The sequence below is a fragment of the Grampus griseus genome (genome assembly GCF_964374135.1).
Source record: "Grampus griseus genome assembly, chromosome: 16".
Taxonomy (NCBI): domain Eukaryota; kingdom Metazoa; phylum Chordata; class Mammalia; order Artiodactyla; family Delphinidae; genus Grampus; species Grampus griseus.
Window position 1 is genome coordinate 8,573,771 of NC_139010.1, and position 288,358 is coordinate 8,862,128.

At 41.3% G+C, this 288,358-nt stretch overlaps 1 protein-coding gene across 1 annotated transcript; it reads right to left on the reverse strand.

The window, feature by feature from the left end:
• Positions 1-51,524: 51,524 nt before the first annotated feature.
• On the reverse strand, positions 51,525-228,296 carry LYST (lysosomal trafficking regulator). Its single transcript, XM_082674283.1, has 53 exons — positions 228,203-228,296; positions 203,957-204,046; positions 199,940-200,138; positions 186,344-186,434; positions 182,517-184,596; positions 180,098-181,121; positions 178,160-178,321; positions 176,510-176,666; positions 174,157-174,383; positions 173,589-173,655; positions 169,688-169,797; positions 166,497-166,929; positions 163,357-163,501; positions 162,192-162,365; positions 158,582-158,742; positions 157,547-157,737; positions 154,830-155,075; positions 151,359-151,532; positions 149,922-150,071; positions 145,957-146,094; positions 144,975-145,173; positions 142,661-142,792; positions 139,581-140,208; positions 138,681-138,858; positions 136,715-136,884; positions 135,232-135,462; positions 133,429-133,595; positions 132,167-132,319; positions 125,587-125,778; positions 123,714-123,889; positions 121,808-122,014; positions 115,418-115,594; positions 114,769-114,845; positions 114,445-114,633; positions 112,431-112,576; positions 112,244-112,340; positions 111,013-111,074; positions 109,287-109,342; positions 107,072-107,224; positions 102,380-102,624; positions 97,790-97,856; positions 96,257-96,413; positions 86,341-86,481; positions 83,381-83,598; positions 76,249-76,479; positions 74,047-74,236; positions 70,794-70,930; positions 66,837-66,935; positions 60,878-61,017; positions 60,500-60,597; positions 55,074-55,230; positions 54,597-54,668; positions 51,525-53,657 (listed from the first exon to the last, which is right to left on the reverse strand). Exons 3-53 carry the CDS (start codon positions 200,129-200,131, stop codon positions 53,519-53,521), a joined length of 11,403 nt encoding a protein of 3,800 aa, XP_082530409.1. The 5' UTR covers positions 200,132-200,138; positions 203,957-204,046; positions 228,203-228,296; the 3' UTR covers positions 51,525-53,518.
• Positions 228,297-288,358: the final 60,062 nt, after the last annotated feature.

A 288,358-nucleotide genomic window follows, 5' to 3' on the forward strand; every position in this document is an offset into this window, starting at 1 on the left:
ACTCCTCTAGCAGCCCTGAAAGTGGGCAAAACAGACTGAGTTTTGTTTTACAAGTAAAGAAAGTGCAGAACTCAGAGAAACGAAGCCAAGAGTCAAAGGTCCCACAGCCAAAATCTGTGGAGCCAGAACGCAGACGCAAAGCGTTGAAGCCTAGCTGAGGGCTCTTTCCACTGTCTCACACGGTGTCCTCTAGCCGGCTACACTGCAAAGTGCAAGTTTCCCCTGAATGAGCCTGCTTTATTACTCTTTTTTTAAAATTAGTTTATTTATTTGGCCACGCCATGCAGCATGTTGGATCTTAGTTCCCTGACCAGGGATCCAACCCGCACCCCCTGCAGTGGAAGCAGGGAGTCTTAACCACTGGACCTCCAGGGAAGTCCCGCTTTATTATTCGCTTTAATTTGCTGTCATTCTAAAACGTTACAGACTTTATGTTGGGAGTTCGTTTTTAAACAAGAACACATACAAACACATACACACCTATCCCAAGCATAGATTTGTTTTTCTAGAAGGGGGAAGAAATTCTTCCTGACCCAACATGTCATTCTGCCAGAAGACCCCTGTGATGCTAACTGCTCCACAGCAAAGCACATGCCGTAGGTTACCGTTACCGCATCTAACGAGAAAGTACCCAGAGGAGGTCTACTCGGGCTAGCCCGAGAGCTGGAGGTGGGTCTCCCGGCGCCACCGGTTTTCCGCAGCGCACGGTGAGGCGGCAGGAGGCGAGGCCGGTCCCGTGGTGGGCAGGCCACACTCTGGCTTTTCTCATTCACACTGACTCTCTGGCCCAGAGGAGGCCTGATGGCAACTTCATCTGTCCACAGGCAATGTTCGAAAAATAAAACTTCCTTCTTCTAAGACAGAGCAGCCACCAAAACCACAGTGTAACAGGGGTGTGTTCCTATCGTGGTTGGGAACTTTTATTTCCCAGGAAGGGAAGGAGAGGCATGAGTAGTTGAGGATTTTGCAACCCGGGGGAGCAGCCACCTACCCCGCCCTCTACAGAGATGTGCGTGCAATTCTGCATGTGTGCTCAGGGCTGTGTCCCTGTGTGCCCACGTGCCTGAAGGGCGTGCCCTCTGCCAGCCTGTGTGTGCAGGGCGGCCCCTCCGTGCACAGGTGTGTTTACATGTCCCTGCGTCCACACAAAAGGAAGGAGAAGATGCAGTCTACTTCCCAGCCTCCTCAGCCTGACTGACAAGTGAAAACGGGCCCTGAGATGACTGTCCTCAGATTCCCATTGTCCAGCCCCGTTCCTGAAATCACCCCTCTCTTCCCTCATCACTGACTTGGGGGGTTCAGCAGTTGAGGAAGTGGAGGGGTGGCAGGGACCAGGGGGGCTTCGTGAGAGGAAGCTGAGCCCGGGGTCAGCAGAAGTGAAGAAAGGAAGATCCGGGGGAAGGGAGCGGGGGGAAGGAATCTGAATTGCATGTGGGTGTGTGCGAGTGTGTGTGTGAGTCAGGGTGTGTGTGAGTGTGTGTGTGAGTGAGGGTGGGTGTTAGTGTGTGTGTGTGTGTGTGTGTGTGTGCGAGTGAGGGTGGGTGTTTGTGTGTGTGAGGGTGGGGGTTTGTGTGTCTGAGAGTATGTGAGGGTGGGTGTGAGTGTGTGTGAGGGTGGGTGTTAGTGTGTGTGTGTGTCTGAGTGGGTGTTACTGTGTGTATGAGTGTGTGTGAGGGTGGGTGTTAGTGTCTGTGACAGTGTGTGTGAGTGAGGGTGGGTGTTTGTGTGAGAGTGTGAGGGTGGTGTGAGTGTAAGTGTGTGTGTGTGAGGGTGTGTGTGAGGGTGGGTGTTAGTCTGTGTGACTGTGTAAGTGAGGGCGGGTGTGAGTATGTGCGTGTGAGTGTGAGTGAGGGTGTGTGTGAGTGGCTGTGAGGGTGGGTGTGAGAGTATGTCGGTGTGAGGGTGTGTGTATGTGAGTGAGGATGGAAATTAGTGTGTGTGAGACTGTGTGTGAGGGAGGGTGTGTGAGTGTATGAGTGAGAGTGGGTGTGTGTGAGTGTGTGAGTGTGTGTGTGTGAGAGTGTGTGAGTGAGGGTGGGTGTGAGCGTATAGAAAACGTTACCTGCAGAACCGGATCCCCATCTGTCCCCCTGGAACCGCCCTCTCCTTCCCCACCGCCCCGGGACTGGCCCTGACCCCGCTCTGCCGCTTTCTCATCCTTCCCCTGGTCACAGAGAAAGGGCACATTTTCAACCCTCTCCTCAACACAGAGCGAGAAGTCTGGCCAAATGCTTAATATTGGACAAAGAGCCTTTTCCGTTTCGTGTCCGAGAGATAAAATAAGCAGGTGGGGTGGGCCCAGCACCTGGCGCCGCGTGTCTTCTCCCTCCTGTGTCCCCTCCGTGGGCCCCTCCGCCTCCCCGCTCTCCCCACCGGGTCCCCCTCCGGACCGCGTCCGCCCTCAGCCAGGAGGGCTCTGCTCCCAGGCCCCGGTGTCCTCACCCCCTTCCTCCTCCTCAGCCTCAAAGCCCCGGGGCCTCCACAGTGTCTGTCAGACCACAGCCCCGCATCGTCATCACTCTCCCAAGACTTGCCTTCTTCCCTCTGTCCCCGAAACCCAGCACTTTCAATCTAACTCCTTCCCCTCCCGGCCCCCTCGGAAGGGCTGCTGGAGAAACGCCCCCAAAAGCTGGGGACTGGTGCCCACAGACTTGACAGGCCAGCCTGAGCGGGTCCTCAAGGCAGCCTGGCGACCTCAGCCCGTTCCCATCACCCCTCCCTCTGCCCTCCTGACCACGTCAATCTCCATCACCTCCTCACCACCTCTGTCCTCTCATCCTTGGAAGGTGAGCTCAGCTTCCATGGAATAGAGGAAAAGCCGTTAGGGCAGAACCTCCTTGACTCCAGCTCCACCTCCTACGGTTGCTCGGTGTCCACACGCACCCTGCCCTCCATCTGTGCCTCTGCATCAGGACCCGCTGCTGGCCCTCCCCATGGCTGCCCACTTCCCTGCTGCCCCTGAGAGCAGAGCCCACCTTCTGCTTCAGGGGCCCATGGTGCCACACGCCCATTTCCCACCTCCCTTGCAGAAGGACCAGAGAGCATGAGCCCGTCCTAATCAAGGCGACATGTGGGGAAATCTGCAGGGGACTTGTAGGAAAGGTTTTCCTTCCTAGTCAAGGCCCATCAGGAGAAGTCCCAGTCTTTGGCTGGCTTCACTGAGAGTTGCCATCGTGACGTTGGGGAATGGACCCAGGGCAAAGGCAGGAGACTCATGGAGAAGCAGATCCAGAGCCCTGAGATGCGTGGATCCCGGACACTCTACTTCGGACCCTTGATACTGACCGAATATATTCCTCACAGTCTAGGCCATACTTCTTGGGTCACCTGTCAGTTGCAGCTGAAAGCACCTCCTTACCCAAGCCTGACACCTCACCTGTAGCGGACCTGTCCCCTTCTTGGGGCTCTGACCTGCCACGCACCCCACTTTCTCCTGTAACATCAGTGTCTCTGGGTGCCTTCTTTCTCAGCACATAAAAATACGTTTATGTCTTTTTCATCATCTCAAAACAAGCACCAACAACATAACATAGAACCCTCCCTTCCCCCCATTTCCACTGTTGCTCAGGAAGGAGGTGGAGAGGTAACTACAGATGCACATAGAAGGGCCCCCTAAGTAACTAAACGTGGAGATGCTAAAAATAAGGATGCAAAGCCCTGTCCCCAGTACAGGGATGACAAGCCTGCCCACCTCACCCCCCTGCTCTGCTGCCCCTGGGCTCGCTGACCCCATTTATAGGATGTCACTCTTGTTGCCGTCAGTGACTTATAAGCCACTTCACACGTGCACGTTTCTGTCCTGTCTCCAAGTGGCCAGTAAGGATTCTCAAGCATATGCACACCCAGAGCCCAGACTGTGGCGCCACAGACCAGAACCTGCATTTCACAACCTCCCAAGGTGATTCTGGCACGTCCCAGAGGTGGAGAACCACGGCTGGCAGTAAATCGTTTCCACTCCGTCGTTCCTGTATGTCCATCAGATCACCTTGGAAGGTGGGTGTTCGTGTACCTTCAGGACTCTTTAATCAGTCCTTTACAAATTTTCATCGGCATATGAATCCCTGGGGATCTGGACAAAATGCAGATTTTTTGATTAAATGAGTTGGGGTTTGGTCCAAGATTTTGCATTTCTAACAAGCCCCCAGTTGCTGCTGGTCCGGGGACCACACTTTGAGTAGCAAGGCTCTGAATCACCAAACGTTAATACTGGAAGGGACCTCAGAGGTCCAGGTCCTACCCCTTTATTTTTCGAATTTTCAAGGCGGTTAATGAACTTAATTTTGCAGAGATCTTTAATGGAAGTGGAAGGAAGCATTTCCCCGATGCTGCCCGGGCTGGTCGCCCCTCCTCAGCCTGGTGGGGCCTTCAGGGCACTAAGAGGCCGTTACCCATCACTTGGGCTAGCCTGCTCTCCCAGGACAGGCTCTCCCCTCGAGTGACCCTAAACCAGCCTAACTTGGGCATGCAATGGCAGGGAGGATTCCCCCACCCGCTGTGGTGTCAAGATAACCCAGGGACATAGTTGGCCCTGGAGAAGGAAATGGCTTTTGTCAAATGGAGCTAAAGGCAACTGAACCTTTTAAAGATAGGACCCCATGGGAAGGTCTCTGAGGGCCTCCCTCCCCTACCTGGTCAGGCACCTCTTAGGTTCCACATCGCTGCCCTTTCAAGACTGTAACTGAGAGGGACCCTATGGGGCCTTCCCGGGACAGAGCCCTCCCCCATATCCTCCACTTCAGCTCCTCTCTGAAGCACCTAGATGACAGTGTCTGATGCACATTTCCTGAGTTGTTCTGTACATCCTAAAACCCCCGCCAAATGGAAGAAATTAACTACCTGACGACCACGAGCATGAAGCCCCCAGACCTACTGGGGCCTGAGGATTGATGATGTGACACCGTCCTGTGACCTCACCTTCAGTCAGTCAGAGAACTGTGCGTGAGCTGATCACATCCCCTGGGACTCCCCTCTCTCACTCAGCCTTTAAAATGCTTTCCTGAAACCTACCAGGGAGTTCGGGCGTTCTGAGCACTAGCCGCCCTGGACTCCTTGGTTGACACCCTGCAAAGAACGCTGCACTTTCCTTCACCACCACCCGGTGTCAGCAGATTGGCTTTACTGTGGGCGGGAGAGTGGACCTAAGTCTGGTTTGGCAACAAGACTACCCAGACACCATACCTCCACGTGAACAGATGGATGTCTCTCTCCATATACGTATGCGTGCATATACACCCACCTTGACCCAAGAAGAAACGTGGAAGTAGGGAAGAATGGAGATGCAATGAAGCTGAACATGAATACTGGCCACCGGTGGACCACGAACTTGACCCTTGGCTTTTTAGAAGACAAGGCAGAAGGAAAGGGAAACGAGCCAACTACTCAGGAGACTGGCTCTGTCACCTCGGTGGTCAGACATCTTTCTCCTCCGGCACACGGGATACACTCACACAGACAGCTTTCCCAGGGAGGTTCTAACGGGCTGCATCCTGTGGTGTATAACTGGGTAAACTCAGAGTCAGGGGCAGGGCAGTGCAAGGTGGTTCAATCCCCAGTGCTGCCCATCTGACCTGACTCAGGATACAGTGTTTAGAATTTCATCGTGCCTTTTCAGCCATCCTCCCTAATATGACTTATCTCCACAAGCCCTTGCTATGTGTCGGCTGACAGAGTGCTGCAGTCTCTCTCTCTGGGAAATGCCTGAAAAACAGCTGTTGCCAGTGAGCACAGCCCTCTAGGCCTAAAGGGACCAAGCAGCTTAGACTGCAAGGTGGGCTGGGTGGGAGTGTTGGTTGACCTTCACCCCCTTTGTCACAGCGAGTTGCTGAACAAGGGTGCCTGCCTGAGTAACATCTCTGTTCCTAGTGGGGAGAGCACACAGCTTGATTCCCAGCCCAGGCCAGCAACCCATGGACATGGCTTGGTTCTCCTCCTGATGCTCCCCCAGGAGGGGGCACATCCATAATGTGAGGGATAATGTGAGGAGGGGGGTAAAACAGGCTTCATGAGGGCCCTACATCTGGGATGATGACAACTGCTAGAAGAAGAAAGTGATGGTGTGAGGACCTGGCCACCCATCAAGGAGCCTGCCAGCCCAGCCTCACCCCAGGCCCACACACGCACTGCTGGCAGAGACACCTGCTCTCCAGAGAGAACCTGCTCTTGGACAGGGTACGTTACCTGCTCACCTGCTGAGAGATGGCACAGCGACAGGCCTGGGCAGGGGATGGGCTGGCGGCAGTGGCAGCTGACAGTCGTCAGATGAGAGGCTGAGTCAGGGCTCCTGCTTTGAGGCTCACCTGGAAGCACAACCAGAGATGGGTCACCAGGTGCAGCAGAAGCCAGGCGTCTCCCAGACAGCCCCAGCTCCCTCCGTGCCTGCCCTCGAGCTCAGCAGCTGTCTCTCCTGTATCAGACCCCAGGGGAGACGGTGAGCTAAAGGCAGAAAGAGAAGGCCCCGATCCGACAAAGAGTACAGGGGAACATCTGGAGGCCACAGGCCACCTGGGGCCTCCCGTACCTGCACGCTGCCCTCACCCACCCCCACTCACCCAGACCTCTGCCAAACAGGAACAGTTTAGATGTTTTCTTTCTTCTTATGAAAAGATATGTCCATTGTAGAAAAATGTGAGTATAGAGAAAATTACAGCAAAGAAAATAAAGACAGATTATAATGCATTTTTTTTAAATTTATTTATTTATTTTTGGCTGCTTGGGTCTTCGCTGCTGCGCACGGGCTTTCTCTAGTTGTGGCGAGGGGGGCTACTCTTCAGCCATCGCGGTGGCTTCTCTTGTTGCGGAGCATGTGCTCCAGGAGTTGTGGCTCGTGGGCTCTGCAGCGCAGGCTCAGGAGTTGTGGCGCATGGGCTTAGTTGCTCTGCAGCGTGTGAGATCTTCCCGGACCAGGGCTCGAACCCGCGTCCCCTGCATCGGCAGGCGGATTCTTAACCACTGCGCCACCAGGGAAGCCCTACAATGCATTTTGCCAGAGACAATTTTGGTTAACATGTTGATGCTTATTATTCTCACACATCCTAGGAATAACCTGATTCCAACCAGAGGACATTTAGAAGAGATGATTTGATTAGATGGCTTTAAAGCAGGGGACTCTCCACAGAGAGACAATGAGCCCCGCCAACTCCCTCCCCCAGAAAGGCTGACTCTGGGACAATGGGCTCCCTCCCCCAGGGCTCCCAGCATCCTGCCCTAGAGCATCCATCTTCCAGGATCCCAGTGAACTTGGACCAAAAACAAAGGCCAGACAGGAATGGACTGACAGCGCTGTTTATTCCCCCAGCTAGAGGGGCATCCAAATGCGCTTTGGTTTGAGGTCGTTTGGGCCCGTTGTACGGCTTCACAAACACCCATGCCTGCTGTTTCCAAAGTGATTGTTTCTTCCTGTCACAGTAATTTGTTGCATCTGGGTGCTTCCCATCCCCCCAAATTGTTAGACTTTTATGGAGTTTTATTCTCATCTCCTTCCCTGTTTTGTTTTCTCATCCTCTGCCATCAGAAAACCCTTTTTGGGCTATAATTTGAGAAGATACACGCACCCCAATGTTCACCGCAGCACTATTTACAATAGCCAAGACATGGAAACAATCTAAATGTCCATCGACAGATGAATGGATAAAGAAGATTGGTAGGACTTGCCTGGCCTTCCAGTGGTTAAGACTCCGAGCTTCAAATGCTGGGGGTGCATGTTCGATCCCTGGTTGGGGAGCTAAGATCCCACATGCTGCACAGCGTGGCCAAAAAAACCAAAACGAAACAAAAAAGATGTGGTACATATACAATGGAATACTTCTCAGCCACAAAAAAGAATGAAATAATGCCACGTGCAGCAACATGGATGGACCTAGAGATTACCATACTAATTGAAATAAGTCAGAAAGAGAAAGACAAATCCCATGAGATCACTTACATGCGGTATTTAAAATATGACACAAATGAACTTTTCTACGAAGCAGAAACAGACTCACAGACATACAGAACAGACTTGTGGTTGCCAAGGGGGAGGGTTGGGGGAGGGATAGACTGGGAGGTTAGGATTAGCAGATACAAACTATTATCTATAGGATGGATAAACAACAAGGTCCTACTGTATAGCACAGGGAACTATGTTCAATATTCTGTGATAAACCATAATGAAAAAGAATATATATATGTATACGTAAATCACTTTGCTGTACAGCAGAAATTAACACAACGTTGTAAATCAACTATACTTCAATAAAATAAATATAAAAAAAAAAGAAAACCCTTTTTGGCCTATTCCCTTGTTTTTCACTTTCCTATTAATGGTCCCAAAACCCACTTCATTCTCTGTTTTCAAGTATCTGGTTTTCCAACTGGCATAGGATCTCGACTGCTGGGTTGGTCTTAGCCCACTGAGGGGGCCCACTGGGGTCCTAACTGGAGAAGCCAAGGGGGGTCCAGCAGGTCCTCCACCAGGAGTCCCCATGTGTTCACTTCAATTTTATATTAGCTGAAACAGCCTGTTTGTGGCCTATCAAACCTATACTTCACATCTGCTTTAAAGAAAAGGGCACATTGACCAGAAGTAAAGAATGCCCATGTTAAAAATAAAGATTAAATGCCTCCCTTCCTGGGACACCAGTGCTGGGACTCCTTCGATGATAAGACTGCCTTCCCAGGTGCCAAGGCCATGCTGACTCACTGGTGTGACGTGCTGGTCTGTTTTTTCTGAAAGCTTGAAGGAATGTATCCCCGACTTGTTTAATGTTCTTTGTTCTGACAAGACATAAAACTGTGCTGAAAACCGTGCTTCTCTGGAGCAGTTCCTCAGAATTATCTAAGATGCTGTCTTCCGGGCTACAGTCTTCAGTTTGGCTCCAATCACACTCTTTTCTATTCCTGTTATAGATTGTTGATTATTTTCATTGACATGGCCAATGAACTAGACTTGCCCCAGCATCCCTTGCAGGTAGGTGGGGCCTTGTGAGTCTTCTCACCAGTGGAAACTGAGTGGAAATGCAGAGTGCCACTTCCTGCCTGGCCTGAACAATCCGTGTGTGTATGCCTCCACACTCGTTCCCCACCCCATAATCTGGACCGTGGACATGTCTGCGATCAGCCAGGACAGGCAAGCACAGGGCCTCGGGCAGTGGCTCCCCAAGCCCCGTCCCTGGACCAGCAGCACCTGGGAGCTTGTCGGGAATGCAAATTCTCAAGCCCCACTTGGACCTGCTGAGTAAAGACACTGGGAGTGGGAGGTGGTTTAATCAGCCCTTCAGGGGGCTGGGATGCTCAGGAGAGACTAAGAACTACAGTCCTGGGGCAGGACCGAGAAGCAAAGTGTAAGGAGCCTGTATCTCTGAAATGCACTTACAGCTGAGCTGCCCTGTCCACCTGCACTGCTTGCCTCTGGGCTCGGAGGTGATGGAGAGAAATATTTCTGTGCATTTTATGTCACTGTCTTTCTGGGGCTCTCTGTCACAGCAGCTGTGCATCTCCCTAACCAATACAGTGTTTCAACAGAGGTCTGTAGACTGCTAGGGAAACACTGTGGCCTTGAAAATACTTTTAAGCCTTGAGACAAAAGTACTAACTTAATGCTGAGAACTATAAAACATTAATAAAGGAAAGTGAAGATGATTCAAAGAAATGGAAAGATATCCCATGCTCTTGGATCGGAAGAATTCATGTTGCTAACATGGCCATACTACCCAGAGCAATCTACAGATGTAACGCTATCCCTATTAAATTACCCATGACATTTTTTCACAGAACTAGAACAAATAAATAATCCTAAAATTTATATGGAACCATAAAAGACCCAGAATTGCCAAAACAATACTGAGGAAAAAGAACAAAGCAGGATGGGACTTCCCTGGCAGTCAAGTGGTTAAGACTCAGCACTTCCAATGCAGGGGGCAGGAGGCATAACCCTTCCAGACTTCAGACAATACTACAAAGCTACAGCAATCAGAACAGCATGGTACTGGCACAAAAACAGACATATGGATCAACGGAACAGAATACAGAGACCAGAAATGAACTTACACACCTACAGTCAATTAATCTTTAACAAAGGAGGCAAGAATGTACAGTGGGGAAAAGACAGTCTCTTCAGCAAGTGGTGTTGGAAAAGTTGGACAGCTGCATGTAGATCAATGAAGTTAGAACACACCCTCACACCATGCACAGAAATAAACTCAAAATGGCTTAAAGACTTAAATATGAGACATGATACCATAAAATTCCTAGAAGAGAACATAGGCAAAACATTCTCTGACATAAATCGTACCAATGGTTTCTTAGGTCAGTCTCCCAAGGCAATAGAAATAAAAGCAAAAATAGATGGGACCTAATCAAACTTACAAGCTTTTGCATAGCAAAGGAAACCATAAACAAAGTGTAAAGACAACCTATGGAATGAGAGAAAATATTTGCAAATGATGCAACTGACAAGGGCTTAGTTTCCAAAATACACAAACAGCTCATACAACTCAATAACAAAAAAGCCAAACAACCTAATCGAAAAATGGGCAGAAGACCTAAACAGACACTTCTCTAAACTAGACATACAGATGGCCAGTAGGCACATGAAAAGCTGCTCAACATCACTAATTATTAGAGAAATGCAAATCAAAACTACAATGAGGTATCACCTCACACCAGTCAGAATGGCCATCATTAAAAAGTCTACAAATGATAAATGTTGGAGAGGGTGTGGAGAAAAGAGAACCTTCTTGCACTGTTGGTGGGAATGTAAACTGGTGCAGCCACTGTGGAAAACAGTATGGAGGTTCCTCAAAAAACTAAAAATAGAGTTGCCACATGATCCAGCAATCCCACTCCTGGGAATATATCCAGACAAAACTACAATTCAAAAAGATACATGCACCCCTATGTTCATAGCAGCACTATTCACAATAGCCAAGACATGGAAACAACCTAAATGTCCATCGACAGATGAATGGATAAACAAAATGTGGTACATATATACAATGGAATATTACTCAGCCATAAAAAAGAATGACATACCATTTGCAACAACATGGATGAACCTAGAGATTATCATACTAAACGAAGTAAGTCAGAAAGAGAAAGACAAATACCATATGATATCACTTATATGTGGAATCTAAAATATGACACAAATGAACTTATCTACAAAACAGAAATAAACTCACAGACATAGAGAACAGACTTGTGGTTGCCAAGCGGGAAGGGGGAGGGAAGGATTGGGAGTTTGGGATTAGCAGGTGCAAACTGTTATATATAGAATGGATAAAGAACAAGGTCCTACTGTAGAGCACAGGGAATTATATTCAATATCCTGTGATAAACCATAATGGAAAAGAATATGAAAAAGAATATATATCTGTATAACTGAGTCACTTTGCTGTACAGTGGAAGTTAACACAACCTTGTAAATCAACTATACTTTGATAAAAATTTCTTTTAAAGAGTACTAACGTAAATTCTATTTGGAAAACCCAATACAATACAATCCTTGCATCAATTATAGCAAGGATTCCACCTTGGGAAGCTGTGTTCACGTTTGGGTTTAACATTTCTGGGCACAGACTGGTGGGGTGGGCCTGCTGAGCCCCACGTGTCCCCAGGAAAAAATCACCTCATTGGAGAGCGAGCCCAACAATAACCCTGTATTAATAGCCATGCCTTGGGCTGAAGCCACAATTTCTGGTCCTGCATGGTGTCTTCACATAGATTTCCTCTCTGGTCCAATCCCCATAGGTGAAAGGAGCTACACGTAGAACGTAAGGAAGCCACTTTGTCACCCTAAAATCCCACAAGTGACACTGCTTCTGGCAGGAAAACTGGGGACAGGTTCTCCTGGCATTCAGAGTGGTCATCTAGGGTTCCTCCTCCCCAGCTTTAGGACAAAGATTTCACACACTGAGTTCACATTTTGGAGTGTCCCCCTCCACCCCACCCAGTCATGCAGGTCACATTCGCTTCGAAACAAAGGCTCTAAAAGGGAGGGAGATACTAATTCACCCAAAGAGTCATAACTTCTGCAACAGCAAAGGGTGCAGTCTTCCTCTATGTACATATGGAAGCACAAAGTGGTGTCTTAACCTCACTTGACAAACTCTGCTCTTTCTCAGTCATCCTGGGATGGAGTTGAAAGTCCCTACTCCTGAGGGGAGTGGCAGAGAATCATGTGCTGTCACACATACAGACCACTCTGGCTCTGTGACTGTGGTGGGAACACGGTCCCCTTCGTCCCCTGGTCAGGGGCACAGCCATCCCCGCTCCTGTTTGAGCCACTTTGCAAATTAAATACAGTGAGAGTCAAGCTTGATGCGTTTTACAATCTGAGTCTCAATTACTCAGTTTACATCTTGATCGCCTGATAGCATCTGCCTGACCTAATGACATCTAATCACACAGATGCTAACCAGGTACGGGGCTAAGAAGCATTCAGCATGGCATGTACTGGAGTGGACTTGAGAGACAAAGGATCCTTAGGAAGAGCACGCTGAGTCTGAACAATGCTGGAGCCTCTGCTGGTCGCCAGTCACCCAGTGACTGCCCTTATCTGGTCCCTACTAAGGTCAAGAAAATTAGAGAAGGTTGGCAGACCAGCTGTGATATTAAAGGGCATTTGACAAGTTGGTGCAGAATAAAAAAGAGGTCCATCTTCCCTGGGATCCTCCACTCCAGACACTCTCTAAGTATTTCTTCGGCATTGCAAATGGAGTCCAAAGTCTTAATCGAGAGGAGCAAGCATTCAAAAACCTAATAGTGGGGCTTCCCTGGTGGCGCAGTGGTTGAGAATCTGCCTGCTAATGCAGGGGACACGGGTTCGAGCCCTGGTCTGGGAGGATCCCACATGCCACAGAGCAACTAGGCCCGTGAGCCACAACTACTGAGCCTGCGTGTTTGGAGCCTGTGCTCCGCAACAAGAGAGGCCGCTATAGTGAGAGGCCCGCGCACCGCGATGAAGAGTGGCCCCCGCTTGCCACAACTAGAGAAAGCCCTTGCACAGAAACAAAAGCCCAACACAGCAAAAATAAATTAATTAATTAATAAACTCCTACCCCCAACATCTTCAAAAAAAACACCTAATAGTGCTCTGCTGCTTTTATATCAGCCCTCACAGAGTATGAAGCCAACTTTTTTCTGCCTGCTGGGTTACATATTCCAGTTAGTCAAGCTGGACCGTGATGCTGAAGGAGCTGAGTTGATGCAGAAGAGTTGGTGTCACAGCCAGAGATCTGAAGATGCTACACTGCTGCCTTTGAAGATGGGAGGGGGCCATGCCTCAAGGAATGCGTGCAGCCTCTAGCGGCTGGAAAAGGCAAGAAAATGGGTTTTCGCTTAGAGAGCCTCCTGGCAAGTCTGGTTTCTTCTGAAGAGACTCTCCTTGGCCTGCAGATGGCTGCCTTCTTGCTGTGTTCTCAAATGGTCTTCCCTCTGGGTGTGACAGTGCCCTAATTTCTTCTTTTTATGAAAACGCCACATGACCCGATTAATTACCTCTTTAAAGGTCTATCTCCAAATAAAGTCATTCTGAATTTGGTGGGAGACACAATTCAGCCCATAACATTCCACCCCCTGGATCCCCCAAAATTGATGTCCCTCTTCCATGAAAGATAAATTCACCCCATCTCAACAGGCCAAAAGTCTTAATCTATTCCAGCATCAACTTGAAGTCCAAAATCTCATCTAAATATCATCTACATCAGGTATGGGTTAAGACTTATTCATCTGGAGGCAAAAATTCATCTCCAGCTGTGAACCTGTGAAACCAGACAAGTTATCTGCTTCCAAAATACCACAGTGACAGGCATAGGGTAGACATTCCCACTCTAAAAGGGAGAAATCAGAAAGAAGAGCGAGGTCACGGGGCCCAGGCAAGTCCTTTGAAAGACAGCGTGGTATACGTCAGACTACGTCGAATCTCATTTTGACATGACATTATTTCGACAGAAAAACTACTTTTCCAAAGTGGGAAGTGACTGACAGAAGAGGTGATACTTTTGAGTTTTCCATGTAATTTCTGATCGAGAAAAGGATAACTGCTGTCCTATGTCCGCTCCTAGCATTATTCAAGAATGAATTTTCTATTAGTATTCTTAGGGCAAACCATTAATTTTCACATTCCTGGAGAATTCATCTTTTTTTAAAAAAATAAGATGATTTTGTTACAAGGCATCCGGATTTTACTTTACATTGTGTGGGCATGCGCGCACGTGTGTGTGTGTCAATTATTTCTCAGATTTTTACTTCCTATGAGATTTTAGGAGTAAAACAGATCAAATAAGATTTCTTTGTTGTCTGTGGCTCCATCACAGTTTCCCTCTCACCTTTAGCAACTTGTTATTTGTCTTGGTCAAGGGTGCTATTTACAAACAGCTCCTGAACGCCAAAAGAGGAGGACTGTTAGTCAATTGCAGCGCTTGGGAAAAACCTGTAAAACATTGCTGACTTTCTTTTTTTTTTTGCAGTATGCGGGCCTCTCACTGTCGTGGCCTCTCCCGTTGCGGAGCACAGGCTCCGGACGCGCAGGCTCAGCAGCCATGGCTCACGCGCCCAGCCGCTCCGCGGTATGTGGGATCTTCCCGAACCGGGGCACGAACCCGTGTCCCCTGCATCGGCAGGCGGACTCTCAACCACTGCGCCACCAGGGAAGCCCTGCTGACTTTCTTAAACCTGGGAAAGAACTGACCTTGAAAGTAGCTCCCGGGAGGGGTTTGGACAAATGTATAATGACAGGTATCCCCCATCACAGTATCATATAGAATAGTCTCACTGCCCTAAAAATCTTCTGAGGATTTGTCCAAACCCATAGAAGGTACACCACCAAGAATAAACCCAAATGTCAACTGTGGGCTTTGGGTGATGATGATGTGTCCATGTATGTGCGTCACTTGTAACAACTGTGCCTCATTTATGGAGGATGCTGATTAGTGGGGAGGCTGTATGTATCTCAGGGTACATGGGAATTCTGTACCTTGCGCTCAATTCTGCTGTGAACCTAAAACTGCTCTAAAAAGTCTATTAAAAAAAATCCTCAGTGCTTTACCTAATTCCTGGCAACCACTTATCTTTTTACTGTCTCCATAACTTTGCCTTTTTCAGAATGTCATACAGTTGGAATCCTACAGTATATGAACTTTTCACATTGGCTTCTTTTATTTAGTAAAATGCATTTAAGATTCCTCCACGTCTTACAGATGGCCAACAGGCACACGAGAAGATGCTCAAGATTGCTAATTATTAGAGAAATGCAAATCAAAACTACAATGAGGTACCATCTCACATCGGTCAAAATGGCCATCATTAAAGTCTACAAATAACAAATGCTGGAGAGGGTGTGGAGAAAAGGGAACCCTCCTACACTGCTGGTGGGAATGTAAACTGGTGCAGCCACTGTGGAAAACAGTATGGAGTTTCCTCAAAAAACTAAAAATAGAGTTGCCATATGATCCTGCAATCCCACTCCTGGGCATACACCCAGACAAAACTATAATTCGAAAAGATACATGCACCCCTATGTTCACAGCAGCACTATTTACAATAGCCAAGACATGGAAACAATCTAAGTGTCCATCGACAGATGAATGGATAAAGAAAATGTGGTAAATATATATACAATGGAATACTACTCAGCCATTAAAAAAAGAATGAAATAATGCCATTTGCAGCAACATGGAACGCAATTAGAGATTATCATACTAAGCAAAGTTAAGTCAGAGACAGAAAGACAAATATTGATACCATATGATATCACTTATATGTGGAATCTAAAATATGACACAGATGAACCTATCTACAAAACAGAGTCTCAGAGAGAGCAGACTTGTTGCCAAGGGGTGGGGAGGAGAGGGAAGGCATGGATTGGGAGTTTGCGATTAGCAGATGCAAACTGTTATCTATAGAATGGATAAACAACAAGGTCCTCCTCTATAGCACAGGGAACTATATTCAATATCCTGTGATAAACCATAACAGAAAAGAATATGAAAAAGAATGTGTGTGTGTATATATTTACATAAAAAAACGGAATCGCTTTGCTGTAGAGCAGAAGTTAACACAACATTGTAAATCAACTATACTTGAATAAAATAAGTTAAAAAAAGATTCTTCCATGTCTTTTCATGGCTTGATAGTTCATTTTTTTTTAGTGCTGAATAATATACCATTGTATGGATGTACCCCAGTTTATCCATTTACCTACTGAAGGACATTGGTTACTCCCAAGTTTTGGGAGTTATGAATAAAGCTGTTATAAAAATTACTGTGCAGGTTTTTTGTGTGGTTATATGTTTTTAACTTCTTTGGGTAAGTACCAAGGAGCACTATTGCTAGATTGTACGCTAAGAGTAAGTTTAGTTTGGTCAGAAACTGCTGAACTGTTTTCCAAAGTGTCTCTTCATTTTGTGCTCCCACCAGCAGTGATGAGAGTTCCGGCTGTTCCACATTCTCACCAGCATTTGGTGTTTTCAGTATTTTGAATTTTGGCCATTCCAAGAGGCGTGTGTATCTCGTTGTTTTTGTTTTGTTTTTTAACATCTTTATTGGAGTATAACTGCTTTACAATGGTGTGTTCGTTTCTGCTTTATAACAAAGTGAATCAGTTATATATATACATATGTTCCCATATCTCTTCCCTCTTGCTTCTTATCTCGTTGTTTTAATTTGCATTTCCCTGATGACATATGTTGGGGAGCATCTTCTCACCTGCTTATCTGTCATCTGTGTATCTTTTTTTGGTGAGATGCCTGGTCAGAACTCTTACCCATTTTTAATAGGGTTGTTTGTTTTCTTATTTTTGAGTTTTAAAAGTTCTTCATGTATTTTGGATACCAGTCCTTTATCAGATATATTTTGCAAATGTTTTCTCCCAGTCTGTGGCTTGTATTCTCATTCTTTTGACCTTCCCACCCTTTCCGATGCTTGTGTGCAGGGCCTGGACTCTCAGGACACTAGTAAGGCACCCCAGAGTGCAGAATTTAAGGAGGCACTCCGTCTCAGGATCCTGCAAGAGTGACACTGCACTTATACAACCCTGAGATCCAGGGTCTCCTTAAATTTTCACTGCAAGCCTTCTATGTGTTAATATCCTTAGGGAGGAAAGCTAGACCACCCATAGTAGAGTGAAGTCTGAAAGAAAACCCAAATCTCTTACCTTCAAACACATGTAACTGGAAGGCATTTTGAGACATTAACCTACACCTGCCCTTTCACGGAGGGATGGGTATGATCGGTTAAAAAGCAGACACAGGGCTTCCCTGGTGGCGCAGTGGTTGAGAGTCCGCCTGCCGATGCAGGGGACGCGGGTTCGTGCCCCGGTCCGGGAAGATCCCACATGCTGCGGAGCGGCTGGGCCCGTGAGCCATGGCCGCTGAGCCTGCGCCTCCGGAGCCTATGCTCTGCAACGGGAGAGGCCACAGCAGTGAGAGGCCCGCGTACCACAAAAAAAAAAAAAAAAGCAGACACAGCTGCTGAAAGTCCTTCTGGTTTTTGCTTCCAAAAGCCTACGCCTCGGAGGTGGGAAATAAAGAACTCAGCACGCAGGGGTCAAAATGTCTTGTCCAGAGCAGGAGGAATTGCCCCCAGGACCAGGGTTGCTGGGTGGTAGGGGGGCTGTAAAGCCTTCTTAGGGGGAGCATGAAGGGTCGGTAAGACCCCAGCACAGAACGGCCACCTGATGCCCTGCAGCAGAGAGGGTCACGGGCAGCCCTGAGGAGTGTGGGACACAAGACCACCAAAAGCCACCGGTCTCAAGGGCTCATCCCAGCTACCGTGTCTCATTGGTCACCCAGTGGACAGATGCCTTGAGGACCAGAGAGGCACCTCTCCCAACACCCTGGCTCTACATAAATTCTGGGGGAGCCCTGAGGCAACCCCAGGGTCCAGGCTGGGACAAAAGTTCCCTGCTGGCTATGGGACACACACTTCAGAGGAAGTGGAGTTCTAGGAAAATCACAAGAACCACCTTTTCCCCCTACAGCCGAGTTTGTGGATTGAGAGTCACCCCAGCCCCCTTCATCCTGACTCCTGGCACTAGACGGGCCCCGGTTAATGATGGCTCCCCCACTGCAAGCCCAGCCTCCCCTTCCGCTGTTTCCCTTCACTTTTGTGTTCTGTACCCTCGGCCTCCTTTGATTCTGGGGCTTCTGCACGAGCCCCAGCTGGTTAAGGGCACCTGGCCTCAGCTCTCTGTAGCTCACAAGCCATTTATTACCAGGCTGCCTCTCTGAAGGCGTCTTACTTCCTTGGAATCTTTGTGCCAGACGTCCCTCGAGGTAATGACTCCATGGAACCGACAGAACCGAGCAGGACCAGAGGCTGCCGTGCAATCCCTTTTTGAACACAACCGGCACTTGCTTTATGGAGAGGTGATGAAGTCAAACACCTGCTTGGTTTTTCAAGCCGGGAGTTAATTAGAAACCAGGTGAGGCAGATGTTGATGTGAGGCAAGAAAAAGCAGAGGCCCAGATAAAGCCATTACGTTTATATATATATATATTTCTTTTTAATCTTATTTTTTTTATTTTTGGCTGCAGTGGGTCTTCGTTGCTGCGCGTGGGCTTTCTCTAGCGGCAGTGAGCGGGGGCTACTCTTCGTTGTGGGTGCACAGGCTTCTCATTGCAGTGGCTTCTCTCGTTGCGGAGCACGGGCTCTAGGCGCATGGGCTCAGTAGTTGTGGCTCGCGGGCTCTAGAGCGCAGGCTCAGTAGTCGTGGCGCAAGGGCTTAGTTGCTCTGCGGCCTGTGGGATCTTCCCTGACCAGGGATCGAACCCGTGTCCCCTACACTGGCAGGCAGATTCTCAACCACTGCGCCACCAGGGAAGCCCACATTTATTTTTTTAACCACATTTAACGTCACGGCTGGGTTGAGTCTTCCGAACTGTCAAATACAAGAGACTTCAAAAAAATTGGTACCAAACTTCCTCCATATAATATTCAAAATTAAATAATTCCAATCCAACCTTAGAGTTGGCTGGCTGAGTTTAGTCTTAGGTGCCTAGAAATTTTCCAGTCATGCTTTTGCCTCCGGTGTTTTATTTATTCACCGTCCCAACTCCTCCTGTTACAAGGTGCTGCTACCCATCTTTAAGGTACCATTCAGATGCTACCACCCTCTCAAAAAAAGCTCCTTGAGCTGGCTTGTCATCTCGGCCCCTGGGGCCAAGCTCTCCCCTCTGTTACTGTGACACTTCTAGCCTTCCACATTAGTCCGTGTAATCTTGTATTCAAATAATTTTTTCCTTTCTAGACTGCCAGCTTTTTTGACGGCAGGGAGTGTGTTAGGTTCATTTTTATACCCTCAGGACACCGAGCAAAGGGATTACCACCGAGTAGCTATTTACTTAATTGAATAGAATGCCAAACCAAAAACCAACCAAACTAAAATACCAAGTGTCAGCTCTTTTCTGAGTCAATACCATGGGAGCCGAAATGATGGTGGCCTAGGCTGGAATAACATCAGCTGCAAAGGTTCCAGGTCTCAATAATTCTTTTGAAGGGTAGATTCGTTTTATGGAACGAATCTATTTTTTTTTCCTAATTATGTGCTCATTACAAACATATCCAAACTCCACAGGAAAATATAAAGTTAAAATCACCTGTAAGTTAATTAAGTTATTTCAGTAAGATAATTAAGATTTTTATTTACATTCTTTGACTTAATTCCATGAAAAACATGTATATATTTGCTCCAGTATTATGACTCCTTTAAAAAACAATATTTAGGGAATTCCCTGGCGGTCCAGCGGTTGGGACTCTGCGCTTCCACTGCTGAGGGTGCGGGTTCAACCCCTGGTCGGGGAACTAAGATCCCACAAGCCACAGGGCATGGCCAAAAAAAAAAAAAAAAAAATCAATATTTGGTGGAGGAATTTTAGACTGTTAGAAGGCTAGAGTGGAACGAGATAATGGGAATATTTGTTTAGCTTCTTTAAGATCGCGGCAACCACATCTGCAAAAATCCATGGAATCATAAGGACAGAACCAATCCCAAAGCTCTGTGTTGGAGCAGGTTTCAGTGCCCCTGCAACAGCTTGGCCAAATGACCATCTGGCCCCAGCATGCTCCTAACAAGGCCTGTGGACAAAAGGATGCTGAGATGCTCTTCACAGGGGTGGTGACCGCCAGCAGTAGTGGCTTGTTCACAGGTCGTGGAGAACTTGCCAATGGTTCCCCAGTCCCGGCCTCTGAGCCAGCTCATTCCTGTTGATTCTGTGAACTTGCCCATAACTTTACAATAAATCTTCCTTTAGCTTAGGACTCCAGAGCTGCTTTCTGTTGTCTGGAAAAGACCCAGAGTTTTCTTAAACTAGGACTGGGTGCTCGACAGCTGTATTAGGGACTCATCTCCACTCGTCCACCTATCTATATGGACATCAGTCTGGCTGCTGGTTCCTGGGTTCTGTCCCCAGGTTGCCAGGGCGTAGTTGTGATCTGCTCTCCTCGTGGCTGTGTGACCAGGAGACGGTCCCTGGGCAGCTAAGGCCCACTGTGCATGGAAACAGCCAAAAACTAAATACGCTATGCTTTACATAAATATCTGCTATGATCTAATAATCTGTTCATTATTTTTTCCCCTATGCTCCTGAGCAAAGCGTTGGGTAGATTTCCCACCTGCTTTTTATTATGGGATATTCCAGACATATAATACAATTTAGAGAATCATACAACGGACACCCTGGACTATTTCCCACCCAGCCTATGAAATAAATCAAAAACATATGGTCGAAATTCCCTGGGTACTTCTCCCTAATTGTGTGCCCACTCTTCTGAATTTGGTTTTTTATTCCTACATGTCTTTATAGTTTAAAAAAACATACGTATGTGTCTCTAAACAATACAATTATTTTCCTATTGAAAAATATTTATGTATCCTCTTGAACTATTTTTCTGAGATTTATCCAGTTTACTGCCATATCTATCTATATATATATATACACACACATATACATATATATACACATATATATGTATATTTACCTTCTCTTTACCCTTCCTCCTGTAGATGTAGAGCTGGTGATTTACAATATTTTGTTATTTTTGTACCATACTGTACAAATATTGTAATATTTGTACCATTATGTCGTAAATATATCTCTTGAGAGATTTTCTCTAGGGTACATACCAGGAAGAAACTTGGTATAGATTATATACATTCTTCATGTTCACTCTTGCTTTTTATTTTTTTATTTTTATTAGAAATAATTTTTTTTGGCCGCGTGGCACGGCACGTGGGATCTTAGTTCCCTGACGAGGGATTGAACCCATGCCCCCTGCAGTGGAAGCATGGAGTCTTAACCACTGGACCGCCAGGGAATTCCCTCTTCCCTTTCTTTTTAAATAGGACGACAATAACGTACTATCAAATATATTGTCAATCTAACATACTATCAAAAATACTAAGATATTGGAAGCCTCCATGTGTTGTAACTTCACATACACCAAACACAAGCTCACGAAAGAGACTGTTACTCTTTACTCAAGACATTTAAGAATTCTCCTGTGACGCTGTTTCAGAAACATCCTCGAATCATCAGCATCTTCAAGCTGTCAGAAACACACCTTCAAAGTATCGTAAGTACTTAGCTTTGCTGTTGAGGACGGCAGCCTATGGTCAGTCAAGACCAGCAGCGACCCCTGCAGTGCAGTCACACAGCAGCAGCCCCGTCAAGGCAGAGCAGCCAAAGCTGGGTGTTTTGTTCATCCTTGAAATTCGAACAAGAGCCAGGGGTTTGTAAATTGCGGGTCAACACAGCCCGGGACGGCAGTTCAAGGGCAGGTCTGCGTGCCATAGACAAGGGCTGTGTGATGGCCACACTGTGGGGTGTGGGCGTAGCTCAGAACCACTTAGGAAGTGTGGCTCAGGACACTAGGGGAGAGGAACTCTGAAACAGTGTGGCAGCCGCTTATCCACTGCTCTGTCCACTGGAAGCCTCTAGGAACCAACACTCCTGAGGGGACAGACGCTCACGCACCCAGGAGGCGCTGCGGGGCTCCCAAGTGACTTCTGACTTATGACTGTTGACACATCCGCGTAATTTACTTTTTTCTAATTCTTCTAAGAGGGGTGATGTGTGGATGAATTCTCAGTTAACCCCAAGAAGGCACTTTACTGACAAGAAAACTTCCTTCCTGTGAACACATCATGTAAGAATTTAAAATAAACCCTGAGAGGGCGCAGAAGGCCACATGAAGAGGGTCGGCAGGCTGTGTTGATGGAGAGCGTCTTGTGCAGGGGCGGGGCCGAGTTCATACACTTTGCATCTTTGTGTGAACACCTGGGCTGCAGAACAAGCTACCACAACCAAATTAGAGAATCCCCCCTTCAAGGGAAGTAGTTAGAATGCTCCCGATGCTGATTCTGGAGAAGAAGCTTAAACAATCAGAAAAAGAGTGTTTTTTTCCGACCGGAAGCGTAGCCTATCCTAGTCTCATCGTGCTATTTGTGACTTGTATGACTTCAAGCAAGTTTCTGTCTCTCTGCATTTGTCTTCCCCTTTGTAAGATGATGCTCTTACCCCCAACAAGATGAGAATCAGGTAAAATGCCTCAGGTGGGAACAAAACCCATAGGACAACTCAGCACATTCGTAGAATATTAGACCTTGTCTAGTTAGATTTTTTTGAGATTAGGTTAACAACTTAATGGCTTGATCTTGGAAAAAAAAAAAAAAAGAAAAACACAGTAATGTAGTTTTCCTTCTAGAGGAGAAGAAGAATCAGTAAGACCAAATGATGACTCAAAGGCAGTTGTCTTTAAAAGAAGGAAGAACTGACGTTGAAGGCTGCTACCCACCAATATGGCTGATCCTTTGTTACGCGAATTAACGGGATTTCTCCGAGGTGGTTATTCATACTTTGCAGACAGAAAAGATTTGTGTGGCTCAAGTGAACTGTGCGTGGAGGAACATATGTTAGCAGCAGTGGAGGAAAAAAACAAGCAAACAGAGAAAAACAGGACTCATTAAATAAGCCTAAAAATAATCTGGGTATTTTCCAAGAAAAAAGATGCAGCGTCTGACACCAGTTTTTCGTTAACGTGTCAACAGCCCACTGATGATCCCAGGAAAGTCGTTGTTCCCGGTGAATTGTCCCTAAGTAGGAGAGGTGGCCGTGGTGATAGGCGGAGCTGGGGCTGGAAGCAAAGCAGGGATATAGTCCACCTCTTGCTGGCAGCCAAAGAAGCCACAGCCCACAGGAGATGCGGGGCTGACCTGACCTGTAGCCAGCACCCCCGTGGAGAAAAAGCTCCCCCTGTGCCATACGGCTGGACCACGCTGGGAAAGCTCCGAGCCGTCTCTGAGCAAGACCGCTTGCCAGGGAGGCTGGCTCTGGCTGTTTCTCCTTTTAACCAGCAGTCAACTAGCTGTTGTGAAGAGGCACCTGAGATGGGAAAAGTCGAATGAGAAAAGGCTCTGGTCCAAGAAGAGGATCACCTGGGGGTGGAAGGAGACGCCAACCTTGAGAGGGCGGCCGGGGACGGAGCTGTCCTATGATGGCACAGTTAGTCTCACTGGCCACTAACTAGTCCCCACTTTACCAGGGATGGTGAAGGACCAACAGCCAGTCTCAGAGTGGCCCTCTACACCTACACAGGGAAGCCCCATCCCCTGGAAAGTCTCCGCTCCATGCCCTGTGGAAGGAGTACGGCCGCTTACAGAGGCTTCCTGCTCTGGAGCCAGCGAGCAATGTGGGAGAAGTCGACAGCAACTACATTTCTGGTGTGTTTAGAGAATTTACCATAACATGACATTGTTCGTGAACCACAGAGTATTAGAAATGGAAGGGATTTCGCAGACCATGGTTCCAATGGTTTCAAGCATAAGGTCCCTTCTAAAGTAATAATAATAATAAAAATGCAGCTTCCTTTATGGCAGGACTTTTGATATCTGTTGACTCGGAAGATATAAAATGATCTAAAGAACTCAGCAGTACAACTTAAATTCATTTTTGTCTTCTTAATCCCAGAGGCGTCTATGTACACTTGCAAATTAGCTTTATACAAAAGCATAGCACCCTGCGTTCAGTCTACACAGGGTTCCTGGTGCAGACCTGGATTCAGAGACCTCTTGCAGCAATTCTGGGTACCACCTCGAGGAAGCTGAAGGATGGCAGAAGGCAAGTAACTTAACCTCCTTAACTTCCTTTAACCAGCCAGTGAGTGGTGCGCATCCGGCATCACCACACAGCCCAGGTAGCAAGCCAGGGACCTCTTCTTTCACCTCCATCTGGGGGACACTGAGGGTCCTTCCTTTCCCTGAACAGGTGAGTCCAGACTTCGGTGCAGAAAGAGAATATCCTGCCACTTTGGTCTGTGCTTTTTCTCCGCGCTTCCCTGTACCTAGCCCGTCTCAGCCGGCCAGAGGCATCCATGTTGCCTCCAGGGGAACTAGGATTGTTAAAGCAGAAAGGGAAAGACAGGTGTTCTGCTTTTCACTTCCAAAGTAAGCTCTGAGAGCCCTCCTCAGGAGAAGTTTGGGGTGCCAAACTCTTGATTTGTATGACGGGGTCTCTCATCTATGGGAGGCCCCCAAAGGCACCTAGAAAGAGAAGAGAGAAAGGCCAGGACTGGCCTGTCCCTGGGACCCCTGTGTTGGCAGAGGGGCAGTGATCAGGACAGGACCACCGAGGGGCCTGGGGGGCCCATGTGTAAGGAGAGCACTGAGTACTGCAAGCAGACCTGAGGCCTCTGTCCTCGTCCCACTGGGAGCCCAGGCCTGCAGCAACCTGCATGTCACTGTGGGCCCTTATCAGGACTCCCGCCTGTGCCCTGAGATACCAGTGAGTCTCAACTCAACTATCCCACATGACACTCTCATGGCAAAGGCCCAGGGATCTGATGCATCCCCTCCAGCAGGGCGGGGTCCCAGAAACACCGAGAGGGGATGGTGTGGGTACCCCAGCATCTTACTTCCACACTTGAAAGAGGCACATCTGACCTGGAATCTGGCATCCTATTTCCTTGTAAGGATGTTTTGGGTCAACTTTTTTTTTTCCTTTAAGAGGCAAAAGAACACAATAGAGAAAGCGTGGAGGCCCAGAGCTTCCGTCCTGGCTCTGCTGTGTGCCTCCGCCACGCTGAACTTTTTTTTTTTTTTTTAGTTTGGCTGCGCCGCACAGCTTGTGGGATCTTAGTTCCCTGACCAGGTACTGAACCCGCACCCTCAGCAGTGAAAGTGTGGAGTGCTAACCACTGGACTGCCAGGGAATTCCCCACACTGAACTTCTTTGAGCCTCAGTTTCCTCACTGACACATGGGGATAACCATCCCCCCAGCATTTCTGAAACGATCAAGTGGACTGGGGACATGAATGCTTTTAGTAAATTCCGAAACGTGAGCTCTTGCTCCTCTGGAAATCTAAGCACAGCCTGCAGAATACCTGGAGTACAAGTGAAGCAGATGCATCTGGAGTTGTGGCTTCAAGTAATGCTTACTGTGCTTAATATTAAAAAAAACAAAAACCTATAACCCTGCCTTCAAATTCCTCTCACCACTTATTTCAGTCAAAGATAGAGGGACAGGGGATGCTTTCTATGAGAGAGAAAATGAGTTAGAATGAATGAACAAAGGAATGATGAGGAGGAACGGATGTCTGAAGATAGGAGAATTTTAAATGCATGAGGATGCTGCGCTGAACCCGAGGCTGTCCTTAACCACGCAGCCAAGGAGGAGTAAAAACCATCAGATAGCGGAGAAAAGCTATTTCCTGACAACCTCCAGGGGCCATGATGCCTTTTTTTTTTTTTTTTTTGCGGTACGTGGGCCTCTCACCGCCGCGGCCTCTCCCGTTGCAGAGCACAGGCTCCAGACGCTCAGGCTCAGCGGCCATGGCTCACGGGCCCAGCCGCTCCGCGGCATGTGGGATCCTCCCGGACCGGGTCACGAACCCGTGTCCCCTGCATCGGCAGGTGGACTCTCAACCACTGCGCCACCAGGGAAGCCCACGGGGCCATGATGCTTTTTAACCTCTGCCAGGCAGGAGAGAAATGAAAGTGGACAAGTAACCGCACGATCTGAGGCCAGACAGATGAATTTTGGATCCCGGATTTACTTCTTACTTGCTATGCAATTTTGGGCGGGTTACTTAACCTCCTGGTTTCTTCAGTGGCAAGATGGAAAATGTAATGGCTGTATTCCTTTCCTATCACTGTTGCAATGAATTACCACAAACTCATGGCTTAAAGCAACACAAACTTATGATTTTATAGTGCTGGAGTTTGGAACTCCACAGCATCAGGAGGGCTGGAGGGGGAGGCTCTGGGGGAGAATGTTTCTATAAGCAGCTCTTTTGTCCCTTTCCTGTTTGCCCATTTCTGTTCCCCTCAAACCTTACAGAAATGAGATCACTCGGTAACATTTAACCTGCCTCCTGAGTTCTGCTCTACTGAACATACACAATGCCTTATCTAACCTGTTGATTCCTTTCCTGGATTAAAAGGTGTGAGAATGAAGAATTAAGTAGTTAAAGAATGACTAACTCTGTACCCCCAGCTTCCCCCTTAGCAAATGTGCAAGTGAACCAGGCAGGCAAGACAGCATCCAAAGGAAGATCAGGAGAAGTCAGCAGTCTGCTAGCAATGGAAAAATGACGAGGGGACTTCCCTGGTGGCGCAGTGGGTAAGAATCCGCCTGCCAATGCAGGGGACACGGGTTCGAGCCCTGGTCCGGGAAGATCCCACATGCTGCAGAGCAACTAAGCCCGTGCGCCTCAACTACTGAGCCTGCGCTCTAGAGCCCGTGAGCCATAACTACTGAGCCCGCATGCCGCAACTACTGAAGCCCGCATGCTTAGAGTCCGTGCTCCGCAACGAGAAGCCACCGCAATGAGAAGCCCGTGCACCACAACGAAGAGTAGCCCCCGCTCGCCGCAACTAGAGAAAGCCTGCGCGCAGCAACGAAGACCCAACACAGCCAAATATAAATAAAATTAAACCAAAAAAAAAACAAAACGATGAAGAATCTGACCTCCTACCTTAATGATTAACTGAGATTGTTTTCCCTTTCCAAGAATTGTCATGCTGAGCAGAATCTTCGGAGTTGGTCTCGGACATGAGTCCACCTTCTCCCCAGATCGCTGGCTTTTCTGATTAAAACAACTTTCCTTTTCACCAACACTTGCCTCTCGATTATTTGTTTTTGAGTGGTGAACAGCTGAACTGAGTTTGGTAACATTTCCTGGCCTTTTCCAGCTTCCAGAGGCCACCTCCACTCCCTGCTTGTGGCCTTCCTCTACCTTCCAAGCCACCATGACACCTTCAATCTCTCAGACACTCCTACCCTCCTCTTATAAAGATACTTGTGATTACATTGGGCCCACCAAATAATCCACGCTAACTCCCCCACCTCAAGATTCTTACTCATATCTGCAAAATCTCTTCTACCCTTAAGCTAACAGATTCATTAGGTTCTAGGTATTTGAGTGTGGCCATCTTTGGTGGGAGGGGGATTACTTTTCCTAACACAACAGTTATCAAGGAATAAATACGTAGTATAATAGAAGGCACTTAGAGTCTGCCACGTATAATAGTAAGCACTCAATAAATGTTTGCTACGATGATGACTATTATTTGCTCAAGCAGAAAGTCTCAGCCTGGAAAGCCTCCGCCACTCACTGGCTCTGCCCCAACCCTTTCACCTGGCCAAATCCTGAGACCCTTCTGGAAGCCTTCCATGACCTAGGCTAGATTTGTGATCGGGGGGACCTGTTCTCAGTTCCCTGTGGTGTTATAATCATCTGCCTGTCTCACTAGATCGTAAATTCCTCAAGAGCTGGGATGCCTTCTTCTCATCTCTGCGTCCCGACTCCCAGCACATGGCACACAGCAGCCTTCACATGTCTCATCAACAACCAAGGGTCCCTCCTGACTCCACAGCAAACAAGGGTGCAACCTGCCGGGTGCTCCAGACCACGGGGTGCTGCTCCCTGCGGGAGGCGAGCTGTGGAGGGAATGTCTGTGTCCCAAGGTCATCGTGCTCTGCGCGGGGGCGGTTATTCAGGGAGAGTAGCTGGTTTCCCCATCGAGGAGGCTCTCGCGTGAAATGCAGGGACGACAGATGCATGCGTTCATCCTGGAAGGGAGGGAGACCTGGGCTCCAGCACGTGTGGCAGCCAGGTGGCGTTTGCTGGGAGTCACGTCTCAGGGCTGCAGGTGGGCGGGAGGGACCAGCATGGGAAACAGGCTCCACGACGCTTGGGCAGGTTGGGGGTGATCAGACACAAGGAAGAAAGACCCGCAGAAATCACCTGGTTCCGTGGTTTGTAAAACTCAAAACACAGTCCCAGGCTCTAGCCCAGACCTGCTGAATCAGAACGTCCAGGGGTGAGGCAAGAAAGCAGTATTTCTGAAAACTACCCAAAGCAATTGTGTTACGCAGCCAGGTTTGGAAACCACGGATGGATCTACCCTGAATTTTACAGACAGACTGTGCTACAAATAAACGGTTCCCTGAACAGGTGTGTTAAAATGGAAGGAACAGGCAGGGCAGCTCATCATTAAGCAAACTTACTGTGAACGAGGCAGGCCCCACATCCAGAACATATGAAACCCTTCTTACAGAGCTGTGTCCCCTAACCCATCCAGGCCTGCAGAAGAGTGGACCTGCGGGTGGTCTCTCTACTCTAGCGAGCCCCCAGATCTTCAAGACGTGCAGGTCTCTGATCCAGCCTCTCAGGGCACTCTCTGGAGGGCTCCGGGATGGGTCAAACTCCCTGGTACCAGGCTCTGTCTGGAGCCTGGTACATCAGGAGCTGCTTGGCCCATTGGTCCAGTCCCTGGATGGGTGGGGTGTCCACAAAACAGGCTGTTCTCGAGTGAGAGACATCTTTGTGCTGTGAGTTATTTTGCTGAGAGTCTCTGCCTCTTGCCCCGAGTTATACTGCTGGGGATGAAGAATGTCACCTGCCAGTATCAGTAAACAAAGGATGTTGCGACCATCAAACCAGCAGCCACTGCAGTCACCCCCAGCTGTGCACCCTGAAGGGTTTCAGGATGGAGAAAAGCAGGATACTGACCCTAGAGAGTTATGGCGCATATCAAAGGAATCAATTCAATGAGCCCAGACTCTTGCATCTGCCCATACGAAGAAAAGTGCTCAATTCATTAACCTGAGATACCTGGTTTTCTTTAATTTCAGTAAGCTTTTGATGTTCCGACTCCCTGGTCTTTGCTGCAGAAACTCCTGTATAGCCTTGGTCCTCCCTGACCTTTTCAGAGCAGTTCCTCAGAGCGATCTGAGAGGCTGTGTCCTCGGCTTCAGTCCTCAGTAAATCCATCGAATAAAACATAATTCTCAACTCTCACGTTGTGCATTTTTTTTTCAGTCGACACTACCAAACACTCCTTTTGGGAAATGCACCTTCCTTGCACGGTGGGAGTGTGGGAGGAGGGCAACGAAGCCCTGTTCTGTCGAGGAAGGCCGCGGAGCACCAGTAGCCTGTGGGTCCACCACGTCTCCAGCTGCTTCCACTCTCACGGGCACCACCCAGATCAGGTAAGTTCATTTACCTCCTGACCTTCATCTTGGATCAACATAGGAATCCTTCCACGAGCAGTGCATTTTAAATGCATAACGCCCTTCCCTAGCATCCCCTATCTCCTTTCCTCGTTTTATTTTTCTCCCAAGCACTGATTATACTGTTAAATGCTCATTTATTTGCTTATTTAAATTACTTTCGATTTTCTGACTTATTAGTACGGTGTGATGCCTCTACTAAAACATATACGAGGGCAGGGATTTTTTTTTGTTTCCCCGTCCACTGCCTGCCTTTTCCACTGCTGTATCCCTCCCACGTAGAAGGTGCAGTGAGGAAAAACAGCAGGATAGGGGGAGGACTGTTTTAAGAAAAAAAAAAAAAAAAAGAAAGAAAGGAAGAAAGAAAGAGAGCAAACCCCACCACGGGGCCTGTTTCACAGCGAACACCTAACAACTAGAGGGAGCCCGAGCTAGCCTGGGGCCCTGGGTCAATCTGTGGGTGGTTTAGGTGAGTTGCCATGGTTACCGTGAAGCTGGGCCAGGGCCCAGAGCGCCTGCCTCGGGCCACCAGACCTTGGGGGTGGGTAGAGGGGGACCAGGAGTTTCGGGAAAAACATAAAACAGAGACTCACCCTTGGATAGAGACACGTTCTCACGGAAGGCTAAGAAACCGTAACCCCCGACGTCAGCGACTGGTGAGAGTATCGGATCAAGTGCGTAACGTTAGGGGGACAAAGGAGTCATAAACAAGAAGCAGAGCTGCAATTGCTTGAACACAGAAAGAATGAGTCATCCAGGGAAGCAGGGTGGTGGCGGTTTGCTCTTGCTTCGGTTTGCTCTTGCTTCGCAGAGACTGGCGGCCTGAGCAGCCTCAGGGACTGCTAGGCAGGGGGTCCCTTTTAAGGGACTCCAAAACATGAGAACTTGAAGCAGAAAGAGTATGCATTCTACAGAATCATTTTTGTTTGGCCCACACTTCATATCTGTTCTCTGAAGCCTCCCTACTTGGTTTCCCTCGGACCCCCAGCCGGTGGGCAGTGTCACCCACCCCCTGGCTTCACCGGGGGACTAGCAGCTCTGGCTCCGTCTCCAGCCGGATTTCTGCTGACCTGGATGCACCTCCCAGCTCCCCCTGCCCTCCATCTCCCGCTAGCCGATCTGACTCACCCTGAACAGCAGGCACAGGGCGCCAAGGCTGGGACCTGCTAAATCCTGGATCTGCTCAACACCTGCCCTGGATCCCCATTCCTCCTACAAAAGACTCTTCCAGGGCTTCCCTGGTGGCGCAGTGGTTGAGAGTCCGCCTGCCGGTGCAGGGGACACAGGTTCATGCCCCGGTCCGGGAAGATCCCACATGCCGCGGAGCGGCTGGGCCCGTGAGCCATGGCCACTGAGCCTGCGCGTCTGGAGCCTGTGGTCTGCAACGGGAGAGGCCACAGCAGTGAGAGGCCCGCGTGCCGCAAAAAAAAAAAAAAAAAAAAAACAACTCTTCCATATGCCACTCATGCGCCTTCATAACCGGGCTCCGATCTGCCCTTTCCACTCTCCTCACTGCACTTTCCTAACTCTGGGCCTTCACTCAGGCTGGTCACTCTGGCTTAGAGAGCCCTTTCTCGCTTGTCTGGATTCAAAAATGGGACTCGGCTTTCCAGGGCCTGCTGAAGACCCGAACTTGCTGAACGTGGTTTGCAGCAGTTAACACACAGGAGAAGCAGAGAAAGGCTGACCACCCTGGGAAGGCTGGTCACGGTGAGGATGGGCAGAAGTCCGTGGTGACAAATCCCATGACAAAGAAAACACGCCTGGGTCCAGGCCAACGATCAGCTTATTTCAGACGCTATTTACTAAAACAGATTCTAGCACAAGGAGAGGGTTTGGAGAGAAACTGGGCAGTTCAGAGGACTTTGACCCATTAGAGTATGTAATGGGCGGGGGATGTCAGGGCTGGTCCCCCTCCACCCCGCCCCGTGCAGGACACACTGTGCTTTCTCTAACCTCCTCTTAGCAGTTCTGAGGACATGGAGACATGTCAGAGTGGTGGCAGTGGTCACACTCGCTGCAATGTGGACAGACGGACGGAGCACAGAAAGGTCTGTGGGAAACAGCCAGAAGAAGACACGATTCTACAAGACCGGCCGAGTGGAGCTGAAACACCAAGCCCCGCTTGCAAGGGAGATGAGGCAAAGCCACTCAGAGACAGGGACAGGGTAGTGGGGTCACCCGGGCACCCAAAGGTCTAAGTCAGCAGAAGACTCTGGTGACCCTGTCCCTGTTAGTTAAAATTCAGCTGAAGAAGAGAATACGGGATGCCGATGAAGGCTGATTTACGTATCTACGCCTCACCTTGCTCCAGAAAGAATTTGGTGACTGCTTTCCTGTGGTACTTCCCTCGAGGTTCAACGCTTTGGAAATCTTAAGTTCCATCATCCCTTCCTGGCCACACAGCCCTTAAAACTGCAGACGCCTGACTGTGTCTCTACCTCCCTGCAACACTGGCTTCCCCCATGTACACCATCAAACATACACTTACACACTTAAGTAATCTGTCTCCTTAACCAAGATGCGACCCTCCCTTGTCCGTGTGGTCCCACAGCTGTCAGGGGCTAAATAAGCACCTACAGACCAGTTGGAGACCCTGGGTTGTAAGTGAAGTCAACCGGGGCACCGAGAAAACAGATTTTTCCCAAGATTGAGGAACAGAGACGAAAAGCAAAGAGGGATTACTCACACTGGTTTAGCAGGCCACCAGTTTTGGGCTCTAGACTTTGCTGGAAATTCTGAAGGGGATCAGAATAGACCACCCCAAAATATGCCACCTTGGCATAAGGATTATTTTGAGCTGAAGGCAATTAGAAAACAGCAGACACAGGAGGAATTCTCTGGCCTCCCCCTTTCTACCTAAAAGCAGGATATAAATCTCCCTTTGTGAAGGTGTTTTCCCCTCCCATCACCCAGGAGGAGGAAAACAACCAGTATCACTGGAGAAAGACACCACCGAGATGGGCCTGCACAAATAAACCTACACAAATAAAATAACCCTTATCTGCCATTAGTTTTCGCCACATACTTACCTTCCCAAAATTTACCACCCCTGGAAGCTCAAAGCCCTTTATCTTTGTCTTGTCACTTTCCCACAACTCATGTCCCTTTGTTAAAATGGTACATACGCTCTGAAGCCTAACCGGTTCTTTGGGTTTGCTCTTCTATCCTGTGAAGGTCCTGTGCACATGCATAATAAACCTTTTCCCCTGTTAATCTGGCTCTTTTCTCTTGTTATTCTTGCCTGTCCTCAGTTTAATTCCCAGGCCCCAGGCACAGAACATAAGAAGGTAGAGGAGAAATCTTCTTCCTCTCCTACAGTTTCCATAAAGGGTATGCATAGCAGGTACTACAGAGCAACAGGACAGATGCCTGCCCAAATTAGGCTGGAAAAACACGCCGGAGGAGGATTCCAATTCTTGGATGTGCCTGGACCCTCATACAGGTAAGGAAAGATGGGAAGGTGGAGGCCACTGGGATAGTGGGTCCCACAGATAAAAAGGGGGGTCCCCTCCAGGATGTGAGGGTCCTGACACCACCCACTGTCTACCATCCCTGTCTTTGCCTCTCTGACAGCGTCCGGAACCTGAGCCACAGAGTCCGAGGGGCCATCATGGAAGATAACCTACTTGTAACAGACTGTCCTCAGCAATCCCCCACCTTGCTCTGCTTTCTACCCCCTCTCAATATTCCCTTGCTCTTTCCTTCCTGTTTTCTAATTCCGTTTCTCCTACTTGGACCTTTATACTCGTGTATTGTTTTGGCGAACATCTCTCAATTTTACATATTTGTGTGATACAACACCGGAAGGAGTACTTACACTTGAATTCGGGTGGTGGGGCTATGGGGGCACATGTATTTTTCACGGTAACCCCTTTTAAGCTGCAGTTGCAAAGGTGTTCTAATAAGAATTTTGGAAACAATTTTAAATGTTTTCCTTCTTCCTATTGCTATCGTCCTGCCCCTCTTCCTTTGGTGGCGACCTTGGGGAGGGCGTGGCAGAGGAGGCCCCAGAGCTGCAAGTTACACACGAGCACCAGGAGGAAGCACAGGGACGAATGAGAAAAGCAGAAAGCGCAGCTCGTGCCAGTTACCGGGTGGAGGGAGGGCTACTGCTCCTCGTCGAGCACGAGTTTGATGGGGCAGAGGGGGTGACTTGGGCCCCAGAGGGATGTTTTTTTTAATTTTTTAAAAAATTATTTATTTATTTTTTTGTGTGTGTTTGTTTTTCTTAACATCTTTATTGGAGTATAATTGCTTTACAATGGTGTGTTAGTTTCTGCTTTATAACAAAGTGAATCAGCTATACATATACATATATCCCCATATCTCCTCCCTCTTGCATCTCCCTCCCACCATCCCTACCCCACCCCTCTAGGTGGTCACAAAGCACCATTTCTTCTATCTTCTGTCTCCTCTATCTACTGCCTCAGCCTCACAGCAGATGTCCCACTAGAGAGTCAACCCAGCTGCCCAGGGAGAAATGGTTTGAGAACTCTAAGAAGTGAGAGGAACAAATCTTCTTTGGGAAGGGAGCACAAATGCAGTCCCTGGGGGTGGGTCTCTTCCACGCATCTCAATCGCTCGCCTCCCACTGGTATATGCATTTCCTTGGTTAGTTAAAAAAGTCACCACCCACCACAAGTACCCTGCCAGATATACTCCTGGATAAAAAGGACACTACGGACACCGTTGTCTTTTTTTGTTTTGCTGAAGAGAAACCTTCCAGGTACGCCGGGAGGATTAAATGAGCTCATCCACGAGGGGCATCCAGGTGAAGCCTGGTCCTCCCTCCACGCCGTTGCCCGCTGCTCCCTCTGCTGTCTGGTCCTCCTAGGCTGAGCCACTGGTGACTCACTTGCAGATACCTGGGAACCTCAGGGCTCCAGGGACAGAGTAGCTTCTCCACACCCAGGGCCCATTCCAGAAGCATCATATTCTCAACACACCCCGCACTCCCCAATCTGCACAGGACCTGACTTTTTTTTAAAATTAATTAATTAATTTACATTTTATTTTTGGCTGCGTTGGGTCTTTGTTCCTGCGTGCGGTCTTTCTCTAGTTGCGGAGAGCGGGGGCTACTCTTCGTTCTGGTGCGCGGGCTTCTCATTGGGTGGCTTCTCTTGTTGCGGAGCACGGGCTCTACGTGTGCAGGCTTCAGTAGTTATGGCTCACGAGCTCTAGAGCGCAGGCTCAGTAGTTGAGGCGCACGGGCTTAGTTGCTCTGCAGCATGTGGGATCTTCCCGGACCAGGGTTCGAACCTGTGTCCCTGCATTGGCAGGCATATTCTTAACCACTGAGTCACCAGGGAAGTCCCAGGACCTGCCATTTTGTTTGCCAAGTTCCACCAGAAAAACTGATTGCACACCAGCTGCCATTTGACCTAACAAAAGCTCCTTGACAATTAAAGTGATTTGGAATGCCCCAGCTAGCTTGTTGAATGGGAGCTCTTTTTAAGTACCCACTGTTTTCTCTGCAGTAATTTTTCTTCTTCCAGCAGTACTTCTTGCCTCTACTTCCTTCCCTAAATGGAAATTTCATTTGCTTGTTTTCACTTCTAATCATTTTTTAAAAGATATTTGGTTTATTCTTCATGTGGTTTCAACCAGCTACTTAAAACCTTTCAGTAGTATTACGTTAATTTCTATAGTATAATTGATCTCCCGGTTTTTCTTTTCTGACACTCATTCAGCTTCTCCGATTTTCAGTTAAAATTCCTTTGCTGACTACTGTTGAAAGGATATTTTGGTAGTATTTTTGGTGCATGAAGGAAGTTAAATTTCAGTTTCTGGCTTAAGAAAACTGATGAACAATTTCTCTACCTGAATAATAGTCCTCTGGAAGCCTGAATATCTCTAGAGTGAAAAAAAAAAACGAACAGGAATAATCTGCAAGATTAGATAATATTGATAGTAAATTTTCATAAAGGTGTTCTGAGAACAAATCAGGTAATATCTTAAAGACAGTTTCAAAATTCCATGAAGAAAAAAGGTCAATCTACTAACGTGCATTGCATTATTAGGCATTCTCCCTTCCTCAACTAGAACAAAAAATCAGACAAGGTAAGAAAAATGTGACAGTGATATGTGGCTATAAATAAATGAGAAGGATTCGTCTAGTAGACTTCAGTCTTTTCTCAGCCATCTGGCTGCTTTCCTCAGCAAGGAGTAGTTACGTGGTGAGTCAGTGTGTGCGTGTGCGTGTGTGCGAGAGATGACATTGTTCAGTCACTCGTAAGCTCAACCCCACCCTCCTGAGACAGCTGCCAGGCTCTAGCTTCCCTGGGAACCAGGGGGACAAGAGGACAGTGTCCAGTTCCCACCTGATGTTCCACCATTTCGAAGAACGTACTGAGATTTGGAGGGCTTTAGGGACTGTCATTTTGGCTTTAAAAACTGTAAGATGAATACAGGAAAAGCTTTTTCCTCGTTTCTCCACCATCAACTTGCATGCGAAACGGCAAAGGCGATTGCCCGGCCAATCATAGCACCACTGGGAATGACCCTTTTGCACTGCTTTTTTTCTCAGCTGCCCAAACATCTTCTAGAGGCTTCCTCTGAACAATTTTATGTTAAGGAGGCTGAAGGATAGGAGCCACGTGTGGGCGGAGGAGAAAACAGGAAGCCCATTGTCCTAAATAGTCATTTCAGCCTAATAACCCCACGGTGCAGCTACTCATTAACTAGCATCACAATACACCTTACCTTAACGCCTACTAGTCATGCCCAGCTATATCCATGTCTCATCACGACTGATAATGCAGCCAACCCCACACTTCAAAAATAATTCACAGTTTACAGTGTACCGTGTCTTGTTTCTCAGGATTGAAAAAGGCTTTCCATTTATCACGTCGTTTGTTCCCACAGTAGGGAACTGGGCCAGATCTGATGGCGGGTGCCTCCTTCCCCCCCCCAGCATGCAGAAACCAGGAAAAGGATTTCCCCAAAGGATCAAGAAGCCAGCCAGAGGGCCCGGGTCCCCTCCCTGCCTCTTTGAGGCATTTGCCACTGAATTTTCCTATCGCACCATGAGAAGGAAGCACCACAGTGAGGACTCATGAGCAGATGATGAGACTGACACGGTTTAATGGGAAACACCAGCGCAGCCCAGCCGGCCCTGTGCCAGCCTTTTACAATCCTGGGAGGCAACAGAGAAGAAAACAGGCGCCGGTGGGGAGCTGGGAAGAGGGCGGGAGAACCCGTGTCCAGGATCCACTTTATCACTTGATCAAACTTTACCATTTCTGCATTTTCTAACACCCTAGCTCAAGATACACAGAAATAAGTCCTCCTTGTTTTTAAATTAAGAAGTCTTCTCCAGTCACACCTCTGTCCACCGTCCCATCCCATCCTCTTGTTTTTATTTCTAAGGTAATTAAAAAAATTAAACCTAAGCTCCCCGAATGCCGTTGGGTGCGCGCGCTGCGAGCGCAGCCCATTTCAGCACCAGACTCGGGGACAGACGCCATAAGGGGGGGACAAACCGTCGCCCCTCCGTCCACTGTCGCCGCCCGAGGCAGGTGTCCCGGGTGCTGGGGAATCAAGAGGGCTTCTTCAGGCCCAAAGCATTTCTCCAAATAAAATGACCAACTAGCCACTCCGTCCCTCCCATTACGGCGCTCCTCAACGGGGGACGCCCCTGCCGAGACAAGAGCGAACTGCCGTGACCTACATACGAAAAACGGGTCCCCAGAAGCCTCCCCCGCCTCGAGCCGGAAAGATCGGGCGACCCCGACCCCCAGGAGACCCCTCAGACGTTCCGAGCTGTCTGTCCAAACCTGCGCTCGGGTTTCCCAAGGGCTCGGCGGAGGGTCCTGGCTTCGAGGAGCCCCCGCACGCGCCGGCACCGGGCCGCCGACGATGCCCACCTGTGCGGGCGCCGCGCAGGCCGGGTTCGCCGCGGACGGCCAAGATGATCACAGGTATTCGTTTCGCGAGCTTCCGCTGACAGCTGCAGGAAGACGCAGGCACCAGAACCGTCTCTCCACTTCCAGAGAGCGTCCCGCCCGAGTTTCCCTTTTGTCTCTGGCTCGCCCCGAGCAAGGACGGTGCCTTTCGTTCCCCACCGACACGCCCCGGCCGGCACTTACCCGGGTCGAGGGCGCCGCTCACGCGCTGGCTTTGTCTCCGGAGCCGTGCTCGCAGAGGGTGGCCAGACCGAACGGCATCGCCCCTTAATCCGGGCGCAGGGCTGGGCGGGCTCCGGCTCGGCGCTCGGGCTCCCGCGCCTGGGCGCCGACGGGCTGGCGGTGGAAACGCGCGCCTCGCGCAGCGCGCCGCCCCCGGGGTCTCCGCGCCGCGTCACCAGCCCCGCCCCGCCCCGTGCCTCCAGGCCTGGGCAAGGGAAAGACCTCGTGAGGCCGAGCGCTGGGTGCAGGTGGGCGAGCCCGTGCCCCGCTGGCGAGTGCGGTCACCCAGCTGCCGAGTACTTTGTTTGCTCGGCACCCCCGGTGCCGGGCTCCAGGCGTGCGTCCGGGTCCGGCGGGTGCAGAGCGCGTGTCGCCGAACCCCGCCTTCTGGCGTCCACTCTGGTCGCGCCCACTCCGCAGCAGGGTCTCGCCCGGCGCCCGGGAGGGGCCGGGAGGGGCCGGGAGGGGCCAGGAAATCCCGCCCGCCGCCGTCGACGTCACTGGTGCGTCACCGGGGCTCCCGCACCCGGGCTCCGCGCACTCCCAGCGCCCCTAGTCTCCCATCCCCGACCCCGCGCCCCCGCCCGGCCCAGCTCTCCGCCTGGGACGCGCATCGCCCAGGGGCTGGAGGAGGGGAGATGAGGGGGACGGTGGGGTGTTGGGGCCGTGGTCCTCGCGGGCTTCGGGGACCTCGGCCTCTGGCAATTTCATCCTTGCCAGCGGGTTAGCTCCGTGGACCAACCCGGCTAGGCGCGGCCGGTTGCCATCCATCACCAAAGAATACACAGTACACCCCACCCCACCCCCAAGGGGGGCAGTGAAAGGAGAAATGTTTAATACCCGTAAAGATTCACAGGCCATTGTCTCCATTTATCGGGACGTAGCTAAGTAACGGGAAATGTAAGGATGGCCACGCCAGCCCAAGGCGTTGGGAGTGGGAGTGGGCCGCGAGCTGTCCTCCCGGGTTGCGACCGGGAAGGCGGGAGCACATTCCTAGTGTTCGTGGAGAGCAGAAGCTGTTTCCACGGGGAAATCCTTGGCGACTCCTCATTCCTTCTGAACTGTAAGCGTTTTGCGATAGAGATACTAAAAACCTCTCCGTTATTATAGTCCTTTTCCTTTAGGGAAAAACAGCTTAAGCGCCGTCCATGTTACAACTCCTGGTAAAATAATACAAAACATTTGGAATAGGGAAGCTACGTTACACTTACAGCAGTGTTAGCAAGATTGGTAGGAAAAGGAGGCCAATGTTAATTCCTTTATAGTAACAGCAGAAAATCGTGGTTGACAATTAGGAAATATTTCTTGAAAACCTGCGTTCGCCGTCCTCATCCACCATCAGCAGCCATTCCTTGCCGTAAAGGGTACGAGGATCACTTGTTTCTGAGATCTCTTATCCCCGTTACTTTGACATTTGCCCCAGACAAATGTGCATCTTCCGAGACTCCAGGTGTCTGAGAGAATGCAAATGTGGAGTTCAGAAAGCCTCACCTGGGGCTAGCAAACATCTCACACAGGTTTTTGTCACAGCTTGGAAGTGCCCATCTACGACACAGAGTTAAACCATGGTAAAGTGGCTCAGCCAGTAAATACCCACTACACTGACCTTTTTTAAAAAAAGTGAGAAAGATATATGAGAACTGCATTTAAAATTCAACAAATCCAGAACTGGGCTCATTATTTCCACCCCGCAAATCTATTTCTCCTGTACTTCCTGACTCAGAGGCACCACTGCCCAGTTGGCTGAGGCAGAATCCTCAGTGTTCTTATCCCAACTCCCATCTCAATCCATCGCAATCAGGCAATTGTAAGGGAAATCAGTTTCCACCCTTTCAGATTCCTCACTCACTTATTTTATCTTTCTCATTCATTCCAATACCCCTTAAAGTAGAATTATGTCCATTTTAAAGAGAAAGAAGAGGGTCGGTTTGAGCCCGTGGCTCCAGAGTGAATCACTAGACCAGCAGCATCAGCTGGGAACTTGCTAGAAATGCACATCTCAGGACCCATCCCAGCCCTACTGATGCAGAAACTCCGGGGCTGGGGCCCAGCAATTGGTGTTTTAAGCCCTCTAGGTGATTCTGATTCTGTCTATCTCTGTCCATCACCCAAGACTGCTGTGTTGACGAAAATTCAATTAACAAACTAAAGAGAAAAAAAGGGAATTTTATTCGAGCCAAGCTGAGGATTATGACCCAGGAGACACACTCTCAGAAGGCTCTGAGAACTGTTCCACCTGTTAGAAGTCAGAGGCACGGTCATACACACTTTCGAGACAAAAGATTGTATATCAGAATGACATATTGATATTTTACATAAAGTTCCCCAAGGATAATACAGTCCAGGTAAGCCCATACAAAGCAGCAAGTCACCATGACCCCCTAGCGTTGGGAAAGAAGGCTATTCTTTTACATTGATAAAATTAGAAGAAAGAGGGGGGAAAGATGACCTGTGGCCCAGCAGGCACTCTCATCTTTGAGAAGGTCTGGTTAATGTGTAACAAAAATGCACACTGCACATTAGGGAGGGAGGAAGGAAGCATAAAGGGACAGAACGAGACAATTTTGTGTTTAAATTTTCTTGTCCTGCCTTAAAATGTAGATTTTATTTCATTAGCTGCAATCACCTGACACCGGCTGCAGACCCTGGACATCCATTTTCCTTCCTTTGCCGCCCGTTCTGATACCTTTGTCTGATACCGATATCGCCTCTGCAGATTTCTTAGATTGGTCTTTGCATGATGTATCTTTCTCCATCCTTTTACATTTAACTTATCTGTATCTTTATTCTTAAACTGGGGATTCTCTATTCTTGCAGACAGCACAGAGTTGGATCTTGCGTTTTTATTCAGCCTGCCAAACTGGGCCTTTTAATTGGAGTGTTTGGGTCATTTACTTCTTATGTAATTATCATGTGGTTGGGTTTAAATCTACAATCTTGCTATTTGTTTGTTTTTTATTTGTCCTATTATTGTGCATTCCTTTTATCCTGTCTTTCTTTTTTTTTAATTGAGGTATAGTTAATTTACAATATTATATTAGTTTCAGGTGTACAACATAGTGATTCAAAATTTTTATGGGGGCTTCCCTGGTGGCGCAGTGGTTGAGAGTCCGCCTGCCAATGCAGGGGACACGGGTTCGTGTCCCGATCTGGGAAGATCCCACATGCCGCGGAGCGGCTTGGCCTATGAGCCATGGCCACTGAGCCTGCGCGTCTGGAGCCTGTGCTCCGCAACGGGAGAGGCCACAATAGTGAGAGGCCAGCGTACCGCAAGCAAAAAAAAAAAAAAAAAAAATTTTATAGATTACACTCCATTTAAATTTATTATAAATATTGGCTATATTCCCTGTGCTGTACAATATATCCTTGTAGTTGATTTATTTTGTTAAGTAGTAGTTTGTATCTCTTAATCCCATACCCTTATCTTGCCTCTCTCCCATTTTCTCTCCCCACTGGTAACCGCTAGTTTGTTCTCTATATCTGTGAGTCTGTTTGTTTTGTTATATTCATTCATTTGTTTTATTTTTTAGATTCCACATATGAGTGTTAACATATAGTATTTGTTTTTCTCTATCTGATTTATTTCACTAAATACCCTCCAGGTCTATACATGTTGTTACAAATGGCAAAATGTTATACTTTTTATGGTTGAGTAGTATTCCATTGTATATATATATATACCTCATCCTCTTTATCCATTTATCTGTTGATTGACACTTAGGTTGCTTCCATATCTTGGCTATTGTAAACAATGCTGCTGTGAACACTGGGGTGCTTGTATCTTTTCAAATTAGTGGTTTTGTTTTCTTCGGATATATGCCCAGGAGTAGGATTGCTGGGTCCTATGGTAGTTCTATTTTTATTTTTTTGAGGAGCCTCCATTCTGTTCTCCATAGCGGCTGCACCAACTTACATTCCCGCCAATGGTGTAGGAGGGTTCCCTTTTCTCTTCACCCTCTCCAGCATTTGTTATTTGTAGACTTTTTGATGATGACCATTCTGACTGGTGTGAGATGATACCTCATTGTGGTTTTGATTTTCATTCCTCTAATAATTGGCAATGTTGAGCATCTTTTCATGTGCTTGTTGGCCACCTGTATGTCTTCTTTAGAGAAATGTCTATTTAGTTCTTCTGCCCATTTTTTGACTGGGTTGTTTGTTGTCAATTGTATTCCAATAAAACTGGAAAAAAATAAAGATAAATCACATAAAATCTAAATTTTTAAAATTTCAGATATTGTATGCTTATCTCTAGAAGTTGCATTTCGTTTTTCTAATCTTCCATTTTTTCTCATTAGATTTGTTTTTCTTTAAATCCTTGAGCATACTTATAATAGCTATTTTATTATGCTTCTCTGTGAATTCCATTCTTTCTTTTCTTGGGCTCTTTCTTTTAGATAAGTTTTCTACTGTTTTGGGCCACATTTTCTTATTTCTTCCTATATCTAGTAATTTTTTTTTTTTTTTTTTTTTTTTTTTTTTTTTTTTTTGCGGTACACGGGCCTCTCACTGTTGTGGCCTCTCCCGTTGCGGAGCACAGGCTCCGGACGCGCAGGCTCAGCGGCCATGGCTCACGGGCCCAGCCGCTCTGCAGCATGTGGGACCCTCCCGAACTGGGGCACGAACCTGCGTCCCCTGCACCGGCAGGCGGACTCCCAACCACTGCGCCACCAGGGAAGCCCCTATCTAGTAATTTTTAAATTAGATGCTAGACATTGTAAATGTATGTTGCTGTGTGCCTAGATTTTGTTGACTTAAAGAGTAGGGACTTTGTCCTGGCAGGCAGTTAAGTTCCTTATGGATCGGTTTGATAGTTTGGATACTTATTTTAAAGGACTTTAGCCTTTATTCTAGGACTAGTTTAGCCTTCCTACTACGGTATGACTCTTCTGAGGTCTCACCTGGATGCCTGTATGTTCAATGAACTCTTCCTCTCTGATTGGTTGGAACTCAAAATGTATCCCAACCCCCCGGGAGCTCTGGGGATTGTTCAGCTTACAGCTCCTTGGACATTCTTTGCTCAGACCTAGGGCATTTTATCTTCTGTACAAATGACAGCATTCAGCCTGAGCCTCCAGGGTCTCCACAACCAGGAACCTAGTTCTCTTTGTCTGGGCAGCAACCTGCTGGTGGAACTCTGTGCCACAAATTCCTGTTTCTCAGCCTCCCCAAACTCTAATCTCTGAGCCTCGTCTCAAGATGTATTCTTGTGTATTCTTCTTAGGATCCCCTTTTGCACCTTGGTTGGCAAGTGCCCCCAGGCAGAAAGCTGAGGCAATAACAGGGTTCACTTAGTCTGCAGCCTTTTTCTCAGGGATCGCACACCTGTGCTGCCTGTTTTCACTGTTTGAAAATCCTTGTTTCACATAGTATCTCCAGTTTGCAGTTGTTTATCATGGAAGGGTGAGTCTGATCCCAGTTTCCCCAGAGTGGTAGGAGCAGGAGTTCTTGGCCCATCTTTTTGGTTTCATTTCCCCTCATCCCCTCACTTTTACCTTCTGTCCCTGACACACGGACTGCTTCTACTTCCTGCTTTCTTACACCTTTGAGTCTGGGCAACACTGGTTTCCTTCTACCCTGGCCCAAATTAGTAAATTTCTGTTTTCTTCAAGATTCGGCTAAATCACTAATATCTTTGGGAAACCTGACCTGTTAGCTTCCCCACTTTCCATTTTAGTCGGTCTGACCTATAAAACCTCCATTATAAAATGTACTAAATCGTATCAAAATAAAAAAAACCATACCTCTTTCCACTATACTATGAGTTCTTTAAGAGCCCATCTTATAAATATTTGTGTCTGGTATGTTGTAGAGGCTTAAGAAATGTTCAGTGGGACTCCATGTTTATGGGACATCAAGAAAAACCATGTGCTTATTAAGCTGCTTAATTTTAAATATTTTTAAGGATTTGGCAAAGGCGGTTTGGTGTATGACTGGCCCCACTTAGGAGAAAAATTACAAAAAGCCTTGCCTTTTGAACATTTTTCCTGGATAAAATGTTTTCAAGGATCAGTGATCCTCTGTTGCACAAAGAAGACACAAGGATTACCAGATTGAAAGAGACTGATTGCTTCTGGCACAATTCATCTCTGAGTGATAACCAAATTTTTTGGTCTTAAACAGGGGTCTAAATGAGCCTCTTTTGGTGGATCTATAAGGAGCTATTGTGATCCCTGAATGGACATGTGTACACGACTCTGTCATTCTTATCCTATTTTTATATTTGTGTACTAATTATCCTGAGATAAACATGGATCTACTGAAACAGAGGACAAGAAAGAGGGTAAGAGACTCTTTGGGGGAAGTCAAATAAGTTCACTGCAAGGTAGGGAGTTTCTTAGCAAAGAAGAAACTTAGGAAAGTGTGTAAGTGAAGATAACCCAAGTGGGGGCTTCAGGTTCTGTAAAAAGACATTATCCAAAGATAAGGAAAGGTAACCTAGGACTTAGTTGTTTCTTTTGAGTTAGAACGTTTTCTTAAAAACAAGCAAAGAAACAAACAAATGAGACATGTCCACCCACCCATCCACTTACCCATTCACCCACCACACCATCCCTCCATCCCTCCCTCCCTCCATCCATCCATCCATCCTTCTTTCCCAGTATATACCTAATCTACCCTATTCTAATGATACTGTAAATTGCTCAAAACATTAAAAAATTCCTCTTTCAGAATTACCTGCAGAATCACACACTTTTTTTTATACCTTGTAATTGTACTTTGTTTTTGACCAAAAGAGCTATCAAATATTTTATTTATCAGATTCAGTTTGGAATGACTTTTGGATGTTTTCAAAACTCATATATGTTCATAGGAGAAAGATTTCTCAACACTGAGTAAATTCAACACAATTGTAATAACTGAAAGATTTAAAATTCAGGAAAATACAGTAGGAAAGAGACCACCAGTCTAACATAAAGCAGTGGGGAAGAGGATGGCTCACTAAGTGAGTACTGAGTATCCCCCATCTTCCCTCCCCACCCTAACTGCTCCTGCACGGTTTTAAGCCTGTTAACATTTTGAAATGCTTTGGCTTCATAGTATATGCAGTGTTATCCTGAGGAGTATATTGAAAAATAACAGAGCTGTCCAAGGATTGGACAGGTTGGAAATAAATGGGTATATTTTGCCCCCAATTTGGGACAAACTGGAAATAGTTGAAGGATAATCAGCAAAGTAAGGGTAACATGGATAATTCAAAACCTCCAGTAGTTTCAACCTCCAAATGTTAAGCTATTGAATTTCTTTCCTCCCTACTCACTTTTCTAAATATTGCCTTGTAACCCTCCCTTAACTTTTGGCAATGTTATTATAACGTATCTTGGTGTGGGTTCCTTTGGGTTCATTTTATTTGGAACTCTCTGGGCCTTCTGGATCTGGACTTCTGTTTTCTTCCCCAGGTCACAGAAGTTTTCAGCCATTATTTCTCCAAATAAGTCTTTTACCCGCCTGTGTCTCTCTTCTCCTTCTGGGATCGCTATGATGCAAATACTGGTCTGCTTAATGCTTTCCCGCAAGTCCCTTGGGCTCTCTTTACTCCTTTTCATTCTGTTTTTTCTTTTAGCTGCTCTGATTAGATGAATTCCACTGCCCTTCCTGTCTTTGATTCACTGATCCTTTCTTGTACTTCATCTAGTCTGTTGTTGAACCCCTTTATTATAGTTTTCAGTTCAGTTATTATATTCTTCAGCTCTGTGATTACTGTTTGGTACTTTCTGATATTTTCTTTCTCTTTTCTTGCTGAAATTCTCACTTTGGTCATGCATCGTTCTTGTAAATGTCAACAACAAAAAATCAATAGTCAATCTAAGAAAGAAACGGAAAATTTTTTGCAAGCCAAACTGCAGATGGTAATCTGGGAGACAGTCTCTCAGAGAGCTCTGAGAACTGTTCCAAAGCGGTGGAGGGTCGGGGAGCTTCAGTATATATGTGATTTGGGTGAAGGGTGCATGAAACCAAGCACACGCCTCAGTAGAAGCTTGCTGCTAGCCATGAGGCACAGACATCTTAGTTACTGGTTTTAGTACTTTTCTAAGTATGGAAAGATACAGGAATCCGGGTTCATACAAAATTTCTCCCGAAAATATCACAGGGCCAGTTCTGTCAGTTTTCCCAGAGCACAGAGTGCTTCATCCTGATCTTAACCCTGAACTCCTTTCAAAGTGTATCGTAGGTCAATGACTGCAGTGGCTAATGGCTCGATTCTCGTAGACATTGATGGTGAGCAGTATTCTTTACTTTACAGTCCCTTCCCTTTTGGTCTTACTTTTGGCCAAGGTTTGGGAGGCATTTCATGACCAGTGTGTTCCACGGTGCTTGGGATGCTCATTCCCAGGTCAGGCAAGGATTCTGCGGATAGGCCACGTGCTGTGCTATTACTGGACTAGGCTCTGTTAACAGTAGCCACAAGCCAGCTGTCTCACTATCCTGTTATGGGCCAGGAAATCATTCCCTCTTGTTGCGTCTTCCCATATCTAGAGGACACTGTTACAGTCATTGCTCTTATAGAACTATATATCTGGTCGATTGTTGCAAGTTGCTTAATCATCATTAATTTTATCTGAGGCTCAGTCACACATGTGGTAAAGCAAGAAACAACAAGCGTGTAAACTAGGCAGAATACAAGTAATATAGCTAGTGACAATTAATGAGATCATAAGTAAATAATTAAGCTAAGAACTTCCATTAGGTGCAGCCCAGTATCTCTCCACATCATCTGACCAGGCTGCTCTGCACCAGTCACTATCTTTAAGGGAAATGATAAATTATACATAAAGTTCACCAAAGATGTCTGCACGTAAAAGGTGAGTGAGTGGTGGGTCACTGTGACCGCTTACGGGACTGAGAAACGAACGTTATCTTCTAAGGAGTTACGTGGCTGGTGCCAGGAGGAGGCCATGGGGGAGGCCTGGGTAACACATAATGCAGATGCACAATGCACACTGGGGTGGGGGACGGGGAGGAAGCCCAAACGGGCAGAGAAATCGTTTTATGTTTAAATTTTTCTTGTCTTGCCTTAAAATGTGAATTTTTATTTCATCAGTGCATTGTTCTCCTGCCCTTGGTGTCTTTGTGACTATTTTCAGGTAAGACACTTACCTCTGTTTCATCAAGGTATTTTGCTGAGGTTTTATCTTGTTCTTTTGTTTGGAGCGTATTCCTGTTGCTTCATTTTCCTGGACTCCCTGTGCTGGTTTCTGTGCATCAGATAAAACAGCCACTTCTCCCAGTGCTGAAGGAGCAGATGTGTAGGAGATAAACCTTGTCCAACCCTGACCTAGCTCCTGTTGTTTGCATGCCTGTGTGCAAAGCCAGTTTTATCTTGTCAAATGAGGCTCTTTGGGGGAATTTTCAGGGCAAGATTTCCTTTTGTCTTCCTTTCCTGACACCCCTTTGATGTCTTGGAGAGGGAGCCCCTTCAGGTTGTCCGCACTGAGAATGTGGCTCTGGTATCTACCAAAAACTCACCTGGCTCTCCCCTGACTTCTAGGGTAACTGGGGCTCCTTGGGGGAGATGGGGGGTGGTGTTTTGAGGGGCCAGTTGGGGAGCCCCCAGGCTGCTTCTTCAGTTAGCAGGAGCTGAAAGGAAGGGGGTTTAGCTCAGGCCTTCCCCCTCTGTGGTTGGTCGGGGCCTTCCCACTTTCTTGCAGCAAGTGCACTGACTAGGTCCCAGCTTTGCTGGTGGCCTGTGTGTCCCAAGTCCCATGTTGGGGGCAGGGGCGCTCACCTGTGGAGTCTTCTTATTCTCTCCTCCCGGGTACCTGGGGTGGTCTGCAGCGCTACTGCAAGCAAGGCGCCTTGCTTCTTCACTTTCTTTTTCTTCTTCTGCCACATCTTATTGAAAACCAGCTGGTAGGTGGGGGTGATAGGTCCCTACAGCAATCTTTTGAAGTTTGCAGTGAGCATTTGGAGCACTAGGGGCAAAGGAAAATCTAAGGGGTCTTCAGGGGATCCTTTCAAAACAGGGAGCGAGGTCTTCCCCCCTGAGTTAAATTGCTGAGCAGCCTTAAGTCTACATTTCTTCTGCAGCCTCTGCTCTGGTAAAGGGCCAGAAAGCACTGTACATAGGGAGTCTTACATTTCTCTTTTCTCACAGAGTAAGTCCAGTTGGAGCATGGTGCTATGATTTAATGAGCCATTCTCTGGCCATTTTCCCTGGTCACCTACTTGTTATTGTGGCCAGACAGTATTACAAAAGAAAATAAGTGGATATCTTTGTCATTTGGAGTAGAGCCATAGAGTTTCTGATGACTCAGAATGCACCCTAATGGGCTGTCCGAGGGGACTGATGTCTGGTTGTCCACATCCTTGGATCTGGGTTGAGAATTTGCCTTCACCTACCAAGAGGTCTATAATAAGTGCTGGCGGGGACACAGATTCGGCTGTTCTCAGCCCACTGAAAATTTCCTTCTCTAGAGAGTTGGTAAGTAAGTTCTTCCAAATGATAATTTAAAAGTGCACACTCAGGTTGTTCAGGTACACCAAACTGACGCCCCGCTACAAATAATTCAAGTTACCAGGACCCTAACAAAAGTCATAACCAGGGCCCCTTTGGGTTGTCAAAGCCAGGACCCCCTAACAAGGGTCAAAACCAGGAAGAGGGACGCAGATCATTTCACTGAAGTCTTTAGTGACCAGGGTCCCAATCAGCCTCCAGGACTCAGGCAGACGGGGGTGAAGTTAGTATTTCCCATTTTGTTGAAAATGCAAGTACTGATACACAGAAATAGAAACAACAAACACAGTCGCACAGACAAAAAGATCAGACTATGGAATTGTAGCCTAAACAATTCCATCGCCCCTCCCAGATGCAGACCTCAAGACCAGATTGGCCCCGCTCCCAAAAGAGAACAGCCCAGATTGGCCCATTTCTCAAAAGGGCATAAGCCTAGATGAAGGAGGGTAACTCCCAGCCTGCACGAGCGACTTACCCCCAAATGAAACAGAAGGCTGATGGTACAGGTCAGAATGCATCTGGCTCAGAGCTCCCTGGAGCAGAATGAGCCCCAGTAGCTCCTGGGGACCCAGGGAAGGGGCCGCCTCTAGTCAGGGTCGACCTGCCACGGGCACAGGCTCCTGGCTGGCTTGTCAGAAATTGCTGCTGAACCCAAGGTCGTGTGCCCTGTGCACAGGGAGACCAAACCGAAATGTCAGTTTCGAACAGAGAAAGGTTTATTGCAGGGCCAAGCAAAGAGAAGGGGAACTTGTGCTCAGAAGACCCAAACTCCCTGATGGCTTTCAGGCCAGGGTTTTTAAAGACAGTGTTAGGGGAGAGGGTCGTAGGGTGCGTGAGCAGCTCGTGGACCTCCTTTGGACTGACTGGTGGTGAAGTAATAGGGTGATGTTTCCGGAATCTCAACCTTCCGGTTCCAACTAGTCTGGAGTCTACGGGTTGGGGGCCGTAGTTTCTGTAGAACAGCTCAAAGGTCTGCATCAAAATTGTTGTGCATTTCCCTTCAGGAGGAACTAGGCTTCCCGCGAGTCTATTGTTCTGAGCAGTAACTGCTTGAGTCTGCTCTTTGGAAGTCAGCGAAGGCCTAGGAGACTAAAGGCTTTTTTCTGAAGGCTGATTGGAAGCTGGACCTTCAAGCAGTAGCTTTTAAAGTACACAAATAGACCTCTCTTTGGGGAAGACAGGAGGATGGGCGTTTCTGTCTGCTCCCTCTGCACTGAGCCCTGGGGTGTTAGCTGTTTCTTCGCTACCATCCCATTGAACCCGTGAACACAAGCCCTGCTGGCCACCAGAGCCAGGCTTTCAAGGGATATGGCCTCTAGGTGGCAATGCTAGAGATGCCACAGGCTCCTTTCTCGGAGACACTGGAGACCTGGCGGGGCAGAGGGAGAGCACGAATGTGACACCCACTGGCTCCCATCTCTGGAGAGGGCTGCCATCGGCCTCAGGATGTGTGTTCAATTAGCAGCACCCCGGCACCCCCGACCGCAGCTATCAAGATAAGCTCACAGCCTCTTTCACGGAAAGACCGGGGAGTTTGCTGCCTCTGGGCTCTGGCCTGGGTGCTAGCTGGTTAAGAACTGTTTTCCCCTTGTTACAGTTCTGTGGGACCCGGGAATGTAAGCCTGGTTGGCCACCAGAGCCAGGTGGTCAGGGGGCACCCCCCGGCAGGCAGCGCCAAATCCGGAGCCCCAGACGTGCACACCCCCCTTTCTGGGAGATCCCTGCAACCCCAGGAAAGGAGAGGGCGCGCACAAAGATGGTGCCTGCCGCCTTGGCCGTCCTTGGGGCGTATTTCAGTGGCCTCCAGAAATGTGTTAAATGCCCGCCCCTCAGGCTGAAGCTCTCAAGACAGGCAACAGGCCTCTTACACAGGAAGGCTGGGCACAGTTCAGTCCCGGCCCCGGCGCTGGGCCCTGGGGCGTTAGCCTGGTGAGTCCTGGAGAGCCCTTGGAGGGCTGCTTCTCAGATGCTCTAGCCTCATGGGTCTCGGGGATGCAGCCGCACTGGCTTTCCAAGCTAGATGGTTTTTTGGGGTTCATCTCTCAGGGGTAGGCCTTAAAAGTTGGGGTGCCCGATGTGGAGGTCAAAGCCTCACTCCTCAGGGAGAAGCTGGGAGCCGTCAGCCCCCCAGCCCACCCCTGACTGTGGGTCGCTGTACCAGGAGTGGGGTTTAAGGTGAGAGCGCGTCTCGGCCTCTCCTACCCGTTTTGATGTGGGTTTTGTTCACCAGATTCTAAGAGTCGCTTTGCTAGTTCTCGGATTTCTTTCAGAGGAAATTGTTCTGTGTGTAGCTGTAGATTCAGGGTGTCCACGGGATGTGGGTGCGCTCAGAGTCCTCCTGTGTCACCATCTTGAACCAGAACCCCTTGTAGCTCTTCTTTGATTCAAAACATTAACAGGTCATCCAAAATACTGAGAAGCAGATCACCAGCAATGAGCTCTGAAGGGCTGGAAAGAATTCCCCACGCCTCCCCTCCCCTCCCCCATCACCTGTACTGGGCTTGCACGTAATTGGCAATCAGTGAACGTTGCTGAAAGGAAGAGTCAAGCTGAGATGTGCAGGTAAAGTGGGGACATTCAGGTTGGCAGGCTTACACTGATAGACGCTGCTCCTGAGTTCTTCTGGGAACAGACACGTAGAAGCAGGTGTGCCCTCGTCTTGAGAATCCTTCACACACCACAGATGCAAAGCAGAAAAAAAGAATATTTCTGAGTTCCTGGAGTGCTGGTGGTTGAAGTTACCCACCTTTTGCAAGGCCCACCAGAGGAGCTGAGGTGTTTCCCTCCCTGAGCCTCTGTTCACTGACGCTCCTGCCTCAGGTCTGCACGCGTACTGCCTGGAATACATCTGCTCCCATCTGCACCTGTCAAATTTCTCTTCATCCATCAGACAGCGGCAACAATTTGACTTTGCTGGATCCTCTTGATTTAGACTGAGTTCTTTGGTTGTGTTCTCTCAGAGGACCCTCCACTCTTCCTTCACAGCACTTACCACGTTTTGTGACTATGCACGCTGTGTTACAGACAGCACGTTGCCCTGGCAGTGCAGATCTGCTATTGGGCGTGGGGAGGGGGGAGGGACAGATAGTCTTTTCCTTTTAAAAATGAGTGGTTTGGGCTTCCCTGGTGGCGCAGTGGTTGAGAGTCCGCCTGCCGATGCAGGGGACACGGGTTCGTGCCCCGGTCCGGGAAGATCCCACGTGCCGCGGAGCGGCTGGGCCCGTGAACCATGGCCGCTGAGCCTGCGCGTCCGAAGCCTGTGCTCCGCAGCGGGAGAGGCCGCAGCAGTGAGAGGCCCGCATATCGCAAAAAAAAAAAAAAAGAGTGGTTTGACCTTAGGACTTCTGTCTAAACTCCATTTAAAGGCAGTAAAGATTGAAATATACAAGTTCTCACAAAGACCACAATTAAGAAATGACAGTTATCCTTTTCTAGTGACATAAATTTATAGGGGAGCTAAAGAGAGAAACTATATGGGTTACCAAAAACAGCCACCAGTTTGAGATCTGGTCATAATAGTTAAACTGCAATGAGAATAGGTCCTCAAATCTATTTTTATGAAATTTATCCCCACTGTGAAGTGGCAGTGTGTACAAAGGTAACAGAGCTTGTGATAGTTTACAGAAATATTTGCTACAACATGCATATTATGAAGTGCTTCAAACATATACATATTAAGTTTCATGCTGAATAAATAATCCCCCCAATTTCATTTTTATTTTTACATAAAAATATAATATTGCACTCTTAACAAGACCAGTCATTTTGCATATTTTCTCTTTAGATAAATGATGAAATTCAGCCTTAAAAAAAAAAAAAGACTGAGTAGCAACCTTATTCTAATAAGGGACTAATGTAAAGTTCTCAGTAGAAAAATGAAAGTTAGACAATAGCTGCGTTTTTTTTTTTTTTTTAAACAAAGCAAATCACTTCAACGTGAATAGGAATAGTCTCATCTCTGCACCTATTTGGACCTCAGAATTAATAGGTGGTCTGTGCAAACCATGATCTCAGTGCAGCCGTGAAGTGCTCTTACCTATGTATGCAACTGAAGGTTACGAGCATACGTAGCCACTTGCTTCCTCTTGTATTTACCTTGACAGCAGAGACTTTGCAATTGCATTTTATACAGTTTTTAAGCAGAATGTTTTAGAAAGTCTGGAAGTTACAAAAGTAGTTCTGTAAACACCATATGAATTAAATTTCCATAACAAACACGCAAGTAATTCTTAGGCAGGAATACATCTTTGTATCTCATGGTAACAGCTTATTTTACAGTGTTTTCAAAGCCAATAAAGCAGCACCCCAAGTAAAAATAGAGCCATAATATCATGATAGACTATTCCAGGATTTAGGAATTCTGTCTTTATCATGTGTAAGTTTGCTGTGGAGTACACAGATTTTTCTATTGTTCCTAGAATTCTCAAGTGGTATAGGTTAGTAGAAACAGTGGAAACTGCTTCCTAAAAGAATTATTCTGCCTCCTGTTTAAAACGAAGTAAGCTGTGTCCTTTTCTTTTGTAATTCTGTTTTGGGGAAGAAAACTCCTCCTGCATATTAGATTAAATGCCTTAACTGGACTGCATTATTAATATCTGTGCAAACTTCTTCTGAAATGGAGGCTTTCTATTGCAAATTGTTAAGTATTTAATGCTCTGTAAATGGCAGATATTAAAAGAATTATCACTGTGTTTAAATCTTAGTGACTCAACTAAGGATATTCCATATCTAGTGTTATGGATTTTAAGTAGGATTTTTATGAAGAAACAGAATGTGTCTGAAAATCAAAGATACTTGTGTTGTTGTTTGTGACTGTCAAAAAATTCTGGTTCTACTTTGAGCTAAGAAGGCAACAGGCAAAAACTGCCTAACACTGAGATTCAAATATTCAGATATTCCAAAAAATCTTTGGTGCAGAGGCACCTACTGGATTACATACTTCTCAAAGAAAGCAATGATCAAGTCCTGAATTCTTTCTCCTTATCTTTCCTTTTTTGGGGGGAGTGGGGTGGGTGTGTTATCTTGGCAGAAAGCTTTTAAAATATAATTTTTAGAGCATTTTATACAAACAGCTAACCAATTTAAATCCTACTGGCTTTTTTGGAATAATAGAAAATAGAAAGTAATAGAAAACAGAAATAGAGAGATGCTCATCTTTTCTTTAGAATCCTCTATGAAAAAAACCTTTAGGAATATGATTTTAATTTACTGTGTCAGACTTAAACCTTGTTGGTTAGTGCATACCGACACACCCTCCAGGTCATCACTAAACAATACTTTCCTCTCAGGACCTCGTGAGGCTGCAGAATTTTGTGCAGATGAATAGACTTTATCATTACTTGGATGGTTTGTTTGGTCATCCAGTTCTTCGGGTTTGACCTCCTGTAACTGGCGAAGTCGGCAAATCTAGCTTGGAGTTAAAGTGCCTTGCAGAATGCGAGGTTCTCACTCATCCCGCTGCATAGCTGCTGAGGAAGGAATAGAACATTGGCTGTTTCAGGCGCTGCTGGTCCTTCCGACACCAGGCGATCACGGTCCCATCACTGTTTGCTGTGTACAAATGGTGGCCGTCGCAGGAAAATGTAAGGCTGTGAAAAAAAAATCCCATTTGTATATTGTGTCTCTGAAAAGTGTATCAGCATATTGGTGATCACATGGAAATCAGTGTAAGGGGGTTAAGATATGTTTACTGGAGCACAGAGACAAACAAAATGACGGCCTACAACTCATTGGTTTTGACTGTAATTCTAATGTAGTTTACTTGCTCTGCTGGCATGTTTGTGAAGCTCCTTCTAACCAAGTGATACAGACTAAAACCAGGACCAAAAGGATCAGTACGTTCTGCTCCTTCTTTGCATATTTTCTTTTCCCTTCTTATTTAGCCTGATTACTTAAACTACAAATACTTGGGTATAGGAAACTTCGAAAAATACAGCAGTACTACACTTTCTCTCTATAGAAATAAATGGTGATTATTTTATGGAGGTATTTTATTTCCCTGAAAGGGGAAAGGGTAAAAAATGTAACATTAATACATAATTAATGTAGGTTCATTAAACTTTACATTTAGTGGATTAAAAATTATTTTAATAAAGTAGAATTTGAATCCCTTCCTTCCAATTGAGTTTTTAAAGTCAAATTTGTTAACAGAGCAAAGGGTAACTGGTTGTTTAGCAGTCCTGTCAAGCACACGCCTGTAGCCATCAATCACCATTATGGGATTTTCCATAAGGAAAGGGAAAAAATCCATCACTTCTGCTGGAAGTTCAGGAGGCTTCCCTGGCCACGAGCCCAGCACGCCTGCCTGTGGGGCTGTGAGCTCCTGACCCAGACTTCGAGCTCCATGAAGACAGGCATTTGGCCTCCTCTTGCCACCGGGCCCCGGGCATCCTGGGCTTCAATAAATGGCCGGCTGTTTATAATGACTTTCCTTACGCACTTCTTTACCTCTGTGTGCTTTACTGTCTCTCCAACAAAACAGTCACAGAGTATGTTATGAAGGAAAGAAGAGGTGAGGGAGGTTTTACCTTACAATAGGCTTATTCGATTTAGGAAATGTAATTTCCCGCACAGGCTTTAGGTCCCAAGTACTCCATAACCTAGAGGAAGAAAAAAGTCATCATCTAATTATGCAAACTAAAGTTTCCTTCCCTAAAAATTGAACCTATGTGTTTACTTGTTAAAAGTCATCTGGAAGGAAACACAATAAACCGATTAACCGTAGTTACTTCTGGGCAGTTTGCCCAGGTGGGTGGGGAGAAAGGAAACCTAACTGTGTACTTTCATATTGTTACTCTTTCATAGTTGACAAACAATATAAAATTTCAAAAATGTACTATAGCTATCTTTACTATTTATAAATAAAACGAAGAACTGAAGAACCGATATCCGAAGGTGATTTTAAATCTCTAAATATTATTATGTTTAGATAGTAAAAACCAATTTTTGAAACTGCTGTGCCCGTATAGACAAAAGTACACAAAGAAAGAAAAAACGCCTCTTACCTTACGATTCCATTTTCCAATCCCCCAGCAATCACGTTGATAGATACTCCCTCAGGCTGGTTCGAGAAAGCCACGGAACAAATGATCTCTCTGCAGTGGACATGTCCAACGAGGTCCCCGTTCACTGTCCAGAGTCTGAGGTCACTGCCCCCGCCAGCTAAAATGCCACAGTCACCCGCAGGTCACCAGGCTGTGGGTGTCACAGAGCCCCCTAAACTGGGCCCCAGAGGGGCATCCCTGAGGGCCTAGCTTGTTTGTTTTAGTGATGAAGTTTATAGGCAACTCACGACTGAAGACTGTATAAATGGAGCTACTGTACTGTAAGTCACACAGAGTTGGCATATTTATCTAGAGAAGATGACCAGTGAAAAAAATGAAAATAAATTAAGCTACAAGGTAGAGCAACAATGTAAATTAACCATGAATCTTTCTGTAGTCATGATATTTCAGCATACAAACTGCCAAATCTGAATTTGAAAGTACCTAGAAAGCTAAACAATCTCCAAAAAGAGAAGAAAATATTCTGTGAAACTATCTATAAGAAGTGACTTCCGGGACTTCTGAAGAAAAAAAAGTTACAGTAAAAGCTGAGTTAAAAACTAATTCTTAAAAAAAAATGAAAGCTAATTCTTCAGAATGTCTAAGATTGACTCTTACAAATCGATGTCTTATTAAACGAATTTTTTTTCCTTTCAAAGACCATGAGTAACCAAACTTTTTGTAGTTTTCCAGGGGGTGGAGGAGGCACTAATTGCTTTAATATCGTCTATAAACTCGGGCTGTGGTTTGGGGCCTCATGGTGATGTGTCCAGCCTTCTTTGGAGAAATAGAATCATACTGATAAGACAGAGGTTAAGAGGCATGGTAAAGTTTGGACGACATAATGTGTTACTACACTTAATTTTATCTCTCCATTAGAACTAACAGAAAAGCAGACAATGTGTTTCTCTCTTTATTAAGGAAATGAAAAGATTTTATAGCAAAGAAATAAATATTGGAAATACTTCTTTACCTAAAGGTATGCGGAAGACCTTCAAATGTCACCAACCAAAATGCCTAGTGTGTTGCAGTATCATTCACAATAGCCAAAAGGTGGGAACAACCCAAATGTTTATCAAGAGATGAATGGATAAACAAAAATGTGGTATATCTATACGATGGAATATTGTCTAGCCACAAAAAGGAATGAAGTTCTGATACAGGTACCAACACGGATAAACCTTGAAAGTGGTACGCTAAGTGAAATAACCCAGACACAAAAGGACAAATACTGTATGATTCCACTTATATAAAATATCTAGAATAGGCAAATTCACAGAGAGAGAAAGTCGAATAGAGGTTACCAGGCTCTGCTGGGGAGGGAGGAGTGTGGGAGTTATGGTTACAGAGTTTCTGTTCAGGGTGATGAAAAAGTTTTTGAAGCGGACAGTGGTGATGGTTGCACAACACTGTGAACGTAATAATGCCACTGAATTGTATTCTTTAAAACGGTTTAAATGGCAGCTTTTATGTTAAATATATTTTACCACACACATACACACACAAAGATTAAAAAATGCCCAGTGGTCTACTTCCCATTGTAGAATATTGATTAGGAGAGATTATCCAAATAAAGCATCAAGATATAGGAGACTCTGGGACTTCCCTGGTGGCACAGTGGTTAAGAATCCGCCTGCCAATGCAGGGGACACGGGTTCGATCCCTGGTCCGGGAAGATCCCGCATGCCACTGAGCAGCTAAGCCCGTGCGCCACAACTACTGAGCCTGTGCTCTAGAGCCCGTGAGCCACAACTACTGATCCCGCGTGCCACAACTACTGAAGTCCGCGCACCTAGAGCCCGTGTGCTGCGACAAGAGAAGCCACCGTAATGAGAAGCCCGCGCGCTGCAATGAAGAGTAGCCCCTGCTCGCCGCAAGTAGAGAAAGCGCACGTGCAGCAACAAAGATCCAACGCAGCCAAAAATAAATAAATTTTAAAAAAAAGATATAGGAGCCTCAATATGCTAAAGAAATACAATTGTAGATGATAAACTCATCTTTTACGTAAGTAGAGATTTCACTCTTTCTTTTGAATTTAATATCTAATAAAGATTTTTAAAAATACATAAAGTGACCGGATGTGTACTAGTATGGTCAGAAGGCTTACTGAAGTCATTGGATACATATCCGTAAACAATATTGATGTAGGGGTTGGTAACTGCAAGACACAGCTATTGCATGGCTTAGTTCTTCAAAATAAAAAATCTAAATGTGGTCCTCAACTCTGAAGTATGGTATGGAACTTAACAGGCAAAGAATTACCCTAGCAGATTGCCCAGAAACTTGGTCTGCCACAAAACCAAGTAACCACTCATCTGCCTAAGATTATAAATATATATTAAAAAAAAATAGGGGCCCTTACCCAATACTGGATTGCTTTCATGTATAATTTAACATATCAACTAAAAGTCAGAAAGTTGGGTATTCCTGAAAAAAATCTTTATTCTTCCTATACATCTTCATCAGAATTAAAAGAAATTGGAGAACTACCCCCTACTCTGAATCTTAGAATAGTATATTAACTTCAGAGTACCACTGGCAACACAGGAAAAGGCTATGAGCCCTAGTTGAAATGCATATATTTTGATATAGTGGCAGAATGATTTTAAAAAATACAGAAACCATCTACTATAATATTTACATAGTTTAATAAATTTTACATCTTATCACTGTAACAACCACATCCCATAATAAGCCCTGGGAAATTAGGATCAGGAGGAATGAGTTTGCCAGTGTATCTTCAGCCCCAATACAGAAAATTTTGAGAATATATATGTGTATACATACATATACACATTATATATTATATATACACATACATGCACATGCATATGTATTTATTTCTCTTAAATTTTGATTTAAAAGTTACTTGGATGGTTCTCACTAAAGTGTCAAGACTTTTCGTAGGCTAAATCTGGTAACTTTCTTCCCTTCCTGGACTATAAGAATAGGAGAATGAAATACAGTCTGGATCACTTAACATAAATTTGTCCTCTCTTTTTTAAAAAAAAATCATTATTTAAAAATAAAATTTAAAAAAAATCATTATTTTTATTATGCTGTCTGTATACCAGTTGCTCTTTATGAGTCCTCTTCTATATGCACTGAGAGGCCTCAAACAAGTGTAGAAGGCCTTTTTGTTCAAAGTGGAAAGAACGTTCTAGCCATTACTCTATTATACTGTGCACACTACCTAGGGGCACCTGAACACCCTACTAGTGAGCTGGTAATTGTAAGCAAAAGTAATTTGGTTTCGTGTTCCCATATGACTAGCTAATGTAATATCACAGATATAATAAATCACTACTGGCAGCAGGAAAGTAATTAACTTTACAAAATTTGGTTCCCTCGGGATCAGTCCTAACTTCCAAATGTTGCCAAAACAAGAAAGTAGAGAACTCTATATAAATAATCATTATATGATTCCCCCAAATTCCCTCTTGATGTGACATACTAAAAGCCACTAATGTATAAATCAAGGAGGAACAATTAGCAAAGTCATCAATAATCTGCCCACACTTATATTACCAAAGTCAACTGTTTAAGGTCTTTCCCCTTAGTTATGCTGATTAGGAAATAAAAATATTTTCATGACATTATTTTATGACTAGGGGTGAAGACTGGCAAATACTTCACACTGAAATCTTGAAGCATGACTGAAGATGTTACTTTTCTTGAATACAAGCATGAATGAGTGTTTTGTAAAAACAAGAGTTTTACTGTGGTATAGTACAAAAATAAATATTCGGACTTTGTCCCAGGTCCCTGGCATAGAGCTCCTAAATCCTTGTTAATTTACTGTCTTTTTTATGCTAATGAGATAACTCCTGGGGGGAGGCCCAGACAGCTTCAGGATGGGAACTGGTCACCCGAAAAGCCAACCCCGAGTTAGAACTTACAGCACCTCCCACTTCCAGGGAAGGGAGAGGGGCGGGAGGTTGAGCTCAGTTCCTAATGGCCAATGATAGAATCTACTGCCTACAGAATGGAACCTTAGAAAAACTCCTAAACAACAGGGGGAGGAGAGTTTCCAAGTTGATGAGCACACTGACATGCCAGGAGGGTGGTGCAGTCTGACTTCACAGGGACAGACCCTGTGACCTCACCCTACCTACCTTTTCTTCTGGCTGTTCACTTCTATCCTTTGTAATGAACCATAGTAGTAAGTACAGTGTTTTACTGAGTTTTGTGAGTCATTCGAGAGAATGATCAAACCTGGTGGGGGGTCTTGGGACTCCCAAATTTGCTAACTTCAACTAGTTAGTGTCAGAATTGAATTGCACTGTTGGACACCCAGTTGGTGTCATAGAATTGGAGAATTGTTTAGTGTCTGGAAAGACCACACATTTGGTGTCAGGAAAAAACAAACAATATGAAAAATGCAAGCAAAGGATAAAAGACCACCCACTGTAGATGTGTGGAAGATATCTGTACTGAGTGGACAAAAAGAAACAGTTCTTCCAAGGATCCTTTCAATTAATGGAAATGCAAACAGAAAATTGATGAGCTTTTCAACAGTTCTTTCTCTCTGGATGCATCAAGTTTTTTAATATGTATACATGAAAAAACAAAAACTAAAAGCCAGACCTTTCATTAGGAGATATATCTTTGCCATGCAAATTTTGGGCAAATTATACGTCCATTATTATTTTATACTACTCTCTCACAGGAACTACAAGACACATGTAGGAAGTTGATGATCATTCTTTTCATTTAGTCAGGAGGGAGGTAGCAAAGTCAGTAGTTAAAAAGCAGAAGCAGGGCTTCCCTGGTGGCACAGTGGTTGAGAGTCCACCTGCCGATGCAGGGAACACGGGTTCGTGCCCCGGGCTGGGAAGATCCGCGGGGCGGCTGGGCCCGTGAGCCATGGCCGCTGAGCCTGCGCATCTGGAGCCTGTGCTCCGCAACAGGAGAGGCCACAACAGTGAGAGGCCCACGTACCGCGAAAAAAAAAAAAAAGCAGAAGCAAAAAAGGATGGAAAAATAAAACCAAAGAAAATTCAGATAATTATGTAACAGTAATTTGCTTAACTTACATGTGCTCAAATGCAATCTTACATATATCAGAAAAAAGTTAAATTATGACAATACTAACTTTTGCATAAGTAGATGCCAAAATTGATGAACTCAATCTTCAACCTTACTGGGTTTTTTTTTTGGCCTTGCTGTGTGGCATGCCGGATCTTAGTTCCCTGACTAGGGATCAAGCCCATGACCCCTGCATTGGGAGTGTGGAGTCTTAACACACATACAGGCTATCACCTAAGTATACAGATCTGGTAGGGACCTGAGAGATGTAATGCAACAGTTTAACCTATGAAGTAACCAGCTGGCTGAATGCACTGTGAGGGCAACCACCCTGTGCTTTGGTTTTGGGGCCAGCTCACCTGAGTCACACACGGTGGCAATGTCACCTGTAGTCTCACTGGCAGAGACGGCTGTGACAGGGCTTTTGTGTCCCGCCAGACTTTGTACGTAGCACAACCTGAAAGACCAAAGACATGAATTTGCATATGATCATTACATATAATTATATTCTCTTATTTGTATAATTCTTTTCCTCACTGTATATGTATCTACTATTTATAAGGCATTCCTGACTATATTCCTAACTGATTTTTTAATTCAATAAGATTACAAAGGTAAAGTCCGTATTTCATGCTTAAAGCTATTATGATATAAAGATATTATTTTAGTGCACCTATTTCTCACAGTAAGAACTAAAACATTAAAAATAGCTATTTTAGAGTTGGAGATTTCTGTACCTGTTTAAATCCCATATGATGCAGGTTCCATCTCTGCTCACACTTATCATTATACTGTATGGTTTGCAGACAAATAAGCTGGTTATCTCTTCTGTGTGCCCATAGAGATGTATCTGAGACTCCATTTCTATCTCTGAAGGCTAAAATTTAAAAAATAAGTAAAGTATAAAACAAAAACCATGACGAAAGGTATCCTAGTGTCGTATCTCAAAAATAAAAACAACCCAAGTGATTCAAATATTCTTCTCAAACATCTCATTTTTCAATCTAGTTCAACTTTTTCTAAAGAGTAAAACTAATTAAACATTAACAAATTTTTAACTGACCATAATTTCATCAACAAATAAGCTTTTCATTTTTGTCTATTCTTTTCCAGTCTTTAGCCAATTACGTATGTATTTTATAGCTGTGATTATTGCCATACAAATAATTCCCTATTTTGTATTTTATACATTCTCCCATAAGCATTTTCCATTTTTGACAGTGTCTTCAAAATGATTTTTAAGTGTTATAATATTCTATACAGTTAGTATACCATAATTTACTTGAGCATCCCTTTTAAAAATAATTAATTAATTTATTTATTTATTTATTTTTGGCTGTGTTGGGTCTTTGTTGCCTCACACAGGCTTTCTCTAATTGCGGCGGGCAGGGGCTACTCTTCCTTGTGGTGCACGGACTTCTCATCGCGGTGGCTTCTCTTGTTGCAGAGCACGGGCTCTAGGCGCGCTGGGCTCCAGTAGTTGTGGCACATGGGCTCAGCAGTTGTGGCTCATGGGCTCTAGAGCACAGGCTCAGTAGTGGTGGCACACGGACTTAGTTGCTCTGCGGCATGTGGGATCTTCCTGCGCCAGGGCTCGAACCCATGTCCCCTTCCTTGGCAGGCGGATTCTTAACTACTGCACCACCAGGGAAGTCCCCTTGAGCATCCTTTATGATAGACATTTAAAATTGTTTCAAATTTTTTCAAAATTATAGATGTCATAATTAAATCCTTCATGTATATAAGTTTTGTTCCTCCTCTAAATCATTTCTTTAGAATTTCCAGTATCCTACTAGTGGATCAGTGAATATTAAAAATTTTACAGTTCTTGAGTGTACTTTTCAAAGGCTTTGTACCAATTCATGATGCCACCAATGGCGATGTATTACTCATCAATAGTTGTGGACTGATTTTCTAAATCAAACATTGAAAACTGATGTTCCAAGTTCCACATGGCTCACAGATGCCAGATGTCCACACAGGGTCTAACCTTTGTTTTCATTAGGGTAGCAGTTTATTGTCATAAAGTATTTCAATACAAAGAATATAGAAAAGTAGAAAGAAAGTATAATAAAAAGCTGTATACTGACCACTCAGTTAAACTAATCCTAATATTTTATAAGATCAGCTTATTTTTTAAATAAAGAAAACATTAAACATTACATAGTCTGTGTACTGTTTTACATCCTATTTCCTCTCTCTTGTCAGAAGTTACTATTATCCTGAATTTTGTATTTGTTTCCCATGTATGTAGAATTTATGTTCTACTATATGTTACTATAACAATTGTATTGTTTTTCATGTTGCTAAACTTTATATATATGGTATTAATTATTCTTTAGGTATCTGCTGCATCTTGCCTTTTTGATCACCACTGCTTTTGAAACATGTGTTGAGTTATTAGCTGCAGCTCATCTATTTTAAGTGCTTTATTTTTCACGTAAAAATACCTATTTTATTCTTAAAGACTCAAATGAGCCGGCGATACCAGGCTTACAGTTCCCCTTGGAACCACTGGCTTGAGCTGTGTGGCAGTGGCTTCTGTTTAGCTAGGGCATGTGGCCTTCAACTGCACACAACCACAGCAACCAGATGGCTCTGAACAAGGGCACGAGTCCTAGTTCTGGGCCCCTTCTGGCTCTCCTCCGTGACCTTCCCCGCAGGGCCAGGAGCCTGCAGGGCCACAGGGGTGTGCCAGTGCCCTTGCAGACCATTCTTCAGGGTCCCTGGGACCAAAGAATTCCTTGCCCCCAAAGGCCTGAGCTCCTTCCTTCTCTACTTGAACTCTGCAGCATTTCAGTTTGTGACTCAATTCCCATTCTAAATCTGTGAAAATTTCCCGAGTTTTAAACGGCAATCAAGGTTGCTTTAACTTGAATTTCTCTTATTGTAACTAAGTTTAACTTGTTCATATATTCATTTTCTTCTCTGTAAATCTTTGTGCTTGGTTTTGTGTATTTGTTACTGCATTAAGAAGATTATTTGTAGGAATTCCTCTATTTGTGGAATAGAATGCAAGTACCTCCTTGTTTCTTCTGCTGGATGACCTGGATCTCCATGCCAGGCTAGGGACGCTTTACCCAAAGTCAAGTCTTGAGGATCCTGGACAACCCAGGGGATTCCAATCCAGGCTGTAATTCCAGGCAAGAGTTGGTCCTATCTGACTCATCCTTACTCTTAGGGACCAGCCTTTTGGACAAGGGCCTCCTTGGGACTCCCCAGCTTGCTCTGTCCCTTGTTGTTGTTTTCTATTCCTCTCACAAGAGGCTGTCCAAGGACAGTGTCAATATTCTAGGATTGACAAATGCCCTCAAGCGAAAGCTCCCTCCTTGCTTATTAAAAAAATAATAATAATAAATAAATATATGTATGTATATATATGTGTGTGTGTGTATTTTGTTTTTTACTTCATGATCATGAATAATATTTATGGGGTAAACACAAGATAGGTACCCTATAGTGGTTATTGAAATTTTATAGATTTTTCACTTTAAAATAATTGCAGGTGTTAGTGTTACTAGATGATTCCCTGATGGATCAGAAAATAATTTCCATGGGTAGAACAGGAATCTTGTGCTGGCCTACTTCTTCATAAAATGTTCTTGAATGGTGTAATACTACCTTGATACACTGCATATATTTTCTCCAACCACCATCAATTTAGAGAATAGAAATACAGGTGTTCACTTATATGAAGATGATGTGGCCACACTATTTAATTAGTGAAAAAATGACTCAAGACCAACTATTTTAAAACCAGTTATCACTTTTAGAAGACATTCTTCTCTAATACTGTATACAAATGGCTTATAGATGACCATTCCCTATAACCAAGCAACATATTCGTCATTACACATGTAGAATGCATTTTAGCAGACTGTCTTGGGATAGTCAACAGAAACTCACAATGCTCAAAGTTATATATGCTTCACTAGCTCAGGAAAGTATTTCATAAGATTCCCTCGAAAATATTTTCAGACAACAATTATTTTGGTCATATCCTACATGGTGCTTGGGAGGTGGTCTTTCGTATGTGTCAAGGCCAACACAAACGAGAGCATAGATACTTTTAGAACCATGGCCTTCAGCGGGTTGGGAGAACAGAAGCTAGTAAACATGAGGTGTTTCCTGCCAACCTCACAGGCATAGGGTCACATCTGCAGCTTCGGGGACCCCAAAATGATGAGACGGTCCCCAATAAAAAGCAACAACAACATCTACAAAAACCCAAGTAACCTTCTCTCAGACCAAACAATGATAAAACCACACAGCTAAGATACAATTTTGGACATGGTTTAAATAGTAACTATTAATCTCATGACTTGATTACCTAATACTATTAATACTTAGGATAAAAAGAAAACTCTTACAAATAAATTGAAAAAATCCACTTTCAGGCAAATACAGAACTGAGGAAAGGTAAGCAACCTAAGACTTCACAATAACTTCAAACTAAAAGAAGCATGTGTCTTGCTGTATTCAAATGATAATAGCTACATCTTTGATCTATTTCAAAGCTATGTTGTGCAAAATTACTCCTATACCGAGTACAGCTTAATCTTTGGTTTTTTTTAACCAATACTGTATACTGTGCTAGCGTACAATTACAATTTTAAATTATAGGAAGAATGGAAGTAAGGAAAACTAAGAGCAAGGCTGTTCATAGTGTTGGGGAAAGCAAGAGGAAATAAAAAACAAAAGATGAAGCTAGTTTTTAAATAGGTGTCTATGATGGTGCAAATGATCTGAGTGTACAAGCAGACAACTGCTCTAGCAGCAGAGATTAGAATGTATTTGTAGAAAAAAGGAAACAGGGTGAACTCAGAAGGTGAAAGGCAATGGCAGTGGTAAATATTAGAGATATTATAAAATTAACATCCGCTTTAGGCCTTGGGGAGTAAAAAGGAGAAAACAGAAGACAATCCACAAGTGAAGGCGCCTCTCTGCTCAGACCCCCTAGCATTCTTCTTATTGTGGCCTGTGTATAAGACCCTCACCTCACTCTACTGTTCCTGCCCTGAATGTGGCACTCCTCCCAGCACGTTCTACTCTAAACTACACATAAAAGTATCTGCCATCCCCCAAACTACCATGCCTTTGTTTCCATGTGCCGGTTTACTTTGCTACAATACTCTTTCCTCTTTTCTCCACTTAGTAAAATGGTCCTTTAAGATCTAGCTCATGTGGGGGGCTTCCCTGGTGGCGCAGTGGTTGAGAGTCCGCCTGCCGATGCAGGGGACACGGGTTCGTGCCCCGGTCTGGGAAGATCCCACATGCCATGGAGCGGCTGGGCCCGTGAGCCGTGGCCGTTGAGCCTGCGTGTCTGGAGCCTGTGCTCCGCAATGGGAGAGGCCACAACAGTGAGAGGCCCGCGTACCACAAAAACAAAACAAAACAAAACAAAACAAAAAAAGATCTAGCTCATGTGTAACTTTTCAGGCTCCCTGACATCTGGTTGGTCCCACTTGTGGCTCTTCTAAGCTGTGTGTGAATCTTTCTTAGAGCACAACCTCACTGTCCTGCAATAACCTGTACATGCCAACCTCCTGACACGGAGCCCTCACCACGGCTGGCCTGTATCACTACAGCGTCTCTGAACTGGTACCCTCCCCTCCAGCCCCACACCCCTTTTAAGCGATTCTCCTTGTAGGCGTTACAGTGACGGCCTTAAAATGCTGACTGGATCATATCACTCCTGCTTCAAACATTTTAATGACTCCTTAGACTAAGAGACAGAAACAATATTATGGTCACATTTATACCCCAAGGATCGTGGCAAAGAACCTTAACAAGGGCTTAAAAGGGAATAAACTTGGACAGAAAAGTAAGGAACTGAGCATCACCCTATGCTAGAAATACAGGTTTCACCCAGTAAAACATGTTTTATAAAATAATGCAGAAAATTGTAATTAAAATAAAGCACAGAGCACATTTTAGACTAGAATGATAATCACTGAGTTATCACCCTAAACTTGCCACTAATCCTCAACAGCACCACAGACAGCTGATTCAAGAAAGGAATGACAGACCTACAGTGGAAATGCCTCTTAGGAATTGGTTCTTTAATTAACTACTAAAATACTGTAGGTTTAATCTCTTAAAAAAGTAAGTACTGTTACTGCAAAAAAACAAAAAAAAGGAATGACAGTAGATTAAAAGAAGTATTGCATAATGTCTTCTTCACTAGAGTGTTTTAATAATTTAACTCTCAAATCCAAAGGATTCAGTGAACGAAAAAATTTCTTCCAGTAAGTGGTAGAAATCAAGACTGGCTACTTGGATTTTTCTGTCATTTAATTCACCCAGAGGGCATAGGAATGTTGAACATCAGAAGTTCTGTACTTCCAACTTTTATAGAATATTGTGGGATACTTGTAAGCACTCAGGTTGATACCGAGAATGAACGCAAGCAAGCATCAAAATGCCATGGAAAAGCCTAAACTCAAAACAGGTCATAACTCAAAATACTGTCTGTCTCTGACCTTTACGGTTATTTTCAAAATTTTTGTGATCTTAATAAACCTAAAATTAAAGAGTTAGACATGTGACCTTTTACATTTTAAGAGCTTATGTGAAAAGATTAAAGTACAAAAGATTAATGTATAAAAAATTTAATCTTATACCAAATTTATACTTCATAAAGGGTTTCTTCCCCTCACTAACATGAAAATCCCACAAAACGCGCCCAGGACCTACCGTGCCGCTCATGAATCTGTTTGTGTAGGCTGTGATGACACCACATTTGCTCCCAGTAAACAGTTGGCAACTGTCCGGTACCCAAGCACAACTAGTCACCTAGAGAAAGGACAAATCAAAGATTATCATGTTTAAAAAGCATGAGAAATGCTCCTACTTTTCTGACAATTATTTTAAAAATATATGATCACAAAATTTAAGGTAAACATTTTACTTGAAATGATTAGAATGGTGTAAGATATAATAATATTCTGTAACTTAAAGCTATCTAAAAGCTGTTTCCAAATTAAAATGTATTACAAGGCATTGTCTATGATTTTACATTTTTCTGTGTCCACACATACACACACACACACACAAATACACACAGGGCCATTTGTTCCTCAGAAATTTAAACAAAATGATACAGGATTGACTAGATCCAAGGTTGAGAGGGTGTGAGTGTGTGTGTGTGTGTGTGTGTGTGTGTGTGTGTGTGTGTGTGTGAGTGAGAGAGAGAGAGAGAGAGAGAGAGAGAGAGAGAGAGAGAGAGAGAGATGCATGTACCTGATTTTTACTTTTCTTTTTTTTTTTCCTTTTTCTGTCTTTGGTAGGGAAACAGAGTATATATATAAGTAGAGGTATTGCTTCTAACAGTTCTAAAGATTGCTAGATAGGAGAAGAAAGAAAGATAAACGTGGAGAAAAAAATCTGGGATTATTCCTTGGGGATTATAAACCCTTGAGTTCCAATCATGGCGACACTATTCAAGGTGGGCTCACCTCTTTGCTCGGCCTGACAGTCTTCCTCTGGCACTAGCGGACCCCCAGCACCACACCCCAGCAGCTGTCCCCAGCTGCTCTGCCCCCTCTCCAGTCCCACGTCTCCTGGTCGGTCGGCTGGTCAGCAATACCCACACACTTCACTTCACTAAGAAGACGGCGGTCATCAGCCACAGACCTCATCCCTTTCCCTCCTTTGGGCCTGAAAATGTCTCGCGTCGCCTCCTGATTTAGAGAAGCCCCTCTGTTTTTAAGGCCAGCCCCACCCCACCCCGGTGTTTCTCAAACAACTGTCAGAATTTCAAGCTGTCATTTGCTGGCTTCTTCCCCTGGCCCTGCAAACGTGTTCAAGTGTCTGCTACCTTGAAAAATGACTTGCTTGGAGCCTGACTCTTCTTAACTCTCAATATATCTTCAGAGTCCATTGGATCTAATTTTATCCTTTGAGTTTCTTTCTTGAATAGTTCTATTTGTAAAGATTGATATTTCATAATTTTTATTCTTTCTTAGAGGTCTTCCAAAGAGGAAAAAGAAAATGTACCTATTTCTTATATGAAGAATAAAACTCATTCTGTCTTGCAATTACCATATGGGTCGACTGAACTCTTTTATAAACCTAAGTTACATTTCTAGGATTTCAGTAATCTCATTTTTTTCTCTATTTTGAAACACTTTGCTATTTCATCATCCTAGGAGTTATTTCATCGCTACTCTGCAATCATTCCCAACTATGCTAAAACAAAACAAACAAAACAAGAAAATGGAAGAATGATGGATCTCCTGGAAGGATAATGTAAAATGTGAAATAAATTGTCACCTTTTTAAAAAAATTAATTAATTTATTTATTTTTGGCTGCGTTGGGTCTTTGTTGCTGCACACGGGCTTTCTCTAGTTGTGGCGAGCGGGGGCTACTCTTTGTTACGGTGCGCGGGCTTCTCATTGCGGTGGCTCCTCTCGTTGTGGAGCACAGGCTCTAGGTGCATGGGCTTCAGTAGTTGTGGCACGCAGGCTCAGTAGTTGTGGCTCACGGGCTCTAGAGCACAGGCTCAGTAGTTGTGACGCACGGGCTTAGTTGCTCCACAGCATGTAGGATCTTCCCGGACCAGGGCTTGAACCCGTGTCCCCTGCATTGGCAGGTGGATTCTTAACCACTGCCCCACCAGGGAAGTCCCTAAATTGTCATCTTTTGGTTTTCTTACTGCATTGTCAAAAGAATGTTGTCATCTTTTGAGAAAGTATAAAAGAAGACCAAAGACGCCATTTCTGTAGTCTACCTTCAGCTGTCATCGAACACAGTTGGAAATTGAGAATTTTTCATTTTCCAGCAATAATAGAAAAGAGAAGAAAATTGACAGAACATGTTTCACAATTATGAGATCAATCAGAAGATAAAGGCTAAGAGACAGCAGGACTCTAATCTGTAATGATGATGATGAAATTGATCAGATAAGTGAAATCTCAGAGTGTGAGTCTTCATATGATAATACCCTGGACAAATTTTCTCATACTAAACAACCAATGAGTGAACAACATATTTCTAAGAACAAAATGAAATATGGTATTCTTATCTAGTTAGTTAGGCACTTGACCGGAAGTACTTTATCACACCGTGTTTGCTAGAAATCTGAATCATCCTGTTTTGCTAAAAGGACTTAATGAGAGTATTTTTTCATCTTTAATGATGTTTCTGTGCCCAACTTTACATGATAGAAATAATTTTTCAGTGCTTAAATTCTTATTAAAATTTATAATAAGGTTGTTTTTCACTGTCCTTTATTCTTACTTTTGTTAGTTTACTGGTAAGCCAGATGACAAAAGGCAGTGACCTTTTTTTCCACACATATTGAAGGTTAAGCAAACAAGCCATTGCTCTCCTTTCTTTCACTGCCAAAAATTCCCCAAAAGTAGCTGACTCCATCTTTAAAGTGCTCAGGGAATGGTGACGAGTGTTAGGACTATATGAATAGGCACCAGGTGCTATGCAGGTAACGAAGTCAGAAAACAGTAAAAGAACTTCCTATGGAAAGACAGTCAAAGAAAGAAGGTTTAACATACAACTTAGTACCGGAAAAAGTTATGGCAGTGCTGTCTGTGTGTGTGTGTGTGTGTGTGTGTGTGTGTGTGTACATGGTGTTTTATAGTTTACAAAGCACTTTCAGAAACACTGGAGACATTTTTACAACAGCTTTATGAGAGAGTGGTGGGAGTATGACTAGCCCAGTTTTAGAGAAGAGGAAAGAAACTCAAGTTGGGTAAGGTTAAATTCCTTGCCACAGGCTACATAGTAAATAACAGAGCTGGACACTAACACAGATCACAGAGCTACAGTTAACTCCAAGGCTCTTTCTACCATGTTGTGATGCCTAAGTACCCGGTTCATTTAGGAAAAGCCAGGTATAGAACATGGCACTCTGGTTATTGAAAATGACATAGTAAAGGGGCTTCCCTGGTGGCGCCGTGATTAAGAATCTGCCTGCCAACGCAGGGGACACAGGCTTGAGCCCTGGTCCAGGAAGATCCCACATGCCGCGGAGCAGCTAAGCCCGTGCGTCACAACTACTGAGGCTGTGCTCTAGAGCCTGTGAGCCAAACTATTGAGCGCTTGTGCCACAACTACTGAAACCCGCATGCCTAGAGCCCGTGCTCCACAAGAAGAAGCCACTGCGATGAGAAGCCTGCACACCACAACAAAGAGTAGCCCCCGCTCGCCGCAACTAGAGAAAGCCCGCACACAGCAATGAAGACCCAACACAGCTATACAGAGAGAAAGAGAGAGAGAAAGAAAGAGAGAAAGAAAGAGAAAGGAAGGAAGGAAGAAAGAAAGAAAGAAAAGGAAGGAAGGAAGGAAGGAAGGAAGAAAGGAAGGAAGGAAGAAAAAGAAAGAAAGAAAGAAAGAAAGAAAAGAAAGAAAGGAAGAAAGAAAATGACACAGTAACAAAAGGTAAGTGGACACTGAGAAGAAAGCAATGCTGATTTTGTTCCAATACTGAGCCATGAGCTGATGCTGGCTCAACAAGAGACTGGGTAGAGGACAAACTCTGGGGACACAGACAGCGGCAGTTAGGGATCTGTCAGCGCTGTAAACAAGGCATACATCCAGCATCACCAGCTCCTGGACTAGCTGCCATCAGTCTGACTCCTTTTTAAAGCATTATATTTAATTATTATTATAAAGTACTTCATGAAAATGTTTACCTGATACTGCTGTGAACCTTGTATAAAGTTTATTGGAGGCTCGCTTTGTTTACTCTTCAACCTCAGAATGTTATCAGCATATCCCCAGCTCAGGATGGCGGACCACTGAATGTCAGTACTGTTCATGCTTCTCACACCTCAAGGAGGAGAAATAAAAGCATCAGTTGCCACTGCTCAGTTATTACTGGACAGCCGGCCACAATGGCAGGTTAAAGGCTCAAGTTCACACAGCAGAACACGGTCATTCCAGTGCAAGAGCATCTTTATATCCATAAGATGGACCCAATTGTGTTAGTTTTATTCCTTTAAGGTTAATGGGATTCTAAGGGTGGAACTGTATTCTTTTTCACCTGTGGTGTTTTGGTTGGGATTTATATGACTTAGTACTAAAATTTCTGTTAGGAAATCTTTATAAAAGACAGTGATAATCAAGCTTCCTCTATTCATGTTCTGTGACACCTTACTTTTAACAATAAGTATGAACTAGAAAATGTTTTAAAAAACGTAGATACCCTGTTGAAAAATCAATATGGACAACTATTAATACCAGAAGGGGATCATTGCTAGAGCAGAAGCAATCCTGAGAAGGGATAATTTAATCCTTTCAACTGCAAGGACTGCACGGGAGACCTTCGTTTAACAAGGTTCTTTTCTTTTCTCATTGGACCCGTACACAGTAGTATGTCCTTTGGGGATAAAGATCTGGACCTCCTGACATCAGCGTTTCTCATGATCTACGCCTTGTTGGCACGTTGACTAGGGCAAATGCAGCATAAATGCTATAGCTGGTGCTGCCCTGGAAACTTAGGAGCTTTGAGTTCCTTAAGGAGAGAGAATGTGGGTACCTAGCATAATACCCAGCATATAAAGCAATAAAACAAATAAATATTTGTCGAATGAATCAACAGCGCACTGAAAATGTAATTCACAGATTTTTTTGTTTTGTTGAGTATAATCCCAAATGTGGACATCACATTTGCAATAAAGAAACTGGGATATCCTTGTTAAGTATAAACTCCTCTCTACATAAGCTGCTATGGAAAGGAACCACACTTCATGAGCCTTGGGACCTTGCAAATTCCACCACAAAGACTGGCATGTAGTAGGAACTCAGTAACTGTTCCTGGTTTCTCATTCCAGCAACACAAGAGGCACCATATTTTTTAAAAAAGAAAAATAAACTTCTGCTTTATCTATTTGAACAGTGGATCTTAAACAGGAGTTTGCAAGAAAATGGCTTTTGTAGCATGCACAGGCTTAGACTCAAGCCCTAGAGATTCTGAAGCGGTATGTCTTCAATGGGACCCAACCAAGTATCAATATATTTTGAAAAAAAGTACCTCAGGCAATTTTGAGGCATTGTCAGTTCTCAAGTAATTGGCCTATACTGGGCTAAAGATCATGAAAACCATGGGGGTTTAGCTGCTATATTGTAGTATGCATATATAACTAAGCAAAATGGCACAGTTATTTGACACAGCAGTGCCTAACACACATGGCCTTCCATCTGCCAGGTGCACTCCCAGTCAGTCCAGGCCTCTCCGAAATGGCCCCGTGGACGGTTCCGCGCTGGGTACAGCAGTGAACACTCACACGGCCCCTGGCCCCAGGGTGCTAACTGTCCAATGAGCATTTATTTATTAAGCACTTAGAATGAGTCCCTCGCTGTGTTAGTCGTTCCTTATATTATTTCACTTAATCCTTACAGTGAATTACCCTGTGAGATAAGTCCTTTTGTTACTCCCATTTTATAGATTAAAAGCCAGGATTCCAAAAGTGTAAGTCATTTTCTCAAGATCACACAGGTATTAGGCAGCAGAACGAGAATGCAAATTCAGGCACATGCCGCCCGAGGCCATGGCTGTAACTTCTATGATACCACTTCCCTGGACACACCTAGATTCTGATAAATCCCAAATACATTCTATGAGGAAATAAAGTGTAATCTGAATGAACACAGCTATTAAGGGCCACTAAGGGCTTGTGACTGAAGTGGCACAAATAAGACAGGTTAGCAATTATACTGGACATATTTAAGTCCCATCATTAGCATGATAATACCAGCCCTTTCTCTCTGCTCTAAAGAGATAAACTTCAATCCACCCTAATTAATTTTTTAAAGATAAATTATTCACGCATTTTGGTACTTTAAGTATTATTAGTAGTAAATTACTTGTGACATACCTCATAGCTAATTGCAACGTCCTAGTGAGAATAAAGTACTGATATTCCAGCGATGACCAAACAGCTTTTACCTTCTCCCCCAGCTCACTAAACTTAGACAAAATGGCGCGCAGCCTCTTTTATTACCGACAACTATGAAGGCAATCAATCATTCATTTCATGACAGAATGAAGAGTGAGTCTAAAAGAACTGTGGCCCAGCCAGCACACTGAATTCCTTTAGGTGGTCGATGTTTGGCATGGGTCCTGGCATCTCTGCACTGTGGTGCTCCGTGGGGTGGGAGGCCATGTGGACCGAGGAGCACAGTGCACAGAACGCAAGGTTAAACACTAACAGCGCGGAACGCTAAGACGTGTCTGGTCCACACGCAGGCTTCCGGGCAAATCTGCACACACCTGATGCGAACAGATGGGTACCCTCAGTCATTCATTTTAGTGTTTAAAGCCCGTGCCTAGGACGTAGGAAGAGTTCTTTCACATTAAGTAAAACGGTTAATTTGGGAGGACGGAGGGATTACTTGAGCGGAAAATGTCACTAGTTTTCCACGGTGTAGGTGACATTTAGAAATATGAAGAGGGCCTCTACTGACAGCACTTTTCCATGTGTTGCTTTCAGTGAGTCAGTGCACAGAGAGGTGAGAAAAACATTGCTTTCCAGACATACATATTTTAAAAACCTATTTTCAAGGCTATCATGACTTCCTCGTTGTGTTTTAATCTCATGCTTGTCTCTTCTGAGGTACTAGATTTGCTGGTCACATAAGTCTGTCTATTCTGGAATTCAAGAGTCTCAAAGTGTACATTTATATAAAACTGTTAATGTTTTCATCTTGTGAGACATTTATTCTTGTCTCCTCCTCTCATTTCAAATGACATTGCATTTAGTTCCCATTTTTTTCACGTACTATGTTTTAATACCTACGTTGCATTAAATGAACACAGATTTGAGTTTAGTTTTTCGCCAAGGACTCAGAAAACTCAGAAATAAAACAAAATAGCAGCACAGATGAGGGGAAACATTCAGATCTCATGAAAGACATGCCTAGGACGATTTTCATGTTTGATTTTACCTTGTTCTTTGCTGTACGTCATCAGAAGACAGAAATTTCGGGACAAACCGCAGATTGCTCTAGTGGGCAGCGCCTGGAGAGAACCAAATCTTTCTCCGTGCGGCTGGCTGAAGCAGACCACAGGTACTGGGGCACTTGGGGAACCGACATACTCCCCCCACTTCAAGCCTTTTATCCATGACAAAGGACTCTACAACCGAGGAAAGTAAAAAGTACAATTTAAAAAAAGGTAGTAAATATAGAATCACTTCTAATTTAAACTCCAAACAGAGTAAGGGAAAGCAGCCTGATTATAAGCCCTTTGTGGGCAAGAATTATTTTATAATTTTTTACTTCCCCCGTGCTTAGCATATGGAAATATGTGTTCTTGGTTGCTAGACACAGTGATGAACAAGACACATGAAGTCCCAGTGCCCGTGGAGCTGTCTGATAGCTGGGAAGCAGGGCAGACAACAACTAAACAAATACATACACAAGATGTCAGCTGGTGCAAGTGCTATGAAGAAAGTCAAAGAAGGGGAAGAAGACCAAGAGTGACAGAGCTGCCCGTTTAGACACGGGGGTCGGGTAAGACTGTCTGCGGAGATAATGTCTGAGCAGACACCTGACTGAAACAGAGAGCAAACTGGGGTTCTATCTGGGGATGGGCACGCCAGGCGGAGGGAACAGCCAGTGCGAAGGTCCTGGGGTGGGAGGAGGCAGGTCCGTACACGTTCCCACTGCAAACAGACATACTGCTCAGGTCCTTCATACTTGCCAACTTCAACTAGTTAATGAGCAATAAGTATAGTGGCAAATTAAATGGCGTTTATTACTTTTCAGGGACGTACTGTTATTTTGACATGTTAAAATAATAGATTCTAGCTAAAAATAATGACTCTGGTAATGACAATGACTAAAATGATTTGTAAGGCTTCAAAAGCATATGAGTTTCGTTGACAAGTAAACACAAAACAAAAAATACAGCTTTCAACTATGAAACACAACACTGGTGGTCTGGGTTCAGCAAAACAACACTGTTTCTCCTATTGATGTTTTAAAATTTAAATTTCATTTTTACTAGTTGTATAAGTTTTGTTTGTATTTAACATGCAAATTTGATATATATGAGCTCTGAGCATAAAGAACTTACATTTAGTGTTCTATTTGTGTTTTACCTTTAGTGTATTTAAGAAGAAGCATTATTATAAGAAACGACTATCAAAGCAAGATCTGTAAAAACCATGTTCTCTTAAAGTGGCTCCCAGACGACTGCAGTTCGACATCCGTGCTTTACTTTTATCTCCAAGACCTTCACAACCTCTTTCCCTTGCCTTTTCATTTTCTGCGATTTCCTTCTGCAAACCTTTGTAACACTTCACAATTCACAATCTCCCATCTTTGCTGCTTTTATAATGAAGAATTTAGTTGAGGATTAGAATCCATTTTACTCTTAAGGCTTGCTTGCTTTATTTTTCTATTTCAGAGTAAAAATTATACCTACTTCCCTTTTTTTTTTTTTTTTTGCGGTACGCGGGCCTCTCACTGTTGTGGCCTCTCCCGCTGCGGAGCACAGGCTCCGGACGCGCAGGCTCAGCGGCCATGGCTCACGGGCCCAGCCGCTCCGCGGCATGTGGGATCCTCCCACACTGGGGCACGAACCCGTGTCCCCTGCATCGGCAGGCGGACTCTCAACCACTGCGCCACCAGGGAAGCCCCCTACTTCCCATTTTAAGAGGCAATACTTCTAATCATTACAACCTGGAGGGGCCAAAAAAACATGTACGATTTCCCCCTTCATTGTAAACCCAAACATTTACACTTCTGGTCAGCACCTCTGCTGGAAGATAATAACCAGGAAGGACCACGCTAGGCATGTCTGCACTGGCACAGCCATGCTCAGACTCTTCCCGAGTCCTGGATGTTTCCTTTCCTCTCATTTGCAATGCCTGTTATGTCACTGCCTGGTGAGGCTCTCCCCAGTAACGACCCTCAGGGAGGTTACAATCCGACCTGAGCTCCCGAAGTACTCTCTTCGTAGCACTAACGCAGCATTTCCTACACACAGAACGTAGTGCAGGCATCTGTGTTCACTGGCTGGCACTCACCTTCAGGCCGGGACTGTGCTACTCACTTCCCTGCCCCTAGAGCCTGGGAGGGGACCTGACGGCTCAGGAGTTGAGCCAGTTTTTGCTGAATTCTATTGAAATCCAAATGACATACCGGATAGGGAACTTCCTTGACCTGTTCTCTGGTTTCCCGGAAAGCAAACTGCACTAACAACCCCACGGCAGCAGGAAGCTCCCCTTCGATGTTGAGCTTGGAGCCAGGTCTGCTCGCATGGGCCGACTGGAACAGCTGACGAGGGGTCTGGCCGTAGGTTTTTATCATGGTTTCCAGTGCTCGTCTCTGAACTGGATCTTCAACTGCAGAGACATCCATTCCAAAATATGTCTGAAGAATAAAAGAAAACGAGAGGTATGTAAAAAGCAAGACTTGGCGATAACACTGAAGGGGAAAACAACAACTTGTTTTATTCTCTAGGCAATGGTTTACTCTTCTCTGTTTCAAATGAAAAGGATTTTAAAATGTTTTTGAACAGGTTAACAATCATTAATAATCAGAATAGGAATTGAGATCAGAATAGGAATGATCAATGCTTCTGAATGGGTGAATGAAAATAATGCACCTTGACTGGTGCTAATTAGGTATGTTTATAAAATTAATTTTAATTTAAGAGAATAACATATAAGACTTCATTTATCTGCACAGCAAAGGAATCCATCAACAAAATGAAAAGACAACCTACTGAATGAGAGAAATTGCTTGCAAATCATATATCTGATAAAGGGTTAGTATCCAAAATCTATAAAGAACTTACACAACTCAGTAGCAAACCCATCTAATTAAAAAGGGGCTGCACTGTTGGTGGGAATGTAAATAGATACAGCCACTATGGAGAACAGTATGCAGGCTCCTTAAAAACTAAAATAGAGCTACCATACGACCCAGCAACCCCACTCCTGGGCACATACCCTGAGAAAACCATAATTCAAAAAGAGTCATGTACCACCGTGTTCATTGCAGCACTATTTACAATAGCCAGGACATGGAAGCAACCTAAGTGTCCATCGACAGACGAATGGATAAAGAAGATGTGGCACATATATACAATGGAATATTACTCAGCCATAAAAAGAAACGAAATTGAGTTATTTGTAGTGAGGTGGATGGACCTACAGACTGTCATACAGAGTGAAGTAAGTCAGAAAGAGAACAAATACCGTATGCTAACACATACATATGGAATCTAAAAAAAAAAAAATGGTTCTGAAGCACCTAGGGGCAGAACAGGAGTAAAGACGCAGATGTAGAGAATGGACTTGAGGACACGGGGAGGGGGAAGGGTAAGCTGGGACGAAGTGAGAGAGCAGCACTGACATATATACACTACCAAATGTAAAAGAGCTAGTGAGAAGCGGCTGCATAGCACAGGGAGATCAGCTCGGTGCTTTGTGACCACATAGAGAGGTGGGATAGGGAGGGTGGGAGGGAGACGCAAGAGGGAGGGGATATGGGGATATATGTATACGTATAGCTGATTCACTTTGTTACACGGCAGCAACTAACACAACAGTGTAGGGCAATTATACTCCAATAAAGATGTTAAAAAAAATGGGAAAAATTATGGAACTTTTCTGCAAAGGAATATTATAAATAAATAAAGGAATAAATTAGAAAGAAAATGGCGGGGGGCGGGCAGAGGACCTGAATAGACATTCTTCCAAAAAAGACATACAGACGGCCAACAGGTATATGAAAAGATGCTCAGCATCACTAATCATCAGGAAAATGCAAGTAAAACCACAATGAAATATCATCTCACACCTGTGAGAATGGCTAGTATCAAAAAGACAAGAGATAACAACCGTTGGCGAGGATGTAGAGAAAAGGAAGCCCCTCTGCACTGTTGGTGGGAATGTAAATTGGTGCAGCCACTGTGGAGAACAGTATGCAGGTGCCTCAGAAAACTAAAAATAGAGCTACCATATGATCCAGCATTTCCACTTCTGGGTATTTTGAAAACACTAATTTGAAAAGATACATGCACCCCTATGTTCATTACAGCCTTATTTATAATAGCCAGGACATGGAAGCACCTGAAGCATGCACCAATGGAATGGATGGAGACCATGTGGTAAATACATGCAATGGAATTATTACTCAGCCATAAGAAAGAATGAAATCTTGTCACAACACAGGTGGACCTTGAAGGTATGATGCTAAGTGAAACAAGTCAGAGAGAGAGACAAATACCATACAAATAAGTATGATCTCATTTATATGTGGAATCTAAACAAACAAAAGACCAAGCTCATAAGATTGGTGGTTGCCACAGGTGGGGTGTGGGCAAATGGGTGAAGGGAGCCAAAGGTACAAACTTCCAGCTATAAAGCAAGTAAGTCCTGGGATGTAACGTACAGCATGGTGACTGCAGTTAATAACATTGTACTGCAGATCTGAAAGTTCCTAAGAAAATAAATCTTAAAAGTCTTCATCCCAAGAAAAAAAATTTTTGTAACTACGTATGGGGTGGGTGTTAACTAGACTTACTGCGGTGATCATTTTGCAAATGATCGAAATCAGTATGCTGTATACTGGAAACTAATATAATGTATGTCAATTATACCTCAAATTAAAAAAAAAGAAAAACTAAATGAGGTTTTTCTTTGGTCTTGTCTTTCAGTGAGAGTTGATGAAAAATAATCAGGTTTTTCAATTCAGTTGACCCAAAATAGCTTCTGCAAGTAGGTTAGTAGGTGGCTCTATTTTTTCTGTGGCTGCCTGTCAGATATTGGTCAGAAAACTAGAGTCAGGGAATTGGTCAAAATCATTTCAAGTGGTCAACAAAATCAAAAGAGACAAGAGAATGCAGCTATATGGCAACACGAAGACTGAAGAAAACTAGGGGAACCTGCCCCACCTCAATTTCTCAATTCCTAAAAATGAGAACTAGAAGTTCAAAACCATCTGTGTCTGCCTGAAATTACATGATATCCAAATGCCCTTTTGTCCTTTGATGGGAATATGCTCAAAGAAAGAGTCTGATTCCTCTCAAAACACAATGGCTGGTGCCACAGGATGACTTTGTGTCGCTACCCCATCTTGAAGATGTCTAAGAATATCAACTATTGAGATATATTTTCTTACATACAGAGACATTAGTAAGGAACCTAGATTTTTGTAGGTCTATATCTCTTCTCCTGTCTGGGCTGAAGAATCAGGATTCTAAACACCAGCATCACTGAAACCCAAGCAAAGTCTTTGTGCTTTCCATCCTGTAAGCTCAAGAGCAACTCATCCATGCTTTATTTATCCTTGGAGAGGAATAATTGAATTCTGATTCCCTCTCTCTGTGTTTGCTGTGCAGGTTTCCACATACATTGCTGAACCTGACTAGAACCTGGCAGTGAGAAGGCTGTAATGTGATGTATATCCTTCCAGCCTCCCTCAGCCAACCAGGCAAAGCTGTCAACGGAGGAAGCGGGACAGCTTCACCTCCCCGGCAAGGGGCAGAAGACTGGATGAGAAACAAAGTCAAGGTATTCCATCTTCAACCAAAACACTGCAGAGAGGTTGGCACACTTAATGTTGCACGCGACTGGTGTCCTCCATGCTGTCACCTTTCTTAGGACGTGAAGCTAGAGAGAAAGGGGGTTAGGGCAATAATCAGTCTAGAAAAGGAGTAAAAATTCAGGATCTGTCACTGTCCTTTTCTTTCCCACCTAGTATTTATTTATATATATATATATATATATATATATATATATATATATAAAGACTTCATGTGTAATACTAAATTATTGAAAAAGTCATTTGTCCAAAGTGATACATAGGAAAAGGTATATAAAAATGAAATTGTGATAGAATGTTAGTAGGTAGCTTAAGAGACTATTATTTAGGTTCTAATGAAAACTGTAAGTGGATCTGAAAGAGCAGCAGTGAAAATTGCAAGCTTTTTAACATGAAAGGTGTTGTTACACTTTTCTTCTTAGTGTTAGAGTCAGATGGAGGGTGATGTGCACTTACTTTATTATTTTTAAAGCTAGCAGTCAGTAGCTGGGTATAGATCTGTCATGCTTGTGCATCTCGCTTGTGTAATTTAGCTTTTAGCATTGAATCAGTCAGCAAATTTCAGTTTTATATCTGCATAGAACATCTCTATAAATACCAAGAAAAAGTTTCAAAGATTCTTCAGAAGTTAATCTTCAACATCCACTCCCCTTGCCACCACCCTCACACGACCACAAGGGCTCAAATACCTGTTATAAACGCTTATCTAAGCAGGCTCATTCCTAATGGTTGCTTGATTTAATATACTCGAAAATTCAAATGAAGAATGGAATAATCCAGTATCCAGGACTCTTAAAATTTACTTTAAATTAGTATCTTTACGTTCTGTGGTATCAGTTTCTAGTGAACCCCATATATTGGTGAATGATGAATTAAGATCAAAAGGCATTTTTACATTCCTCTTAAAATATTTTTTCTATTTTTTTAAAATTAATGAATGAATTAATTTATTTTTGGCTGCGTTGGGTCTTCATTGCTGTGCGCGGGCTTTCTCTAGTTGTGGCGAGCGGGGGCTACTCTTTGTTGCGGTGCGTGTCCTTCTCATTGCGATGGCTTCTCTTGTTGCGGAGCACGGGCTCTAGACGCACGGGCTTCAGCAGTTGTGCCACGCAGGCTCAGTAGTTGTGGCTCATGGGCTCAGTAGTTGTGGTACATGGGCTTAGCTGCTCCACGGCATGTGGGATCTTCCTGGACCAGGGCTCGAACCCGTGTCCCCTACAATGGCAGGCGGATTCTTAACCACTGTGCCACCAGGGAAGCCCCTACATTCCTTTTTACAAAGTTAACATTTATTTGCACTTAACTGGATGGCAGACATTACCCCGTATGCATTTTCTTATTTATGAGGCTGGTATTGTTGTTCACATTTTACAAATTTGTACATTAAGGTACAGAGAAGTTAAGGTCACACTGCAGGTCACACAGTAAGTGGCAGAGTCACAGAGTGAGGATTTGAACTCAATTGTGGATTTAGAGACTATGTGCTTAATTGCGACACTTGGTTTTGTCCCATGAATTGAGTTTTATGAAATTTCTAGAACAGGACTTCCCTGGTGGTCCAGTGGTTAAGACTCCACGCTTCTACTGCAGGGCGCACGGGTTAGATCCCTGGTCAGGGAACTAAGATCCCACATGCCGCGTGGCGCAGCAAAATAAATAAATAAATTGTATTTAAATTTTCTAGAACAATGGTATAAACTCCATCCTTTTTAAAGCTCTAAAGTCTCAAAGAATTAATGAAAAAAATCTAGTAAGATGAGAATTAAATGGTATATTTCAGCATGCAGATACTTTTAATGTGAATTTTATATGAGAACAAGTGAAAATTTGTCCCAGTATTATAGGCACAGAGTATATTGAGGTTAATGTCCAAATTCTTAATTGCTTTTAAAGTTACATTTTGCATCAAATATGAACAAAGTTCAAAAATTACACCTCAGTCTTTAAAACTTACAAAAATTTTATATACATTTTTATAGAGGTATATTTTACCTACAATAAAACAATACAGATTTTTATAGTACCATCCCATGCAACCATCACGCAAATCAAGGTATAGAGCATTTCCATCACCCCAGAAAGTTCCCTGGTACACCTGTGGCAGTCACTACTCTACTCCCCAGAGGCAATTAGATTGGAAATTATCTTAAAGAAATAAAGAACCATCTTTAAGATAAATTCCCCATGATTTCTACCACTAAGAGATTAATGTTCCTTGTTCTTGAATTTCATGTAAACGGAGTGGATTCATACAGAGTGTACTCTTATGTAAGGCTTCTTTCATTCAGTGTAAAATGTTTTGGAGATTCATCCATGCTGTCACAGACATCTGAAATCCATTCCTCTTCACTGTTGAGTAGTATTCCACCTACCCAATATCTGGAATTGTTAGTCTTTTTACTTTCAGTCATTCTCAAGGATATAAAGTGGTAACTCATCGTGGCTTTAATTTGCATTTCCCTGATGACAAAAGATGCCAGCACCTTTATCATTTGCTTACTGGCCATTCACATATGTTCCCTCCCTATGTGAATCTTATTCACCTTCGTATCCCTAGAGCCTAGCAAAATAAATGTTTCCTGAATAGACTTTTTTTAAAAAAAGGTAGACTATCTAACAACATTAAAAAACATATGTTGAGGTGTAACAATTCTGCTTCTAGGAATTTATCTTGAAGAAGTAAAGAGGTTACGTAAAGAAATAATCTGAGGAATATTAATTTTAATAGCAAATGCATACTAACTAAATATCCAACAATAGGGGACTGGTTAAATAAATTATTGGATAGCCATACTTTGGAATAGTATTAATATTATATAAATGGAGTGATACATATGTATAGATAAAAGTCTAGAAGGTGGTTTGATATTTATCTTTGGATGATGATATCAAAGTTGATTTTAAAATTTCTTCCTTTTGCAGTCTGTGTCTTATACATTTTTCTAACAAGGCACAAATATTGCTCGTGCAATAAGGAAAAATGAGGCCATTTAAAAATAGAACATGTATTGATATACAGGACAGTATGCAGAAAAGAGTTATGTGGCAGGCCTGAACTGCTCTCCTTGGGATGGCATGCCTGCAAATGTGGTCCTTGGCTGGTGTCTGGGAACATGGATTTCAAGAGAGTTCCCACCTTCTCCACCTGATAAGAGTGGCTCACTGCACCCAAACTGTACAAACAGTGTGGTGTATACTCAATACCGGTCTCCTTCTGGACGCCTGGAATTTCAGGACTTGTGAGAGAGAGGGTGCCTACATGACCAGTCCTCAATAAAAACGCTGGCACTGCATCCATCATGAGCTTCCCTGGTAGAAAACATCACACATGCTGTCACAATTTGTTTCTGGAGGAAGTGAGTGAGTTCCTTGTGATTCACTAGGAGAAGTCTCTTGGAAGCTTGTGCCTGGTTTCCTCCAGCTTTGCCCGGTGCATCTTTTCCTTTTGCTGATTTTGCTTTGTACCCTTCACTGTAATAAACCTTAGCTGTAATTACAACTATACGCTGAGTTGTTAAGTCCTCATCCAACCTGGGGATGGTCTTGGGGAACCCCTGACAGATAGTATCTTAGTTATTCTTAAAGAGGTAAGATATAAAACCTGAAAAATCTTGGGCAAGTTTAGTGTCTTTGTCAATTCTCTTCGATAACTTGGGTATTGTAAAGAAACAGTCTAACCTTCTACCTTATATAAATGCAGAGTTTTAAAAGAGTCACTTACAGCAGGATGAAACACATTGATGGCTTGGACAGAGGCCTTCCCTTTTTGCTTATACCCGAATACCAAGTCGATCCACTGACAGATGTTCTGGGACACGTAGTCAGACTCTAGAGCCTGTCTATGGATGAGGATAAAAAGACGAGGATCGTTACGTGCCCAAGGTGGGAGGTTGACGTGATTAACCCGTTCACCATTCTGGCGTACACCAAAATCGAAACCTAAAAGAGAAGAGTAATATCAATGTTTATCTCCCCCAGAGCATGCTTCCTTTGGCCCACTGAGCAGATCGTAAGAGTTCACAGAAACAGCTATTGTGTGCTATAACCTGGAGAAGGAGCAGCGAGAAGATAGTAACACCGTTGCTCACCTGCTGACTTACCCCTCACAGAGCTACATGGATTAACGCTATCTATCCTAACTGAATCTGAGATCTTTCAACTTTACCCTTCCACCGCTTTATATCATATTGAAAAACAAGCAGAAAATCATTGCCCACTAATTCCAATATTCCAGTTATCAAATCTTCAAATGCATCAAGTAAGAAAATATCTCAATTGTAAACCTGATTAAAATAAAGTGAAGGCTTTTGTATAAGCATTTCTGAATGATTGGTGTTAACATATAATAAATTCAAGACTACTTATATGTAGTAAGTATTAGCATTCTGTAGTTTAAAAACTCAACGAATACAAAGTATACACATTCCTAGAATGAACTGTCTTAGTCTATTAATTTTATGGTAAATCTATAGGTCTGTTCTGATTTCATTTCCACTAAGCATTCCTGTGGACAACAAAATTATACTAACACACTGAGCAAGAGGGTTCTTCCGCGATGTAAATAAGGTATTATCTAATTGCCTCATTAGTCTGCTAGTGTAAACAAAAATCTCAGAAGTGTTTCTTTAAAAAATTGTCCTAAAGGAAATGCTACCTTTGAACAGAACTTTTTTTTGTGCTACCTTTTTTTTTTTTTAATGGACAGAAAATCCGAACACCATAGCAGAATCCAAATTTAAAAAGACCTCTTAAAAGCTAATTATGCTCCATGTAACATTAAGTTGCTGTCTGCCTACTTCTGGATCTTGTGAAAACAGTTGGAAGGATCTTCACTAATTTTGGAAGTACTCTGAAATGACATGATATAAAATATAAACTAAGGGCTTATATAAAATTAATACGGGGTGGGGGTGAGGGTCACCTCAATAATCCCAGCAGTCATCCAACAGACAGCTGCAGGGTGACAGCGTTAGGATGTACTGGCTGAGCACCTCCATACTCTATGCAGCGGCTTCAGGGGAAGCAGCAGAGACTTACTGATTGATCAATGGTGATGAGGCATCTAAGGGCTGAGCTAGGAGGGGTTGAGCCACAGGGGGTCTCTGTGAACTCAAATCATTCCCAACCTTTTGGTGCTCTGGGGACACATCACAGAGGAAGACACTGTTCACCCAGAGCAGATGCCTGGAGGTACAGTGAGAGGCCTATAGAAATGCTCATAGGAAATAGCAGGATGTATGCTATAGCAAGTTATCGTTTCCAAAAATGGCTGTAACAACACCTGCTGTTGTGCATGCTTTTCTAGAATCTTGCTGCTCCCCTATCAAATGGCAAAGTCTATGCTCCTTCCTTTTGAATGTGGGCGGGCACTTGTGACTACCTCACAAACAGAATGCAGTGTAAGTGCCACCGTGTGGCTTCCAAGGCTAGGCTGGAAAAGGCCATGCAGCTTCTGCTCATCTCTCTAGGGACACTTGCCTTTGGAACCCTGAGTTGCCAAGTAGGGTGTCCGAGGCCGCCATGCTGTGAGGAAGTCCACACTAGTCCACGTGGAGAAACGACATGGAAAACCATGGACACTACCTGAAGAGAGAGATGCCCACCAGCCCCGTGCTGCTCTGTTCCCCTGGATGTTCCAGCTCCAGCCAATCTGAATGCACAAGAGACCCTGAGCCAAAACCACAAAAACCACTTGGCTGAGCTGTTCCTGAATTTCTGACCTGCAAGAACTGTGATGGATAATACATTCAATGTTGTTTTGAGTCACTAAGTATTGGGGTTATTCACTATGCAGCCATAGATAACAGGAACATACATATAAGAAACCACAGAGGAATGTGGTTTTTGGACAGAGAAATGAGTCCCTGATTGAAAGCCACAAGGCAGGTACCCCCAGCTGCAGGTGCTGATATTTCACTGAGGCATTTCTCACTTGGGCAACACTATGAAGCTTGCTCCAGGTAATTAGCAGCACGGATTTATTAATGATTCTCTAAATAAGTCCAGAGAGGCCAGTTAATATAGGAAAAAATTCTGAAGTCATTTGTCCAACATTAACCTCTCTAAAGATATAATTCTCAATTTCATGTATTTCCTAAAGGTCACATAAAAATATGAAATTAAGTAATGTAGGAAAACAAGCCAAAGATACCCTGTAAAGGATTAACTGATCTTACATTAAAGAACAGGTAAGATTACCAAGATAGTCAGTCACTGGCATCACAGAAAATCAGATTTTATCTTCTAGTGTTCCTTTTCATTATTAGATAACTCTAGTTAGAGTGTTTTATTTCTAACTTGGTCATTCCTTATAAAATCATTGAGATTTTGGTTAATTCACATTGTTCTTTATAAATTCATGACTTTTTTTATAATCATCATATTATAACTTTTGTAATCAGAGAAAATAATAAAGCAAGTTCTGTAACAGAATTAAAATACATGTTTACAAATACTTTTAATAGTTAAAAGTTACAGTTTTCCAGATATACCTAGTCCTATAAAATATTTAACATCCTCAAGCTCACTTGGAGATAACATTATATACTTAATAAGTAAAGGTATTTCTCTTATTTGGGGACTCAAATTTTAGGACTTACAAAAGGTATTTTTATTTTTGGAAAATTATAAAGTAAGTACAAACACTCAGAAATTTAAATTAGAAACGGTTTACTGTTATACCTTCACGGTTAACTAAGAATTCTGGAAGATAGAAAAACTCTGGGATAAGTTCTTTCACATCAGTCATGGACTCAAAAGAGGAGAGACGCCAGGTTGTGTTTGTAGAATGAAAAGTTCTGTCTGGGATGTCAAAACTCTGATCTGAAAAAATACAAATAACACACTTAAGACACAAAGACTTGATTCCATTTGAAACTTGTTACAATTAATTCACTTTTACTATTTCAAAAAGATTAAAATGATGTTCACTTTGTCCATAGTTTAAAAGAGATTATTCGTGTCCTTGAAAATAAATATTTCTCTACATAATTTGCAACTGCATTATGTTATTTTTAATCAGTATTATGCTTTCATAGTACATATAACTAGATAAATGTATATCACTTATTTGTTTAATTGATTACTGTCTGCCCAAGTAGAATGAAAGTTCCGTAAAAGTAGAGACCTGGGATATCAACCATACCGAGCACATTCTAGGAACTGGATAATCATTTATTTACTGAATGAAAGAATAAGGAAGGAAAATTAAAGTTCAAATAGGTAAAATAAGTTTTTTCCCCCATCAAGAAGCAAGATTATTTCTTTACCTCTTTTCTTCCCTCTTTTCTTTTTTTTGGGGTGGGGGGGCATTACTTTTTAGATGTTCTAACTCTAACCTAAAAAATTAAGTAAAATTTCCTATGAATGAAAATAAAACTAAGAATACTTACTCCTTTGTTAAGTTTTTCTGGTGAACACTATTAATAATCGAGAACTGAGTTTTGACCCTGTCTTTTCTGTCAACAGCTATCAGACTTTCTATCCTAGAATATGAAATGATATCTAAAGACCAGCCCTTAAAAACAGCAGCAGCATGGATGCTTCTTCAGAACCATGCTGTACCATCCAAAACTCCTCTCAACTTGCTGAAATTTGAACACATCTTTTTATCTGGAGACTGTTAGAGACTAATTTCAGCATCAAGCAAGGCACAATTTTTTAAAAATACGCTAAATCTTCCGCAAGCCTGACCTGCTTTGCCGAGCAACATTTTCTATTACTACTTTCTCATCTACTCTGTTGAGTCAGCATTGGCTGGGCACTAAATAAAATCTGGGGAGAAATTAGGTTTATAAATATTTCTTTTTTTCTCAGAAAGTAGGCAGGGCCACTTAAAGAAATATTTACTCACTCAGGAGAAAAAGTTATTAATCTAAATGGAATCCAGAAAAATTAAAGGCAGTTCTGTGAAGCTAGATGGAATCACAGTATCCAGAGTAGAGACTACAGAACTGTGGAACAGGAGAAGCACACTGAGGTTTCTGTTGGGATTTTTAAATTCTCTGCAGCTTCTTGATAAAAAAAAAAAGTAATACTACATTTCCTATAATTTAGAACATGTATGAACTCAACTGGTAGTTGTTAACCTAGCACTTTTGTCCCCCAGGGGACACTTGGCAATGCCTAGAGACATTTTTGGTTCTCACGGCTGGGTGGGAGGGGATGCCACTAGCATCTAGTACGTAGGGGCCAGGGATACTGCTAAATGTCCTACAATGCACAGGACAGTCGCCATAACAAAGAATTATGTAGCTCAAAATGACTACAGTGCCAAGATGAGAAACCCTGGACTAAATGAGAAGTCTAGAAATAAAGTAAAAAGCCATCACACATCATTTTAAATTAATCAGAAGAAACTGAATGGGGACTTAGGTTGTCCCTGTTTTCTTTCTTTTTTTTTTAATCATTCTTAAATACACAATGAGGAAAACCTAGCATAATAGTTGATTGGGAGTTTTACTGGGATATTACTGTATCCTTGGGCTACGTGAAAAGAAACGGAGGGCAGTAACAGTTCTGTTATACACTGCAGTCATCCCAAACCACATCTGAAATATTCCTTTTTACTCTGACTGCCACTTTTTATTCAGAGCATTCACAAATCAGAACATGTCCAGAAAGATGAGCAGAGCAGTGACAGGTTTGGAAACCAGAGCAAACACGGCTTAAATATGAGTTTTTAAACGCTTTACTAAGTACAGAACTGTCTTATTTATTTTTGTATTCCTTGCAGCAGCTGGGATAAGGCCTTGCATATAGGAAGCTCTCAACTGGATGTCAAATTAACTAAGGATAATTAGCCTGGGAATAAACAAGAGTGAGAGGAGAAGGGGGACAGGGCAGTAATGTTCAAATATTTGAACAGCTGTCATACAGAACGTTTGTTTTGTGTACAGACAGAGGGACAAATATAAGAAAGCCCCTTTTATAGACCAAGTAGTCTACAGTCTATAAAATTCATTCCTCCAAGAGGTTGCATGTGAGTATAAATATATACAGAAGTTCAAGAAGGGTTGAGTAAATGAACGGATGATTCCATAAATGATTCTGGGCACCAGGAGGAACAACCACAGGACTAGTACCATGGTCCTCACTGGAAACTGATAGGTGAGTGTGTCCCTGTTTGCACACAAAGCAGTAACTTCATCTCTATCTAAGTCATCTTCAGGCCTGAGGGCTGCCACTGAAAATGCCGAGGTAGAAGATTAACTAGACAGTTACTATAGTGAAGGTGGCAGTGTGGCTCTCCTATAACCACTTACAACTCACTCAGTTGTCAGAACAACTGACAATAACATATTCCCCTTTAGGGGCCAAAGATAACTTAGGTGATCTCAAATAATTATTAAGTTGAACATTATAAAAAAGTGAATTGCATACACTTTAAAATGGTAAAAAGGGTAAATTTAATGCTATGTGAAAGACATTAATTTTTAAATAGTGAATTGCACTTTTATAAACTTAGACATGTTCAATTTGAAGCTAAAATGTAAGACATTAACAAGCTCATGTGGCTTACTGCTGTTTTTTTTTTTAACATCTTTATTGGAGTATAATTGCTTTACAATGTTGTGTTCGTTTCTGCTGTATAACCAAGTGAAGCTATATATATGCATATATCCCCATATCCCCTCCCTCTTGCATCTCCCTCCCACCCTCCCTATCCCATCCCTCTAGGTGGTTGCAAAGCACCGAGCGGATCTCCCTGTGCGATGCAGCCGCTTCCCACTAGCCATCTATTTTACATTTGGTAGTGTATATATGTCCACGCCACTCTCTCACTTCGTCCCGGCTTACCCTTCCCCCTCCCCGTGTCCTCAAGTCCATTCTCTACGTCTGTGTCTTTACTCCTGTCCTACCCCTAGGTGCTTCAGAACCTTTTTTTTTTTTTTTTTTCGATTCCATATATATGTGTTAGCATACGGTATTTATTTTTCTTTTTCGAACTTCCTTCACTCTGTATGACAGTCTCTAGGTCCATCCACCTCACTACAAATAACTCTATTTCGTTTCTTTTTATGACTGAGTAATATTCCATTGTATATATGTGCCACATCTTCTTTATCCATTCACCTGTCAATGCACATTTAGGTGGCTTCCATGTCCTGGCTATTGTAAATAGTGCTGCAGTGAACATGGTGGTACATGACTCTTTCTGAATTATGGTTTTCTCAGGGTATATGCCCAGTAGTGGGACTGCTGGGTCATATGGTAGCTCTACTGTAAGTTTTTTAAGGAACCTCTATACTGTTCTCCATAGTGGCTGTATCAATTTACATTCCCACCAACAGTGCAAGAGGGTTCCCTTTTCTCCACACCCTCTCCAGCATTTATTGTTTGCAGATTTTTTGACGATGGCCATTCTGACTCGTGTGAGGTGACACCTCGTTGTAGTTCTGATTTGCATTTCTCAATGATTAGTGATGTTGAGCATCCTTTCATGTGTTTGTTGGCAATCTGTATATCTTCTTTGGAGAAATGTCTATTTAGGTCTTCTACCCATTTTTGGATTGGGTTGTTTTTTTGATATCGAGCTGCATGAGCTGCTTGTAAATTTTGGAGATTAATCCTTTGTCCGTTGATTCGTTTGAAAATATTTTCTCCCATTCTGTGGGTTGTCTTTTTGTCTTGTTTATGGTTCCTTTGCTGTGCAAAAGCTTTTAACTTTCATTAGGTCCCATTTGTTTATTTTTTTCCCATTTCTCTAGGAGGTGGGTCAAAAAGGATCTTGCTGTGATTTATGTCATAGAGTGTTCTGCCTATGTTTTCCTCTAAGAGTTTTATAGTGTCTGGCCTTACATTTAGGTCTTTAATCCATTTTGAGTTTATTTTTGTTTATGGTGTTAGGAAGTGTTCTAATTTCATTCTTTTACATGTAGCTGTCCAGATTTCCCAGCACCACTTATTGAAGAGACTGTCTTTTCTCCACTGTATACTCTTGCCTCCTTTATCAAAGATAAGGTGACCATATCTGTGTGGGCTTATCTCTGGGCTTTCTATCCTGTTCCATTGATCTATATTTCTGTTTCTGTGCCAGTACCATGCTGTCTTGATGACTGTAGCTTTGTAGTATAGTCTGAAGTCCGGGAGCCTAATTCCTCCAGCTCCATTTTTCTTTCTCAAGATTGCTTTGGCTATTCAGGGTCTTTTGTGTCTCCTTACAAATTGTGCAATTTTTTTGTTCTAGTTCTGTGAAAAATGTCATTGGTAGTTTGATAGGGATTGCACACTGAATCTGTAGATTACTTTGGGTAGTATAGTCATTTTCACAATGTTGATTATTCCAATCCAAGAACATGGAATTTCTCTGCATCTGTTTGTATCATCTTTAATTTCTTTCATCAGTGTCTTACAGTTTTCTGCATACAGGTCTATTGTCTTCTTAGGTAGGTTTCTTCCTAGGTATTTTATTCTTTTTGTTGCAATGGTAAATGGGAGTGTTTCCTTAATTGCTCTTTCATATTTTTCATCATTAGTGTATAGGAATGCAATACATTTCTGTGCATTAATTTTGTATCCTGCTACTTTACTAAATTCATTGACTAGCTCTAGTAGTTTTCTGGTAGCATCTTTAGGATTCTCTATGTATAGTATCAGGTCATCTGCAAATAGTGACAGTTTTACCTCTTCTTTTCCGATTTGGATTCCTTTTATTTCTTTTTCTTCTCTGACTGATGTGGCTAAAACTTCCAAAACTATGTTGAATAATAGCAGTGAGAGTGGGCAACCTTTTCTTGTTCCTGATTTTAGAGGAAATGATTTCAGTCTTTCACCATTGAGAATGATGTTGGCTGTGGGTTTGTCATAAATGGCCTTTATTATGTTGAGGTAGGTTCCCTCGATGCCTACTTTCTGGAGGGTTTTTATCATAAGTGGGTGTTGAATTTTGTCGAAAGCTTTCTCTGCATCTATTGAGATGACCATATGGTTTTTCTCCTTCAATTTGTTAATATGGTTTATCACATTGATTGATTTGCGTATACTGAAGAATCCTTGCATTCCTGGGATAAACCCCACTTGATCATGGTGTATGATCCTTTTCATGCGCTGTTGGATTCTGTTTGCTAGTATTTTGTTGAGGATTTTTGCATCTCTGTTCATCAGTGATATTGGCCTGTAGTTTTCTTTCTTTGTGACATCTTTGTCTGGTTTTGGTATCAGGGTGATGGTGGCCTTGTAGAATGAGATTGGGAGTGTTCCTCCCTCTGCTATATTTTGGAAGAGTTTGAGAAGGATAGGTGTTAGCTTTTCTCTAAATGTTTGATAGAATTCGCCTGTGAAGTCATCTGGTCCTAGGCTTTTGTTTGTTGGAAGATTTTTAATCACAGTTTCAATTTTAGTGCTTGTGATTGGTCTGTTTATACTTTATTTCTTCCTGGTTCAGTCTCGGAACGTTGTTCTTTTCTAAGAATTTGTCCATTTCTTCCAGGTTGTCCATTTTATTGGCATAGAGTTGCTTGTAGTAATCTCTCATGATCCTTTGTACTTCTGCAGTGTCAGTTGTTACTTCTCCTTTTTCATTTCTAATTTGGTTTATTTGAGTCTTCTCCCTTTTTTTCTTGATGAGTCTGGCTAATGGTTATCAATTTTGTTTATCTTCTCAAAGAACCAGCTTTTAGTTTTATTGAACTTTGCTACTGTTTCCTTCAGTTCTTTTTCATGTATTTTTGATCTCATCTTTGATTTCTTTCCTTCTGATAACTTTGGGTGGTTTTTTTTGTTATTCTTTCTCTAATTGCTTTAGATGTAAGGTTAGGTTGTGAATTTGAGATTTTTCTTGTTTCTTGAGGTAGTATTGTATTACTATAACCTGCCCTCTTAGAACTGCTTTTACTGCATCCCAGAGGTTTTGGGTCGTCGTGTTTTCATTGTCATTTGCTTCTAGGTATTTTTTGATTTCTTCAGCGATCTCTTGGTTATTTAGTAGCGTATTGTTTAGTCTCCACGTGTTTGTATTTTTTACAGTTTTTTTCCTGTAATTGATATCCAGTCTCATAGCGTTGTGGTAGGAAGAGATACTTGATATGATTTCAATTTTCTGAAATCTACCAAGGCTTGATTTGTGACCCAAGATATGGTCTATCCTGGAGAATATTCCATGAGCACTTGAGAAGAAAGTGTATTCTGTTGTTTTTGGATGGAATGTCCTATAAATATCAATTAAGTCATTCTTGTTTAATGTACCATTTAAAGCTTGTGTTTCCTTATTTATTTTCATTTTGGATGATCTGTCCACTGGTGAAAGTGTGGTGTTAAAGTCCCCTACTATGATTGTGTTACTGTCGATTTCCCCTTTTATGGCTGTTAGCATTTGCCTTATGTATTGAGGTGCTCCTATGTTGGGTGTATAAATAGTTACAATTGTTATATCTTCTTCTTGGATTAATCCCTTGTTCATTATGTAGTGTCCTTCTTTGTCTCTTGTAATAGTCTTTATTTTAAAGTCTATTTTGTCTGATGTGAGACTTGCTACTCCAGCTTTGTTTTGATTTCCATTTGCATGGAATATCTTTTTCCATCCCCTCACTTTCAGTCTGTATGTCTCCCTAGGTCTGAAATGGGTCTCTTGTAGGCAGCATATATACAGGTGTTGTTTTTGTATCCATTCAGCTAGTCTATGTCTTTTGGTTGGAGCTTTAATCCATTTACATTTAAGGTAGTTATTGATATGTATGCTCCATTTTCTTAATTGTTTTGGGTTTGTTTTTGTAGGTCTTTTCCTTCTCTTGTGTTTCCTGCCTAGATAAGTCCCTTTAGCATTTGTTGTAAAGCTGGTTTGGTGGTGCTGAATTCTCTTAACTTTTATTGTCTGTAAAGGTTTTAATTTCTCCATTAACTCTGAATGAGATCCTTGCTGGGTAGAGTAATCTTGGTTGTAGGTTTTCCCTTTCATAACTTTAAATATGTCCTGCCACTCCCTTCTGGCTTGCAGTTTCTGCTGAAAGATCAGCTGTTAACCTTATGGGGATTCCCTTTGTATGCTATTTGTTGCTTTTCCCTTGCTTCTTTTAATATTTTTTCTTTGTATTTAATTTTTCATAGTTTGATTAATACGTGTCTTGGTGTGTTTCTCCTTGGGTTTATCCTGTATGGTACTCTCTATGCTTCCTGGACTTGACTATTTCCTTTCCCATGTTAGGGAAGTTTTTGACTATTATCTCGTCAAATATTTTCTCAGACCCTTTCTTTTTCTCTTCTTCTGGGACCCCTATCGTTCGAATGTTGGTGTGTTGAATGTTGTCCCAGAGGTCTCTGAGACTGTCCTCAATTCTTTTCATTCTTTTTTCTTTATTCTGCTCCTGGCAGTCATTTCCACCATTTTATCTTCCAGCTCACTTATCCGTTCTTCTGCCTCAGTTATTCTGCTATTGATTCCTTGTAGACTTATTTTTAATTTTAGTAATTGTGTTGTTCATCACTGTTTGTTTGCCCTTTAGTTCTTCTAGATCCTTGTTAAATGTTTCTTGTATTTTCTCTATTCTGTTTCTGAGATTTTGGATCATCTTTACTATCATTATTCTGAATTCTTTTTCAGGTAGGTTGCCTATTTTGTCTTCATTTATTTGGTCTTGTAGGTTTTTACCTTGCTCCTTTGTAACACATATTTTTGTTGTTTCTTTCTTTTTCTTTTTTTTGATGGATGGTGCTGTATTCCTGTCTTACTGGTTGTTTGGCCTGAGATGTCCGGCACTGGAGTTTGCAGGCCGCTGGATAGAGCTGGGTCTTGGTGATGAGATGAGGACCTCTGGGAGGCCTCACTGTGATTAATATTCCCTGGGGTCTGTTAGTCCAGCGGTTTGGACTCGGAGCTCCCACCACAGGAGCTCGGGCCTGACCTCTGGCCTGGGAACCAAGATCCCGCAAGCTTTGTGGCACGGTAAAAAAAAAGAAAGAAAGAAAGAAAGAAAGAAGAAAGAAAGGAAGAAAGAAAGGAAGGAAGGAAGGAAGGAAGGAAGAAAAAAAAGGAGCAGTACAATATCAAAGAATAAAAAACAAATAAAATTAGAAAGATAAAAAATATATTAGGAAAAATAAAACTATAATTGAAACAACTGCAACAAGGCAAAATAAAAACAAAAGAAAAAAAGCGGGGGGGGGGCTACCCTGGTGGCACAGTGGTTGAGAGTCTGCCTGCCGATGCAGGGGACGCCGGTTCGTGCCCTTGTCCGGGAAGATCCCACATACCGCGGAGCGGGGGGCTCCTGAGCCATGGCCACTGGGCCTGCGCGTCCGGAGCCTGTGCTCCGCAACGGGAGAAGCCACAACAGTGAGAGGCCCGCGTACCGCAAAAAAAAAAAAAAAAAAAAAAAAAAAAAAAGCGGGGGGAATAAGCTAAAAAGAGAGAATGATAACAAAATATAAAGAATAAAATAAAATTAGAAAACTAAAAGATTTATTAGGAAAAATAAAAATACAAAAGAATCAACAACAATTAATCAACAGAACAGAACTCCAATCTAAAAGAGGAAAAAAGAAAAAAAAAAGCTTTGGCTATAGGGGTGGGGTTTAGGTGGGGGATGGAACTTAGGCAGGGGCAGGCTTTAGGGTGGACCGGGACCTAGGCGGGTGGGGGGGTGACATTTCAGCGTGGGGCAGGGCCTTTGCTTAGGACCTGCATGGAAGGGGAGAGGCAGCACCTCGAAAGGAGGGTCTCTGGAGTGTACAGTTCCGGAGTTTGGAGGCAGGGCCCTGCCTGAGGGTGTGTGGGTGGGGTTTAGGCCCAGCTCGTTGGAGGGGGTTTCAGAGGGGGTTTCTGCGTGTAGAGGTGGGGCCCCGGGTAGGGGGATGGGGCGGGGCTTGGGCTCTGCACGGCAGGAGGGAGGCTCCGAGGGCAGAGGATTAGGCCCTGGAGCCCAACACGTTCCCTGGTGCCTAAGTGGACAGGGAAAGCGCTGGCCCCGTTCCCCTCCATTCCTTTGTGCCCCTCCCCCACCATCTCCCCCAGGGCCTCCCCCGTCACCACTGGACGCCTAACCGTGGGTGGGTCCTGCCGGGTGTAGGAACTCCTTCTCTCCCCCAGCCACCCTTCAGGGATGCCGGTCCTGGAGGTCTGGGCTTTACTTTTGCTCCCACTTCCCCACCTTCCACTCCCTCAGGACCCGCGCAGCTGGAGGGGGCCTCGGTGGGCAGAGGATCAGGTCCGGGGATCTCAGCAGGTTCCTGGGGGCCCAAGTGGGCAGGGGAAACCTGGCCACGGTCCCTTTTGATCCTCTGCCCTCCCAATGGTTCCCCAATTTCCCCCTTCTGGCCTGAAATCCCTTCCCCTCAGGGGCGCCAGTCCCGTCCCGCCTCCACTTCTCCCCCTTCACTCCCCCCATGCCCCGCATCCTACCCGGTCACTGGGGGTTCCTCGCGTCCCCTTAGGTGTCCGCAGTCCCCCACTGGGGCCTGGTAGGTGCCCTAGTTGTGCGGAGACGCGAATTCCGCATCCTCCTAGTACCACTGCTGGTTTCTTGAAGAGAATTTTGTTGTGGGAATATATAGAATTCTTTTTCCTATGGTTTGATTAGTTTCAGTACGTTCTCAGGACGTCAGACAAGTGTTTTATCCCCGATGACCAATCTGACCTTTGAGGTAGTTATGAAACAACCCTTACCTTGATAGGCTAAAAACATCTTTGTGAAAGGAGGCATCCTGACCAGGAAGTGGAGCACGGTGCCGCTGTTGGAGTAGTGGGAACCGTAGTGGTAGGGCTGCACTGGGGGCATCGGGTCGTCTTCCCGGGCTCCTTTGCGGTACTCCTCCTCCAGGTACTGAAGGACACAGGGACCAGAACTCGTGACAGTGAGCTCCAGGCAGAGCTGGAGCTGCCTCACTTGTCTTCTTTCCCATCCTTCTCTGCTGCCCATTAGACGCCATTCTCCATGGCTTGCCCATAGCCCTCCTGAGTGTCCGGGGGTCTGGTGCCCCACTAAGGCCTGACCATGCACTGCGTGCACGTTTACCCTCTCATTTGCTCATAGAGAACCCACCTGTTCTGTACCCCACCTCCCAGCCCTCTGGCTCCCAACTAATACATAAATCTAAACTGATAATAATATCAGTTTAGATAATATATATCTAATATATCTCAACTGATCAAGGGCTCAGTAAATAAGTGCTGCCACTCTCACTAGAGATGTCTGCGTCTTAAGAGGGTTTCAAGCTGTAATGCTACATTCTTTAGAGAAATGCTTCTCTATCAGAGGAACTGCAATAGAAATGTAAAACCTGTATCATATTATTGGAATTCTTTAATATAACATTTTATAGCTGTCTTGCAGTGGAGTTACACAGAAATAACAAAGACAGTGGTGACTTTTCAACTACTCCTGTCTTCCCATCATAAAGTAAGAAGCTCAATCAAATCTTTAACATCTGTCACTATTCTCATCTCCTGTAGCTTCTGTCTCTAATAACAGAGTCAGGTGACAGTGAATTTTCTGGAGTCACTTCTCTTTGATTGCCATAGCACTGCTGCATTTTTAGCTGCAGAAGCATCAGGCAGTGACAGTTGTAAGACGCTTGGATGGACCTTTCTGGAACTTTGACATAAGATAACATGGTGAATATGAGAAAACTGCTTCAGCTGCTCCTATCTTGATACTGTTGTGAAGAATGTAACATATGACTAATGGGATTTTTAAAATCTCCAGCAGGATTCCATTAATATTAATTTCACAGAAATGGGTAATTAATTTCTATTTTTAAACTTTACAATCCAGTATTTTTTGTTAATAAACCTGTGCAGAATTTGCTGAGATGAATAATAAGGGACTATAGTACATTATAAATATATTGATATTATTATATATAACACTAGGGGATACAAATAGCAGGTCCCTGGAAATCTTTGTGATTTTTGTAAGGAATATAATTATTTATATATTTGAACATTACAATGGATTATGAGCTTCCAATTTATGTAACAGTAAGTGCATTTCTTTTTCTGGGCAAAATGTTTTCAGAGAATTAAGACAGAGAATAATATTTAAAATCACATAGTGATTTCCAGTTGTCTGTCAATCAAAGCACAAGGAAGTGGAAAACAGAAAAATCAATACTATACGTTTAAAATTAGGTAAAACAGTCTGTAAAACAAAAATCCAGTTTTTACTTATCAAAATACATGAGGAAAAACTAAACCTACCTTGTATGTGTCCACGTAACGATCTTCTTTTTCTTTGTACTGCACGGCTATGGGCTTGGAGAGATTTCTACAAAGGAAGAGATGATGGAAAACATCGAAGTATGCTGATACTGTCAGGTTTAAGCTGCCTTAGATGTTTACAAGTAAATAAGTGGTCAACAAAATACTCAGCCCTTGGTTTAGTGCTTACACATGTTGCTTTGCAATTAAGTCACAATTATGATTTCATAACCTATGAAGATAGAATTTTTCTAAACAGATGCATACCATTATTAGGAAATCCTGACTTAACGAATAACCTACACAAGAAGAGCTGCTGTTCTCCCTCCCTTCTCTGGTTCCTCTACTTCCTCCAAATCATAACGGATGCTGCTCACGGCAGCTGATTCCTACCAAGCCCTGGAAGTTCCTGCCCCCATTTCCAGATGCTACACCCAGCTCAGCAAGGAAGAGTGAAGGGCAGTTTGGACAGGAGATATGATCATGAGGAGATGTTATGTAATTACTAAGTTAGTGAAAACTGAAGAAACAACACATGCTTAAAATGACCACCCTGAGATCTGGAGTGCGAGTACTGACATAAACATTTTGTTATCTAATTCGGGGACAGTGACTGACACCATGTGCACAGTGTAGCAAACGTGTGCACGCGTATGCATGTCTGTGCTGGTGTTCACACTGTATCAGGGAGGGAAGAGAACTCTAGGATCAGTCTCCACTTTCACAAGCTACGGAGTCAAGCAGCATCTGTGTGAGGCCCATGAAAGAGCAAGAGAACAAGATGCAACGAGGAAGGGCAGAGGCTGCTCTGGCTGAGGTGCCATCTGGTCTGGCACCAGGATGGGACCACCTGGAGTTTCAACATCTGGCACCACAACTAGATCAACATCAAGATTTGCTCAAGTTTCAGTTAAGTCAAACCAGGTCTGCTTAGCCAGAGGCTGATTTATCTATTTTTTGGGGAAAATTATTTCCTAGGGATATTAAAATTAGTGATAGCAAACACATTCATTTCATTTTTGAGACTCTGATAATCCTAAAAACTTTGTTAAAAAGTAAAGACAGTTTTATAGCATAGATACAAATTCACCTCAATATAGGAGAAATCATGTTTGAGATCCTGCCATGCATGCAATTGTTTTCTAAACAGTGTAAGTAGTTTTTTTGAACACAGGTAAGACTGTTGTGGTTGGAAAATCAGAAGTTACTGATGAGTGAATAGAATAAACCAAAAATCAACCACAATACTATTACTCACAATATATCTGGAAGGGTACATGCCTTTCCAGATACTCTCTCCTTATTTGTGTATGTATAATTACATTTAAATAAAAATCTCCCCCTCCTCCATAATATACATTTCTACAATATCATTCTTTTTTTTTAAAATATAAATTTATTTATTTATTTTTGGCTGCGTTGGGTCTGTTGCTGTGCGCGCACGGGCTTTCTCTAGTTGCGTTGAGCTGGGGCTACTCTTTGCTGCGGTGTGCTGGCTTCTCATTGCAGTGGCTTCTCTTGTTGCGGAGCATGGGCTCTAGGCGTGCGGGCTTCAGTAGTTGTGCCTCGCGGGCTCTAGAGAGCAGGCTCAGTAGTTGTGGCACACGGGCTTAGCTGCTCCACAGCATGTGGGATCTTCCTGGACCAGGGCTCGAACCCATGTCCCCTGCATTGGCAGGTGGATTCTTAACCACTGCACTACCAGGGAAGTCCTCAGTAGTGTAAAAATTTAAATGTACATTAGCAGTGTATAAAAATGTCTAAAAGATAAATAATGTGCCATTTGCTCTTTTTTAAATTGACAAAAATTAAATTGAATCTGATTTCTTGAAAGCTGTCTGAACTAGGCCTACTATTTAGCAGTTATAATTAAAATATTCTAATACACTAAGTAGTATATTGGCAGTCAATTCTTCTTTAAACTACATAGATAATTTTTTAATTGAAGTGTAATGGACATATAACACTATATTAGTTTCGGGTGTCCAACATAATGATTTGATATTTGTATATTCGATATTACAGAATGATAAGCACAGTAAGTCTAGGTAGCAGCCATCACCACACGTAGTTACAGGATTCTTTTTTGTTGTGCTGAGAACTTTTAAGATTTACTCTCTCAGCAACTTTCAAGCATGTAATGCAGTGTTATTAGCTAAGGTCATCGTGCTGTGCGTTGCATCCCAGGGCTCATTTCATAACTGGCAGCCTGTACCTTTTGACTCCCTTCACCCATTTTGCCACAATCCCACCACCACCCCCCAATGCTTCTGGCAACCACTGATCTGTTCTCTGCATCAATGAGGTTTTCTGTTTGTTCTGTTTTTGTTTTGTTTTTATTTTTAGATTCCACATACAAGTGAGATCATACTTATTTGTATGCTATTTGTCTTTGACTGACTTGTTTCCTTAGCATAATGCCCTCAAGGTCCATCCATGCTGTCACAAGATTTCATTCTCTTTTATGGATAAATAGTATTCCATTATGTGTGTGTGACATTTTATTTATCCATTCATCCACAGATGGACACTTAGGTTGTTTCCGTATCTTGGCTACTATAAATAATGCTGCAGTGAACATGGGGGTGCAGATATCTTTTCAAGTTAGTGCTTTCATTTCCTCTTGATAAATACCCAGAAGTAGAATGGCTGGATCATATGACAGATCTATTTTTAGTTTTTTAAGGAACCTCCATATTGTTCTCCACAGTGGCTGCACCAATTTACATTCCCACCAACAGTGCACAGGGTCTCTTTTCTCTGTATCCTTGCCAACAGTTGTTATTTCTTGACTTTTTGATCCTAGCCAGAGAATGTTATTTAAAACTAAAGAAACAGAATATTCCCTCATCAACTAGGGCTATGTGGTTACTCTAAAAGGCAACTCATTCAGGAAAGGCAGGATAAAAGCTTAATTCTTTTCCTTAGTTGTCAAATTTCAAAAGCAAGGAATTGATGCCCTACCCAAACAGTGACCAGTGAGTTTAGTTTTGCTTTGTTTTGGGGGCCTTTAAGAAGTGTCATTGTTAACTTAAGTATTTTTTAAATTCAAATGTGTTCAAGCAACTGTAGTCATTATTGTTTCTGATGCCCAGGTTGTCCTATCTTTGGCAGTAGGAGCCACTTCAAGTTGGCTCCTGAGTGTTTTATTTTTTTGTAACTGTGGTAAAAAAACGCACATCACAAAACTTACCATCCTAACCATCCTCAAGTACCTAGTTCAGTGGTGTTAACAGTATCAACACCGTTGTGCAATAGGTCTCTAAAACTTTTTCATTTTGTAAAGCTGAAACTCTACACCTGCTGAGCAACAACCCCCTATATCCACCCCCCTCTTCTCCTGTCCCCCACACCCATCATTCCACTCTCTGTCTCTGAGTTGACTGCCCTAGACAACTCATGAAGAGGAATCACACAGTGTTTGTCTTCTGTGGCTGGCTCATTCCATTTAGCACAACGTCCCCAGGGCTCATCATGTGACAAGACTTCCCTCCTTCTTAAGGCTGAATAATATTCCTCTGTATGTATGCACCTCATTTTCCCCATCCATTGATCCACAGACAGACACCTGGGCTGCCTCCACCTCCTGGCCACTGCGAATAAAGCTGCAATGAACATGTGTGTGCAAATATGGCTCCCGAGTCCTTCTGACAAGCCTATAGTAATTTCCTTGCTCTCTGACACAACAAAATATCCTGGGCTCATCTTGTATGTTTTCTACTAATAAATGCTGAAGAAATGAGAGAACAGGAAATCACCATTCTATAACCCCTAGTGAAATAATAGACTTGAACAATAATCATCAATGAAAGAAACAAGTTCAACGGGAGGCTGGACCCACGGACCAGCCTAAGCATCCTTAGAGTGGGATATCACAGGCCTCCTGATATGGGGCAATATAAAGTCCACACCACCTCCTCTAGAGGATTCTTGCCAAAAAATGTTGAATCTGCATCTAAGCAAGGCTTTAGAAGTAATTTGCAGTCTCTAGGAAGTACAGAGGCTAGAGGAAAAACCTAAATGCTAATGTGGAATGGGGGACATCCTACAAGATAAATGACTTATTTTTGTTTTAAAAACAAGTCAATGTTAGGAAGAAAGAAAGAGAAAAATACATACACAAAAATAGGGCTGTTCTAGATGTTATGTCTTTAGACACAAAGCAACCAAAGGTGACAGTGGGCCTGACTCAAACAAATCAGCTATAGAAAGACACCTCTGATATACTCAGGGGACATTGGAAAATGGACTGGATGTTAGATGAGACCATGAAATTACTGTTGATTTTCTTAGATATGATAACAGCACTGAGGCTATGAAAGAAAATGTCCCCCTTTTTTCTTAAGAGATGTGTACTAAAGATCATATGAATGACATAAAAGATTTGTGGGCACATCTTAAGAAGAAAAAAAAAGATGACATAAGTTTGGCAAAAATCTTGGTAATTGTTGAGCTGGGGTCATGGTCATATGGGGCTCATTATACATTCATTCTATTTTTGTGCATATTTGAAAATTCTCACAATAAGAACTTCAGTAAAATAAATACATCATATTGACAAAGCCAAAAGGTGATGATGTCTTTAGTTACCTGTACACTGATGGATCGCTGAGGTCAAGGGTCTCACTAACGTAGTCAGCTAGGATAAACGGGAACACTGGATACTGCATGAGATCATTAAAGGATCGGCCGGCATGTTTGTTTAAGTGAGTCAAATATTCAAAATTAGTAATTTGTCCAGTATACCATAAATTTGTCAGAGCGGTGATATTGCCATATTCCAGAAGATTAGGGAGGTTATTTGTTAGTATATTGTGGTACACATCATCACGAACCTATAAGGGAAGGAGAGAAAAAACCCAGATTTTATTTTTAGGCTTGACATTTTCCTCCAAAGAATCCATGATATTATAGGCATGTTACTAAGCTCAAGTCCTCCAAGAAAATACTTTTTGCCCAATAACATTGACTGGTGGGGAACTGAGATTCAAATCCACGTCTTCCTCCAAAGGTTGGGCTATTTATTTATTTATTGAAGTATAGTTGATTAACAATATTATATTAGTTTTAGGTGTACAACATAGTGATTCAATTTTTTTATAAATTATACTCCATTTAAAGTTGTTATAAAATGTTGGTTTCATTCCTTGTGCTGTACCATATACCCTTGTAACTTATTTATTTTGTACATAATAGTTTGTACCTCTTAATCCTCTCCCCTTATCTTGCTCCTCCTCCTTCTCTCTCCCCACTGGTACCACTAGTTTGTTCTCCATATCTATGAGTCTATTTCTTTTTTTTTTTAATATTCATTCACTTGTGGCTCTTAACCACTATGTTTTGCAGCTGGAGAAATCAGTAAGAAACTAAGAAGTCTGTATAGAAAAGTCAATTATATACAGACCCTAAGAAAAAAAATCAATAAAGGAAAATGAAGAGTCTTCACCTAAATAAATGCAACATGATGCAGTAGAAAGAGCATAGTTTTCTGACAGACAGAACTGGTCTTTTTTCTTGCTTAAACTCTTTGTGTTACAGTTATCATACCTGTAATATGAGGGTAATAATATTTATTTCCTGAGAATGAAATAAACTATCCTATGTAAAACAGAATACTTGATTTTCACTACTGATTGAAAACTAGTATATAAACTCTTTTTTTAGAGAGGCACAAAAGTTCTGTCACAGAAAAAAGGTATTCTGATTTCTTCTAAAGCAATTAAATGATAATTCATAATAAATGGAAAAAAACAGACGAGCCAGGACTTTGCTAAAAACAAATTTGAATTACCCCTCTTAAATGTGTATATGCTTTACGCATAGGAAGGTGAGCCACAGATGTGGATAATCAAAGATGAGACTAAAAGTGAATGAGAAGAATGATCTTGGTTATGGAATAGGCAAGATTACAGGGTGTTTAAGAACCTAAACCTGAAGGTCTGTTTCACAACAATGTGAATATACTTAACACAACTGAACTGTACGCTTGAAAATGGTTAAGATGGCAACTTTTATGTTATGTATTTTTATGATAATTTAAAAAAAAGAATCGGTTCAAGGCAAAAACAAAAACTAAACTTATATTCTAAATCTGAAGGTTACAATATGGAGGTTCCCTAAAAAACTAAAAATAGAACTACCATGTGACCCAGCAATCCCACTACTGGACATATACCCAGAGAAAACCATAATTCAAAAAGACACATGCACCCCAATGTTCACTGCAGCACTATTTACAATAGCCAGGGCAGGAAAGCAGCCTACATGTCCATCAAAAGAAGAATGGATAAAGAAGATGCGGTACATATATACAATGGAATATTACTCAGCCATAAAAAAGGAACAAAATTGGGTCATTTGTAGAGACGTGGATGGACCTAGAGACTGTCATACAGAGTGAAGTAAGCCAGAAAGAGAAAAACAAATATCATATACATACATATATATATATATATATATTTTTTTTTTTTTTTTTTGCGGTACGCGGGCCTCTCACTGTTGTGGCCTCTCCCGCTGTGGAGCACAGGCTCCGGACGCGCAGGCTCAGCGGCCATGGCTCACAGGCCCAGCCGCTCCACGACATGTGGGATCTTCCCGGACCAGGGCACGAACCCGTGTCCCTGGCATCGGCAGGCGGACTCTCAACCACTGCGCCACCAGCGAAGCCCCAAATATCATATATTAATGCATATATATGGAATCTGAAAAAACTGGTATAGAAGATCTTATTTACAAAGCAGAAATAGAGACACAGACGTAGAGAACAAACGTACGGATACCAAGGGGGAAGGGTCGGGGTGGGATGAACTGGGAGATTGGGATTGACATATAAACACAATTGATACTATGTATAAAATAGATAACTAGGGCTTCCCTGGTGGCAGTGGTTGAGAGTCTGCCTGCCGATGCAGGGGACGCAGGTTCGTGCCCTGGTCTGGGAAGATCCCACATGCCACGGAGCGGCTGGGCCTGTGAGCCATGGCCGCTGAGCCTGCGCATCCAGAGCCTGTGCTCCGCAGCGGGAGAGGCCACAACAGTGAGAGGCCCGCGTACCGCAAAAAAAAAAAAAAGATAACAAATGAGAACCTACAGTATAGCACAGGGAACCTTACTCAGTGCTCTGTGGTGACCTAAATGGAAGGAAATCCAAAAAAGAGTGGATATAGGTATACATATAGCTGATTCACTTTGCTGTACAGCAGAAACTAACACAACATTGTAAAGCAACTATACTCCAATAAAAATAAAAAATAAATAAATCTGAAGGTTGCCTACTGCTGAAGCTAAGGTTGGTGGAAAAGAATTTATGACAGTTTGCATACTAACCTCAGCAAGAAAAAGGAAACATTTATTCATTCAACAAATATTGAGCACCTATATACCAGCACGTTTAAGGTGCTAAAGCTGAAGCACTTAACAAAACAAAGTCCTTACAGTCTACTGGGGAGACACTGTTGGATGCTTTTAAGTGCTGTGAAAAAAATAGAGCAAAGCAAAGGAGATAAGGGATGCTTGGGGGTGGCAGTGAGGCAAGGGTTGCTGTTTTATTTAGAGTAATCAGGGAAGTCTCTCTGATAAGAAGACATTTGACCAGGGAACCTGAAAAAAGTAAGGGAGTCAGTAATGTAGTTCTAAGAGGAAAAGCATTCCAGGCAGCATTCTAGGGAGCAGTAAGTGCCAAGGCCCTGAGGCATCAGTGTGTCTGCTATAGTCAAGGCAAACAGGGTCTCCACAGATGGATTAGAGAGAGTGAAGGATAGAATGGTAGAAGATAAGGTCAGAGAGATAAGGAAGGGCCAGATTATTCAACACTATAAGGTCTCTGCCTTTAATAGAGTGACACAGAAAGTGGTCGGAGGGTTTTGAGCAGAGGAATGGCACGACCTGACACACTTTAGCTGCTGTGTTGAGAGCAGTCTGAAAGAAGAGGGAGTATGGAAGCAGGGAGGCCAGTTAGGAGGCTAGTGTAATGATTTATGCAAGAGATGACTGGCTTGGACCAGGATGGTAGCAGTGGAAGCAGTCAGATTCTGGATGTATTCTGAGGGGTGAGCTAACAGAACTTACTGATAGAGTAGATGTAGTAGATGAAAGAATAAGAGGAGTCGAGGATAATCCCCAGGTTTCTGACCTGGCCAATCAGAAACACTGGAGTCACCATTTACTGAGATGGGGAAAACTGCAAAGAGATTTTGCGGGGGAGATTAGAAGTTCAGTTTTGTCTGTGTAAAATTTGAGATGCCAATTAGACTTCCAAGTGGAGATGCCAAGTAGAAACTTAAATATTTGAGTGGGCATCCAGGGAAGAGGTTTGGGTGGTGATATAAATCTATAAGTCATTATAACACAGATAGTATTTAAAGTCACAAGATGGGATGAGAAGAGAAGAGGTCTGGAGGGTGAACCCTGGGAATTCCCTAGCGTTCCAGCGTAGGACTCGGCGCTTTCACTGCCATGGCCTGGATTCAATTCCTGGATGTTCAATCCCTGGTCCAGGAACTAAGATCCTGAGAACCGTGCACTGCGGCCAAAAAATTTAAAAAATAAAAAATAAAATGAAGAGTGAGTGCCAAGATGCCCAGAGGAAGCATCTGCAAACAAGACTGAGGAGGAATGGCTGGTGAGCTAAAAGGAGAACTAAGAAAGTGATAACTCAGAAGACCAGTGAGGAAGGTTTTTTTTTTTTTTCCCTTTCTTTAAAGAAAGAGAGAATGATCAGCTGTGTCAAAGGCTGCTGAGGAGTCAAGTAAGATGAAGACTAAGAAATATGACCATAGGGTTTAGCAACACGGAGGTCACTGGTGATGCTAACCAGAGAAGTTACAGGAGGAGTGCTGAGACGAAGATCTGACTGGAGCGTTTCCAAAGAGAACCGGAGGGGAGGAATTGGAAGCAGCAAGCATTCACAGTTTCTTCCAAGAGGTTTCCTATAAAGGCTAGCAGACACATAGTAGCTGAAAGGATGTGGCGGTCAGAAAAGGGTTCGTCAAAAATGGAATCTACTATCAAGGTTAAACTACTTACAGGTTGGTTATACATTCGTTCATTTGCCTTTTACAGATACTGTCACTCTGGGGAATGAGAATTTAATACAGTTTTGGAGGACAAAAGTAATCCTAATATAACTAAGTATTTAATCAGTACTAAGAAACAAGGCAATTTTTATTTAATTTCAGAAACAAAGTTTAAATAAGTTAAAACTTCATTTAATCAGTATGAGTGTAGTTACATTGATCCATGATCGCTTTGAAAAAGTATATGTATTAATAAAGGCAAATCTACCTTGGTGTTATCAAATGCCAACAGGAGTGTTCTGCCATTTGTTAAAAAGATTTCTACTGCATTATCTCTCAATTGCCACCAACGCTTGTGAACTTCTTTAATTTCTTCATATGTCCAGGAAAATGATGCTGGTTCCAATTCTCCCTGAAGGCTCTAAAGACAAAGGAAATAACATGAAAGTAATTTGCTCTACATAATTTTAGATTGTTAAAAACTATCAAAATGCAATAGAAAGTCTTCCTTTTGTGGCAAAATGGCAGGTAAGATTCTCTGAAAATCCTCCCACTACTAAACCCTTCAAAATGCTGGATTAAAAAATCTAAGGAAAAGAATTTAAATAGACTTCGTTTAAACTTTTTTAGTAGGCTGTATTTTTTAGAGCAGTTTTAGGTTTATAGAATCGAGCAGTAGCATGGCGCTCCATGCTTCCCCGCACTCAGTTTCCCTACTGTGAACACCTTGTTCTCACGTGGTGCATGTGCTACAACTGATGAGCCACTATTGAATAGGTTATTCTTAACTAAAGTCCATAGTTTAATCTTGGTGTTGTATAGTTCAATGGGTTTTGACAAATGTTTAATGACATGTATCCACCATTACAGTATCATACAGACTAGTCTCACTGCCCTAAAATTCCCTTCTGTTCCATCTGGCAGCCACTGATCTTTTTATTGTCTCCACTGTTTTCCTTTTTCCAGAATGTCATATGGTTGGAATCATACAGTATGTAGACCTCTCAGACCGATTTCTTTTACTAAGCAAATATTCTTTTACATGTATAGTTGAGCTTGCAAGAAAGTAAGGGAAATGAAATCTCCAGGAGTCAAAAATAAAGAGAAATTTGAAAAACAGCTGTAAGGAGGAAGTGACACTTTGGCCTGCTCTATGTGTGCTTTACTACTGTACTGGGTCCCAACCCATTTCTAGAAGTAGAGACAGGAAATATATTACAAAGAAAATAAAATATTTTAACGAACACGTAATATTCTCATTCTTAAAACCAAAATTCTCCCTGTTTAGCTTTGACATTCAACATGAATTCAAGTTAATAAACATTAATTAAGCATCTACAGGCAAGGTGCTCTGCTAAGTGCTCTGCATAAAATAAATCTATGTATGATAAAAAGGGGGGATGAGATATTTGCACCCACTTTTAAAAGGCAAGATAGCAAATGTCATACAGGAAGTAAGAAAAAAATGCTACAAAAGGACAGAGAAAAGAAGGCGGCTTCAATCTATTAAAAAGCAAGGGTCTAAAAAAAAAAAAAAAAGCAAGGGTCTTTTTCGAGTTTTAAAGGTGGAATATGTAACCTTTTGGATCCAGAAAAAAAGCTGGTTCATGTATCAACTATTAAATTCTTTGGTTGCTGAAAAGATGCATCTTGAAAAATAACATAACTATATTTTTACTAGCTGGGATAAATACTGTAGTAATTCCTATATGAATGATGAAATAATGCCTACTCAATTTTCGGGGGCTATATTAAATTAATTATTTTTTAACATGATTTGCTTTACAACCAAATTTTATGTTTTCACTCATTGATTTCTTTGAATCAAATATGTATTCACCATAAAACCATACATAATCTTATTTACTTACATCCTTAGCAGTTTGTAGCTTTAGAAGTTCTGAAACAAAGAGCCTTACTTCTCCTGTTACAGGGCTCTCAAAACAATATTTTAATGGCATGTAAATGAATTCAAATAGATAAAATGCTTTTCTGTACAAAAATGTGAATTGAGTCTTTTTTGTTATTTTTTGATTGATATCAGCATTTCCAGAAGAAAAAAAATCATGACTACTAAGCTATGTGAATATCAGGATTACTTAAGTTATTCAATTAGACAATATTTTTCTTTCTTTTTGAAGGCAAATGTACATGATAGGAAACTGGGAGTGGCAGGGAATTTGTTGCTACTGAGGACAGTAGTGAGAAATCGAGTGGACATACACAGAAATAACAGGAGCACTTCAGAATATGACTCATAATACTCAGGGCTCTGCGAGTCAGACCATGAGCCAGAGGGGATGGCATGGTCTTCTTTTTAAAATTATCTTTAAAAAAAAATTGGAATTCAGACAAATTTACACAGAGTGCGACAATTAATGAACTCTAACAGTTCTTTCTACAAGCTCTCTGGTTGTATTAAATTTATACATTTTGGGAATTTGTCTAGATTCATACAAATGCAAACTTAAGCCTCTACTCACGGAACTTTCAACTGTGTCAGAAGCGTTATCTTCCACAAAATACATTCCACATTTACCTGCAGAAAATAATCGGTATGAGTTTAAAAATGTATATGCACTATTACCTTATATGGTTAAAGGCATGCCTCTGGAGTCAGTTGGACTGAATTTGAATCCCAGAACCCAGAACGAGCTAACACTCAATAAATATTTTTGAAGCGCATCCATGAGATCTTCGGCAAGTCGCTTAACCTCTTTGTACTTTAGCCTCATTATAAAAAGAAGAGGGAGGACTCTATTTCACAGGGTTACTGTGGGAATTAAATTAGAATATATGTAAAATGCTTATTAACAGTGTCTGCCACTTCATGCTGAAAGGTTTAGGCTATTAATTATTACCAGTATTCTTCTTAGGTTACTAGCATATTACTTTGCTTTATTTTGTCATACATTAACTGAAGTCAAGTTATCAACTGAATTTTCTAGCAAAAGAGGAACGCTTAATTATTTTGCTGACTTAAACACTCAATAGGGCAGAAAAGGCCTTACAAGATACTTCCCCAATTTTTCCTGCTTGATAGGCTGTTGTTAATGCATGTCCCTACGTCATGTATCCAAACAGTAGAAACTTCCCTGGGGCTCTGCAGTGGGTGCTGGTCACCTTGAGCACTGGCACGGCTGGCTCGGAGAAAGGCACCATCTCCATCCTTGTGACCATGGCGCTCAGCCCTGGCAAGCTCGAAACTCTGCCTGTCAGGCCTTCGGGGCTATAGCTTTAGCCAACTGCAGCGACTCTCAAATTTGAGGGTGCATCAGAATCTCTGCAGGGTTCATAAAAATGCAGATCGCTGGGCCTCATCCACAGAGTTTCAGATTCAGCAGGTCTGGGCTGGGGCCTGAGAATGCGTATTTCTTAGAAGTTCCTATGAGATGCTGACGCTCCTGATTCGGGGACCGCGCTTTGAGAACAACTGGCCCACAGCGTACAAATTGGTTCTTTAAGGGAATAGAGACTAGAGTGATAAAACCTTATTCCTTCACGTCTTGAGGAAAAAGTTTCTCACCAAATGTAACTATCCATGGATCAACAGTCTTGGCCTTTCTCTCCGAAGTACAATAGAGAATATAAATTATGAACAATCTCAAGGTGGATATATTTCATATGCATAGGGGTATCTGTTAAAACAGTAGGCTTATAAGTATACCAATAATTCTTTACTTTAAAAATAAAAATTGATATATAATAAAAGGAATGATCAAATATAAAAATGTATACTCATGAAGAAAGTCAATTTTATAAAAATTAAAGGGCTTCCCTGGTGGCGCAGTGGTTGAGAGTCCGCCTGCCGATGCAGGGGACATGGGTTCGAGCCCGGTCTGGGAAGATCCCACATGCCCCGCGGCTGGGCCCGTGAGCCATGGCCGCTGAGCCTGCGCGTCCGGAGCCTGTGCTCCGCAACGGGAGAGGCCACAACAGTGAGAGGCCCGCGTACCCCCCCCAAAAAAAAAAAAAAAAAAATTAAAATGCTGTTCATGTGCTTTTCAGAGAATAAGACTGTCATTTTTCACATTCATGAGTCATCTACATTATATACAATGTTAAGGCAAAATAACCTATAAGAAAGAGGTTATTTGTTATAGAAAGTTCATCTCATTTAATGGTAGTGTGTCAAAACAATGCTTCAAATTATCTAAGAATAAAATAGGCAGGGTGAATATGTGTAAAAATCTGCAAAATGGGACTTACCTAACAACAATTCACCAGCTGTCTCTCTAGACGGTGCAACGCTGATACATCTTCGATTCACTCTGTCAAAACATATTTAAAATTACTATGATTAAATGTTTTGACCAATTTCAGAGAGTAAAAGCTTTATTTTATTTTATCATAGAAGATTTCAGCAACACAGACTAGAGTTTCAAAAGCATAAAACATCTTGTTAAAATCTCATTTATTGAGATTTGAAAAGATCTCATTTATTGACATTATAATAGAGGAGAAAATAGCAGAAACTTTTAGAAAAGGTGAATAATCCCAATACTCTTATGCAGAATACAGGGATTTCATTATTTAAAAGAGATTTCAATATTTTACATTTTCCAGTAAATAAGCAAACATTGGTTCATGGCTCTGATACTTCAAACACAGAAAAGAAGCTTAGCATTCTAGGAAAAAGGGGGCATTCAGAGTCAGAAAAGTTCCTCTATTCTTTTTTTTTTTTTTTGCGGTACACGGGCCTCTCACTGTTGTGGCCCCTCCCGTTGCGGAGCACAGGCTCCGGACGCGCAGGCTCAGCGGCCATGGCTCACGGGCCCAGCCGCTCCGCGGCATGTGGGATCCTCCCGGACAGGGGCACAAACCCGCGTCCCCTGCATCGGCAGGCGGACTCTCAACCACTGCGCCACCAGGGAAGCCCTCCTCTATTCTTTAGTCAAGTCACTTACCTTTTTTGAGTCTCGCAGTTTTTCATCTATACGATGGGCATCATAACAACCTCGACCACAACAATAATGATAATACTATCAATAGTTACCATACTGACCCACTGAATAGTGCTATGACTTATCCTCCTCATGTAACAGATGAGGAAACTGAGACAGACAGAGGCTAAGATCAGATGGCTAGTAAGAGGAGGAACTAGGATTTGAAACTTTAATCAATACACTAGATTGCCTCTTGAGATGCCACCAGCAGCGCTATCTATTTCACAGAGTTGTTGGAAAAACCAACTACAAAAATATATGTATGCAACCAAGGGCCAGAGCATGATGACTGAAGTCCAATGAATCCTCCCTAACAAAAATGTCTGTTCTTTTTGGATTCTGGCCATTCAGCTTTGTCTTCTCTTTGAGCCATATTTAGGATCTTTCCCCAAACCACGGCATTATCTAAAATAAATATTACATAAGCACAATAGACTATTAAAGTCTTTAACACCTTCAACAAAAGAGAAAATGTCTTATGGATTCAAATTTACCTTATAGACTCACTTGCAGCTTTGTCCTTTACAGTAGAAGAGAAAGAAGAATGAGTTTTGTCTTCAAATAGGTAAGAGAGTGGTGGTTTGACCACATCTGCTGAGGAAAAAAGGACATTATTATCTTTGTGTAATGCGCATAGTTAATCTGCTATATTTACATGTTGAGTCAAGAAGCCACTATCACCTTCTGATTTTTGTCTATCCCTAAGGAGATACTTATTTGGAATAGTTAGGTAACATCTCTGTAAGCGCCTTCTCTCTCGATTTGGCCCTTCTGTTGGATCCAACTGCCATGAAGTTGGATAGTAGATGGGGTCATACCAGACTGCTCTGCAAGTGAAAAGAAAAGATTTTAAGTGGCAACCTGAAGTATTTGTAGTTTAAAAAAAAAAATCATTATAGAAATTGAATAAATAAATCAAAATGTATCTATTCAATTGAAAAATCCCAACCAGTTATATAATTAGACTAGGATATGCATACACATTGTATAAAAGAATAACATTTAAAAAAAAAAGTTTCCTCTGCTCCGGAGTCCCACTGACCCTGCCTCAAGGCAAGCTCTGCTACCAATTTCTTGCATCTATTAAATTTTTAAAAAGATAGAGCATGACTACTATGTATGCTTTAGCAATATATTAGACTTAGTATGGTTAACTAAAGAAAAAAATCAATTTTCCAAATTAATTTTCTTCATTTCCCATTTTGCCTATTATCTAATAAAACAAATAAAATGAGTCCACTTTTGTAGTAATCACATTTCTTAAAATGTTTTAAAGTAAATTAATATTTTAAATGAAAGGAAACAGAACCATATTAAATACATTTTTAGAAATAGATAAGAGAAAAAAACTTACCCTTAATCCCACTACCCCAAACATACCAAAATACTGGTAGTGATTACTTTCTTTCAGTTTTTAAAATTGCAGTTAAAATTATTATGTATACACATTTCTATATCCCGCCTTCTTTCACTGAACACAGTATAGTCTTTATTATTACCATTTTAAGTGGCTAACGTTATATTGAGTGGATGCATAATAATGTATTTAACTCTATTACTATTATTATATATTTAAGTTGTTTCCAATTCATTCACTAACATAAATAATGCAGAGATGAAAACCTTTATGCTTATTGCTTTTCCATATTTTGAATATTTTCCTTAGGACAGAATCACTAAAACAGGGTAACTGGAACTAGAAATAAAATGTTTGTAGGGTTCCTGACACATGTCAAAGTGTACAATGCCACCAAACCTCTGACCAAGGGCTAAGATACATTTCTTCCTGCTGTGGAGATTAGCACCTAAAAATAATTCTTTTTTGTACCATAAAAGGTAAAATACGGTATCTAAAGGTTTTAAATCAGCTTCTAGCAATAGTCAATATTGTCCCATCTGTTTATTAATTCTATTTGTCTTATGTGAAGAGTATATTCATGTCTTTTGCTTATTCAAACTTTTGGGATCTTGATATTTTATTTTCAAATCTTTATGCATTTTTAAAACCATAAAAATGTTAACTGTGAAATACTTGCTGAAAATAAACTTTGATGTTTCGTTGTGGTTGTGCTTGTTAAATACACTGGAAAATATGAAAGGTCAAAGCCATTAATTTCTTCTTTGTACTTTCTTCAATTGTGTTTGATCTTAAGAAAGTTATCTGTCCATCACCATTGATAAATATCCTATTTTCTTCTACTTTGTAAACTTTTTGAGTTTCGTTCATTTGTTCACCTGGAATTTGCTTTAGTGCATAATGATTAGTGCATAATGTTTAGTGCCTCAAAGTCATAATACTAATCAGTTATTTTAATCAAATTCAGAGAATAATACTTTAATTTCCCTCTTTTCCTTATTTGTGATGCATTTTTTTAACTGTGTTATTAAAATCTTAACTAGAAAAAGGTCTATTTCCCAACTATCCTGTTTCAGTGATTTCTCTGTTCTTTTGCAAAGATCATATTTTAAAATGAAAGCCACTATATAGATTTTTCTCTCTGGAAGAGCTAATGCCCCTCCCTCTCATTATTTTTTCTCTCCCTAAAAATTAAAAAAAAATATTCTCATAGGATTATTCTTCAAGATGAAATAAATCACAAATGAGTAAACAAAAAATATTTAAACTAATGCGATAATGTTTTGAATCTTTACTCTGGAGTGAAAATAACATCAATATATAAAAATTCATGCCTACCTATCATGCGTCAGTTGTTGAATAAGCTCCTGCCAGTGTCTGCTGGCACTCAGATCCACTTTATACATTCCTCTGATGTGCTGGATCACCTTTTTTCTCTCAATTCCTTGGGAAAGAGACACTGCCTGGGTGATATCCGCAGCTATTTTAGATATATCCTTTGATTTTGAATCAAGACGCTGAAAGAGACTAAACAAACAAGATGCCCATAAGTTAAGCATATGTGGAACATTAAATGTATATCAAAACATGATACTTTAAAAGTATATGTGAAATCTAATGGGTTCCTAAAAGACACAGCTTTTAGAACACATAAAATCCTACCTTTGCTGATTATTATTAACTGTTTTCTGCCAGTTGGCTTTATTCACATGTTCCTCAGTTTCATATTTCTTTTGTTCCTAAAAGATTTGGATAATAATATATTATATAAAATTTATTATTTACCATTTAACACTGGCACAGAGCTCAACAAACTAAATTTAAAACAAAGTTAACACAGGAAAAAAATATTGTCCCCACGAGACCAAAATATTAAAATACATTAACCACTTAAATAATGCTATAACTCCCCTTTGTTTCCACACAATTTGGGTCACAGAAATTAGGGTGGAATAGTTAACTAGGGTTGCCAAACCCGATGGGTGTGCATAGTTGCTTGCTTCCTTATTTTGCCTTTTCATTAAAGAACCCAGAACTTAAGGTCGATGATTCAACTTGCTTGTCACTACTAAAATCTTTCCTTCCCTGAAAGCTAATGACAATGGATAAGCAAGACCACAGAGAATAAAATGCTCCTTAAAACAGGCCTATTTGTTCTCTCATAGTAAAAAAGCAATATAAAGTAAAAAAAAAAAAAAATCAAATTCATTATCAATGGTACTCTATAACAAAAAAAAAAAACCTTTCATTCTTCAGTTATATTCAATCGGATATCCTAAGAAAATTGTTTCTTATGCTTTCACTGACTCACCTCTTTAATCACTTTAATAAGGTCTGATTTTGTCGATGCACTGGGGGGGATGCACTTATGACCACATAACTTTAAAGCATTCATAAGCAGCTCTGCTGTGTCTAGTTCTTCTTCAGTCAATTCGTCTTCGTGATTATGTATCAACTCTGACAAATACAAAACTAACTTGGCTCCATGCTTTAAAAAAAAAGTAACAATTTTTTTAATTAAAATTTTTTAAAGTCATAAAGAATTTTTATTTCTTACATTTAAATTATTTAACAGTAAATTAAATTACATTGCTAGATTTATTTGGTTGGATCTGGTTTAAATAAATCAGCTAAAAAACACATTTTGGAAACAACTGAAGAAACTGTCAAACGATTATGTGTTGGGTATATGATGACATTACAGTACATGCTAATTTTGTTAGGTATAACAATGTTGTTACGGTTACATAAAAAATGTCTTTTGAAAAATGTCATGATTACTATAATTTACTTTAAAATACTTCAGAAAAAAGAAATGATGTTAATATGATAAAAATTATTAACAATTGTTAGATCTATGTGACGGTCATATGTTATTCATACAGTATTCACTAGTCTCCATTTTCCTTAGTATGTTTGAAAATTTTCATTGTAAAAGGTAAAAAAAAAAAGAGAAAGAGAGGAAAAGGAAGGAAGAAAAGAAGGAAAGAAGGAAGGAAGGAAGGAGAGGGGAGGGAGGAAGAAAAGAGGAAGGAAAGCAAAGAAGGAAGGAAAAGAAGGAAAGAAGGAAAAAAGCAAGCACACAACCTTTTGGGGAAAGAATTTTGGAGAGGATTTGCTAAAGGAATACAGAAAATAAGCCTGGGATAAAGAAAAATAATTCTTAGTTCTTCTCATAGAACTGAACTGGAAGGAAAACTTTCCTTTAAACCTTAAGGTAAGAGGATTATGCATGATTATTCTTTCTCCTTTAATTTCTGCCTGGGAGAATAAACATTGGAGAAAATTCCAGAACAAAAATGTATCTTTGGATCTGTTTGTAAGCATTCACTATTCCCTAGGGAGAACAAAAGGTGAAAAACTCTAAACCAATAATACATCATCACTCAGTTCTGTGCATGTCTAGAGAAGGGTTGGTTTAGGCCAATCTTCTATGAACAGACCCTAAAAAGAAAATTAGAGTGTTACTTAAGGTAATGACAATGGTCCTTCCAAGTGTAAACCTAAACCAAACTTTGATTCATGATTTTTTAAGTGGCCCTTTCATGCCATAGATATTACACCTGATGGTTATGTGTACACTATGTATATTTAGACATTAATTTTGCCAACAAGTGAAACATGCATAATTTTACTTTTTAAAAAATTTACATTGATACAAGTATCACTGCATTTGGCTTTATGATATTTTAAACTGTGAATAGTCAACAAATGGATTTGGAAACTATTACATTTTGGGTGATATTTAAATTAACACGCTGAATCACATCATGTCATTTCGCAAAAGCATAAGATGAACATATGCAATGATGAAAATAGCAAAGCTCATTTTAATGCAACATTTTAAATTAGTCAGGAGACAGCTGCTACCTGACCAAAAGAGAAAAATGAACAGATGCTCTGCAAGTAAAAGGCCTGAAGAGTTGGCAAATAAAGAGAAATGGTAAATGACTAGAATACTTTCATATGTGTGTCTTAAAGGCAATGTTCTTGATAGAACTCTAAAAAATTTCTGTTTAGTATTCAGTGACATTTAAAAATCATCTTGAAAAACTAGCAGAAATGTTTTTATTCATTCTGAATACCCAAAGAAACACATGATTTTTCTAGACACTGAAGTTGTTTCTAATATCTCATTTTAACATCCTCTGATCAATCATTTATTGGCTGCAGTTCCTGGGACTAGAAATGGTGCTATTGGAGACACACACATGCGGAGTCTTGTTTTCAGCTCTCAGAAAACTGATTTAAGGAATCGAATCTATTAAACACAAATCCTAAGAAAATAATAAAATGTTAAAATGTGTAAAAAATAAAAGTTTCAATGAAGTTTCAAGAAGGAAGAGTTCTGAGTGGACTAAAGAAAGGAAGGAAGGCTTTGAAGGTGGTACCACGTGATGTGGGTACGTGCCTAAATGGACAGGACGGGCATATAGACAGACAAAGGGGAGGAGAGACAGAGTGGTGTGCTGAGTGGACACCATGAATAAAGCAGCTTGTCAGTAGGACTACAGGGATGTGAAGCGGTTATAAGAGAAAAGATGGGACTATGTTGAAAAAAGGAGGAGCCACAGAGTAGAGAATTAACCAGACTCAAGTTGTAACAGTAGAAGAGAAGCTTGGGGCTTTAAAATCCACGCAGAATTAAAAAAAAAAAAATCAGGCAGATTACAAATGGAACACAGCTTGTAGGAAGCTGTAAAAAGGAGAAGAGCTCTCCATACTGCTGCAGAACGATCGCTAGGATACACTGTTAGTTGAAGAAAGTAGAGTGAGAAGGATGCGTATGGTTCACTATCTTTCTTTGTATTAAGAAGTGAGGGAGATAATATATACGTGTGTGTGTGTGTGTGTCACAGATTTGCTTATATGTCCAAAAGAAATTTAAAAACCTGTAGGTAAGGATGGTTACCTACAGGGAAAGGGAAAGAACGAGGGAAGGATATAGAGATAAAAGCTAGAACCTCTTTGAATGTGCTATGCTTCACAATTTTGATTTTGGAATCAGGCAGACATTTTATGTAATTAAAAACAAAATTAAACAAATAAATATTCAGTGGAATCTCTAAAAACAGAAAGCAAATTGAAGGAAAAAAAAAGAACCTAACTAGTTACTTGATGCCAAGTTGGTGGCATAACCAAATAGAGAAAATTATTTTAAATGCTTTTACGATACACTATTTTCGTGGTACACCCATAATGGTATCCTAAGGACAGAAGAACCACCAAGAAATCTTAAACTGCATTCAGTAGATTTGTTATAAGTGACAATGTTGTCATCTTATTTTGAAAATGTTTTAAAGATAGATAAAACAAATAAGTAATTATGGTAATGTCATCAGAAATTAAGCTTATCAACATTAATAAAAAGAAATATAAACATAAAATCCAAGAAAATCATGAATTCATGATTTATTTTTCTTCCTAAAAAAATACACAATTCTTAGCTTTGTTCACTAAAAAGGCTGAGAAGAAATGACAACCCAACAGAAATAAACGTACCTAGTCCCTAGCTTTATAGTCTCTAAATACTATTATCTCATTACAAGGAAATAGGGGCTTCTTGGGGGAAGAGTTTGGCTCCAGGCCCAGGGAAGGAAATGTACAAGATGAGCCTGGGACATTCTTCTGCTCCAGAATGGAAGGAAGTTAATCATATTAACTTGTTAAAAATTAAAAAGGCCATGTTAAAAGGATAAAACAACTTGAATCTACAGAGGTGTTAATCTGAACAGGTGTGAAACTACTTAGTAAATTTATTAAAAAGTACCTGAGTTCATGACAAGACCTCAAAAATAAAAACAAATACAAAAATTAAAGGTTGCCAGGGCACCAACTTATTATTCTAAAAACAAACAGAGGAAAGAAGCAAGCATTTACCTTGCCTTTCCTACACAGACTATATTTCATGGTAGCCAAAGAGCTGATAAGGGAATACTCTTCCCAATAGAAGAATCAGAGCTAACAGATGCTGGTGGAATGAGAAATGTAGAGAAATCACTATTTTGCAGCTCCTAATCAAAAAATGGATCCTGGCAGCTGTATGGCTGCTAAAACTATTAGGTTAAAGACTGAGGATGGGGCTTCCCTGGTGGCGCAGTGGTTGAGAATCTGCCTGCCAATGCAGTGGACACGGGTTCGAGTCCTGGTCTGGGAAGATCCCACATGCCGCGGAGCAGCTAGGCCTGTGAGCCACAACTACTGAGCCTGCGCGTCTGGAGCCTGTGCCCCACAACAAGAGAGGCCGCGACAGTGAGAGGCCCGCGCACCGCGATGAAGAGTGGCCCCCGCTTGTCGCAACTAGAGAAAGCCCTCGCACAGAAACGAAGACCCAACACAGCCAATAAATGAATGAATGAATGAATAAATGAATAAATAAATAAGATTGAGGATGAACTTCACAACGGATGAATCAGGCTGCTACCATCTCAAAGAGCAGAGCAACCAGACATTCTCGGTCTCCTGCCATGATGTAATGGAAAACGCAAAGCACTCCTGAAGTATTCTTTTAAAAATCCAAGCACAAAGGCAAATATGAAATCAAGAACTGGAATCTAGTCAAGCCTCTAGATCTAGAGCCACAAGGATGCAGTCAGCCAAATCCAGAATGTGGGAAATTCTACAGAACAAATGACCCAGCGTCACCAACAAATACACGACATTAAAAAAAAAAAAAAGGTTGGGGAGGATAACTGCCAGAATTAAAAAGATGTAGCACACATCAAACAAACGCAGTGTAAGGGCCTTGTTTGGGTCCAGAATCAAGAGAACTATTTAAAAAAATATAAGAAAACTGGGAAAATGTAAACACTGGGTTACAATCACAGAGAGTGATAAGTTAAAACAAAGTCCTATCAGTCTGAGATACATACTGAAGTATTTACAGGTAAAATGATTTGATATCTGACGTTTGTTTCAAAATACTACAAAGAAAAATTAAAGCTGCGTAATGTCATGTGGGGTTCTTTTTCTGATTTCTCCCAACTTCTAGGTATGCTTGAATGTTGCCATAATAAACCTTAAAAAAACTATCAGATAGAGTTCTTTGGTCTTGAGGTGGAGAGGAGGTTATTCTAGTGATTCAAGCATAAGGGGTGGAAGTGTAAACTAGGATGGGTGGGCAGACTATAGAGAAAGGCAGGACTAGACAAATAACTGGCCTTGGTAATAAAATGGATTCAAGAGAGAAGAAAGTCAACTGTAGTTCCAATGTTTCAAGCCGAAAGCAGTAAGGATACCACCAACAGAAATGGAGCAGTAGAGATGGGAGGCTGGTAGGAGAGGACTGGGAACTGATATCAGGGCTGGATTCAGAGCAACGGCAGCTTTGCTAAGTATAAAACAATGAAAGAACATCTCTTTGAATCCTCCATAGAAGGAAACTATGGGCTAGGCATGCTTCTGCCTTGGGAAGGGAAGACAATGCCCTTAGTGCACCTGAGAGAGTCTCAATTCCGGAAAGAGCACCTTAAAAGTATCACTTCAAATCTCTAACCTTTTGGTTCTTAGTATGATAAATCTGAGTTTCCCAGGGATGTAAAAGGGATACCTGTCCTTTCTTAAATATCATCTAATACTTTATTTATAGTGGTATAATTTGCATTCGATAAAGCATATAGACATTAAATGTTCATTTCTACGAGTTCTGACAACTGCATACGCCCATGTAACCACTACCCAAACTAAGACACAGCACATTTTTATCACCCCAGGCAGTTTCCTTATGCCCCTTTCCAATCAACTCCCCTTCTCACTGCCCCTCTCCTTACAGAGACAACTACTGCTTGATTCTATGACCATATCTTAATTTTGCCTGTTCTTGGGCTTCATATGAATAGAATCACAGAATGTCTACTCTTTTGTGCTTGGCTGTCCCTTTCACCGACACAATGATTTTGAGCTTCAACCACATTGGTGGGTGTATCAGTAGTCTGTTCCTTTTTATTGCTTGTATAGTAGTCTATTGTATAAATATATCACAACTTAGTTACACAGTCTCCCACTGACAGACACTTGGGTTACTTCCGGTTTTTGGCTATTAGTAAAAAGGCTGCCATGGATATTCTTCTACTAGTCTTTTTATGGACATACGTTTTAATTTCTCTTAGGTAAATACCTAAAAATGGAATTTGAGGGTCACAGGTTAAGGGTATGCTTAATTTTATAAGAAACTGCTGAACAGCTGTCTAGAATGGCTGTACCATTTAAATTCTCCATCTATTGCTAGGTAAGTGATAGAATTTATAGACTTTAAAATTCTTTAAGTATTTTGAGTTTATCATTCCAGATGATCAACAAATATATTTTGTTTTAACTTACTATAAATATTTTTGAAATACGTTATATGTACTGTTGTTCGAGCTATTCACTATAGATGTTTCATGGATAATATAATGCTTAAAAAAGTCTCCAAACAGTTCTTAAAGAAAACACTTCAAGATTTAGTAACGAACTACAATGGGTCTTATAAGAACTCAGATACAGAACTTCTTAAACCCTGGAAAAGGAAATGGGGAATAAACAGAGAGGTCAAATTGACTCTGGTAAAGAGCATCTGAAGAAAGACCTCAGAAAATATTTATTTGGTAAGAAAACTAATTTATGGTGTTTGGCATGAAAATACAGTTTAATTTCAGATCTTGTTTTGTACAGTTTTATATTTGACCAATAGTTTTTACTTACGAAGTACTGGGGTACTTACTTGCAGGGATGGGCTAAGACAGTCTCGTAGTATTTCCTGATGATTTGGTTCACGAACTATTTCAAAAATTTGCTTTCTCTCTTGTGAAGGGTGGGCTGGTGACAAAATATGCACGAGCAGTCTCCCAAGCTGCATTCGGAAGGTTTCCTTACAAGACCATAAGATTTTAGCCCACTGCTGTCTGGAACCACTGGCTTTACTTGAACTCTTAAATTAAAACAGAAATGAATTAGGATCAAACTTCTTAAGCAATAATATCCTAACCTCAACACAGTCCTAAAAATCACAGAACATGTTTTACTCCAGAATTTTTTAAACAGTTGAAATTAGAAAGACATATACATCCATACAAATGGGGTTTAAAAGAGATGGATGTACACCAATGTTTACAGCAGCATTGTTCAAAATAGCCAAAAGGTAGAAACAACCCAAATACCCACTGATGGATGAATGGATAAACAAAATGTGGTATATACGCAGAATGGAATACTGTTCAGCCTTAGAAAGGAAGTTCTGATACATGCTTCAGTATGAATGAACTTAAAAACATTTTACTAAAATGAATCATGAAATAAGCCACATACAAAAAAGACAAATATTATATTAAATATTGTATGATAACTTATATGAGGTATCTAGAAAGTCAGAGTCATAGAGACAAAGCAGAGTAGTGGTTTATCGGGGCTGGGGGAGGGGCTAATGGGGAGTTACTATTTCATGGGTACAGAGTTTCAGTTTGGGATAATGGAAAAAGTTCTGGAGATGGATAGTGGTAATGGTTGCACAACAGTGTGAATGGATTTAAGGTCACTGATATGTACACTTAAATAGCAAAATTTATGTTATGTATATTTTACCACAATTTTAAAAAGGAGAGACAAAGAAGTTAAAGTCCTAAGCCGCTTAAAAAAATTACCTAGGGCTTGGAAATTTTACAAGGAAAAAAAAAAGAACCATCAAAGAATAGTGGTAGATAAGCCTACATTGATTTTGCAATACAAGAGAAAGGATTCATAATAAAGACTTGAATTAGTACTAAAACGTTGAGTATAATTGTCACAAATTAAGAACTGCATGTAAATTGACCATCAATATCCCCTAACAAATAACCAAATAAGTTGTTTCGATTGGCTAACTAAGGCTAACCCAATCCTGATCAAATATCCTGCATCTGGTTTAAAAACTGGAATCGGTACATTTTAGAGTTTATTCTGAGTTTGGGAAATGGCTCTCCAATTACTCCTAGTCCTAAGGGCTCTGTGTGAATGATTCAGTTCTAAGTGGAACCGGCAGACAACAAAATCTAGTTTAGATTTAAGAGATTGGCAGAATCATGATTTATGAGTTCTGCTAGAATTAGATTAGCCTTTGGTATCTACGGAGTGTACTGACCAATTTGTTCCCTATGGTCAATTGTAAGTGGCCCACAGAACCCTAAGTGAGCTGATGATAAATGGAGCCTGACGCTTGTCAGTATTCTCTGTGTCACTTTGAAGGTGTTGGATATGCTTAAGGCAACATCTACACTTCATAATTATTCATCATAATAATAATTCTAGAGTAGGTAGCTATAAATAAAGTCCGTTAAAAACAGGTTATTAGTTTAAACCTCATAGTAATCATCAAATTCCTACTCTTTTCTGATGCTGATCTTATTTACAAAATTACAACATTAGAAAATGGTTGTTGGGTTACAGACTTAAAAACAATGCTGCATGAAGTGAGTCCTTTTCGAAAGGGTAAATTAGCAATACATTTTACTCTGTTATTAACATTCAAGTTGTCTGAGTTTCAGAAAATGCTGTGAAAGTGTAGGAATATGATTTTGAAAACATATAATACAGACACATAAAACCCCTGATCCTTTTCTGTGAATGAACATTTCCCATGTAATTAATTTACTTACAGTAGATACTTTGAAGCCTTCTACCAGGTATGTGAACATTTCTTTCTGAAATGGATTGAAAGCAGGCTGTTCATGATAAATATTTTCTTCAGAAATTTCAGTCTGGGAAACTGAGGTCTTGCTTTGAGGTGCATTTTCTGGAGTACTCAAAATGTCAATAATGTCTGGATTAAACTCTTTGAATTAAAAGACGAATAAAAAATTAGTCAAATCAAGTCAAAAAGTTAGTCAAATTTGAACTAGTCAAATCACTAGCCATAACAAGTGATAATGATGCTGGCAAAAATATTCTATGTAATTTCTGATTCTGTTGTCACAATATAAATGTGTGGTAGGTGCATTAGATGTAGAAAATACAAAACACTAGAGAAAATGAGTTCACCTAGAACAGTGTAGAAATTTAAACATACATAAGTCACGCAGCTCTAAACTAAAGATTTATTTTACTAATGAAGATGAATTAAACTGAAAAATGATAAAAGTCATAAAGGTTCTTGTACAAACTAAACATAAAGACCATGTGATATTTACATTAGACAGATGTGCAGACCTGTTTCACTGGACATGCTATCCCATCAAGTGCCATGCATGTGATAAAAATGGTTCAATTTCACAGTTCACCCTGGAGGCTGGTTGCCCCAAACATAAATTAGAAAAGTTAAAAAAAAAAAAACTTGCGTGTCACTTGAACGTTTTTTAGAATTTTAACTTATCTATAGTGTTTTTGAGTATATTTCTCTGCATAGCTTTTTAGTGGTTTCTGTAGGTATTAAAGTTTATACATAAATATATAAATCATTTAGCCCCTGTAGAAACGCACATTAAAACCACAAGGCTATACCCCTATATTACCTATCAGAATGGCTGAAATTAAAAACAGTGAAACTCATAATGCTGGTAAAGACGTGAAGAGAACTGGACCACTCACACATTGCTGGTAGGAATATAAAATTATACTGCCACTCTAGAAAAGTCTGGCAGTTTCTTAACAAGAACAAAACACACATCTACCGTACAACCTAGAAACTGCACTCTTGGACATTTATCCCAGAAAAGGAAAGCCGCACGTTCACACAAAAACTTTTATGTAAATGTTTATAGCAGCTAGCTTTATTTGTAATAACCCCAAACTGAAAAACACCCAGATCAATTTTCTACAGGTAAATGACTAAACTGCGACATCTATGCTATGGACTACTCCTCATCAAAACCAAAAAGGGAACAAACTATTGATACATGCAACAACTAGGATGACTCTACAGAGAATTATGCTGAGTGCAAAAAGCCAGTCCTACACAAGGCTGCGTACTGTATGATTCCATTTATTTAGCATGCTTGAAATGATGAAAACATAGAAATGGAGAACAGATTGATAGTTGCCAGGGACTGAGGAAGGGATGGGGGTGGTAGGAAGATGGGTGCGGTGCTAAAAGGCAACATATAGATTCTTGTGGTGATGGAAATGTTCTTTTTCTTGACTGTATCGATGTCTATTTCCTGGTACTGATACTGGACTATAGTTTTGCAAGATCCATCGGGGAAACTGGGTAAAGGGTACACAGGATCTCTGTAATATTTCCTAACAACTGCATGTGAACCTATGATTATCTCAAAGAAAAGTTTAAAAAAATATATTGGAGGTGCTGTACTATTTTAAACTTCAATGGTCAGTCTAGGCCAGCATTTAACATATTAAAAAGTGGAATTTTATTCAAGGCTATTAGTTCCAAATGAGAGATTCTTTTACTAGTGTGGATGCTAACAATGAAAGTATAATGCTGTTAAAAAATTTGAAACCTAGTCAGTTCTCTCTTAAATTATTTTCCTTTTAGTTCAATATCTGAGTAAGAACATATTTATTCTCTAGTCCTACCTTGATAAATAATCCTGTTAACTGCTAAAATGGTGAGCCGCTGCAGTCTCTGTGCAAGCTCTGTTTCGGTTGCCTGGACAGGATTCTCCTGGCTCATTCTCCGTTGCATCATCATATGAAGTTCATCACTTGCTACTGAACGCATTTTCATCAGAAGAGAGTCAGTTTGAGCAAGGGGAAATTTTCGAGGACCTTCAAGTATATAAATGAAAACGTCAAATGCCAGAGTTAACAAGGACCAAAGAAACTATTTCTGCTGTAACTTTTTGATTATCAGACCATGAAAAGAACTTTATTTAATTCAAAGGTAATTTATACAAAGGAAAGAGAGTGATTAAGAGAGCGTTATGTTTTCCCTCTTTGAAGAAGTGCAACAGTACCTCTGATGTCAAAGTCCTAAACAAGAACGTTGAAGCTTGTGACATAGCTTAGTAGGGTGGATATCATTTGGCAAAATTTTAGTCCTCTGAAAAACTCGAACTGTTAGAAGGGGGTATGTGTGTGTGTGTGTGTGTGTGTGTATATATATATATATATATATATATACACACACACACACACACACACACATACAGTTCAGAATGCCTTGACAAAATATTTTCAAATACTGTTTCACTTCCTTGTATTCCAAAATAATCAACAGATTTTTAAAGCACATCACATTTTAGCATGAACATTACTATTTCTGGGTAATTAACATTGCTGAATTTTATAAATTAGTTTTGAAAAGTGTATATAGTGACATAGTAGAAATCAGCCAAATAAAGTGAAGAGCCCAGATATTAAAGTGATTTGGAACATATGCATCACGTGGGATTCAATCCTCAAAAGCATTTCCCGAGAAATGTTTCCTCAGGTTAAAGAGGCAGGAATGGGGTTCCTGCATCGTTACTGCACCTGCTCTGAAAGGCACCACACAGGGAGCAGATCCAGGAGAAAAGGAGGGGACTGAGTCTTGATTTAATGGACTGAAGGAGAAGGGCATCGGAAGTTGACCACAGGAACAAAAATGACGTCTTGGTAGGTGAGGAATAATGAAATCCTTCGTTGGAATTGAACCTTTTTTAAATTATGAAAGCATATATATCAAAGTCCACAAATAGCCTCTATACACATTACTTACAAAAGGTTTTAATGACTCGTCCTGCAAAATATGTAAATATTTTAATAGCATTTTAGATTGTCCAGTATTTTAGGTAATCAGTATTTTTTATCAGTTAATACATTTTGGTAGGTGGAGTCACCTCTGAGACAAAAATGAAGCAAATAAAAAGAAGAAACATTCATATCTGGGATATATTCAAGAATAATATTATCAGATGATGTCCTTAGCTTAAGCAGATTCTTCCAAACGTCTACATCTCTGACAGCTTTCATGCTGGATAAGCAGCTGATAATCACAATTCAGAGATGCAGCAATACACCAAATAAGGGCATGTTACGTCTTCTTCAGTTCTATGTACTTGAAAAAGGGGAAGGGTATCCCAGCAGTCAGGCTGTGATGCTGCATTGAGCTGGTATGGCCTCACATACTCTGCTTTCTAAGCCTCAGGTTCCTAATATGGAAGATGTGGATTAGAAAGTAAAATAGAGCCTACCTCACAGGCAGATACTTGTCACTATCCAACACTACACTAAGTATATTTGTTTACAGGCTTATTGACCATTTTCTCCAGTAAAATATAAGTTCCATGAGACCAGATGAAATCATAACTGATACATGGCTGATGCTCAATAAGTATCTGATGGCTGAATGAATGGATAAAGAGGTTTGTTCTGTGGATTAAATAAAATAATGTACGTGAAACACAATGCCTGCCTCATACAAAGAATTAAAAGTTAATAGTTGGTATTGTTATTAATGGTTGAAATATAAAGGAAATTCATTGGTAGGTGAATTATATCAATAACACGATATACATCTATATACACACACACATACAGTTTAAATGTATGTGTAGCTCTTTAAATAATACCCTAACACTTACTTCTTCCTTTGTGTATTAAGGTGATGTGTAAAGTTTTTATATTGATAAGCAGACAAGGGAAAAAATATACATGTAAGAATGTACATTGCTATCCTGTTATAATAGCAAAAACAAACAAGTAAAAAAAATACCTTTGTTTATTGATAATGGTTAGGGAAGAAGGTTGGGAAGAAGATCATGGCAAATCTAACAGATTATTAGGCATTCATTAAATATAAGAATATTTATATTGTATGGAAAAGTATACTATATTGAAATATAAATCAGTTTACAAACAGAAGGTTGAGTGATACTAAATAGTGATGATACTATTCAAGCAGAATTCTCTCTCTCTCTCTTATACATATCTATGTACATAAAAAAAAAGACACAGACACTAAGGAATGGGCACTTTGTTCACTGGGTGGTAGGGAACCATCGGAGCTGTTGAGCAGAATGGTACACGAGTCAGGCTGTAAGAAAATTAAGCTGGCAATAAAATATTACCTAACGCCTCCAAGAGTATGAGAACTCACAATCTAGATGTGGCCAAAGTGCTGCTGAAGAAACGCTGGTCCCAGGCCATGGATATCCTGGGATTCACAGCCTGAGTGAACCTGTCTGCCATCAAAAACTGGTGTGTGGCCACAAGAGGAGCTGTCCCTACAAGGCCTGCGGGAGGTGCAGGGGGTGGCGGCTGTGGGGTTGGAGACACCAGCCGTCTCAGCAGTTTTCAGTAAACGCTGAACAAGTCTATCCAGGAAAAAACATCCCTCCAAACATCTGCCACTAATGAGAACAGCCTGTATGAAACCTTTGAAGGAACAGTTGATGATCTAAATGATGGAAATATAAATCCCTCTCAGTCACTTTAGTATCATGAACAAATGGACTTAGGTGAGTTTTTAATAACCACACTGCTCAGAAGCAGAGGAGCTTCAGCACTGTGTATGTTTTGCTCCGACAGTGTACAAGGCCAACACACCTTTGACAATAATTTTTGACTAATACTCAACAAATAAAACACAAGCTTTGCCAAATACATGTGTAAAACAACATGGAAGGAAATACAAAGCAACAGTTTGACACATATAAAGTGGAGTTTTATAAACTGGATTCACAATGACAGAATTTAAATAAGGTAGTATTTAAAACAGGAAGAATTCTTGGGAGAGACCTGAGAGAGACACAAAGATACAACAGACCTGGAAGGAGTGGGTGTTAGGTAGGACACAAAGAGATGGGTGCAGGGGCCTCGCTCCAGCAGTCTCTAAGTCTAGGCCTCGGTGGATCTGCAACATGAGGAAGCTGGACTGGATGACTTTCAAGGTCTTTTATCAAGTTCAAAATGTTTAGGATTCTATAAGCCTCATGTGGCCTTACGGTAACTGCATTTACTTAGATAGTGTGAAAAATATAAGCCCCAGTAGAAGAGGCTAGAGGAGTCAGGAACAAAAAGGAGAATGGTTTAGAGAAAGGACTAAAAGTCTATTATCCACTTTAAAATGACTCACACAAAGAAAAAATAAATAATACAAACGTGGAGCTCTGCGGGGCTCTTAGGCTTAGGGTGATAAAAGCGCTAGTACATAAAAGAGAGAGATGACAGACTGTTAGAGAAATCACAGACCAAACAGAAAATAGCAAAAGGGCCGCTGTGTTAGCCCAGGCACAAGCTGATCATAAACTAAACCAGGGAACTAGGTAGAAAAGGGAAGAAACAGATATGAGAAAGAGAAACGTCAAGAAGGAAGAAATAGCAGGCATTTGTGCAGGTAGTAAAGGTATACTTTCCTCTGTCAAAGAGGGTGAATTCCATCTAAGCAGTCTCTGACTATCTAAGAAATCCTGCAAAGGGAAAATGGTCCAAAAGTCACCTTTTGGCATGCAGGCAGTTGAGCACTACTGCCAGACTTGGTAAAAGGTGGAATTCCACCTGGGACAAAAGAGGCACAACTGGGAGGGAAGCTCATGAGGAGAGATTATATTCAGATATTACATCAAGAAGGATAAAGAAGATGTGGCACATATTTACAATGGAATATTACTCAGCCATAAAAAGAAACGAGATTGAGCTATTTGTAGTGAGGTGAATAGACCTAGAGTCTGTCATACAGAGTGAAGTAAGTCAGATAGAGAAAGACAAATACCGTATGCTAACATATATACATGGAATCTAAAAAAAAAAAAAAAAAAAACTGGCTCTGAAGAACCTAGGGGCAGGACAGGAATAAAGATGCAGACATACAGAATGGACTTGAGGACACGGGGAGGGGGAAGGATAAGCTGGGACGAAGCGAGAGAGTAGCATTGACATATATACACTATCAAATATAAAATAGATAGCTAGTGGGAAGCAGCCGCACAGCACAGGGAGATCAGCTCAGTGCTTTGTGACCACCTAGAGGGGTGGGGTAGGGAGGGTGGGAGGGAGGGAGACGCAAGAGGGAAGAGATATGGGGACATATGTATATGTATAGCTGACTCACTTTGTTATAAAGCAGAAACTAACACACCATTGTAAAGCGATTATACTCCAATAAAGATGTTAAAAAATAATAAATAAATTAAGGAAGGATGTATAGGGAGATAAGTTTAGTTACATGGATGCTTTACAAGTTTTATTTACATAAACTTTCATTGAGCATAATGTAAACATACTCCTGCGAAACAATGTATATTTGATAGCTTTTCTCTACAGATGAGTGTTTCACATGGTTTTAAACTTCGGCATAGCACCGACCACAGTGAAGCAGTTTAACTCAGGTAGAAGAAAGATTTGGATTTAAAAGCCCTCAAGACTGTACGGGTGATTAAACTTCAAACAATTTACCAAGTCCTCTGTTTGGAGAAATGTGTGTGTGTGTGTGTGTGTGTGTGTGTGTGTGTCTGTATGTGCGCATATACCTATGTCCAGTATATACAGACGTGTATATATATGTGAGTGTGTGTGTTTATGTGTGCATGTACCTACATCCAGTATATACAGACGTATATGTGTGTGTGTCTGCGCACATGTACCTATGTCCAGTATATACAGACATATATGTGTGTGTGCACGCATGTACCTATGTCCACTATATACAGACGTATATATGTGTGTGTGTGTGTGCGTGCACTTGTACCTATGTCCACTATATACAGACGTATATATATATATATGTGTGTGTGTGTGCGTCTGTGTGTGTGTGTGCGCGTGCGCGCATGTACCTACATCCAGTATATACAGACGTATATGTGTGTGTGTGTGCGCATGTACCTATGTCCAGTATATACAGACGTATGTGTGTGTGTGTGTGAGTGCGCGCATGCACCTATGTCCAGTATATACAGACGTATATATGTGTGTGTGTGTGTGTGTGTGCGCCCATGTACCTATGTCCAGTATACACAGACATATATATATTTGTGTATGTGTGTGTGTGTGTGTGTGCGCGTGCGCACGTGCATGTACTTATGTCCAGTATATACAGACGTATATATGTGTGTGTGCACGCGCATGCACCTATGTCTAGTATATACAGACGTATGTGTGTGTGTGTGTGCGCGTGCATGCACCTATGTCCAGTATATACAGACGTGTGTGTGTGTGTGTGTGTGTGTGTGTGTGTGTGCCTATATAGAGCCAATGTGTATGTGTGGGGGGTGTTTACGCTATCTTTCTGAATTAATGTGTATATAGGTCAGAGCAGATTTTGTGGAAACAATAAGTCTAACAATATTAAAAATAAGAATTTGATGACATGTCCTCATTTACAGCAAGCCCTAAAGTCACGTGTATAACATAACCATATCCGAGCCACCATCATCTCCTGCCCTGACTATTGCAATAGCCTCCTCCTTGCACTTCCCACTACCTTTCCTAGTTTCCTCTAATCCACTCTGCACAGAAACCAGAATGGTCTTTACAAAATGAAAATCTGGTTATGTCATGCCAGCTACTTAAAAACCTGTGACAACTTCCCATTAGGATAAAATCTAATAAACTCCTTAACATGGCCCATATGATGACACGTGATCTGGTTCATGCTGTCCTGTATAGCCTTATCTGGCAGCACTATCTCATCAAGGGCTATACTTCAGCTACATGGCTTTCTTTCAGTTCTCTGAACAACCTTAATTTTTTCCTGCCCCAGGACCTGCACATCAGCTCCCTGCACATTCATTCTCCCTGTAATACTCTTCCTCCGGCTCCTGCTAACTCCTTTCTCATCCCTTATATTGAAATCCCACTTCCTCAGAGGCTTCCCTAACTCTGGATGGAAATCAGGCTGCCCTGTTACGGTCTCTATTCCTACCTTCTACATTTCTCTACTACTTTACGGTAGAAGGGAAGAATCTGTGTCTTTTTATTTTTTTCATCACTGTATCGTCAACATTTAACACAGTGCTTGGCACAAGGCAGGTGCTCAAGAGATAACTGAATGAGAACAGCACTGAAAAGAAAGCAGTAGGAAAGTAGCAGTTTTCCTCCTCTGGGAGGAAAACCTTCTCAAACTTTATAGTTTAGCTTTTGAAACAAAGAAATGTTTTCAAATGTGAATGCCATCAGAATACAGGGGAGTCAAGCTACCTTCCATTTATAAGTATTAAAACATTATTTCAGCACTCACCAGCAATGCTCTTTCGCTTTTGGAATATTGCATGATGGGGAGCAGAAGGCGACTGAGATGAATCTGTAAGGTTTTCAGAGTCATGATTTGCGGTGGTCCTTATAAATTCCATAGCAGCCTGGAGAACTCTATACTGTAGTGCAACAGCCATATCTAAAAACAGAAGATACTAGAATGTTTTCAAGCTATGTGGTTGTTAATTTTTTAAAAAATTGAATTGATTCTTACATTTATGCAATATCAAAACTGCCAATAGGGCTTCCCTGGTGGCACAGTGGTTGAGAGTCCGCCTGCCAATGCAGGGGACACGGGTTCGTGCCCCGGTCCGGGAGGATCCCACATGCTGTGGAGCGGCTGGGCCCGTGAGCCATGGCCGCTGAGCCTGCGCGTCCAGAGCCTGTGCTCCGCAACGGGAGAGGCTGCAACGGTGAGAGGCTTGCGTACCGCAAAAAAAAAAAAAAAAAAAACCTGCCAATAATATTTTATTAGAGATAAATTTAAAATTTTTGATCAACGTGGGTTCTCAATGGTTGTAAACATTTCTTAACTATCTTTAAAAGCAATTTTAAAGCAAATTTCCAAATGATTACTATAAAAAGTTCAATAGAAAAATACTAGCTCACAAATTTCGTTTATATAATTGTTTTAAAGAACAGCCTTTTTAATATATAAGGCAAAAGTTTAACCAGAAATTCTCACATTTTTCTGCCTCCTATTCACTATAATATTTGCCACTAAAGAAAACTAATGTTTTATGTTACTATTCAGCATAAGACTTTTCATTCTACTTGGTAAGAAAAATCAGCAGTTTTTTTTTTGTTTTGTTTTGTTTTTAAATATTTATTTATTTATTTGGTTGCACCAGGTCTTAGTTGCGGCATGTGAACTCTTAGTTGCGGCATGCGAACTCTTAGTTGCGGCATGCATGTGGGACCTATTCCCCGACCAGGGATCGAACCCAGGTCCCCTGCATTGGGAGCGTGGAGTCTTAACCACTGCACCACCAGGGAAGTCCTAGCAGCTTCTTTTAGTGATGTGTTGGCAGCTACTAATTACATCAGGGCATCACTTTAAAATTTTTGCCACTTAAAAAGGCTTCTTTTTAAAGCCAGTAAACAAAGTTAAGGATGAACCGTCAGTAAAACAGTTTCTCTCCTCTATCCCACTCTCTCTAGAGAAGCCAGAGAAAGAGATTAGGCTCTACTAACATTTTTGGCTATTATACAACTGCCCCCCACAAATCCATGAAAATTAGATCTTACTTTGGGTCCTCTTGCTTTTGCTGTTTTGAAGATATCCAAGCAGTACAATAAGATCTTCAATAACTCTAAAATACTGTGAGCCTGAGGAACTGCAAGCATGAATTGTAACTGCTATGAAAAGTTGCTGCAGATCACAAGCAAGCAATCTGTATTCATTCAAAGGAACGCTAAAGAAAAAGAACAAATAATTTAAGGCAAATAGAACTGGTTTGAATTCCTGTTCTGCCAGTATTCATTCATTCTTTCATGCATTCATTCGATATTTATCCATGCTTACTCTATGGCAGGTTACATAAACTACACGCTAGGAACAGAAATAAGAAGACACGCTTTGACTCCTGTGAAAATTCAGCTTGCAAAGGACCAGACAAGTGAACAGATAACTATAACCAGTAAGTGGTGGTAAACGTAACAACAGAGGCTACACAAGATACTGTGGGAAAGCACTGGCAGGTTCCCAACACACTAAAGGTGAAGATTCTGTGGGCATGAAGAGGGGTATTCTGAGAAGGCTTCACAGAAGTGGTGAATTTGAATAAATTAACTGACCTCTCTGAATCTCACTTACACAATGTATGTTTATTTTAAGGATTAAAAGAGATACAGATTTGAACGTATATATTAATCACTTACAACTACCTAATAAGTATGAATTAGTATCTTCTGTCCCTCAATTTTTAACCATGATAATCTACCTCAATGTGTGATATTAAGCCTCTCCACTTTTTCAAAATCAAGCAAGAGTTAGAAATGGTAAATTCGGGGGAGGCGGCAATCAACAGAGTGGCATATAAGGACATTCTGTAAGTACAGTTTCTTTAAAACAACAACAGCAACAAACTGCTCTTAGCAGGAGCCTGCTGGTACTCTTCCCACGTTCCACCAATTTCATGCACTGTATTATAATCAAGACTAAATGTTTTGAGGAATACAATGCTTTGTATTTCTCATATGCCCAGCACACAGATCCTCAATAAAACAGGTGCCCAATAAAACCTGCACTGAGCTGACCACAAGTTGTCCTCTCTAGCACCCAGGAGCCTCCCTGCCTAGAGAGTCACCGAGGATATGCTCTGCCTTCTCTGCAAAAATATAGTTAATAGTTAATGTTTTAACGTGCAGTAAGATGATGCTTCTAGAGATGTGTATCTTAACATTATGCTAATAAAAATGTTATACTGTACATCATAAATGCAGACACTGAAGGTACAAAACCCAAATAAAAATATAATTGCCTAACGTATTTTTTAAAGCTGTTAATCAATTGGGTGGGCAGCCATTTGCCAATGTACTTTTCGCTACTAGAAATTCATTTATGGTAGTAGACAGCGGTACAGCATGCTAAAAGTGGGAGAGCATGGTGACTGTAAAGCACAGGCTTCTGAAGTGAGAAGATTCAGCCTCAAGTTCTCTGGTTATTAGCTGTGTGATCTGCAACAAGTTACTACATCTCTCTAATCCTCAATTTCCTATTCCTGATGGGCATGATAATTTTTATAAGACTATAGTGGAAGCTTGGTAAATATATTTGAGGACAGTTAAATTTATTCACCTTGTCTTCAGGTTCTAAATACCTAAAAGTACGTCATATAAATAGCTTATTTTTTTTAAACCAAGTTTTTTGAAAATGATGGAAAATATGCCCTCCAAATTTAATTTAATTTAATTTAATCAGTTTTAGAGGAAAGAAATTCTTTGAAAGTATTATGAAATATCAAATGCTTTAATGTAACCTGCTAGTAAAGTTTTTCCCTTTCCAAAGTTCTTATCAGATGTAGTTTTAAATAATGATTTAAAACTTACTTCTTTTCTAATCCATTCAGAGCTGCTACTGTATTACATAACACGTAGAGAAGACCATTATCCAACAACATATCTGCTACCTTAGAACAAGAATTTAATATTTGGAGAAGAAGTAAGAGAGCGTTATGCAAGAGCACGTTGTCATATAAGGAGGTCTCTATTAGTCCCAGAATAGGAATGACAGACCACTTCTGAAAAAGTCCCATGTTTTTCACATCTTCCAGATCAAATCTATAATAAATAATACAGTTAAGAGCACATTAGAAGCAATTAACCATGAAATAAGGAAAAATGATTGCAATATGGGCCATTTTGTTGACTTGATTTTGAAGCTATAAAGCATAAATTAGGGAAGCAAGGATTCTTAACCGTTTTTAGATCATAAATCCCTCCAATAAAAAGATAAAAGGTGTTGCTAGAAGTCTGTTCCAAGGCAAATATTCAAGGGAAACATTTATACAATTTCATGGTTTTAATTGACTCACTTTAATTTGTCCATGAACCGCTAAGTTGTCCAAAGATCCCCTGCTCTAGGGATCTATATAACAAGTGTGCAGGAAAAAAAAAGACTACTATTTTACACAGTATTTCAGGGAACTAGTAAAAAGAGGTCTAGTGAAAGGAATGGATCTCGAGTTCTTGTTCCAATACTCTTTGTCTCTGGGATGGAAGGAAATTATTTACATGTTTTATACCTCATTTTCTTTATCTGTCAAATATGTGTGGTGATATCTGCTCTACTTTCTTCTCAAGACTTTGTGAGAATCAAATGAGATGATGCAGAATTGCTTTGAAAGAGCCAAAAGCTGTATGCAAATGCAAAGTACTATTGTCATTGCTGCATCTAATAAGTAAATTCTTCAAGGTCTGAATTGGTCTACTTACAAATAAGTAGGAGACACTTAATAATAATACAAGACACACATTTCTCTCTACTTTGTCATACACAGAAATAACAGTTTAACTTTTCTGCCAAACTTTTGACTTGGGAGAAAAATATTCTTTAATTTTTGTACTTATTTGCTAATCCTTCAGCATTATACCAGGGACAAAGCTCAGTAATCAGAATTCCAGGTGGGGGACTGACTCTTCACCCAGATAAGCCGGGTCTCGGAGGGAGTGAGGAGCTTGTCTATGGAGCCCTCCTATAATCTGCTGCTGGGACCACAGAAGCCACCTTCTTCTCAGTTAACCTCAGGTTAACACTGGATACCAAATCTTAACTATCACTTTCTTTCATCTGATGCAGCATTTCTTTCTTTCTTTCTTACTTACTAGTTTCTAGCTAATGAATGAAATACAAAGGAAGAAGTTATATTAGAAAGAATATAATATGGAAAATAATAAATTGATTCACCTGGAAAATGACTTTTAGTAGATTTTTTCTAAGAGTGACCAAGCGATTTTGTTAAGAGTCAGTTTAACAAATTATACATTTAAGACAAAAGATTCCCAATTCTGGTGGAGGGAGGAACCCACTTACTCTTCATCAAGGCCAGCATGTCGGCCAAAGAACATTTCAATGAAGCATTCTAATAATTCCTGAGTTCCCCGATGAAGATACAACTGGTTGGCTAGCAAGGAAAAGCCACGATTCTTCAGAAATTTATCCTTTTGTTCCTTAGATGCTCTATTAAAATATGCATCTAATAGCTGAGGAAAAAAATTAAGTTAGACAATATATTAAAATTTTATATAATGTATACAAGTCAGACAGTGTATTATATTTGTAGTTGTAAGTTATTGTTTAATTTCATCTGTATAGAACAGAGAAAGCTCAAAAAAATGCCACCTCCATAGCAAAATGAAAATGAACTTTGTTCTGATTATTACGGAATGCTAATGATGACCCTGTCTTGGAGATCTTAATACTTTTGTGATGGGAAACTAGCTTTTTAGCTGAGCATGGACACCTAGCAGATTGGCAGCCTTAGCTGAGTATAAGTAGAATATTTGTGCCTAGTTCTAATTCTGAAAAAAGAAAAATGAGTCAGCACTGTATGAAGCTTTCTCTGAAAAAAAAAATATATATATATATGTGTATATATATATATCCCAGACCTCTATTTTTCTAGACTTCTTAACATTTTATTTACCTTGAGCATAGGCCTAAACTTCCATCCTTTCCCAGAATCTTAAATGCAACCTGTGTACAATCTAAGTAATTATTTTTCCTTCCAAACTCACTTCTTCCATGGTTCTGATCTTAGAGCACAGTAGCACCATCCTATGAGACTTTAAGGCTAATCTCACTTTTGGCTTTTCTTGTCCTGATTTCCCACACGTAATTATGAAGGTCTCTCACCTCCATTCCAGTGAATGTCTCTCAAATCTGTCTGTCCTTTGACTTTCCACTTCCCCAGCTCAGGGACTCATCATCTCTCCCCTGGACCACTGTGATATCCTGCGAACACAACACTTCCACCTCTCTCTCCCTTGCGATGACTCCCTCACAGTGGTGACAGACTATTCTTCCCAAAACACACACCTCTTTACCGCCCTACTTAAAAAGCTTTCTAGTTTACAGCATAATACAAACTACGCCTTTTGCATGAATCCTTCCCTGGTTCCCGCATCAGAATTATTTGCTTTTCCTGTGCTCCCATTCTTCTTTATTAATACTACCACTGAAGCACTCATCACACAAGTCCTGACATTTTACTTAGTTGGGTATATGTCTCTCTTCCCCACTGGCCTATAAACTCCTAAATGCAGAGGCTTATTCCCCTTTATATCCCACATAGCAGCTAGCCCGGTGTTTTACACATGAAATGGAAGCTAAGTAAATAGGGGGTTGCAACTGATTTAACAATATCCCACATCAAACTAAGAAAATGAGAATCTTTAAAGACCATTTCAATATTGGGTTGTCTCCTAATGGGAACCATTCATATCAAATATTTATTCTTTCAACGATGTACTTAGGACCTTTTATATATTAGACACAAGATGCCTACCCTCACAGGACTTATATTTCAGTATGGGAGGTTAAAAAAAACCAAATACACAAACAAATTAAAAAGGTACTTACAAGACACACCTAGGATGCTAGACATAGAACAAGTGAGGAGCAGGGCTAGACAGAAGCTGGTTTGAAAGGTGAACAGGAAAGGCCTCTTTGAGAAGGTGACATCTGAGCTGAAACCTGAAGTAAGTGTCTAAGATTTAACGATACTACACTGCAGGAGAGACTTCCAATGACCTGTGTGTTCCTTGTAAGTAGAAGACTTAAAAAAACATACTGATATGAATCAATATATGGAGGAGGGCTTAAAGTTGGATGATAAGACAGAGAAAAATAGAGGTAAGAAGTAACAAACCACATCAGCTCATTATGCCTAAGAATAAAAGAAAGCTTCAGGTCTACTTGAATATGTACGTTCAAATTTTAAATTATGCATATGTCTATCGTTCCAAATGAAAACAACGTATTTAGCATTTGCCCTTACTTTAATAACTCCTTGTTGTACAGCAGGTGATGGGTGGTTAACAAGGACCAACAGCGTATCTGCTTGAATGAGCCTGTCCATCACATCTTCCAGCATAACATCAGGCAGGATGAGAAGAACTCCGCTTAAGAGTTCATACAACCCACAACATACAGGTACCAAACAGTCTTCAGTTACACTAAAACAGAGACCCAGAAAGTCTTACCAAAACAAGATCAGGGAGGAAAGTAGTGCCTCATGATTACCTTAAGAACTGTGATGAGTAGTAATAATTTTCACATGTGAAACAAAAGTGCATAAGGTTTAAAAAATGTTTCCTGATTTAACTGTGATTAACAAATTTGCCATCACTTTTTAATCACCGGTTTTTTTGGGGTATATCATCTATTAAACACTAGTTTATTCTACATCTGTGATTTCCAATAACCACTTGTGCTATTTAAACTATTAAAAATTAAACTAAAAATCCAGTTGCTCAGCTGCACTGGCCACATTTCAAGTGCGTTATGTGTCTCCTGCAGTGGACAGCACAGGTGAACGTTTCCATCATCCTGTAGAAAGTTTCACTGACGGTGCTAATTGAGATGCTCTTGGGAATGATAATAAACCGTATAATTTCCCTAAACTGAAGAGTTTTTCTCTAATAACCATATGGAATTAAATAAACCATAAGATAATTTTTTCTTCAGGAACAATTTATGGTTTATCCTTTGGTTAAATATGGAATTCAATATCACCTAGTATTAAAATAAGGAGAAAGGTACCTTTGTTCGTTATTAATATATATGTTATAAGAGATCCCATAATAAAGACATTTCTACAAGTACAGAAATTCTTCAAAGAACAGTAAAAAAAAAAAAAAAGCGGGGAGGGGTTTGGCATACAAAAACATGTGACTACCTGTGAGCACTTGTAGTTCGGTTGTGGTTTGGCTCATAACGGAGAGAAAAGGCAAAGTTTTCCCAGTCTTCGGTGTTCCTGTCAACAAGACTTGGCCACCGGCCGACAGCTGCAGAGCCATTCTGTGAGGGAAAAGCTAGCCCAAGGCTTGCAATAGTGCTGTGGCTTCGCTGGAACGAGGCCAGTCCCTTCAGGTAATCAGGTCGGCGTGGGCAGAACTCATCCCCAAGACTGTCATCGTCTGGTCTGGGTTCTGTTCCCACCTCCTTCTGATCTACTTTGACCGCTGGAAGTCCCGATGTTCCTTTTGGGACACCACTGACAGAGGCATGGGCTGAAAGGACAGCTTCCATTTCACAAACCGTTTTTGCAGACTCACAGCTACTGACAAAAGCATCTGCTTTGCCTTTCTTCAGCGTCTCGGAACTCCCCCGAGGGCTCCATTTCTCTGGTTGGGAAGCAACATCATTATCTACAACGCTTTGTAACTTGTCAATACTACAACCCAAACTTCCAGTCAATTTTCGTGGTTGTATTTGAGGTGAAGAAGTAGGAAATGCTGGTAGGCTTCTAGAACGTAACATGCTGGCAGTCATCTGCTGTGGAACAGTACTGGAGGAATTGTTTCCTGGTGAGAGCAGACACAAAAACAGTATTGAAAAATCTTATGAGCGGGCCCACTTCTTTTCTGCACTATCGGTCCCAACCAGAGCAATACCCATTTATCTAGTGATATTAAAGAATCCATACAGGCTAACGATCATAGTAACTAATGCTTAAAAATTCTTAAGGTTAAAACTATTTTTCTTTTAACTACTTTTTATTAAAATTTTCCCAAAATACATATCTTTACCTGTCTCCTTAACAAAATACAATATTGCCTGAGTGATTCAAAGTTATTAGGATTAATGGTGCTACTGAAGTGAAATTAAGTGAATTAAGTGAAACTCAATGTACCTCAGGCTAGCAGTCACTAGGATGCACTTTGATACAGTGGAAAGAGTGTGGGCTTTGCAACGAGATATAACAGGATTCAAGCGATAGTTAAGCTAGTTAGGTGGCTTAGGTAAATCATTTAATGAGATGAGTGTTCACTTCTGCAAATGTAAAATGAGGGTTCAGAACATCTACTTTGCAAGGCTGCTTTAAGGATTGAGATCATATCCATGATGCACCTAGCATAGTGCCTGCCATATAATAGGTGCTCAATAAATGTTAGTGATAGTTGTACTTGGTGTTATTACTAGGCTCAATGTCCCTAGACTGTTCTCTCACTCCTCCCTTTCTGTAGTCATTTTTTGCTGCTATTACTGAGAAGAAACAGTTTTTTCTCTTCTTGCCATAGCTCTCGAATTTTCTGCTTCTTATATTCTGTGTAGGAGGAGACCAGAAAAATCACTCTCATCCTTAGTGCATGGGATATAAGTGGATGCTACTCAAGGTATGGTCTGTGGGCCAGGAGCATGGGGATCAAGCACCACTGTGTGACTGTTCGAAATGCACATTCTCAGGCTCCACCCCAGATCTACTGAATCAGAACGTGTGAGGCAGGGGCCCAGGGATGTACATTTTAACCAGCTCTCCAGGTGATTTTTCACCAAGCTAAAACTTGAGAAGCACTGATATAAAGTAAACAAGCACTGAATGAACTGCTCAGAGCTCAGGCTTTGTGGCAATAAAACAGCTCCATAGCTCAGAAGTTTTTCCTAGTTATTTCTGGGTTTTGGCTGGAGGAATAAGGTTGCCAAAAGAGACTGTTCAAACGACCTGGAAAAAATAGGGGCATGATTGTACTAGAAAATGTTTCAGAGTGATGCACAATGATTTAAAAAATGACACTTCCTATGAAATTCCAAATAAAACTAATTAAAACATAGCCTTAAAATATTATAATAAAAGGCCATAAAACGTGCTAGAGAATAACTGAAACACTTTGGGAGAGAAGGAAAACTGGAGGTTAATACCCAGATACTGTGTTCTATCTATCCATGTCTCTATCTTACCAGCCTATTTAATGATTTGTATTGGAGCTGGAGACAAGAGTAGGTGGGACTAACAGTCTGGGAGAAGGAATGTCTCAGTCTGGAAGAGGATGGCAGTCAGGAAAGGAAAAGACATACAGTCAGTTCACAACCAGGAGACATGTACCTATTTTTTCTTTATAAAAATAGAGATGAGGTTGTCTGTTAAGAACAAGCTAGGAAGAGAGAAAAGTACTGTTAGCTTAAAGACTTGAATATACTTGCTATGGAGATAGAAGAGGCAACTAATTCTGAATATACAGAAAAATTATAGGGCAGCATTAAAAGGCCAACTATGCCACAGACCCTTTTAATGGCAGGAATTCTAAGCAGCGTGAGGATGGTCAGATTGAGGAAAGGTTCGACTTTTTCAGGTCAAGCGTGCTAAAAGGCCAAGAGGACAAGGAAAATGAAGAAATAAAATTATTGGCTGATGGGATCTAGGCTGGAAGGGGAAAACAGGCAGAGGGAACTTGGGAGGATGATAAAGAAACCAGAAGGATAGGAAGTTGTCATAGAGAGTGGGAGACGGGAGGTCTATGGGTGGGAAGCGTTCTTCGATGGTGTCTAAGACAGATGCAAGCAGACTGGTAGATAAAGTAAAGGGGATGACGGTCCCCAGGGTCAAGGCTGGAGTACGGACGGCCACTCACATGGCAAGTGAAGTTGTCTAGAATGAGTTCAGGTGGAAAGGAGACAGTAAGCCTAACATAGCTTTTGAAGACAATGGGGAAATAAATCAGAAGCTTAATGAAAGACATATGACTATGACAGAAGGGGAGAGAGAATTCCAGAGCAAGAGGGCATGAGCCTCATCCACTCCCTAAGTTCTCCTGAGAGGCACTTGTTATACTGAGTGTGAGTTACGGATATCAGAAAGTAGTGAAATGGATTCCTTAAACATATTCTATTATTTTTAAGTTTAGCCTTCCATTTATTTATCCTGAATATCAGGTTGTATTATGCTGCTAAAACACGTACAATTTATTTATCTATTAATATGCAGAACTAAATACAGAAGGGTCATACTTTCAGCATTGTTTTCGTTTGTCTGTTTACCTTCAGGTGGCGAAGCAGTAAAACCACATGGGCTTATTACCATAAATCCAGGGCTAGTAACAGACTTCCCTCCACTGCTAGAATGCCTCAGGTACATGATTGACTGCACTTTCTCCTGAAAGATCTTGCCATCTAGGATCAAAAAAAGTTTTCAGACAATTTTAAAGAAGGATAAAACAAAAATATAACTTTAAAAGCAAGTCGTTAAATACAAACGTTTACAAAAAGATGTTCAAAGCAAAGAGAAAAAACGGCATCCTTTATAATAATGCCCATTTGATACGTGAGGACACTCTACAACTTCTTACTCTAGATTCTTCTGTTGACTATTACTAGCCACATTAACTTCTATTTTCTTTGAATTCTAACGGTACTTATAGTTATTCCTATAGTTTAGCAGCTAACTGTTCACTTTTTATACGCTAATATGATCTCTCCAAGGAGACTGTTCATCAATTCATTCCTTGAGGGAAAGGCTGTGTCTTCTCTATTTTTACACAGACCCAATATGACTCCAAAGTTGATACCTCCAGTTTAATCTTCCTTTTTGAGCTTCATACTTCTAAATTCAACTGCTTGGTTTTTTAAATGCACCGCAAATGCAACAAATCTAACTCTGAGTCATCCTTCTGCCCTAAATTCCCTCCTGTGTTGTCCTCTGGTTCCTTTGGTAGAAGTACCTATTTCCCACGCAGGATCCAGGAGCCACCCTTGACCACAACCTTTCCTTTACCCGTGTCAAGTCAGTCTCCAGGTTCCGCTGACTTTATTTCTGTTTCTGGAACTCTTCTCATCCCTAGCATAGCGCTATAAGGTAGGCTCTAATCCCCCTCACCTGGACTATTACCTTGGACTTCTAAATGGTATCCGTGATGGACCTCTGGTCACCCCCAAATCCTCATAGCTACCAGCCTTCTCTCTATGAAATGCTAATCTCTGCTTAAAACCTCCCAGTGGCTTTCTGCTGCCTCCTTACCGCTACAAGAATCTCCTCTCCCTTCAACTCCTACTCAGCCTTTAAGACTCAGAGCAGGCATCACCACCTCCGGGAAATATCCCCTCGCCATGCTCTATGCTACCCAAAATGAAATACTGACACCGCTGTGCTTTCCACATGGTATACTTACCTGTTTATGTCTCTCTCCCCTCTACTAGACTGTAAACTCCTTAAGGGGGGTGACCACATTTTAGTTGCTACCAGAATCTTGGCGTTGCTTTATTCACTAAATGTTAGCTGAACCTAACACAGAGTCATGCTGTATAATTTCACTTGGATTTTTACTGCGGCGGAATCATTTTATTCACTTATTATATTGTTTAAAATGGCTGTTGGACAACCAGTTTCCCTCTCTAAATTTACTATCTAGCTTTCTCACAGATATACTCTTGCTTGCTTTCTTACCACATCACCTTTTCCTAGTTCTTTTAAAACTCTGATTCTTCTATCTTTCTTTTACGCTGAGATTACTCTTTCTTGTTCCACCCTCTGAATAGTAATATCACCAACAGTTCCATCCTTAGCTTCCTTTTTCCTTCTCTCTCTCTCCACACTTTTCTTCAGTGGTCTCATCTGTTCCCAGAGCTTCAACTCACTTCTACGCTGGTGGTTTCTCTATACTGAATTTTACTGTAATAATTTACTTACATCGTATTCCTTGGCTCAAAACAAACACAACAAAACAAAATCCTTCAATTACCCCCAACTAGAATACAAGTTCAAATTCTCTGATCTTACATTCAAGGACTTGTTTAATATGAGCTTGGGTGGGGTGGAATAAATGATGGTCCCAAACTACATTTATGGTATTATTGCTCACTACTCCTTTATAAATCCCCTATATTAGGTAAAATTCATTATTCTTTCTTTTCTCTTTCTATTTTTCCTCCTTTAAGTCATTCTCTTCACCTGGAATGCTAATTCTCCAATCTACCCATTAAATTTTACTTAAATTCTGCAATCCCATGGCAGATATTAATCTATTAAATCTCTCTCCATACCTGTCCAATGAAACCCTAACTCTTCTGAAATCTAATTAGTTCTTCTTTTGTATCTCTTATGTACTTACCAGATATTGCTTCTTATTATAATTATTTCAGCATCTATATCTCCCCTTGCCTCTTGGCATTTAAGCCCTCTGAAGGCAGAGACTATGTCTGGTTCATTTTATGGCCCTCGGCCCCTGTCCCAATCCCAGTGTGTGATTAATTTCTAGCACAGAGGCCATTCAATATATATCAAACAAACACAAATCAAGCGGGAAGGAAGAAACAAAAGTGGAAACAGCCAAGACCTAACAAAAATGATCATACCTACCTATGTGCAAAGAAAAGTAGAAGCCTGCAGGGTTATGGCAAACGTAAGTATTGGTAGGAGGGTGAGCTGCTAAAAGGAAACTGAAGACAGCTGCCAATAATTCCAGATCGGGAGGAGACCCAAGGACTTCTGCTATAATCTTCACAAATGACCGACAAACCTCTCGGGGCATGGATGTAAGCTGACCCTCTTTGTGTTCCTGAAAAACATAAACACTCTCTTTAGATTTAAAGAGAACTGTCAACTTAACTCACATTTCTCACTGAAGCAAGATAATTCTGTTTAAGATAGAACTGTGTTGGTTTACTACTCCAGACTGACCGTATTTACCATACAATTGAGTTGCTATTTCTCAATTCAAGCAACCCTGTTATTAAAGTTCATTAAAACCAATGTCCCCATATAAATGTTAGCTACTATTAGTACTCTTATCACTACTACTACTACTACTATGGGTTCAGAAGGGAAATTTTTTGATAGACAAAACTGATTACATGAATACACTATGTTCCAGCCTACAAAGTTATTTCTCACAACAGCTCTGAGAGGTTTTATCCATCATTTCTAGAATACGGAGGCCCGAAGTGGTTATACGGCTGACTTAAACCACATAGAAAACATGTCAGAGTAGTGCATCCAACACATACTGGTACTTGTTATTTAAGAAATATGAAACAAGTTAAAATATCACTACTGTTGATGTCCGAGAGACTACAAAATTATTATTTTACCCCAACATAAAGAAATATTTCTGGAATTTAGCAGTTGCTCTTTTGTAACTGAGTTAGGAAAGGTCAAGCTACAAGAGGCTGGGGTTAAAAAACTCCGATACTATCAGCTGAAAGAAGGGATCCTGGAGAGTAGGGCAGACAGAAAATAACCTCACTGAAAGTCCCTCAAAAATCTGAGTCCATAGCGTTGAGTCATTAAACAGAAATCATCACAGAAAATATCTCCAGAAGTAAAGTTACATGAAAAGTACCTGCAAAACCTGGCAAGTCAGTAGAAAGTGATGCACCACTCGAGCTTTCAGTAACTGCTTAATATTAAACATCTGCTGCTGGTGATCCGCTCTGAGGAGGATTTCTAGGGCTGCCAGCAGAGTTTCCCAAACACCTTGCTGAGAAAAGAAACACATACCGATTAGCACAGAGTTACTGAAAAACATGCTGCATGCTTTTTAGAAGACATGCAATACATCAGTTTAACACTGTGTATGTATTCAGGGTCAAAGATTAAATTTGTCTGAAAAAGTAAATCTTAGGGCTTCCCTGGTGGCACAGTGGTTGAGAATTCGCCTGCCAATGCAGGGGACATGGGTTCGATCCCTGGTCCGGGAAGATCCCACATGCCACGGAGCAGCTAAGCCTGTGTGCCACAACGACTGAGCCTGTGCTCTAGAGCCCATGAGCCACAACTACTGAGCCTGCGTGCCACAACTACTGAGGCCCGTGTGCCTAGAGCCCCTGCTCCGCAACAAGAGAAGCCACCGCAATGAGAAGGACACGCACCGCAAGGAAGAGTAGCCCCTGCTCGCCGCAACTAGAGAAAGCCCGCGCACAGCAACGAAGACCCAACACAGCCAAAAATAAATAAATTTATAAAAAGAAAAAGAAACACATGAAACACATTATCAATATTAACTATTTACAAATAATTTAGTTTCAAAGAGCATTATTAAAAATGTACAGATTTCAATGCTAATTTCTGTATGCAGCATTTAATCAAAGAATTTTAGAACAAGATGTACTAAATTGAAAAAAGTTAGACAATGTAGAAATTCTGCATTTTGGATTAATTTACTTTTAAGTCCAAATAATAGAATTATCTGCACAGTTACTAAGTGTGCAGTTTCAAACAGTAGTTAGCATCCTTTTGAGGTGCTTTAAAATGCTTCTCCCATACCGAACCAATCTTAAATTATCCACAGTAACAGAGAAAAAGGAATCTTATATAGATAACTACTACTGAAAGATAATCTTCACCTCATTTTATTAGCCCAAATAACCTTTCAACAAAGTCATTAACAAAAAGCAAAATTAACCGCCTTGGGTTGCAGGTCTTGCTGTTTTTCCTGCCATTATCGATGGAAATGAATAATGAAAAGGCCAAGGAATTGATAGACTTAATCACACTATTCTAACAAAGGCCTCTCTCTTTATAAGACAGGGCCAAGGTGCCCTGAGAGAAAAAGATATATGAAAACTGGAAGACGAGGCAGGCCAAGTATGAAAACTTGATTCAGGCCTGAAAAATAGTACTAAAATAGAGCAGTGCCAAAGCAAACAGACAACCAGCAACAAAAACAAAACAACTCAGCTAAAAAAATAATTAGGAAAGAAAATCTTATTTCAAACCCATAGAAGTATTTGTGTATATCACTTTTGAATTCAACAGAAAATGTTTTGTTTTTTAATCACACTGTGGTTTTTTGTTGTTGTTGTTGTTGCTGTGGTTGTTTTGCGGTATGCGGGCCTCTCACTGTTGTGGCCTCTCCCGTTGCGGAGCACAGGCTCCGGACGCGCAGGCTCAGCGGCCATGGCTCACGGGTCCAGCCGCTCTGCGGCATGTGGGATCTTCCCAGACCGGGGCACGAACCCACGTCCCCTGCATCGGCAGGTGGACTCTCAACCACTGCGCCACCAGGGAAGCCCAATCACACTGTTTTTTAATGCTCAAGTTAGCATCCTCTTTTGAAATACTAAAATAGCTGTCCAATTTTTAGTTAAGATTTGATCTTCCAATCTACGATTGAGCTATTTCTTTATTACATGTTTATATTTATACTGCCTTTGATCCAACTTGTTTGTATTTACTATCACTATGTTCATTTGCTTTCTCTCCCTGAAACATTAAGTGTATTTTTATACATATATATATGTGTGTGTATATATACATATATATATATATGGATTTTTTAAATTCTGAAAGTGAGTATTTATTCAGAATGAGAAATCACAACAAAATAGAAAGTTTTAAAAACTGACAATACCATAAAATCCAGAAAAAGCAACAGTTAGCTGCCTGACACAGCTCTGTAGTACTTTCCCCCTGTGTTTTGCAGGAGCATATTCTTTGACTGCTTCTTCAAATAACAATAATTTTGTAATATAATTTTATATAGGAAGAACAGAAAAATAATTCTGTCTTTCCTCTAGCACGTTTGGTCAAAACTTGTTTTTGTTAATGACAGATTAGAAGTGTTTCCTTCAGCTTCCTAACTCATTATTGATAGTGAGTAAATCTGGGGGGGGGCTGTTGCCAAATTTGGAAGTAACCAAATTTTTAAAAATTCTAAAGGTACACACTTTGAACTGGTCTTTAATTACGTCTGATGATACTGTTGTTACACGCTAAATAACTCTGGACAATCTACAGTCTACACTAGAACTAAGGAGGCTCTATGAGCCATACCATGAAGACTATGCTTATAACTAGGGCAGAAAGGAAACAGCCCTATATTCATTCCCTGGCTGGGTCCTTGTGAAGACTACCTGATCCACCCAGCTGTTGAGATGCTTTGCCTAGACCTAAGATCAAAGCATGTTCCTTAGCTTATGCCTATCATGAAGCCAAGGCTTCATAGACTTGCCCTGTATACTGATACAGCTCTATGACTTCTGGGTAACGTGGCTCCCTTACTCAGAAGTGTGTCTATTTCCCTCTCCTTGACTCTACTCTCCACACTCTTAGCAGGACCCCTTTCAGAGTTTACGGTAAATGCAAGTCTCCAATTGACTCAAATGTTCTCCAGCCAAGTACTGCTCTAGCTACTACCAGCAGCGCAAGCTCTGATCCTGACCCTCCAGATCAGCATTATCCATGGCTGTCTAAAACCTTGCACAGAAATTAATCTCCAGATTTCCATCTACAATTAACATTACATTGAAGTGGTAAATTTGTTCTATTCTCCAAAAGAATGATTGGATGAATACTTAAAAGTAAATGCCTTTTATTGCACCAAAGGAAACAATCAACAGAGTGAAAAGGCAACCTACAGAATGGGAGAAAATACTTGCAAACCATAAGTGAGATAAGGATTAATATGCAGAATATATAAAGAACTCCTATCACTCATTAACAAAAAATCAAATAACCCAGTTAAAAAATGGTCAAAGGACTTGAATGGACATCTCTTCAAAGAAGATATACAAAGGGCCAATAAGTAGATGAAAAGATGCTCATCATCACTAATCATCAGGAAAATAAATGCATATCAAAACCACAACAAGCTATTACCTCATACCCTATAGAAAAGGCACTATCAAAAAATAACAATTGTTTGGTGAGAATGTAAAAAAATTGGATCACTTGCACATTGTTGGTAGGATTGTAAAATGGTGCTTCTCTTACGGAAAATAGTATGGAGGTTCCTCAAGAAGTTAAAAATAGAACTACCATATGATTCAACAATCTCACTTCTGCATACATATCTAAAATAATTGAAAACAGGACCTCAGAGAGACCTCTGCACATCCATGTTCACTGCAACATAGTTCACAATGGCCAACATGTGGAAGCAAGCTAAGTGTGCATGACAGATGAACAGATAAAGAAAATGTGGAATACACATACAATGGGATATTATTCCGTCTTAAAAAAGAAAAAAATCTTGTCATATGCTACAACACAGATGAACCTTGAGGACATAATGCAAAGTCAAATAAGCCAATCACAAAAAGACAAACACTGAATGATTCCACTTGTATTAAGTATCTAATGTAATCAGACTCATAGAAACAGAATGTAAGATGGTGGTTGCCAGGGACTGGGGGCAGGGGAAATGGGGAGTTGTTGTCCAATGGGTAGAGTTTCAGTCAAACGAGATGAAAAAGTTCTAGACAAGTGCCATACAACGAAGCGTATACAGTTAAAACTGTCCTGTACACGTAAAGATTGTTGAGGGTAAATTCACAAGGGTTTTTTTACCACAAAAATAGTACATGCCTCTGCTTTATTCCATATCCTCCAGTCTAGCAATAGCTCCTCTAGCAGTTTAACATCCTGGATTATAGCATTAGACTCGGCATCCAACTTAAATTCTCCATTCTCATTGATATGAATAATATCTTCATCACAGCAACCTGCAAGAAGGGTCTATGGAAAAATAACATTAATAGAAGATGCATCAACAGTCAGTTAATCCAAAAATTCAACAGAAATATTCAGCTTTCAATCTTAGCAGTCATAACATTAAATTCAAAGGAAAACTAGTGAATAACTCAACATTTCACCAAGTATCTTTAAATTGTTTTATAAAACAATTCAAGTAATGAGAAAACCCCCAAATTTCAAATATTTATAAATGACTATTCAGTTTCAAATATGGGGTAAAAGAAACCACATCCTATTTTTTAAATTCAATGAATCTGTTGGGTTTTAAATTTTTTCCAAGAAGCATTCATGCCACAAATGTATGGATCTTGACAGTTTCATGAGTTGGGGTTTGGGGGCATGGGAAGAGGCATGGTCTTTTGCCTTAGTACTAGTACCCTCAGAGAGAAATACTTTCACAATGTTACCAAGTGCTTTTAGTTAGAAAGGTACTTAAATATATGATGACAGCTGGATCACAATAAAAGCTAATAAGGCTTTAAGATGCTAACTCTATAGCAGCATTGCCTAATGGGAACGGCACAGCACTAGGTGTCTGGAGAACTAGGTTCTCTTCCATAACTGTGGGAGCTGAAGCAAACAGCGGTCTCTCTGTGGGTTTCACTTTCACTAGTCTACAGAATGAGGGGCCGGCCAAGGAGACAGCGCTGGCTAATCAAGATCTAAAAATCTTAATTTTTTGCTTTTACTCTTCTAAAATGTTTTAAAGGCAATTAAAATGTAATCATTTAAATGATGAAAAACCCAGAAGAGCCTTACTTTGATTAAATATATACTATTGAGTTTCCTTCATTTTCTTCAGGAATAACTGAAACACAAAACTCTATTATTGGAAGACTTTAATGAAGAGGTATCACTGCATATGAAACTCTGAGAATAAGTTGTTGTTGTTTTTTATAGTGTCAAGAGCCACTTTCATTTCTTTTTTTTTTTTTAGAAGACGTTGTGGGTAGTAGTTTATTAATTTATTTATTTATTTTTGCTGTGTTGGGTCTTCGTTTCTGTGCAAGGGCTTTGTCTAGTTGTGGCAAGCGGGGACCACTCTTCATCGCGGTGCGCGGGCCTCTCACTATCGCAGCCTCTCTTGTTGCAGAGCACAGGCTCCAGACGCACTGGCTCAGTAGTTGTGGCTCACAGGCCTAGTTGCTCCGTGGCATGTGAGATCCTCCCAGACCAGGGCTCGAACCTGTGTCCCCTGCATTAGCAGGCATATTCTCAACCACTGCGCCACCAGGGAAGCCCCAAAGAATAAGTTTTATGAGAACCTACCTTCAAAATGTGAAAGCCCACGATGCATTTTTGTTTGATCAACACCTGATGAATCATGGAAAGTCCATTACAATTTTCTAATTCATGTATTCTCTGTTGGTTGTATTTAATTAATGAGAGTATAATTCTCAGTGCTAATGCTTGAGTTTCTTCACAGATACTGAGTTCCACAACCTAAAAAAAAGTAGATATATTTTTTCTAATTTGTTGAGATTAAAAATTTAACATGTGTGGTTATCTTCCATTATGTAACGTCAACCCCTTAGTTTCATTTGAAAGCTTATTTTTTTATTGCTGACGCTGTTTGTAATTACTTAAGAATTGTAAAGAAACAAAACTAAAAACCATAAATTCTCACCTCACACCAGTCAGACTGGCCATCATCAAAAAATCTACAAACAATAAATGCTGGAGAGGGTGTGGAGAAAAGGGAACACTCTTGCCCTGTTGGTGGGAATGTAAATTGATAAACTGATACAGTCACTATGGAGAACAGTATGGAGGTTCCTTAAAAAACTAAAAATAGAAGTACCATATGACCCAGCAATCCCACTACCGGGCAAATACCCTGAGAAAACCATAATTCAAAAAGTCATGTACCACCATGTTCATTGCAGCTCTATTTACAATAGCCAGGACATGGAAGCAACCTAAGTGTCCGTCGACAGATGAATGGATAAAGAAGATGTGGCACATATGTGCAGTGGAATATTACTCAGCCATAAAAAGAAACGAAATTTGAGTTATCTGTAGTGAGGTGGATGGACCCAGAGCCTGTCATACAGAGTGAAGTAAGTCAGAAAGAGAAAAACAAATACCGTATGCTAACACATATATATGGAACCTAAAAAAAAAAAAAAAAAAGGTTCGGAAGAACCTAGAGGCAGGACTGGAATAAAGACACAGACGTAGAGAATGGACTTGAGGACACAAGGAGGGGGAAGGATAAGCTGGGACAAAGTAAGAGAGTGGCATGGACATTATATACACTACCAAATGTAAAATAGCTAGCTAGTGGGAAGCAGCTGCATAGCACAGGGAGATGAGCTCGGTGCTTTGTGACCACCTAGAGGGGTGGGGTAGGGAGGGTGGGAGCGAGGGAGACACAAGAAGGAAGAGATATGGGAACATATGTATATGCATAACTGATTCTCTTTGTTATAAAGCAGAAACTAACACAACATTGTAAAGCAATTATACTCCAATAAAGATGTTAAAAAAATAATGAATACACAGTACAAAAACCCCCCATAAATTCCATGTTCATTTGTCTCTTAAATATTCTATAAATTGACTAAAATAACACTGATAACCTTAGAATTCAGTAGCATTTTATTAGTGACCTGAAAAGTCAGCAAAATGCCTCAAATTTTTGATGATTAGTCACTCAACAAACAGGATCTGTGTTCTGTGCTGTGGGAGATGAAGAAGTAATAGGCGTGCTACCTGCCTCCAATGGGGGTCAAATGATAAGACGTACGTATAGAAACTGCGGATTGTGACTTGTACTTTGACTCCCCCAGTGCTTTCTGGAAACTACTATATGGAAGAAACACACACCTTATTATGATGATAAAAGGCAAAGAAGAGTGAGACACTGTGAATGCACGAGAGCATAAAAACTACTTCTGACTCCACTCTGCTCAGCACAGGGAAGCCTACATGGAGAAGATGGCCTGGAGAGAGAGCAAAACCCTGGGAAGCAGGGATAAATGGGTGGCCGGGGTGGGCCACAGTCAGGAAAGAGGCGAAGACTGGAAGTTCACGGTACATCTAGGAGAATGCAGATTGCCCATTTGGTTGGGTGGTGGACATTAGGCTCAAAAGGCAGGCTATAACACACCACTGTAAAGCAATTACACTCCAATAAAGATGTTAAAAAAAAAAACAGGCAGGCTATACGTGTAAGGATTTTTTTAAATTTATTTTTGGCTGCGTTGGGTATTTGTTGCTGTGCACAGGCTTTCTCTAGTTGCAGCGAGTAGGGGCTACTCTTTGTTGCGGTGCACGGGCTTCTCATTGCGGTGGCTTGTCTTGTTGCGGAGCACGGGCTCTAGGCACTTGGGCTTCAGTAGTTGTGGCTCGCGGGCTCTAGAGCGCAGGCTCCGTAGTTGTGGTGCACAGGCTTAGTTGCTCTGCGGCATGTGAGATCTTCCCGGACCAGGGATCGAACTCCTGTCCCCTGCACTGGCAGGGGGATTCTTAACCACTGCGCCACCAGGGAAGTCCCACGTGTAAGGATTTTAAGGAGACTGAATTTTATTTTTGTAGGAAAGGATGGATACTAAACAAAGTTTCTAAGTTTTAAGTGTAAAAACATACTTTAAAAGTCATATTGGCAAGATCCTATATGTATGCAAGATAAAAAATTAACCATTTCCTCTAGGATCTAGTCACTGTGTAACAGTAAACATAACAAAATTATATTCAATAACTTGAAGAAAGAGGAAAAACCGTTTTGAAATTATACAAAGCTATAAAAGTAGATCACAAAATGTTGGTAAGTTAAATGAAAAGCTTTTAATTTTAAAACACTAGGTACTAGATGCAAAAAAAAAGTTTGAAAAAGTAAAAGGAGGAAAGACAGCTTAGAGTATGGCGGATCAAATACTAATCAAATATTTATAAGAACAGTAACAATAACAACAAACACTGATATGTCTCATCGCAAAATTAATCAAAAGGTTAAAAGAAAGAAGGCCGGTTAGGGAGACAGTATGATAATGTTGCAGAAGTTATACTTAAGGAGGAAATTTTGAGGATGAAAAAAGATCAGGGCAGCTTTAATTAAACAAGGATATGGACCACAAGGAAGTAGAAATGATTTGTACTGAAGAGAGACCATTTGTACCCCCATTCGGATTCTACCAATCCCCGAAACAGTCACATACACTATTGACTGCCTACTCTGCACCAGGAAAGATATGGTGCTGGCCCTCAGATGACTAAATAGAACAGATAATTAAACATGTTTCTCTAAAACAGTACCTATGGCATGAGTCAAAATTTTTGTATTTCTCCTTCGCTTTAAATAAACTTCAAACCCGAACAAATTATCTTTGTACTCATTTGACCTTTTTTTCCCCCATGCATCTGGAAGCTTCAAGGGAAAAACAAGTTTCACAAACATTATTTTAAGGAATACATTTCTTCTATATTTTTACTATGGTATGCTTTTCTTTTTTCTCATTGGCAATTTTAAATCTTGTACATTTAACACTTAATTGTTCTAATTGCATTTCTGGATAATAGGAAACTTCTAAAATCTTCATAAATTAAAAAGAAATTTTAATCAAAAATTACCTGTGGCAGAAAGTTTGATGACATTCTAAACAATATGTGCTTTTTTAATCTTAAAAGCTTAATATAGTTGATATATAGTTTTATTTGTATTCGAAAAGAAATCCTAAAATGTATCAATAATAAAGAGGTAGTTTCTCCTTAAATAAAATTATAAGCAGTGATTCTTACCCTAGCAAAGAGAAAGACAAATATACCAGTTCCACCAATTTCGTGCAGAATGCCTTGAAGGGTTTTACATTCAGTGGGCCGGAGATTCTTTAGATGATAAGGTTCTAATAAGATGCTGTGAACTTCTTTTGAGCTGAAGGGTCTTTGAGAGAGTTGTGTTTTCATTTGACCTTTAAGTCTAATAACTGGCTCATAGATGGTGTACTGAGCAGGACAGCAAGTGGTATACACAACTGAAAGATTTTCCTGAAACACAAATATTTTCCTTCAGTAACTAAACAAAGTTTAAAAAGTAAGTTATTAACTAGCAAATGAATATTTCAAAGTGAAAAGACAACCAACAAATCTTTTTCTTTGTTTTAAAAAAGAGAGACACTGCACTAAACAAAGATGGACATGAGAAGCAAGACAGCTCCCCACAAAGGAAAAGATCAGTTTCATTTAGCAGGGATCAATATGTGTAAACCCCATCAAGGCTGAGAAAAATTCCAGCTTTGATCTTTTGAGAATAAACGTGAAATTATACCTATTATCACCGATAATAACAAGCCCACACCACGCTCACTGCATGCCAGGCACTGTTCTAGGCATTTATAAATGTTAACCAATCTTTACAACCCTATGAGGCGGAGACTCTGGGTCAATGTATTCAAATGTATCTTGGTCTTGAATTTGCTCATGGGCTGCCTACTCATTTAAACATGACTCTAAACTAGATCATTCTTTCTACTAGAATAAAATTCCAGACTATCAGCGTACCTAACTGAAATTGAATGGAACTTTCAATATTTCTCCCATGCAGAGGGTAGTTTTGATCAGGCTCTGGCTGTCTGTCAAATATTCTATTAACTACTTTTAAAACGATGGTAAATTTTAAATGCAAAATATACTCTGAGGCGCTCTCCGTGGAGGCAGCTGCAGGAGCTCAAGCTTAGGGAAATCAGGTAGATTCCAGATCTTCTCACAGAAGCCGGGGCGGGCGGGGGGGCCTTGGGCTTCGATCATTTTCAACTCGTGGTGATTTACGTATAGTTTCATCAGGCATCACCTAGCATATATGCATACCAACTAAACTGACTACACAGTCTACTGTATATGATTATGCTGGGTGAAACAAAATTGTATATCTGTAGCAGTTTTCATTAGAAACCTGATAAAATGCCCAGTTACCTGAAACATGTCCCACCTGACACTAATGCCTTGCCAGGAGGGCACCACCTCTGCCTGACTGCTAACTCATACTTCATAACCCCAAAACAATGAAGTCAGGCTTTAAAAATCTTCTTTCTAAAAAAGACTTTTCACATAAAACCTGTATAATTTTTATCTGTGATAATTCCTGTTGCATTTTATGACTTAACAACCTATATTCTTCTCGGGCAAAATAAAATTATGTTTTGAACAGACATTTGTTGTATGAGCTCCTTCGTCTTCCTAAAGCGGAGATGCTCAATGTGTGGTCCCCAGCCAGGAGCATCAGCATGACCTGGGAATTTGTTAAAAATGCAAACTCTTGGACCACGCTTCAGACCTACTGAAGCCGAAGCTCTGGCCCAGCAATCTATGTTGTAACAAGCCCTCTGGGTGATTCTGGTTGGAAAATCATTTCTCTAAAGCATGTTTGGTCAACGGTGGCACATTTGGGGTGGGATTAATTCTTAGTTGTATGACACCGCCCATGCGCTGTAGAATACTTAAAATCCCTGGCCCCCACCCAATAATAGTGGACAGCCAAAATGCCCCCAACCCCCATTTTAAAATACTCCTTAGGGAGAAAAAGATTGTGTGCCTAATACCAGATCTTCAGTTAAATTCCACAGGTATCTACTCTATATTTATTTTACCACAGATATATATTTAACACCACTTAAGACTTACATATGTTTTACAAAATATCTGAACTAGAACTTCTCCTTCACTGTAGTCAAATGTTACAGCTTTAAAATATAATATATTTTGATTGTAAAATATACACCTCATTAACAACAACAATAACAACAAAATATATCCCAAAGTAGTAGTCTCCAAGTAAGAAATATCTATAATTGTACCTCTCATAAGAAAGCAAGAGAAGGAGGAACATAGTTGCATGGTTAAAAAACTCCACCAGCTTTTAGTAGATCTTCTAAGACCATGAAGGGTCAGTTTCCTAGCTGCTATAATGAAAAATATCTATCACAAGCTCCTAATCTATATATTAGTATAACAAAATATTAGAATAATGTATAAAATGCAATCAAGAGTCTCATATAAGCAGAGTGAGCAATAATTTGAAAGCAAAATTCCTAGTTGTTATTGATATTAAAGAAAGAAATATTCTAAAATCTGAATATGTGTAATTAATATAAATAAAAGTTAGTATTTATTTGTAAGTATGGGAGAGAAAGGTAATAAGCAATTTTTTAAGGCTAACACGTGTTATATTTTCATTATATCATAAACATTTTTCTCAAATGATTAATAGGTATAACCTAAACTAAACTGATACTTAGTATAGAAATACAGTTCCAAGGAAAAGCAGATGAAAATTTGAAACATGAAAATGAATTCTGAGGTGGTCAAAGTATTTCAATTAAAAAGAAAAACATTTCTACGTAAAGAAAATATTGACAAACAGAAAAGAAAAACTCTAAAAATCTAATTCCCAGCTAATGACACATTCAATAAACATACATAACAGTTACTATAAAGTTAAAACTTATAAAATGGAAACTTACAATTAGAAGACCAATGTCCACATCTTTGTTGGTCATAAAAAGTTCTCTGATTTGTTCACATTGCAAAATGTCTTTATTAATATATTTGGAGTAGTCATTCACAGGCATGCCATATTTACATGGCATTATGGACGTATGATTGGGTCCACAAGCATATAAATAAAATGCCTCTTGTGAGCCAATCTTAGCTCCTGAATAGCAAAAAAATAAAGTTATTTAATTAAAATACTCCAACCAAAGTTTTTCGTAAAAAACAAGAAACCAAGAGGGTTTTTTTGCTAGATTCTTATAGTTGTTCACTGTATCTTACAAAATGGATAAAGCCTCAATTTCCAAATTGGTGTAATGAGCAAATAATTTACAGCAACATTATCTGGATGTAAGATGAATTAATATAGATACATATATAAAGTTAACTGAAAGCTCTTGGTATAATGAAGTCATGAAATGTCTAGTTGCTCTTTAGGCTCAGAGCAGGTTTGGTTTGGTTTTGCCTCTTTATTTTTCTTTTTTGTAAATGGAAACTATACCTCAGTAAATTCCTTTTAAAAATAACATGTGGATCTTTATTCCTTCATCCATCCATTCATCTATTCAATAAACACTGTCTGAATGCTATTACATGCCAGGTTTAGTGATATATTTTTTTAAATCACATATTTCTTTTGCCCCTAAAATGTGGTACTTTTTAATATAACATACTAAAATTATAAATAAAAGAGACAACCAGTCTAAGTGTACCTGTCATAACAGTGCATTTTCCAGGATTATAAAGTTGATTTAATATAAGCTTCTCTTTTGGGGAGGGTATGGGGGTAGGATGTACACCTCTACATTAAATGTATGTATCAATTATAAGAAGCACCTAGATTATAAAAATATTTTAAAAGTACATCTTGGAATCTAGGAAATACAGTACTTACTAAGTACAAGTGAAGGAACAGGGATTAATACTTTATCCAGGATAAATAACTTAGTTTAATATTTGTTAACTGAAAGAAAAATTTGGAAATGCTTTGAAGGGGAAAAATATACCATTGAAAAGAAGTAAATTTCCCAAGTCCCATTTGCCAGCCAATTGCAGAAGTTCTTCTTGGGATGATAAACAATGGCCAATCATGCAAAATGTTTTATTGCTGTCAGATGACAAACTTGTTTTTCTTGGAAGCATAAAATCCAAAGTAACATCAGGCTTCCTACGTTAAAAACAAAGTTAAATCAATTACTTCAGTGAGTACTAGGGATTTTTAAAGTATGAATGTTTAAAAACGGGAAATTCTTGAACATGTTTCTTGGTTCAGTATCAGATAGTTGGTGATGGGACAGAGAGGAGGGCTGATTCTCTCGTGCCTTGGTCCAAGGTGCTGCTGGTCCACAAGCCCCCAGAGGAGGGCAGCAGAACAGAGATGCTGATGCTCCTACACCAGGCCGTGGGAAGCATGACCGGACATTTGCTGAAAGCTTTCTTTGCCACTTGACTTCTGCATACTCACCTTCCTGGTTTAAGATATAAATCTACCACCTCCCCCTGATTTTACCAGAAAGTCTCCCACCTCAGTAAACAATTCCTAAAGATCTCATGTCCTCTATGAGGGCTTCAAAAACTAATCAGAAAAAGAATATCACTTCTTCAGGTTTTGCTCTGACAAGGCACGAAAACGCCAATGCTTTTTGGCATTTTCTGTTATTTCAGTGCTAAATCATTACCGAGCTTTTGATTAGTCTCTTGCTTTTCTTCATATAAAGGTTACAGGAATCCTTACAAAAGGCAGAGTAGGAAGAGGTAAACTAGCGGTTTCTCCTAGAGAGACACACATGATGGGAGAACTTCATCCTCTAGTTGAAATGGCGGAGTGCCAAGCTCTACCCCCATTTTAGAAATGTTTTAACGTCCATATTAAGATAATAAAGGTAGCTTATAAAGACAAAGTTTGTGAATAAGACAAAGGACTTAGAATAAGCTAATAATGAGATATTCTATTTTGGTATGTATTTATTTAAAAACTTTCCCCTAAGGCTTTCTGCTTCATACTTAACATATAAATTTAACTATTTTAATAGGAATATTTTTAACAAAGGAAAGATGTGAGCTAACTTTTTTTTACTGGGGTATAATTGACATATAACATTATAGTGAGATAACTTCTATTACTGTACAGGCATCTTTCTTGAACCAACTAAATGGCTGTGACTGAAACAGTACTGCCCCCTAGTGGCATTATGACAATACAGATTTTATGGGTAAAGAAAACCTACTGTAAGATCAATGCGAGATGAGTTCAACAAACACTAAAATAATTCATACTATCTACTATGTGCCATATATTCCTACCATATTTGTGTGCTGTTCGTCAAATAAAAATTAATAGAAAATATTAATAGGTTTTTCCAGTGTCATTACATCTTGAAATATATTATTTGTAGAAATTATTCTATTAGTTCAAAGAGTGATAAAGATAGTGCCGAATTTAAATCAACAGAATAATATATTCATCCTTGGTCACTTGCTCATTGCTCTATTAATAGATAAAATCATTAACTTGTACCAAAGGGGAAAAAATTCCCTCAAAGTAATGAAGAAATAAGTGGGTGACTAAAAATTAGTGCTATGTGAATCAAGTGACTATACTCTTAACTTCAGAACTGGCCACAGAGAACATCTAGACGCTCACTCTGAACATGTCTAATGATTAGTTTATGATTCCTATATCTGTCAGCTGGCCTGATTCACCAAAACGCTGTCAGGTTAGTAAAGCACAGGGTTTTAAAGCAGGCTCTATCCAGACTCAGAGTCCAGTTTGCGTTTCAGCAGCCCTCCTCACTGCTGGTAGGGCTTTGGGTCAGTTACCTTGTCCTACCCTGGGTCTCAGCTGCCTCCCATGTAAAATACACCTCTTTCATCATGCTGTTGGGAGGACTAATTGAGGTCATCCATGTCAAATGCTTACTACACTGCCTGGTGTGTGCTGAGAGCTCAAGAAAGGAGGAGGAGAGAGTCCAGGAGACTCTCTCCCAGCCCCATCCCCAATCCCAACCGATCTAACTCAAGGCTCTGGAAACAAACAGTGATTGGCTACCGCTGCCATTCAGGCTTAGGCAGTTGTGAAGACAGAACTTCTCAGAAAATATTTTATTTGGACTATGGAAATTGAGCTTCAATGACATATTTTCATGTATTTTTAAAAAATGAATAAACTGTTTCCTGTGGCAGACACTGTGGACTGGCTACCCTAGAGCCGTTCACAAGCCCCTTGCCCTGCCTTCCTGAGGCTGGATGGCTGTAAGCAATCAACTCCTGCAGCCACTGCAGCGCTGACCGGTACACAGCCTTCCCGTGGTTCCCACAGGCCCTTCCCTCTGCCTGGCCCACTCACTCTTCCTCCCTCCTGCTCATGGAAAGCTCCATCTCCTTCAGGTCTCAGCTTAAATAAACTGTTCCTAGATAGGTCTTCCCTGATGTACCTCCCTTAAGTAGCAAACCTGGTATTTTCTATCTCAGGACACATTTGTTATCCCCACAGTACTTGTCATGATTTGTACACTCATTTAATCGTGTATGCTTGCGGTCTGCTTCTTCACAGGACTGCGAGCCCCAAAAGGCAGGGAACGTGTCTGTCTTGTTCACCAAGCCCCCGAGCCTGATATAGCATGTGCTCAGCGCATAATAATTCCTCAGTAAGTATTGGATGAACAAATGAATGAAAAAATAGGTTAATTTGTGCTAAGGGTATATGTTATCTCTATGATCTAATCTACTTCGAGGGACTTTTGAGAGAATTGGAAGATCATGTATATAATGCACCTGGCAAAAGGTCTGTGACATCATAGGTTTGCAATATTTTAGACCATTCGATTAAATCTAGACTCCTCATCCTGGATCCAAAGCTGCTGTCACATAGTATCACCATGCCCACTCATTTTTCTTGCTTACTATTCAACTTAGACTGTTCCTTCCCGCCAGCTTGGTCCTTTCCCATGTTACACTAGTTTCCAATTCTGTATCCCCTTTCATGCTATTTCATTCAATAAAATACTTCCCAATGCTTACAATTTCCATACCTTATAGTTCTCTTAGTGTTACATTTTACATTAAGATATTCTACAAAACATTTCTTATTAATTTGACTCACAATTCTCCTGGTTTGTAAAAGTCATATAGTACTATAACCAAATCTGTCACCTGGCATATTTCTAGGACCCTATCTTAATCTATCACCTGATACATTGGCTTATATTTTTCTCTAGTCATTCTAATTTCTTTTGAAACTCTGATTTAATTTAGGTATGAGTCTTATTAGCCACTTAATTTAAGTAATTCCTTATGGATTCATTTTATAATATATGGGCTTGATGGACTAAATTATAGGTTCAGTTGCTTGACGTAATATACGTTCTACATGAATGCCTAAAAGTTCAGATTTCTGCATGCTCCCCAAATTCAAATATTAATCTTCAACAATTATTTCTAAGGGGAATTAATTTTGTATGAAAGTGATAAATAGGAAAAAATATCTAACTTGACAGACTCTTATGTTAATATATAGTAAAATTTTACCTATAGTTTTCTGTAATGTTTCAGAAGTTGTAACAGAATAATTAAAATTGTAACTGACATTAATAAGTATTTACTAAAAATGTTTCATACCTCTGTCCAGAGACCCATATGGAGATCTTCCCATGGATATTCTTTTTCCCTTGGGGCTGCTGCAAGTAGGTGAGTACTAAATGTTGCCATTTGCTCGGAAGGAAAATATTCTCCTGTGATTCAACCTGTGCTAGTAAAACAGCTTTTGTATCGTCATTTGAATCCATGCACACACTGCACAAAAAGAAAAATGGTAAAGGCTAAAAACATGAAATTTCTGATCTCAGTTTTTAACATGTATATCAACTACAATTCTAGATATTTAAGTGAAATTAAAAATCAGCTTTATTATTAAACTAACTTGAAAAGTCAGTAGGTCTTTGTTTTACACCGTAATCTGCTTAGTTATTTTATTGTACTATTACCTCAATTCATGAACTAAAATAGATTTGGCTCATTTGCTAGTTAGGGTTAACAATTTGGGCAATAATCTTCAGAATTCAATTTGCAGAAAAAATTTTATTAGTACTATCTATACAGTCATTGCCTTTTTAGAAATTACAGTGTAATATTTGGTTCACACAAAAATTAATACATATTATACATAAATATCTAAATGCCTAAAACAAGGATGTATTGTTGGTCTAACCTACTTCGAAAGATTACTAAGAGAATTAAGATATAATTTATATAATGTACCAAGTAACCTTTATTACATTTACAGAGCATAGATCCTTAAGCAACATGTTTCATTTAAAGTTTTATAAAGATAGTATCATACTAGTCATACTCACTCAATACAAATAAAAGACTTGTATCTATACTAGTTAACAAAGGCAGTAGGAAAAAAAGGACAAGACAGCAACGAGAACCTAAGCTTATTAGATAGTAGTTCTTAAATATATAATCTACATGAAAAACTGCTGATAACAACGTAAGATCACTGCAATCTGATGGAATATTTTCATAGATAAGACTTCAGTATTTGGTCTAAGATACAACTGAGAATTAATATAATGTACTTCAGAGTTTAATTATAGATTTTTAGATAGAATAATATATTGTTACAAAGACTGTATTAATAACTGTTAGAATGTATCTTCTTTTTTTAAAGAATTTTCTATTTTGCTGTAATGATCTTTATTAGCAGATTTCACATTAATGTCTCTTACATAAATTATTTAAATACATGAGCTATTCATGATGGGTTGAGGATAATCATTACCGAAAGATAAAAGTGCCACTGTGGGGATCAGCCCACACTTGGATCATCAGCGCTTTGGATCCCAATGAGATCATATGAATACAGCCTTCCTCTATGAGCCTTTCACCAGGACTCACGTACTCTGCACCTTCTGGTCTGTTGTGCTCTAGGAGAAAAAGATGTTAGAATGATCGTTAAGCAACTGATAAAAAATGAGTGGAAAAGTGAATCTAAAAGATTACAAAGCATGGTTGTTCATTTGTAGTAAATTATTTACCTGGAATGTCTGAACATTCCAGGTAAATAAACAACGTTTATTTCCAAACAACATTTCCAAAGTTTAGATGTTAACTCCAAAATGAAGAGTGAAAACAGTAATTGAGCGCAACAGAAGTTGTTAAATGTTTTAAAATACATGATAACCGAGGGCTAATTGCAGGAATCAAGAGACCACTGTGATGTCACTGTGCTATGATTCTTTTATTGACTGGACTGGGCCACGGTGACATCGGGGCCCCAGCCCAGGGAGCGCACACCATTGTCACATGCCTTGCACCACCAAAAATCTCTATAATAATAATAACAATAGCATGCTTTTAAAAAAATTTTATATTAAAATTCCTTTTAGAAAAATTGTGGTGTTTGAATATAGTCCTTGCCTAGACTCCCTGATGCGTGATCTCTGAACGTAATTACTGAGTGATTCTGAAACTCTAACATCTCTCTCCAAGGCAAGCGAAGGTAAATGCTATAGGCTTTGAGCCATCTGGTTATGATCTTGACTTCTCTTTCTCACCACTTAAAACTTAGCACTGCCTGAGTATGTATGATGAGCTCAGTCCTCAGCCATGCGACCTATTACCATGATTCATGACTTCATGTAAAGCTACACTAAGATGTACCAAAATATAAAATGCATGCCCAAAGGCTCGGACTTTTAGAGAAGATAAACACTTATATTGGATTGTGTTCGGATTGCACATATTTTGGTTGTCAATTTTCTACGGGTATAACCACCGCCAGGGACTTCCCTGGCAGTCCAGTGGTTAAGACTTTGCCTTCCAGTGCAGGGGGTGCCGGTTTGATCCCTGGTTGGGGAGCTAAGATCCCATGTACCTCGCAGCCAAAAACCAAAACATAAAACAGAAGCAACATTGTAACAAATTCAATAAGGACTTTAAGAAAATGGTCCATATCAAAAACAAAATCATTAAAAAAAAACAACAACAACAAACCACCACCAATTTTTAAGAATACTCCCCCTAGCAATGACAATAGTCTTAAAAAAGAACAGTTAAATTCATTGATTATCTTGAGGACTATTGCCCAAGATATAAGATATATAGAGAACTCATATCTGAAGTGATATCGAAAAAAATGTTTCCATATCAAATCTGAACTTGTACAATTAAGAGACCAGAAGAGAAACCAGTGTGTGTTCAGGAATTCAGAGTAGTTATATTATAAATATTTCTTAATTTAGTGCTCATGACAATCTTGTGAGGTAAATATTATTATCCCCATTTTGAGGGTGACAGAACTGAGGTGCTGAGAGGTTAAATAACTTCCTCAACGGCACACAGTGGTTTAGTGGCAAAGGATGTGTTATCACTGTAATATTTTCTTCACCTTTCTTCAATTTTTTTGTAGGTATACTATTTTTAAATGTTAATTTTAAATGTTCATGCAAGATTATCTTTCTAAAACACACATTTTCTAATACATCTTTACAATAAGAAATTTAAAAAATGTTCCCAATATGTAGTTTTCTCAGGTCATTGTGTATATTTATTCATTTTATAAGAGACCGTTTACATTGTGATTGCTCCCACTTAATATGTAAGAAAGAGATCTGCAGTTTATAGTGTAGTGGTGATATTTAAGCTCTGGAATTAAATACAGGTGGGTTTAAATCCATTTCCAGCACTTACCACCCACATAAATCGGTCATGCTGCCTACCTTCATCTACAAATACAGACAGTATGAGCACTCACCTTACTGAAATGTTGTGAAGATTAAAAATGTATATAGCAAGAGCAGAGCAAAGTGACACAATCCAGGAAGCTCTCCATGTACATTAGACAGCACCATCATCAATAACATCACATGTATATCCTTCAGAGCTATCAATTCTTAGGTGGCAAAATTCAATTCACAAAAGAAGACACTATAACTACCTAAAACATTAAATTATCTGCTAAGATTTCTTAAAAGTTCAGCTTCCTAGGCTAACCCATAAAAGTACCTAAGTGTGTTCTGCTAATAACTTGGAAATAACGTCTGTGGAAAAGTAGATTCAGAGCTCCAACTGTGGATATCAGGTGACATTTCCCACCCTTCAATCTCGACAGTGTCGTTAAGGTTTTCCGTTCCATCTACAGGTCAGCGGTAGAAGACCTCCCTGGAAACCAGATACTGGTGAAGGCCTAGTGTTCTGAAGCAGAGGCTCTGCTGGCATGTGTAACCCTTGTGGAATGAGCAGCCATTGAGGCCAGCACCTCCCTATAATCATAACCCCCTAAACCTGTCTCATTCAGTTATTTCATTCATTCATGGACCCTAAGAATTAGCCTACCTGCTTTACTTACCACCACCATAAACTGCTTTCTAACGAACAGCTTCTTTCTACCTAGCAGTTTCCTAGTAGCATAATCGCGATTCGAGCAGTTATAGAAAGAACTGGAATGAAATTTATTCTCACTCTGGAGGTTGGCTGATGCGTTTAAACATTCTTGAACTACAAGAGAGAAAGGAGATGAAATGGAGGCGGACTAACAGGAGGTGGGAAACCGGTGGCAGACGGATGGCAAAGTGGCTACAGGGTTTCATCCTTTCCTTTTCAAACACCAGGAGCCACCCTAACCCAGTGACGGGACCAGGAAAGAGGCAAGAAAGGGGGCTGGTGAGCCCTGCAGCAGTTGCAGATGTGGCCCACCTGCCTCCCCCGCCCCATACACACTAGGCAAAAGAACAGAAGAAAATGGAGTTTTCAGGGCTATCTGACAACGCAGGCTTCGGTAAGTCAGAGCCTGCCCTGCTGAGGCATTCCATGTGAGGAGCATTTGAGAGTAAGTCAGAGCATCGCTGTGTTCTCAGTGCTCAACTACTATAAAACCACCGCTGGAAAACCTTAGTGCAACCGATAACGCTGTTGTCATACCTGTTCCGCCAAAATTACTATCCAGTAAAATTAACGATTTGTTTCTTTTCTTCGTCTTCTTTCCTTTTTCTGTGGTACTCTCAGCTTCGTGAACGCGCTCCACATTAAACCACAGTGAAACGCTGAAACCTTCCGACAGGTGTGGCCAGCAGTTTTGTCCTAGCAATGGCAAGTGGACGGGGGCTACATGCCAAGAGGAAAGCAGCTGCTGGGGAAAACTGTCACTGTCACCCTCCTTCTTGCTCCGCGAAACTCGTGCTCTTCTTAATAACCCCATGGCCTTACTGTTTAGAATCGTGGGACACTTTTGTGAAAAAGATGAAACACCATTGCTTAAATTTGGAGTACGCAGCAAAGGGAAGGTGAGATACTGTGAAGGACTCATAGTAATGTCACTTTCAACAATTTTCAGAATACCCAGAAGAAGAATTTCCTAGAGGAGAAGAAAACCACACAAAACTTTACAATCATGTTACAAGGTACATAATAATCTTGAAAGTCAGGTTATAAATGAAAATACAAACATATACATATGCATATCAGCATTCCTATTTAAATACCTTCCTATCTACTATATCATTAAAATATTCATTTTTTGTGTGTAGTTAAGATAAAATATGAAACAGAGGTTTCAGTCCTAAAATATATAATCTCTTGTGGTTAAAACCTAAAAAGTTATGAGTTGGTTTTAAGTACTAGCAATTAAATACAATAATTATATCAGGAATCATTTCTAGCAAAGAAAGATGTTTATTTCCAAGTACACTATAGGTGCTTCTATCAATCATTTGTAAATGAGGGATAGAATCAGAGACAATAATTATATCAGGAATCATTTCTAGCAAAGAAAGATGTTTATTTCCAAGTACACTATAGGTGCTTCTATCAATCATTTGTAAATGAGGGATAGAATCAGAGACAATAATTATATCAGGAATCATTTCTAGCAAAGAAAGATGTTTATTTCCAAGTACACTATAGGTGCTTCTATCAATCATTTGTAAATGAGGGATAGAATCAGAGACAATAATTATATCAGGAATCATTTCTAGCAAAGAAAGATGTTTATTTCCAAGTACACTATAGGTGCTTCTATCAATTATTTGTAAATGAGGGATAGAATCAGAGACAATAATTATATCAGGAATCATTTCTAGCAAAGAAAGATGTTTATTTCCAAGTACACTATAGGTGCTTCTATCAATCATTTGTAAATGAGGGATAGAATCAGAGACAATAATTATATCAGGAATCATTTCTAGCAAAGAAAGATGTTTATTTCCAAGTACACTATAGGTGCTTCTATCAATCATTTGTAAATGAGGGATAGAATCAGAGACAATAATTATATCAGGAATCATTTCTAGCAAAGAAAGATGTTTATTTCCAAGTACACTATAGGTGCTTCTATCAATCATTTGTAAATGAGGGGTAGAATCAGAGACCTTACAAATGCTTCAGATTTCTAAATGGCATTTACAGCATGACCGACTTCACCAAGTTGAGTGCTCCGTTACTTTCCACCTTATTTTACATGTCTTTTCCCTAATCAAATAAAATTTCTTTCATCTCTGTTTGGTAAACTAAAATAAGGTTTTTAGGTTTATTTATAATTACAAGTTTTTGGTTAAACTCAAACAGAGAATGTACAGAAGAGATGACAGGAAACAAGTATTTAATTAAAGGGAAAAGCAACGACTAAGGAGACAAGTAAAAAAATGGAAACGATTAACCCAGTACAATGCCCTACCCATGCATAAAATAACATCTAATGTTGATTATTACAATGATAAATGAACTCAGAAAAATAGAATAGAAACATTCCGTAAATATACAGTCAGTTCTCAATTGTCTACATGAGTGGGTTTTTTTTTAACATGTTTATTGGAGTATAATTGCTTTACACTGTTGTGTTAGTTGCTGCTGTATAACAAAGTGAATCAGATATACATATGTCCCCATATCTCTTCCCTCTTGCGTCTCCCTCCCTTCCACCCTCCCTAACCCACCCCTCTAGGTGGTCACAAAGCACCAAGCTGATCTCCCTGTGCTATGCGGCTGTTTCCCACTAGCTATTGGTTTTACATTTGGTAGTGTATATATGTCCGTGCCACTCTCTCACTTCATCCCAGCTTACCTTTCCCTCTCCCCATGTCCTCAGGTCCATTCTCTACATCTGCTTCTTTATTCCTGTCCTGCCCCTAGGTGCTTCAGAACCTTTTTTTTTTTTTTAGATTCCATATGTATGTGTTAGCATACGGTATTTGTTCTTTTTCTGACTTACTTCACTCTGTATGACAGACTCTAGGTCCATCCACCTCACTACAAATAACTCAATTTCATTTCTTTTTATGGCTGAGTAATATTCCATTGTATATATGTGCCACATCTTCTTTATCCATTCACCTGTCGATGGACACTTAGGTTGCTTCCATGTCCTGGCTATTGTAAATAGTGCTGCAATGAACATTGTGGTACATGACTCTTTTTGAATTATGGTTTCCTCAGGGTGCATGCCCAGTAGTGGGATTGCTGGGTCGTATGGTAGTTCTATTTTTAAGTTTTTTAAGGAACCTCCATACTGTTCTCCGTTACACTAGTGGTTTTTGACCTTGTGTTCCACAGAGCTCCCTCGGGGTCTACAAAGCTCAAGTGGGGTGGTGAAATGGGCAGGGCTCAGGAACATCCTTCAACCTTGCTTCAAAGACAGTAGCTCCAAAGTTTTCTGTTTTATTTGCTTATGCTTCTAGTCAAGGTTTCATTATAAAAATGGGTTTCTTAGCAAAGAACGGTCTAAAAATCACTAAGCTGCACCAATGGACAAGTGATAGAAGATAAATGAAGAGTGAGTAACAATTTTCTTAAAGAAAAGGGTAACTCTCAAAATGGTTATAATTACTTATAATTATCTTTAGTAATTAAAATTATTTAGCATTTCTTAAGCACAAAGACTTGGGGTGGAATGGGGTAAAGGGACTACAATCCCAATGATAATGTCTAGCTAGCCAAAATTGAAGCAAAATGGTTAAAACTGTGTAAATAACAAAATAATCGAGAAGTTCACACACAATAACATGGAGCTGACTATATAATAATTACTACATCAAAAGAGAGAGCTTAGTGATTTCTAAATAATAAAAAAAAATTCTATTAGTTATCAGTGAAAAAATGGCAAATTATAGCATATTTACTGTACAAGGAGATTTCTCCAGAAATATTCTCAAAAGAAGGGTTAGCTCTTCCGAACATGTTCTTGAACTCATCAAAGATACCAAAAGATCCACCAGTACTCTCTGGCATGCTAAATTAAAGAAAGAGAGAAGGGGGAAAATTAAAGCCAATATACAATAATTAAAAGAACGGAATAAGCAATTTCACTGAAAGAGATCAAACACTATTGTCACATCTTGAATGGATTATAAATACTCTAATAATCCAAAAATCTGCTGAAGAAATAACAATACAATTAAATGCAAACCAACTAACCAACTGACAAACAAGAACAAAACCACTTTTCTTAAAGATTGGTTAGCTCAAAGTAAAATAAAGGTATTATTTAAAGAAGCATAAATTAATACGGTATTTCTTAAATAAGCTGTTAGGTACCATAAAATAGTCTGCTACCTTCTCATGTTGAAAATGTTTAATTTATGATTATAACTTTCTAAATAGAAAATTAGATGACATAAGTAAAAGTGGAAGTATTAAAAATTACGAAAACACTAAAATATGACAAATGATTAGTTTGAACACTTTATTCTATCACGGGGTTTACTATGAAATATAATTGGTAATACACAAATTCATAAACTGTCTAGAGTAAAATAAATATTTGTAGCGTATATTACAGCGATCGAAGTATACTTGCATGCATTATCTCAGCCAATCCTAACCAAAATAAAGTCCTACAAAATAAATATTATCTCCCTTTTGGACATGACAAAATAATTCTGATATAAAACCTGAGAACAGAAGTTATGTTTCAGCAACATGTTTTGTAGAAGCAGTGAACTGATACAGTAGCGTAATGGTAGACATATCTAGAAATAAACTTGCAACAAGACTATAAAATAGCATGGACTTTATCCTGTAAGTAACATCAATCAGTTAAAGGTTTTAGAGTAGGAAAATAACATGATCAATGTAAAGTGTATGTGCTTAGATTTTTTTTTCCAGTTCAAAACTAACAGGCTCCAGTTCAAAATGGGGGAATAGAGATATACACATACATATACATATGCCTTTGTCTACCACCGAAAAGTCGCTGAACTGAAAGTTCAGAATAACAAAAAGGAAGAAACCCATAACAGGAAAAAAGTGGGGAGGCAGTGGGCATTGGGAGCAGGTCAAGTGAGAGATTTAAAAATATTTCTTGAAGATGGAAGGAGAGACAGATAAAAGAGAAAGCTGCAGCCCAGAATCTCTTTGAATTACAAAGGGGCTCAGAGGAATGAAGAGCCGATCTGTCCCAAATCTGAGGAGGAAGTAAGAACGGGGTTGCAAGCACAGGGATTAATAAAAGGTCTGTCTGTGACATCCACCTCTCTCCTTGATTCCGAGTAAACAGCACGGATAAGTCACCTTTTATCTTTATGCCCGAAACCTGTAAACTCTTCTCAAAAGAAACTGAATGGCTTCTGCCAAGAAAAAGCTGAGATGTATGGTGGGATGTTAGCATCAGGGCTACCAGGTATAACTGTAAAAGTCTGCAGACTGGCCGAGTTGCCTAACCAAGGGGAAAAATAGGAACTGAAGAGTATACAGAGTACCCAGAGAACTCCCAATACTCAACAACAAAAAAAGAAACACCCTGATTTTGAAAAAGGGTGAAGGATTTGAATAGACATGTCTCCAAAGAAGATATACAGATGGCTAACAAGTACATGAAAAGATGATCAACGTCACTAATCATTATGGAAATGCAAATCAAAACCACAGTGAGATACCACAGTGAGGAAAACATCAGACAAATTCAGCAGGGAGACATTCTACAGCATGATCAGTCCTCCTCAAAACTCTCCAGGTCATTAAACAGGGAAAGTCTAAGAAATTGTCACAGCCAAGAGGGAACCTAAGGAGGTATGACAACTAAATGCAATGTGAATCCTGGCTAAGATCTTTAAACACAAGAACATTAGGTACACATTAAGGCAATCTGAATAAATTATGGACATTAGTTAATAATGATATAACAATATAGGTTCATTAATTATAGCAAATATACTAAGGTTAATCTGGGTACTCTGTACCATCTGCTCAGTCTCTCTGTAAAGGTAAAGCTGTTGTAAAAAATAAAGCTTATTAATAAAAAAATTAAAAAGCAATCTACATTAAATCAAAATAAAATAAAAAAATGATTTTTAAAAACCTGAAGTACTGAGGTATGCTACAACATAGATGAAAATATTATGCTAAGCGAAATAAACCAGTCACAAAAAAACACATACTCCATTTACATGAAATATCTAGAATAGGTAAATCTGTAAGACAGGAAATAGATTAGTGACTGCCAGGGGTTGGGGCACGTGCGTGGGGGAAGGTGAAGGGGAAAGGGGGAGTGACTGCTACAGGGTACGGGGTTTCTCTTGAGGCGATGAAAATGTTTTAACTTGGACAACTCTGAACCTACTAAAAAACACTAAACTGTATACTTCAAATGGGTGAATGGTATAGTATATTAATATATCTCAATTATATCACAAATATATCTCATGTATACAAGTTATATCTCAGTAAAGCTGTTAGAAAAGATAATGGAATAGAATTTCTCAGAGCTAAGCTGGAAATAAGTCTTCAGATCAAAAAAGTCCACTAAGTGCCCAACACAATAAATAAAAATATACCCATACACTAAGTAGATGGGGAAGAAGGGAAGGCTTTTCCTTACCGTGTAATCCCAATTAATAAATGAAAATGGAATGATGGAAACAGAAAATTACTATTTGGCAAACCACCATATTAACTGTTTCAGTCAAGAGTCATCAATGGATGCTAAAATGAGTGGGTTAAAGTATGATGAAAAAAAGGATATTTCCATAGCCTTAAGTTATCTCCCCATAAGAAACTTACTAATTATAAAGAGAAAATACTAACAATGGAAACACCCGGCAAAACACCACCTTAACCAAGTGATCAGTCAACATCACCAGTAACAAGATACAGATATCATGAACCCCTAGATATGATGCACTGTGAAAAGGCATAGCCATCACTTGTGAGGTATGCATGCCCAAAATGCATAACTTGAATTTGATCATGAGAAAATATGTGACAAACCCAAATTAACATTTTGTGTATGTCGGCCTTAATTCTCCAATTACAATTTAGGTTTCTCCAACTAAAATCTAGGTTTCTATCTAGTGTATATAATATAATCATATTACGTATTCATTATGAATTTGTCAAATGTCTGTGAAAGTACAGAGTAGAGAGTGGGCACTCAAGCAATACCTGATAAAAGCAGCAATACAGGGCTTCCCTGGTGGCACAGTGGTTGAGAATCTGCCTGCCAATGCAGTGGACACGGGTTCGAGCCCTGGTCTGCGAGGATCCCACATGCTGCGGAGCAACTAGGCCCGTGAGCCACAACTACTGAGCCTGCGCGTCTGGAGCCTGTGCTCCGCAACAAGAGAGGCCGCGATAGTGAGAGGCCCGCGCACCGCGATGAAGAGTGGCCCCCGCTTGCCACAACTAGAGAAAGCCCTCGCACAGAAACGAAGACCCAACACAGCAAAAATAAATAAATAAAATTAATAAAAACGTCTACCCCCAACAACTTCTTTTAAAAAAAAAAAAAAAGCAGCAATACAGTGTTTAGACTGGGCTACAGTCCTCGCAATGCCACTTCTATGTATATGACCCTGAACAACTAATTTGGTCCCTTGGAATTTAGATTTTCCTCTCTATAAACTCAAGATACTTATACTATGTCTACCACATTGGATGGTTCTGAGAAACAAAAGAGATGATGCATATAAAGCTACTTTTGAAACCACACAGCACTATGCCAATGGAAGCCATTATTGTCAACTCTTCATTTCACATAGCAACAAAATTATTTCAAAGCTATTGTTTAAAACAGTTTCAACGCACCTTGAAAATCAGAATCAGTCTGTGTTAAAATACTCAAGAACCCTCCTAAAAGATTCTTCACAGTTCCCTGAAGATTAAAAAACAAAACATAAGAAATTAAATTTCTTACCTCATGAAAGCATGAAGCAACTGTAATATCATAATAAATTACTTGATAGTCTACTGTATACACATTTCTAGGTATTTTAAAATAAGTGGAGAGAATGCTATGTGTAGGATTATACATAATTTTCATTTTGTTTTTTATGCTGTTTTGTTTTCTGAGTTTTCAAAACAATGACCATATATTAAAATTAAATGCAATTTTTCAAATATTATCCACTCTCAGAAACATACTAGGATTCTTATTAGTTAGCCAATGACAACATTAATGTTTATGCTACTTTGGAGAACTATGGAAATAGGAGATTTTTAGAATATCACTCGTACTAAAAACATACATTAAGGTATTATAAAAGGTAAGTAATCATCTCAATTTTCAGACAAGTTGGGTTATATATAAACAGATGAGTAACTGGGGCATGCGTGTGGTAAATATTGATCACATTTAACTAAATACATCTTTTACCTGTTGCATGAGTAGAAAAATATTCTTTTCTTTCTGCCTGATGATTTTCAAAAAACTCTCAAATACGTGGGAAAGCACGTCAAGTTTGGCTTTACCAGCAGAAAGCAAATTTAATTCCAGCGTACAAATCTCAGGATAAATTATTTCCCCTTGAGTGAGGTTTTCAAGTAAGTCATTTGGACTGCTTGATGCACTGAAACTTTCTACTTCAGGCTTTAAGTCTACCCCTAAAAGGGGGAAAAGAAAAGATTATTTTTATTCCCTAAACATTGACAAAAGATTTCAAATCTCGTTCATCATTTAGGAGATCTAGTGGCACAAGTGCTATTTATAAGAGGCTCACAAAACCTTTTCCTACTGCTTGACTTTTGATTACAATAAGTATCCTGCAAACTCAAATCATATGGATATTTTGAAGATAAATGAGTAGCCTTAAAAGTAATTTTGATCTTCACTAGAACCACGAATATTATCAACTGTAATTTTTACAGACCTGTGACAGAGGTTTAACACACTCCTTTGACACAACTGGAACAAAATGCTATCCCAAACTTTCTGATGCCAAAATACCTAAATCACAGGGTAGTTCATTTGTTTGCCCATAACTCTGTGAAAACAGTAGGTCTGGCTATTGGTTGGATGAATTTTATACTGTGTCTTCTTCATAAGTGAGAAACAGACAGACTTTCAATGAATTTCAATTTCAAGTACTTTCAATGAATATTACATTTTGGAAATTTTAACTTTTATGCTCTTTAAAGAAACTGCTGTACTCTTTTAAAGAGTTCATATAGGTAAGAAATGTATAAATTTCTACCTAGACCAAAATTCTTTAAATTAAGGTCTATTTAGCAAACTTACAAAAAGGAGGAAATCTATCATTATAAAATCATGTCTGTACTCTGATAAAACTAACACTGTTGGGACTTCCCTGGCAGTCCAGCGGTTAAGACGTCGTGCTTCCATTGCAGGGAGCGCAGGTTAGATCCCTGGTCAGGGAACTAAGATCGCGCATGCCACACAGTGTGGCCAAACAAACAAACAAAAAAAACTAACACTATTAAACCAGTATTTTTTCAAAAGCACCTGCTCAGGAGGTGGGGGGGAGGGAGAAGTGGAAGAAGGTGGTTAAAAGGTACAAACTTCCAGTTATAAGATAAATAAGTACTAGGGATATAATGTACAACATGATGACTATAGTCACCATTGCTGTATGATATATAGGAAAGTTAAGAGAGTAGATTCTAAGAGTTCTCATCACAAGGAGAAATGTTTATTTCTTTTCTTTTTATTGTATCTATATGAGATGATGAATGCTAACTAAACCTACTGTGGTAATCATTTCACAGTATGTCAATCCAACCACCTTAAACTTACACAGTGATGTGTGTCAATTATTTCTCAATAAAACTGGAAAAAACGTATTAAAGTAGTTTAATGAATCAAGTAAGCTACATGACTATATATATATGTGTGTGGCTTTCAATTCGTGGCTGTTCCTTTGTTCTTTTCACTCTCTTTATGGTAAAAAAACAAAGAAACAAAAAATACCTGCTATGGGCCCATCAAGCCCTTTCAGTAGGACATCCGTGATTATTCCCATTCACTCAGTGGGAAAGAGAAAATAGACTTTGAGGAAGATAAACCACTGCAAACTTAGTGAAGACTAACAGTACTGGCAGAGTCACTAGATCAGCAGATTTAAAGATGGAGCCTTCCCAGAAATCTCCATATTTTCCATTCTACCCAAGTTTTAGGCCTGGAAACAAAGGACCATATGCAATGTCGTTCCATCCTAAACAAGCTGGGCTGTGGTGAGCTAAGAAGAAATCTATGCTGCAGCATCCCTGGAGGCCACAAAGAGATGTCTGCATTCCTTATATTATTTAAGCTTTATAACAAACTCCCTGCAATGCTCTTCCTGTCAATGTTTGCTGCATAGATCTTTTGTATTTAGGCCTCAACGTAAACATATCTTCAGAGAGGCCTTCTCCGACCACCCAATCACTATCACATCACCCTGTTTTATTTCTTCATACTGCTTATTTCTGATACTTATTGTTTGCCTTTTCCGCTAGAATATATATGAAAGCAGGGACTTCCTCTACCCTGTATTCTTAGGCACTCGGTCAATGTTTGTGATAACAAAATATATCTCATTGTTTTAAACTGCTTACAAGAATGCCAGAATTTGTTGTCAAGAGCAAATGAAATGATGATGCAATGCACTTTTTAAATGTAAGGCAATACGATGTAAGGCCATACAAAATTCTAAAGTGATATTATTATGAACCATTTGCTAATTAATAATCTGACTTCAAATCCAATCACAAGTCCTTCAGTGATATTTTACCATCATCCCAGGTTTCACTGTCCTCAGGATTGCTTTCAGTATCTGCTTCATAACCTTCTTCTTCAACCAAAAGTTTAATACTGCAACACTGAGAATCCTCAGCTTCTTCTGAAAAATCACCAGGTTGGGATGACAATTCTTCTTCAGACTGATGACTCTATAAGATCAGTGTAATTAAAAGGCAAAAGCTGTAATGTTTGTTCATTTTTCATAAATAAGGTATTTACTACTCAAAAGTTATTTTAAGGACAGCTTCGGTATTTTAAGAAAAAAAGTCTTAGGAATCAATATTAACCATTACACATTATGAAATTCACACAGAATAATTTTCTTGATTAACACCTCAAAAAATAGCTGTCCTAAAAGATTAAGCTATAGGTCATTTCAGTTTTACTGAAAAATAAGTCTAAGAAATTTCATTCTAGTTATATGATAAGAAATGACTAAAAACCACAATGAGGTAGAATTAAGTTGTACTTCTTACAACTTCATGTGAATAAATATGTATTATTTTTACATATTTGTTCATGGAAAAGATTTTTTCATAGGATTTTTATAAATAAAGTGTTTCATAAATTAGATAACCAGAGAAGAGATGAAAAATTTTCAAGGAAATTAATTTTAAGATTTCAGAATACAGTTGTCTATATACAAGCATCTCAGAAATCAAGAGTTCCAGCATTAACTCCCTGTGCAATATCTAGTGGCATGAAATTTTCCTTCTCTTATAAAAATGCTACTATTATCTTCATTTTAGAAAACACACTTGAAGAAGCTCAGAGTATTTTATCATTGCAACAGTAATAAAAGGTAAAGTAAACTTATTTTTTAATAAGTAGGTAGGTATTTTAACCCACCTAGGTATTTTGACATTTTAGGTAGGTATTTTAACATCTTCCAGTTAATCAACTGCTTCAGTAATATGATGAAGGCATTAGTAGTTATTTCAGTTAAATTTTTAACTTATGACAAACAGTAACATAAAATATTATGGCAGAAGATTATAAGATACCAATGTATGTCCAGACCAAGGAATTTAAAAAGAAGTTACATAAGGATAAAGGAGAGGTGACAATTAACTAAAGGTAAAGAAACATGAAAGGAGAGGGAAGTTAACTAAATATGTATCCGAGTTTCAGGGAAAAAAATTAAAATAGTTCTTTTAGAAAACAATGTTAACAGAACAACTAAAAAACTATGACTGCTATTTTCTATGCAAGTACTAGTCATTTTTAATGCTGAGTGATTTAAAATTAAAGTGAGAAGAGAGTTCTGGAAATATTAGCTGCACCAATATAGGATCAAATAAGACAGCTGAGTCACTGCCATCCCTGAATTGTTATTTAATAAACTATCAGTTTATACGTAAGACTTATCAAATAATACCTTTCCACCTAACTAGAAGTAATTCTCAGAAAATCTCCAGATTAGATGAAGAAAAGCATGTCATACTGCTCTCCTGTTTTTTATGAGATACGGCACTGACTAAATACAATCCACCCCACGTGACGGCGACACGGCCCATCGAACTCACATGACCAAATCCTGGCCCATATGTCCTAACCACATTCGTTGGTGTCTTACTCCCATCCCACACGCTTCTGCCTCTGCCAGTCACACCCAAACAACACAACTGTCAGTTATTCATACCTTCTCAGTCATAGCATCATCGTGTTCAAAATCTGCTGAATGATTCCCCAGTGCAACTCGAAGCAGGGCATCAAATAAAGGCTTTGCTAATTCTGTTTCAATCACCTTTGACTTGGAAAGATGGCTCTTCATTTCAAGCAGTATATTTTCCACAGACAAGTTCTAAGGTAAAAAGAAAAAAGAGAGAGACTAAGAATATTAACATGCTTTAAGAAAAAATTAAACAGTGACAAAACAAATGATAAATTAATAGTTACTTAAGTAAACGCTAGTCCATTTATTTGCAGTTGATATGAAATTAAAATGACTGTAAATACCTAGCGCTTATACAAACATCCTACTGTTACAATTAATAACAACATTTTAATTTATCGAATGCTTTACTCATCTTATTTGGTTTTGAATTTCAATGTACCATAAATTAATTGTATCATGCAAAGAATGTTTAGTTAAAACTTCAGGGGTTTGATTAACCATCTCTAGATTTTACAAATTCCTTCTTGGAGATTCCTTCAGACTCTAAGAAGCACTTATGTTCTAATCCTTTTCTCTTCCTCTCTTCTTTACTCCTTCCCATCTGTCCTTCAGGGGAACTCTCACTGCTTGCCTACGTTCCTCTACTAGGGGATGAGGCCATAAGGATGGATAGGAAACTGACTTCTTCCCTAAGGAATTATCTCCGTCCAATGTGAGACACAGATACATACAGACAAGATATGATGGTGACCATACGAGAGCTATAAATAAAGTTCTCTGAGTACAGAAAAGAGAGGATGTGCCTGAGAGACCTGTCAAAGTGTCCAGAGGAAGGACTGTATTAGATGAACAATGAAGAACAAGTTGGAGACAGCAGGCATAGAAGCAGAGAGAGAGAATATGCCAGACAGAAGAACAGGTACAAAAGTACAGAAGTGATGACCAAGAATGGCATCTCGAGAAGCTGTCAGCTCAGTATGGCTGATTGCAGCATGGTGAAGGACAGCAGGAAATTAGGCTAAACAAGGAAGTGAAAGCAAGACTGTGATGGGCTCTGCGTGCTATACCAAGGAGTGTCTATTTTAATTGTGAGCAACGTGGAGGCATCAAGATGTTTTAGACAGGAGGCATTATGGAGGCTGGGACTGCAGTCAGGAGAGCCTGCTGGCTGACAGAACGGTTAGGGGTGAGTTAGTAAGGAAAGAAGGGAGCTGCCATATTCGAAGTGTCCTTAGAAGCAAGGCCCGAAACTGAGGACTCCTTTTTCTCTGAGACATGCTCTCAGGAGAAATTTGCAAAGGTGTGAGGGAGGCAGAATATGTCGGGGGAAGAAGCCAGGCAAAGATGCAGTTCCAGAATAACTGTGTAGCCCCAGCCTAATTCCAAGGGAAGCTCCGGAGCCTCAGCTGCACCACAGAAACTGGCACACACACACCCCCCCCGCCCAGAGCCATTCCCATCAAGCACCGGCTCTGAGCACCCTCCCCAGGTTGGCCAAGGGCACTCCTTGGGAGATGCGTACAGGTGTGAGTCCTCAGCAGTCAACATCTGCAGCAGACGGTGGACGGGGGGGATCAGCTTGGTAGGGGACCTGGGCAGGGCACCAAACAGAATCAACAAGGCTGAAGAGTCTGAACTTTGAAATACAATACTCATTATTACTCATCTGACATTCAGTGAGTAACTAATGCCTTTCAGAGTTGGTAAATTTGTCACATGTGGGTTCTGAATTCCAAACTAAAACGTAAGCTTCTTGAGGGCAAGAACAGGCTCATGTACTCCTCTGTGTCCGCCACAGTACCTGGTACTGTGCTAAGCATGCAGGAGCACCTCAAAGCTTAGAATCTTTGGAAAAACAAAATGACAATAGTATTACATTAGAACTTTAAACAAACAAACAAACAAACAAATAAATATATGTATATGTAAAACACAATAGCTAGAGGAAGGACAAGTTACTACCTGATTAGGTAACTCCAATTCCATCTTCTGCTGACTAGCTCTGCTGCCATGAAGACAAATAGCCAAAAGGGCTTCCAAAAGTCGTATGCCCTGAAGTGAGGTCTCGCTTTCTCGATTCGTAAATACTTTTGCTTCCTCGGGAGCAGCTTCCGCGGCTGGAATATGTTCCACATTCATGGAAGAAATAGGCTGTGACTCCAATCTACCTAAACTGTCAGCACTCTTTTTCAGACTACCCAGTTCTGAAGGTGTGGGGTCACTTTTCACAGTCAAAGATAATAAATCTTCCTTCACAGTGACCTCAGATTGAGAAGGTCTGTGTAAATCTTGGTTTTCCTCTACATTTATATCTCCCTCCTTTCTCCCGTGCTCCTCTTCAGGACTTCTGAATAGTTCCTGTATTATCATAACTATTAATTTATGGCATACTCGGAAACCACCAAGCCTATAAAACTGTTTCTGGAAAACTGGACTCAACATGTAGATCCCATGACACATTGACCAAATGTCTGCTGCTTGGTGCATGTGTTTGGGAGAGGGCAGGACAAGGCTCTCGAGAGAGAAACATGGCAGCATGTGTTGCAAAGGCTCGCTCGCTGTACTGTCGTAGCCAGAAGTATCTTCTGAGTCATTGGCTGACTCTCTATCAGATTCTGCTTCTTTACTTACGCACAAGAACGCCACACAGAGGAAGAGGTTTATCGTGTTGATATAAACATCCTGGGTGACAGACTTCCGTTTCTTTGGATAAGCATCTTTGAGGCGGGCATAAAATTTGCTAAGACTCTGAGAATCTGAATAAGCTTGCTGGTTGTACAAAGTACTGACATTTAAAGATGACAGCTCCTTCTGTTCAAGGTCTGTCCCATCAATACCTGGAATTGAAGAATCTTTCTGTTGTTGCCCTAGGCTGATTATCAGAGTTTCAAATGCTTTTAGCGAGTGATTTCGAATACCATCTAAGTAATTTAATTCAATTATTTGGTTCACTCCATTACAACTTAAAAACAAATCTCTTATTACCCTGTGAGAGAAAAAAAAATACAAGAGCTTTTACATATAGCAACATCATTTATAAGTAGGTACATATACTATTTAAATATGCCATTGCTAAACACTACCTATTTCAACTCATCAATTATCTGGCTGAAGTCCTCAGATATGACCAGGATCTTAAGTGGCTTTCTAGTTACTTTTACATCCTTCTTCAAACACTCCAGCAGCATTTGAAAAGAACAGATTACAACGAATCTCAAGTTAAACGAAGCAACACATCTCAAGTTAAGTTAAACAAAGCATATTTTTCTCCAAATGGCAAAGTTCTCTATCAATTCTCAGTGCCACAGCCACCATCACATTTGAGATGGACACTCCGGAAGCCCGGAGGCATTTGTGTGTCCATCTGTTTGTCTGCCTGATGGATCACCCAGGACTTTTGTTTGTTTTAAATCTGTATGTCACACAGGGAAAGAAGCAAACTGCAGATCTGAAGTTTTTCAGCTCTGTCTCAGGTAAGACTCACGGATCTGGATCACTGGCCACAAATATGCCAAGGAGTTAAAACCTTTCAAAGCAAAGTCAGTTCTATTTAAACAATGTCAGAATGTCAGGAATTTTTTAAAAAATGATTGTAAAGATAATGAATGATCACAGATGGGTTGTATTTTATTATGTTTTTTAAATGGTGTATGCATTAATTTGAAAGGCCAAACTACCCATCAGAAGCAAGCTTTATTTATAAAACTATTTTTTAAGTATCAGAGTTGATAATCACAAAATCTGCAAAACTCATCGATGGGATTCTAAATTAATTTTAATTTTCTCCTTTTTGCTTAATGGTATTTTCCACATATATTGCTTAGGCAATAAATGTAGACATGGTATTTAAAAAATAATAATTCCCTTAATTTCACTCCCTCCATAAATAATTATCATTTTATGTATATGCATATTTTACCTAGTTGTAAATAAGTGGATGATATTTTTATTTTATTGATAAAATATTATAAGTATTTTTTCATGTCCCAACATGATCCTTTTAAACATTATTTTTTAATGGCTAATAATAGTACATCAACAAAATATAAAATAATTAATTTAACCTTGCCCCTGCTGTTGGATACTTGTGTTATGTCCATTTTTTTCTCAGAAATATATTTAAAACTTTACTTTTTCTTTTTCAGAGAAATTAAAATCAATGGCTCTATCCTCTTCTCTATGACCACCCCAGTAAAAACAAACAAATGAACAAATACATAAATATTAAAAAAAAAAATCTGACATGGGATGGGAATTTTTTGGTAGTTGTTAAACTAAAAATTAAATCCTAGAAAAAAAAATAATAAAGATATTCAAAAGCATACAATGAGAAAAAAATATCTACACACACACACACACACACACACACACACACACGAACCTTGATTTAAGCAGGGTAGGCAGAGTTTTTAAATAAATCTGAACCACTTCCTGGGGCAAACACTGGTCATGATGGCTACATACATGAGTCTGAGCTGAAGTAATGTCGAGCTGTTGACAATGATGTGCTAATTCAACTCCTCTTTGGAGCACAGGATTAAATATGTAGTTATACAATTTCCACTGAACAACAATATTGCCTTTCTGGATTAAACTGGAAATGTGACTTGCAATCTGCACACTACATAATCTGTCTTCTTCAAAAACAAAACTCTGATAAGCCTCTAAGGCATCCCATTTCCACAACAGGTCTTCAGATCCACTGCTGGGCAGGATCCCTTGAAATCTGTAAGAAGGACTGGATAAACCTGAGGAAGGTTCAGCATCGCATGCGTTTCCCTGCAGGGTCTCTTCTAATTTGGCTAGTTGATCTGAGTCAACGGTACAAATATTGCAAGCTGCTTTCTTAGTTTTTTGTGGTATCTCGGCTCCTCCTAACTGATCCAAAATAAGTTTGTTAAGAATATTTAATATATGCTGCCGACAGTTTTTCAGGGCTGGCGATTTAAAAGCATAGAGCAAAGGGATGATCACAGATTTGGGATCCATGCAACAGCATATGCCGATGTTCTGAACACCCGAGAGAATCTGGACGCACGTGCTGCTCAAGGAAGCCTGCTGCAGTAAGCGTAAACACTGGTGAGCACACACTGCAATGCAACAGCACCGCTCAGGGTAATACACGTCTCCATCTGCCGTCTCTTCAAATGGGTTTTTGGAAACTTGGTTTTTAAAAGCCGAAACCAGCAGACCTGAGAGATCTCTGTGGTGATGCATGAGGTGGGAATATTCACACCGTCTGTGCCTTTTTCTTGTACACATTGAATGATGAAGTTGCTCTGATTTCACTTTTTTGACAGTGCTCATTATTTTCATCACACTATTGATGAGGGCTTTCAAATGTTCTGAGGCCTCAGGAGGAACCCCATCTCTTACAACCAGCCACTCCATTTGAAGAACTGCTGTTTCAAGTAAATGAAATCCATGATGCTGAATGAATTCTTGAACCAGATCCATGGCTTGACTGAAGAAGAAAGGATTTGAAGCTGCACTTTGAAGACAACAGATCAGGATCTGTAAAACTCCCTCTAGGAGCTCAGGTAAAAGAAGCGCTCTATGGCGATACTTGGAAAACACAAAATCTTCCTGAACCTCTTGTAGTGTTTTCTTTTGTCTTGGTGCAAAAGGGTCGGGCTGCTTTTCTAGGCAAGTTCTAATTTTTAAAGCTGCTCTAAGCAATTCCGTTAAATTTTTTCTAAGACTTTCTGGCATCATCTCTGCCATACTAATATCTACTGACATAAGATGCAACACTGTTCGAAAAAGCATCCGTTGAATCAAAGCCACTGGTTCTTCAGTCCAACCTGCAGAAACCATCCGACTCTCCAAATTGTCGCTGAGATTACAGCAGTCCCCAAAACCCGCTAGGAACTCAGTCAGTGTGGGCACTACACTGGCAGCTAGAGCAGAATTATGATTCAAGGTAATGTCAAACTTACAAACTTTCTCTAATAAAGATAACAGAACATGACATAAGTCAAATGGAGAATTGTTCATGTGACTGATGATAGACAAGGCCACTGGCTCACTTAAAATGTCAGTGTTTGACTCCTGTCTTGGAATCTTCTCTCTGGAATTTTCCAAAGCCATGGTATCAGGAGGGGTCTGTTCTTTGGTTGATAAGTGGTCAAGCTTAGCTGTAAGGTGGTCTTCTTTAGGAGACTGTGTTACAAAATGCTGCAGCGGATGGGACCTTCTATGCTTAGTCATTACTATACTTTTGTCATCTGAATTGACTTCTGAATCTGAGGTGGAGAGCTGCGTCTTTCTTGCATCTCTTACAGAATAGCGATGGGTAGTTTTACGCTGTCGTCTGCTTTGTTGAAAAACATTTACTTTTGCAGAAACCTGACCGGCTGGGGCACTTCCTTCTAAATATAATTTTTCCTGAGTAGATCTTTGAGAACTTGAGTTCTTTTCTTTGGTCAGGATTATATCAGCTGAGAACGGTAGATTAAAATCTAACAATATGAAGAAAGAAGAAAATTTAGAATACCTTAATATGTTTTAAAACTCAGTTTGCATAGGTGATTACCCTCTTACTTATCATTCACTTTAGGAGTTTATCCTCAGTATATTTTTATCATGGGGCTGATTTCCTTTAGCCTTTTGTTATGTCTCTACTCCCCTTCCTCCCCTTATCACTTCACTTCCTTATCCCGCTCATGTTAAGTACCAGGTGGCACTGGTTCAAAGGATACAAATTGATTCTGAAAACAAGGAGAACAGTGTTAGGAAAGTAATACTGGTATTTAGCGCTACTATTCCTACCATTTTACAAATCTCCTCCGATAATGCCATTAATTAAGACACAGGGGTGTATTATATTCTCAAAACAGTATTTAGTTTATAGCCCTGATATAACTTAGAAACTTTAAGATTTTCTAAAATTATTTTCAAATCATACAGTAGATACCAAATGTTCTCCAAGACTGAGGTTAAAAGAGTTATTCATTCACAATATCTACGGCATGTGCTACGCACTGAACTAGGCACAGGTACAGGCATTCCTGTTTCATCCTCAGTGCCTAGAACCTAGGGCTGCCATGTGGTCACCACTCAACACCTATCTCTTAGGGAAATGAATAAATTTTCCATACTAATTAAAAAGATAATGAAATTAGTCTTTCCCTTTGCAATAACACGTAATAAGATCTATACAAAGATACAGTTACAATTCAGAATGAATAAATTAAAAAATCTGTAAATAAAAGACTTGTGCTTTAATTAAGGGAGATTAAAAGGAGTCTGACAAATTCCATGTATGCAAAAGATGCAGGCAATGAAGACAACTTCCCCAAAAGGACACAAATTAGATTTCTTAAGTGATTAACAATTTGTGAATTCTATAAATTAAGAAGAAAACAAGAGCAGAATCAGTGAATCAACAAATATGTAGGATAACAATATTACAAGAACTCAGGTAACTTCCTAAAAGAGAGCTCCGTATCAGAAATACATTAAAAATGCATACATGGCATTAAAATACAATTCAGGAGATTTTTCTTTTTTTTTTTTCAACCTGAGATATCCTTAAGCATCTCACAATTCGCATATTCCAGAAGTGGTCAAGGGGGAAAACTGTTAACCCCTCCACTGAAACATTTAAACTAAGTTTCATATACTTAATATGATATGTATACACATATTTTTATTTTTTCTGAATCAGAAATTCAAAGTATGTAAGTGTAAAAGTATGTAAAGTATGTAAAAGTATAAAAGTATGTAAAGTAAGGGTAATAATTCTACCAAGTCCTGACAAAATATTACTTCAAATTTATCCTTTAAAAGCAACACTAGAAAAACTAAACTGCAAAAGTCATCGACGGAGTACTGGTAATGGAAAGCAGCCTTTAAAAGAAGCAAAGAATCTTTAATTTCCTTCTTCAAACTTTTCACTCTCCATTTCTCAAATACTAGGCTACACATCCGTATTTACTCCTTTTGCTGAGTGTTCTGCTTCTTCATCTATTTTCTAATCATCATTACATTCAAGGAATCCCCTAAGAAGGACCACGGTTTCTGTATTATTAAAAGAAATAAAAATTATTTGCCTAAAGAATTTTTCATATTAAGTATCATACTAATATATACCGTTCTGATTTTGAGCCGTATCAACCGTTACAGCAGAAGTAACTTTTCAATGGAACTTTTTTCCCCAGTGGAATTGTGGTAACAGAGGTGATATGATAAAGAAAAGAAACATACCTGTTGCCTTTTCTAGTTGAACAGGTATCTTCCATACCAGTGGAAGGAGTGACAGAAGAAGGGTAAGGAGTTCTTCTCTACATGTCAATGCCTGTATTAGAAATAAAAGAATCCTTCATGTTCCAAGGTCATGATATACATTAATTCCTAATATTCTGTCTTAAATTGAACCCAAAAATCCTTTTTCTTGAGAAGGAAGAATCAAGTTAACCTATTTTAAATCCAATTAAAGCTGCAATACTTTGCAACTTATAAACCCTGCCAATGACAGAAGAATGTAAGAGTATTTGACGGTATTTAGCACATTCTTGCTGATTTTTCCAAAACTAGCTGTTATTACCACCATGCACAGTGTAAGAATTCCTTACCTATGAAAAAAAAATTTGCTAGGTGCAAATGAAAAGTTAAGCCCTATTAATTAGCAAACCAATAATGTAAGTTACTAGAAAAGAAAGTCTTCATGCAGTTAAATTTAAAACTCAGAGAACGCAATTTTAAAAAGAGAAACTGACATTATTAATAAAATAATATATCTAAAGAGAGAAAGATGTATTAGTGAAGGTCATCCAATAAATATTTATTGATTGCACACTAGGTCCACAGCATTTACTGTCTTACCCTTTCTGGAGGATATGGTCCAAGCCCTGCAGAAGGTCCCCTCATTTGGTCCACAGAATACATATACACAAAACAGTTAAAGAACAGAAGGCATGTAGTATGTGTACATACCCAGGTGTGGTATAGGCATTCAGTTTAGGAGTTAAGAAAAAGGAGCAATCATTATCAGTTAGAGGTGTGGAGGTGCTAGACCTGGAAACGTTGGGACATGGGTGGTCAAGGAATTAATGACAACTCAAGTTTAAATTCCTCACATCAATCAGTGGGGAGGGGGTCAGGGTGATACAATCAGATTTGCCACTACATAGAGGATGGAATTGGCAGGGAGGGGAAGGGATTGATCAGTGTCAGAGACAGGGAAACAATACAGATGAGAGATAATAATGATCTGAAGACCTCGGATAGTAAAATTGAAAAGGAGGAGACATACTTGAGAAACTGTAAGGGAGAACTGAAATGACTTGCAGTCCTGTGGGAGTCATCAGGGCAGAGGTTAAGGACATGGGTGAGATTTCCTAGGGAGAGTATCAGGAAGACAAGAGAATTCTACCCAGAATGGAGCTCTGGAGAACAACATTGAAAGAACTGTGGATGGTGGACCTGAAGAGCAGCCTGCAAAGGAGACTGAGAAGTATTCTCTTCCCCCAAAGAGAAGCAGAACAAGAAATATCAAGGGAAGAGAGCAGTTCAGGAAAGAAAGGTCAACCAGGTCAAGAGCTGCTGTTCTTTAATTGTGTAAGATGATGGCAGGAAAGTATTTAGCAAGTAGAGGGTCACTGGTGACCTTAACAAGCAAAGTTTTAACGGAGTGATGAGGGTGCAGGTCAGATTACAATAGGCTGAAGAGTCGAAGGGAATGAGAAAGCAGAGACATAGATTCAGACTATCACTTTCTAGTGTCCTGGTTATGAAAAGCCTCAAAATTCTGCAAAAGTAAAATTTAAACTCCTTCTCAGGCTTGGAAGACCTTTCATGACACGATTCCTACTGACTTGTCCAGTTGTAGCTCCCATCACCACATCTGACCCTTCCTCACATGTCCAGCTATTAAGGGTTTCCTGAACACCACTGGTCTTTGCAAACATCTTCCTCACATACACTGCTCTTGCAATTCTCTCACCATCCTCCCATCTGCCAAATGCCAACTCATTCTTCAGGTCTTAATTCCTCTATGGGGAGACTTCTCTAATCCCCCCTAGGTCAAGCTGGGTTTCATGCCTCTAATTTAGTACAGCAACCAACTTGCTGAACGGTTAATGTCTGAATGCCCATTTTCCTCTTTCATTCATTCAACAAATACTTATTGAGCCCCTACTATGTGCCAGACGCTTTGGATGTAGTGGTGAACAAGGAAGACGATACTCACATCCTTACAAAGCTGACGCTCTAGCAAGGGAGACAGAAAATAATGGGCACAGATAAGAAAATTCCAGACAGAATGCTGTGCAACGGAGAAAATTAAACAGGAGAGGGAGGACAGCGTGATGGAAAGGGGAACATTTAAACTGGCCAGTCAGGATGGGCCACTTGAGCAGCTACTTAACTGATGAGAAGGAAGAATCCATGCAAAGACAGGGAAGCAAAGGGCTCACAGGAAGTATATAAAGGGTTGGGAATGGATTTGACTTTTCCATAGAACAGCAGGCAGTCCAGTGTGGCTGAAGCATAGCATGGGGGAGGGCGCTAGGAGATAAGCCTGGAAGGTCAGCGAGGAGGACAGTGCCAGATCCAACGTGGCCTTGGGGGTCATGTGAAGGAGTCTGGATTTATCTCTAAATACGATGGGAAACTTTTCCAAACACACTTCCCAGGCCTCTCTCAGAGCATGAACTCCAGGGCTCAGGCTCCAGTCCTTAGCAATCACCTCCCTTTTCTGCCACTCGATGCCTAGTACATAGTCAGATATCCATAAACATTACCTGCATGAATGACTTTGAATTCTGGATGTGAAGTAAAAATTATATCAAAGGGCCCCATTTTTATGTGCTTTACTTCAGAATTAATAAGACTAAAGATGTCTATATAACATTCACACGTATAGCTTGTACTCTGTATGTATCTCAACATTTTTTAAGATGCCAGCAAAAGATATAGTCTTTAAAAAAAAGTGTAAACCAACTTCGGGCAGGTCATTCCTGCAGAGTCCTCCTAAGCTGAGTCTTTATCTTCAGCAGATGAACTAATAACTTTCTAACAGAGCTTGGTGAAACCTCAAGGGTGTGTGAAGAAGTGCTATAGACATGCTGCCCTTATAATTCAGCCCTTGTTTCCCCACAGTACACTGGCAAATCACCACTGCTGTGTGAGCTGGCATTCCTGCCCCTGGCCTCTGCAACACACGGCCTGGAACTTCTCTCGCTCCTTCCCACTTAGCTCAGGGCTCAATATGCCAAATTAGGCAGTACGTGACACAAACAGATCCATTCCCTGGCTATTCCTAGACTGTCCAATCTACAGAAAGCATACGACTCCTCATTTAATACTTACACTTTTATGTTTCCCCCTGTGCAGGGAAAATGACTGTGTCATACATTTTTAAATTCCCCATACCAATAATAAACAGTGAAATCGCTCTCATCCAGGTAGTAAGAAGCATATTGTAAGTACCTACCAGGTGCCAGGCACCATCCCTTTCACAATTCTATTGTTTTGACTGGATTTTATATTAAGTACCTATCCTAACCATTCAGAAATAGTGGTGGCAGGATGGGAGAGAAAGGGAAAGTTTACTGGGGGGAAAGGTTGAGATCCCAAACCAGAGGTGATGTTTAGGAAGCTACACAGGCAGGTGAGCACCAGATCAAGGACCTCAGGATGACATGCTAAGGAACATGGAATGAAGTTATTTTAATTGGTATTAATGGTATTACTTTAAATTTTGGCGTGCTAATTAAATTTAATGCTCCAGACATAGCAGAAATATGTGTTATTTATTTATTCATTTATTCATTCATTTTGGCTGTGCTGCACAGCATGCAAGATCTTAGTTCCCCAACCAGGGATTGAACCTGCACCCCCTGCAGAGGAAGCACGGAGTCTTAACCACTGGACCACCAGGGAAGTCCCAAGTGCTATTTATTTAAGCCCTTTATTTCTTCTATCAGAATTTTATAATTATTTCTAAAATACATATATCTATACACACATATGTGAACATATCTTCAATAGTACTGTAAACAGAATCTTTTTAAAATTTCCTAGCTATACAGCTTTAGTTAAAGGAAACAATATATTTGACTTATATTCCATAACTTTGCTGAACAGTTTTCGGATGATCTTTTGGATTTTTCTGTACACATCACTTTAAAAATTTTTATTTCTCCATCTTTCTCACATTAAGCTGTCATTACTTTCATACTCCACTTTACCATCGAATGTTTTTAAAACATGATGTCAAACAGAATAGTAATAAAGAGTTATTCTTATATTGGTTCTATTACAAAGCTTCTGCCAATCTGAAGAATTAAAAATAATTTTGGTTTTTCTATACAAACAGCTCATACAACTCAACAACAAAAAAACAACCCAATCGAAAAATGGGCAGAAGACCTAAACAGACATTTCTCCAAAGAAGACATACAGATGGCCCACAGGCACATGAAAGATGCTCAACATCACTAATCATTAGAGAAATGCAAATTAAAACTACAATGAGGTATCACCTCACACCAGTCAGAATGGGCATCATCAAAAAATCTACAAACAATAAATGCTGGAGAGGGTGTGGAGAAAAGGGAACCCTCCTTCACTGTTGGTGGGAATGTGAATTGATACAGCCACTATGGAGAACAGTATGGAGGCTTGTCAAGAAACTAAAAATAGAGTTGCCATATGATCCAGCAATCCTATTCCTGGGTATATATCCGGATAAAACTATAATTCAAAAAGATACATGCACCCCTATGTTCACAGCAGCACTATTCACAACAGCCAAGACATGGAAACAACCTAAATGCCTATGGACAGATGAATGGATAAAGAAGATGTCGTACATATATATACAATGGAATACTACTCAGCCAAAAAGAATGAAATAATGTCATTTGCAGCAAGATGGATGGACCTAGAGATGATCATACTAAGTGAAGTAAGTCAGAAAGGGAAAGACAAATACCACAGGATATCACTTACATGTGGAATCTAAAATAGGACATAAATGAACTTATCTATGAAACAGAAACAGAGTCACAGACATAGAGAACAGACTTGTGGTTGCCAAGGGGGAGAGGCGGTGGGGAAGGGATAGATTGGGAATTTGGGGTTAGCAGATGCAAACTATTATACATAGAACGGATGAACAACAAGGTCCTACTGTATAGCCCAGGAAACTATATTCAATATCATATGATAAATCATAATGGAAAAGAATATGAAAAGGAATGTATATATGTATAACTGAATCACTTTGCTGTACAGCAGAAGTTAACACAACATTGTAAATCAACTATACTTCAATAAAATAATTTTTTTTTGGTTTTTCTACTCTTTGTATACAAAACCCTCTATTAATTTATTTTTAGAGTTTTTGTCAAGAAGAGATGAATTCTGTCAAATGTTATTCTGATGTCTCAGGATAATTGTATGTACTGTTTCTCCCATGATGTCAAACATCATGCTAATAGTTTTTCTTGCATTAGACCAGGAGTTGCAAACTCACTTTGTAAAGGGCCAGAATGTAAATATTTTAGGCTTTGTGAGTCATATATGATCTGTGTTGCATATTCTTGTTTCTTTCACCAATGCTTTAAAAACACCAACTCTTCTTAGCTTGTGTGCTGCTCACAAACAGATCACTGACAGCAGGATTTGGCCTGTAGGCCATAGTTCACCCAACCAGCCCCCGTTCCCTGTCCTCCTCCTCTCCCATCAAAAATGGTTATTAGGGCTTCCCTGGTGGCACAGTGGTTGAGAGTCCGCCTGCCGATGCAGGGGACACGGGTTCGTGCCCCAGTCCGGGAGGATCCCACATGCCGCAGAGCGGCTGGGCCCATGAGCCATGGCCGCTGAGCCTGTGCTCCGCCATGGGAGAGGCCACAGCAGTGAGAGGCCCGCGTACCGCAAAAAAAAAAAAAAAAAAAAAAAAAGGTTATTAAATGGCTGCAATACTCTTAGTTAAGACTCCAGGAAAACTTAAGGTGGTACCTAGTAGACCCTATTAGCTAGACAAAAGTACTACTAAGAATCTTGAGTGCGTTGTTCCACACAAGCCTTACATGTCCAAGGTAGAGAGAGGCCTGTATCAAAAACAATTATAGACTTGGCTTTGGGGGCATGGACTGAACTCCACTAAGGTTCAGAAGAAACTCACAATATTTTTAAAGAAGTTGTATTACTAAAAAATACACAGCTTGGACTAAAAGGGGCAGAGACAGATTAAAATGATGAGACTTCTGGGTGCCCACTTTTTTACAGGCAGGAGGCAGAATGAGAAAGCTGAAATTATGGGCTATGTATTCTGGAAAAGAGAGGACATCTCAGAGGGTGGAGCCGAGAGCCCTGGAGAACCAGAGACTAGGGAACCCCTCCGAAGGAACAGAAACATACTTCCTGCTTCCAGAGCAACGTGTGTGATGACGCACGCCTGGCTGCATTTCAGTGGATTCACAGCTGCTATGTGCCTCCTGTCACCTGCTTGCTGAATACAAGTGTGTAGTGTGGTTAACCTGTTCCTATCTCATCACTGTGTGCAGGGTGTGCGGGGGGCAGATTACTTGTCTTTTTACTCACAAGCCTCTCAATCAAGAAGAGCTGCAAACAAAGTGCTGCACTTGGAAGCCCCGAGGGCACCCGGAGTGACGCACATCGTGAGCTCAGGGACTTCGGGCCTATGCCACTGTGGAGCGTTACTTTGAGAGTTCTGGTAGGGAGGGGGTGTGGGAGGGACGCTAATAATCGTGGCCAGAGGGGAGACTACGTAGATAAAACGTGGCCACAGTCATTTCCTCCCATCAAGTGCTGGACTCTATGTTCCCATCTCTTAAACCTGCGCCGGCCTTGTGACTTGCTTTGACCAACAGAACGTGGCAGAAGTGAGATTATGTGACTTCCTGCAGCTTCCCCCTCACCCTCTTAGAATGCTTCCACCTATGGAAAGAAGCTGAGACTAGCCTCCTGAAAGACGAGAGGCCGCGTGGGTGACAACTGACGAGGCGGCCTGGCCAACGGCCCCATCCGACAGCCCTCAGTCTTCTGCCAACCAACTGCACATTCGGATGTAAGCCCCGCCGACACCACAGGAGCAGAGCCTGTGATCCCAGCTGAGCCTGTCTGAACTGCCCCAGAATCATGAGCAAATAAGTCATTGTTTTATGCCACTAAGTTTTTGGAATGTGGTTTGTTACACAGCAATCAACTGATGTACTCATTGCTCCTATCTAGTAGCCTGGGTGCACAGGGAGATAATACAGCGGATTATCTACTGCTGTCCAGTGGCTAACATTTCCACTGCAATCATACTCCCACTCCTCCAAGCAGTAGGAATGCCAGCATCCCCTACACTCCCCCTCACCCCTGCCAGACCAACCACACACAGATAAATCCTGGCATGTGTGTAAACAGAATCTGTGGAACTAGAGGTAGTAAGTTAAAGTTTATTTATTATTACCTTTACTAAATTTAACGTTTGCATTATTCTCCAACAGAAGCAATTCTTGCTAATAATATTATCAATGACTGACTCGTCCAATCTGAAGAATACTTTTCATTGCCTATTCTCTTACTTAAAAACCTCCCCAATATTTTCAGAATAAAATTAAGACTCCTTACTACGGTAGACAAGGCTTGCCATCACATGGTCTATGCCTTCCAGTCTCCCGACTAGCCAACCCCCCACATGCAGCCTTTGCTCTAACCCTACTAGCTGATCTTTCTCCAACCCTCAGTGTGTTTGCATTTGCAGTTCCCTTGGTCTAATGCCTCCTCCCCCTTTACACTGCCAATCCCTATTTAAACATGTCAATTTCTCTAAGAAGCATTTCCTGAGGACTCTCTCCTTTACACTCCCCTAATACTTTCACACTGTTTTGTCACCATTAAAAAAATATGTATCTGTCCATCCCTTCAAAAGCTATGAGCTCCCGGTAAAGACAGACTCTCCTCTTGTATTTCTGCATCTAGCAGAGATGCTAGCACATAGTAGGTACATAATGGTCTGCTGAATAAACCAGTGAATGAACTGTGTAGCCACAGTTTTAAAAGTCTGATTATTTTCCAATTATACTTATTTTATGTATTATTATGATAGGCCATTTATGTAGTGCTATATATTAAAGTGACAATGCTACAGGAATGTAAGAAGAATAAAGTACTCTCTTACACATAAAACAGCTATTTTTTAAATTACATTTTGTCCATAAATGTACAGCCTCTTTCAGTAAAACTTCATACTTTACTCAGTAAAATAAGTAACAACTTTATAGAACATCCATAGAATGTGAATAGGTATGGAAATTATACACACTGGACATTTTAAAAGTATATTTATAACACATGGTTGTGTATATTAGCTCTTTTTTGGTATATTGTATTGGTAATAAATCATGTAATTTTCTACCGATTACATTAGAATTAAGCTATATATATGTTCATAATTAGGGTACAGAAAAAATTAGAAACCATTATTATCTAATATTACATGGAAACAAATCATTTTTATGTTGGAAGAGATCTTTTAAGTCATCCAACTAGATGCATTTATGTTACTGATGAGGATACTGAGATTTGGAGCAATTAAGTCACTAAAGCCACCCATCTAGTTGATATTGGTACCAAGATTAAAAAATCAAGGATAAGTCCATAAGAGAATGGACTTGAGGATATGGGGAGGGGGAAGGGTAAGCTGGGACAAAGTGAGAGTGGCATGGACATAAATACACTACCAAACGTAAAATAGATAGCTAGTGGGAAGCAGCTGCATAGCACAGGGAGATCAGCTCGGTGCTTTGTGACCGCCTAGAGGGGTGGGATAGGGAGTGTGGGAGGGAGGGAGATGCAAGAGGGAAGAGATATGGGAACATATGTATATGCATAACTGATTCACTTTGTTATAAAGCAGAAACTAACACACCATTGTAAAGCAACTATACTCCAATAAAGATGTTAAAAAAAATCAAGGATAATTGTTACTTTTTAGGCTGGGCAGTTTTCAAGTTTACAAGTTTTCAAAAAACTTGTAAAGGTCTCAGTATAGGTCCACTCTAACTTTAACCATTAAAAAGGTTACGTTTTTGCTACTTAAGCAGAGCATTTTTTCCCTAAGAATAAGTAGATTAACATGTCTGTATATAATAAATTATGACCAAATGGGGTTTATCCCAGGAATGCAAAGTTGCTTCAACATTTAGAAACCATCAATGTAATTCACCTACATTAATAGGAAGATAATATGATAGTCTGAATAGACACAGAAAAGGCATTTGACAAAATCCAACATCCATTCAGGATAGAAACTCTCAACAAGCTGGAAATAAAAGAGAACTTCCTCATTGTGATAAAAGGCATCTAGGAAAAATCTAGACCTGACATCAGATTTAATGGTGAGATACTGAACCTTTTTCCCTAAGGTCGACACAAGGCAGGATGTGAAATTATCCTTTAAAAAAAAGAAGTGAAATTATCATTATTTACAGATAACATGATTGTTTACACAGAAAATCCTAAGGAAACCACAGAAAAACTTTAAGATGGATAAATAAATTTAACAAAAGCATAAGACACAAGGTCAATGTATAAAAATCAACTGTATTTCTATGAGCAATAAACAGAAAAATAAAAATTTTAAATGCCATTTATAATGTCATAAAAAAGAATAAACTATTTAGAATAAACTTACCCCAAAAAATATAAGACCGCTACACTAAAACTGCAAAATACTGCAGAGAAATTTGAGAAGACTCAAACGGAGATTTATACCATGCTCATGGATTAAGAAACTCAGGATTGTTAAGATGTAAGATGTCAATTCTCTCCTAATTGATTTCTGGATTCAACAACATCACAAGTGAAATCATAGCAGGCCCTTTGTAGAAATAATAAGTTGATTCTAAAATGTATATGGAAATACAAAGGATCTAGAATGTTCTTCAAACATTCTTGAAAAAGAAGTACAAATTGGAGAACTTACACCATGTAATTTCTAGACTTACTATAAAAGCTATAGTAATCAAGACAGTATGGTATTAGTGAAAGAACAGGTGACAGGTAAGGAGTAGAATAGAGAGTCTAGAAATAAACCATAAATATATGGTCAACTGATTTTTAACCAAGGTGGCAAGGTTTTTCAGTGGGGGAAAGAACAGACTTTTAAGAAGAAATGTTGCTGGAACAACTGGGTAACTATAAAGGAGAAAGGGGCAGAAATGAATCGTAACTCCTACCTCACACCATACACAAATATTAATTCAAAATGGATCACAGACCTAAAAGTAAAAATAATAACAAAAAAGCCCCTAGGGGGGAAAACATCAGAGAATATCTTTGCAGCTTTGGACTTGCAAGACCAAGATTTCTTAGACAAGATACAAAAAGCACTATTCACACAGGAAAAAAATTTTGCTTTTCGAAAGACATTGTTAAGAAATGAAAAGGTGGGACTTTCCTGGTGCTCCAGTGGTTAAGACCGTGCTTCCACTGCAGGGAGCATGGGTTCCATTCCTAGTCAGGGAACTAAGATCTTGCATGCAGAAAGAAATGAAAAGGCAAGCCACAAAGAAAGTATTTGCAATTTAACAAAGATTTTTATCCAGAATACTTAAAGAATTACAGCAACTGGATAACAAACGAATAACCTGACTTTAAAAATGGGCACAAAACTTGAACAGACATTCACAAAAGAAGATATACAGATGGCCAATAAGCACATAAAAAATGCTCAACATCATTAGTTGTCAGAGAAATGCAAATTAAAACTGCAGTGAGATACTACTTCATATTCACTTAGAATGGCTGATACTAAAAAGACTGGCAGTGTCAAATATTGGAGAGGATGTAAAACAACTGGAATTCTCATACACTGCTGGTGAGAATGAAAAGTGGCACAACCACTTGGAAAAACAGTTTGGCAATTTCTTATAAAGTTAAATACCTACCCTTTGCCCAGAAATCATATGCCTAGATATTTACCCAGGAGAAATGAAAATATATTCACACACAGACATCTATAAGAATATTCACAGCAGTTTTATTCAAAATAGCCAAATGTAAACAACCCAAAAGGTTAAACAACAGGTGAATAGTTAAAGAAATTATGGTATATCCATACAACAAAATACTAACCAGAAACAAAAAGTAGTGAACTACCGATTCAATCAACATGGATGAATCTCCAAGATACAAGAGTACATACTGCGTGATTACATTTACGTGAAGTACTAGAACAAGCAACACTACACTTAGATGTTAAAAGTCAGAACAGTGGTTATCTTGCAGTGGGGGAAGGAGAGTGGCTGACTGAAAAGGAGTATGACAAAACTTTCTAGGGTGGTGGAAATGTTCTAACCATCGACCTGGGTGGTGGTTACAGAGGTGTATATATTTGTCAAAACTTATCCAACAATACACTTAACATTTGTGCATTTACTATATGTAAATTATATATCAGTAAAAAGTCTGCTTAATTCTGTATATTAAATATCTGTTAATAAAGCAAAAGTATTGCATAGAAGGACAAGGGCTTAAACTGCCTCCTCTCTAGAGTATCCAAGAAGTGTTCCAACTCATGAGAAGCACAGATACAAAAGTTAAAGTTCCATGTGGAATCTAGAAAAATGGTACAGATGAACCAGTTTGCAAGGCAGAAACAGAGACACAGACGTAAGAGAACAAACGTATGGACACCAAGGGGGGAAGTGGGGGTGGGATGAACTGGGAGATTGGGACTGACATATATATACTAGTATGTATAAAATAGATAACTAATGAGAACCTGCTCTATAGCACAGGGAACTCTACTTCACTTTGCTGTACAACAGAAACTAACACAACATTGTAAAACAACTATACCCCAATTAAAAAAAAAAAAGCTAAAGTTCCTCCTGTACAGCATCTAGTGTTTTGATTCCATTTTAAATGATTAAATCTTATGCAATTAAATTCCCCTTAAAGAACCAAAAGATCATTCTCCATTTTCTGGTTTAAACAATTAACTCTTGAGAAGTCTCTCTTTTTTTTTTTTTTTTTGCGGTACGCGGGCCTCTCACTGTTGTGGCCTCTCCCGTTGTGGAGCCCGCGCAGGCTCAGCAGCCATGGCTCACGGGCCCAGCCGCCCCACAGCATGCAGGATCTTTCCGGACCGGGGCACGAACCCATGTCCCCTGCACCGACAGGTGGACTCTCAACCACTGCGCCACCAGGGAAGCCCAAGAAGTCTCATTTTTAAAATGGCTATTTATTTTCACTCTACTTCTACTTCTACTGTCCCTACTACCATTGCTACAGATATTCCAGAAAGTGAGTGACTGGGGGAAAGAGGGCATTAAAAAATATTACCATAGGAAAAAATGTTGTTGCAATTATGACTTGAATGCGTTCAATCATTTAATAGTACATTAAAAGATATTTCACGGGTTTCCCTGGTGGCGCAGTGGTTGAGAGTCCGCCTGCCGATGCAGGGGACACGGGTTCGTGCCCCGGTCCGGGAAGATCCCACATGGCGCGGAGCGGCTGGGCCTGTGAGCCATGGCCGCTGAGCCTGCGCGTCCAGAGCCTGTGCTCCGCAAAGGGAGAGGCCACAACAGTGAGAGGCCCGCGTACCGCAAAAAAAAAAAAAAAAAAAAAAAAAAAAAGTCATACAAATATATAAAAATTAAATTACATTTAGTCACATTTGATAAACCACATTCAGAAAAGAGAATAAAATTATATAAACCTATATAATGTTATAAATCAATGCTACCTCAATAAAAATAAATAAAATTTAAAAATACATAAACCTGCAAATATTCTGGAAAATTCCATGACAGGTAGACACCACAGTGAACAAATACGTCCTGATTTATAGTTGTTAGGTTCCTTAGCTTAGAGTGAAAACAGATACTGTTTAATTTTAGTATCTATGTTTACCCAATATATGTATTTATTAGCAAAATGCTTTCATGGCAAAGAAATTTTATTTTACAATGGTTAAGTTTACATCTAAAGCCAGTAGCATTTAAAGTGTTTAAAGCTGTCCATCATACTGGTGCTACAGAGCCCTTATTATCCTTTAAATTCAAGTTAATTGAAATATTATTATCTAACTGCATTAATTAGTAGATGGTGGACTTTTCCTTCATAAAATAAGTATTTGTTTTCTATTAAAATGAAATAGATATAAATCACATCTGGGCTTCAAGTTAACCTTGTATGAGCTACTTAATGTTTCCAGATCTCAGTCTTTCACCTACCAAAGGAGGTTAGATGAAAACATCTCCATAGTCCCAACTAGCTTTAAAATTCTGTTAATTCTATAACAAGGAAACAGCAAAATACCATATGTTCTTACCATAGTTTAAGCAAACACAGTAGTGTATGAAAAACTAGATGTGTACAAGATGAAAGACACAGTAATTATTAGCTTACACAAAGGATTCTCTACTTTTTTCACCCCAGAATTGGCAAGTTCCCTAGATATCATTTACACTAAACTTTTCAAAAACATACCTGTACTTACTGAAAGTGCAAATACATGATGTTTCTGAATCGTGATCTTATCTCTACTAATAATCATAGTTATCTCACACTGGAATTAGGATAAAAAGCATAGTGTATATGAAACCATTTTAGAAGAAAGGCTATATATAACTGTAAGGTATTTTAGACATTTTGAAAAGTATCCAAATAAATAATATGTTTACAAATGGGGCTACTTTTCCTTGTCTGAGTGATGTGAGACATAGAACTTTATCTCAAAGAGACTCTCAGAAATTATGTAACCCAGAAATTACGTATCTATAATTAACTAAAATTTAGTGATAAAAAAATGATTTGATATGAAAATGTTACCTGATCAATAATAGAATTTAGCTTGGTAAGTAACAGAAATCCTCGGCCGTGGACGAGGTATTGTCCAAGGGTTGCCATGTGTGTCTCCTCCTCTTCTTCCTCCCTGGCCCCCACTCTCTGGACCACCGCATTGCAAAGCCGGTTGACATCGGTCAGAAATTCACGTGCCAATGAGTTACTGTCAGTGCTCATGACCGAGCTATAAAATAAGTAATAGAAGAGAGATTAGAAAAACTAAAAATTATGTTTGAAACTATGTGTTTTTGTTGCTGTTTGTTTTTAACTGAAGACTAACTTTAAATTACCGGGCATTGGTATCTAACCTTATAATCTTTTCAGACATAGTTCCGACCTAGTCAGGGGCTCCTTAAATAGTCCTACATGGCAGAAATTAGTCCTGGGCGTGAAATGGCTGAGTGGAACCACGCACGGGTACGTGAAAGCGCGGGGAGAGAAGACACTAGGGAGTGGTGGCAGTTAAGGTAGACGCTGACTTCCTCTCTTAAACGCCTCACTGCAGAATAAAAGTAAACGCATAACTTATAAAATATTCTTGCTGTACATGTTTTGAAAGATAAATGGATCTTTTAAAAATATAAACTGTTTTTCACTTGATAGAAGCCACGATCACTGACCCACGTCCTCAAACACATGAGGGGTGGGTGGGGAAAAGATTTACCACCAGGTGAATAAAAATACAAGAATTCTAGCAGCTGAAGTTATGGCACTTCATTTCTTGCTACACATCTGAATCAAATAAAGGGCAGTGTGACATTTTAGGATTAAGGAAAACAGTACAGTAAAGCAGACAAAAGAGAGGCAAAACACAAATGTAAAGGAAAACATGTATAAATCTTCAGAAGAGGAAAAAGCATGAAGAACAAAATCCCCAAAGAATTTCAAAATAGTTTAATTTTAGGATTAAAAGTAATTTTGAGACACCCAGTTACCCTGAGAACCTTGTAACCTGACAGCTTAAATTAAATGAAATGTGTATTGCAGTCTTCCTTCACCCTTTGGGGGAAGACCTTCCATCGTCCCTGCTGAGAAGGCAATGGGCCATGTGACTATGTCTACTGCCAAGAGGCACTGCCAGTCTCTGGGCCCGAATCAGCTGACACACACCTGATTCAGGATCAGCCAACAAATACAATGGCTGCAAGATGTGACTCGTATGGTGCAGCCTGCAAAGAGGCCTTGGCCAATCAAGTTTTCTTTCTCTCTCACAGGAATTTGAATTAGGGGCATAGTTGTGCTGGAAAGTCACAGAGAGATGACCCTGTGGTGGTCACTATGAGGTAGCTGAGGCCAACTGAGTGAAAATTAAACAAGAGGATGCAGAAAGAGATAAACATGAAAGGGAGAGACCGAAGAAATTCCTAATACTACTTTGGTTCCTATTCATTCAAGAGCCTGATGGTTTAATTCCTGGATTCCCATCAGAATTCTAGGTATTGTTACAATAACAATCCCCTCTATAATATAACAAGTACCATTATTTTAAATATTGAACATTAGGAAAAGAAAAGTATAAAAAAAGGTACATCGCTCATTATCCCAAAATGCAGCAATAGCCGCTATTATATATAATATTACTTCTTTATAAGCTTTTGTAAAGTAAAATTGTTCAATAAATCAAGTAACCTGATTTATATTCAGTCTGTATTTATCCAACTTTATTAATTTATTTCACTTAATCTGTCACTGATTTTAAGATACATAATTATTTAGTGTACCACTACAAAAGAAGAAACACTGCCAATTAAACTATAATACAATGCTTTCTTATCACTTAGAATTTTCCATACAATATCACCTTCTGGACCACCAGGACCATCCACCATGCAACATTTCTTAAGAGTGCTACCCTATTGTTCCGGGGATTTTCTTCCAAAGAGGCTGACATCATTCTGTAAGTTTTGATGCTGGTGGCTTTCTTAACCTTACCAGATGAGGTCGGTAGAAAATTTCAGAAAATAACCAAGAAACATTGAAAACTCATCAGATATAGTACAACAATTCATGTTACTCAACTGAAGTGCTGACAATGTGAACAGCTATGACCCAGGTCACCTCATGGGCACACAAGAACAACTCTTCCACAACTGCAGCCCACTGACAGTGTTTCTAAGACACCATCATTTGCAAGGCACACTGCAACTTTACGAACAATAAAAATGTGAAAAACTAAAAAACTGTGGTAATAATTCGGGCATATCTTCAAGAAATTAAGATAATGAAAATCAATGTGAATTTTTAGACAATTAATGAGGAAATAATTTCAATCCCACTTCCCAAAAGCACAAGATGCCATGTCAGTAAAAAGTATTATAATATATGCAGAAACATTTTTCCTGATTTAAAAATGTGTATAAAATATACACACAGTTACATATATAGGGTATTACATATAGATGATCTATTACCTGCTTGTTTCATTTAGATATTTCAGAAATCTTTTCCCAGGAGCCCTCTTTTACTCTGTTTAATAGCTGCATGCTTACTCTTTTTAATACATTCCACTGCATGTATATATTACATACAGTTCATATATTTCATTATTAGATGTACTATCACTATGTAGCCAATCTGTCACTGTTAGACATTTAGGTTATCTCTAGTTTCTTATTATCATAAACAAAGCTGTAATAAACATCCTTACAATATTTGCACATTTATCCTATTATTTCCTTGAAGTAGAAATTGCTGTTACTTCATATAATAGGCTTCACACATTTCTGTTAGGTTTATTCCAAGGTGTTTTATGTTTTTTGCCATTATTCTGAATGGGATTTTATTTTCCATTATATTGATACATTCTTACTCGGATAGAAAACTGGTATATAGGAGGCCTATAGGAAGTAGATTTATTTTGAGATATCCAAACTTTACTCATATGTCCAAACTTCTCACTGAACTCTCTTATTGATTTTCTCAGAATTTCCAGATATAAAACCCTGTCATCTACAAATAACAAAAATTCTGAATTTTTCTATCCAATATTCACACACTTTCTACTCTTTCAATTGCATGAGTACTAACAGAACAACACTGGTAGGGGTGATGGGGACACTTTTGCTTTGCACATTAAGAAATACTTATTTCTTCCTATGCATCTAATAGGAATGCTGAATTTACCTATTGCCTTTCAGCCATTCTGAATGTCAACTGAAAAGATGATTGCATGGTAATTTTTAAAGATTTTTTTGGAATATTTAAAATACCCAGAAAAGTGCAAAGAACGTATAACGTGAGGTTATAGCCAATGCTCAGACTTCAGATCTAGCAAGTATTAACATTATGCTATGTTCAGTTCTGTTCCCATGTGTGGGTGTGTCTGTGTGTGTGTGTATGTGTGTAAAGAAATCAAACCTTATAGTACAGGAAAGCCACACTCCACCCACACCTCTTCTACCTCTCTAGTTGCTGTTTATCATTTCCATACATATTTTTATAATTTTGATATGTTATAGCCATAAAATATTCAGTACTGTTTTAGTTACTTTTAACACTTTATATAAACAGTATATTATAGGTGGGTGGGATGAATTGGGAGATTGAGATTGATACATATACTCTACTATATATAAAATAGATAACTAAGGAGAACCTACTGTAAAGCACAGGGAAGTCTACTCAGTGCTCTGTGGTGACCTAGATGGGAAGGGAATCTCAAAAAGAGTGGATATATGTGTATGTATAAATGATTCACTTTGCTGCACAGCAGAAACTAACACAACATTGTGAAGCAACAATACTCCAATAAAAATTAATAAAAAATAGTATATTATATGCATCCTCTCATAACTTTGCTTTTCCCTCTCGACATTAAGTTCATTCCTTTAAACCACTGTGCAGTATGCCATGGTATGAATAAACCACAATTTACATATCTAGAAAGTTTAGCTGTTTTCACTTTGGGGTTTAAAAATTTAATGTCACATAACTATATAGTTTCAAAGTCTTGGACTGAACCAAGGATTCTGACTGCTAATATATGTTACATTAAATACTTACCAATCTTTCAACACTTCTGTAACATTTAGGGTCTTTATGATTTGAGTTCATGAACTAGACGAAACAAATAATCTTAGAATAAAGCTTCACCTACCAAAAAAAAAAAAAGGAGAAAGATATTAACAGCAATAGTAAAACAAATATTTTTAACAACTGAAGTTCTGACATAAAAACAAGAGGCCAGTCTTCATATCTGATGTATGAAACAGACAACGATTTTTTTGAATCTCAAGAACACACTAAAAAATGCCTGTAGCTTCAAGAATGGTGTCTTGAGAGATGGAGTCTTGGAACATATTCGATCTGAAAAAGGTAATCTGACTGTAGCTCCCCACGGCTCTTCTCCCAACCCCCAACTTATAAGCTCCAGGTAAATCCCTACAAAGGAAGGAGAATCAGGCAACAGCAGTCTTCTTAACAATGAAATCTAGATTGAGGATATATGAGAAATCAGAAAATACTACAGCCAAACAATGAATAAACCACCACCAAATTTCCTAGCCTTGTTGAATTTTTAAAAATGAATTAATCTTTTGTGTATAACACAATGAAGGCTATTTCTAGAATACCAAAGGATAAATTCCTACCTCTGGGGTAGCAAGAAGGTGCTTCTCTGTAGTTTTCTCCTTCTCTACAGTTTTTACCAGGCAGAGGCATGAGAAAAAACTTCCTTATCACAGTTATAAGGCAAACATAAAGGTTTATTTTGAACCACAAGTTTATAAAATCAAAACGACCTTTAATTGCTTTAAAATGCTCAAATCTAGAGAACTGTCTTGAATTCCTTCCAGCTTGACAAACAGTTCTCGTACCACACTATTCTAGGCCCTTGAGAATAGAGTAGGCAGGAAATAGGACAGAGCTGCTGTTAACACTACATAGGACTTTGTGTGAATTAGGGAAAAAGCACCTCCTCCTAGGCTGATGCAGCCCATGGCACACAGCTATCAAAGCACAGGCTAGATTTCAGTCCTACTCGCCCACTCCACTGGCCAAGCACCAGTGCATCAACTGCTCGACCAAACGAAACAGCCCTGGAATGGAGTCTCAAAACACCTTCCAGACCTGCTCCTACTGCATCATCCCTGTAGTTTTAACTCTAGAATTTGGGCGGGGAAATTATCAATCAAATCATGGAGCAGAAACTAACACACCATTGTAAAGCAATTACACTCCAATAAAGATGTAAAACAATCATGAGCATAAGGAGGTCTTGTATGAACTGAGCTGACTACCGGCACCCTCTAGCTTGGACTACTACAAGGTGGGGCCATTTATCTCACGATACTAAAACGATTCCAGCTCACTCAGCCTGGCCATCAGAAGTGGAGGCTAACAGACAACTGGATCCATCTGTCGCTCTCTCTTACCGAGGGACATTTCTAGGCCAAGCTGAGGGATTTTTCTAATGCTCTTAAACTGACATGGCTTCTTTAGCTCCATATTTTACACAGCCCAGCTTGGATAACCATGGAGTCTCACTCCATCCAAGATCATAATCCTATCCGCCAGCACAGTCAGCTGTGCCCTCCTTCACTCTGCCATCACTCTTTATTCACAGCTGTATTCTAGCTTTTATCACCCTATATTATGCTGGGTGTCCATAAAGTCGGAAAATACAGGGTTTTTTAAAAAATAAATTGAAGATGTGCTTAGGACATTACATATTTTTGCCCCTGTTTCCAAACTACATGGACACCCTGTAGCTACTTATCTATATGACTGTTTTACCTCCTAGGTCATGAGTTCCTTAAGGCCAGGAACTGTGTCTTATTACTTTTTGCACTTTATAACTATCATGCCAAATTTTAAATTCATCATCATTACAATTTTCACCTTCTAATACAACTATTGTTATAGTGACATAATAAGTAAGACTTGCTCCCAACAATATTACTAGAATTTTTATATTCTTAAAATTTACCATAAATGAAAAGCATAATAACAAAATGCCTCTAATCATATAAATGACCTTCCCAGAAAAATAGCAGGTTTCACTTTCTCTAATTCAGTGACAGGTACAGTGATATAAATGCCCAAAACAAAACAAAACCTGACAATGTATTAGCTATAACCCCTAGTTTTATGTCATCAGAAATTTCATCAATATGCCATTTAATTAAACAAATGTTTATTGAGCATTCATTATACGCCAGCTACTATTTTTGACACTGACTATAGAGCAAAAATAAAATCCCTACCCATGGATTCTAGTGGGGTAGAGACAGAAAAAATAAACCCATTCTAAAGTCAGGTAGTAGTACTAAGTGCTATGAAAACAAAGTAAAACAGAATAAGGGTACAGAGTGACAGGAATGCTACTTCAGATAGGGCTGGCGAGGAATGCCTGAAGATGTGATATCCGAGCAAAACCCTGAATGAAGTAAGAAAACAGCCCATGTGAGTATCCGGGGAAAGAGTATTCCGGGGCTCTGAGATTAGTGTATGTTTGATGCACTGGATACTGAGTGAAGAGAAGAAAGAGAGAAGTTAAACATTACCACAAAAGTGAGAAAAGCCTCTCGCTCCTACTTCTCAGGGACTGAAGTAAGATGTAGAAAGAAGAAACAGGAGTGTTCCTCTGGAACTCTCGTGAGGAATGGAAGCCTCCTTCCTGCCCACCCTCCTTTCCTTGCCCCCCCCCCCAAAAAAAAGACAGAATAGCGCAGTTCACGGACAGGTAAGACTAGTTGGGAGGGAAAATAAAGTTCGCCTTTAGCTATGTCAAGTTTGACGGGTCTCTCAGGAAGCAAGTAAAAGATATCAAGCAGGCAGCTGGATATACCAAACTGGGAGGATGGGACTGGTGAGTCAGTTTGGGAGTTATCAGCATATAGATGCAGTTTAATGAGACCAGATGGATGAAACAACCCAGAGCAGTGCTGTCTGGCAGAACTTCCTGCAATGATGGGGACTGTGCCTAGTGGCTATGGTATTGAACAGTGGGGACCCAGAGAATGAGTGTAAGTGGGGCAGAGAAGAGGTTCTAGGACTGAGCCCTGGGGTTAACACCACTGACTCAGGAAGATTCCAGCATAGGAGACCAGGAAGAAATAACATGTGAGGCGGGAAAAAAAAAAAAATCAGGAGTGGTCCTTCCCAGAAACCAGGGGAGGAAAACTTGAAACAGGAAAGATTGATCAACTGTGTCAAATATTGCTGAGAGGTTGAGTAAGATGGAAACTGGGAACTGACCGCTGGATTTAGCAACACTGAAGTTACAGACAACCGTGTCAAAGAGTGGCCTCCGTGGAGTCGCAAAGAGTGGTGAAGAAATGGAGGCAAGGGGTCTAGAAAACTCCTTAGAGAAGCTCTGCCCAAAAGGGTAGCAAGGAAATGGGTGGCAGCTTGAAAGGGACTTTGGATAGGGGAGTCGTTGTTGGCTATTTCTTTTTTTTTTTTAAGAAAAAAAGATATAACAGCATGTTTGTAAGCTGAGATATCATAGCATGTTTGTACAGCATGTTTCTCCAACAGAGAAAGGAAAAGAGATGAAAAACTAGAATGAGAGGAGATAATACCAGGGCCAACGAGGAGGCAAAATGAAGAGGATCCAATGTGCAAGCGGAAGCAACGGTGACAGTTCATCCGACGGAGTGAGAAGCATGACAGAGTCCATGAGTACAGATGCAGGAACACTCGTGTATCTGGCAGTGGAAGGACCAAGATTTGGAGGCTTCTATCTTCTCAGTGAAATAAACCACAAGTTTACCAGCTGAGAGTCAGAAGTGGGAGGTGTTTTAATCTGATGAGTGGAACAGGGTCAAAACTGCAGCCCCTAAAAGATTTCCCACATGGCTGCCAGTTAGTAACTAAGATCAAGTTCCGCTGTTCAGTAACTGTACCCATACTATAGTCCCACTCTCCATTGTGTCCCCAAGAACAGAATGATAGAACAGATGATGTCAAACACCTTGTGGAAATCTAAGTATGTTACAGCTACAGCACTTTCCTGATGTGTATCTGTACATCCCCATCAAAAGTAGAAACTGGGTGATCTGCATGAATTAGTTTTAGAGAATCTCCTTAACCTTTACCGCCTGTCTAGTCCTTCTGTAAACGTTTGCAAATCTTTTAAAATGATCGCTAGAATCTTTTGTGAAGGTAACTTCAAACTCACTAAAATCTATGGAATCTACACTCTTTTTTGTAATTTTGGAACTTTATTCCTCCACAGTCTTCTGAAATTTTTCAAATTTACCATAATAACTCAAAGATTACCAGTTCAGCAATGATATTAACAAATTTTCTCAGAACCTGAACCTGGGATGTGAATTCATTTAGAGCAACCAGAGATTCTGATACAATCTCCTCCTCACTCTTGGGCTTAAATTTTCTATTATTCTTCTTACTTCTACACTTATTAGTCTGTGTGTAGACCGTTCTTCGTGTCAGAGAAGACAGAAAGAAAACAGAAGTTGAGAAGTTTCATTTACTCTCTGTATCTGATTATAGGGTCAGTTTGTTTCAAGGAAGAATCTATTATTTGCCTGTTGTTTTCATCTTCTATATATAAAATGTAAAAAGGTCAGCCTTAACCTTTTTCAAAACCTCAGCTCATTATTTTCAGAGGTTTGTGTTCCTCTTTTATATATAAATAATTTTGTTTTTGTTATTTGTTTCATATCCTTCTTCTGCACGTTATTTTAAAATCTGAGTTCAATTGGCCACTTTACCTCTACCTTTCTTCACATATTATTTCCAATTGTTCCATAAAGACCAGTCTCTGGTCATCTTACAACCACTTTCCCTTCTAGAAACTGTATCCATGGCACCTTACCTATCTTTTCTTTGAACTTTAGGAACTCTGCATTTCCAATTCTCTATATTCCAGCTTTGCTTCATATTCTTCTTCCTGTTTATTATGTATTCATTTAGCTATCATTTACTAAACACTCCCTTTGTGCCAGGTACTAAGAACACACACTGTGAAAGCAGTCCCAGTCTCTGCCCCTCAGGAAGATCACGTTATGGCGGCAAAGGCAAACCAACACACAGGGTACTGCATACTGATAAGGTGCACTGTACCCAATCTGAGGAGTCAGGGAAGCTTCATGAAGGAGATAATCTTCAAGAAAAAGCAGAACAGGTAAAGGGAGACAAGGAGAGAAGAAAGGCATTACAGACAGGAAGAGAGGCTCAAGTCAAGTCCTTGGAAGAATTACCATAAGTTTGGTATCAAAAAGCAAAATGAGCAGCAGGAAAACAAGGATGGAGAGAATGGTGACCAAGGATAAATAAAAGGATTTATTGATGCGCTTGTAAACGTGAATTTCTGATGGTGTCAATTTCCTCAGCTATTTGAGATTCTCCAGCAGCATTCAGCTGCTTGGATCTAACAGGAGAGAATACAGATTGTATCACTGGTCTTGAAATGAGGATTTTGGTGGGTGAAGGCAGCAGAAGCGTAAGTGGAAGGGAATCAGGGGTACAGGTGAAAGAACGATCCATATGGTCAAAATGTGTACAGGCTGGGCAGGGAAGAGAAAGACGCCAGGCAAATGCTGACACACAGGTAATCAATCCCTATGAGAGAGAAGAACAGAGAATGTGCTACGGAAGATACTGGAATTTGCAGATTTTTGAAGCAAGCAGTTCCAGATGATGACAACATCCAGACTGTGACCCTGCAAGTCAGTGTCTGAAGTGAAGTGAAAGGTCACTGTAGCCAAGTAACCATGAAGCTAGTTTTCTGGACAACAGATCACTATAAGCTCTTGAAAGCTCCTTGATGACAGGGAATTTTTCTGTGGCATTTACTGCTAAATCTACAGCATCTAGAATAGTACGTGGCACAGAGAAGGCAATCATTTGAATGAATGACATGACTTTTCTCTCAGGATTCCCATTATGTTCACTGTCTAACTAAGCCCTCACAGTGGGTCAAAATTAGGCTCAGAGTATCAGCTCCCCGATTATTTCCTTTACCTTCTGGAAATGAAATAGTCAACAACATAAGTTTTGCTTTATTGAGTGAGACTTCCCACAGACATTTGGATAGCTGACTTTGATATTTTAGCTCTGATCTGCTTCTGTGATTAATTTCTACAATCTATTATCCAAAAGATCACAGAATTAAGCTTTCACCCTCAGTCTTGCGGATTTTCAAACATTTATTTTCTTGACATATAGAACGACTACACCTGCCCCTACACCAAGCCATTACTACATACATTCTTCACCTTTCAGCATTTGAAAAGACCTTGTCACTTCTGTGTTTTAATCAGTGCAACCAATGATATTATATTTACCATTGAAGATAAAATTTCAAGCTCAACAGGACTTCCCTGGTGGCGCAGTGGTTAAGAATCCGCCAGCCAGTGCAGGGGACACGGGTTCAATCCCTGGTCTGGGAAGATCCCATATGCCGCGGAGCAACTAGGCCCGCGTGCCACAACTACTGAGCCTGTGCTCTAGAGCCCGCAAGCCACAACTACTGAGCCTGAGAGCCACAACTGCTGAAGCCTGTGCGCCTAGAGTCTGTGCTCCGCAACAAGAGAAGCCACCGCAATGAGAAGCCCGCGCACCGCAACGAAGAGTAGCCCCCACTCGCCGCAACTAGAGAAAAGCCCATGTGCAACGAAGACCCAACAAAGCCGTAAATAAATAAATTTTTTAAAAAAATCTCAAGCTCAACAATATGGCAAGAAGTACTCCAAAGGTCACCAAGTTTCCTTCTCAAGAATTGTCAAATAACAAGTGGCCATGGTGATAAGAAGGGCGGAGTCCATTGTGCTACAGTTCACTTTTTCACTAATTCATCCATTCATTAATTCAACCAATATTTATTACTTATTCAATAAATATTTACGAGTCTGATTACTCATTCTATTTTTTTTAGTTTCTGAATCTGTTCTGAATAGTCAGATTGTCAACATTGTGACAGTGGTGAAAACAAAGGCGGCAGATTTGGAATCAAGCAATTACTAGCCAGTCACACAGAGGTGTGTGGAGTTTGGCTTCCTTTTCCAGAAGATGTCCATTCCATACAGTGGCTATGTGGATCTTTGGAGATTATATGATATCAGTAAACATTCTTGGAATATGTTGTATGTAGTTCTATTTTAAAGGCTTGGCACTAGCTGAGCATGTTCCAACAGAGAGTGCCATCTGGAGGAAGAAAAGATCACTACAACCTTTCCTCCCAGACCAGTTAGCACGGAAATGTTAATGTTCTGCTTTATGATGATGTAGTTTCCAAGGAAACACTGAAAATAAAAGCAGAGGGTACCTGCATTTTTTATCTTTTCCCTGCCTTGTGATTTCTACAGAAAACAAGAAGTAAAAGGAAGAAGACAAGAAAAAAAGATTATAATAATGAAGTTTATTCTTATAGCCGGATTAAAAAGCGTATTTTTTTCTTATCAAACAGTGCCACCTGAAGCACTCAATTCCTAATCTTTCATCAAATGCCAAAAATCCTGGTACATTGTCTTTTAAAATAATACTATGTACTTGCCTAAATCTGTTAATTACAACAGTATTAGAGAAATTACCATTAGAAAGAATATTTTTCAGAAATGTACTATGTACCGAAAAGGAGGAGAGTACTACAAATCACAGGATTATTGTGAGGCTTAAACAAAACAATGCACAGAATAATTAGTACTCAATGAGTTCTGTTGAATCAGAGTCTGTTACGATTTGAAGCAGCCTTCATGAAAACAAGGGTTGGTTCATATGGACTCTTAGCTATGCTAAATCCCATCTCTCCACAGTTCAATATATATTGATTAGAGACTAATTAATGACTTTCCCAAAGATCTCACACATTCTTTGCAACACATTACTAAAAATCAAAAAAACTTAGGAGGAGAAAAATGATAACACTATTTATACAATTTCATAAATGACACGAATAAAGGAATAAACATGAATAAGTTAGAAGCGTACATTTGCACAATGGCAGAAACTTTAGACATCATATTCTCCAACCCCACATTCTATAGGTAACAAAAGCTGAAGCCAACAGGTTCAAGATCCCACGACAGTTGTCCTGGGAGTTATACGATATTTTTGGAGCTAATTAACTAGAACTAAAATAACCCAAGTTTAGAAGACACAGCCTTTCTTCTGTCAGGTCAATTAAAAATTAGACAGTGGGCAAAGAAGTTTCCTTAACACCAAATGCTATCTCTAAATGTTACCCAGAACCTTTACTCAAGTCCACTAGTTTGCAATCCGTACACCAGGAAACAAGATTTAAAAATCTCTCTCTATACACTTTTGTAACCACAACACAGAGCCATATGTCTGAAATACAGGAAACTTGTGTGGGAGAGGGGAGAAGATACTATGAACTGAGCTTGTTCAGATTAACAGAATTCTCTTTAAGGAATAAGCTAGTTAAGGCATATCGGTTGAATTAAATTATACAACATTTAAGCAAGCAAATGTCTGTTAATCTAGGCTTTACCCTGTAAATTTTTGGTCATACTTACATATGTTAAGTAAGAACCATCAGAATGATTCCCAACTACAGACTTAAGACAGAAAGTTTATTAGGATACTATTTACATACCAAAATTTTTTTTCTTCTTGCAAGTAGCTTGTTTTCTTTTTTTTCAATTGAAGTATAGTTGATTTACAACATTATATTAGTTTCAGGTGTATAGCATAGTGATTTAATATTTTTATAGATTATTCTCCATCTAAAGTTATTACAAAATAATGGCTATATTTTCCTGTGCTGTACAATATATCCTTGTTGCTTATCCGTTTTATTATGTATATTTTTATTAATATAAGCATCTTTACAACCTATGTTATAGTAGATAAATATTGTCTTGAGAAAATTGAAGTAAAATTTGATAGTCATTGAATATGAAAAATTAAAATATATTTTGTGGGTTTATTTTTATAAAATTCTTGAAATTTAAAATGAGAGTTAGGGGGAACTTCCCTGGCGGTCCAGTGGTTAAGACTTCGCCTTCCAATGCAGGGGGTGCGGGTTCGATCCCTGGTTGGGGAGCTAAGATCCCACATGCCTCGGGGCCAAAAAAAACGAAACAAAACATAAAACAGAAGCAATATTGTAACCAATTCAATAAAGACTTTCAAAATGGTCCACATCAAAAAAATAACTAAAATAAAATGAGAGTTAGGAAAGGATGTGACACTTTAACAAAGCTCTAAATTAAATAGCTGAATCAGAGATCTGTTAAAAACCACTTTAGCAATAAGATAAATCCTTTTCGCACAATCCGGTAATTACTGCTGATTCACCATACTTGAGGAGGATGTTCAACTTCCATAGCAGTTGTTTAGAGCTCAGGCCCTTCTTGACAAACACTGAACTTGATTTTCTGAGTTCTGCTTTAAAGAATATCTGGCTGGAAGTCAGGATGTCACACACATCCTTATGAAGTTTGGACTGTGGTCTCCAGCTCCTTAGATACTAATGTGGTATCATGAAAAAAATGTGATTAAGGCTTTGAACCCCGCCAGACCCTACAGAGTCTGAGTAACTCCCCCAGACCCCCTGGGGAACTGAATTGACAGTTCCAATTTGGACTGCTAGCAACACAGCTGGCCGCACCCCCACCCCACCCCACCCCCGCCCAGTACCCTGTCAGGCAAGGGGAGAAGGTGTTCCTGCACCGCCAAGCCATCTGAGGTGGCTCTCTGACGGTCTGGGGCAAGGGCTCCGAAAGTAGGGTAGCAGCATGTGAGGCAAACAGTAGGCCAGTTAAGCTTGATGAGGTAATCGCGGCACCTCCCCAAACCTTCCCAGGGTTCTCTCACAACGCCACTTCCAGGTATACTGTAGATTAAACAGCCTTATGGATATAAATCCCTCATACAACGTTGTCTCTAAGGGCAAATCATTTACAGTCTGAATAACTATCTTAGACATGAACCTTTGGAACACAACCATTTATAAGAAGTAACTGCCATCCTTAAAGTTTTTTCAACTAACACTGAAGGAAGTAACAAGTTGACTGCCAGTGAAGGAACACTGCCATGGAGCTTACATTTTATGAATTACTTGAGAATGAAAATCTATCAGAGAATCAACACACAGAGAGTTGAATGATCTTAGTACCTCCTCAGAATTTTATAGATAAGAACCCTAAGGCAGATGGAGGTTAAGAGATTTCCCAAAAGTCACAGGGCTTCACACCTGGGTCTTCAGATCCTGTCCAATGTTCTTCCTAATACTGCATGAAATTTTTGAGAGACTTCTCACAGGCCAACTATGTCTTTTAGAATGCTACCTGTCAGAGCATTTTAGTGATTAGGTCTGGCACTAAGTGCAACTGTAAGTAGGCAGTAACCCTGCCTGTCTGTCTGTCCTCCAGGCAATGTATCCTGCCACCCTAGTCTTCTACAGGTTCATGTTATCTTTTTCCATATGTTTCCCCATTTCTCATTTACATCAAGAAGTGACCTGAAAAAAAAGGAAAATTCTGCTCCTCCTAGAAAGAAGTATTTACATTTTAACAAGAAGTAACACCTTCAGCTCTAACCAGGATTGCAACATAAGAGGTAAAAGTTGGCTCTGACCTAGGTGTTCCATATTAAAAATATAGGACTACAGGCGGCCATCAAGCAAGCCACCGAGGATAAGAAAATAACTACAGTGTGATGGGGTGCACCATGGGAGGGGGGCAGGGGACTGGTCATTTTGGTTTGCTGGGTCATACTCCTTTCTTTGGTATGTTATTTGGTATATTCTAAGCTGACTGAGTTTTCTTCACACTGATGCTTGGAGAGAAGGTGTAAGGATTCTTTTCTCTTTAGGTTTGGCTTTTCATTATAAACTCTAAAGGGACTTCACAGTACAGAATGTTTGATGCAGTCAATTCCGAAGGGTCTAGGGCGGGATGGGGAGAAAGGCTGTGTCCAACTGGACTCTGCCAGAAGTGAATGCACGAAGGACGAATGCCCAGGGATCTCTGGAAAGTAGATTGCTACCTAAGTTCTAGTCCCTTCCTAAAACCACTTAATAGGGTTCTATTACATAAACAATAGGATTTTTATTCTCTTTACCTTGTCAGTTTACAATTGAATGAAATAAGTATACGTGCACTGCTTTCTGTCTCTGTTGCCAATGGCTTCTCAGCTGGCTGTAGCTTTCAACAAATTTCCCTAACCAAAACAGGACTTCTTCAGGGCTTGGGGGACAAAGTTCTTTTATCTCAGTCCTTGGGAGAGTTTTGTATGCAGTAGCCTGGCCCCAGGTGATAGGTTGGCTTGAAGCCTTGTTGTTTTTATTTCTGCTGTATCAAAGCCAAGAACCATCAAATGAATGACGAAAATGGAAGAATGAAAGGTGATTCAACCCTCTTCTTGATTTTGCTCCTCCATTCTCCAATAGAAAATGATAATTGGAGAACTTTTCATCTCACTTGAAATCACTGCCTGGTTGTGAATGATTCTTAACTGCTCATTTTCCTTGGGAGCCCCTAGGTCTTTCTCACCTTAGAAAGTAGCCCAGGCCTGCCAGCCGAGTGCAAAGAAGCTGGAACAGCCGTGACCTTCCTTCTCTGTGCACCCACCTGCTGAGGCTGTTTCTGAAGTGCTCTCGGCTGGTGTGGGAGCTCGCTGCTCCTGGCACACGTGCCTTCCCCACTGTCCCTACACCTCCAAGCGCTCTTGCTGCCTATGGCTGATATGTCATGGAAGAAGGCAATGCACCACCTGGGACACAACTTGAAAACACGTGGAAAGGAGAGCGGAAAGGACTTGGACCACATGAGGTCACGCTTCATGCCCTGATGGTTCAGAATTTTACACCTGTTTGTCCAACTTAGGTCTTGGTGGGAAAAGCAGAAAATTTAAAAATGTTTCGAGAAGCTTAAAAAAATATATATAGGACCATGATAATCCTTAACTAGTAAATGTGGAAGAAAATGTTTATACTGTTCCTACTTTTATTCTGTATTATGCATTTAGGCTAAGTCAAGGTACAAAAATGTGTTGAATGAAATATTTCCAAATTGTGTAGAATTGTGTAGGCTGTTCAAATAAAACTCAATAAAATGACCTGGCGGGGGAAGGGTCAAAATCTAAGAAAGCAATGGCTCCAGAAAAGTGTACATACTATTTTTTTCACATTTCAGGAAGCTAACAAACACCACTGCCTGTTTCCCTCCCCTTCCCCAAACGGGTGAAGTCTTCGTTCTTGCTTTCCTTCACAGCTGCTTTGAAACCTGTGATTGGCCCAGAGAGGAGAGGTCATCCTGGCTCCCTGTATGACAAAACTGGCCAGGAAATAAAGGAAACCCAGGCACAGCGTAGCAAGGCAGAATTTTAAAAGAAATTCTGAGGAAGTCACACCAAAACGTATCAAACTTAAGCCCTTCAACAAGCAGTTCATTTTCTCTAAACCAAACAAATTGGGCAACCAGATAACTCAGAAGAACCTGTGTTTGATCCTGAGCGCCATAAAAGAATGGAAATTCTCAGACATTTTGGTTATAGCAAGGCTGCACTAAAAGGAACTCTGAAGGCCCATCCCAGTAAAGCATCTCCCCTGGCTTTACATCCCTACAGGAAGGAATTGTGCTAGAAGTTTTATACTGAATAGTTCATCCATCTTCATAATAGATCTCTAGATTTTCACAGAATGATGATGATACACCTAACACCTACCAAGATTAACTACTACACAGCAGGCACTTCTGTAAGCACTCTCCTAGAGTGGCTGCTTTAATCCTCATAACAATCTCGTAAGTACAAATATTGATACATCCCTACTTGTCACGTGTTGGAAACCGAAGCACATGAGGTTAGGTAACTGCTCAAGGTCACAGAGCTTCAAGTGTCAGAGGCAGGATTCAGACCCAGGCCATCTCTCTGCACTCTGTATACAAACGTCTATTCTCCAAAACAGTGACTCCTACCCTCCATCAAACCAGCTCTTCCTTCCTCATTCCTATTTCAGTTAATGGCCTCTACCCAGTCAGTTCGGGAAAAAGAAAAAAACCAAAACAAAAACAGAATAGCACTTCATCCGGGGCCTAGTCAATTCTTCCTCTTGACAGCTTGCTGGCTCACCTCTGCATCTGTTACTTGCTATCTCTATGACCCTGGGTACTTGGCTTCCTCTAAGTCTCAGTTTCTTATCTATAAAACTGAGTTCCTAAGGGCACCTCAAGTTGTTGTGAATATTAAAACTAAATGAGACAGTGCTGGGCCCGGCAGATTGTCAGAAGATCAATAATTAGTAGCTATTATGGTCATCATCTTGAGTCTGGTCCTTCCCCTCTAAACTTACACTTAAGCATTCTCCGGTCCTCATCTCTCTCACTTGCCATACCAGCAACCTCTTATTTGGTCACCCTGTCTGGTCTATTTTCCATTCACTTCAAATTCTACAACTGCTAAAAATGTCAGCCACATTCCTTAAAAATCATAAATGACACTCCAATTCCTAGGGAATAAGATCCCGACTCCTTATCATCATGCTATGGGATTCCCTCCCCCATCTAACCTTTTTAATCTCTCAACACATCCCAAAACACACTGCACTACCCCATAACTCCTCCTAAGGGTACACACTTTCTCAACACCATTTCACTGTTGTTGCTGTTGTTTTTTTTAAAATCATGTTGCTGCTGCTACAGAAATTCCCATTAATTCCCAATTACTTTTCTACATGCCTTAATCCTAGGACTCACCATATTGTATTACAGAATTATATTGTTTCTTTCAAAGCTAGATTATACTTTCCTTAAGAAGGGAAATCAGGTCTTATTTGTTTAAAAAAAAATCATTTGTGCCTGACACACTGTCACAAATGGGAAGAGCTCAATAAATAAAAACAAATTTATTTAATACTAACTTTGATAGGAAGCATTTTGTTACTCAAATTCCTTTAGGAAATATTCCCACAGCTAAAGCATGGAGAAATAAACAGGCACGTTTACAAAAGTCTTTCTCCATTCCACAGCAAGAATTTGATGTATTAAGGAAAGTGCTACAGAAACACCTAAAAACCTTACCAAAATTTTTTGATATTAAAAACAAAAAACTTCAGCAATAAAATCTTGGATGTTTATTCTTCCTATGTTAAAGAGTATAATTCAGAGTTTACAGTTTCAAAATTCTTTCAAATCAGTAGTAGACATGATGGTTTTCCATACCTCCCAAAGAAACACTAAAAAACATCTTGGAACCTTACCCTAAATGTGAAATGAAAAAATAAAAAATAATTTATAGAGCAACATCATAATGATCAACAGTTTTTAATATATACTTTGCATACGGTAAAAGAGTCTGCAAAATAAGTTTTAGAAATACTGAACATAGATATTTACAAGCTTTAAAGACCCCTTGCAAACGTACATAGTACTAGTTTCCTCATTCCTCTGTAATTCTTACAGACACAATGAAAATTCGTTTCCCTTCTAAAGAAAAAGATTTAGTTGAGGCAATTATAGACAAATGTGTTTACTGTTACAAAACATTTCACATCAAGAAAAATAACAGTGAGATCAAACTGAGATCCAGTTGTTTCATCTATTGTTCTCTAACCATTCATGAAGATAGATAGACAACAGGAAAGAAAGGCACAGGGGTTGGGAGTGATGGAGAACAGAAGTAAAACAGGAATATGTACTAAACACTTCCTGAGCGAATGCATTTCAAATTCAACCTGCACTTAATATTTTTTTCGACCACATTGGTATCATTACAATCTAGTTTCTATCACTGTGATCTATATGTAGACACATGCAAAGAAAATGGTTAAAGTTATAAATAAACTACACACTAGAAACCAAACCCTTCTGTTTTCCATGTTGTATAAGGCATCTTTTGGCTATAGGATTACTTTCTCAAAATGCATTAAAATGTTCAAGAAGTCGGTGGTATAGGAGAAAGAATACTAGACTAGAAGTCAAGAGACTTTTGGTTTTCTGTTTTGCCTCAAACTCTTTAGCATCTCAGGCAAAGTGCTTAACCTTTCTGATCCCCATTCTTCTTATACATATTTAAACAAAAACAAAAGTAGATGATCTCTAAACATTTTTTAGGCTATGGACTTTTGTGACAGTACAACAGTCAGAAAATAGCAATATAGTAATAGTCATACAGTAATAGTAAACATCAAGATTAATTTAGGATTAAAATTACACATTCTAAATGTTTCCTTAAACTGTGCGTAATCAGGTTTTGTCAAAACCACTGAGATTTTATTTAAAAAAAATAAGGTGTAGAAAAAATATATATATTTCAGCAGTGTGGAACGTATGACTTTAGAAATATTCTCCAAAATATTTAAATAAAGCTAACAGAAAAGCAAGAACAGTTATCAGCATAACTGTCTTTGGAAGCATCATTAAGAGGAAATCCAGAAAATGGCAAAGGATTTTAATCTTTAATAGACTAAAATAAAAATAAATTCATAGTGCATTAAAGGTTCAGATAAGCAACTATCAAAAAACAGTATAAGAGTGAGCTGATGAATATACAGCTGTCCTACAATTCACAGCAGTAAAACCTCCTTTTACCATTGGTGAGGATACACTGAATTTTGTACTTCAATGAATGAATACCCAGGAGCAATAACAATGAATGCACTTTATGAACCGATAAACATGTTTTGTTGGCCTTTCGAATAAAGCACATAGTTATAATAAAGGAGGAAATCATTCTCACCATTGTTTTAATTTTATACTCATCTAAACTTTGTATAATAATTATACTGTTGAAATAATATCTATGCAATTACGACTATTACTCTTCCATATAAGGAACCAAGACAAGTGAACTACAAAACTTAATAACAATTTCACTGCAGCAAATCACATTTTGATCAGAGCAATTTTAAAGAGGGAAGAGAAAGGAAAAAATTAATATACTATTATTGCTCTTTAAAAGTTCATAATATAAAACAAGCATATAGATTGGAATTCACTTTTGCTAAACAGAAATTACCAAGAGCAGTGAATTCAGCCAAGAATCAAATGCTACCACAACAGAAAACTTAAGTATATTTAACCAGAAAATATTTCCAATGTACAAAGACACAGTTAACTTTTAAAAAGAAGGAGTATAAGGACCAATCCCTAGAAAATAGCAAACCCATCCCAACAACAATCTTGGGGGTGGAACATGGTTAAACCATTCCAAAAAAACAGGCTTAAAAGTAGAGGAAAAGGGACTTCCCTGGTGGTCCAGTGGTCAAGACTCCACGTTGCCAATGCAGGGGGCCCGGGTTCGATCCCTGGTCAGGGAACTGGATCCCACATGCCGCAACTAAAGATCCTGCATGCCACAACTAAAGATCCTGCATGCCACAACTAAAGATCCCGCATGCCACAACTAAGACCCGGCACAGCCAAATAAATAAATAAATATTAAATAAAAATAAAAGTCTTAAAAAAAAAAAAGTAGCGGAAAAAACAGAATCCTAGAGTTAGTCCACAACCTAGATGTCACTTTCCAATATTTCACCCAAATCAGGACTTTGATCCCTTCAATAAACACTCCCCACCCAGTCCAGCTTCTGACAAACTATAGTCATTATGAAGTTTGTCTTTCTTGATCTAAAATGTTTCTTCCTCTTACTTTCACTCTTCTGATTACTACAAAATTACTGACTACACAATATTAGGAGGCACAGCTTGGACTTCCATCTCCTTCTCAGTTTTTAACCCCTCATCTCCTTTGGCTTCTTCACTGCCTACATTTAAAAAAGAAAAAAATCATGTTGATACCTTCCTCTTTCAAGATTACTCAGGGTAATCTGCACTGGAAGTAGTCTTCTCACTTCCCCTCCACCCCTCTGTGCACTGCAGTCTGGCTTTTGCCCACACTGCTCTACCGGAACTACTCAAGTCAAGACCAATCCAACAGATATGTTCCAGTCCTTATCTCATTTGACCTCTCTGAGGAACATGAAGCATATGAGACTACTAATCATTCACTTCTTTAATATTTGTTTATTTATCTAGGCTGTGGTGGGTCTTAATTGTGGCACATGATCTTCTTAGTTGCGGCATGCGTGCAGGATCTAGTTCCCTGACCAGGGATCGAACCCAGACCCCCTGCATTGGGAGCACGGAGTCTTAACCACTGGACCACCAGGGAAGTCCCAATCACTCACTTCTTAAATCTCTCTTCTCTCTTGACTTGGAAGATGCCAAATCTCTTTTGGTTTTCCTCCTGCCCCTCCGACAACTCCTTCTGTCTCCTTGGCTGGATGCTTCTTTGCCAGTTCCTTCATGTAGGTGAGCCTCTGCATTTTCCCCTCTGCCTCACTTCCCTTTGTGTTCTGAGACAATATCATCCACTTCTAAGGTTTCAGGTACCATCTATATATTAATGGCCTCCAAATTTTCATCTAGAGATGAATTCATAACTTCCTTCAGACCCTTATAGAACAAGGCATGCCCAGAGCATTTTGGAGCAGTATTATGGGGCTAGAGAATAAACTTAGGCTAGTAAGCTCCATTCACATCCCTCAAATTTAAGGCTCAATTCATTCCTTCTCAACATCCACAACCCCTTTCCAGGGTGACAGGTCCTCTGGTTACCCATGACTGATATGATTAAACATCTCTATTTGCCCAGGACAGTCCTAGTTTATGCTTCTTGTCCCAGAGTAATTATTAATGACATTCTTTTCATTTTCGAAATAACACCTGTTTGGTCAATACATTATATAATCACCCTACCTGCCACCATCCTTTCTGATTTTTCATGCACAGCTAGATGAGTCCTCCCCCTACCCCTGAATTCTTTACTTCCTTACCATTAGGATCCCTAGTTCTGTTGCTACGAAACTTCCCTATATCCTCTACCTTCACACAGGAAGGTCACTTCATCTCCTCCTCTTAATAAACCCCTATACACACCCAGATCCCAGGCCAGAGGACAAGTCAATACTATCCTGGTTTCCCAAGGTGATTTGCACATTATTATTATCCCATTTCATCCACTTTTAATGTTATATTATAACCATATTTAAAGTTAACACGACTGACCTTTGAGTCATGCATCTCCATTTACTGAGAACTCTGTCATACAACTCCTATCTTCCTCTGCACACAAGATCTGTTACTCTGGGGGCTTCACTATCCATAAGAAAAATTAATGTCAACACACTAGGATTGAGAGCATTCTGACTTCCTTTCCTTCAGTGACCCCTACTGTGCAGAAGGCCGGCATGGTTTCAATAGCTGGGCATAAGGGCTATGGGGCTAGAAAGACTCAGGTACTTCCTGTGTGCCTTGGGGAAAATTACTTAACCTCACTGAGCCCCAGTTTCCTCATCTGTAAAATGAAGCTCCTAATATGTACCTCACAGGATGGTTGTGAAAAATAAGTATGATAACCTACGGGAAGCATTCAGTATAGTGACTAGTATAGAGTACTCAATAAACAGTAGCTTTTATTAATATTACTATTGTTGTAATTAGCACTATTGATCTTAGCTACTCACCACCATCAGTCATACTTTGGCCCTTATCATCACCTGCAATTGCTCCAACTCCAGAATCTTAAATTTAGGACTCTCACATCACATTTTTCTGTCTCTAGTTCTCCTTCACTTCCATTAATCCTACAGCTTACTCACTGGGATTCTTCATCCTCTTCATTCTCCACATTCATCAGCCCTGTCTTGGCTTTGCTTTCTTCCTTAATCAAGCAGGATACCTAAGGTTCAGCCCTTCAATTGACCACCTCACTACCACCCGCAGTCCCCTGGCTTCACAGCACCCCGGCCCAAGTCCTCCATCATACCTTCCCTTCCAATCCCCTTCCAGGTTCAGCCTATTTGCCTTCTGCTGTGTTATGCGGAGCTGCTGGAGAAAACTGCTTCAGCACTCACAGCTTCTTCCTACATTTGTGACTGCAGGGGTGTTAAACAGTATCAGCAATTAGGTCACTGGTCCCTGGCCAAGGCCGTTTTCCAATCACAACGGTAAGTTTTCTTTTCCCCTCAAAATTACACCGATCCACGCTCTTCCTTCTCAATCTCAGCAGATAACCTTGCTTCACAGAGACGACTGATGCTATCCTGGATACTTATCTATAAATCTGTATCCATATCTACTCCCTATTTCCTTTTCCCTTTTTTAAAGGAATATGCGTCACGGCTTTTCTTCGGGATATTAACCCTTTCACCTGTGCTCCTGTTGCCGATCCTTCCACTTCCTCTGAGATTATGTCTAATTACCTTCCTTCTCTTGTGACTTCAATTTTCTCACCTCTTCAATGGCCCCCTTCCTTCAGTCCACTGAAGTATCCTTATCTCTTCCATTTTTAAAGAAAAACAAACCTTCCCTGATCACACCTCCCCACTCAAGCTTCTATCCACTGTCCTCCCTTCTTTACCAAAGTATTTGAAAGAATATATTTACTGAATGAAGACTTTTAAAATTTGGTTCAGACTTCTCTCCTGAGCTCCAGACCTACATATGTTAAAATTTTTAATTCTATGTGACTCATTCCAGATGCAGTTCCAAGAAAGAAAACAGCTACTTCCACCAAACTGATGTGAACTGATGAATTTCACGTCTCCCCATCTACTCCTCCACTTCTTTATTTATTTTTATGAATTTATTTATTGATTTATTTATTTTTGGCTGTGTTGGGTCTTTGTTGCTGCGCACGGACTTTCTCCAGTCGCGGCGAGCGGGGGCTACTCTTCATTGTGGTGCACGGGCTTCTCACTGCGGTGGCTTCTCTTGTTGCGGAGCATGGGCTCTAGGCATGCGGGCTTCAGTAGTTGTGGCACACAGGCTCAGTAGTTGTGGTGCACGGGCTTAGTTGCTCTGTGGCACGTGGGACCTTCTCGGACCAGGGCTAAAACCCAGGTCCCCTGCATTGGCAGGCGGATTCTTAACCACTGCACCACCAGGGAAGCCCCATTTGTATTTTTAGAATTAAGATCAATTACCAGCATCACCATTCCCTCAGACAATCTAGAATCCTTAAAGCCCACTTTGATTCCTCCCTCAACTTTCCCCCATATCTAAGCAAGTCCTTTCTAAAATCTCCCATATCTGTCCCTTTTGTGTCTCCCCAGGACTCTTACTGTTGAGGCCCTCCTCACCTAACAGTACTTCACAGGGGGGATGACGTGAGGGTTAAATAAGATGATAAATGGGAATGCACTCTGTAAGATGTGAGGTGCTTACAAAGATTATTTAATATTATTATATCTTTGGCAAAGTGAGCATGACGTTAGTGTCATATGACGTGTTCTTTAAAAACCAACTCTGCATCTTAGTAATGAGTTCTTCTTTTTCTAATCACAAAGCATCTGTTTGGCAATCTGGTCTACAAGTTTTCTAGGAATCAGTCAGTGTCAAGATGTTTAATGTATAGCTTCTGGGCTTCACCTCCCCACACATTTTTTAATTTAAAATATGCAATTCTTCAGGTTTCTGGCAAAAATCTTCTATTCTCTTTACTTTTTAAAGACAAGTGGCAGTAGCTGTAGAAGTATGTGTAGTACTCCACCTTATCATTCATCTATTTCTTCCACTCTTCTCAAATGGCTAGAAGTTCTCTTATTTCCTGGTCTATCTTGAGTTTCAACTTCAAAGAATTGCATTTGAATGGAATAATGACTAGTCCTTTGGAAAATTCTTTGATTCCTTTCTTGGCTAATTAAAATGGTTACACTTTAAGCATTACTCTTTCATATTATTGGATACGATTTTTCTTTGTTTTTGTTTTCCTCTTTCCAGAAGTTAGATTTGGAGAGCATTCAAAATTTCCAAATATCTCAATTACTGTAAAACAAAGTCAGGAGAATTAAGAGGCACAGGACAAACACTGCTGAGAAGCAATAGCAAAAGAAAGTAGTATCAAAGAGAATATAGCATCCCTATCAACTCTAAGATTGGTTTATAACTATTTATCTAACAGATTTTTATATACTTTCATGACACATTTAGGTTACAACTCCATTTAAAAATATTAGCATATTACCTGGTTTCTTAAAATGTAAGGGGCAGCCTTAAATTCTAAGAGCATGATATATTTTTCATACAAGTTTTACAGGTCAAATTCTATTGCTCCAAATACTGCATAATTTGATGAAAAAGATCTCCATTTAACATGTGATGGCCCATTTCTTTCAAGCCATCTTTAATGAAACAGAAGAATTAGGATAATCCCTGTATATTACTGACTATTAGTAAAGTACTAAAAATATAGGTCACTACCATTGTAATTTTGCAAATGGCCAAGTGAAGCCACATTTAATAACAAGATTTCTGAGGCTTAAAAAAAAGTTCTTGAACTTAAGCCAGGCGTCTAAATATAATTGAGAAAAAGATTAATCAGATGACGGTGTTCAAGTTAGATACAACACTCTGAAATTCTGGATTATATGGCTTTCTCTGCAAATGAAACTAACAAACAGATGCTCTAAGTGCAAGCAAATAAAAGCAAAGCTACATTTGGTGAAAAAAATGATTAGGCTGGTCCAAATGGCTAAAAAGAAAATGAGCATGAGAAAAAGTTGGGAGTTCATGGTTGAAAATATTAAACCCCTGTTATAGTCAGGATAACATAAAAAGTGTCTTAAATACAAAGTCACTAGTGTCTACTACTAATCTCCACTTGGAGTCTAATTTCATTATTTTCTAACCAACTCCTAACCTCCCCACCAAACTGCTCCTCTCATAAACCTCATCTCGGTATACGTCTACTCCATCTTTCTACTTGCTCAGGACAAAAATTTTGGTGTCCTTTAAGACTCCTGTTGACCCTACCCTCAATTTGTCCAGAAATCAACCACTCCACCAATTCCTCTCTGGTCCCAGGTACATCCTCTCTGGCCTGGATTACGGCAAGCGTCCTGGAATTGATATCCCTGCTTCTGCCCAACCCCTCACCCTACCCCAGACAAAATCTATTCTGCATCCAGCCACCAGAGTGACCCTTTTAAAAGGCAAGTCTGATTATATCCCTTCTCTATTCAGAAGTGTGAGCCCCCTTCTCACTCAGAGTGGAAGGCCAAGTCCTTACACAATCTGATTCCCCATTCCCACTTACCGCTCTCCTTCATTTCTGCGACTCTTACTTTGCTCACTCCACCACAGCCAAATCAGCCTCTCTGCTGTCCTCAAACGTACCCAGTCCACTCCTGCCTCTAAACTTTTTGCAAGTGCCTTTCTTTCTGCTTGAACACTCTTCCCTCAGAGAGGTGCATGGATTACCCTCTCACTTCCCTTTGGTCTTGGGCTCAAATGTCATCTTCCCTAGCTACCTCTAGTTAAAACTGCAAGTCACGGGGGCTTCCCTGGTGGCGCAGTGGTTGAGAGTCTGCCTGCCAATGCAGGGGACACGGGCTTGTGCCCCGGTCCGGGAGGATCCCACATGCCGCGGAGCGGCTGGTCCCGTGAGCCATGGCCGCTGAGCCTGTGCGTCCGGAGCCTGTGCTCCGCAGCGGGAGAGGCCACAGCAGTGAGAGGCCCGCGTACCGCAAAAAAAAAAAACAGAAAAACAAAAAGCTGTAAGTCTCACAGAGGACAGATTTGTGGTTGCCAAGGCGGAGGGCATGGAGTGGGAGTTTGGGATTAGCAGATGTAAGCTATTATATGGAATGGATAAACAACAAGGTCCTACTGTAGAGCACAAAGAAGTACATTCAGTATCCTATGATAAACCACAATGGAACAGAATATTTTAAAAAAAGAATGTGTGTGTGTATATATATATATGTATATATATATAAATAACTGAATCACTTTGCTGTATAGCAGAAATTAATATACAACATTGTAAATCAACTATCAAAATATACTTCAATAAAATAAAACTGCAAGTCTCTCCGTCTTCCCTGCTTTTTCTCCATAGTCCTTAACACCATCTGACATAGCACATATTTTGTTTATCATCTGCGATTCCCCACTAATGTAAGCTCCGTGTAGGAGGGGATATTTATGTCTAGGAAACTGTCTTGTACACCGTAGGTGCTCAAAAAATATTTACTATATTCATATACAATTTTATAGTTTACAAATTGTTTTCATGTAAATTAAATAATATAGTAACTCATTTTCTCCTTATGCTCCCCCCTTTTCCAAATTCTCCAATCTTTGCAGTAATATGGATGACAACAAAGAGGTATCAGAAAAGAAAAGTTGCTGGCTACTTGCAAAGCTCTTTAAAACAGATCCCCCGTATTAATTAACTACATTTATAAAATGAAAGCTCAGAGTCAACATCTTTATTAGCATAAGGTTCCTGGGTATGGAAGTTTAAAGTAACAGAGGAGAATAGCCAAGGATCACCAGGAAGACAAGCCCAATTCAGTTTGTCCTATCAGTCTGCTCAACAAACCCTAAGGAAAGTGCAGGCTGAATTCAATATTCGAGGAAACACTGGTCTGAATTCAACACCGATGTATTCAACACGAGATTCAACTCCCTTAAAATGTTCTATCTGCTTGAAGCTACCTCATCAACTACTAAGTGCTGTCACTGGGTGTGTATGGTCTGCTGAGCATATAGGGAATGTTTTGTTTTGTTTAACCTGGTAAGACTCAGAGCTAAGAAGCGTTTTATAAAGCCCCTGAGCTTACCCACTCCGCCACTAAGCAACCCGTTGGCCTCCACACTGTGGTGCCGGGGTCTCCCTGGGTTATTTCCCGTACAGTTTAATCCCACCAGAGGCCAACGGGCATCTCAGCCAAGGCTCCAATGATGCCCGGGACAGACGGCAGATGTCTCAGAGGATCCTCTGGAGAGTCTCTCGCCCGGGCAAGGGGTGTTACAGGCAGGAGAAAAGCAGCGGACCAAGGCGCACGGGGGAGATGACAGGTGGGCGAGCAACCGCCGGGCAAGATCGTTAAGAGCGACCCGCAGGGTGGTGGCGCGGAAACTGTCAACTCCAGCCGTCAACCTGCCAGTGTGGGCCCGGCCGGGGTGCAGGTTGTGCCGCGGCACAGGATAATAAATACAATCAAGATCGCAGCAAATCGCCGCCAGCCTGCTTGACCTCCGCCCTCCAAGCGCCAGGAAATAAAGTTAGTGGCTGGTGGGCGCGCGCCCACCGCAAAGGTCCGGAGAGGCCGGGCAGTGCTCCTGCCCGCGGCTCACCTGCTGTCAGAGGCGGCCCGGGCACGGCAGGGAGACGTCCCGGAGCCGGATAGAAACCCCGGGCCGGCGCGTCGGGCCGAGTACCCCGCGCCCTCAGCCCGGCCGCCGCGACCCCCATCCCGGGCTGACTGCTACCCGCCCCCCGCGCCAACCGCCTTCCGTCCAGGCCACCTATTGGGTCCGGGACCCCTAGCCCTCTGCCGGCGTCGCCGGGCCCAGGGGCCGCCTTTACCTGCTCTCTGGCTGCCGTCGCCGCCGCACGCTCCGCCTCACCGGGAAAATCCCGAGTCGTAGCCGCTGTCCCTGCCACCGCCGCCGCAAACTCCCCACCCCCGCCCCCTCAGGTAACCCAGGAAACCGGGAACACCACCCCCTCCCTCCCCCCGTCCGGCCCCAGACCCGCTCTCCTGCGCCTGCGCACTTGCCCGCCGGATGCGTCCCGAGCCCCGCCCCTCGCCGGTAGGGCAGCGCCAGCGTCTCAGGCGTGACACGTAGAGCACGGGAGCCAATGAAGAAGGGAGGAGGGCGGGCCGAGCCACTGGGCTGGGGCCGCGGGGTTCCTCCCCGCGCGGGGGAGGCTCTCCTGGTTCTCACTCTCCAAGGGGCTCGCGAGGTGGCTGCGTCGCCCCCTAGGGTGAGCCTGCACAGCTTGAAAAGCACCAAACACATGCGCAGCGTCCTCTCTCTCTGTTCAACACCGACTGTCATCCCGTTCCCCTTGTGTGGCTCCGGAGGATGGGGGTAGAAGAAATACGGGAAGGGGTCGCGAGAGGGAGAAAGGGTTACCCGCGAGGAACCCTGCCCTTCCTTTGGGGCTGGAAAAAAAACAGTTTACAAAGGTTACTGTAGGCTTCTTACAAAACCGGAAAGAGGTTTACGAAGCTACCCTAGAATTAATTCAGCGCAAAGGTGTATGTTTCAACTTAGCCCTTTTAAAACACAGTTGTAGGCAGCGTGGGCTGTCAACGTTGTATGTCTTATAACAGCAATGCCTCCAGAGGGCGGGAACCCTAGGTTACCTATAAGGATGTTTTAGCTGCATCTTTGACTGTCAGGTCCAGCACACGGCTGACAGACTTCTGATGCCGGCAGTTTGGCATTTTAGCGGACACCCCTCGTCACCACCCAGTCACTGAGGCTGGCCTTGCGGTGGAATGTCAAAAGTATTGGGAAAGCGCTTGGGCTTTGAGGTCTGAGGGTCGGGGGTTCAAGTCCTACCTAATACAAAGTACAGCTGACCACTGAACAAGAGGGAAGTTGTTAGGGGCACTGACCCCCTGCTAGTTAAAAATCCTGTATATGGCTTTATAATCAGCCTTCCACCTAATGGATTCAACCAACCTCAGATGGTGTAGTACTGTAAAACAGATTTAGTGAAAAAATTTTGTGTGGACCCGTGCTGTTCATACCTGTTGTTCAAGGGTCAGCTGTATAAGCAATGGTTTACTATTGACAGGAGCTGCTTTAGAATCAAAAACTCCAGTAATTTTTGCATAGGAGTCAAGAAATAGAAATAATTCAGGATATTATATCCTAAGGCTGTATACCAAATGCAACGTCCATCTGCCCCAACGACAAACCAAGTAAATAGGTGCCCAGTGATGTGGTTTGAAGGGGCTCTCCGGGAAGATCCTGTACTTTAAAATATCTCCCCACTGACATCTGAAGTGCAACTATTAGCAATTCATACGTTTGTGCAGAGGTCGCACACTTCCTACAGCAATCTTGTAAAACTGGAATACTCCAGGGATGGGCAACACACATCCCCAGCAAGTTAGTGAAAGAGATGTTATTCACTTAACAAATATGTAATGGGCACCTACTATGTGCTGGTTACTGTGTGCTAAGTGCCCGAGATGCTTTGGGGAATTTCCCTGAACTCAGAGGAAGCCAAACTTGACATATTTCACAGTTTTACCTATAACCAAACCTACTCTTGTTTATACATCAACTGTCACACACTAATCTCAAAAACACCTCTTTTTTTTCTTTAATGGAAAAAATAAGCCATAGAAGTGTTAAGTAACAAGCCGGTTTCTGTTTCTCTTGAATGGAAGATAATAGATGGTCATGATTTTGTTAAAGAAAACGAAACAAACTTTATACGACAATGGTACACAACCAGCCCTCAAAGTACTATTTTTTGTAAAAGGCACAGAGTAATGTCTTTTGTGACTATCTTTTCTCTTCATATCTGAGTTACAAAGTATTTTAACCAAGCTACCATAGTATTGGCTCTGTGCAAGAGTATCTCAAAACGTAGATATTAAGTATACACATTAGATAAAACTTAGTTTAAAATATTTCAAATGAACACACAAAATAATGTGTAATCAAGCGCATGCAATAGAAGAAAGAATAAAGAAAAGTAATAAGAGATCTGGAAGGAAGCCCTACTTATGTATTTATCACATACTGGAAAACTTTGTAAGTGGGCAATTCTCCAGATAATTTGACTCTAAAATTAGAAACTAAAAGGAGATTCTAAAATCAAGGTTTTAAAAGGTGCAGTTAATGTATATGTGCATCATTTCACACTGAATTCACCAAAATATGTTAAAATACTTATTTTGTGACTACATGCATATGTAAATCAGACCATGTCACACCTCTGCTCAAAACCCTGCAATGGCTTCCCCTTTCAGGTAAAACCAAAGTCCTTACAATGGGTTGCAGAACTCTGCACCGTCCAGCTCCTCACAACTTCATCTCTTCCTACTCTGCCATCCCGAAGGCACACTGGCGTCTTTACTGTTTACCAAACATTCCAGATACATTCCTGTCCTAAGGCCTTTGCACTGGCTGTTGCCTTTGCTTGCAATGCGTTTTCTCCAGATAGCCACGTAGAGAACCGCTTTACCTCCTTCCTGTCTTTGCTCAAATTTCATCTTCTCAATGAAGTTTACCTGAACACTGCCCTTAAACCTGAACAAGATGGGACTCTGCCCTAGGCCCCATACTTAAGTCTCCCTCATGTCACAAATGCCATCTGTTACGAGTGCAATTGATTCCCACTCCCTTGACCACATTCATATGTTGAAGCGCTAACCCATACAAGACTCTGGAGACAGAGCCTTAAAGGAGGTAATCAGCCTTTTAATTAAGGTTAAAAGAGGTCATAAGGGGGTGGGGAGCTCATCCAATAGGACTAGTGTCTTTATGAGAAGGGGAAGAGTCACCAGAGCTTTCCACACTTGCACAGACGAAGGGCCATGTGAGGACACAGTGAGACTATGGCTGTCTGCAAACCAGGAAGAAAGGTCTCACCAGAAACCAGCCCCACTGGTACCTTGATCTGGGACTCCCAGCCACAAGAACAATGAGAAAATAAATTTCTGTTGTTTAAGCCACCTAGGCTGTAGTATTTTGTTATGGCAACCCTAGCAGTCTAGCATACCCGCCAAAGAACATACGGGTTTTCTGTCAGCTTGGGGTCTGGTGCCGAAGTCTACACTGTGTGATCCTAAACATCATCTTTCTCATTGAACCTATCAGCTTCAAACATTCATATTTTAGCCATTTATTATGTTTATTTTTATTGTCTCCTGCATTTAGACTATAAGCTCCATGAAGGCAGCAACACTTGCTCTGTTTATGATGTATCCCATGTGCCAGAACAGTACCTGGCACATAGTAAGCACTCAGTAAATATTTTTCGAATGAATGGTTTAATTAAGAAGATTTTGTTCAAATTCAAGTAAATATCCAAAGAATAAGTTATTCATACTTTGAGATGAAGTTTGACAACTCTAATGCCTACTGCACTGCACTGGCATAGAAATGGATTTGTAAAGAAGTGGTAGAGGGGATGCAGGGCTGTCATTTCAGGAACAGTAACATGGTCAAAATTATGCAGATGGTCCACCTTTGCCTACAGACCAAGTAATTGCTACATTAAAAAATTATAGTTGTAGGGCTTCCCTGGTGGCGCAGTGGTTGAGAGTCCACCTGCCGATGCAGGGGACACGGGTTCGTGCCCCAGTCAGCGAAGATCCCACGTGCCGCGGAGCGGCTGGGCCCGTGAGCCATGGCCGCTGAGCCTGCGCGTCCAGAGCCTGTGCTCCGCAACGGGAGAGGCCACAACAGTGAGAGGCCCGCGTACCGCAAAAAAAAAAAAAAGAAAAAAAAATTATAGTTGTATAAATTTAGTTTGGGAGTGCTTTACTTTATTAGGATGTATATGGATCTTTTAAAAACATGCTTTTTAATAGGTACCTTGAAACTTTATTGAAGAAGTCAATTCATAATTAATGTCTCCACTAGGTTACAAGTAACATCCACTCTTTTTTGCAAAGCTTATCAGAGTAGGTTTTGTTTGTTTGTTTGTTTGTTTGTTTTTTACCGTACGCGGGCCTCTCACCGCTGTGGCCTCTCCCATTGCGGAGCACAGGCTCCGGACGCGCTGGCTCAGCGGCCATGGCTCACGGGCCCAGCCGCCCCGCGGCATGTGGGATTCTCCCGGACCGGGTCACAAACTCTTGTCTCCTGCATCGGCAGGCGGACTCTCAACCACTGCACCACTGGGGAAGCCCGAGAGTAGGTTTTAATAAGATTCTTTTATGTACTTTTCTCTACTAAATCACTGATAACATTTTAAATCCCCCAAAATACGTATACTTTACTTTAAAACTCTTATGACATTGCATTAAAAGACTGGTAAACAGCAAAAAAAAAATTTGTGGGAAGATCTTTTCAACCAGCTAAAAGCGTTAAAACAACCCAGATATTCCCTTCTTTGCTGTGGAAAGTTCATACTGAGTGTGTCTTAGTGTCCTACATTCTCGCTTGCCATTTCTTATTTTTATAGTTGATATTTGTCTGTCTTAATTCCCTATATATTCCTGTGGTAAACAAGTTTCTGATTAACTTTGAGCTATGAGCTGCATGAGCTGTTTATTTTGGAAGAGAACACTAAGTCTATCCTATACAACAGACAGGCTAAGAAGTGGAAGGAAATTAAGAAATGTTATCATAAGAAATGCATGTTTGCTATCCATTCCTGTTTAAAAGCCAAGAGCCCAGGGGATCAGAGCAGATTAAAAATTCATAAGAACACTCTAAATCTCATGGTAGCTCATTCAGAAGACCAGAAAAACAAAGAAACAGTTCACGGTATCAGCAAGTTCACAGAACACAATATTACTTGATCAGTTCAAAGCAAGAGTTGGAAAGGGTCAGTCAGGTTCAAAGTAAGGAACAGGTAAAGATTTTATACATATATGTGTGTGTGTGTGTGTGTGTGTGTGTGTGTGTGTGTGTGTTTCACTGCCTACTCAAAGAAACCTGTGCTACATAAGAATATTCTTAATGTACATTTTCTCTATAATTTCATACATGCCACTAGTTTGGACCACTTCAGAAAATGTCTCTGATTCTACCTAACACCACAAACGGAATCCACTAGTGAGATTGTAACACTGATGCCTTATTTCAGGCCTTCATTCAATTACTGATTCTTTTCTGTGTACTTGCAATGTTTGAGGCTTTGGGATATAGAGGTAGATAAAAGACATTCTATTATGGAGAACAGTATGGAGGTTCCTTAAAAAACTAAAAATAGAGTTACCATATGATCCAGCAATCCCACTCCTGGACATATATCCAGTGAAAACTATAATTTGAAAAGATACATGCACCCCAATGTTCATAGCAGCACTATTTACAATAGCCAAGAAATGGAAGCAACCTAAATGTCTATCGACAGATAAATGGATAAAGAAGATGTGGTACATATACATACAATGGAATAATAGCTGTAAAAAAGAATGAAATAATGCCATCTGCAGCAACAAAGACGGACCTAGGGATTACCATATTCAGTGAAGTAAGTCAGAGAAAGACAAATATATAATATCAATTATATGTGGAATCTAAAAAAATGATACTTATTTACAAAACAGAAATGGACTCACAGACACAGAAAACAAACTTGTGGTTACCAAAGGGGTAGCAGGAGGGTGAGGGGGGAGATAAATTAGGAGTTTGGGATTAACAGATACACACTACTGTATATAAAATAGGTAAACAACAAGGACCTACTGTATAGCATGGGGAACTATACTCAGTATCTTGTAATAACCTATAATGGAAAAGAATCTGAAAAAGAATATACAAATATATGAATCACTTTGCTGTACACTTGAAACTAACACAATATTGTAAATTAACTTTAATTTTTTAAAAAAGACATTCTAGGACTATTGGGAGCTCCAGACAAGTAAACAAGCAATTACAGTGGATGGTGATGAAGGTTATGACAGTGTCACGCACAGGGATCCCTGAGGCACTGTGGAGGGACGTCCAACCCCACCTCTGGGATCAGAAAAGACATCTTGGAAAAGCTGACTCTAGACGTCAGACTTAAAAGCCTCAGCAGGCTTCAGGCAGGCCAATTTTTCCTAACTGCTTTTAGTGCCCCCAATCTAGGACAAAATTTTTAAAATGAGCTCAATGTAGTGAGTTTTTCCGCAAAGCTGAGTTTATTCAATTCAAAAGATTGTCCTCTAGTATTCCGAAACTATGCCCTTCCTACTTTTTGGGAACTTAAATCACCTTTCTTTATGATATGGCAAGCAGAGCCATGCATATGTTTAATGGCCTTTCTTGACCAATTAAATGGCAATAAAAAGTTGGCGAGCTGATTGGTCCCTGAAAGAGTTTATTGTTTTGCTCTTTATTTTTACTTTTTGGCAGCAGTCTATTAAATCCATGTGTCCAGAAACCAGGCTGGGTCAGCAGGGAGTTCTCGGCCCATATGCTCCTCCTCAGACCAGCAGCACCAGCATGTGAGAAATGCAGAATCTCAGGCCGCGCCCCAGACTCAGAGTCACACCTGGCATTTCAACGAGATACTCAGGTGATTTCTATGCACATTAAAGTTTAAGAAGCACTATTTTAGGAGGGGGAAGAGCATGTGTAAAAACTGGTGAGAGAGCAGACGTAGAGAACAGACTTGTGGCTGCCGAGTTGGGCAGGAGATGGAGTGGGAGTTTGGGGTTAGCAGATGCAAACTATTACATATAGACTGCATAAACAACAAGGTGCTACTGTACAGCACAGGGAACCATATTCAATACCCTGAGATAATCCATAATGGAGGGCTTCCCTGGTGGCGCAGTGGTTGAGAGTCCACCTGCCGATGCAGGGGACACGGGTTCGTGCCCCGGTCCGGGAAGATCCCACATGCCGCGGAGCAGCTGGGCCCGTGAGCCATGGCCGCTGAGCCTGCGCGTCCGGAGCCTGTGCTCCGCAGCGGGAGAGGCCACAACAGTGAGCGGCCCGCGTAACGGGAAAAAAAAAAAAAAAAGTATGCATTATCTCTTTTATCAGCTAATAGGGAAAGAATATCCCCAGTGAGTGTGACAGACAAGCCAGCACACAATCGAATACAGTAGTCTTCCCCATGTTCCTTAACTCCCAGTGCCTATCGTTATTTTTGTAATTTGTTTGTCTTCTCAAATATACTTTGAGTTCAATAAGTTGTGAGGACTGCATTTTAGCATTCTGTATTCCCAAGTGCCTGAGACAGTAGCTGCTCAATAATTTTTTTTTAATAAATGAGGAGGAAGAATACAGGAGCTGAAAGAATTCTCCATGACCTGTGGTCTCATGGTCAATAGTTGTTAGAGGTTATATATCTTTTATACTTTGGGAGATTTTATTTAAATCCTGACTTTTGTGCCCGGAATATCAGAATATTTCATATCTATGTGCATTCTGATGTGGCATCCTGATAGTAAAGTGCTATTTTATGAATGGATAAAGAAGATGTGGTATATATATACAATGGAATATTACTCAGCCATAAAAAAGAATGAAATAATGTCATTTGCAGCAGCATGGATGGACCTAGAGATGATCATACTAAGTGAAGTAAGTCAGGCAGAGAAAGATGAATACCATATGATATGTGGAATCTGAAATATGACACAAATGAACTTATCTATAAAACAAAAACAGAATCACAGACATAGAGAATAGACTTGTGGTTGCCAAGGGGGAAGGAGGGGAGGGGAGGGATGGATTGGGAGTTTGGAGTTAGCAGATGCAAACTATGATATATAGAATGGATAGGTCTTACTGTATAGACCAGGGAACTATATTCAATATTCTGTAAGAAACCGTAATGGAAAGGAATATGAAAAAGAATATATATATATATTACTGAATCACTTTGCTGTGCAGCAGAAATTAACACAACATTGTAAATCACCTTCATTAAAATAAATTAAAAAAAATAAAGCGCTATTTTATGCAACGAGAAATCAGACTTGTAAAAATTACATAATCATTTCCCCAGTTCACAATGTAAACTAATTTGAGAGGCATAGGCCTGTCATATATTTGGAATCAGAACTGAATATTAATGTAGTGTGACCCCATCTTCAGCCTAAGCTATATAGCCTAAGCTCTATTCAGCCTAAGCTATATATAGCCTAAGCTATATATTTCAGCCTAAGCTATATAGTGGGAGTTGTAGGGGTCTCGGTGGGGCTGTCCAGGAATAGCCCACATGAGTGAGTGACAAGTATTCTGGGGAAGCTCTCGTTCTAAGTTTCTCTGGTACACAAGCTCATCTAATAAGAAAACTTGGGCCGCAGAAGGGAAGGGATGAATGTATGTACAGTATGGTGTCTGGTATCCAAATTTGATCCTCACCAGCATCTGAGATATTTCTAAGTCCTGAGCTTTCAAAGATATTTCAAAGGGATCTGAGATGAAAAACTGAAAGGCCTGTTTTCACTAAAATGTCTGCAGAATCCCTGGTCCCAGGCAGCTCTGCCTTTAAGATCCGTGCAAGCAAGCAGTCACACCAGAGAAAAGAGAACAGCTCTACTGTGCCACGGGGAGGGGCCTGCAGTGCGCCAGCCACAGCAGAGGGAGGGCACTCATTTCCTTAGCTGTTTGCCCAGAGCCTTGGCTTGAAGCAAAAACCCTTCTCCCTGCCCAGCTTGTGCTGACATTAGAGCAATGCGGGAAATGAAGGACTCCACGGGAACACAGAATTCACTTTGTAAACAGCTGGCTTGTGGTCAGCTTCTGCCTTTTTCAAGCAGCTACTCTGTGAGTCAAGTTCTGAGACAGTTGTATCACCTAGTAGTAGAGATGCAGCCCAGGCATGCTATCTTATTGAAAATAAAATATAGACTCTATTTGGAAGTGTAACAATATCCAACCTGTAAAAAGTAATCTGAGGGCTTCCCTGGTGGCGCAGTGGTTGAGAGTCCGCCTGCTGATGCAGGGGACACGGGTTCGTGCCCCGGTCCAGGAAGATCCCACATGCCGCCCAGCGGCTGGGCCCGTGAGCCATGGCCGCTGAGCCTGCACGTCCAGAGCCTGTGCTCCGCAACAGGAGAGGCCACAACAGTGAGAGGCCCGCGTACCAAAAAAAAAAACAAAAAAAAAAGTAATCTGAAACACACAGTAATATTGGGAAAAATGCAGACGTTATGTTGGAAAATCAATCACTGAAATATAAAATGAAGAAGACAGGGTGGGAACTTCCCTGGCGGTCCAGGGGTCAGGACTTGGCACTTTCACTGCTGAGGGCCCAGGTTTGATCACTGGTTGGGGAACTAACATCCCGCAAGCCACGTGGCGCAGGGGAAAAAAATTCTAAAAATCTGAGCAATACAAGTAAGACATTTTTAAGCACCTTTGTGAACTGTAAAGGACCTTAAATAAGCAAGGTATTTAAAAACATCTGGGTCTATTTAATAACATAGTCTTCTGGATTTTCATCCATATTTTTTAAAAGATCATGTCACTTCCCATGGGTCACTATGGTAGAGTAGTTTAGTCAGCAAAGCCTCAAGGCAGTCACATCAAGCAGTCACACCCAGGAGCAAGTGAGCTCAAGCCTTGAGCTGCATAAAGACTCCCGGCCACGAGACAGTCTTGCCAAAATGCAGTGCCTCCCTGGGCAAGGGGAAAGCTGCTTTGTGGCAAGTGGCTCTGGCTCTCTGGGTGGTCTTTGTGGCCGGGGTACAAGTTGCCATTTGACTCAGATTCTCCTGAATTCGATGTGATTTCTGGAATATACTCCCCTATTCTATCCCACTCTCCCTCCCCCACCCAACATCCCTAAGAATCAGATACCAGCCACCTGAAAGAAAAGGAATGATTTTAGACTGCACGAGTTTCTTCTCCAGACCTTAAAAGCATCAACCAAGAATGTGAGGTCACCAAATCAAAGGCATAAATGGCCAGGAAATGTACTATAAAGCACTGTCACAGGACCACTCGCCCCTCAGGATAACCTCTCCTGACTTTTGTCCTGCCCAACCTATAGCACCATTTCTGGAAGTCAGCTGCTGACTGATAATTAGGTCTAATAGAGAGCGAGAGTTTCCTGACGGGATGCAGGCAACACTGTGTTTGCTGGCAGCTGTGCCTTTGCTAATTGTTGGAAACCTGGCTTTTGACCCTATGCTCGCTCTCCACCACCACACCCAACTCAGGCAATTTAGCGAAGCCAGCTCCTCACACGCTGAAGGCAGCTCTCAGGTAAGTATCCTACCTACCACCATGGCTGATTCTCTCTCTCTCTCTCTCTCTCTCTCTCTCTCTCTCTCCCCCCCTCCCTCCCTCCCTCCCTCTCTCTCTCTCTCTCTCTCTCTCTCTCTCTCTCTCTCCCCCCCTCCCTCCCTCCCTCTCTCTCTCTCTCTCTCTCTCTCCCTCCCTCCCTCTCTCCCTCCCTCTCTCTCTCTCTCTCTCTCTCTCTCCCTCCCTCTCTCTCTCTCTCTCTCTCTCTCTCTCTCTCTCTCTCTCTCCCCCTCCCTCCCTCCCTCTCTCTCTCTCTCTCTCTCTCTCTCCCCCTCCCTCCCTCCCTCTCTCTCTCTCTCTCTCTCTCCCTCCCTCCCTCCCTCCCTCCCTCCCTCCCTCCCTCCCTCCCTCCCTCCCTCCCTCTCTCTCTCTCTCTCTCTCTCTCTCTCTCTCTCTCTCTCTCTCTCTCTCTCTCTCTCTCGGCTGTGGCAGATCTTAGTGGCAGCATGCGGGCTCTTCGTTGCTGCCTGACGGATCTTCTTAGCGGCACGCGGGATCTTTTTTAGTTGCCAGCATCGTTAGTTGCAGGGTGCAGGCTCTTTTAGTTGTGGCATGCGGGATCTAGTTCCCTGACCAGGGATCAAACCCGGGCCCCCTGCACTGGGAGTGCAGAGTCTTAACCACTGGACCACCAGGGACCACTGGACCCTGTGGCTGATTCTTAATAAAGAGACCTGGTTTTAGAACATTCATCCCCAGGGCGAATGCACTTTCAGGTATGTGGGAGTTTCCTGAAATAGGATAAATTCAAGTCAGACCTATAATAGATGTCTTTGAAAATAAGATAAATCTTGGCCACTGGAAGACCAGTTTACAAGCAGGAGCATTTGGTGGAAAATGCCATCATCCCAAGTGCCACCTCTGTTTCTGGGTTCCCTAACCAGATGCCTGAGAATTAGTGTGAAAGACACCATTTAAAGGGAAAGAGAACAGGGAGAAAGATTTTCCTCCAAATAGTCTCTTGTTTGATCACCATGCATTACACTCATCTTTTCCCCTCTAATTAGAAATGTCATCTTTATTCCATACTAACGTTCTTTCTCTTCTCCATAAAATAGAGAAATATACACCTGTCAACTGATAGCCCTGAAAATGGATCTCAATCTTCAGAGGAATAACTGCTGTCTCATTTTTTCTTTGATTTCACTGCTATTACATATGTAGCACTGTGCCTTCTGTCTTGTATACACAAGTGATTGATTACATCACTTGAATTCCATAATTGTTCCAAACCTGTATTCTATTTACTGGCCACTTCTTCAATTTCAGGGAGTGAAGAGGGAGAAATGCAAGAGGAAGAATATATCCCATTCAATGGTAATTTAGCAGTCTGTGTGAAAAAAGGATCAGTAGTCTTGCCTTATCCTGCCTTCCCTTCTAAAGAATCAATAACACAGACATTCTGAAAATACAGAAGAGAAAAATGTAGGCTGTAAGATCTAAACGTAAGTTCACTGGTCATTTCTTCTAAGGTAAGAAAGCTATGCCGATCTATGACTCAGGAAAAGTTTCATGGTTTGGCACCAACATCTTAACAGTGACTCTCAGCAGTCTTTACCACATGTAATATGTACTATAGGCCAGAAATAACCACGTGAAGCAGGTTCGAGTTTTTTCTTCTATCTACAAGTTTTCATAAAAACGTAAAGACTGCCTGGATGAAATACACGCATAGTGTATAGGACTATTACCATCTATTTTTACCGAGAGTACTTTTTAGTAATCTTGGCTCAGGGCTTTCTTTCTCTGTGCCTATTTCTTATTTATGGAAAGCTGTCTCCTTAACTGCCCAGTATTAAAATCCCTCCAGCAGTTTTCCTATCACTCTTCAAATGTCCCTGGAATTCCACTTCTTACTCAAAGATTTTTCTTATCCAAATGGGAATGATGAAGTATGGCTGCACTTTCAGTCCCACTCCTGGGCATATACCCAGAGAAAACCATGATTCGAAAAGATAATGCACCCCAGTGTTCGCTGTAGCACAATTTACAATAGCCAAGACATGGAAACAACCTAAATGTCCATCAACAGAGGAATGGATAAAGAAGATGTGGTACATATATACAATGGAATATTACTCAGCCATGAAAAAGAATGAAATAATGCCATTTGCAGCAACATGGATAGACCTAGAGATTATCATACTAAGTGAAGTAGGTCAGACAGAGAGAGACAAATATCATATGATATCATTATATGTGGAATCTAAAAAAAGGATACAAATGAACTTATTCACAAGACAGAAACAGACTCACAAACTTAGAAAACAAACTTATAGTTACCGAAGGGGAAATGTGGGAGGGGGGAGGGATAAATTAGGAGTTTGGGATTAACAGATATACACTACTATATATAAAATAGATAATCAACAAGGACCTACTGTATAGCACAGGGAACTTTACTCCGTATTCTGTAATAACCTATATGGAAAAAGAATCTGAAAAAGAATGGATATATGTATATGGATAACTGAAACACTTTGCTGTACACCTGAAATTAATGCAAATTGTAAATCAACTATACCCCAATATAAAATAAAAATTAAAAGTTCTATTCAAACCTCAAAAAAAAAGTATGGCTGCACTTTATCCTTTAAAGAATTCCATTTAGCTTCCTTTTAGGAAGGACATGAGTTCAATGTACTGTCATTCAGGTTGGCTAAATAGGCCCCAGTGTTGCACGGGATGCCAGTCACTGTGATAATTCAGATGATTCTTTTTTTTTTTTTGAGGTTACCAGAATGATTTCATTTGGATAGCTCTTCTCTCATGAATGTACAGGGGCATTTGTTATTTTACTGATGGTAAAATTAGAGCCTAGAGAAATTAGGTAACTTAACTGTTAGTAACCGGCAAGGTGGGGCTGGAACTCAGGTTTCCTGATTCCAAATTCCTAAGCAGGTCATGACAGAGTAATAACTACAAAACTTACTAACTGGATTTCTTGAAAGGATTTTCTTAAAAGCATTTGGCCAGAGTCTAATTTTAGAGTTCAAGTGATAACAGCATTGTCACGTTTCAACTGGTTGATAACTTCTCTATGTGAAAAACATACTTTTACTGCAGGGAAGAGTTAAAATATTCCTTCCAGGGTCTTTGCTGTGCTTTAATTATTAAGCATTACTTCAAGGGTATTTATATTATGATACTGAAGATGCACACTTACCATGCACAATTACTTTCAAGGGAGGGAAAAGAAGGGGAGTTAGAATTACCATATGATCCAGCAATTCCGCTCCTGGGTATATACCCTAAAGAACTGAAAGCAGGGACTTGAACAGATACTTGTAACTCTGATGTTCATAGCAGCGTCATTCACAACAATCAAAAGGTAGAAGCAACCCAAGTATCCATACATGGATGAATGGATAAACAAAACGTGGTCTATGCATACAATGGAATAGAATTCAGCTTTAAAAAGGAAGAGAGTTCTGTTATTTGCTACAACATGGATGAACCTTGAGGATATTATGCTAAGTGAAACAAGCCAGTCATAAAGGAGAATATATGATTCCACATATATGAGGCACTTAGAATAATTAAATTCATAGAGACAGAAAGTAGAATGATGGTTGTCAGGGCCTAGGAGGAGGAAATAATGAGGAGTGAATGTTTAATGGGGACAGAGTATTACTTGGGGATGATGAAAAAGTTCTGGCGATGGATGGTGATGAAGTTTGCACAATGGTGTGAATGTACTTAATGCCACAGAACTGTACATTTAAAATGGTTAAAATGATAAATGTTCTGTTTTACATAGTTTAATACACACACACACACACACACACACACACACACACACACACATACACAGACGAGACAGAACAATTAACCCTAATCTGGAGGGAGGAATATACGGAAGGCTTCTCAGAGGAGGTGTTTTCATCCTGAAAGATGAAAAGAGGGTTGGTAGGCAGGAGAGAAGGAAAAGTTCCTCTAGGCTGAGGGAATAACTACGGGAAGTTGGAAGGCAAATTACAAGGTTGTATTCAAGGAATAGCAACTTATCCAGGTGACTGGACACTTGAAGGTGACTGCGTACTTGTGGGTAAGTTACAAGAGATGAAGCTTCAGTGGCGAGGTGGGGGAAATCTTGAGGCCCCCTGCATACCACGCAAGAATTTGGGGCTTTATTCTGTAGGCAATGGGAAGACTGGAGTCCTTTAAGCTTGGGGACATGATCAAGCTTGCATTTTGGAAAGATACTGCTTGGCAGTTGTGTGAAGAATGGGTTGGAGGGGAAAGACTAGAGGCAGGGACACTGGTGGAGAGAGTCTGGCAAAAGCCAAGAGACAATGAGGGCCGAGCTGAGAGGACGTGGAAAGGAGGGGGCTGTTTAGCAGGATGTGGAAACCAGCAGGAGGTGGGCAGTGAGAAAGCTTGTGGAGTGGAGGACAGCCCAGGCCACTTGGCTTCTCAGTGCACGGAGCTGTCTTTTCATCCACTTCCGTCTTTTCATTTTCATCCACATTGCCAGCCCAGCTGACCCACCCACAAGTTCTCCAGGTCTCCTGTCTCAGAACAAGCGCTCAATACCCCTCCCAACCTTGACCCTACTTAGGCTTACTCTTCCCTCCCAAACCCTAAACCCCTGACTTCCCACACTGTCCTCAGCCGCCTCTCCATCTGGCAGGCATTCTGACTCTTGCTAGCTTTCCCTCCAATCTCACCCGCAGTCTTTCCCTTCCCCTCCAACTCCAGCCACAGAATTTGTTATTTATCCCTTCATAATTCCCCACTCCAGTCCTTAGTTCTGTGCTGTCTCCCTCCTCCGCCTAGACCAGTCTCTAGCCTCTGAGATAGAGGGACTTGAGCTATCCTTAGCCCAGATCAGGAATATGGTAGAGGCTGAAGAGTTAGAGATCTAGCAGCGGGGGTGAGAATGAGAAAGAGAGAGAGAGAAGGAAAGAAAATGCACTTTGGATATGTTGGGTTTGATGTACCTCGTCTAATAACATCTCACAGAAGTCCACCTGCACCCACTTACTGCGTGAGTCCTTGTACCTACGCCATGCCCAAGACAGTCAACCTCAGTTTACTGACATCCAAGAATCAGAGCTGGACTCTCTCGAATAAGGGTCACTGGCTCACCGCATTCTCCTTCCTTTCTGTGCAGTATCTCCGGACAAGCAGTCTGTAGGAACCAGCTCCAGAAAGCACCAAGACTGCCAGGAATTCAGCTATTAATCATCTTCCTCGGTGGTTCTAAAGCTCTCAGCCTGTACCCAGCCTGCCCACCAAATCTGCGCACTTGCTTGGCAGACACTGGGAGGTCTCAGAAACACTTTAACCTACCTGTACAGTGATTGTCTTTTTCAGGTGAGCAAGGAACTCTTCCCTTTGGTCGTCACTGTGTAGGCATCTTCACTGCAGGCTCATCAACAACCACCTACTCTGTGTTGCTGCAGTGAAACTGGTTTCTTCCATGCTGTTAAGCGAGCCGGGTCTCTCGTTTGCAGTTAGTTCACTTCTGGCTTCTGTTCAGCTGACTTAGGATAGAATCACTCTCCTAGCATTATAAGAACATGCCCAGTTGAGTCAAACAAACGGAAACCCCATTAAGTGGCAAAGGCAAATCCTGCTGCACTCTCTGATGTCACTGGGAGCAGATGGCAGAGGAATAGCTTCGTGCACCACAAGAACCTCCCAACACCACTTCCCCATGGAAGAATGGATACTCGGCCAAAAGAGGCAATGCACCAAACACTCTGGCACTACAGCTGCTCTTTTCAAAGCCAGATCGTCATTGGAAAGGACTTCTTATGAGCCCTCTGCTGCTTTTTCATTTGGCGATGGGGCTAGGCAATCTCTGCGTTGCCGGCAAGGCGAGTGGCCCTCTCTCCCTCTGGCTCTCTGGCAGGTGGCCATGCTTGGATCACATGGGGAAGTTGGCACATCGAGTCTGATTCCTTTGCAGTGTAGCTGCAGCAAGGATTTCCAATTAGTGATTTTGTGAGGGCTGCGGTGAGTCATAGCGCCCTGATTCTCCTGCAGAGGGTGAGGGTCTGTTTGTCCCCGTGAGGATCGTCATTACTCTTGTTCTGAGAATTCTGCAGTCCTTGGAGGACCTAGAACCAAACTAAACGCCAGAATGTGAGCCCTGAGCCTGGCAGCTGCCACTCACCATCTGGGTGCAAACTTTCACCAAACTTGCAGTGTAGATTTTTTTTGGCCCTTCTTTTGTGCAGACACCTGCCCCTTTCCCTTTCTTTCTGCTATTATTCTTTTCTTTAATTTTTTTTTTTTTTTTTTTTGGCGGTACGCGGGCCTCTCACTGTTGTGGCCTCTCCTGTTGCGGAGCACAGGCTCCGGACGCGCAGGCTCAGCGGCCATGGCTCACGGGCCCAGCCGCTCCGCGGCATGTGGGATCCTCCCGGACCGGGGCACGAACCCGTGTCCCCTGCATTGGCAGGTGGACTCTCAACAACCACTGCGCCACCAGGGAAGCCCTCGTTTTTAAAATTTTTTTTTAAAAATACTCTCATCTTTTTAATCTCATGCCTGTTATGGATTTATGGACTAATATTTTTATTAACAAATTCATGTGCATATATATATAAAACAATAAATTGTTACCTTTTATTCAGCATTTAAGCCAGGCCCTAGGTTAGCACCTTACAAACATTATTGTATTTAATTCTCACGACAATTCTGCCAAATAAGTATTTTTGTTCCCATTTTACGGATAAGAAATCTGAGACTTGCCCAATGTAACACTGATTTATTTATTTTTTGTTCTCAAGTAGTTGCTTTATTCCTGTCAATTATTTGCTTTAATATTTACTTTATTTTTAAAAATTTATTGAAGTATAGTTGATTTACAATGTTGTGTTCATTTCAGGTATACAGCAAAGAGATTCAGTAATATATATATATATATATATATATGTATATATATATACATATACACACACACACACATATATTCTTTTTCAGATACTTTTCCATTATGGTTTATTACAAAATATTGCATATAGTTCCCTGGGCTATACAGTAGGAACTTGTTGTTTATCTATTTTATATACAGTAGTTTGTATATTCTAATCCCAAACTCCTAATTTATCCCTCCCCCTACCCTTTCCCCTCTGGTAACCATAAGTTTGTCACACTGCTTTTAAATGGTAGCACTAGCTAGTTTAACTTCCAGTTCCATGCTCTTAACTACTTACTAGGCTGCTCTGTGTGTGTGTGTGTGTGTGTGTGTGTGTGTGTGTTTGTGTGTGTGTGGTGTGTGAGATACATAATACATATAAGTATATACAGACTATAAAGGTGTACAATAAATGTTTGTTGTTACTATTATGTATTATATGTATTTACTCTAAACTTTCAGTGTTATTATTGTACCTAGAAATTGATGCTAATTATGTTATATTCTGGACACAGATTACAGCTAAACAAATTCATATTATAACATCATGGTGGCACCTAGAACAGTGGCTATTAAAGTGGATGCTTAGGGCTTCCCTGGTGGCGCAGTGGTTGAGAGTCTGTCTGCTGATGCAGGGGACACGGGTTCGTGCCCCAGTCCGGGAAGATCCCACATGCTGCGGAGCAGCTAGGCCTGTGAGCCACGGCCGCTGAGCCTGCGCGTCCGGAGCCTGTGCTCTGCTAATGGGAGAGGCCACAACAGTGAGAAGCCCGCGTACCGCAAAAAAAAAGTGGAAAAACTGGTAAAATCTGAATAAAGTCTAATACTTAGTTGTACCAATGTTAATTTCTTAGTTTTGATCCATGTTATAATGGTTATGAAGATGTAAACATTAGGGGAAGCCTGGTGTAGGGTATATGGGAACTCTCTGTACTCTCTTTGCAATTTTTCTATAGATCCAAAATTATTCCAAAATAAAACATTTATTAAAAATAATAACAACAATATTATGGATGTGAAACATCATCGATACCTTTCTCTTATGGCTCCTCCCCAGAGGTAATCATTATCCAGAATGCAGTGCTTATCATTCAAAAAGCCTAACAACTATCCCTTCCCATCATCTTTACCCCCTGGTAACCATAAGTTCGTTCTCTAAGTTTGTGAATCTGTTTCTGTTTTGTCAATAAGTTCATTTGTATCATTTTTTTTTAGATTCCACATATAAGCAGTATCATACAATATTTCTCTTTCTCTGTCTTACTTCACTCAGTATGACAATCTCTAGATCCATCCATGTTGCTGCCACTGGCATTATTTCATTCTTTTTAATGACTGAGTAATACTCCATTGCATCAGGGAGTTTGGGATCGACATGAACACACTGCTATATTTTAAATGGATAATCAACAAGAACCTACTGTATAGCACAGGGAACTCTGCTCAGTATTATGTAACAACCTAAATGGGAAAAGAATTTGTAAAAGAATAGATTCATGTATATGTATAACTGAATCAGTTTGCTGTACACCTGAAACTATCACAACATTGTTAATCAAATATACTCCAATATAAAATAAAAAGTTAAAAAAAAAAAGCCTAACAGAACTAACTGCAAGTATACAGAACTGTTGGCCAAGAGCAGTAATTTTTAAAGATTGCTTTCTTTTCAATTTTTTTTTTCAGATGAATGTATTTGCTTATTTTTTTTCTCTGAAGTGTAGTTGATTTACAATGTTGTGTCAATTTCTGCTGTACAGCAAAGTGATTTATATATATATATATATATATATATATACACACACATATACATTATTTTTGAAAATATTCTTTTCCATTATGGTTTATCATAAGATATTGAATATAGTTCCCTGCGCTGTATAGTAGGACCTTATTGTTTATCACTTCTATATATAATAGCTTACATCTGCTAATCCCCAAATCCTAGTTCATCCCTCCTCCAACCCACTCCCTTCTGGCAACCACAAGTCTCTTTTCTATGTCTGTGAGTCTGTTTCTGTTCATAGATAAGTCCATTTATGTTCTATTTTAGATTCCACGTATAAGAGATATCATATGGCATTTGTCTTTGTCTGACTTACTTCACTTAGTATGATCATCTCTAGGTCCATCCACGTTGCTGCAAATGGCATTATTTTGTTCTTTTTCATGGCTGAGTAGTATCCCATCGTATATATGTGCCACTTCTTAAACAAGATTTCTTAACGCCTTTGGACTTCGGTGAGAGGTCAGGAAGGAGGTTCCTCCTAGAGACCCTGCCCCTCCTTCAAGCAGTAGCACTGCTCTGAGCCCCTCCCCTTCATCAACTCACTTCCATCCTGACCAGCTGCCCAGCCCACAGCCTTGGTCCCACCACAGACCTCATCGAGGAGGCCACCTGTAGGCCACTGCCACTGCCCCCCTGCAGCCCCTTCCCCTCAACCTTTCCCTAACCAAATTTCTCTGAGTTTTAGGACACAGGAGGACACAGGAGGACCTCTGAGAGTTGCCAGTCTCTATTACAACCCAGGCCAGTAGACAAGAGCCCCAAGGCTCAGCCCTTTTCTATAGGAGAGACAAGAGTCATGCCATGTGGCGTGTTCTAAATGGGAGAACTCCCACTGAAAGCCCGGAAGGCTATTTCCTCAGCACTCAAACTGTGCACCTGGACAACTCTCCCCCTCCAGCTGCCCACACACACAGGGTCCTGCACTGGGACGGGGGAGGGACAGGGCTCTAAGGGCCCCTTTCCTTGCTTCTGAGGCCAAGGTATTTCCCTTATGTCTAAAGGTCATTAGAAGGGCGATAGCTCTGAGACCTCATTCGTCTGTTTATTTAAAGATTCCATTAATTAAAAAAAAAAGGGGGGGGCTTCCCTCATGGCACAGTGGTTAAGAATCCACCTGCCAATGCAGGGGACACGGGTTCAAGCCCTGGTCCGGGAAGGTCCCACATGCCGCGGAGCAACTAAGCCCGTGTGCCACAACTACTGAGCCTGCGCTCTAGAGCCCGCGAGCCACAACTGCTGAGCCCACGTGCCACAACTACTGGAGCCCACACACCTAGAGCCCATGCTCCGCAACAAGAGAAGCCACCGCAATGAGAAGCCCGCACACCGCAACGAAGAGTAGCCTCCACTCACCGCAACTAGAGAAAGCCCGCATGCAGCAACGAAGACCCAATGCACCCAAAAATAAATAAATAAAATAAATTATAATAAATAAATAAAGATTCCCCCAGAATATTGCTAAGCAATAAAAAAGAACAAAATAATGCCATCTGCAGCAACATGGATGGACCTATAGATTGTCATACTGAGTGAAGTAAGTCAGACACAGAAAGGCAAATATCATATGATATCGCTTATACGTGGAATCTAAAAAAAGGAGGGGTACAAGTGAACGTATTTACAAAACAGAAGTAGAGCCACAGATGTAGAAAACAAACTTATGGTTACTAGGGGGTAAGGGGGGTGCGGATAAATGATAACCAAATGATAACCTGCTGTATAGCACAGGGAACTCTACTCAATATTCTGTAATGGCCTATATGGGAAAAGAATCTTAAAAAGAAAAAAAAAAGAAAGAAAAGTGGATATATGTATAACTGATTCACTTTGCTGTACACCTGAAACTAATGCAACATTGTAAATCAACTAGACTCCAATAAAAAAATTCTTTTTAATTATCAAAAATAAAAGCAAAAAAAAAAAAAAGATTCCCCCTTCATGTTGTTTATAAAATAGTAACTGTGAAGCTAGAGATTCACAGAGGCCCTCACAGAGGAGCCATAGACGTCCTGCCAAGTAGGACCGGTCAAGGCTGTGCGAGGCTGACCAGGAGAGTTAAGAAAGGGGAAGTGTCTGGCCAAAGTCTCTGGGGAAATAAATAGACTTATCAGTTATCCTTTGACCTGCAGATACTGTTCTTTTGTCAGGAAAAACAGACCATACAGTTTTTGGATTCCTGAAAGGTAACCCAGGAAAGTGGGAGGAGTGGCGCCTCCTACGTTCTCCCACACTCGTTCTCCCACACTCGGGCCATCTAGTGCTAGACCCTGAGGCAGGAGGACAGCAGACATGAATTACTGGTCTGTGCTTTTTCTACAATGAACACAAAAAAGAGAATATCTAGGGGGAGTGGGAATGGGGAAGAAGGAGAAGGGGAATTCAGGCTAAGGTGTTGTTTACCTCACTTCAGCTTTTAAGGGCTGACAACCCTAACCAGTGAGACAAGGCTACTTGTGTCAGCACTGAAGTAAATATCTGAGGTGATAGGTCTTTGTTTTCTCTACGAATTCACCTAATTTCTTTTTAAAAAGTCTACAAAGCGTACTGGATTGTGAAATTCGTTTCACACTACAGACACCTAGAAGCATAAGATTTTAAAGAAGGATGATTGTGGATTTTAGAGTGAAATGTGATGGTAAGATACATAAGGCTAAGTCATGAAGTTCTACGTTATAGAAAAAAAAAAAAACACGTTCACGGGTTTCTTAACAATCAGGACCATCATTGTTTATGTTTCCAAGTAGAAATGGATTTTCTCACTTCAGGCACTGACGTGTGGTCCTAAGACCTGTGAGCCGGAACGCCTGAGTTCTACCCCGGTCCTGCTGACACCAGATATTTCACCGTACATGAGAAGTGAACCGCCTGTATATGATCGCTAAGAGGCTGTAATCAATGTTGTTCATAAAGCTGGAGAGCAAAGTGGACATAGGCAAACACAAAATCCACATGGCAAGTATACAGAGATTACATACACAACGTAATGATGAGGGCACTGTGATTAATAATGTGAAATGAGAAGTGTTGCTCTCACAGATTATTAGCAAAAGAAATTCTCTCCAGAGATGATGAATGTTGAAATTGGTTGAATATTGATGGGACCTTCAGCTTCTGAACTGGAACGATCTGTGTATTCTATTCTGAATGACTTTCAGAAAAGGAGTTTAAACAACTTTCCCACGTAATTGTCTCAATGTCTAAATGAGCCTGATGGTGAGAAAGCTATTCCTTTCATTTACTCCACTGCTACCTTTGCTCTTAATCCCATGAGGTGGGGCAAAAAGGGCATGTATTTAGGTACGAGCCTGTCCTGGCTGTGCTACTTCTTGCTTTGTGCGTGAACCGGAGGGAGGGAAATGACCCTCTGCTCCCAGTTCCCTTGTCTATTAAGGCACCAGTGAGAAAAACAATAATGCTTAGAGCTAGTGTCCATGCAAAGCACTCTATACAGAGACAAAAAAGCTGATGATTATCATTCTAGGGTGTCATATTTAGAAAAGACAAGTATTAACATGATAAGATTTTAAGCAATTAATGCACTGCAATTCAGTTGCAACCACATGGAAGAACTGCACGAAACATAATGTGAAGTGGAGGAAGCCAGACTCAATACAGAGGGGCTTCTGGGGGCTGGGAACATTCTCTCTTGATCTGTGTGTTGTTGACACGGGTGTGGTCAGTTTGCGCTCACTCATCCCTTCTGAGCATAGGATGTGTGCCCTTTTCTGTACGTGTGTCCTTCAACAAAAACTGAAAATTTTTTATTTAGAAAAACTAGATACCGTGGATAAAAAACAACAGCAACAACGATAAGAATCTCCAGATTTCGCCATCTTCCAGAGACAGTGAAGGCGTTCCGAACAAGCCTGCCCAAAATGTGCCACTTTGGCACATGGATTATTTTGAGCAGAAGGCAATCAAGACACAGTAGACTCGAGGAAAACTCTTACCCCCCTCTTGACTACCTAAAATAATTTAGATCAGGGCCTGGCCCAGAAAGAGAGCTTGTACCAGAGGTAACTTTATATCTGAAAGACCTACTATACGGCAGGGCGAACATCTAATGGCCAGACCTCTGCTCTTCCTATTGTCCTGTGAACGGCCCTCCTCCCCTTTGAAGCCCCATCCCATTGTAGTTCCTTAGCTCTGGATGGCATAAGCGCCTCACCGCCCAGCTTGCCCCAGGTCTCACTGTCTTTGTAGGGCTCCTGTATGGTACGTACACAATTAAATTTGGTTTTCTCCCATTAATCTGCCTTATGTCATTTTTATTGTTCGACCAGCCACAGAACCTAAGGGTTAGAAGGGAATTTTTTCCTCCCTGACAATAGCTACTCTAAATATTTGGATGTAGATCCTTCCAGAATGTTTTCTCTCTATGTAAATATATATTTTGTGAAAATGAAATCACGTTCTACATCTTTTGGTAACCCAGTTTTATCACCAGGCAATATACTGTAGAGTCCATGCAGTAATACTGCATGTTATTAACTGCATAGTACTGAAGTCTATTTTATCAACGCCCTATTATGTTATTACAAACACTGATAAATAAGACTTGCTCAGACATCTCTGCTCAGTATTTGGCTTATCGTTTTAAGATTCTGAAAATGGAATTGGTGACTCTAAGGCACACATCTTTAAGGCACTGGGTTTTCTTCTAGAAAGACTGCACTGATTTACATTCCCACCTACAGGGGTTGAAAATTCACCTTTCCCCTGTTGCCCTGCAAAAATGGATATTATCATTCCTTTTTTTTTTTAGCTGTGTTGGGTCTTTGTTTCTGTGCGAGGGCTTTCTCTAGTTGCGGCGAGCGGGGGCCACTCTTCATCGCGGTGCGCGGGCCTCTCACTATTGTGGCCTCTCTTGTTACGGAGCACAGGCTCCAGACACGCAGGCTCAGTGGTGTGGCTCACGGGCCCAGTTGCTCCGCAGCATGTAGGATCTTCCCAGACCAGGCCTCGAACCTGTGTCCCCTGCATTGGCAGGCGGACTCTCAACCACTGTGCCACCAGGGAGGCCCTATCATTCTTCTTAGTCTTTGCCATTCTGGAAATTTCATGTGACTGAGCCCAAGGGTCACAGAAGAGGCAACAGGGGTTGAAGTTCCAGCTCCGGGATGGAACAGACTTGGGTCCTCCTTCCAGCTCAGAACCTCAGGTTCTTCAGCTATAAAATGAGATAATTGAGGGACTTCCCTGGCAGTCCAGGGGTTCAGACTCCATTCTTCCACTGCATGGAGCGTGGGTTCCATCCCTGGTTGGGGAACTAAGACCCCACATGCTGTGAGGCATGGCCAAAGATTTGTTTTAAATGAGATAAATGACATTTCCTAAAAAGAAGAGCTCGATAGCTCAACACTAGTCACGACCACCTCCGACTCTGAAACTCCTTTCCTCTCTTGTTTCCTCCCAGCATCCTGGGTGTTCCCCTGTGCACGTAAATCGCGTCCCACCACTCCATCACACCCTTTCTTAAAACACTTCCTTGGCCACTGTACATAGAACAAAATCTAAACTCCTTAACCTGACTGACCTGACTCCACTTGCTCTGCCTCTGCCCGCCTCCCCGGCAGACGCTGGATGCTGACAGGCCTCGCTTTCCCTTGCCCAGCTCTCCGCGGTTGCACCGGCCTCTTTTGGTTCCTTGCTCAGTCCCCAGGCCCGTCTCCTGGACTGCTCCTCCTGTCCTTGTCTTCAGCTTAAAAACCACGTCCTTAGAGAGACCTTCCCCGCCCCACCTGCCGTTTTCTCACAGAGCATCCTGTTCTGTGCCTTCACAGTTCTTATCACTATATGTAATCACATATTTCTTTGCTTGGGGATTTTCTGTCTCCCCACCGCCTGGTAAGCTCAATGACAACAGAGACAAGGCCTGTTTGGTTCACTGCTGTATCCCCACTGCCTGCCTCCTTAACAGATGCTCAATAAACACTAGTTCAATGAGCGAATAGCCGTTTCACTTTTCCTCTGGTTTGGTGGCTTATAAACCCATAGCACTGTGCTATGCAAATCTGTGCTGTCAAATCTCTGTGACCAGTCCCTCTGGGCAGCTCTCTTTCTGATCTGAGCCTCCCCCAGGCATTTCTGATCCCTCTCATCCCCCCCGTCCCTGAGTTCCTGTTTTCTATTTCACCTTCTGCAGCTCTGAAATGAAATATCTGCTCTTTTGTATTGTTTGTTCAGTGTTTGAAATCCCTCCCCTCACCTCAGGGAACCGTTCATTACACTAATCGTTTCTTCAAATGGCACTCCATCCCAGGGGGTACTGGGACGGGGGTTCAATAAATATTAATTCACTCAGCATTTACTTATGAAGTGCCAGGCAGTATATTAAGCACTCAGGATACAAAGATCCCTGAGATACAGCACTTACTAACTTCAAGGAACTCCCAGTCTAGCAACGGAAGCACATAATTATAATATTCTGTAGCAGGTGCAATGATTTGCTATATAAAAGACAAAGAGTCTCACAGGGAAAGGAGATCTAATCCAATTTGAGAGAGAGAAAGATCCTTCTTCCTGGAGGACATGTCATCGGATCTGAGCCAGATAAAGGGGAGAAAGGCATTACAAGCACAGGGAACCACATGAGCCCAGATATGGAACAGAAAAGCAACATTCTGTGGACAGGAAAACAGTCAGCCCTTTAGCATTGCTAGAAAATCAAGTGCAGTCAGAGCAATGAGCTGGGGCCTCATCAGGAGGCACTGGAGTCATGGTTAGAAGCTTGGACGTTTAAGTAGGAAGAGGTCCCTGAAAGTTTTAATGAGGGGTGGGTGGTGGGGCGGGAGGTGGTGGATTTGAGAGGATGCATTTTGAGGCAGGAGACCCGGTGAATTTGATGAGGCTCTGACCTGGGGCAGAGGTCACAGAGAGAGAGTCAGAAACAGTTTCCAGAACCTTTAAGAAGTCAAGCTGGTAGGACTCGGTTACTGATGAAGTGTGGGGCAGGTTGGCTGAAGGTTGCTGAGAAAGAGTCAAGAGCCTGGGGGATGCAGAGATGATGATGGGATTGCATCGACCAAGGGCACACTGGGGAAGCAGGCTTGGTGAGCCGGAGAGAGTGAGGTGATCCATCAGGTTTGGGATGTGCTGAATCTGAGGTGCTTGTAGGAACCTGGGAGAAACAGGCCCAGAAAGGAGGGCTGGAACTCAAGGTTTGGGAGTCATCACTCTCCGGAGAGCATGTGAAATGCAACAAGCAGTGGCCCAAGGAGGGTACCCAGGGAAACCCCAACATTTGTCCTCAGCTGGAATGAGAGAAAGATAGATGTAGTTAGCATCCTCTCTAGTTATCTGTTCTTCCATGCTTGTTAATCTTGTTCCCATTGCCTTCCAATTTCCCCTAGACTTGGGTAACCAATCGCTAATTGCTAATAATAGCTGTCATTTATTGAGCACTTACTATGCGCTACGTATATTCTAAGTGCTTTGCTTGCATTGATTTCTTTACTCAGTACAAAAGCCCATTTTGGGGGGATGATGGGACTGATGCACAGGTGAGCAATCTGCCGCAGCTCAGACTGTTGATAAGCAGGTGTAGCCACTGTTATGTGGAGACAATTCTCTCTCTCGGAGGAGAGCTGCTCATCCTTCATAAATCAGATGCAAAGCTCTTTCTTTCATTTTCTGTCTTTCTCTTAGAGACAAAAAAGGCAGCTGTAGTGTTGCTTGTTAACATTTCTGGGCCCTAAAGAATGACTGAAGGGAGAAAGAACTTTTTAATGAGGTCTAGAGTCCAATTAGCCTTATCGTGAATTAATTTTCATTTTTCTCTTAAGTACTAGGGTTCAAAACTGAAAAAACGTTGCTGAGTATGGCAGGGTGCCATCTTCTGAGGCACACACAATTCCTATAAATATCCTTTGTTTGGGAATGCGTGTATTAGGAGAGACACAAATCATGTGGATAACACGTGTTATAGCTACTCCACGGTTGAATGGGCCTTCCCCATACTCCCTTCGTGCTTTCTAAGGTTGAATAGTATATTGTGAAACACTTTGTGTATAAAAGAACTTTATTATGTAGTGTCATTATGTAGTTTTGGGGAATAATCCAAGACTGACTTTATCAGCTAGTCATTTTATAGAGAGCTTTTTCTGTAAATTTTTGGTAATGTTATATTTTCTGATGTTATATCCAAAGCTGGATAATGATGATCTGTTATAAAGCATTCAAAGAAAAAACACACAAAGCTAGGAACATGAACCTTTATCAGTGTGTCAGTGAAGGTCTGGAAATATTCTAGAACTCTTTTATATGTTTGCTGGTATGAGAGTGTTAATAAGAGTTCTGTTTTAAATTAGAAGTAAGACTTTATTTACAAAAACAGGTGGCTGCCCACAGGCCACAGTTTGCCAATCGGATTTTTTTTTAAATACTGCAATAAAGTATTATCTATCTGAAAGCTTTTCCTGTAAGACCAGAAACAAGACAAGGATGCCCACTCTTGCCCCTTTTATTCAACATAGTATTGGAAATCCTAGCCAGAAAAATTAAGCAAGAAAAAGAAATAAAAGGCATCCAAATCAGAAAGGAAGAAGTAAAAATGTCTCTTTTTGCAGATGACATATTATATATTAAAAATTCCTAAAGGCTCCACCAAAAAACTGTTGGAACTAACAAGCAAACTCAGTGAACTTGCAGGATACAAAATCAATATACAAAACTCAGCTGTATTTCTACACACTAACAACAACTATCAGAAAGAAAAATTAAGAAAACAATCTCATTTACAATTGCATCAAAAGGATAAAATATCTAGGACTAAATGTAATCAAGAAGGTGAAAGACCTGTACACTGAAAACTATAAGATACTGATGAAAGAAATTGATGATGACACGAATAAATGGAAAGATATTCCATGCTCATGAATTGGAAGAATTAATATTATTAAAATGTCCATACTACTCAAGTAATCTACAGCTTCAATGCAATCCTTATCAAAATTCCAATGACATTTTTCACAGAAATAGAACAAACAATCCTAAAATGTGTATAGAACCACAGAAGACCATGACTAGCCAAAGCAATCTTGAGAAAGAAGAACAAAGCTGGAGGCATCACATATCCTGATTTCAAACTATATTACAAAGCTATAGTAATCAAAACAGTATGATGTTGGCATAAAATTGGACACATAGGTCAGTGAAACAGAATAGAGAGCTCAGAAAAAAACCCACAAAATATGGCCAATAATATACAATGGGGAAAGGACAGTCTCTTCAATAAATGGTGATGGGAAAACTGGACAGCCACATGCAAAAGAATAAAATTAACCATACCCCAAAATCAACTCAAAATGAATTAAAGATTGAACATAAGCCCTAAAACCATAAAACTCCTGGAAGAAAACAGAGGTGGTAAGCTCCCTGACTGCAGCTTTGGCAAAGATTTTTTTGGTTTTGACACAAAAAGAAAAAGCAACAAAAGCAAAAATAAACAAGGGAGACTACATCAAACTTCTGCACAGCAAAGGAAACCATCAACAAAATGAAAAGGCAACCTACTGAATGCAAGAAAATACGTGCAAGTCAGATATCTGATAAAGGATTAATATCCAAAATATACAAAGAACTCACACAACTTAAGAGCAGAAAACCAAACAGTCCAATTAAAAATGGGTAGAATAGAAATTTTTCCAAAGAAGAAACAGAAACAGACTCACAGACACAGAAAACAAAATTGTGGTTACCAAAGGGGAAAAGGGATGGGGGAGGGATAAATTAGGAGTTTGAGATTAGCAGATAAAAACTACTATATATAAAATAGATAAACAACAAGGTCCTACTGTATAGCACAGGGGACTACAGTCAATACCCTGTAATAAACCATAATGGAAAAGAATATGAAAAAGAATATGTGTACATATGTATAACAGAATCACTTTGCTGTACAGCAGAAACTAACACAACATTGTAAATCAACTATACTTCAATAAAAAAAAAACACAATGAGATATCACGTACCTGTTAAGATGGCTATTATCAAAAAGGCAAGAAATAACAGGTTTTGGCAAGGATGTGGAGTAAAGGGAACGCTTATGCACTGTTGGTGGGAATGTAAATTGATGCAGCCACTATGGAAAACAATTTGGAGGTTCCTCAAAAAATTAAAAATAGAACTAACATATGATCCAGCAATTTCACTTCCAGGCATTTATCTGAAGGAAACAAAAGTACTAAATTGAAAAGATCTATGCATCCCTATGTTCATTACAGCATTATTTTCAACAGCCAAGACATGGAAGCAATCTAAGTGTTCACTGATGGATGAACGGATAAAGAAAATGTAGTATACATATACAATGGAATGTTAGCTATAAAAATAGAAGGAAATTCTGCCATTTGCAGCAACATGGATGGACCTTAAGGGTATTATGTTGAGTGAAAAAAGTCAGACAGAGAAAGATAAATACCATACGATCTCACTTATATGAGGAATCTTAAATAAACAAACAAACAAAAAACCGTAAAAACAAAAAAACCTAAAACCAAAACCCAGAAAACAGAGGTGGAGCATGGGGGTGGGCGAAATGAGTGAAGGGAGTCAAAAAGTGCAAACCACCAGTTATAAAATAAATAAGTCCTGGGGATGTAATGTACGGCATAGTGACTATAGTTAATAATACTAGGGACTTCCCTGGTGGCGCAGTGGTTAAGAATCTGCCTGCCAATGTAGGGAACACAGGTTCAAGCCCTGGTCCGGGAAGATCCCACATGCCACAGAGCAACTAAGCCCATGCATCACAACTACTGAGCCTGCGTGCCACAACTACTGAAGCCCATGTGCCTAGAGTCCGTGCTCCGCAACAAGAGAAGCCGCCGCAATGAGAAGCCCGTGCACCACAACAAAGAGTAGCCCCAGCTCACTGCAACCAGGGAAAGCCCATGCCCAGCAATGAAAACTCAATGCAGCCAAAATAAATAAATTTTTTTTAAAAAGTTAAAAAAATAATAATAATACTGTATTGTAAACTTGAAAGTTGCTAAAAGATCTTATCGCAAGAAAAAAAATTGTAACTATGTGTGGTGATAGATGTTGACTCGACTTAATGAGGTGATCATTTTACAATACATACAAATATTAAATCATTGTATGGTACACCTGAAACTAATATAATGCTATATGTTAAGTATATCTCAAAAACAAAACTGCACAGAATTTCTAACTACTCTTTGGGCAGAAATGGAGAGCCATAGAACTTAGATACTATTTCCAAATAAGTTGCAAAGTAAGGCAAAAAAGGAGAAATCATCCATTTCACCTATCAGTAAAAAGCTAAAATACCAAAATCCATCTTAGAATGTTGTAGGACAAACACATGCTTTTATAGAACTAGAGCATTCAGAGGTGTTAAAAATATATATGTATGTGTATATACACATACACACACACGTAAAATGTATCTTGATGACTGAATTGTTTGTGTCCCTTTAAAAGCTACACCGGAGCCTAGTGCCTCATTCACCTCACCCTAGCCCCAGCCCCGAAAATTAAAACCATCTTGAGGAACTTGTATATCATAGGGTTTAAGGCACTAAGGGAAAGCAGCCCACACAAACTCTCTTCTATCAACACTCAAAATTCTCCAGCTCAAATTCATGACTTTCTGATGATTATTGTTCTCTTTGTCTCTCTGACACACACACATAAGCACTCATACAAACCCACATTCTTTCTCTATAGTCCTTTATTAAAATGTAAGAATGTAAACAGTGTTGTGATAATAGCCCAAATCTACTACTAATAGCTAAATTGTTTGACTGTTTACTTTATGCATGATGTCATGTAATCCATGGAACACTCCTGTGTGGGAGGTGTTTTTAGAACCGTTTTATGATGAGGAAACTGAGGCTCGGAGAGGTTAAGAAGCAAATGCAGCCTCTGGCGACAGACTAGCTTCCACCTTTACCTCTACCACAGTTCCTACAACTTAATCACCCTGAGACTCAGATTCCTTTCGAGAGTAACATGTGAATGCTAACTGTCTGTACTTCATAGATCTACATAAGGATTAAATAAGATAATATATTTGAAGCACTCAGCTCAGTGCCTGGCACATAGCAAGCGTCCAATAGATGATGATGATGATGGTGATGGTGGTGATGTAATTGGCCAAAGGTCAATAGCTACTAGGAGGTGACATCATGCTGCTACAGAACTCCCAGAATCCCTTCCTCCAGAGGCAGGGCCTCAACCCTGGGTAGGTGGGAAGATAAGAGGTAAAGGGTATCTATTTATCTCCTTCAAATTAATGACAGATTTTGAACTACCTCAGATACTATGTTCCAAATGTATCATAGCCCTTGACCTTTCCCATCCGCTGAGCCAGTCAAAGACTCCGCAGCGGGACAGCTCCCTGAGTCATCGAGAAGCCCAGCCCAGGGAGTCCTGGCTTCTGTGCCCCGTCTCAAAATTCCAGTTCTACAGTCCAGGCTAGTTTGGCAAATGTCTATTTATATCTCTTCCTTTGAATGGCTATTTCACAACTCCAACCTACACAATTCGCATATTTCCCCTGCTGTGCTTCCACCTCCCCTCTCTCCCACCAACACACACATTTTTTCCAGTGTGGACTCCACATTTAATCATTTAGTCATAAGGGTTTTTTTTGTTTTGTACATCTCCTTTGCTGAAATTCTGTGCAATTACTGAGAGCACAAGAAACGAAACTGAATTTCACATCAGCCTCTCTCCCCGTCCCTCTCAGTCTTTCTCCTTGTTACCCTGAATGAAGACCCTACCCCTTCTGAGAAGCCTCTAGGTTTCTCAAGGACTTTCCTCCCTCAATCATCCCTTCCCTCCAGCATCGTAAGTTTCTCCTTATGTCTATCAGTCTATTATTTCCAGGGTCCTATCTTTATACCAAAAAACCTACACTTTCCTCCAGCTATGGCCCCATGGCTTTGCTGCCCCGCCCAGGAAACCTGTCCACATCCTTTTCTCTCTTCCTCTCTTCAAGCTATTGCAGTTGGCTCTGGCCCCTCCCCTTCCGCTAAGACTGTTCTCTCAAGATCGTCAGAGACAACACACTGCCTTATAAAATTGCAGCCCTATCAGGGTCGTTTCCCTGTCCTCTTTTTTTTGTTTGTTTGTTTTTTTGCGGTACACGGGCCTCTCACTGTTGTGGCCTCTCCCGTTGCGGAGCACAGGCTCCGGACGTGCAGGCTCAGCGGCCATGGCTCACGGGCCCAGCCGCTCCGCGGCATGTGGGGTCTTCCCAGACCGGGGCACGAACCCGTGTCCCCTGCATCGGCAGGCAGACTCTCAACCACTGCGTCACCAGGGAAGCCCTCCTTGTCCTCTTTTGACTTGACTTCTCAACAGCATTTGTCACCAAGACCATGCTCCTGCTTAAACACGGTCTTTCCTTGGCTTCTGGGATATTATGTTCTCCTGGGATTTTCACCGGCCACTTCTTTGCTGGCTTCTCCTCACCCACCAGATCTCTGCATAATTTTGGTGGATCCCCGTTGTATTAGTGTGCTAGGGATGCTGTACCAAATCACCATCGACCAGGTGGCTCAAACCACAGAAATGTACTGTCTCACAGTGCTGGAGGCAACAAGTCCAAGATCAAGGTGTGGGCAGGCAAAGGGGGAGGAGGGCGGGAGAGGGAAGGATTAGGAGTCTGGGGTTAGTAGATGCAAACTCTTATATATAGGATGGATAAACAAGGTCCTGCTGTATAGCACAGGGAACTATATTCAATATCCTGTGATAAACCATAATGGAAAAGAATATAAAAAAAAGTATATGTATAACTGAGTCACTTTGCTGTACAGCAGAAATTAACATAACACTGTAAATCAATTATACTTCCCCTGCCACAGAAGGTGTTGGCAGGGTTGCTTCCTTCCGAGGGCTGTGAGTGAGGATCTGTTCCAGGCCCTTCTCCTGGCTTCTGGAGGTTTACTGGCAATCTCTGGTGTTCCATGCCTTGTAGATCTCTGCCTTCGCCTTCACGTGACATTCTCCCTGTGTACGTGTCTCTGTGTCCAAATTTCTCCTTTTGATAGGGCACCAATCATACTGGATTAAGGGCCCACCCTACTCGAATGTGACCTCATCTTAACTAATTAAATCTGCAACCATCCTATTTCCGAATAAGATCACATTCTGAGGTACTAGGGGTTAGGACTTCAGCATATGAAATTTTTTTTGCAGGGGGGGATACAATTCAATCCATAACATCAGTCTTGGGACTTTGCTCCATCTCAGATGATCTTGGATCATCCCATGGCTTAAATGTCATCTCTATGCCAAAGCTTCCCAATTCTAGGTCCAACCCTGGCCTAGAACTCTACACCAGTTCTTCTCAAAGTGTGCTCCCCAACCAGGGGCATCAATGTCACCTGGGAACTTGTGAAAAATGCAGATCTGGGGACTTCCCTGGTGGTCCAGTGATTAAGAATCCACCTTCCGGGCTTCCCTGGTGGCGCAGTGGTTGAGAGTCCGCCTGCCGATGCAGGGGACACGGGTTCGTGCCCCGGTCCGGGAAGATCCCACATGCCGCGGACTGGCTGGGCCCATGAGCCATGGCCGCTGAGCCTATGCGTCCGGAGCCTGTGCTCTGCAACGGGAGGGGCCACAACAGTTAGAGGCCAGCGTACCGCAAAAAAAAAAAAAAAAAGAATCCACCTTCCAATGCAGGGGACGTGGGTTCGATCCCTGGTCAGGGAACTAAAATCCCACATGCCATGGAGCAACTAAGCCTGTGTGCCGCAACTACTGAGCCCATGCACTACATGGGCTCACAACTAGAGGGAAGTCCATGCATACCTGAAGATCCCCTGTGCCGCACCTAAGACCCGACACAGCCAAACAAATAAAAATAAATAAATAAATAAAAAGTGCAGATTTTCAGGTCTTACCCCAGATCTATTGAATCAGAAACTCTGGGGGCGGGGTCCAGCAGTCTGCTTTAACGAGCCCTGCAGGGTAATCTGATACAGGCTAGGTTTTTGGGGTGTTTTTTTTTTGTGGTACGCGGGCCTCTCACTGTTGTGGCCTCTCCTGTTGCGGAGCACAGACTCCGGACGCAGGCTCAGCGGCCATGGCTCACAGGCCCAGCCGCTCCGCGGCATGTGGGATCTTCCCAGACCGGGGCACGAACCCATGTCCCCTGCATCAGCAGGCGGACTCTCAACCACTGCACCACCAGGGAAGCCCCAGGCTGGTTTTAAGAACCACGACTCCAGAATCACATATCCAAGAGTCTATCTTTATAGCTCTACTTAGAAACCTGATAGGTTCCTCAGAAAGAACTCTTGATTTCCACATCCTCCCTTGCGCTGCCCTCCCCCTTCAGACCATTTCGCTCCATCCTCACCTTAGAAAATGGCACCATCATGTCAAAGCGCAGGAATATTCCAGATGGAAAAAGAAAAGCAAACGAATAGAGAATGGGCTCGGTGTGTGCTCAAGGAACAGAAAGACGTGCAGTCTGGCTGAAGTGCAGGATACAAAGGGCGGCACAGAACAAGCCAGGTGTGAAGGGCAGGGAGGGAGGCAGAGGCTTTGGGTGATGTGCAGACATAACAGCAACAATCACGTTTTGTGGCATCCACATCTCCCTCGGTTGAGCTCCCTTGCATTCTGGGAAATGGCCTTTCTTGACACAGCAGTGAGGACTCAACTCATCGGTGAGCAGTGTTCATCCCTGTAGATGTAAGGACCGCCCCCCCGCCCCCCACCCCGATCCCTTTTACCGACAGGGGCCTCTGTGCCCCAGCTTCTATGAGTGTTGGCTGATGACAACTCCCAGTCCCTTTCTCCTGGGAATGGGCCTCTAGCAAACAGGAATCATGGCTCCTGTGAGGCCATGCCCCACCCTCACCAGGCTGTGTATACTGAGGCACAAAAGCTTGGGGTTCTTAAGGGGGATTGACTTCATGGTGTAATTGGGGTTTCCAGGGCTGCCTGGAGGGATGAGCTTGAAGCTAGCCTCCAGCTGAGAACCCCACTTGCTTTGGAGGGGAAGGTTCAGGAGAACTTGAGTAATTGGGGGGTTGGTTGGCCACAGTTGCAGAAATCCACAGAAGTAAAGAGGGTCCTGAAGAGGAATTTGATTCTTCAGGACAGAGGCTGGGGGTGGTGCTGATGATAGTAGAATGGTTTATCCAGAGTGAAAGGTCACTTATGTTAAGATTATTGCTTTTGTTAAACACAATTCGAAATCTCTGAATCCAAGGCATTCATCAAATGCCAGTAGTCCCAGCCTGCTGACTATTACAGTTCCTGAAGTATGGGACAAGTTCTTTTTCTAGAATATTCTGCCGTACCTTCCCTTCTCTGCTCCTCACATTTGAAAATAATGTGACTGAAGGAAGTGCTCTTTGGGGGTTGAGACTGACCCCCTGGTACTCCCAGACCAGGCTGGCATCCTCCTTAGCTCTCTGGTATCCTTTGCTTCCCTAAAGAAGCACTTACCACACTGCATTGTCCATATAATCGCCCATTTATTGCATAATAAGGCGAAGAAGACACAAGAACACTGAGCGTAACTCAGGCTACGTGGCCTGCTCCCTTGTTGTCTCGTGGAAAATACTTAGAAAATATTTGTGGAATGATAAAAATGAGAGAGTAAATGAATGAATGGTCAATATAGCAAACTGTATAAGTTCCATGCAAAGGCAAATTTGTTTTCCCTTATGCAATGTCCCTCTGTTATATGTCTGTTTAATCTGTTTGCTCCCTTGCCTGCCATGGGTGGCCAAAACTGTCTCTAGTCCCCTCTGATCCTTGCAACAGACAACAGAACCAGTGTTGGATATTAGTGCTTAATTTTGAATACTTAATTAACCAGTTAACATTTATTTCAGCACAAATTATTTTAAAGATATTTTAAAGGTAGGGATTTAAAAAGAAATAAAATTCAGCGGTCTTCAAGAAGCTCATGGTGGCTGATTATACAATTCATTCTTCTCAATTCTTCTTCATTCACTCAAGCAAGAGTGTCTTGCTGAATGCAAAACTAAGTTTGGTTTAATTTTTGTTCCTTTGTTATACTTTCCGTGGAAGTACATTCACATATCATTAAAAATGTCTTCTGCAGACCACGTGGCCTAGTTTTGTCAGGAAACATGACAGGCATACCCACCAGGCTCTGGCTGTGGGTGAGATCAGTACATGTTACTGCTTGGCTAGAAAGGCAAGGTTGCTGGTTCAAGTCCTACTCTGTGTACCTGCAGGGGAATCAGCGTCCCGATAGCAGGACATGTTTGAATCTGAATCCGAGTTGTAGGGTGGGCAGGCCCACTTTAAACAGCAGGCACCTTTCAAGTTCCGGCACTAGATCGCCCGCTCCAGGCTTTGAAATAAAATCAAAGCTTGCTTTGGCCTTGACGTGAGCTTTCATCTAATAATAGTCTGATAGGTATGTCTACAGCAGCTTATAAAAATTTAAATATTACCCTTTAATGACAGGAACACAGAGTCTTTGAGTTTCTTGGCATCTGAGAGGTGAGTCATGCATTTTATAGATACAGAATTGAAAGAGGAATGACTTGCATGAGGCCAGACGGCAACTCCAAGGATATAGTGGCTCCAGCATCATGAGGCTGCCCAGAACTACTGGGCCAGCTGCCATCTTTTCATCCCTCCACTGTACCAAGTATGAACATGAGTAGAGAAAAGCAATTCTGGCCACTGAGATGAGAAGAAACAGATGCCAAAGTTCATAGCTCTTGAAAAGGTAAAGACAGACCAGGTTGCATTTCTGCTGTGCCCCGTTGGGGTAAAGATATACAGGTGGTGGGGGCTTCCCTGGTGGCGCAGTGGTTGGGAGTCCGCCTGCCGATACAGGGGACACGGGTTCGTGCCCCGGTCCGGGAAGATCCCACGTGCCGTGGAGCGGCTGGGCCCGTGAGCCATGGCCGCTGAGCCTGCGCGTCCGGAGCCTGTGCTCCGCAATGGGAGAGGCCACAACAGTGAGAGGCCTGCGCACCGCAAAAAAAAAAAAAAAAAAAAAAGATATACAGGTGGTGGGTTTCTTTCTTCTCACCTGTTCCTGTCCCACTTGGCCTCTGAAAGTCAGCCAGCACTCTTTCTTCAGCAAATGTGTGCTGGGTTCTGGGCAAAACAACATTATAATAAAAATAGAAAAGGTGAACCATGACATGACTCTAATTGCCCCAAAGGGTCTTTGTCCCTAACCTAGAAGTCATGCAATCTTGCATTTTCCCATTAGGGATAGAGACATTTGACTTGTCACCCATAGAAATGTTCCCACTTTCTTGGGCATAATCGGTGTTAGCAAAAGCATCCTTCATCTACTGAACACCTATTTTTTTTTTTTAATAATTTATTACGATCATCATTCCTTTATTTATTTATTTTTTTGCGGTATGTGGGCCTCTCACTCTTGTGGCCTCTCCTGTTGCGGATGTGCAGGCTCAGCGGCCATGGCTCACGGGCCCAGCCGCTCCATGGCATATGGGATCTTCCCGGACCGGGGCACGAACCCGTGTCCCCTGCATCGGCAGGCGGACTCTCAACCACTGCGCCACCAGGGAAGCCCCGAACACCTATTTGAGGCAGGTACCACTGGGCATTTTGTATGGTCTCCACTTAATCCTTATGACAAATATATATTTATTGAGCAACTGCATGTGCTGGACACTGTTGGGGACCAGAGATACAAAAATAAACTGGGCACAGCCCCTGCTCTCCAGAGTTGTATAGTCTAGTGTAGAAAATATACTCATGATCAAGAAGTTACAATACAGTATAATACAATGAGATGTCACCTCACACCAGTCAGAAGGGCCATCATCAAAAATCTACAAACAATAAATGCTGGAGAGGGTGTGGAGAAAAGGGAACCCTCCTACACTGTTGATGAGAATGTAAATTGGTACAGCCACTATGGAGAACAGTATGGAGGTTCCTTAAAAAACTAAAAATAGAGCTACCACACAATCCAGCAATCCCAATCCTGGGCATATATCCAGAGAAAAACATGGTTCGAAAGGATACATGCACCCCAGTGTTCATTGCAACACTGTTTACAATAGCTAAGACATGGAAGCAACCTAAATGTCCATCGACAGATGAGTGGATAAAGAAGATGTGGTACATGTATACAATGGAATATTATTCAGCCATCAAAAAGAATGAAATAATGCCATTTGCCACAACATGGAGATTATCATACTAAGTGAAGTAAGTCAAACAGAGAAAGACAAATATTATATGACACCACTTATATGCAGCATCTAAAAATGATAAAAATGAACTTATTTACAAAACAGAAACAGACTCATAGGCTTAGAGAATGAATTTATGGTTACCAGGGGGGAAGGGTCGGGGGGGGAGGGATAGTTAGGGAGTTTGGGATTGACATGCACACACTGCTGTATTTAAAATAGATAACCAGGGCTTCCCTGGTGGCGCAGGGGTTGAGAATCTGCCTGCCAATGCAGGGGACACGGGTTCAATCCCTGGCCTAGGAAGATACCACATGCCGCGGAGCAACAAAGCCTGTGCACCACAACTACTGAGCCTGCGCTCTAGAGCCCGTGAGCCACAACTATTGAGCCCACGAGCCACAACTATTGAAGCCTGTGCGCCCAGAGCCCACACTTTGCAACAAGAGAAGCTACCGCAATGAGAAGCCCACGCAGCGCAATGAAGAGTAGCCCCCGCTCATCGCAACTAGAGAAAACCGTGCACAGCAACGAAGACCCAACACAGCCAAAAATAAAAATACATAAATAAATTTTTAAAAAATAATAAAATAAAATAGATAACCAACAAAGACCTACTATAAAAAATAAAATAAATATATCTGTATTTATAAGAAAAGAAATTACAATACAGTATAATAAGGGCAAAAAGGTGAGCCCAGATGTCTATGGGAGCACATAGGAGGAAACCCTAACCCAGTTTTGGGGTGCCGACGAAGTCTTCTTGTGGGAAGTGATGTCTAAGCACTATTTGATGAAAATTATCATCTCCAGAGTTACCTCTGAGCCTCAGAGTTTGTGGAAGACAGAATACTGGCTCCCAAAGATGCCCACATTCTAATCCCCAGAACCTATGAATACGTTAGCTTATATGGCAAAAAAGACTTTGCTGATGTGATTAAGTTAAAAATTTTGAGATGGGGAGATTATTTTGGGTTGTCTGGGTAGGCCCGATGTAAGCACACGTAACCCCTTATAACAGGGAAGCAAGAAGGTCAAATTCAGTAGTGGGAGATGTAATGGTAGAAGCAAGAAGTTGGAGTGATGAGAGGAAGGGGCCACAAGCCAAGGGATACGGGTGGCCTCTAGAAGCGGAAACAAGTAAGGAAACAGATTCTCCTTGAGAGCCTCCTAAAGGACACTGCCCTGCTGACACTTGGTTTTAATCAGTAAGACTCATTGTGGACTTGTTCTACAACTGTAATAGAATACATTGGTGTGGTTTTAAGCCATTAGGTTTGTAGTAATTTGTCACAGCAGCAATAGAAAACTAATATAAGGACTTCCCTGGTGGTGCAGTGGTTAAGACTCCACGTCCCCAGTGCAGGTGGCCCAGGTTCAATCCCTGGTCAGGGAGCTAGATTCCACATGCATGCTGCAACTGAGTTCGCGTGTCACAACTAAGGAACCTGCGAGCCACCACTAAAGACCCAGTGCAACCAAAGAAATCAACAAATATTAACAACAAAAAAGAAAACTAATATAGATTTTAAGTCATAACTGGTGCAACGTCACAAATTAGATAGGATGAACCCTGGATTAAAACCAAGGGTGAATATTCCAAAGCCTGGGTGGGCTTTCCCTAAAGCTTATGTTACCTCTTAAGAAACTTCTCGGGTATCTGCTCAGTATGTTTTGAAGAGCTTGTCTGCCAGGCTCCTTCCATTCTCTCTTGCCTAAGGCACAAGTGTTCTTATGAAGATAGTGTGTGGTATTAGATGCTAACGTGCTAGGATGTTAGGCAGAGGACATGCGTGGATCAGTGCATTGTTTTTTGAATAGCATAGTAGAAAGAGAACTAGATTAACACTAAGAGACTTAGGGTCTCTAGTCCTAAAGCTGTAATCAGCGCGGGGACTTGAGCAAACCCCTTCACATTTCTGGGCTCCATTTTGCTCATCTGAACAATAAGGGCTTGAGTGAAATGGTTTTTGGTGCTGCTTTAGTTGTTGTTTTTTTTTCCATGCGGGATCTTAGCTCCCCAACCAGGGATGGAACCCGTGCCCCAGCAATGGAAGCATGGAGTCTTAACCACTGGACCACAGGGAAGTCCCGATGTGTTTTAGTTTTAACGTCCTACAATTTCTAAAGGCAGGATATCCTATCCCTCCTCCCCAGCACGTACACTTTGAAGCCAGTAAGCCCCCGATGCGAGTTCAGTTTTAGCAGCTTGGATGCCAGTTCATTTATTATTTAACCAAGGAAAAGGAAAGAAACCTCTCCTCTTCCAAAGAGGCCAGCGTTAGCAGAGATCGTCTGAAATTCCTAGTTTCAGAAACTGCGCAGGTCAAGCTGAAAGATTAATTAGCAACCGGCAAAGTTGAAGAGAATGATCTTGGTTTGTAAATTCTGTCGCTGCACATAAAGTATTATGTGAATGGCTGTAAATGAACAGTAGCTCTAGCTAATTCTGGAAATGGCCATATTCCCATGTTATCTGGTGCTGGAGCCTGAAAGGAGAGCTTGAAATAAGATCTGGATCTTTGGCAAATGATCTTAGGGGCCCCAGTACATGAGAGTCAAGGCCGTCTCAGATTGTGTGTTCAAACTAAATGCCAATTTGTTAACGCAGAGCGATTCTGAGGCTTTAGCTCTGCTGGGGAGATACCCTGTGGGTTTCAAGCAACCTTAATACTTGGCATGTCACAGCTTTGTATCTCTGATGCATGGGACCCACAGTACAAATTTGCCTTGACCTTTCTGTACAGGTCCTGGTACAATCCTATGAATGCGGCTGATGCCGCCCAAATTGCTTCCTTGTCAGTTCCCTGCTTTCTGCCTGGAGACGCCTGGGAAGACTTAGGCAAACACACAGACTATGAACCCAACCAATCAACAAATAGTAAACAATCCCATGGCCTTAAAATATTTTTCCTTCTTGACGCCTCTATACAACACTGATGCGACCGTCACTCTCTTCCAAAACATGTTTCTACCTTCCTCGAAGATGCTTTACTCCATTCATTCCCCTTCTCTGCTGCTCCTCCTTTATCTCCACCTCTGTCTTCTCTTCTTCCCTTGGCTGGTCATCTTAGTCTTCCATTTCCAACCTTGGTTCTCAACTCCTTCCCCTGCATGTTATCTCCCTTGATAACCTCATCCAATCAGCGTTCGATTAGCATGCTAAAGCAGACGGTCCTGAAACTGAGAGCGCTGAGCCTCCCTCATGCCCCAGTTCCCACCATACTGAAGGTGCTGGCGTCACAGAGCTCAGGCTGGATCCCGTCTCTGCCACCCAGAAAAGCTGTGTGAATGTGGACCGGTGACAAGCCTCAGTCTCCTTATCTGTACAATGGAAAGAATCATAGAAGGGACCTCCTGATATTGTAGTAGCATGAAAGAAGTGAAGGCTGTAAAGTGATTGACACCTAGGAGTCACCTAACACATGCTATCTGTAATTCTTATTTGAATAATTAAGCTTTTTAACTTGCATACTTTGTTAGCAGATCCAATGCATACCTCTCCTCCCTGAAAATATGAAACACTTCACACAAGCCCTCCAGTGGTTCCTGTTTCTTTGAGTGGTGTCACCTGCCTTTCCATTTTGTATTCTTTCTTTGAAATTTTTTTTTTTTTTTTTGGCTGCACCACACGGCATGCGGGATCTCAGTCCCCTGACCAGGGATTGAACCCGTGCCCCCTGCAGTGGAAGCGCGGAGTCGTAACCACTGGACCGCCAGGGAAGTCCCTGCCTCCGCATTTTCTAGACCCACGAGTTGGAAGTCAACTTTGAGTCTTCCTCTTTTTTGTCTCTGTATCTGATGAATTGCCAAATCCTACATCTCAGTTCAAATCTGCCTCTTCCTCTCCATTCCTACCCCCAGTAACCCAACTTACATCGATTAGTGTCCCCGTTCCCTAACCAACCTCCCTTAGTCTCATGTTTTTGTGCTGCCAATGCATCCATCTTCATCTTGGCCCAGAGCTGTAATTTCATGCTCCCCTGGTCTTAAACACACTTCTACTGATTCACCCTTCTTGTTGAATGAAAGCCAGTCCCTCAGGGTAACATTCAAGTTCCTACACAGCAGGGTTGAGACTTGTCTGAGTGTGTGAGGAGTGGGAAGAGGGCCGCCCTCGGGATGCTGGAGTAGGTGTCCACTGCGGTGGGGGAAAGAGGAGTCACTCGGTTGTTCTAAGTGCCAGAGAGTATATATACAAAGAGAATGGATAACTGCAGTTTACATAGTGACAAATATCAAAAATCCTATGGGCATGAATAACATTCAATCACAGATATTTATCAAGCATCTACTGAGTGCCAGACACAATGGCTGGGTGTTGGGAATACCGCAGTGAAGGGCTTTGCTCTCAAAAATTTACAGTTGGAGCGGGAGCCAGAGAAATCCACAGACAGTCGTAACACAGCATGGAAAACGCTGAGCACTTCCATGGGAACATACAGGAGCAGCTCCCACACCTGCGGGGGTTGGTGGGGAGGGAGGAAAGCTTCTGGGAGGAAAGGACACCTTAGCGGAGACCGATGCACAAAGACTCACTCAGCCAGGTGAGGATGGAGGGGTAAGGACGCCAGGGGATGTTTCAAGATGAGGGGGTCTCATGGGCCCACCAAGAGACACAGAAACCTTGGTGTGTTGGTGCCTGAGGGCTGAGGCTTAGCCAGGGGCAGAAGTCAGAGGTGTTGAGAGAGAAGACTAACAGGTAAGCAGGGGACGGATTAGGAAGAACTTTCTTTACCATGATAAAAGGGTTGGCTTTTATCCTGGGGGGGAAAACGGCAGCCACTGACAAGTTTTAAGCAGGGTAATGGGCTCATCAGATTTCCTTTATTATCAGAAACTGAGAAAAAGGCAAGGATTTTAGCTGAGGAGAGTCTAAATACACCAGTCATTAGAACTCAGAAAATTTCAGTAACAGACACACCTCGGAGATATTGTGGGTTTAGTTCCAGCCCACTCCAATAAAGCAAGTCACACAAATGTTTTGGTTTCCCAGTGCATATAAAAGTTATGTTTACACTATGCTATAGTCTGTTAAGTGTGCAATAGCATTATGTCTAAAAAAACAATGTACATATCTTAATTTAAATATACTTTATTGGGCTTCCCTGGTGGCGCAGTGGTTGAGAGTCCGCCTGCCGATGCAGGGGACGCGGGTTCGTGCCCCGGTCTGGGAAGATCCCACATGCCACGGAGCAGCTGGGCCCGTGAGCCATGGCCGCTGGGCCTGCGCGTCCAGAGCCTGTGCTCCGCAACGGGAGAGGCCAAAGCAGTGAGAGGCCCGCGTACCGCAAAAAATAAATAAATAAATAAATAAATATACTTTATTGCTGGGACTTCCCCGGTGGTCCGGTTAAGACTCCCCGCCTCCACTGCACAGGACATGAGTTCGATCCCTGGCTGGGGAACTAAGATTCCACATGCCGCAAGGCGTGGCCAAAAAAAACTAAAATCTTTATTGCTAAAAAATGCTAACCATCAGCTGAGACTTTAGTGAGTCGTAGCAGTACCATCAAAGATTACTGATCACAGATCACCATAACAAATAGAATATCAATGAAACAAACAGTTTGAAATATTGTGAGGACTACCAAAATGTGACACAGAAACACAAAGTGAGCAAACGCTGTTGGAAAAATGGCACCGATAGACCTGCTCGATGCAGGGTTGCCCCAAACCTTCAATTTGTAAAAAACGCAGTATCTGCAGAGCACAGTAAAGCAGAGTGCAATTAAATGAGATCTGCCTGTAATTCTATTTCAATATCTGGAACTTCAATTTTAAGACACGTGATTGCCCTTGGTTCTTTACCTCTGACCCTTGCAGTTTATAAGTAACATGGGAAGTCATCAACTGATTTATGTGCTGTTGTCTAGACAAATATTTATTAGGATGTCAGAGTCAGAAAGGACTCTAGCCGCGTTCAGCATAAAAATAAAGACACTGGTGATGGGTCCTGGCTTTTTTCTGGTTTGCTGCCTTGATTTAGCACTGTCTGTCTTCTGTGGCCCCGAGTAACTATAAAATAACCCAAGGTGGAGGCATGTTGCCTGGATAGGCACTGAGGGGGCTTATAGACCTGGCCCAGACCAACACCCCACTCTCGGGGAGACTAGGTCATGGTAGGTGCCCCACAAGGAGCCTGAAGCAGATTCACCAGGGAGGAGAAGAGAATGAGCTGGCGGGGTCAGGCTTCCTAGAAGGAGGGGACCTGGGTCCCATTATGTTAATAGATCCTGGCCTTTGAGCCCAGTTTCGAAAGACAGAGATATAATCTCCCCTCCAGGTCCAGACTCAAAGACTGGCTTAATAGAATTTAGTCCTATGAAGCATATATCCTTAGTAAAATGATGACTTAGTCCTGATGGATTAGTCATCACAGGGGTTACTGTCGCGTAATGGGACAGCCCTGGAAAAGGGAATTAGTCACAGAGTGGAGATGACTTATCTTTGATTATTTCCCACAATGAAGGTTGAAGAAGTGGCTCCCCAAACCCCATGTATTTTTCAAGGTCATTGAAAATTTCAGCATCACCGTTATCCTACAATAACAGGTGTCACCAAACTGGGGACCATCTCTAGAATGTGAGTTAATGCTGTAGAGTGCACTGACATTACAGAAAGCCACTGCATTTTTGTTCCATCTGTATAACAGTGGGATCTCACATACAAGCAATCCTGTACAGTGCAGGCTCTGTGAGATGCCTGCCTGGGTGCGTCATCTGGAACCATGTATCTACCGTGTGACTTTAAGTTTCTTAACCTCTCTGTTAAGGAGCCTCTTGCTAAAATGGGGATAAAAATATCTAAATGGGGATATCTAAAAGGGGGATTAAAGATATCTACATTACAGATTTATCGTGAGGATTAAAGGAGATAATTCACAGACGGTGCTTAGCACAGAAAATGCGTTTCAGAAAGTGACACTGGGTGATTAATGTCAACCTAGTCTTTTACTTCTTCTGGGGGAATTTGTGTTTCTTCTGTGATTTACCTGCTCTTGTCATCTGTCCACTTTTCAATTAGGGGCAAGTCACATTTTCCTTATTAATCTCAATTGAAATCTACCTGCATGAATTCACAGGACAACTCTGTCAAGGCTCTTAGACCTTGAGAAAACAAAGCAGCCCTGGCTTATGTCTGCACTGAAACCTGGAAGAGTTCACAGGCCCCTTTACAGTTTGCTCATCATCCTCTCACAGACTTTCCTTCTATGGTATCAGTTCTTCCGCAAGAACACTTAACACTTCTTTTTCTTTCTTTTAATCCTTTTGACACTTCCTGTTCTCCTGAAATACTTAGGCTCCCTTCCCCCACTAAAGAGACACTGACCATGAGATTTTGTACATAAACCACTATGGATCCCAGAGGGAAAACTGAAATCAAAGGAAAAACTACATTCCAATTACTTGGGCGTCTTCGGCACATGGTTGTGAATTGTATTTATTTAGCCAATCATCTGCCATTGATGGAGCGCTCACATGTGTCAGGCAAGGTGCTGGCACCTGTCCCAGATAGAAGGACATGGACCAAGGCTCAAGGATCTCAGACCAAATAGAAGACCCTGAAGGACCTTCCAAGGCAATAGAAATAAAAAAAATAAATGGGACCTAATCAAACTTAAAAGCTTTTGCACAGCAAAGGAAACCATAAACAAAACGAAAAGACAACCTACAGAATGGGAGAAAATATTTGCAAATGATGTGACCAACAAGGGCTTAATTTCCAAAAGATACGAAGAGCTCATACAACTCAACAACAACAAAAAAAAACAAACAACCTAATCAAAAAAACGGGCAGAAGACCTAAATAGACATTTCTCCAAAGAAGAAACAGAGATGGTCAAGTAGGCACATGAAAAGATGCTCAACATCACTAATTATTAGAGAAATGCAAATCAAAACTACAATGAGGTACCACCTCTCACTGGTCAGAACGGCCATCATTAAAAAGTCTACAAATAACAAATGCTGGAGAGGGTGTGGAGAAAAGGGAACCCTCCTACGCTGTTGGTGGGAATGTAAGTTGGTGCAGACACTATGAAGAACAGTATGGAGGTTCCTCAAAAAACTAAAAGTAGATTTGCCATATGATCCAGCAATCCCATTCCTGGGCATATATCCAGAGAAAAATATAATTCAAAAAATACTTGCACCCCTATACTCATAGCAGCACTATTCACAACAGCCAAGACATGGAAACAACCTGAATGTCCATTGACAGATGAATGGATGAAGGTGTGGTACATATGTACAAGGGAATACTACTCAGCCACAAAAAGAATGAAATAATGTCATTTGCAGCAACATGGGTGCAACTAGAGATTATCATACTAAGTGAAGTTAGTCAGAAAGAGAAAGACAAATACCATATGACATCACCTATATGTGGAATCTAAAATAGGACACAAATGAACTTATCTCTGAAACAGAAACAGACTCACGGTCATAGAGAACAGACTTGTGGTTGCCAAGGGAGAGGGGGTGAGGGATGGATTGGGGTTAGCAGATGTAAGCTTTTATGTATAGATTAGACAAACAACAAGGTCCTACTGTATAGCACAAAGAACTATATTCAATATCCTATGATAAACCATAGTGGAAGAGAATATTAAAAAAGAATGTGTATATGTATAACTGAATCACTTTGCTGTACAGCAGAAATTAACACAACGTTGTAAATCAACTATACTTCAATTTAAAAAAAAGACCCTGAAGGAAGGCACCAGACTTGGTGAAGTGGCTGCTGTGAACCTACGAACGGGGGCAAAGCAAGGACAAGGAGCTGCGTGTACTGCATGTGAAACATGTCTGTACTGAGGGCACTTGTATTTTCATGTTCGTTTGCCATTTTTTCCTTAGTGAAGCCCTAGAAGACAGAGTCCTGGTCATCTTCTTTCTCGGGGGCTCCCAGGGCTTTGCCCCACGAGCAGTCCTTCCCTTTGAGATGTACCATGAGCTATGTGGGGTCAAAGACCAGGACGCAGTCAAGCTGCCACAGAGCATGTGCCAGTTGACTTCTTTTCCCTGGTGAGGTGGGTTCAAACCCAGATTCTGCTCCATCCCGATAGAGCAACAGAAGTCTACACATGACAAAGCAGTTGCTTTCTGAAATGCACTTACTGTGCAAAGCACTTACACAAATTATCTCTTTTCATTCTCATTACAAACCTATAAGGTAGGTATTATTATCTCCATTTTAGAGCTGAGGAGCCAGAGGCACAGAGAGGTTAAATAACTTGCTCAAGGTCACACAGCTGATAAGTGGTGCTTCCAGATTATGAACCCAGATAGGTCTCTCACAAGATCCTGTGCTATGCGATACTGCTCGCCCATGAAATCTCACTGTTATACGGGAGAAATTTAAAAAGAGAAATAGTTTATTCACTTATTAGATTGGCAAAGACTAGGAAGCTGAGTGATGTCTAGGGTGGGGAGGGCCTGGGGAAAGGTGTGCTTTGCTACCGCTTGTAGATAAAGATGATGGACTTCTACTCCTCCTTTCCTAAGTCAGAATTTGTTCAGGTAGCCTCCTGTCTCCAGGTCCAGAATGGAACCCAAGCATTTTATGCCAGTATTTTTCAAGCTATAAACATGAAGTTTGTTTGGTGGGTCCCAACCAGTGTCTTTCGAAAAATTGAAGTCGAGTAAAAATAGAGTGTATTGTACCTTTCATCTGGAGTTCTGGTTTGTGTGAGAAAATAAATGTCTTTATTCTTTAAGCCAACTTGTATTGGGATTGTTGTTCCTTTGCAGCTGAAAGCATCCTGGATGATTCATTGAAGTGTGAACTGTGCAGTATTTCTGGAGGGCAATCTGACTACATGTATCAAAAATTTCACTAAACATACTCGGCAATACCACTTCTAGGAATATATCTCAAAGAAAGAAACGTTTGCATGGACAGTTTAAAAGGATGTTCATGGAATCAACATGTTTAATAGCAAAAAAACAGACCTGAATAACTGTTAATAAAGATTATATAAAATATGTTGTACCCTAGGTCTGGATTCTATGCAAGGAAAAGCTATGCAACCAGCAATCGGTGAGATTTATACGTTAATGAATTGTTCACGCTAACAGGAAACTGTGCATAAATGACACAAATAGGAAATTAGTCGAGCCACTGACTTAAAAAGTTAAGACACCTGTGCTTTTTGCAACCTTTGATGTATAATAATTGATAGAAACAAAGATCATCACTAGACGCTAAAACCATTGGATAAAAGATTGCAGGAGCAGGATGTGCACGTGATCTCAAAGGATCACCCCTAAGGTTATTTACTGTTTACAAGGGAGTCGGGGGACTTTATACTGAAGAGATCTGGCAGATGCCACCTTAACCAAGTGATCAGACTTTGCAATCCCAACGAGACGCTGGGAACCTCCTGATGTGATGCCTTGCAAAGTACCGATACCACCTAGGTCGTATCCTTGTCAGAAAGATTAAACCAGATCTAGTCAAAAGGAAACAGATTCAGATTGTAGGGCCTTCTACAAGACAATTGGCTTGGACTCTTCAAAAAATGTCCATGTCACAAGAGAAAAAAAAGGCGCGAGAATATTCTAGAACAGTGCTGTCCAACAGAAATATAATGTGAGCTATACATGCAATTTAAACTTTTTAAATAGACAAATAGGTAAAACTAATTTTAATAGTGTATTTTTAGCCCAACACATTCAATGTATTATCATTTCAATATGCAATCAATATACAGAATTACTGATGAGATAATTTACATTTTGTGTGTGTGTGTTAAGTCTTGAGTACACTCAATTTGGACCAGCCATATTTCAAGGGCTCAAGAACCACATAGGACTGGGGGGTTCTGTATTGAAAGGCACAGCTCTAGACTAAAGATGGCTAAACGGACATAACAACCAAATGAAATTAGGATCCTGTATTGGAACAAAAAAAATAGCTGTAAAGAAAACTGTGGGAATAATTGGGGAAACTTAAGGGTAGAATGTGTATTAGATAATATTATTGTATATATGGTAAAGTTCTTGGTAATAATAGTACTTATATAAAGAGAATTACATTATTCTTAGGAGATAAATGCTAAAGTACTTGGGTGTCAAGTATGATGTCTGCAACTTACTTTCAAATGGTTCAACAAATTATAAATAGGTGGTAAGTCAATAAATAGAGGTTGAGATAGATATCGATATATAGAGGGAGGGAGCAAATGTTAATAATTGGTGAATCTAGGGAAAGGATATTCAGATGTTTATGGTACTGTTTTTCCCAACCTTTTCAAGCTTTGATAGGCCTAAGAGAAAAAATAGATTCCAATAATGATAATGACATTTTACATTCTTTACAGTTTATGGCTTATTTTCATATATATTGTGAATCTGATCCTTTCAAAAGTCCATGAAGGTAGATATATGGTGTGTTTTATCTTTATTTTATAGTCAACGAAAACATTTCTTCAGCACCTAACCACATGCCAGGCACGGCACATGCATTTTCACTTTTAATTTCCCAAAGAACTCCCAGAGGCAGGTGGAGTCTCTCCCCTTCACAGCGGGTGACACTGGAGGCTTTGGGAGGTCAGGGGACTGCCAGGGATGTGAACTGGGCAAGCCCCAGAGCTGGGGTTTAAATGCATCTCTGTCCCACTCTGGGGCCTGAGCTCCTTTCTCTGTGTCCTGTTTCACAGATGTAGAAGTGGAAGCCCAGAGAAGTTAACTAACTTGTTCAAAGTCACACAGCTACCGAGGGCAAAGGCAGAATTCAAGCCCACGCTTCATTCAGTCTCTGATTCCAGGGCTCTTTTTTCACAGCACACTCTGAAGTCAGTTTGGGCTCTAACGGGGTGGCTCATGTGAGAAGAAATCTTGGAGAAAGGGCCCCCGGCACAGGAAATTAGTCGAGTTATTGAAGTGGAGCGAAGGAAAGGCCCTTGAGCTCAGAGCAGGCCTGGCTGGGGAAAAGCTCTGTAAAAATAAAAGCACGACTGCACCGACTAAATCATCTGATGCTCTGATTAAGAAGCATGAGTTGCCACACCATGTGATGGGGCGGCCGTAAGCTCCGGCCCTGGAGACGTGACCTGGCACAGATTCCATCATTGGAGGGTGGTATTCAGGTAGGATTATGTTTGGGGGGATGGGAGGAGGGGGGAGCAGTTCAGAACTCCAGTCTCACAACTGTGCTGCATTGTTGTAAATGTAAATACTCTTCTTCAGTTTTCACTTAATTTTCAATGAAATTTAAATTTTTCAAATAAAAACTAAATTTTTCATTTAATTTTAATGATCTGATTAAAAGACTGGGTGCATTACTGAAAGTCTTAGCCCTGAGAACAATGAAGTTCTTTGCCAAAATACTCAAATAAGAAAAAACTAGCGGACTTCCCTGGTGGTGCAGTGGTTAAGAATCTGCCTGCCAATGCAGGGGACACGGGTTCAAGCCCTGGTCTGGGAAGATCCCACATGCTGCAGAGCAACTAAGCCTGTGCACCACAACTACTGAGCCTGTGTGCCACAACCCCCCCACACCTAGAGCCCGTGCTCCGCAACGAGAGAAGCCACCACAATGACAAGCCTGCACACCACAATGAAGAGTAGCCCTGCTCGCCACAACTAGAGAAAGCCCGCACGCAGCAACAAAGACCAAACACTGCCAAAAATAAATAAAAATAAATCAATTAATTTAAAAAAAAAAAAAAAGAAAGAAGAAACTAGCCATCGTAACAGGAATCTAAGGGAATCGTGCGTTTTACATCAGAACAGGCTCAGGGCAGTGAGGACTTCTAAAGGGAGATCGTCCCTTCAAGGACCACCCCGTCTTCTCCCACTGAGTAGGGGACTCCAGCAGGGACCTACCAGGGGGCTGTGAAGCTGAGAAGGTCACCACCTCATACTGCTCACCGCACGACGGCAGGCCAATATATCGACAGGTGAGGTGTTGGGGTAAGGAATAGCAACTTGATTTGGAAAGCCAGGAGGCCAGGAAGCCAGTGGACTCGTGTCCCAAAGAACCGTCTTGCCTGGGTTAGAATGCAGACTTCTTTTATATTAAAAAGGGAGGGAGTAAAGTCAAACATCTGCTTGTTCCCATCAGCCTCCTGAGGGGAGGTGTTAATTTCTTCCTCCCTGCAGTCATTCACAGGCGGGCCTGGTCAGGATATTTCCTGTGAGCTAACCAAAGATATCTTAGCTTAATGCTCATTACCTGGGGAGCAGGGTTAGGGTTAGGGTTAGGGCTCCCAGAGATGGGTCACTATGTATAATTTAAGCTTATAGGCGACATCCCTTTAACGATTAACTTGTAACAGAATACAGAGGTTCTTCCCTATTACATTCTGAGCATTGATCTGGAACCACAAAGCACTGCCTGAACTGCTGGAGGGAGCTGACTGGCTGTCCTGGAGACAGTGGAGCTCCGGGTCTGTCCAGGCTCAGCCTCCCGAGAGTGTGTCCTTTGAGAAGCCTGGGACGCACCCAGGACCCTCACCCTGACTGTGGCAAGGCCTAGGCTGGGAGTCATGATGGCCCCTTTTCTTTTTTCAGTGTTACGGAAGTGTAGTTGATTTACACGGTTGTGTTCATCTCTGCTGTACAGCACAGTGACTCAGTTACATGTATATATATTCTTTCCCATTGTGGTTTATCACAGGGTATTGAATATAGTTCCCTGTGCTCTACAGCTGGACCTTGTTCTTTATCCATCCCATATATAATAGTTTGCCTCTGCTCATCCCAAACTCCCAATCCTTCCCTCCCCCACCCCTCCGCCCCCTTGGCAACCACAAATCCATCCTGTGTGTCTGTAACTCTGTTTCTGTTTCGTAGATACGTTCATTTGCGTTGTAATTTAGATTCCACATATAATACAACGGGCTCTTTTCAAATGATTTCTCAGCTGGGATGCTGCACAGCTGTCAGCCCAGACCCTGAATCCGGGAATGGTCAGAGTCAGAACTGGGTGCCCGTGAGCGGGACACAGGTGTAGTCTGAGGTTTGGGAAGCAGCCATTGGTTATGGGTGATGTTGGGGGCGGTGGCTGAAGCCCACCAGTGGACACCAGTCCCCAGCAGGAGGGTCCTGGAGGCGGCAGTCTAGGCCAGCAGCCAAGGTCAGTCATTCCGATAGCTTGCGTGGGTCTGACGGCTGAGCTAATGAATTGTGCAGAACTCCATTCTCATACTGTCAACCCTGCCTGAGAACTTCACCCAGGCTCATCTGAAAGGGACCTGACATGGGGGCAGCAAAGGACTTGTGCTGAAACCCTTCCCTTCTCTGTCATCCACCTCGAATCCCCATCGGGGTTTGTTGTTTGTTTTTTAATCCAAGTCTTTACCCTGCCAAGCACTAGGAAAAGTAGGATTCACCCAGTTAAGAGCTGACAGGAAGGAGTCCCTACATGTGGGCTTGTGACCCTGCAGCCCAGAAGGGCTCACACTCCCCTGGGTCTCCCACGTGCCCACTGAGCCCCGAGGTGGGAGACCAGACCCCAGGGCTGGAAGAACCTTGTTTGGCTCAGAGTCTGAGCAGAGTCCTCTGCACTGGGGAAGACTTCACACTGACCACCGCATCTTGTGACTCACAGTACCAGAGGCTGCTCTTAGAGAGAGGAAATGATGACGCGTCCAGCCCTCAGAGGAGATCTGCGGTCGCTGTAATCAGAGTAATACTCTGTTCTATTTCAGTGACACAGGGTCACATTTTCCTTTAAACTGAGAAAACTCATGTCAGGCGTAATCATATCACCTCCCTCCCTCTCTTTCCCATTCTGCCTTCCTTCGCTCCCTGACACGCTCCTCTACCCTTTCCTCTATTTTTACGGATGTGAGATTCACATAACACGCAACGAACCATTTTAAAGGGTATGACTCAGGGGCATTTCGTGCATTCACTGCTGTGTGACCATCATTCTTCTCTGGTTTCAAACCCTTTTCATCACCCCAGAGCGCCCCACAGGCAGTGAGGGGTCACTCCTGTTTCCCCTTCCCCCAGGCCCTGGCAGAAACCACTAACCTGCTTTCTGGACATTTCATATAAAAGGAAGCATACAATATGGGACCCTTTTTGTCTGGTATCTTTCACTTAATTTTCTATGTTCAAGGTTCATCCAAGTTGTCCAATATAACCGTACTTCATTCCTTTCTGTGACTGAATAACATTCCATTGTGTGGATATGTCACAACTTGTTTATCTAGTCGTCTATTGATGGGCATTTGGGTGGTTTCCACCTTTTCCCTGTTGTGAATAATGCTGCTATAAACATTCGTGCACAAGTGTCCGTGTAGACATGCTTTCCTTTCTCTGGGGTGTACACCTAGGAGTAGAATTGCGGGGTCATATAACACCATGCTTAACATTTTAAGAAACTGCAAAACTGTTTTCCAAAGCGGCTGCACCAGTTTGCATTCCCACGAGCAGAACAGGAGGGTAACTCTTTCTTTCATCTGATGAAACAAAACAAAATTAAAACAAATTGCTCATTGTAAAACACTGAGTCCGCTAAGGACATTTAAATAACCAACCACCTTTTGCAACGATTCATCAAGTGTGGAAAGGTAAGCCTGAAACAAATTCACCCAGCTGGTCCACAGCTTTCCCTGAAAGGCAGAACAAGATGCTTTAGAGGGAAAAGACTGCGCACAAGTCGTTCTCTCGCGCGCCGGCTCCCCGGTCAGCTGCTCTTCTCCACATTTTATTCTGGCCCATCAGCAGGTCGGCTTAGCTGGACGCCCACTGAGCAGAGAACACTCACCTCGCCAGCTGGTGGGAAGACACATGGGAAAAGATGCCAGAGGTATTCAAGGAGCATATGATAATGCAGACAAGTCTGAACTGACAAGACAAGGGACGGCATTTTTGAGCTGGCAAGGACTGTGAGATCTCAACTCAAAGTCAGGCACAAGGCTGGAGTTGAGGAGACTGAGCCCTGTCCCCCAACACCCCCCAGGTTCAGGGACTTACACCTGGCCAGTCAGCGGCAGGGGATGAGAAGTCAGGCCCTCCACAGTGAGAGCAGCCCCGGTTCCCTTTGCCAGGGTTCCCAGGCTTGTCCCACGACGCAAGATGAGGAGGTTGGAAAATGCAGATCCCTCAGTCCCGCCCAGACCAACTGGACCTGGTTCTCTCAGAAGGAGATCTGTGCTTTTAATGGTTCTGATCAGGAAGTTTGGGGAACACGTCACCAACTGTAAACAAAACGATAAGGCTGATTTAGCAGCACCAAGAGTGCCTAGTTTGTGATTTTCATGTTGATATCGCCTTGCGTTTGAGTGAAAATTGGAAGTTATTATGTTTATTTGATGTGTGGTTTCTGTTCGAGTCTGCCTTAGGCTCTGACGGTCTGACGGTTTAGTCAGTCTATGGCATGCGTGCACGGGCACACACACGCGTGCACACGCGTGGACACACACACACAGAATGGATGGTCTGACGGTTCAGTCAGTCTACGGCATGCGCGCATGGGCACTCACACACGTGCACACGCGTGGACACTCACACACACACACACACACACACACACACACACACACACAGAATGGATGGAGGGTTACCCCACCTCTTTTAACCCAGATTGTAACAACTAACCTCACTGCTCTGTACCTTGCTTTGAAAGCAAAACTTTAAGTCCCTCATCTAAATCTGATAATAATTACTGAGAAAAAGCCTGTGTAGCAGGTTTTTAAATCCTGGTTTCACGGATGAAGAAACTGAGATTCTACAGGTCTCAGTTACTTGCTTAAAGTCATGAAACCAGTTACTGGTTCAACTGTGCCTCCCCACCCTGAAAGGCTATGTGGGTGTTCTAACACCCAGTAGCTCAGAAGGTGATCTTATTTGGAGACAGGGTCTTTACAGAAGTAGTCAAGTTAAAATGAGGTCATTAGGGTCTTATAAAGTGGGGAAATTTAGACACAGATACCCACACAGGGAGAACACCACACGAAGGTGAAGGCAGACATCAGGGTGATGTGTCTACAAGCCAAAGAACGCCAAAGACTGCCAGCAAACCACCGGAAGCTAAGCACAGCCTGGGACAGACTGTTGCTCACAGCCTAGAAGGAGCTATAACCCTGACAACACCTTGATCTTGGACTTCTACCCTCAGAACGGTGAGACAATATGTTTCTATTGTTTTAAGCCACCCAGGCTGTGATCTTTTTCGTTGTTGTTATTTTTTTTTGTAATTTTATTTTATTTATTTATTTATTTTGGCTGCGTTGGGTCTTGGTTGCTGGGCACGGGCTTTCTCTAGTTGCGGCGAGCGAGGGTTACTCTTCCTTGCGGTGCGCAGGCTTCTCATTGCGGTGGCTTCTCTTGTTGCAGAGCTCGAGCTCTAGGCGCGTGGGCTTCAGTAGTTGCGGCACACAGCCTCATTAGTTGCGGCACACAGGCTCAGTAGTTGTGGCTCGCAGGCTCTAGAGCGCAGGCTCAGTGGTTGTGGCGCACGGGCTTAGTTGCTCCGCGGCATGTGGGATCTTCCCGGACCAAGGCTTGAACCCGTGTCCCCTTCACTGGCAGGCGGATTCTTAACCACTGTGCCACCAGGGAAGCCCCGGCTGTGGTCTTTTGTATGGCAGCCCCAGAAAACTAATACTCCAAAGAGAGGCAAACCTGGCTCTGTCCACATCTGACTAGAGTGTGCATGACCAACTCAAGGAGCCCGGAGTGTAGCAGGGGACAGACGTGAGCAAAAACACCCGGCAGTTCTATGACAGCTCTGTGCAAAGCCCACGGGAGCACAGGGTAGGCATGTGGGGATGGGAGGCAGGGGGTTTAGAGGCAACTTCCAGCAGGTGGAGTCCAGATGTGGCCTGTGTCAGTTCCAGGGCTATGATCTAGAATGCCGCGCAGGAAGCACACGTTGAGGGCTCATGGATCTCACCATACACACACAGGCGAGCGGTCCCATGGACAGTGGAAAGAGAGGCCTCTAGGAGGCAAACACACAGTGTTCTAGCTCCGTTCTGTCTTTGGTCAAGCCACATAGTCTCCAGGACCTTGGTTATTCCAGCTATAAAACTGAGAACATCATACCTTCCTACCCTAATGGACCAGATGCCCATTTAAGTTTCACTTATGAGGCTTATGTCTGGGAGAGGGTGGCCTGCTAGTAGGGCAGTGGTTCCCAAACTTGGTTGAGCCTGGGGAACTACCCAGATTCCAGGCTCCCTCTTCCAGAGCCTCCGATTCAGAGGTACTACCACAGAATATACACGAAACAAATGCTCTCCACACGATCCCAGTGGGCTGCCAGCTGCGGGCACCACTGGGTTAGTGAACACTGCTGTGTAAAACGGGGCCGGCAAAGGGTTTGGGTTCAGATATGAGACGAGGCATTTGGAGATGCTGTCATCTAACCTGTAGAGTACTGAGCTAAAGTTGACATCGGAACACAAATGTCAAGTGCGTGGTGATGTCCAAGGCTAGCTCCTCATGAGGAAATGAACGTTCTCGGTAGGAGTGAAATGATCCTTGTGTGTGTACCAAAACATGCACACGTGCACAAACACATGTATATATATCTATACATACACATGCATACATACCTTGTGCAGCTGAAGGGCCGTGCTACAAAGGAATCTGAGAGCTACCATGAGCAGGTCTGGGGAGATGATGAGAGCTCTGCCGGGGTGGGTGGGGAGGTGGGAAAGGGCTGGGCTGTAACTGCAGGATCCACACCCAGAGCATGAACTAAAATAAACATTGCTGTGCCAGAGCCAGGGAAAATCCAGGGCCTGGGGATGCTAGCAGTGTGAGGGCTACAAAAGCAGAAACGAGGGAAAGATGTTTAGGAAGACTTTTGTCACCATGAAATGACATGCCAGGCCTGGTGGCTACTTGAGCGGAGTCACGGGGTCAGAGAAGAGGGTCTGATAAGGAGTCCTGCGGAGGCGCATCTGAATGGGGGCCGGGGAGACCTGAGGCAGGTAAATGGGGAGACTGGGTGATTGGGGATGGTGCGGTGGAGAGTGTTGACCTAGAAGTCGGAGTCTGAGGCTGGGCTGGTTGTATAGGGATGTGTTAACAGGGACTGGAAGAAACATTCTGAAGTTTTAATCAAGGGGAAGGAGTGTTTAATATTGTCAGATACAACAGACACACTTAATTTAAAGAAGCTTGTTCTGGGACTTCCCTGCTGGTCCAGGGGTTAAGACTCCAAGCTTCCACTGCAGGGGGCGCGATCCCAAGTTGGGGAACTAAGATCCCACATGCTGCACGGCGTGGCCAAAAAAGAAAGAAAACTAAATAAGCTAGTTTGGACGTTAACTGACTTGCTAACTCGATCACTAGCAGTCTATCGCATTTACCAAGTAACGTACAGGAGTTACAGGAAAGTAGATTTGGGGCTCAATATAAAGGATATCAAACTAAAATATACTCCAAAATAACTCTTTATAAATAGAACCAGCTGACTGATCCCTTCTGGCTGGGGCCTGCCTAGGTTAGGAGTCTGGGGAGCAGAGCTGGGCTGGGCAGTGAATTTACTCTAAGTCATCCAAGTGAGAAAAACCAAGATGTGAACAGAGCCTGTAACCTCTGGAGCATTTAACCTTGAAATGTCAGACGACAGAAGCAAGGTTCAGACTTCAAGTCCTAGGGTTCAAGGCGGGTCAGGTCAAAGCAGCACTGGAACCAGGTGGGAAAGCCCAGAGGTGGAAGCCGACCTGAGCCTGGAGCAGAGCAAGATTCAAGGCAGAAGGTCCCAGGTAATCGCCGGCTGCAGACGTGCTGTGTGTGATTGGTGGGTAAAAGAAGCTTACGTGTCCTGGCAGGATGGCTACATAACTTGTGAGGCCCAGTGTGAAATGAAAATGCAGGGTTGGGCTTCCCTGGCGGCACAGTGGTTAAGGATCCGCCTGCCGATGGAGGGGACACGGGTTCGAGCCCTGGTCCGGGAAGATCCCACATGCCGCGGAGCAACTAGGCCCGTGAGCCACAACTACTGAGCCCGCGTGTCTGAAGCCTGTGCTCCGCAACAAGATGAGGCTGCGACAGTGAGAGGCCGGCGCACCGCGATGAAGAGTGGCCCCCGCTCACCACAACTAGACAAAGCCCACGCACAGAAACGAAGACCCAACACAGCCAAAAATAAATAAATAAATAAAATTTAAAAACATTAAAAAAAAAAAAGAAAATGCAGGGTCTCCTTGCTGAAAAACCAAGAATTTCAAGACAGCAAGAGCAGAGCATTAAACCAAGTGCAGGGCCCTTCTGAGTGCAGGTCCTGTGCACCTGCACAGGCCGCTCACCCATGAAGCTGGCCCTGGGCGCGGGTTAGGTGTGGAAGGAAGGCAGTGAGCCCCTGGCTGTGCGTGTTGCAGCAGAACCTGCTGAGCCCACAGTGGCAATGCCTGTGCTGGACAAAGCAGCCCAGAGAATGCCCACTAAAGCCATTCCAATGCTAACAGTCTCATCCTACCAGGTAAAAACACCCTGGGAGTCTGTAGATGGTGTCATGTGGTCCAGACAAGTCAGCCAAAAAGGCAAAGCCAAGGTCCCTCAAGGCCCATGTCTAACAATCCAAATGCAGGCTCCTGCCCATGTCATTTTCTGCAGCCTGTCCCAGTCAAAGACTACAACTCAGCTGTAATTGAAACAGGAGAACAAGTACAGTAGCAACGGTTCAAATAGCCCTGGGCAGGTTGGGTTCAGCTCAACGCAGTCATGACTTTCCTAACGTTTTCAATAAATTCTTGGTGCCAGAGATCAAAGGCCTCTCATCTCTTTTGAAGAGTCTATTTCCTTTCTGTCACGCACAGTGATGCTGACAGGTGGGAAGAGCAAAAGTGACAATGAGGTAATTGGATTCACACTCTGATGTTGTAACACTCCTGCCTGAGCATAGATCATGGGGGAAAGTACATTCAGTGTTCAATCACACTCGGGAATCTAAGCAAACTATTATCCCTTCTCCTCCTGGAGGAAAAAAGATCTGAAATGTTGAGGTTAGCAGCCCGCAGATATAACTTAGAGGTCACATTTAGAAGTCAGTCTTTTAGCCGTATGTGTGTAGACACACACACACACACACACACATATGTATATATATCTGCATGTATGTGTTTATGCATATGTATACATGTATATATGGGTATATGTTTGTATATATGTATATGCATGTATATACATTTATAAATATACACATGTAAACATATATTTATATTTCATATATGAAACAGTGACAAGAGGTATAGCTATGAAACAGCTTCAGTCAGTAATATGTATTTCAGGGAAAAATAATATATTAAAGATGCTATAAACCCAGTTCTGAGAAAATTCTCACTTATATGGGGAAAACTGATTTCTCCCATGTCTGCCAGCAGCTGGGGTTGAAATCACCTAAGTGCAGGTCTCAAGCTTACTCCTTGCCGCCTGGATTTGCCAAGCCATGGGGTTCGTAAAGCATGTTTCTTTCTCATGCAAAGTGCCAGGATCTCGGAGGTTAGGTGGAAGACCACCAACTGGTGAAAAACCACCTCAAAAGATTTTCGAGGCCAAGCTGTCTCGAAGCCCTGCACCGACAGAGTTATAACTTAGTTTTATTTATGCTCCGGTGGTATTTTGACTCCAGAATAAGGATCGGGTGTCTTCACAGTCCATTTTCTGCATAGGTCTGATGATGCGTGGTTTAGACAAATCAGATACTGAAACAGAAAGCTGAAGAGCATGAAAGGGATCTTCCAGGGGTTTCCTTGTATTAAACAGAGGGTTGGGACTTCCCTGGTGGCGTAGTGGTTAAGAATCCGCCTGCCAATGCAGGGGACACGGGTTCGAGCCCTGGTCTGGGAAGATCCCACATGCCACGGAGCAACTAAGCCCGTGCGCCACAACTACTGAGCCTGCGCTCTAGAGCCCATGAGCCACAACTACTGAGCCCGTGTGTCGCAACTACTGAAGCCCGCGCACCTAGAGCCTGTGCTCCGCAGCAAGAGAAGCCACCGCAATGAGAAGCCCAGGCACTGCAGCGAAGAGCAGCCCCTGCTCACCGCAACTAGAGAAAGCCTGCGCGCAGCAACGAAGACCCAACGCAGCCAAAAATAAAAAAAAAACAGA

Excerpts from the sequence above, each read along its gene's own strand:
- LYST (XM_082674283.1), bottom strand. The coding sequence starts at position 200,131 with ATGAGCACTGACAGTAACTCATTGGCACGTGAATTTCTGACCGATGTC. Across the intron at positions 145,174-145,956 it reads TGACTTGCCAGGTTTTGCAG|GAACACAAAGAGGGTCAGCT; the intron begins GTACTTTTCATG and ends TATGTTTTTCAG. Across the intron at positions 66,936-70,793 it reads AAGGTTCACAGCAGTATCAG|GTGACTAGTTGTGCTTGGGT; the intron begins GTAAACATTTTC and ends TCCTTTCTCTAG.